This window comes from Callorhinchus milii, unplaced genomic scaffold, assembly GCF_018977255.1.
Source record: "Callorhinchus milii isolate IMCB2004 unplaced genomic scaffold, IMCB_Cmil_1.0 Scaffold17, whole genome shotgun sequence".
NCBI lineage: Eukaryota > Metazoa > Chordata > Chondrichthyes > Chimaeriformes > Callorhinchidae > Callorhinchus > Callorhinchus milii.
In genome coordinates, this window is record NW_024704758.1 from 13,485,834 (window position 1) to 13,712,185 (window position 226,352).

Here is a 226,352-nt window from a genome sequence, read left to right on the forward strand (position 1 = left end):
GGAGGGCAGTGGGAGTAGATGTACCGAAGCCTTTTTCTCTTATAGAGACCATGACACCATTTCTTTAAAGGGCCTGAAGTTTCATGGTCCCAATATGGATTTAGTATACGGTTTACTGCGCTTTGGAAGTGGCTGATACAGTACATAACGACATTTACACAGCGCTGTGGAAGAGGAGGGTCTTGAGACGAGCCTTGAAGGAGGCAAAGCAGGAAGCGAGGCGAAGGGAACGTGGGATTGAGTTCCTCAAATGGTATTGCTCAAAGGGTGTTATTTTACTCCGCTTTTTTTCCCATCTGGTGTTGTATCGGCCCACTCTCGTGCTTTTCCAGTTTGCAGACGCTGAGGGAAAATGTGTCTCAGGAACACCAAACACTGAAGCAGAAAGAGCTGGATGATGGGCCGAAAGCATCCCACGGGTACGGAGGGAAATTCGGTGTTCAAGACGATCGCATGGATAAGGTACTCAGAAGTGTGCAAAAACATTCCTTTCTCATCGCATTTGAACTTGAGGGAATGTTTTTCCTTTATAAATCCTGGTGTTAAGCATCCTGGGACACAAGCCTGCATGAGGGACGCTATATAAATACATGTTGTTGTGGGTATCGACCTTTGCATGTCTCTGATAAGAGATTTTACAAACCCTATTTTAATGGAACAAATTAAATCAGCTGTGTACTTTAAGATTGTGCGGTGATATGCTTGCAAGGTGATTTTTACGGTCTCTCTATTGGCATACTGATTGCCTTTCTGTTTGCTTGAGATTTTCTTCCTTTCCTCTGATGACTTGTGTTTGACGTCCTTTTCCCTTTCACCTCTGTGGCTGAGATGGTAAATATTTTGAGCTGTTGCACAAAAGCTGGTCGCATTTCTGTCAGTTCTGAGTTTCTTCCTGGCAGGGATTCCATCTTCGTTTCAAATTGCCCACATGCTCTTTATGTAAAAAGAACCTCTTTGTTCTTTACAGTCTAGAGACAGATTAATCTGGCCAAGGTGAGTAGCTAGGAAGGTTGTAAAAGACACTTAGCCAACAGAGCGCCCAAAGCCATCACTTAAACTATATTGTTTCTGTGATCAAGTAATTGGATTGTAATCCTAATAGCCTATCATTTTAGGATTGGCCTATTAACATCCTATCAACAATAGCCTATCATTTCGCCCACAAATATACAGTCAATTCACTTTACAGTACATTCTGTGAAGTGCTTTGAGACGTCTCGAAGATGTGAAAAATGTTCTATCAAATACAAGGATTATTATTATTTATTATTGTATTATTTTGCGAGAAGGGTTTGAGGCAGCTGCCTGAATTGAAGGCTATATTATAGCTGACGGTGTCAGTGAAAGAGCCGGTTGAATGTGTTTATAAGGATTATCCGAATGTTGTCATATGAAGTCTGTATGACGTTTCAAGCACTTTTGTCACCTGACTGGTAGAAGAAAAGAGGAGAAAACCCCGAAGCCTTTCAAAAAAAGAAAAAAATAAGTGTTTGGCATGTTTAAAAATTTGTGTGACTGCGGGAAATTTCTTTTAACTGAGGATTGCGATGCCGGTTGAGTGATATCCCTGAACACCAGCCCTGGAGCGCTCCAGGCTATCGCTTTGCATTTCAAACACAGCTAAGGGGAAGGGTAAATCCGCAGCAGGTACAAACCCCGATTCCCACACGTTGAACTGCTCTGTGCCCCCGGGTTTGCTCGGAGATGTGAACCACCTTCCATCTGTTCTGGTAAAGCCTGGCAGGGAAGAAGATAGTATTTTATGGCTTGAATAGGAGGGATTGCTCAATAATCTCGCCTTCTGAGTCATTCAGCAAGCATTCCTGCACCTGTTCCATGCTTCAAACTTTGACTTGTCCCCGAGACCATGCTTGGATCTTTTAAAGATGCTGATCCCACAGGTTCATTCCAACTCTCTGCTGCTCCTCATCCTGATAAATTGCCATTATAAGCCACTAATACAGTTGAGAGCCTGCTGGAAGCTTGGAGAGCTTGAGGACATTGACTGTAATATTCCTGGTTTGTGGAACATGACCTGCAGTGAGGGGAAGGATGGGCGCCCATGATTTCAGGAGCAGCAGGATGTGCAATGCCTGTCAATGTGCCCGGGCAATGATTTTTATTTTTCTCTGGCCGTGGCTTTGATTTCTTGTTTTTAACCACAAAATCTAGAGTCACTGCACTTCACAGTATATTCTGTAAAGCGCTTCGAGACCTCTCAGTGATGTGTTAAGGCGCTGTATCAAATGCAAGCATTATTATTATTAATGTGCTGGTAGGCTTCCAGAGATTCTCATACTCAAAATTCCTGCACATTTTGTTGCAGCTCATTCAATTGGCAGCACTGAAATCACCTTTATCTGTCTCTTTCTTCCCTTGCTTTGCCTCCCACCCCTCCATTTCCACTTCCTGGTTGAGAATATTTTTTATTATTGCAGGAGGACCTGATAAGAAATCGGGAAATGATTCTGTGTAAACATTCTGCCAGTTTCTGTACTTCCTCCTGCAGTTCACAAACTACTGTTTCAATCCCAATGGAAATGGGATGATGATAAATTACTTGCACTGAAACAGCAATCTGCTTGTACTGACCGTCTAACACAGGCCATTGAAAGGTTTGGAACAAGTAGATGACTAGTAACTTGGGTAGCTTCCCATTGATGCTCCACTCATATTTGTCGCCTGAACCAGTGTAATACTATTGAGGAGCTCTGTGTAATGGCAAAGGATGGAACTCTCGGTGCAAAATAACGAGAACAACTTGCAATTCTATAGGTATGAATGCACCCTTGATGATAATAATAATCCTTGAATTTAATATCGCACCTTATCACACCGTTGAGACGTCTCAAAGCCCTTCACACAATATATTGTAAAGTGAATTGACGGTTTTGTGGGTGAAACGCCGCAACAACAACACGATTACATTTGTATAGCGCCTTTCACGTCGGGAGGACATCCCAAGGCACTGGACAGTGACAGCATTTCAGACCCGAGCTGGGGGTGGGGAGGAGGGAGTGGAGGGGAAGGGGGTGGCCGATGGCACGGTCGAAGAGGAGGGTTTTGAGGCGAGACTTGAAGGAGGCTAAGGAGGGGATGAGGCGGAGTGATTGGGGAAAGGAATTCCAGAGGTTGGGGGCAGAATGGCTGAAGGCTCTCCCGCCAATGGTGGGGCGGGTGGGTCGGGGGATGTGGAGCAGCCGGAGCCGGCTGAGCGGAGGGAGCGGGCGGGTTGGTAGGTTGGCAGCAACCAACCGGGCACAGCAGTGTCCCACACACAGTCTTGGGTTGACTGAATGTGGAGTGATGAGGAGTGGCGTCACAGAGCTCTTAACAGTGGTGTAGTTTGACTGCGGTATGTGCTTTGCCAGTAAATATTAAAGTGAGGAATTCGACCAAAGCCGCCGAAAAGGACCCCGAACCAGCTCGCCAGTGTTTAGCTCTTCTTTTGGGATGGGCTGGTTTGAGGGGACAGGACCCTGTGTGAAAAAGATAACAGCTCCTGCTGACTGTTCGTTTAAAACACTTGGGTGGGGTGGTCAAGAAATCTTGTTTCAGCAAATGGGTCTAAAGTGATAAATGTTTTTATCGGGTGTTTGAATATTTGAGAAAATAACTAATGCTGCGTCTGGTGTTAAAGTATCAAAAATTCTCTGTTTTGAAAATAATTGTAATTTTTGTATCTTACGCTCGATGTGTTTGCGCGTCCGGTAGTTATTTTGAATCTCACCATTCATTGCTTTGTTGACGGTTTTGTTTCAATGTGGGATTCTCTAATCTTTCCCAGTCTGCTGTAGGACATGAGTATGTTTCTAAGCTCTCCAAGCACTGCTCTCAGACTGACTCGGTAAAAGGATTCGGCGGAAAATTTGGTGTACAAAAGGACCGCGTTGATAAGGTAAGTACTGGCTCAACCTGCGATCACTTGAAATGACTTGCTGGGTGTGTTTTGTGTTAATTTTAAGATAATTTTTGTGAACATTCCTTGTACTACACCTACTGCTCTCTGATAATCTCAAAACGCCCAATTCCAATCGATAGAACGAAAACTTCTTAAGCATAATTTTATTTTTAAGTTTGAAAGTTCCTTTGAAATGTCACAGATTTCTTGTGGGACACATTTCTGCAACCACTTATAATAATAATAATCCTTGCATTTGATATAGCGCTTTTCACGTCTTCTAGACGTCCCAAAGCGCTTCACAGAATATTCCATGGGACAGAGTAATTCACTAAAGCCCCTATATTTTAAAAAAAGATTTCACCTGAATTTTAGCATTGATTCGCTGCTTACTGTGCAGTGTAAAAGTGTCTAATGTCATCACTCGGAGTTCAGATATTTCATAATGTGCAGAACCCTCAGTTTCAGAGGTTTCACGCTTTTTAAGAGAAAACATCAGAAAAAAGGTGATTTGAAATGCAAGAGGTTCGGAAATGGGAGTGAAGTAGAATGAGATGGGCTGATCAGCAGGGTGGTAAAGAGCTGAATCAAATCCCACGGAATCAAAAGAAAGCAGGGATTTTCGATGGAGAGAGAATTGCTGATGCTGCGTGTTTGCTGGTGAAGTGCATGGTTTTAGGTTCGTGCGACCACAACCAACCTGCCACTGATTAGTTGACAAACAGAGCTTTGTAGCCGGACCTCAGGACTTTGTGAAAATGAGTTTTCGTGTAAGTCAGCTCGTGGTTTTTTTTCCTCACTGTTTCATTATTTAATCTTACTCTCCCAGGTTAACTTTTGTATTTGTACTTGGGATACATGCAGACAGATAAATGTGCAGAATTTTATTGCATTAAAAAAAGACTGAGTTCCAAGCCTGAAGAATATATGTTAGCACAATGTTGTTACTTAATCTGAATGTTCATGAATGTGTTTTGTACCTTCATGCAGTCTGCAGTGGGCTTTGAATACGAAGGCAAAACTGCTAAACATGCATCACAAAAAGGTACAGTACTTTTGTGTTTCCAAGGATAGTCGGGATGGTTTTGGTGTGGATGTGATTGTGGAACCAAATAATGTCGAGGAGAATCTGTTCTCATTCGTAACCGTTACACGTTTTTGTTTCTGATCCGTGGGGAATTTTTTTTTTGTGTTGATGTGAATTCTTGTGGCACATTCTGTGCATGTTCCCATGAGTATCACATCTTCAGGTCTCCCTGATAACCTGGTGCACGCACCTTGTGCCTGAGTTGACATGTATTCACCCAATCTGATGCCCTGATCATTTTGATTGCTTGTCTAATGGTTTCTCTGCTTTTTTTTCAAGTGCCAATTCCTTTGCCTGTCTCCATATCTGGTTATCTTTGTTTCTGTATTTTTTTAAATAAAAATGCATTCCATGAACATTAAACAGATGCAATAAGTATTAAGGAGTTTTTGTTGCGTCTCAACACTTATAGTGATTCTCATTTTCTCCTGATTCACTGAGACCTGAATTGTGCTTGTGCCCCAATGGCCATATATCTCCTGAGGGTGATGACTAATGTCACTGAAATTATCGTAACCAAATCTAAATTGATGACTTCCTGGTTGAGTATGTTTTTAAATCAAACCACCCAAAATCTTACCCGATCACCAATATTTTTGCAAGTATTCTTTCACCATGTGTATATGATGTAGATCTTGCAATTATTTAATGTTGATGATGAAGGCGTGCAAAATGCATTACCAGTGACTTGGGACGTCCTCCCGACGTGAAAGGAACAATACAAATATAATCTTCTTGTATTTGCTGATACCCCGCTGTCTGTATGATTCAGATTACAGTACTGGTTTTGGGGGTAAATATGGAGTGCAAGCAGATCGAGTGGACAAGAGTGCGCTAGGCTTCGATTACCAGAGCAAAACCGAGATTCATGAGTCCCAGAGAGGTATGTAATTGTTTTATCTTTTCCTCCAGAAGCGGAACAGGAAACAAAGGCTTGCTTGTTTGTAGACGTGAGTCACCTCAGTCTGTGCATTTTTGGGCTTGAAATTTAGTTAGAGGTTCCCTTATTACAAGGATCAATCCTTTCAAAGTGGATTGAAACTTCAATCAAATTCTAAGTTTCAATCACTAGCATTTAAGTTTGTAACTGCTCCTAAATAATTCGAGGACCCAACCGAATTTGCACCCATTTGGGTCTTTAGACACATTTAGCGTGGAATTTTATTTAAGAACTGTGTTGTGAAATCAGCTGTCTCTGACCTATCGAGTTTAATGGCAGCCTCGGTAATTTGAAACATCTCTCGCTGTTATCTGATCGCCTTTCAACGCAAATGAAACATTTGCGTGTTTACAAAAGAAACTGGTGCAGTAATTGAATTATCGATTCGGTCATTCTCGTGGCATCAATCCTGGCACACGTTTCTTGTGTAACTGTCTTTGCTCACTCCAGGTTAGAGAATTCTATAGCAATTTTGCTTTGTGTAAAAGGTTAACCGTCTTGATGGTGACTGTGGTGGAGTAGAAAGCTCGTATGTGCACCATTGTAGTGCACAGCTGGTTTGAAATAATTGCCTTTCAGTATTTATACCACAAGGTAAAAAGATATAATTTTTATATGATACGCTTGAATTTTGGCAGATACTATTATAAGTGAGTCAGTGCTTTTGTTTCCTCTTTAGTCAAAAGAGAATTGCTTTGCGTCGTGAGTTTTGCATGAAGTCACCATCTTCTTTCAGCAGAAAAAAAAACATCGCTTTCGTTCTCTGTCCCCTATAGATTACTCGAAGGGATTCGGTGGCAAATACGGAGTGGAAAAGGACAAAGTGGACAAAAGCGCGGTTGGCTTTGAATACCAAGGGAAAACTGAAAAGCACGAATCTCAGAAAGGTTGTTCATGTTTTCCCGTTTGTGCTTCGACTTCCAAAAAAAAGATTAATCGAACCGAGCCAGAAATTTTGTTGTGTGTAGTCTATGGCGAGCTTGCTTGTGATCCGAATCAGTTGGTGTACCCTCTGAATAGAATCTAAGCAGGTCAGGAGATAATAGAATGAAGGCACACGTAAGGTACCTTGGCTGCCTTCTGCACTGTAGCTTTGTGTGTGTGTTTTGTACTAATTGCTGCTGCTATCCACTTCTTAGCTAATCATTTCTGACTTGATCCAATTAGATTACGTCAAAGGTTTTGGAGGAAAGTTCGGTGTGCAGACAGATCGACAGGACAAGATGGCCTTGGGTTGGGACCACCAAGAAAAGGTGCAACTTCACGAATCTCAGAAAGGTAAATATTCTTCATCGAACAATGTGCTCAGTATGTATCCAACCCAACAATGTAGGAACCAGCAATGGTTTGTCTTGTTGACGGGTTGATCTTGAAAGGAAAACATCCCAGTGCAGATTTAATGGGACGAATGACCTGTTATAATGAACCTTGCATTTAATGTGGCATCTTGCACACCATCCTTATGATTATTATTATTATCTCAAAACGCTTCACAGGATATACTGCAAAGCGTAGTGACTGCATTGTGCAGGCAAACTCAGAAGCCAATTTCTGTGCCTTAACATTCTGTGAATAATGGATTAACTTGATGAGTTTGCTATTGAAGAAGCGATTGTTTCCTCCACTCGGCAGTGCACTTTTTCAAGTCCCGTCGATTTATTTAGCGCCTCTTGTTTGTTTTGGCTTTTCTCTCAAGAGCGTAAAGCATAGCGAGCCTCAACTGTTACTGGAGGACAAGCTGAGTAATCAGTTGCGTTGATTGCTTTTGTTCATCAGTTGGGCACAGACCACACTGTAAATGCAGCTGATCAGGATACTTGCCATAAAAAGCCTTGTTTTCAAGGGTTCCGTTGAACCTAGGTCTGGACCAAGAGGAAATACTTCCTATGGATTGGAGGAAAGTAATAATTGTGTTTAAAATTGTTTTGGTTTCATTTATGCCCAGCGAGTAGTGTCGTAAAATTGAAACTAGACAGAAGAGAGAGGAATAAAAATAATAGGTGGGGAGGAAAAAAAAAGCGAGAGACTTGAGAAATGGCTGTTCAATTTAATGCTTGTAAAAGCAAAGAGAATAGCAATTGACCTGAACTTTCCCATCTCTGTTTCAGTGGCAAAATAGATAATTTTATTGGGTTAATCTTGCGATGTTTAAGAAAAATCAATTTCTCCGAATAAAATGAGATTAGGCAGCTGATTCAATATGATGGAAGGGATAAACGGTTGGAAGTTGTGGCATTTTTAGAATTTAGTTAATAAAAAGCCCGAATGTACCATCCACTGAGAGGCAGGATGCTGATACCGAAGGTTATTGTAGCTGGTGTTGAAGTTGGGAACAACAACAACTTGCATTTATATAGCACACCTCACGCAGGATAGCGTCCCAGAGCGCTTGAAACATTCACTGTAGTGACAGTGAACAAGTATCCAGGACTTGGGAGAAGCTCTGAATTAGTGAGGAGGCAGTGGTATAGAATGAAATACCTTTTAAAATTTCTTTTTGTTTTTTTTAAAAAAAACTCCCTTTTGCATCTTGCTGTATCAACACCTCCTGAGCGAGAACTCAAATAATTGTTGTTCAGTCGCCTCTGGTGTATAATGCGACCCAATTCTGTTCCAATTCTTATGAAGACACGAGATTCATGGTCTCAGGTTTGCAGTATTTCTGAAACGCAAAGGCATCTGAAGGGAAGTCCTGGTGGGTGGGGTGTCAGTGAGGCGTACATCTTGTTAGCAGACGGAATCCTTATTTGCACGACTTGCTTTCCGTAATAAGGAACCGCGTTTTTAAGAAGTACCGCAAATCAGATCTTGATGTTAGTGAATGTAAATCCGTGTTTTAACGAAGCATTCACTGTAACAAATGACAGTGAACAAATATAGACCTGCCAGAAGCTTCTGGGTTTGAATCATGTGCCGGCTACTATAAACTCTCGTGGTACAATGTACAATGCAGCGATCACTGGAGCTTATTTTCCTGACGGTGAAAGTTGTCAGGACAGCTGATGACAAAGCAACTGGTGAGGATTGTCACAGAAATATACGCTGACCCCCCGATTTTTCACAACAAAAGCATCGGAGAGCCACAACAACAAAAAGCTCAACTCCCATCATCCCTTCGACCAGGTTTGCAGATCAATTGTGGCAACAGTTTAGGCTGTGCTTAGCTATTTTTTTTTCACCTCAGTGTCCAATCTCCCTGTGGTATTACATGGCATTTCAAAGGCCAACTCCATTGTTGTGTGTGTTTGTGCGTGCGTGTGTGTGTGTGTGTCTGTCTTCGTTTAAATTTCCCTCATTTTGACTTCGTCCAAGGAACAATTCACCAGATTTCAGCTTGTGTCTTCTTAAGACGCGTTTCACTTCATATTTGACTCTCGAGCTAAGCAATGCTGAGGGTGTCAGACTGAGCACATTCGCTTAAGAACGAACGCTAGTGGTGCTGGTTTGTTATGAACTGCGTCCAAAATATTCCTGAGGTGACCAAACAACAGCTTATTCAGGCCTCGCTTGCCCTTACACGGTCCCTCAGCCCCTTTGTGTGCTGCACTTGGTTGCGATGGTTGTTCCATTGTTTTGTGCTTGTGTTCTCTGTAGAATTGCAGATGTGGTTTGTTTTGTGTTCGAGTCTTCCTGGTGTCTGATCTAACCTGTTCTGTTCCCTTTTCTTTTGGCCTCGTCCTGGACGCATGTTGAATTCACAGATTATAAAAGAGGTTTTGGTGGAAAATACGGTGTTCAGACAGACAAGCAGGACAAATCTGCTGTGGGATTCGAGTACAAGGAAAAGTTGGCCCGGCACGAATCTCAAAAAGGCACAGTCTGACCCAGACCCACTCTGGCTCTTCACTACGCACTACATTGCCAGCACAGATGCTTTGCTGGCTTTTTTTTTAATCATTTTCTTTAGGTTTTATAATTGTGCAACTGAGAGGTTTTTTTTTTGTTTTGTGTGCGTGTGGATAATTTGTGATTTCCCTTTCTTCTTTCTTGAAGTTAATGACTGGAACCAGGGTGTGCTGGCTCCCCAGTGTCAATACCGTGTCTGAGTTACCAACCTTCTTGTGTGAGGGTAGACAGACCCAGTAGGTTATTCAGCTGATCCCGACCCCGTCTTCACCTGACTCTCACGCTTGAGAAACATGAAGCTTGTACTGGGAGCAGGCGCTCTGTGTGTTATATTTTTTCCTCCCCTCTCGTTTCGCCTCCATACCCTCCAGCTCAGTGATGCTGAAGCCAATTGTTCTGTCCTCCGTGCCATCCGTGCTGGCAGATTGACAGATTTATTTTAAGCCTGTGTGGATGCAGTCAAACATTGCTTGGATGCGTCCTGTTGCTGTTGATACAAGATAGCATTCTGGTCATGAGGAGTGACTAGATATGGCAGTAATGGTTCTATCCTCGCTCCTCATTTTTGTGCCCTGTGGTGCACGTTGCATTTTTGTGACTTTTTAAGGAAACAAACACATAGTACTTGTGGTCAGCTAGACCCAGCCAGATTTTAGCTCGCACGGTTGAGGCGTCTGCACCTCCACATCTTATTGACGGGTCAGTCGGGCAGCGGATTCCCTCCCTACTTATTTACACACACGCGAAACAATTTTAAATTCACATTTGGGGGGGTGGGGGGGGAAAAAAAGAAACGGCTTGGTACGACATGACAGGAGAGTAGGGAATCTAGGAGGACAGGATCAATCTTTTCATTAACCTTGAATGACAAGTGTAATTTTCAACGAAATGCCTTGAAGGTCTGTGCTGCACTGTGGTGCATTTTCTTTACCCGTGCCTTTGCTCGATTGAATCTCTAAGATTTATTTTTGCTTCACGTTTTCCGTTGCCTCAATCCAAACCATCAATCAGCACCTCTCACTTCGAATGGATGTTCCTGGCATGTGTGGCTGGCTGCTGTGGCTGTAGTCACTGACTGGCTGAATTGATTACGCATCTAAATGTCCCAATTGTAAAACCTCACTTGTAAATACTCAAAGAGCACAGAGACGGATGATTGATGTTGAATTAATAATCAACATGAATCCATTCTCCGTGGATAATCCAGTCAGTCGAGCGTAATTGAACGTCGATCTCTTTAAAAGCTTGTTGCGTTCAGTTTGATTGGCTTAATTTCATGAAATGGCAAAGTGCATGATTCTGTGCTTTCACCTCCCTCCGCCCCTCTCTTCCCCCTCCACCCCCATGTGCAAAACGCATTACTTTCTCCCAATTTCTTGCTTCAGATTATTCACGAGGGTTTGGTGGCAAATACGGAGTGGAGAAAGACCGAATGGATAAGGTGAGCAGAGTGTCTGTGTGAACCATTTTGTTTTGTTAAAAGTGAAAATAATTCTTGTTGACTTGACAATAACCTCTGGCTCCTGTGTGATACGGGAAAGTTAATTAAGGCTTTGAGTGTTGGGTTTTGGAATGAACGGCAATGGCAGGAAAACCTGTTGAATGTAGGATTATGTCACCCGTGAGGAGATGTATGAATGGAGCTGATCGGGTGATTCAACAAATAATAATAATCCTTGCATTTGATATGGCGGCTTTGGTGAATCCTGAGGGAAAAACCTGGTGTGAGTTAGCCTGGGTGATCATATCCCCTTTGATGCGTTCTCCTTTGTGGTGGCACGTGTGAGGGATGCAGACACAGGCAGTGAGCGGCTGTCTCAAGGAGCTACCTTATGTGTGTCCAAATTCCAACCTCGCCATTTGCACCGTAGCTAAAAGCTGAAGAGAAACTAACTAACGTTGAGACATCAGTGACTTTGAGGAAATCATTGATGTTTAAACTCGTTTGGGGTTTTTTTTCTTTTTTTTTGCAGAGTGCGGCGACATTTGATGAAATTGAACGACCAACACCAGCTTATCAGAAAACTAAACCAGTGGAAACAGGTAAGAACGCACTTAATGAAGCTGCCACATGAAATCTTTTTGCTGACGCAGTGACTCATTGCCTCGGAGATATAAATCTTGCTGTCTGATCACTGAGTCTCACTGCTGTGTAAACATGGAGCACACCTGCCCTCCAACTGAGGAAGAACCAAAACCCTAACAGGAAGAATAAATACATTTCTCTTTGTCTGTTTTCAAAAAAAAACTTGTGTTTGCATTGTGTGCTACAGGGGATGTACATGTACTGCCCAAAAAAGCTTCCTTCACCTGGCTCCTGTGATTTGCGGGCAGCGTGACTTTGTGTCACCGTATTCACGTAAAGGACGTTCAACGATTCAGTTCTGCTACCAGCAGTGTTAGGTTTGTGTAGAGACACCAAATTCACGTCGAGACACAAAACCTCGTGTTCGCTTCACCTTCAGTTACGTTGACTTCCAACGGCTCAGAAATGATGGCAAGCAGTTCCCTGCACGGCAACAGTTCTGCACACCTGTTACATATTACCGGTGCAGAAGTGGGTTCATAGCTTCCTCACTGATCCTTTGAAGCACTCCGGGACCCTACCCCGTGTGAAAGGAGCTAAGGAGCTATATAAATGCGTGCTGTTGTTGTTGTTCACAGCTAACGCTAGTGCGAGCGCAACCAGCATCCGCTCCAAGTTCGAGAACATAGCCAAAGCAAAGGAGGAGGAGGATAGAAAGAAGGTTGAAGGGGAGAGGGCTCGACGCCTTGCCACCGAAAAGCAGGAACAAGAGGAAGCCAGGAGGAAACTGGAGGTTAGTGGAGTAAAGAACAATGCCCTGATTATTTTTTTTGAAAGAGGTGGGGGGGAAAAACGAGCATTAAAAACCTTGTCCTCTTTATATCAACTATCACAAGGCTTCACATGACAGACTCGGGGTGTTGGGGGCCTCGTGACAAATATCACAATCCTCGGCGTTATGCAATCTGAAAAACGAGGGTTGTGGTGGGAATTTTATAGATCTGCAGCTCTAGAAGCTTCTTTTCGTATGAGTTAATAACATGGGGAATAGGCAATCAGTGCCCAAACCCATTCCCTCTTTAGTGGACTGCCGTCACACTCCATTATCACTGGCTATAAGCTGAGCTGTGCTAGTCATAAGTGAGCGCACCCTCCCTGTAAATTAGTTTCGGTGTTAAAGTAACATCCAATTTTTGCTGGAGAAGGAATTATATGGAATAATGGCCACTTGAGCACGATTACAAGGCAGTGACTGGCTGAGGGTTTCAATATCAAAGTCCCCTTTTCGTGACTTATAATTCCCTCGTGAGGCTTTATCGCTCCAGCAAATGGAACTTTTATTTCTGTTAATGTTATGGTTGTGAGTTTTAGTGACCAATGTAATACATGGGGTTACTTCACTTGATTGCTACCCACTGACTCATTGCTGGAGGTTCATTTTGGATGTTGGTTCAACACTGGGTTTGATTCCTTGGGCAAGTATCAGCAAGAGTCACCAGCTTAAGGGAGGGAGAAAATTAATAAATATCTCACAAAGCTACACGTGTGCATGTCCTAAAAAAAATCTGTATGATTCTTAGTAATCAATAAAGAACTTTTGTATTTGGAGTGGGGTCGAGGGAAGAAATGAGTTGCTAAATGCACCAACAGAAGTCTCTGGGAACACTCGGCAGGTCAGGCAGCATCTATGGAGAAAGGAAAGTGAGTCAACGATTCGGGTCCACGACCCTTAGTCGAATTGTTGACTCACTTTCCTTTCTCCATAGATGCTGCCTGACCTGCTGAGTGTTCCAGTGACTTCTGTTTTAGTTTTCAGATTTCCAGCATCTGCCAGTATTTTGCGTTTTGACTAAATGCACCACTTTGTCGTGATTTTTTTTTTCCGGTTGAACTAGGAGCAAGCATCAGCACCAAAACCAGCTGTTGTGTCCACGTCACTTCCAGCATCTGTTCCAGCTCAAGCTCGTGTTCAAGAGGAAAAGTCTCCCAGCCCAGTTTATGAGGTAAGCCCTGCCTTGCCACACTTCGGCTAATAGTGGCTAAGATATCGTTAAATTTGAACCCCCACCCAATTTTGTTGAAAGGCAATAGGTTAATTTTGGCTTTGCGTAGTGACAGAACAACATCCCATTGTCAGCATCTGCAACGTAGAGAAGTTTTGGGTCACTGCTGGAGTTTAAGCTGCATTGCTTGCCATTTGTGAGCACTGTCTGGCACGTTTCCTAAACTGCTTGTCCAGCTGGGAAAACTCCACCCAATTAGGGCTTTAGCTAGTAAGCCAAAGCCCAAGGTGTTGTGAGGGTTCTCTGATTTTTAACTCGGTGAGTTGGCATTGCTGTGGTTCACTTCCTGGTAACTTGCAACAAATGTTTATTTTTTTTTCTCGGTTGTACCTCATATGTTGTTAAAGTGAAATGTACACCTCGAATACACCAAGCATTGTACATGCTTCTCAGCTGGAGCCCATGTTGTGTCCCCTAATCATTAGATAAGACATTTCATGTGCTTAATGTATTTTTACTCGTTCATTGTTGATATCAACTGCAAGGAGATGGATTATAAATTTTACAATGAGTTGAATAATTGTCTGAAGTCTTTCCAGGGATGGTTTATGGCCAAACATTCACGGTTTCAGATGGAGATATAGAGAAGGTCAAACTTGGAATTAATGTCAAGTAGAACAACACAAGGGATACTGTGAGCTGAACAATGCAGTCCCAACAGCACAGGGTGATTCAGAATTACATCAGCACATTATTGTAGGCAGTGAATGCTAATGTAACCAGGAGGTGGCCAAAGGAAAAGTATTTGCAGTGGTGAAAAAAGTATTTCATTAAAACCTAAAAGAATGACTGAGGTTCAGGATAATCACTGGTGTAAGCAATTCTGCAGTTTAGACGGCAGTAAACTCAGGCCACGGAAAATCTGACGTAATAGTGGAATGCCCGCAGACCACTTCCAATGATAAAATGTTCCTAATGGTTCATATGTTTGACGACATGTTAGAGGTGATACAACATCAAAACAAACTCTGCACTGGCACAGAAACTAGGAGCAACTAAAGTACTGTAGGACTTGGAATTTGAACTCAAAACACTGCTTAAAAATTCCTTAATCTACATAATGAAACCCGGAGTTTGACTTATTCAAGACCTTCCTCTTTGACTGTGTCTTCGGCTACACTCTCATCCCCAATCCCCCAACCCTTTTGATTCCAACCCTCAGCTCGGATGCAAACGCTTAATTGTCTAGGGTCTTGGGACGTCCTTCCGACATGAAAAGCGCTATATAAATGTAATTTGCTGCTGTTGCTGATATTCAGCCATCCTAAAGCTCTGGTTCTGGCAGTAAGTGGGATTACATTGCGTAATCAGCATGACATAACATTAACGGAACTGATTTCAAATGTGTATTTTAATAGGAGGCACCAGTGTATGAACAAGAGGAAGATAATCATCACGATAACCAGTATTCTGATGTCTATGAGCCTGAACCCTGCTATAACACCAATGAAGCACCGTATCAGGAAGCCGTGTACGAACAAGAAGAGGTTTACCAGATGCCAGATGAGAACGCAGAGTACCAAAGAGGTAACTCCAAATAATGAACAGCTTCTATAAATTCCCGTCCCAAGTATCGCAAGTGCTCTGGGACACTATCCTGCGTGAGGGACGCTATGTACATGCAGAATAAAATGACTTATTGAGTATGTCCCAGTGAGTGCTAGTTATTTACGCTGGAAAACCAGTGAAAGATACCTTGAACAGTATTCTTCCTTGTTGCGCATTAGCCTGAGCTAGGCACTCTTTGTGACCATTGTATGAAGAGTTACGGAAGTTCTGTTTGATTGATTACAATCCAGTTTGGAAAACCATGGCTTGAGTGCCGAAAATAAGTCGAACGTTAGTTTTTCAGGGCTCTGATAGGTGCTGATTCAATTCACCTACAAATAACCCATCAAAATCTTGCTCATTTCAGCAGAGTATATATAAATATAGGTGTGCATGTGTACATAATATATAACACACATCTGTATGTATAAATACTTATGTAAACACAAGTCCCAGCAATGGGGATTTCAAACTTTAAAAGGGCATCGTAGGCAAGAGAGATCGTTGATAGCAATTCAAGTCATAAACTCAATGTACATTTTGTTATTTCTATTTTGCAGTCTGTTTCATTTAATATATTTTTTAAAAAGCTGTATCTTACATGCGACTATATTTTCAGATGAACCCACTTATGCAGAATATGGAAATGACGACTATGGCATTACAGCTGTGGCTTTATATGACTACCAGGCCGGTAAGAAGGCAATTTCTTGTTACTGTATACATTGCATGCCTGTAAAGTAGCTCAGTGGTTAGAGCACTCAACTTGCAAGCGAGAGGACCTGGGTTCGATTCCCAGCAGGTCGAAACATTGGACAAGTTTCCTTACTACACACACCTCTGTTTACCGAGCAGGAAGTAGGAAACCGGTTTTTAGTCGATTGGCGAATTGCTTTTCCGGGGATAATAATCCCTTTAAATAAATAAATAATAATTTGGTCACTTAATCCACGTTTGCTTGTGGGACACTGTTGTATGCTGTCTGCATTTCGCCTACAAAACACAATTCACTTTACAGTATATTCTGCAAAGCAGTTTGAGACGTCTCAAAGACGTGATAAGGCACTATATCAAGTGCAAGGTTTAATATTATTAGTATTGTCAGTATATTCCCCCAAAACAGTGCAGTTTTAAAGCCAGCTAACGTTTCATTACTAAATCTGTGTTAACGTTGAATCTTTCAGCGGGTGACGATGAGATTTCCTTCGACCCTGATGATCTCATCACAAACATTGAGATGATCGACGAGGGTTGGTGGCGGGGAGAGTGCAAAGGCAGATATGGTCTCTTTCCAGCCAACTACGTGGAACTGAAACAATGAACCGTTCAGTGACTAGTTTAGCTTTAACACTACGATACACTGTTCCAGTTTAATGCAATATAAATTGTGCTCCAGCAAGTGGATAACGTTTTCTTTCTCTGGTTTGCAATTATGCATCACGTAATATATTGATGCTTTTTGAAGGTTGCATAAGAGCTTCACATTAATATTTGACGTACCTATAAACTGAATACCGGTGGCACTTTCTGGTCATGGATGACCTTGGCCGTTTGAACCGATAGTGTATAGAGGCAAATGATGTTTATTGCAGATCGAGACCAATCCCTGCTTGTTGACCAAGTTAAACCTAAATGGAAATGGTTGTATATCTTCATGTATGTTAAGTCATTAGCCTCCGCCACATGGATAGATCTGAACGGCGGTCGTTTGGTAAAACTAATGGTTTAGCCAACTCTTAAACTGCCGTTGTTTTAGTTCTCCTGTGGTGATTGATGCCCATTTTATGCTTTGAGACTGTATTTACCGAAAACACAAATGGGTTGGGTTTTTATAATAAAAGTTGCCTTTTTCAGTACTTTATCCTTAATTATACTGGCTTCATTGCACTACATTTGTGTAGATTTGCCAATTTGCTAATTTTGTGACTGATCTTAATTTTGAATAAACTATTCCTGATTTTATCATATACAAGTGTCCTCCAAATGAAATGTACACAACTTTTTGATGTCAAGACAAACTGTCATTCATTCATCCATCTTCAATTGAGTTTGTGATCATTCATGTGGGGACGGAACAGTTTGGACTGGGGTGGGGGAGGTTACCTACGCACATTGATTGCCGTTTTGCACCAGTGATGTTCTGCCTCAGTGAATAGAAGGTTTTGTTCTTAACTAACTTATTGTTTTCAGTCCTGTTGTCATCTATGTAAAACAACATGCTTTATTAACGTGTTGAAGTTTATGTAGTGTAGTTTTTGGCTGTATGCAATCCAGTAAAAATTAATATTGAATGTGGAAATTTCTACTATTCACTATTTGTGTGCCCAATGTTGAGCTGACGGCCTCCCTGGACCAATGGTTCATGGGTGGACTAACTCTTGTCATGAGCAATGCTGGTGCAAATTGGTCAACCAGCAACCTCACAATCACTGGCTGATTTACTCTCCATTAAGGTAATGTGCACTTTATCCTATAATTAATCAGTGGCCATCACCTGAAAGTTGTTAAGGCACTGGTTCTAGTTGCATGAAAGTAGTTCTGCTTTTGAATCTCAAGCAAGTGCTGGTTGAAATGGCCAAAAGCACTGGAGCTGGCGCCTAGAACTGACATTGTATCTATCAGCTAAACAGTCGAAGATTTGCCTTCAACCCAAACTTATCACACCTGTTGCTGCTGAATACCACTTTGTTGGCTGACACCTCTGGTTTAACTTACGTTGACTGAAAACACAAAGGACTTCCGTCTCTGGATACAGGTCATGCACCTCACATGGGTTTAACTGGGGTGAAGGAACATAAAATACCTTCAGTCAACACTATAGGCTGCTTCAGCTGAAAACAATGAATGTCTGGGCAGTGAAAACCACAGCATTGAGTTCCAGTAACTTCAGAGATGTTAAAGCCACTGGGGGAAGGACTGTTGCAGTGAAGGTGAGTCAGAATATGAGAATAAACTGTGTTCAAAACAGATTATCCCAAGTACCAAATGTATTTGCAGATGCACATTTTCAAATTTAAAATCACTGCATTGATTTTGATGCCTGCGGAGCTGTGACCATTTATTCACATATTTTTCAGCGTGTTAACTGCTGAGTCAAGTTGCTTATTATACTGTCTTAACATAACATGTAGGAGCAGGAGTAGGCCCTTCGAGCCTGCCCCGCCATTCAATCATGACTGATCTTCTAATCTAACTCCAGCTAATAACCTGACCCTGCCTTATCCCCATATCCCTTAATCCCTTTTGCAATAAGAAATCTATCTATCTCAGTCTTTAATATGTTCTTGATGGCTTATTACCTCCAACTCAGTGTACAGCTTCTTATAATCTTCCTATTTGTAAATTTGGCAGAAACTCTTAACTCAGAACAAATGTTCAACATGTTTCCACTCAAGTATTCAGGCTTAACCTTATGATTAAGTGGACTTTCAGATGAATTGTTCTAGTAAAATTTAAGTTGTGGACTTTTTTTTAAAGAAAGTCATTACATTTGTACTGACTTCATTTTTGTATGTTGAGCAACTAATTGTTGGAATGATTTGCTTTGGAAATCTGCTCACTTCTGTATTTTAATGCAATGTCTTACGTTCAGTCTGTAGTGAGATGCATTGCCTATAGAGGGAATATCTGAGCTTTTTTCAGTTTATTAAAATACAGTTTGTACTCACTCCATTCACTATCTGTTGAAAATTAATGCAAAATATTAGATTTTACACTTTAACCTTTTGACGAGTCTGAAATGTTAATTTAGAAAACGTTCTCGACGGTGGAAATGTCAGATGTATTTGCACATAATATATAAACTGCATAATATATTAAAAGATTTGAGAGGGTTCGCTTATGGCAAAGGTAGCATTGCTTTAAGTTGTACTGCAACTTACAGAGGCGGTTTAAATTTTAATCTAGATGAAGAGCCAAAAGTTTTCACAAGCTCTCTGATAACATTAATATTAACCGGCATCTGAATCCTGGATAGTGGAGATCTGTATACATACACTATCTGGCTGCTTTGCTTTAAATGCTGTTCACAAAGAGCACAATGAGGAATCCATAGCATAAGCTCTAGGATGTCAGTTTGCATTAATCATCCTTGTGTTTCACATTGTGTCTGATGTTGAAACATCTCATAGCATTTAAAAGATAAACGCTGACCAGTTCAACGCCTATTGAATGTAGCAGCCAATTTGAACCAGTAAGGTCGTGAAAGACCCAATTTATCCGAAGAATTGTTGGTCAAGACACCAGATTGTTAAAGTCTGTCTTTTACAAAAAAAAACATGAAGTCCTGCATGTTTGTTCAAACAAAAGTCACTTGAAGGTTGGCAATCGTAAAAACAAGTCAAATGTGGTGCTGCTTCTCGCAGGCGAGAGTAAAATTGTCAAAACAATTACACAATAATTTATGTAACCATAACAGTCATCTTGATTTAAATCTTTTATGATAGCACCCAAATGTCCAGTCCCTAACGTCCAGTCCCTAATGGTTCCACTGTGCTACCTGGAGAAGTTGTGCCAGCAAAGCTAGCACAACATGCCGGCATATAGTTGTTATCAGTACGAGGATGTGGAGGGTAAGAACTTTGAATAGAAGGCAAGGAGAACCAGAAAGATATTCAAGCTAGATTTCTTTTGCATAACTGCACTGACAGACCAGTACTTATACAGAGAACAAAAAAAGAAGTCGCTGGGAACACTCAGCAGGTCAGGCAGCATCTATGGAGAAAGGAAAGTGAGTCGACGTTTCGAGTCCACGACTCTTAGTCGAATCGTTGACTCACTTTCCTTTCTCCATAGATGCTGCCTGACCTGCTGAGTGTTCCCAGCGACTTCTGTTTTGTGTTCTCAGATTTCCAGCATCCGCCAGTATTTTGTGTTCAGTAATTATACAGGCCTGGGAACAGGTTATTTTACAAGAGCCTCCAAGTGGTAGAGTTTGGATCATTGCATAGCCACTGAGAGAGAATAAATGAATATAAAAGACATTTTTATAATGTCTAATGATGAGCAACATGAGCAAAGCATAAGTGTACAGTATTAATAAATCAGTAATGTCGCTAATCTGCATTAGAAGGACTCCTCAGCATTAGTAATGACCTCAGCAAAGTTTTTTTTTAAACTGGGCATAAATTAGATGGAATATTTAAGTTGTTATTGGTAATAAAAACTGCTATTGACCTAATTGTGACCCAGGCAGTTAAAACAAATTAAAGATTTTCTTTTGGTAACTTGTTGCAATTGCCAGTTGGCATCAAGGAACGTTTCACAATCGTTTATTTCGACTGTCGTGTTGGTGGAACATCATTTGAATTGCCGCGCTGTGTATGTATGAATGCGTTCAGCAAAACAAATAATAGATGACTGAATAGAAACACGAGCTGCACAGGGCTTCTACCACGTTGTGTCAGGCCGGGATCTTCCAGATTTAACAGTTGGAACCAAACTGTAAATGAGGCAAAGAGAGGATAAAGAAAATGCTATTCTAATCAAGTGAAATATTTATAACACAAAAGAACTGTACTTGTAGGTCTTTTATTTAGCTATTTCTTAAACGGTTTCAATATCGAACATAATTTTTGCAATCCTTTTTACTCTGTTGGGATTAGGTACCAGCTCTTGCCAGAGCAGTATGTCTGGCTTGTCTTATTTGTACTTTTTTGATCTTTATTTCACTTACAAATATCTTGATATCTTTCCAATTCTTCTTCTGTCGAGTCGCATTGTATTTAATATATATATATATTATATATATATATGGCAAGGTTTGAATTGAGGACTTGGTTTCACAAGCTAATTTACGTTTATCTTATTATCAGTAAATTGCATCTTATAAATTAAATACAATGCGACTCGACAGAGGAAGAATTGGAAAGATATCAAGATATTTGTAAGTGAAATAAAGATCATATATATATACACAACTACAAAATCACATTTCGATAATGCCTTTCATGTCGGAAAGGTGTCCCAAGGCGCTGGTCAACAGAAAAAATCTAACTCCCTATTCTGTGCAGTTTAATAAAAATCTAAAAGTAATTTCCGCGATGCTCAATTTCTTTTTAGAAAAGAGTTTGCTGTTATTTCCCCATCCACATGAGAAATCACAGCATCATGTTTGTCCTTTAATCAACTTTACTAAAGTCAAGTCCAACACGACTGAATTCCAGATTTGGCAGCTATTGTCTCTCTCCAAGTGGTGAGGATTGTCTTTCAAGCCCAACACGTTTTATCACCTTGTTTCATTGTTTCGGGGAAATTTTCTATTTTTTTTAAGATTCACATTCGCAATGAACAAATGGATCCCAAGAGCTGGTCACCTAAGGTTAGGATGATCATTAATGATAGTTATATCTTTGTGAAAAATGATGCACTGTATCTCTCTCAGTGGATCAAAAGACAACAGAGAGGTTGTTGTACTGAAAGCTATGAATATTTTATGCTACTTAACTTTCAGTATTTCTTTCCTTCATTCTCCAGACCGATGGAATTAGTTTACAGGCTGTCATTCAGTCCTATTGATTGCACATCAACGGGAATATTTTGCACCTGCTAATGTTTGATCAATAGGGCTGAATGACAGCATGTAAACTAACTATTGGTCTTGAGAATGGAGGAAAGAAGAACTGAATTGGGTTAAGTAGCATAAAATATTCATAACTTTCAATACAGCTGTTCTATTGTCTTTTGATCCGGAAAGAGAAAGTGCATCATCTTTAAGAAAAATATGACTTTCATCCTATCTTAAGAATGTGACACTCTCGTGGGATCCATTTGTTCACAGTGAATGAATCTTAAAAACTAGATAATTTACTGACTTTGAAACAATAAAACAAGGTAATAAAATGCTATAATCTGTGACATTTGAATAAAGTGATAAAGCGCTGCATCAAACGCAAGTATCATGTCGACTGGATTTCAGTGCTCCCAACTCTGGAGCAATGTACAGTGTGTAGGCCAAAAGAGTTATATTGCTTCAATTTAAATTAACTCAATAACTGGCTATTCCACAATTGTAATGGGTTCTTGTGAATTTTTTTGTGAGTGCTGTTTGGAATGGGGGCTTTCAGGTCCCACGTTTAAAATCACACGGGAACAATGTGGTGAGGTATAATCAGGCCTGTTGCTGAGATTCTCCCAAATCCCATCAAAAGAAAATGAGGCTTTCAGTAATATTTTGAGGATGCATTTGCCACATGCAATTTGTTGTGATCTGTGTTCAATCGCGGCATTGAGCAGTCAGTAAAAGCCAGCTGATGGGTAGCCAAACCCCATGCCAGCAGTCAGCTGAAATAAGTGGGGTCCAGTTTCAATTGTCCAGGTTTTGCTGTTTAAAGTGCATACATAATGCACTGAAATGATTTCTAATTGCAGCTGCAGGTAATTTAAGTTCCAATGACACATTTACACTTGTGAGTTGCTGCCGCACTGAAATACGGAAAAAAAATTTTTTAATCTCGCTTTCTGTTTCACAATCGTCATTTCACAATCCGCACAAAGGCTACAATACCAGCCGTGTAGCTGCATGTTTCGGCTATTGTTAAGGCTCAGTCAAGGACTCCAGTCTGCTGTGGAATGACCCAGCTATTGTCAGAAATACAGTAGATGTATGACATTTACAAAGAATTTGATGGCTAAGGGTGATAATTTAATTATGATGTGCAGTCCACATCCAGGTACAGTGAGGAGATGGAAAGGGCTGCAGTCTTACATGAATGATCATTCTGAAGGAGCTATTGCTCAACAAGGCATCCAAGGACTTAAAAGATAATCAGGCTGTATTCACGTCCAATCAATCAAGAAAACCAATTGCTTTTAATTCCACAACTTCAGTACGTTAGATGCCGCCTAAAGTTATTACCTTCCTTGGAAAGCTAAGGAATATAGGTCTGTATTCAGGACTAGCGCCACAGCACTGACTTATTTTGTTTCTTCCCCACCTCTATGACACGTGTATGGATTTTGTAATGTAAAGCAAGGTTACAGCAGGTTAACCTCCCACCCCAACCCCAGAGTTTTGCAAGAGAATCGTACTAATAACATGTGAGCCCCATTTAGAGAGTGACCTGGATTTTTCTGCAACCGTAAACACCAAAATAACGTTAGCTAATTGGATCTCTTTATCAAAAAAAATTGCCATAAATCATACTTTGATTTGATATAGTACCTAATACTAAACAAACATAATTACAGGTTTCTATTGAGACATTATTCATAAAAGAAACTCCTTTACCTAACACCAATAACAAGTGAACTTAATATTGGGAATTATAGTTGTGAATACACTGAGATAAATAAGAGAGGCTATATTTTCAGATGTCAAAGGTAAAACGGAATATTATGTAATATTTTAATTACATTCACTTAAAAAGTGCTTATTGAATAAAAAGTGTTGGATCAAATGCGACTTATAACAGAGTTCTGAACTGATCTAAACGCAGCCTTTCTGTTGTACACAAGATGTTTCTTCTGTCATGGAATCAGAACTTTTACAGGTGCAGCATATTGTATGAAATGCGTATGGTTATTTGGGCCGTATGTTCTATTGATCAAAGGTCACCTCTTGAAAGGGCTTTTGATGAACACTTATCAAGTGGACGTGGAATCCTTTTGATCTTACATTAGATATGAGAATTGTAGTATAATGCCGGCAGTAAATGTGTTTGTGAGGGGTGGGGACTAACAGTTAGCCTCTTTGTAAATGTCTTTCACCAGGGTTGGTGGCTTCGCAGTTTACCTCAATTTATAATCAATTTAATTGAATGAGCGCGAGCCTAGTTTCCTGCCCTTCTTGTTGTAGGAGACAGGTCAGCATCATTGACGTTTCCTGTTTGTGGTGTTGGGTTTGGTTCATCAAATACCCCAGAGAGTGGCGGTTTCCACCATTCTGTCCAGTGAAGGTGTGAAGCCCACATCCCATCTACCTGTCTCATGATTCTCCAGTGAAGGCACCTTTCCAAGATCCAACTGACATACTGCAATGTAGCCAGTGGACTTTATTGCTTTTGCTCCTCCATTTTTTTTTAAAAAAAGGGCAGATTTAAAAACAACTGGTTGTTACTATGCGTGCAGTATTTTGCTTTTAATTTCATACATTGCAGCTCTGAAATCTAATTTAATATCATATAATCAGTAGCCCTCGAGGTAATGACATCTTATGTAACCAGAGAAATACCAGTTGGTGCTTGATGATAAAGTAGCTCTGGAGATAATGGGCATTATGTGCATTGCGACAATCGCAGAAGAAATTAATTCAAAGTAATGTGCAGAATATGCCAGGAATCAAACCATTTTTGACAACTTCAATTTTTGCGGGGCTTCTGTCACATATATCATGATGCAAAACAAATTAAGCCTTTCCAATAAAGTGTAACCAGTGAACACAATAGAATTCTAGGCAGAACATTCACTGCACGTTTGGGTTAGTACAAAGCACCATAATCTCAGAGGATCTGCTTCTAAAAGAAGATATCTTGTGTTCTGCCTTGGAAAATCGAAAGGCAAAATCATAAAGATTGTTCAGATCACGGACTGAATTCGATCACTGAGCTCCCTCATTATTATGCAGCGTTCCAGACTTTTCTAATGCAGATTTCCTGTGTATTATTTGATTGAATCGGCATTAAAAATAGCTCGAAGAGGATGGTTCGCCGACTAAATAAATTTGGTCACTCCAATGGGAAAAGCGTTTGTTGCGTTGAGTTTGTGAAATCGGAATGTGCTCTCGCTGATTGCAGAGAGAACCTCCAGGGTAAATCTATACAACTGCCATCTCAAAAATAAATTGAGTTTTACCTCATGCAATGCAATTGGCTTAAAAGCTTTTAAGTACTGTTCCAAGTTCTTGTTTGACCACAAGAGGGCCTTCGAAATCTGTGAGAGAATATCAAAACCAAATGCGTTCTACTCGTGATATTTGCAATATAAATTAATTTGGGTAATTGTAATCTCCCAAATTCGTACGTTTACTCTTCCACCCCACAAAAAACACACACCGGGTCAAATTCCCCAAATTAGACCATGTACACAACCTGTAGCAAGGTCTCTGCCAATGCTGCTGTGCAATTTATCAATGCAGTGAGAGTAGCCTTGTCTAATTTGCCCTTGGTTTCCTGGCTTTTCGGAGCAGTGTCTTGCCTGAACTCCATGTCTTTCCTCAATGCAAATGCAACCGAGGACAATTTGTTTTTTGAACCACATTAACAAGAGCTGAAAGTTGCGTTGAAAAGTTAACAGTGAAGATGGCATGTGCGTGGCGGCGTATGTGCTATTTGCACGACTGCCTGAAACCACATCGCTCCTGTAGAGCAAAAAAAATGTAAATGTGGCTTCACTATATTGGAAATGTCTTCCCACCTCGTCACTGCCTTTCTGCTTAAAGACATGATATATATATATAAAAAATAATGGGAAGATTGTGGGCTATATACAAGGCAAACCTGTGCAGATTTAGGCCAGTGATGACACCGAAAAGAGTTTAACTCCATCTATGTTAAGAAGATTTCTACATAGTCTTCAGTGGTGACTAGGGAATACGTTACTCAAGTACGTTAGCATGTTACTCAATGTGACAACAAGTGCGCTTGTTAAGCGCTCCGAGATGTCGTCCGGCGTGAAGAGCACTACATAAATGCGAGTTGTTGTTGTTGTAGTACTGTAGCCTCAGGATGGATTTTGTTTGAAAAACACGAGACCCAAACCACAAGCTTTTTCTTTGAGTGGTATTAATGGCAGTGGTTCTGTAAAATGTGATTACATGAGTTGGTGCTGTCTCCCCACTACGTGTTTAGTACTGAGGGGCAGGCCTGTAAAATTCCACTCACCAGCTCAACAGCAGCAAGTTACTTCTCCGCGTGGGTGTGTGAAAAGATGAAACAGCTTGCTTGGTTTTCCAGTAAGAATTTCACAGAAGTGGGTGGTTTACAAACCCATCTTGAGGTAGAAAAAAAANTTCTACAGGTTATTGCTGATGAGTCGTCAGCGATGAATCAAAGTTGCACATCTCCGACACTTCTAATAAGCCTTCCGCGTCTATTAACAAAGGCCCCTTTGAAATCTGGTTGACCGCATCTTTTGTTTTAAAATGAACTGCAATTATTCGTGTTTTAAGAGGAAAAAGTCTTAAGAGTGGTGGTTTATAAATGACCCCGAAAAAAAATGTTCAACTCTTGCAATGCCGCGAGTAACAGTTGCCAGCACTGTTAGCAATTCCGTGCCATTTGTTCGAAAGGATTTTAGTAGAAATTCCAAAGAGAAAATGCAATCAAGAACCAAAGATTCAGAGGTCAGTCAGTGGGGACTCAGTCATGCAGTGGACATTCAAAGTAGCTACCTCCACGGTCAATCCAGTGCACAGCTGAACACTAATTGATATTCGGACATAATATCACTTCTCCAATAATTGCCAATAGGGTCAGAGCTATGTTTTTTCCTGGTTATAATCTCCCGACCAATCCCTACCCCAATCCCACCATCACTCCCCTTCCCCCACTCCCCAAGGGGACTATAAGTATTAAGCGGATCACAACTTGAGAATGATGCTTTGTTGTGATAAGTATGTTTATTTCAGTTTAGTGCTGCAAAACACTCACTTCACATTTTGCATAAGCTCACAGTGGCATTTCCATTCCAATCACTAACAAAAAATGTTAAAACTAAACAATTACAGTACTGAAATCATTTGGTTGGTGACTTGCTAAAGAACTGTGGCCACCTGACTTCAACCGGGTTTGTTGAAGTTAGGTGGGAATGCTGCGGTGAAGGTGACTGCCTGTTTCGAAGGGCGAGGAGACTTCTGCAGTCAGTGACTTTCACATGGTGAAGGTTTTTTTTAAAAAAAAATCAATTGAAGATTTTGCAATGAGTGGATAACTCTTGTTAACATTAACCTGCGACACTGCTGCTGTCTTCAACTTTTTGGCATTTGCGAGACTTATTTTTTTTACAACCCTCCAATGTCTCTCAACGACATCCTTTCCAGGTTGTCTCCAGCTCATTTACATCAAAAAACACAATGCTGTCCTTCTCTCCCATCCGTTAATTAACACTCAGCAAATCACATACATGTCATTTGGTCAATTCAATGAGCAACTTTCATCGTTGCATTAGGAAAACTCTAAAACACAAGCTGATTCCTTCAATACTATATGTCTCTCAAAAGTTTTCCATTACATTTCACAGGACTGATTTAAGTCGACTGTTTTCTTATTCATTGTTTGAATACAGTTCTCTTTTTAATAAAAAAAAGTTAAACATTTTCAACATTAAGTTGCCTCTCTGCTCTCTTGGTCAGTAAAAAGATGCATACTATATATTGAAGGACCTAAGAAAAGATAGAAAAGAATTAGGGGGAAATTGAAAGAATATAATGGTGTGCATTTTTTTTGAGCCAGTTAAACTAAAATTTAAGTGATTTGGTTATTGGAAACACAACCTAGTTAGGGAAACAGAATGGAGATCAATTCTTTTAAAACGTATTGATATCTTCAGTCAAAAATACAACTTTAATTCGGCATAATATTTATTTCTTATAATAATTTGGTTGCCATACAAGATTATTAAGGAGTTGGGGAAAGTGCAGTTACAGGAGCTCTTAATGAATTCTTGTTAAGGATATATAAATCACAGAAATTACAGCAACATTAATAACCTGAACACAAGTCTTTACACAAATTATAGTGAGATACACCTTAACACACTAGCAAAAATTAAATTACTATTGTTTGTAAAGAAAATGATATTGTAGGCTCATTGATGTAATCATTGCCAGATCAACTGGGATAATTTTGCAGCTGCAATTACAGAGAAGTCAGTGAATCAACTACAGTATATAGCTAAATGATAAGTACCACAAATAAATACTAAGAGCTGTGCAAAATGTAAAACCTGTGAATTAAAATGTTCCAACAGTCACAGCTAATCATTTTTGTCAAAGTTAATAGTATGAAATGCACTCAGTCTCCTGTGAACAGGGAGGCCTCTATGTTATACACAATTTACATCTTGAGATTTGGTACTGTATACACAATTATTTCACAAACTAAGCATGTAATTGCAAATTTTAATTACAATATGTAACAAATGCAGACCTAAAGTGTGAATACATAAGGTGGCGGTAAGAATGTGTCTAACACCTGCCCTTTCTACTGTATAATTAATCTTTTATGCTGGGAATTATGACATTTTGTCCAGCATTAATAATAATAAAAAAAAGGCCAGGCTGTATCTTTCACGACTACTATTGCCTTACAAAGCAATCTGCTCAGGTTGAACTTTTCCTGTCATTTGGCAAAGCACATTCAAAAGTTAATTTACTGTGCAGCTATATCCTTGATTGGAATACATTACATTACATATCATTAACCAGAATAAACCTATACAGCTGTGAAAAATAGCAGCTAAAATGACAAATATAAATCCTTTTCATTTCCAATAAGCGAGATGTGTTTCTGGCACAGCTTGAATGAGCAAATCCCATCTGCTCTGCAACTGAACAATGACATGGCCCATTCAGAGCATTCCCATCGCTCTAGTAAATAATTGTGGTAAATCACCTGCACTCTAATGGAAGACAATAATGATTAGTTTCAACACCCTTGTCACTGTTATCAAAAGCTGCTCCTGTCAACAGCATTGGAAAGACATAGCAAAAAATCTGTATTAGCTTTCAAGGAAAACTCAACAAATCCTACAACAGTGCCCACCTCCCTCCTGCACCCATCGTTGTAGAGTAATACGAAATTATGTCAAAATGTGAAAAGGTTAAAGAGCTTCTTACTTTTTTTTCACAATGCTGGAAATGATAAAGACTGAGATCAGCAGAAAGGAAAGAATTCTGGTCGGCATCACCTTTGTCCAAAGGAAAGGTAGAGAAGTGAAATACGTTTAGCTGATTTGCTGCACATCTTCTACATTATTGACTGTGATCCTTGTGAAGAAATACTGTACTAGCAAAGATAGAAAGTATAACACAGCTCTGCTGGTTCAACTACAGTATCATTAAGACACATGTCCAAGTGAGGTCAATATTAAAAGGTCATTGTTCAAAATATAGATTATGCTGTAGTATATTTACATCACAAAAGGATCTTCACTTTTGCACTATTCTTCTCAGCATACCAGTGGCGCCTGTCGTTACCAGGCTGATGGGCCACTGATACGGTCAACTTATTGTGCTTATAAATGTACTAGAGGCTTATTTGAACAAATGTTCATGCTGAGCGTTTAAAAATATTTCAGTCACACATTATATTCCAGCCAGAGCTATGGTGAATGTAGACTGTTGACAAAAATAATGAAATAATCTTTCAGTTGTAGATTAAAGCATCCAAATGAATATTTGTCTATCTGTCTGACAGCTGTTTTAAAGCTCGTTCTATGTTCATTCGATGACCAACTCTAGTCACTCCAAGATCTATTAAGTCTTCTTTCTGAAGCGATGGTAAATGGGTTCCATCTATTTCATTATCCAAAAATGCATCTTTATGCTCTCCAAGGTTCAAGGTTTCTAGCCAATCTGCTACGTCCTGTTTAGTCCAAAGATGGACAGGCTTGGTTGTGAAAGGTTTGTTGGAGACTGGCGTCTGCAATGTAGAGGGTGACGGAGACCGACTGCGGCCTGGCTGGATGACAAATCGTCCGTCCCCAGTAACCGGTTGACTTTGGCCAAAGGCATCAGAGAGGGTAGATGATGAGGGTATAGTTGGGAGAGAGGAAGGCCTGGCTGCTTGACACGTTTCCGTTAGTGAGGCCACAGGACTCGGAGCCCGTTTCAAAATTGTCATACTGTCAAAATCTGACGTCCTGTTCTGCACTGTTATCGGTTGGTTTGTTCCAGGTCGGATTGTGAAAGTTACAGTTGCGTTCCTTTGTGCATCTGAAGTATTGTTCAATCCATCAGGACTCCTGTGGAATAACAAACAATATAGTTTTATTCTTTTCTATAATCAATAATAAATATAATTTGATATATAGCCTCTAGTGCATTTGATATAGCGCCTTGTCATGTCTTCGAGAAGTTTCAAAGTGCTTCACAGGTTACACAGTAAAGTGGAGTGACTGTATATTTTGTGGGCAAAAGTTGTATTGCAGGAGAAGATAATGTGGACTAAAACATGGCAAATATCCTATCTAAAGAGATTTCTTAACAAGGTCTCTCAGTTGCAAATGGAACCCAGCAACTGGAATTGGGTCACGTCACCTCATGGGAACTCTGGCTTGGAATGAGATCACTTTGTGGGCTGTTCATGCCTTCCTTTTGCCTAGAGGGTTTAACTGGTTGCAGCAAAGATTTCAAAAGATAAATAAAATATAGACCATTAGGTGGAAATACCGCTCAATAGAACAAAGCAACAAATCCCAAATGACATGTGTGTCTTCCCTCTGTTTAGCTGTTTGAATGTTCAATATTGCTAACACTGAACAATCAAAGGCATAAATAGGTCAGACTTAACCAGAACATGAATACACAGTAAATAGATAAATGGGCTGAATGCCCTGTTCCATTCTTGAGCGTTCATGTTCAAACACCAAACTCGCGTAATATCTTTTTTTTNATCCCAGAGAAATTCACTCACTAATAATTGTAGGACATTCATTCTGCTTATAAAGGACTGACCATATCAACATAAATCCATGTACACTCCAAGCAACCCTAGGCATAATTACTTGCAGATTAGTAGAAGCTGCTGTTGCTCATTATAAGAAGAGTCTAGTTTGAAAGTGCTGTGGAGCTTTTGCTGCAACAGCAATAAATTTTGTTTGGTATAGCACCTTTCAAGAAATACCGTTGTGTTGAGCTATTCCCTTATGCCTTTAAATTATTATAACTTTCAATGCTGTTTTTAACCTACATATTTATCCAGTTTCTTTTTAGCTGGAGGTAGATTAGAAGATCAGCCATGATTGAATGGCGGGGCAGGCTCGAAGGGCCGAATGGCCTACTCCTGCTCCTACGTGTTATGTTATGTTTTTTGAAGGCATTAATCTGCACAATGTTCCTTTGCCATTTGCTGGGTGTCTATTTGTAATGAGAGGCTTTGAGTGAAGGGGAAGCAACAATTCTCGTCTCCAGTTTCACTTCAGGTTTGCCAATTCTGAACTCTTAATTACTAGCTCTGTAATTTGCTGTAGGTTAAGCTACCAGCTAACTTACTCACGTGTTTCAGCATTTTCTGCCCATTTGTACTACTAGAAGCAATTTTGAATTTTGAATGTTTGCTGGAATGACCCCAGTAAATGCACCTCATAGATGTGTATATTTACTACAAGCCTGAATGTTGTTCTGCACTAAGGTCTAAGGTATCTTCAAGCAATGTACAAATAGTGCCACATTTGAAAATCTTATACAATGTTAAGCATTAACTATTATTATTATAAAACCATTTTCTAAGGAACAATTGGGTTTAAAATCTAGGATTAGATTGAAACAAAAGTTTGCCTAAATGCAGTCTGAATTGTTAATTATACCAGATGCTGTAAATCTTTCTGATATGTCTTATGTCATCCTTGCATGATTTTGGTACATTGTAAAGTGCTCACTTTATTGGATGAATCATTCAAAAAGATGTGGGCCAATTAAACAGATGGACAAGTACTGACAGATGGATTTTTTTTGTGTAGATAAATTAAGGAACAAGAAACTGTCAATGTGTGTACAACGTGAATGGCTGTTCATTAGCAGAAGCAAAGAAGGTAAAGGACCTTCGATCAATCATTCAAGGTTTGGCATTCAGGGTGAATTTAACATTATATTATATAACCAACAACATATCCCATTCTACCAATTAGTAGGAATCTGTAGAATAATTATTTTTTTGTTTCTTTTGTTGCCAGTATAATGTTTTTTTTTACATTCTCAAGCAATTCTGCATATTTTGTGGCTGGATAAACGTAAAAAGCACAAAAGTAAAACAGTACGGCTCTGCTTTTGAGATTGAACTTAAGCACATCTTCAACCTGAGCCTCTTCGGCAAGCGTCAATCATGCAATCGAATAAAATGTAAATAATGAAAAGGAAAATCTCACAAACATGAAGACTAAAAATAAGTGAAATCCTTTGCCTCCGCTCGCTATTTCCCAGTTCTTAACAGCAGTGTGTTGCATCCTGTATTCATCAGGCTGTCATTATTCACTTGATTCACAAGGTTGCTTGGGCCATCAGTTGCCAAGCAACTACTGATTCAATAGCCAGAATACATGCAATCACTGGAACCAAATAAATACCTATGTATGTACTGTTTGCACATTGTCCCGCGTATCCTTTCCATGCTGTGCATACCTTTGCCCATCGATTTGTAGACTTGACTTATTGTAAAGGACTGAGACTTCTGGTTCGATACAAAGGATTAACAATTTGATGTCAAGAACGAACACAGGGAGCATTTCCTGGTTAATGAAGTCAGAACCGTCACTGTGATTGATGGAACGCGTAGAATTAAACCTCTATCCCATAAATGAGCTGATGACCTTCATACATTTTCATAAGCGATGGCCCATTAATATGAATCAAGACTCGTGTTGTTCTGCTTGTGTTAGTGCTGTGGTTTGTGGGGTCAGCCAGGGTGGAGTCCTGTAGCTCAGTAGTTAGAGCACTCGCCTCGCAAGCGAGAGACCTGGGTTCCATTCCCGGCAGGGCGAAATGTTGGGAAAGTTTCCTTACTCCACACGCCTTTGTTTGAAGTTGGAACCCGGTTGTTAGTCGATTGGCGGATTGCTATTCCGGAAATAATTCTTTCAAAAAAAAAATTTGGTCACTCAATCCATGACTGTTTGTGGGACACTGCTGTGCGCAATTGGCTGCTGCATTTCGCCCACAAATATACAGTCAATTCACTTTACAGTATGTCCAGTGAAAGCGCTTTGAGACGTCTTGAAGACGTGAAAAGCACTATATCAAATGCAAGGATTTATTATTTTATCATTTATTATTATATAGAACTACATTGGAATGGTACAGCACAGAAACAGGTGATTTGGTCCACATCACAAGCCTTCCCCCTCGTGTATACATCGTTTCCTCTTAAATATATTGGTGCTTTTTGCTTCAACCGCAGCTTCCAGCAACGAGATCCACTGCATAAAAAAATTCCTCTTAAACTTTTTTAGATCTGCTGTTGGTTCTCATATTTATGCCCCTTCCTTTAGAACTCGCCAACAAGTGATAGAGCTGTATTTACATCCACCTTATCAAATCCTTTCATAATCTTAAAATATTCTACCAGGTCCTCATTCAATCATCTCACCTTATTTCAGAGAGAAAAGCTACAAATTACCCAATCTTTGATAGCTCATCCCCTGTAATGCCTTGTAAACCTGTGCAGTACTCTCTCCGCGGCTACAATATTCAAAAAAAAGTTTAAATGTACAATTTTAATCGAGCCTCTTCGGAGAAGATAGTCATTTCACTGGCTCTTTTCGTGAGCAATTCTGAAAAATTTATGACTTCTTCACATCTGCATTCCCCCAGTCTCTTTCCAACATTTCTGCAGGCAAATCACTACTGCACAAATCTGTGAATTAAAAGGATTTGTAATGCCTGTGCTACCATTCTATGAGGTCTATAGAGTTAAATTAGGATGGTATGAGACCAGTTCCGCTTCTCCCCATCCATCAACTCAACCCAGAACCTCAAGATGAACCTCAATTGATTAACAAAGTTACGCCCCTAATTCCCCCAACCGCCCTCGCCTCCTGTCTTTCTGTCTTGCATCAAATCCTGCCTCTATGCCTACCTTCCCCCTGCTTGGTGTGTAACCCAGTCCTGTTAAGCACTAAAAAATCTACCTGGTCCCATGAAATGTTGGTTAGTATACCATAAGAAAAAGAAAAAAAAAGTTTATCTCAATGCCCTGTGCCAACAGTCCTCTGGATTAACTTGTCAATCACTTCTGTTTGTCGTACCTCAATGATGCAAATGAACTGCCACGTTGTCCCTCTAAGACTGTAATTACCTATCAACTACTTTGAGGCATTTCAGTGTGATAAAGGAATTATCTTTTTTAAAATAATTTTGTATTTAATAAAAAAGTACAAGTCTTTCTTGCCTTCAGCAGGCTCACAAGAGGGGCACTGCGAGTTGAATCAGTGGATAATTATAGGGACTTTAGGGCTTTGCGTTCAACTGTATCATATCCATTTTCTCATAAGATCAGCAGTTCTTATTTGAACTGTTGTTTTTTCAGGATATGATTTTTAATTAGGATTTGTTCCTGAGCACTGCATTTGTTGTACAATGAACATTAAAAACAAATTCTATTCAAACAGGAGTATAATCTTCCATGGAGAATTTGGAATAGCTGAAAGCTTTACAGCCTTAGATTTTTGTTTTAATCCAAGAACGTTGAACTGAAAATCCTTCTGGTTCTCTTCCGATCCCTAACTGAGTGTATTAATGTATAATGCAATAGTGGACTATGCTATCAAATGAATAGGCATTATTTGGAGTTAGGAATAAGAATATTTATTAGTAAGAAAAAAGATAAATATCTAGAACCTGGGGTGGAGAAAAACAAAACAATCCAACTAAGAAGATGCAAAGAATTCAGATAGCTGTAAACTCACTTAAAATGATTTGAACATTTAATGGATTATTTTAAAGTGGAGTCTGAGAAATACACACAAAACTTCAAATTCTGCAAATTTAAACTCTCCATGTAAAAAAAAAGTATTCAGTTTTTTTAAAAAGAAAATTAAGATGCGAGCCCACACATAAATAACATATATATTAAAAAAATCTCTTCGGAGCTGGAAGAGAGATCTGAGTATGTTGTGCAGTTTTTGGTAATCAAACCTAAAGTCACACCACTTTCGAAGTCAAGCTATTGGTGCAATTTGACAAAATATCACAAAGTCAGGCGCACATGTTAAACACCAGGAGTGCAAGTTCCAAATTGTTAAAGGGCCCCATGGAACTGTAATGGCAGTTCTAAAGCATAGACTGACTGTAGCATTTGAGAGTCATTTGTATATAGTTAGACGCCTTGGGATGTCCTCCTGACGTGAAAGGCGCTATGTAAATGTAATTTGTTGTTGTCGGTTTTGCTCAGACAGTGAAGGAGACTAGCTGCGGACAGCGATTTAAAGATAGCAGTTTATCCTGACTAATTTGCTTTAAAATAAAGCAAACGTTTGTTAACTCCACCTCAGAAATATTACCACAACAGTTGAAAAACATGTTACCTTCTACTGCTTAAGAAACCACCAATACGTAATGGAGTCTTGACTTTGAGGTCTGTTTTCTGCAGTTCTTAAAACCGAAGGAAACAGCTTCAAAATTAAGGCCGTATTTAAGACATTGCCACATTCGGGAAACTCTTTACTGCTGCATGAATAGAGTAAACCAAGACCCAAGTGGAATGGCTGCCCACCATATTTAATCAGATAATTATGGCTATTATAAGTTTTTCATGCAATGGAAGTACTCAGAGATACACTCGAGACACCTGCTAATATTTGCACAGAATTGATCTCAATCAGAGCAACAATCTTGACAGATTCAGATGATTCTAATCACTGGCTAATTAATATAAGGCACACTGAGTTGCACATAATGGTCCCATGTTGTGGGTGCTGATTAGACAGGGATTATGTGCAGTAAAAGCAAATGACATAAATCAACAGCAATAACCTTTCATGTTCAGGTTAACTGAATAATAACTTAAGGGGTTCAACTGAGCTTGGAGGAAAAAAGAGGAGTTTCAAAGCGTTGACTAAATGTCCAGTCAAAGGAATAAAGATTACATTTCAGAGGGTTTGGAGGCAAGGAAAGAAGGTGCAGGGCAAAGGGATCCATGTGAAGTGTAATGCACAGTATTGGTGGAATTAACATCTAAATTGCAAGGCCTAAACCAAAAAACAAGAAAGCTTTTTGATTGGCTTTTGTTCAGGATAAATGTTTTAGCTGTGTTCAAAAGAATGAGCCTTTGATGGTATGTTTCACTCTAGCATTCTTTCTGCAATTTTAGCCTTTCACATGCTATCTATAGTAACACGTGTAGAACAAAACTAAAGTTCATGAGGTAAGGAAGTGTTTTCTTTGTGAACTCAACACTACATATCTTGCCTTCACCCTTGAAATCCACAATTAAACACAATCAACATAAAAATAAAACTTTAGATTGTTTTTGCTTTCGGAGCAATAACGTTTGCCAATTTTATGGAGTATGCCACCGTGAAGCACGCTATATAAATGCTACGAGTTGTTGTTGTTGTGCATTTTAATAGTTCACGATTACCTTATTCCAAATGCCGCTCCTCTCGATCCTGTAGGGGAATCCAAGGCCTCTGTCGGTTTGGGCACCTTTTCCTTGTTCATTTGTTGTAGGATTGAGTTTAATTCACTAATGACATTTGCCTTTGCATCTGGTGTGACGGGGGATTTTGTATCCGGTGCATCACCCCATAGCTTTGAGGTCCTCTGCTGTGAAGTTTTATGTGTTTCGCACTGTACACCACCAGATGGGGGAGGAGGTGCAGGTGGTGGGATGAACATACTATCTAGGTTTTCTTCTATCAAAGCATCCTTGTAAATTGCATTATTTTTGTTGATAATGGGCTTGACTTTTGGCTTTGGAGGAACTGGAGGTTTGTCAATCAAAAAAGTCTGCCCATCTGCATAGACTGTACATGTATCTAAGTTTTCGCCAACCTCTGAAGACAATGTTGAGATACTCGAGACTGTAGATATAGTGCTAGTCGTTTCCAAATGATAGTCACTATTGCTTCGACTATCAACTTCTTCTATCCCTGAATCAACTACATTATCAAAAGCTTCTGGCTTTGGGCAAAGGTAGCGGGTAAGGAATTGGAAAGACCAGCTTGCTTTTTACTGTCTGAAGAAATCTGCGATGAGTTGATCGTCTCCCTGTTGTGCAACGACAAAGAAGAGGAAACCATCCCTTTATTCTGCTTTAATAAATCCGACAGAGATTGGACTGTTGGGGGATCCTCGGAACTCTCAAAACTATTTGCAAATTCCAACGGCGGAGGTAAAGGTTCTGAAAATATAAAGTCTTCTTCCACATCGATGGACGCAAGCGGGGGCGGTGGTATGCGGAAGGGTAAAACTGTGGAATCTTCCACTGAACTAATAGTAATGATCGTTTTGCCAGCCGAAATGGGAGTTTCTGCTTTTTTCGACTCTGAAGCCTTGCTCGCAACTTGGCTTCTGTTCAGCGTGGTGTCTGCCGGCAAGTTCTCGGTTTTGCTCTCTCCGTTCCCGCTCTGGCCCGAGTTGTCGGGCTTTGCTCCAGCGACTGAATGCACCATGAGTAATCCCGTTGTCTTCTGCTGCGAGGTGTCCACAATATCGATGAGCATGTTTTTCTTGTCGTCGCCTTTTTNATCTTCTTTACTCGCTTCCGTTTCGGGTTTCAAATTCATCTCTTTTCTCAGCGTAGCTGAAGAGCCGGCTTGGTTCTGCCTGGTGAGAGAGGCAGAGGCGGCCGCTGCAGTTTCCATGTTTGACCTCAACTTTGTGTCGATGTAAAGTGGTTTTATTAGGTCAGTCTTTGCAGGTTCGGGTTTGCTATGGTTTTGCAGCGATTGGTCCTTCATCGCTCGATCTCTTGCAGCAAAAACGAGGGCTAGCGGGGAGTTTGAATCCAATACTTTGCCACTCACTGGATGAACGTAATTACTGTTAATGTTGGGTACATTTGATGCATTATAAATGTTTTCACTTCCTGCATTATCTTCAATAATTTCCGTTTTAGTAGCAACATTAAGTATCCTTGTGTTTGACATCCGTTGATTGCCAGTTTCCGTGCCGCTGTAATTTGCGCCCAATGGAACCATGAACTGACGGTAACGTTCTTCACCACTAAACATCCCTTCGTCAATGGATTTGGAATGTCTCAACCGTGGACTCGGTGGCATGAGGCCAACATCTTCGTCGGCGAGATCTGTTGAAAGGAACGCAGGCGAGTGGCGCCGAGCCTCGATTCTCTTCTCCCTGTCCCTAACCGCACCGGCAATGGCGGCCGCAAAAGGATTACAGAAGCTGTCATCTGGCCGGAGCTGACCCTGGTTTTCCGAAGCTTGCGAGTCGATTTCCATGCTGCTTCCTTGGCTGCTCTTACCACTGCTGCTTGTCGAAGGTTCTTTCACAATAATGGTAGGGATGGGAATGGAGCAGGTCTTTTCTGGGCTGTCTTCAACTTTCGACTGTTTTACCAACTGTCCTTTTCTTCTGGCTGGTTTGGCAGGAACGTAAACCGCTTTATTTGCTGAATTTCCAACATCAGAATATGGATTTTCTGGCATGTTGCTCCTCCTGTTTCTGACGTTTTGCTGCAGGGGAGGAATATTATGTTTGTACTGTTCTTCGGAGTCAACAGAATATTGATCAGAGGACTCTTGTCTGTAAAACATCACTTTCTCTCTCTTTGTTCGGTCTGTATTGAGTGTTCCTGTGTTCCCTGGTCGGTTTGAATTGATGGATCTCATCCCAGAATTATGGTTGAAACTTGGTCTGATTGTACCGTAACCCCTTGGAGCAGGAGATTTTGGTGGAAAAGGAGGTGAAGGAGGGGAAACTGATGGTGGAGGTGGAATGTCTTCAGATGTGTCTGGCATTGACAGACTCCTTGTAAATTTTAGTAATGGAGGAGCTAAAAATTGTTTCTCTTCTTCTAACATACCTGTGGACAGAAAGGCATTCATATTCAATATTTTTATATTTTCGATTTATTTTATTTTATTTCTAGAATGGCTTGTAGACAACCAGATCCAGGTGGATTTGTTTTGTCCTCCACGAGAAAGAGCCCAAAGCATTTTCGGGCCTTATTGTCTTGAATTGGCTTTAACTCCTCATGGAGATATACCTCGCACTTGCACAAATACTTGCCAGAGTATTTCTGTGCACTGTCAAATGAGTGCTACACTCATACTGCAATTCTAGCCATTTGACTTGTGATCAATTGGATTATGTCAACATGCTACTTACTTAATGTTTTTTTCCCCCCCAAAAGATAAGTGGTACAGATATATTAAGGACAACAGCTGAGCATAAACGTGCAGCAGGATCGCACTCATTAATTTTTTTAGCAAATCTACATCATCAAAACATAACAGGAAATTGGATAAAACTAATTGTTCTGGTTCCTGCTTGTGCATTTGTCAAAATGCTTGCACTGCATGAACAACAATAGAATCCTCCTCATTAGCAAAACTACTCTCGCATGAAAATAAATCCACGGAGAATGTCTAGGGTTCATAGTGAACATGTAGATCAGTAATTAATCCATAAATATATTGATATATTTAGCTAAGGCTTGGATAAGACATCTTAAGAGAGATTATAGACCGCTACATGTATTTTTTGAAGCATGTGAACCATTTTGCATAATTCAATAATGTCAGAAATATTCACCTCTTACCTATGGATTTTTGCCTTCGCATGGTTCCCCGTGGTACTCCTAGATAGGGGCTATTAGAGCTTTCAGGAACAGTAGGAGGCATAACAGCAATACCTTGACGATCATAGATTGACTGAGAATAGGAATAAAATTTTAAAGATTTTTTAAACTGCAAAAGTTTGCATAGTACACTATCGCACACTTTTATAACTAGATTCAATTTGTTTTCTATTAAAAAAGTTATTTCCCAGTAGCCGTGCCAGAGTTACTATTTTAATTTTAAATAACCTGTGCTTTATTATTGAATTCATGTTTTGGTAAACGGTGTGGTGGTGAGGAGCATGAAGTATTCCTATCTATTTATGCTGCTCATTACAAATGTCTTCAGAGATCAAACAAGGAGCGACACTAGTCTGACATTGTTCCGTTGGACTACTCTAGATTAGGGACAAAAATGTGTGAAGCTAAACATGGGAGGAAGGAACAAGTGTGGAAGAGGAGATAATGTAACAGGGGGGGTTAAGTGAACTCGTCAATTAAGCTAAACAGTTTCTCAAATTACATACAGCAAGGATCAATTGTACCAACCCTTCCATATTGGCATAATTAGAAGTCGTAATATGTCTGGCGATGGATCCGAGAAAACACAATGGGGAGACATTCAGTGAAACTTCATTGTCTCATAATTCAATAATGTCACAAATATTCACAAAATGGACAACTAGATCACAGAACTCAAATCCTCCACTTAACAAGTAACGGAATTGCACAGATCTGGGAAAGGTCCTTAGGCACTCACAACAAGGTTAAGAAACCTGTGTGGAAAAGCTGGAATTATTTGGAATTGAATTTTAGAGTACAATGTTAGAAAGAAAATACCAAATAGCGTTGAAAAAACGATCCTTAACAAAGTCATCTGGATAATTGAATGAATGCAGCAGGAAGACAAAGATGTAGCAGAGGAATTTGTAAGAGTGTAGATCCATTAGGCTATTTGATTGAAGGTTAATATAAAGATAAAGTGAACCAATTAGGTGATTACCCACAACCCAATCACACAGAGATGCCAATAATTAATTCAAGTGTCTGCACTATTTAAAAATAAAACGAGAATTATTTTGAAAAATAACTATTTTTCATAGCTAGAAAACATTGAGATTATTGAATTTTATGTGGGTAGCACTCATTCTTCAATTGCTGGACATCGCTCTATGCATCAAATATATGTAACTCTGCTTAAAAAAATTTAGTGAGCTGCTTCAGAATTTATGTGACGGTCTGTTGTCTTCAACCGTGCCTTCAGCTCCCCTCTCGACTCTCTACCCCCTCCTCGCTTCCCTCTCCTCACCCTGACCATTTCCCCCCTGCTGCGGTCCCGACCCAACTTCCAGCGCCTTGGGAGTCCTCCCGACATGAAAGGCGCTCTATAAATGCAATCTTGTTGTTGTAACTGCCAACAAGTCAACCCATTCTTCCCAGTATTGAACGAGCACTACATTACTGTTTGCAATGAGATTTAAAGAACACATTCCCTTTTGGCAAATAAAAAATTATTGCCAAAAAATCTCTACGTTACGGGCAGTAACTAAACCTTGATCAAGACAAACATGGTTCTGACTGTTAGGAGAAATATAGTACTGGGAAATGATGTCTTAGAAAACGCAAACAAAACCAATTTGATAAATGGACTGTGGTGTTAAGGTTACCATTAGGGTAAGTGGAATATATCTTCAAAAGTACAATGACAGGCACCATTCTTAAAGAAGGATATTAATTTTCTGTCACATCAGATGGTGACATTCCATTAAGACGATAGATTTTAATATTTCATGCCCCTCTTACAAATCAGGGAATTCTCACATAGTCTTTCTTTAAATTGAGAGACGCCAAAATCAAGAATCGTGTCCTCATTTTACAGGATACAAGCTTCAAACTAGTTATAAGAAGGAAGATGGGACTGATTCCAACTAACTGTAAAAAAGAAGACCCTTAAGAATCAGGTCAAAAAATAATTTTAAAGCAACATTTTACTCACATTTGCATCTGAAGTAGAAGGAAAACACCTGCTTGATGGACGCTGTTTGATTGTTGCAACTCTTGAGTCTGACATTACGTTTTCTGCAGCCCTCGACTGTTTGGAGTTTGGCACAACTTCATCTAGTTTGTCTGCAGAAGACAAGTGTAATGTATAGTCAGATTCACCTCAAGCCTTGACAATTAACTGAAGAAGAGAAAAAAAATCTCATATCCAAAAACAAGAATCTTGACAATATCCATGCACACAACATATTGCCATACTACAAACTCTATGCAATCAGAAGGTTGCATTGCTATGACACGACATGCATGTTTTGAATGCATTAGGGTTTTGTTTTACTTAGTGTGGTTTGAAAGGCAGTCCTCCTCTTCAAACCCTCTAAATGTGATGGATCAATATCTATAGTAACGCAGAGATGGAGAGAAGAGTTTAGACAAAGAACAAGATTTAGTATTCAATTCAGTTTTATTTCAACACTGCCAAATGAAAGAAAAGAAAGATATCAAATACACAGCACAAGTAAAACTGCAAAGAAAGTATAATGTCACATCCTCGTGTAAAATAGTGTCTTCTACTTTTGAAACCAAAGTGGATTTGTTACAGAATAGGGTTCAGAGTAATTATCAGTTATTATGCAAAGTATGATAATCACCGAATAGGGTTTATACTAACGAATGTTCACAATTGCTGCTTAGATAAAGGAATTTACTCTTAGGGAAAATTGTTGAGGTCATGAAACTGCATCTCATATGTTGGACACATGGTACTATTTTGCAAACTCTCATTAGTGATATACTCTTGACATAACACAGAGGAGCAGCTTGTGTTATTAGTCATATGACCCACAAAACATTCTCCCGAAATGAATTTCACTATCAATTTATCTAATATAAGGCAGAATATAGTCATTTCCTATTAAATATGATTGATGCCCATACATTCAAAGCATTTAGGACCTACTCGATTGGAATTGATGGGTCAAATAACATCTCAGAATATTTCACATTGAACCACCATTAAGCAAGTAAGCAGGAGCTTCCATTATCTGTAGTACCGGCAATGGTCCAATGTGTACACTTTAAACCTCCTTCCTAGTTATTGACTGATCAACATGCACCTCTCTAAAAAAAAATGGTCTGGAGTGAGCAATACATTGTCCCCATTCATGGACGTATTGAAGCGTTAAAAACTATTTCTTTAAACATTAATGGCTATCGTAAAGTTTGGTTTCAATTGCACTTTCAGGTTAACCGTTGGCACTAGTTTCTGAACTGCATTCCATTTCAAAAGCATTTCATAAACTCATCACAGGTGGGAGCTATTTTACCTTGTACAAAATTACGTTTAACAATATATTGCATGGACATGACATTTTCGTCATGGTCAGTTGACAGATTGTAAATAAATAGTGTCGTCTAAACAGCAGCAACTGATTGAGTTCTGCGTTAAATTAGACTCCTAATGGAAATCCAATCCATCCTAGAAAAGGATACATTACAAAAGGAATCAGTAATATTGTTGGAGACATTAATCATTTGAATTATCTGTGGTTCTGGTACAATAGAAAATGCATAATGTAAATTCTATGGGCCTGTAACCTTGTACACAGCAGTATATTTCAGTATGAGAACACATTTATAGTGAATAGGATTTACTAGTGGTGTGTGTAGGATTTTCTGCCCTTTTTGTGTATATTAACCTTAAAGTCCTGATAATTAAAGGCTGCCCAATAATTGATCAAATATTGGTGTATAAGTTGTTCTTATTTTGTTTACTTACCACTCCGCTTTTTCCGTAAAGTAGCTTGGAAAATTGTTTAAAAAAAAGAGAAATTTTAGTTCACTTTCTGTCCAAAAGTTGGCATGTCCGTCGCAAACTACAACCTCGGGTAACTTTATCATCTGACAGATGCAAAACATCTGTCCCCATTTTTTTAAAAAAACTCTATTTTATGTTCCGTCAGTTAGTGTGGGGAAGGGAAGACAGCGGTATTAGAGTAAAATAATTCGCTTTTTTTTTTAAACCTTCTCCAGATAAAATTTTATTTTATGCAATAGCTTAATAAATTGTAAATGTGATGTAATCAATTGGGAACTGGCTTTCAACTATAACTGAAGGAGATGCATACCTCAACTTCTAAAGTTGGAGCGGAGATCTGGGATGGGATGGGAGAGAAGGTCATGTGTTAATTATTCTAATTACAACTCATTTGCATATACTAATTCAGTTAATTACTGAATGAAGGACTATTCCTCCCCCCACCCCCCTCCCCTCAAGGATTAGTGATGCTATGGAAATGTCCACGGAGCAGTGACTGGGATCAAGACGATCAAAGATACTTAGAAGGTTTCTCCGACTCTCACCAAGAATGGCAAACTATGAGAAATGTTCTTAGAGCCAAAAAAGAGTCATTAAGTGCAACAAGCTTTTTGGCATTAATTGTCAGAATTCCATATTTTGATAAATATCACAAATTACAACCAGCCCACAATAGGAAATTTGTTCGGAAGGAGCACACCAGAATTTAAAAAACTTTATTATTACACCACAGAGATATTATCATTAATTGCTGCAGCTTTAATATTGCTTTGAGGAGACAAAGTGAAAACGTGATTGCCACGACAAAAGATATTGCAATTAAATATGTGGTATTCATTAAACACTCGAGAACTGTTCACTTGTACTTTCTTCCTTCCTATTGATCCCTAAATATTGCTGGCTGGCTAGAGTTAAAGTCTTTTATCTCATTAATAAGTTACAATACACACGGCATAAAGAGCTTTCCGGCCATCAATTTTAGATTATTTCTGAATAAAGCTACAGTAATAATATGACAACCGTTAATCCTCTTACGGGAATGTCCTTGCAAATCAAGGGCATCGATGTCCTCATGTATCAGCGTCCACAGGTTTAGTTACTTGTGTGTGCCATAGTAAAGCATTGAAACTTTAGTTTTGGTAACTTACCTCTGTCCACTGTTGAGCCAAAAAAAAGAGTAAGAAGAAAGTTACCGGAAGGGAAGACATCGTTTGATTATCTGTCAGAATTGGAACTTTGACATTTCACAAAAATCAGACCGTTCGCTAAACACTGTGTCAACACTCGACCGTACGATAACGGCAGAAAAAGCTCATGCAATCATCACATAGATCATCAGACTGTTAATTATTTTCCCTTGCTTGCCACGAATACCCCTGTAGCAAGCTCCATCGACACAGTTAGAAAACAAAATCTTTCAGGTCAACGTATCCATTCCTTGTAGTCTCCTATCCTTACCTAGATCTTCGAGTTCCGAGGTCATAGACTTCGACCGCAATGTTAGAGCAGTCGTGGGCGCTCGCTTCGGAGGTGGTGGGGCTTGTTGGGGAAATAAAATCACAATTTATTGTTAAAACCGTATTTAACTTTCATTTAGATTGAGTCATGCATACAGCTGCAGTCACAAAGCTGTTGTATGTTCTTGCAGCTGACGCCTAATGTTGCCAATTTAATGGTGCAATTTATTTACTTTAAAAAAGCATTGATTTCAAATCCTTCTTTTGGAAGAAAGGAACAAATTACTCCCAGCTTAGATATTTGGTCTAAATTAAATGTTCAGTCTGTTTATTGGCAACATCTCTGAAGCATTACCCTGACCAATGTATTATTTCTTCTCCCCCCCACACCCCGCACCCACGTATTTTTTTTATAAAGGCATTTCGACTGTCCATTTCATATCCGTAATAGTAATTTCCTTCAGAAATACGTTGACTCCATTTTTCTATATTTGCTGGCAGAGCAGGGTGCTGTAATCTCAATAAAATATACCGTATCTAGTTTCTTTATTTTCCTTTGTTTTATCTCTAGCGTGTATAACCCTGTGGTATTTTATACCAAACAATTTATTGCAAATGGTGCTTAAAACCAAGGAGTAAATAAGAGGAAAAGGCTTTGCTTCTAAAATAGGCTGATGTAGGTGTATAATGAACCCCTAGTGGGAATTTAGAGTTTCCTATGAATGAATAGGTTCCAGGTCAGTCCGAGGTAAATTGTTCAATTAGGATTACTAGTCAGGTTTTCTGAGAGAAAGAATACAACAAAAATACACAAGTTGCCTTCTAACACATGCAGATTTATCAATTAACCGGTTTGTTTTGTCAGCCCGTGCAGTGGTAGCACTCTCGCCTCTGAGTCAGAAGCGCTCCAAGACACTAACCCACATGAAGGAGTAGTGTCTCGGGGGAATGAAAAGTCATCAATAAATGTTCCAAGTCAATAAAAGCACCTCAAGCACAAGATAACAAAAGATTTAAGGTAAAAAACCTGAGCAGACTCGAGATCTGACACAGGTGAATGGGAAATGGCAATCCATGTAAATGAGACATGTAAAGTCTAATTTACAGCAGTACCCCTGAAGCACAGAGGTGTATGATCCACTGCCAAAAGTTATTTGAATATCGTTGGGCTAATGTGTCTCTGGTTTTGATATTCACTTGGGGCGAAAAAACTGCAGCTTCAAGAGAAATGCTGTGCATAATTGGCTGCCGCATTTTGCCCACAAAATATACAATCAGTCCGCTTTACAGTGTATTCTGTGAAGCACTTGGAGATGTCTTGAAGACGTGATAAGGATTATTATTGTTAAATGCATGTTTAAGTTGAGGAAAAGCACCTAAATGGCTGTAACCTGTGGCACTGCATACTCATCAGAGCACTAAACTGCTGACGACACCACCAACAACAACTTGCAATTTATATAGTACCCTTCACGCGGGGTAGTGTCCTGGAGCACTGAACTGCTGACAGGCACAGTATAAATAATTGCACGCGCCTTATTAATTTTAACTCTGGAATATAATCCACTTGATACAACAAGGCAGAACATGCCTGGGTTTGTTTTTGGCATCTAAACATTTTATTTTGAGGATTCCATGGCAAATTTGCCATGGCATTCTGAAGCCGATGGCTTGAAACTGCTCCCAGCAAAATTGGCTCCCTCTTTCATGTTGCCTAGCAGCTGTGTGCCGGGAGTTTTATTACACAGAGCCTGCCTACGCATAGCTGAACTGCGCAATAATTTCCTTTTGTACAGAAATGCTGTTAGGGATTTCAAATTGGTGCTCAATTGCCTGTGTATAGGAAGCTAACAATAAACAATATTTTAGCATTTGAGAGATTTTGGGGGAGGAGAGTGATACCCTTTTTTTGGTCAAAGTCTTTTAATAACTGTGTGCAGACTGCAGTGATATGAAAGCTTCAAAACCTTTAAACACTGCTTACAATTTGTTGCAAAAATTGAGAAAGGTACTGTGATTTTATGTGTTGAGGTATGTTTTGATAATTAATGCATAGCATTCCAAACTAAAAACCTATGGCACTGTTATGACAAAAAAATTGGAAGAATACAAAGTAAAGGAAATGATGAGATACTCTTCCCTTTGTTTAAAATATGGATCAAACCAATGGGTTTTGACAGCGTTTTCGAAATTGTAAACCTTTAAAGGTGGATTTCTAAGAATTGAGCAAATTCTGAAACAACCAATTACTTTTCCCACCCTTAAAACCCCTTAAAATGATTAGAATTGTTTTCCATTCTAAGCGCATATCACCAAAGTCACAAGTGATAAATGTCTAATTTGAAGGCTTTGATGAAATGCATACTTTAAAAGCTCATGAAAATCATCATTGGTTCTTGGTCCAAATGACTGGTGCACACACCTGTATTACCATTCTTGGATAAACTTACCAACAACAAAATTATCCGATTGCAGCTACAGTTTTGCAGAGTGTAATGCAATCAGACCACAAAATATACAGTCAATTCATTTTACAATATATTCCGTGAAGCCCTTTGAGACGTATCAACGGTGTGATAAGCCGCCATATCAAATGCAAGAATTAGTATTATAATCGGAATCGTATAGAACAAAAGACCATCATTTCATATTTCCATTAAACACTTTTCTTAGTAAATTTTGATCATTTGCATTCTGATGGTCCCTTTTAAAGTGTCACATTGATCAAAAGTGAACAACAATCCAATTTTCGCCCAAGCAAAAAAACTGGGATTTTAATTGCACAACATTATTTTGACAATTAACTGGTTACGAGTTTGTTTTGTTCAAACAAGTCTGAATTATGAGAACAAGTGAGAAATTACCTTTCTTTCGAGCTGTATCCTCTGGGTCAAGATTTCTGCTTACTGTGACCACTTTTAAGATCAAGTGGTTTCCTCCATGTCGGATCATGTTTACCACTTGTCTGTGGCCAACTTTCACTACGTTTTCATTGTTGACCTGAAAAGGAAAGTTAACATGAGTATAAATATGCCAATTCTAACGAATCTCTTTTTCCACACACTGCAAGTATATTTTCACAATTAGAAGTTCTCCCCCTTGATATGTTTTTCGCTTTGCTGGCTCCTCCATAACCTGATTTGTACAACTGCTTTGAGATTTTATTTTCTTGGCAGGACAGTGAAATGTCTTGTCCATGCCCAGCCTATGATTTGTAAGTAATCATGCGAAAGCCATTCAGAACAAGATTATTCCCTGAGTCTATTGGCATCAGTTCAGAGATTTATGGTAATACAATGCTAAAGAACGATTTATTTAAGTAGCGCAGTATGAAATTATGAAAGACTATTCAATTTTTATCTGGTGCCAGAATGCTGCGGAGGAAAGGTTACACAAATGCTCCAATTCTTTCCCTAGCCCTCTCATTCGTTCCTCTCCCATTACCCAATGAGTTCTTGAGCAAGCAAACCAGTCTCAAATGTCAACCAATGTCAGTGTGATGAGATGGCAAAGGCCCTGAAAAGTTGTTCTTCAGAAAAGAACCATGATAGCCCCCAAAAACCTCATTAGGAACCACTTTTATGCCCATTTGACAGCACTGGCACCAGTTTCTGGACTACAACAGAATATCTGCCTTGTCTCTTCAATGACAGTAAATTCCTGTGACTCAGAGAATCGCAAGAGTGGTGGCATTCGCTTTGGTGCGAAAAAAAATTACCAAAACAAAATTATAGTTGTATAGCCTTTCACGTCAGGAGGACTTCCTAGCGACACTAAAGGAATGAAGTTCTGCTCTCTAATCTGTAGATTTGAGCAACTAATCCAACTGTAACCAATGACCGAGTAAATATTCACATCGATACTGATACCATAGCTATCTATAGGGATGCAAGTTGAAACCAAGTGAATCACCTTGCCAACAAGTATTGAATCCTCAGAATTATCATTTCTCATAAAAAATTAATGAACCAAATGGACAGGGAGATTTTTATAAACTATATTGCCTTTTAAGAGAGAACTGGAACGTTTTCAAGAAGACAATAAATAGAATATATTGATATATCCAGAGAGAGGTATAAAGAGTGTTAGGTTTGTCCTTGTCCAGACAACTTTCTTCAGCAATATTAAAATAGCCTGGACTGGACTAGAATAGGATAGTTCTCATCAGTAAATATGAGGTCGCTGGATACTCAGGCACCAAGAAATGCTTGTAAGGAAGGCAGGACACAAATACTTCCATGTCAGAAGAAGATGATATTTGGACAGAAACGTATTATTCATGTTGGCTTCAGAATTCAAACAAAGGACAGTGTGTCATTCCACTTCTCAAAGAATGAATAAGCGCATTTCGTTGCATTTCGTCCACCAAATATACAGTCAATTCACTTTACAGTATATTCTGTGAAGTGCTTTGAGACGTCTCAACGACGCGATAAGGCTCTATATCAAATGCAAGGATTATTATTATTATTAAGCACATGGGAGTTAAAAACTGAGACATCAACCAGAGACCACTGCTGTAAAGCATGGCTGAGGCTTTTCCAGAGGAACTGACGAATGCTGATTCGGAAGTTGAATTGTGTGTAGAAGATGTGGAACCTGCCTTTTTCTGGAGGAAAGCATGCTGTTTTGAATGAGAGGATCAAGCGGGGCACTTGCTGACTTGGCAAATTATAGAAGCAAACCCAGCAGGTAAGATGCAGCGTGTTAACGCTCCAGATGGGAGGATATGTAGAGATTCCAGGGCAAACAGGTTTGCTCCACGAAACAGGAGAACTTGATGTATTCATGGACGTCTTGGTGACTAAACTGACGCCCACTCATCTAACACTTCTGCACTGCTGCTTGGATGGTGGCAGACTGGATGGTTGGAAATCTCAGCAACTTCGGGCATGCCCATTTGTGGCCAGGAAAAAGTTCTTCTTATTACGTATCACTGTTTATTCACAAAATGCACAGTCAATTTACTTATATATTCTGTGAAGCGCTTTGAGACGTCTCGAAGATGTGACAAGGCGCTAGATCAAACACAAGGATTATTATTATCACTAGTTATAAACCTGTGTATTGAACTGTAGCCAATGCAGTAGTTTATTTGTCTTGATTCGAGAGAATGACAATTTTGAGTAATGGGACCGGTGCTACTCTATATTCTGTAATCCACTGGTTTCTGACATGTGTTCTCTGCAATAACAAGATTACTGGACTGGGAGAGAGCTCTGCGGAATGAAAAATGTTGCCCTCAAATCACCCTTTGTAATCTCCATGAGCAGGCAAGGCTTCCAAATTTCTCGTGCTGTTAACCTGGGAAAACGTTGGACGCTATTGTCTGCAGATAACTTTTACGTTAAATACCGGTGCGGAAAACTGCTCTTGCTTACAGTGTTTTTTTCCCTCTGTACAATAATCGGTGTTGGCTTAGCAGCAATAAAATCCCTCAGCTCACATGGTGCTTAACGTCACAGGAGCCACACTCACTGATCTTCAAAGAAGTACTATCAGCCCAATAAAGTGTCTCTGCTGCTACCAATTATTTGCTTTTAATGATTATTTCTGTTCAAAAGAGGGACATACCACAGTACCGTGTACAACGCCTACCAAGATTGATCAGCTGGAACCGTCAAGTTAAAGTGCAAATTGAATGCAAAATATAGTCTTATGCTTTACTCGTTCCTCAAAATGATGAGAAGTGATCTCAGCACATATTCAAAATGTGCAGTGGAAGCATTCAGACCCTCTCCTCACCCACTCATACACTCTCTTACTTTCTCTCTCACACACACACATACACTCACACACACACACTCTCTCTCTTTCTTCCCCATAGTATTTTTGTTTGGGTGGTTGGTGTTGAAACGAAGATTGAGCATAATAATTGAAAACTTGGCTTCAAATAACTACAGAAATAAATCATTAAATAACTACAGTGAGCCTAGCTGAATTAAACATGTACCTCTGCTTAAATAAATCAAACTAGTGACCTCACTTTAAACATTTAGAGTCAAGGATAGAGAGAACTAGGAAGGAGAGAGTAAATAGCCCTGACACTGGCTCTCTGAAATTCTGTAGTTGTAAATTACTACATTTTGGAGAACCAATTCATTAAAATGCATATATATATGTAAAAAATAATAAGCCTTGTATTTGATCGTAACTTTCACATCACTTTTCAAAGAGCTTTTCAGGATTTATGGCAGTTACTATAATTTGTACACTAGCCTCATAAATGGCTCTAAAGCACAAATAGTTCTGCTGGAAAAAGTTTCTGTGAAAGCATGTTTAGTCTTGCTGAATTTGCCTTTTGGAGCCATTCATTGCAATTAGATCCTAACATTTCAACTCACTCCATCATCGCCTGCAAAATATACAGTCAGTTCACTTTACAGTATATCCCATGAAGTGCTTTGATATGTCTCAACCACATGATAAGGTTCTGTATCAAATGCAAGGATTATTATTATTACTTTTCTTTCAAAGCTCTGACTGTAGATGGGATAGGATGTTTGACAAACTATTTTATTTTAAATGCTGACAAAAGAGCTGACCTTGGGGTGGATACAGGTGCTTTTATATATATATATATATTTAAATAGTTTTGATGCAACAGTTATAAACTTGACTTCCTGCTGTACATCACTATGTCATCATGAGCGAACTGCAGCACGGCATCTATTGAGTATGCGGTAACCATGCATGTGCGCCCGGAAGCTTCTGCTTACTTAAGGTATTTCTGGTGCACTTTACATGCAGGAGAAGAGAGGATTAAACCATATAAGCCTCCAGGTACCAGCATGCACATTAGTTCTGTGTGAGCGAGTTGTGTCTGACTATTAGGATGTCCGACTACATTAGAGCTTTGTGCGGTGTCACAGCAAATTGACTGAGTTGCACTGAATTGGAAATCTCTCCTGGCTGGTCAATAGAAATATTGTTCAGATCCCCAGTCAATTTAAGTATCTGGGTTGAAAACCCACAAATATTAATTAATTTAAAGCGAGAGTAGTGTCAAGAAGGGCATTCATTAGGCCACAGCTTGAATATTGTGTGTATTGTTGAGTACTCCATTACAGAAGAGAGATTAAAGTCATAGAGGCAATATAGATTCACCAGGATAATACCAGAGATGAGAGGATGTAGCAAAGATGAAAAGCTGCAAACCCAGTGTTGCTATTCTCTGGAGCACAGGAGGTTAAGAGGAGATCTAAGAGAAATGTTTACAATTATTGAAAGGGATTAAGAAGGTAAATAGCGAAAGATTATTTCCACTGGTTGGTGAATTGACAAGAGACATAAACCCAAGATTTACTGAAAGCATAAAGGGGAAGTTTTTTTTTACCGTTATTGAAACATGGGACGCATTATTGCACGTTGGTGCTAAATTATGGCATAATGAATAAGAATTGGATAAATACATACTGATCATACAACAACAACATTTACACAGGAGGAGTGGAGGGCGGGGAGGGTAGGAGTGTGGGCGAAGGCGTGGTAGAAGAGGGTCTTGAGACACGCCTTGAAGGAGGAAAGGGAGGGAGCGAGGTGATGGGAATGTGGGATGGAGTTTCAAAGGGTAGAGGCAGAGAGGCTGAAAGCCCGACAGATGATGGTGGGACGAGCCAGGCAGGCGGGGAAGCAGCCCGGAGCCTGCTGAGCAGAGGGAGAGGACAGGTTGATACGGGTAAGCAGGTCACAGAGGTAGGAAGGAGCAAGACCCTGGAGCGCTTTGAAGATACAGATATATGAAGAACCTGGAAGTCACTCAGCATATTTTGAGAAGAGTTGTCAAAGTCACGATAGATCAGAATGTTCTTAAGCTGGGCTGCCTTTATTTTAAATGTGTCCCTTGTGTAAGAGTTGCTTGTTTAAATGATTATTTTGCATTATAGTTCACTTTGCTACTTGACATGACCTTGAGCTTATTTTGCACGACATTTCCTTAACCCGCAGCAGCTCGAAATTGCAATGGGGTGGGGTGGGAGGAAATCCAAATCCCAGTCACGCAGAGTGACGGTAAGTCAATCGGTTGCTCCAAAGTGCCCGAAAAAAGCTCATTGGACTAGGATTACAAACATTTCCTTAAAGAACTGAAGATTTTTCACAAGGTTTATCTATGGCATTTTGCCTTTTGTGAATAACTAACAATAAATCCTTGCCTGTAGTAGTGAGATAAGATAGCAAATCTCATTAAAACGTTATGTAATATCATTTCTTATTCACGTACATGGCAATTTCAAAGAGTCAAAATATTTTGCGATTCTCAACATGTTTTCTTTCCCCACTTGATGGAATGATTACAGGAAGAACCTTTTGTCCAGTGTTACAGCATCACTCATAAGGAACAAAGCAAGAAAGAAATAACCTCAGTCTCAAATGTTTAGCGATTTAGTTAGCTAATGTACTACTCCCAGCGAGAAGGTAAGCAGCGAGATACACTTGCAATGATGGGGAATGGAGTTAGATACTCAGCGGAATACAATTTCTTTAATATAGTTGAGCGCATATATTGTCAGAGAACAGGAAAGAATCGGGATTACATTTTTGAATTTTTAAAAATTCTAGCTTACCAAATACGGGTGTCCCTTAACTATTAGTTTGCTGATGAACCAAAACCCTCAGTGAACAACAAAAAAAGAAGGCTAGCAAGTATAAGCAATCTTTGCCCAGAGTTTCACAGAAACAGGAGCAGGCCATTCAGCCCCTCGAGCCTGTTCTACCATTCCATAAGATCATGGCTGATCTGTACCTCAAGTTCAATCACCTGCCCTTGCCTCATATCCCTTAATACCCTGACCTAACAATGGCAGTAATAGCAAAGGCACAAACGGCTTCCAGGTCTATGTTAATGCATCTTCATAACTCGAAGTATGCCAGATGAAGGGGGAGGAAAAGCAATGTGTGTCTTGTGTGAACGGAGGCACTTTATATAATAATAATAATCCTTGCATTTGATATAGCGCCTTATCGCGTCTTTGAGATGTCTCAAAACGCTTCACAGAATATACTTTGTGGGCGAAATGATGCCAACAATGCAAGATAACCTATATTTAGATAGACTGATATAAAACTCTTGGGGGGGTGGGGGTGGGGAGGGCGGGGGGGAAATGTTCTACATTATTAATTTAAGTTCTAACTGTAGATTCATTATTTATCCCATATGATCAGAATCCTTGAATATTAATGAAAATATGCCTAGCTTTGCATTAATAAAATCTTCGCAGTTCATTGCCTTGAATGAGTCTGCAGTTTTTCCAGCATACCTCTTTCCATCAAATCCCATTACATAACTGTCTGAAGCAATCTTGCACACATTAGCACAGCTTTCATTGGGTGCATGGAAACAGTTCTCTTGCTCTTACCGAGGGCAGCCATGTGATGCTAAGCAAGCAATACATCTCCAATTCAGGAGTCTGCTGCCACATGTAAAATATATTGTCTCAAATGCAATTGATAAAGAATTGTTAACTGATAGCATTATACTCGTGATCACATCCAGTTACATTTCTAAGACTGAGGTGGATAGATGTTTGCAAGGTCAGGGTATTAGGGGATATGAGGCAAGGGCAGGTAAGTGGAGTTGAGGTACAGATCAGCCGTGATCTTCTAGAATGGCAGAACAGGCTTGAGGGGCTGAATGGCCTCCTCCTGTTTCTATGTTTGTTTCACTCTGCAAGTAGAAAGACACTGAAAATGTCTTAATTTCAATTGTATTTGTACATTTCCCTCATGCCCATTTATTTAGTTGGTGAGAAGCAATACTACAAGTACTTTTGAAGGTACTAGGTGGGGGGTCCTCATCTCATCATACCTCTCTGCTGTCAGATCCAACGTGCTTCAAGTCTCTATTTGTTTTTTTAAAAAAAGTGACATTTCTGGTAGATTTGAAGTCACTAAAGTGAAGATCACCTAATCCTGCAATGTGCAGCAACAGTTCTGTGCTAGACTTATTGGAGTGGACATCAAGTATGTACTGACTGATTATATTTCTTAAAGGAATTAAATCAGTGGCTTGCTGAGCAGAAATCAGTTTTTAATCACACTTTTCAAATCAGAGTTGAGAGATTTGTTCTTTTTCTTTTTTTTAAAAAATGAACAACCGTGACTGATTGCTGCGCTGCACTAATGCATTTGGGAAATTTGAGGATAGACCCGGTTTCCAAAGAAATCAAGAGCTCTAAGAAAACTACCATGTTTGCTATGACTGAAGATTCTCACCCTGCAGCAAATCCATCATATCTGTAACAAATGCTATACATTTTTTGAAGGCAAATGACAGACCTTTTAAGCTGAAAGCACAATGTCGTGAAACAAGTCTTGATGAGCTTGGGTGAAAGGTTTGAATTTAACTGTTGGATAAGTCCTTCAGGATCAATATTACACTAATTGATGTAAGATGAGTAATATTCCCACAAGCTCATAATGTACTGTACAAGACTACTTGGCGTGTGACTAGTGATTCGCTAAGCCTACTGGCAGGGCAAGGGTAAAGTGTGCGTTCCCTGCAGTATTTCAAACAATTAGAAATTAAACATGTTGATCTCCAGAAAGCAAAGTATTTTTTTTAAGAAAAACTATTGAAACTACTAGAGACTAGCACATGCATTTTTGATGAGCTGTCATTTAGGATTTATTTTTTTCTGACGTACGATGAGCAGCTGCAGATTAACACGAAAAATTGCGTGCGCTTCTAGTCTTAAAATACTGTGGTTTCCCTGTGTCATAATATTTAAAGGAAACAGCAATAAGTACCGACTTCAAATCTTATCTGAGATCCATTTAAAAAAATAGCATTGTTAAATATTATTGCTTACATGGTATTAAAATTCTTTTTTAAAAGACTGTGATTTAAGCAAAGACCATTCAGCCCCTAGTTCTACCTTACAGCCGGCAAAGCCCACAAGTGGCCAACTTCCTATCTCTTCAATCACAATCTTCTAAAGGAAAGCTCTACAATTTTCCTCAAAGGCAACTATCGTTTAGGACAGTTAGCTATCTTTTACATACTGTCTACTCAATTCTGGTCTGCTAACACTCAAAGACAACATTCCACTTTGTCCCAAAAGTGCAGATACTTTTAGTATTATGCACTATTTGCTCATCTCTATCTATTCCTAGGCTTTAAACTCTTTTTTTTCTTGAAGGAGTCATCAACATTGATCAACTGCTTAAAAAAATGGCACTGCAAATTGACCATGACTTCTTTGATTATTTTGGCAGTATAAACATCCTCTTCGGGTATTCCATAACAGTTTTTTTTAAAGTAGCTCATACATTTTACAGATTCATTACAAACTCTCTGTCTAACTGATGGAAACTGTCTTCTATTATATTCTGAGCTACACAATACAAAATTACATTTGTACAGCGCCTTTCACATTGGTAGGACGACCCAAGTCGCTGGATGTTTACACAAATGCTTAAAACTCTCAAGTGTAACCCTAACAGAAGTGAGAGGTGATATGTTTCAGGAAACAGATGGTATAAAATTGTTGTAGAACCTGTTCAGTTATGAAAAACTGATTTCTTCTATCAGTAACTTATTTTTTTAACCAGGTTATAAAGGTTCAATGAAATATGCCTCTGCCCAGCAAAGGACAGCCACTGAAATACTATCTGTATTTTATCAATATCTAACTAAGTGGCTCCCACTGCTCCAAAGGTCATGTAGCCTGTGGAGAGTGTATTCAATTATTCATTGAGTTAAAAATATATTAACATAATTTTTCTTTCTCTAAATGTCAAAGACGGTATATCTGAAAATGGCTGTAGCCGATATTACCAGTTTGGAACCATTGAAACTTGCCATCAATTCCTTTTATTTGCAAGTATTGCTTTCACAGATCCGCCTACTTAACTTACTTTTGCCCATTTCTCCCACTCCCTTTATTTCCGAAAAAAAAAAAATTGAGTTGTGCTTCATGTGAATAACCAAAGTCCTGAGACACTCTCACCTTATATACATTAAATATTATAAGATATATGTACCAGCAAAGTAATACATCAAAATCAAGAACAATGTCAAACATTTCATTCAAATATTACAACTTTTAGCTCAGCATTTCAAAAAAAGTCAGCATTTAAGTTCATGACTGCTGTAAAGGAAGGGTTTACAAATATGATTGATTTTTGATCGATATTGTGAATTTATAAACCCAAATGTAAGTTTCAGAAAATCTCTCCAATTCTCCCCATTACTTATTCTTCTTCCTCCTCCAACATAAACGCTCATTTCTAAATTGTAGTAACTGCTGGAATGAACCAACCACATGACATTCACTGCTCAGACTTTAGGCCATCAATACGTGCACAGTAAACCCCATCAATTTAGCTAAAGGGCATTAAGGTGATTGTTACAATCTACGCATTCGTTTATGAGCGCTCCCCTCACAAGTGAAAAGGGAGTGGGTTCAGCAATGACCTAATAATAATTGCAGACTCTAAAGCAAAACTGAGTGCCAATTCGAGAATGTGAAGGAATGTTAGAAGACCTTGAGTCATGACCACTACTTGCAGTGGGGACCTGTAGCTCAGTGGTTAGAGCACTCGCCTCGCAAGCGAGAGACCCGGTTTTGATTCCTGCCAGGGCAAAATGTTGGGGAAGTTTCCTTACTCCACACCCCTCTGTTAACCCAGCAGTAAGTAGGAACCCAGTTGTTAGTCAATTGGCAGATCGCTTTTCCAGGGGTAATAATTCCTTCAAAAAATATAATAAATTGGTCATTTCAATCCATAACTGTTTGTGGGACACTGCTGTGCGCAATTGGCTGCCGCGTTCCGCCCACAAAATATCCAGTCAATTCACTTCACTGTACATTCTGTGAAGCGCTTTGAGACGTCTCGAAGATGTGATAAAGCGATATATCAAACACAAGGATTATTATTATTATAATTATTATTCTGTTCAATAAGCTGTCCAACAAAAAATTACGATAATTGTGATTTTTGGTGGTCAACTGGTAAGACATTGTCCAACCCAATAGACCTGGGCCATTTGTAGGAGACTCAATCTACCCTGTTCCATAACAAGTTAAACACTTTACAGACATGTGTTTCCATTCATTCTTTACAGCTAGTTACCTCATTATCTACCTTTGTTTCAAGGATGAAACTTGTGCCTGCCAATTCCCAGAGCCTAAAAACATAGAGAGCTTTTGTTCCTCAAAGCCATGATTCACTAACTCTATGGATTTATGCATCCCTGAGATGTTTTGGTATTATAGGCAGCATTATCAGATGCACAGATTATTATCTCTATTCGCTCAATGTTTACTTAAGTACCTTTTCATGGAGTCCTGGAGCTCAGTGGTTAGAGCACTCGCTTTGCAAGTGAGAGACCTGAGTTCAATTCCAGGCAGAGGGCGAAACCTTGGGCAAGTTTCCTTACTCCACACAGAGCCTAATAATAATCCCTCCAAAACCAATAATAAATTGGTCATTTTCAATCTACGACGGTTTGTGGGACATTGCTGTGCGCAATTGGCTGCCGCGTTCGCCCACAAATATACAGTCAATTCACTTTACAATGTGTTCTGTGAAGCGCTTTGGGACGTCCTCCCGACGTGAAAAGCGCTATATCAAATGCAAGGATTATTATTATTATATTATTATATTTGAAGAGAAGCACATTTCGCAACTCAGCCAAGTTTTGCACTGAAAAAGCCATAGAAAAAGAAAGCAAATCTTGTGCGAATGAATTAATGTGAATTAACAGATTGCATTATCTAAACTAACTGTTACCTAACAAAGAGCACAGAGGATAAATCTGTATTTTAAGTTCGGAATTTATCATTCAACAGAGAATAGCATACATGACACACTAGTTGATGAGTGATAAACAAGTACACTGCAACATTTATAAATGGAGGCTTATAAAACTGTTAGCTATAAAAATGAACAGGATTGTATTTTCCATGCATTTATTCATGTTTCTTTTTAATATGTACTAACTTAAATAACCTTGTGATTTGCACTGTGCATTTTCATGGAATTATAGAGGGTCCCGATTATTAATAGATGCAAGACAACTAACAAATGTGGGTGAAGTAACTCACAAGTGCTAAATTGTTGGTGAAATAATATTGCTGGTGAAGTATCAAGTCTTTCACAGATTCAGGAAGACTTGAGAGGGATGCTGTTGATACAAATTGGTTTCTATTGGTTTTGTTAATGCATTTATATGTTGTTAAAATGGATCGGGGAATAAAAAAAATTCCTATAAAGCAAAAGAGAAACTCCTATCCTGAGAAGAGCGGCAGGAATATAATTAATTAGCACATCAATAAAATGTTATTTCCTCCCCCTTTTGTTTCATCTTACGAGTCAGGCAGTTTCCTGTCCATGGTGATTGGCAGGAGACCCAGTTCCATTACTCTGCCAACAGCAGATTTCACTGAACTAAATGAGATTGTTTAGAAAGAGCTCCCTTTTCCCCCTCCCTCTCCGCTCCTACCCACCCCAAAATGAATAAAATAAAATAATAGTAATTTGGTTACTCAATCCGCAACCGTTTGTGGGACACTACTGTGCGCAATTGACTGCCAAGTTTCGCCCATAAAACATACAGTAAGTTCTGTAAAGCTCTTTGACACATCTCAAAAACGTGATAAGGCACAATATCAAATGCAAGGATAATTATTATTATTAACTGAGGTGCTGGTATTTATTTATCCTCAGGTTTTCATTTTCATCGAATGTAAAAATGCTAGGCCCTCTTTTCTTTCTCATTCTCTCTCCCTCTCTCTACTGAACAATATCTCTGAGATTGGGAAGCCATGTGGGGAAATGACAGTCCAGGCCTACAGGCATCCCATCGTGTCTCCTGGTCTCACAGCCGAACAAATCTCCTGTATAAAAGTTGCTCAACACTTCATTGCTTTGTATGGGATATTTGCTGAGTGCAAATTGGCTGCTGTGTCCACCGACACAATATACAGTCACCACACTTTACAGTAAAGCCCTGTGAGACATCTTCCTGATGTGGAAGGTGATAATAATGCTTGCGTTTGAAATAGTGCCTTATCGCGTCAGAAGAACATCTTGATGAATGATCTTTTTCAGAAAGGTATCTACAAGTTTTTTTTGGGTTGCTTTGGGGAACAGTGAGTGGTGGGGAACGAACAGTGAGTGAGTGAGGTTTCGGTGACCACTTTAACACTTGGTGCTGTTTGCCACCATGGCATCTCAGCTTGCCAGAAATGCAACAGTTGAGATGGCACCAAAGGGCATCAGGAATCTATTTAAATTAACTTGTGAATATTCATTTCCTTCTGCTTTACACCGAATAAAATTAAGTTTCTGTACGGTGGCCCTCTGATATGCATTTTAGCAATGTTAGTGCCTACGCACACTGTGCAAATAAAATCTAGCCCATGTTCTTATGTTTGTATCAGTATGAAAGTCAGGCACCCATTAGAAAGCTACAATAAAATATCTCCATGGCTTAAATCTGTGACCCAAATCCTCCTCAGGGCTCCCCTTAAAGTGGTCAGCTGTGGGTGGATTTAGGAGGGAAAACAGTCAATGCATCCTCCTCTGAACCCCCGCCACCTGCTGCTTCTGAGGGAGTTTCTCCAAGTGTCAAGGCCAAGAATCTCACAAATGAGCAAGAAATGGCCATTCACATCATGACTGTTTCTGGTGGGGCATTGCTGTGTGCAATTCGGCTGCTGCATCCACCTCCAAAATACCCAGTCACTAAATGATACGGAAAACGGTGAAGCACTTTGAAATACAAGGTGTTGTATCAAATGCAATCATTACTGTTATAGGACAGAACATGTTTGAATCGCTCTTTAATAGGTTGTAAGGGACCTCTTTATGGACATCTGCAGTTCTTTAAAAGCGAGTCTATTTTGCAGTTTGGATCTGAAAGTTTTCACTGCACTGATGCCATCCTGAGTTTGAATAAGAAGAACCTCAGTTGCTGAACACTGGATTCTTTAAAGTGATTTACTCCCATGACACCTGTCTCTGCTGCCTGACAGAGCTGCGTGACATTTCCGGGTGTGAAACCTGTTTGCGAGTCAGTAGAAGGGCCTATTGTGACTGACTCATCTGTTGGAAGGTGATAAGGGGCCATAAGTGCATTGATGCTTGAATAATTCTACCATAGACTGATCTCGGGGATCAGCTTGGCACAGGTGTAGGTACTTTTAGATCCATAGTTCTGATACAGAATCAAACACAGGCAGTAACATGTTTGAACAAGGTTTCTGCAGGACTTCAACTATTGAAAGTCCATCCCATCACTTGGTCCAGGTTTGTGACTGTAGCTGTGACACCTCTTCCATTGGCTTTGGCAATAGGGTATAAGGACAGGAGCCCCCAATTAAACCTTAAATTAGCAGCAGAATTAATATATTTTAGTTTTAGACACATTAACTGAAATGTGTATCTTGGAACCAATCTCCTTATTTGAGAAGGAGTTGTTGGAGGAGGAGGAGGGAGAGGTGAGGTCATAAGCACTGGGTTCCTTTGTCAGGATAGATCCCTTCTGAATACCTAAGCAAGGTGACTGTAAAGTGTAGTGATTATGTACGTGTGGGTGAACATGAGAGCCAATTCACGCACAGCAATATAAATTAATGCGTAATCAAAGTAACAAGAACAAGGGTTTGATCAATTTTGAAGCAAGCAGTAACTGGAAGGATGGCAGAAAGCAGTATGTGCAAAAGATGCTTCTCGTAAAAAAAAACTGCTATTTAATATTTCATGCTTGTCACCACTACCTGCATATTAGTCGGCACAGTCGGAGAAATACTACATATTAGTTACTGACCTCCAATTAATAGCTTTGCGGTGTGAGTGCAGATTAAGGACAGCAATGCATATTGTAGCTGTGAAGCACAATACTTATTCATGTGCTCCTGAAGGGATCAGCAGGCAGGTTAATTCAGCTTTGAGGCAGGCAGATGTGCCTGTGAACGTCCAGAACGCGAGTGCTATGAAACTGCATCAAAAGGCCAAATTTTAACGCTGAGGTCAAAATGGTGGTCGTTCACACTCACTTTATTTATTGTAGGTGAAAATGTTTTACCAGACTTCACCGGTGGATTCTCCCCATGGTAGTGACCCATTCCCTGCCTGCCCCCACCACCCCCAACCTTGCTAAGAACCTAGATCACGCAAACGATACAGCAGAGGGAATCTGGCCATTTTGAGGGAGAGTTTTATATCAGTGTGTTATCTACTGCCTGCAATCTCCAGTATGCCCCTCGGCCATTCTGACGTGGGAAGCTATTTCGCTATAAGGGATTGCATTCCTATCACTGACTGCAGAACCACCGCAAATAAGGCTTAGAAAATAATGATGCTTTTAATATTCTGCCAAAGTTCGCTTTATATAAAAAAAATTCTGACTCACTGGGAATAAAAATGCTTTTTCCAAATAATTGTCACATCAGAAAGAAACGCAAACATAATCTGTTGGTGATACTTAAAACAATGTGTCCAACAAAAAGTCGTCTGGAGATTTAAACACACTCGGTGACAAGTTCCTTCGACGCTAATGCAAATGCAATCAGACTGTGTTCTCCTGGGACATGTTTCAGAGGTGCTCATGGCCTTTAGAGTGCCAAGAACTATCGTGCAGAAAAGATAGCAGAGAGACTTTAGGTAATATGGTTCAATTCTAAACCTCTCTTCCCTCCTCACTCCCCAAAAATGTGGTCATGACTCTTTGTGGGACGCTGCTGTGAGCAATTGGTTAATAATAATAATCCTTGCATTTGATATAGCGCTTTTCACGTCGGGAGGACGTCCCAAAGTACTTCGTCCCAACGCGTTTCGCCCACAAAATAAACTTTACATTCTTTATATTATATTTGAGACGCGTCAATGATGTGATAAGGCGCTATATATCAAATGCAAGGATTATTATTACATATAAGAACTAAAAGTTGACGTTTCCATAATCCAAGCAACGGAACTTATTTAACCGTTTGACGGTAAAACTATCTCTGATAATTGTATCATCAACCATTGCCCTGCATATTTAAACAGTCAATACACCCTTTGAATAATTCGGAACATCAGCCCTAGGGTTTGAGAAGCACGAAATGTGGTTAAAGTATCAAAGTTATTTGTGTGATGTGCCGCTGTTCAGGCATGACAAATCCCTTTTCTACTGATCAAAATGTTGTGTAGGAGATTATCCTCCTGCTTTAGACTGTCTACAAGCGCAGTCACTATACTAACAGTAATTACTTGTGGTTCGACGCATTTCACCCTCTTTGAAAAAACTCCATCTTGGCAAACTGAGACCTAGGGTTTTAAAGCTGGCATTGGTCCTACTGTTGAAGTGATTATATTGATCTTGTGCCAGCTTTCTGCGGATGGCATAAGCCAATTTAGACAACTGATGATAACATGTTCAGGGGACTGGGAAGTGGATGCTGGCTGAAATACTCCGTCCATTTGACTGTGTGGGAGAAAGGTATATTAGAAAGATGAGATCAAAAGAGTTGAAGGGAATTCTTTGTTCGAACTTCATTTGAACATCTCTTGAAATCCTGTGAAATATTTTTTTCCCTTCCTGGGGAATTTACAATCGAGTTAAATTATTAAAAATGCATTGAGGCAAGATGATTTTTATATTCTTTTTGAATACACCCTGCTAAATTTTGTGCTCCGACTGCTGGTCTAAGCCCATGGAAGAATTTGTGATCACCGAAGAATATTAAAATATAATTCTTAAACCAGCCTGGAAATCTCAGTGGTAGCCCTCCTTTAAAATTATTACGATACATAATTTTTGTTAACAATTACTGTCTATGTCTTAAAAAAAATAGCTCCATGAATGCAATTCAGGCCATTCAATATATACTTTTATATATTAAAATCTCTACGTATCTAACTTTATGGAACAGTTAAGGCAGGAAATCTAGTCTGATTAGATTTACAGGTTTATAATTAAACTATAAATCCCAGTATACATAGTACGATTTCAAAGCAGGCACAGGATAAGAGCGGGTCTAATAGTTACTTCTTGTTGCTTTGATGATGCCTTTCCAATAGACTTTTGTATACTGTAGTTAGCAAAGATGAACTCCTTGATAGATATGATCTGCTCAAGATTGTCTGTTGTCATCAGGGCAAATAACACTGATTATACTGTGCAGATGAGAATCCTATTGCTTTGGTAATTTGTGCAGCACAAAAGCCTGTTTACACTTCAAATTAGGAAGCAATAGGACAAAGGTGTCACACAAATACAGCAAAAGAGTAATTGTAATAAGGACTGGCAACCTTTCTCCCCATTTTTAATTAGAGAGCTTAAAACATCCAGCACGTGCAAATTAATCTGACTCTTCAAAGGTTTCATTTTCTATATTACGTTTGAAAAATATTTATTGTATATTAATTTGTGTTCTTCTCATGTCTTGAATGCATTGGCTCCTCTCCCCCCCACCACCCCAAATGCACACATATGTACAGGGGTATCGTTCCAGGGATCCTGGGCACCCTTTGGTACCTCACTTAAGTGTCTTTTATTCATACGTGAGTTAATGCAATACCTCAACAAATGATTTGACTGAAAGGAGCAATGCAAACCAGCATGATGCTATCCATTTGATGCTTACGCACACATTTCAAGTTGGGGTGATTGGTTAGCGATCGCAAACTAGAATCCTGGCTGTTCAACCCACCTCCAACCCAAAGTCTGAGACTACTTGTAGCATCCACAAGTGGCTGACTTCAGCTAATTCAGGACAGAGCAGGGTTTGAACCTGGGATCTGCTTGGACTGTTTATCTTAGTAACGCAAGGAGCTATTGGGAAGCTTACTATATATTTAAATGGTACAGTTCTCTTAATTCATCTATTGTTATGAAAGAACATTAAACTGGCCCATTGCCAAGGAATCACAGGCACATGAGCAGTGGCATCCTTTCTGTGTACATAGGATTAAACACAAGAGGCGAAAGAAAGCCTGGCTTTTGTGCCGATTCTCTACTCTATGAACCAAATTGGAAATGAATACCTACACTTGCTTTTCCTATCACAAATCTGAAATTTGATTCAGCCACATTAACTAATGATTTTCAGGTGAATTAGTGCAAACGTAGACAATATCACTGCTTCTTAAAATTGCAGTGCCCCAGAGATGGATTACAATTGACTGTAATAGTACGCTTTTGGGTTGTTGTTATTTTGGATTGGATCGATCAATAGTACTTGTGAATTGGGAAATTGGGATGCCTCATTGAGGGGGTTGGGAGAGAGGGAGAGGGAGGGAACGTAACAGTTCATAATCAATAATGACTTGCAGACTGCACCGCCATTGAGTTAAACGATGTCTCGTGCAGTGACATGTCAGGCTTGTGTGCCTTTGAGCCTGAAGGGAACCAGACTTGAAGCAAACTTTCTCGCCTGTGACGTTTTCTGGCCTCTTAACTTTGGATTTCCTCCATGTCGGGCTAACCTGCAAGGCTCAGAAGTGAACGGGTTTGCACATCAAACATTACTGAGCGCAGCCGACAGCTTTAGTGACCTCTGAGCAGTCGATTTTCACCCACACATATCCAGTCAATTCACTTTACAGTATATTCTGTGATGCGCTTTGAGACGTCTAGAAGACGTGATAAGGAGCTGTATCAAATGCAAGGATTATTATATTATTATTTTGAAGAACCGCAGAAGGTGGTAGTTGTTTGAGGTGCTGCAACTACAATGCCAGGTTTAACTTGCAGATAGTCCAGTGATGGTGAGGAGTTCTCTTTGCTTAATCTGTAAACAAAGCTAACCTTTGACGTATAAAGCAACAGTAGCAAAATATTGCAAATCAAATCAATAAAACTCCAATCGATAAGGAGAGCATCAGTTAAGCCTCAGTCATTTTAAGGTGCTGAGCAAGGCTTTAAGCCCCAGGGCTTATAAATTCAGTAGAATACAGGATTTAACAGAGCTGCTAATGATCCAATGTGAGGAGACACAAATGAAGGACAAGAACCCGGCTATTGTTTGAAGCAAGGAATTCAGAAACCTACATTGTCATCATCTCCCCGCCACCCATCCATTTTATCCTTTTCTAATGGCTGTTTCCCTCCATGGCTATAGTTCTTTGACAGCTGAAAGGGTGGGCAGATGGGTTGCAAACTCCTACATAACTGCAGACGCCAACATTTCTTTCTCCGCTTGGAGAAAATGTGCTTGGGAGAAAACCTCTCAAAGAGCTTCTGCAGGAATCGGAAAGCAACCTACAGAAATATAGGGATTGTTTGGGAGGAAGAGCAAGGCTATTCTCAAGTCTGAGGCCTTTGGTCTTTCCTCCATTGTAAACAAACAAAGTATTCTATTTGGTCTGAACCTTCACACATTGCAACATCCTGCAATTTAAATAAATTGATTGCGCTATTCTGCACCATAATCTCAACAAACCCCATGAAAGCATGGGTGCATGAAATCAAACTGAAAAATTATCTCCTCTTATATATGCCACGTAGCATCCTGAAGGGAAGAAAAAGTCATCTCCTGTCTGATTGGTGAATTTGTGTCAGTCGGAGCTGCAATACATTGTCAGACTCAAATAAGGTGAAGGTTTCGCTGTCATTTTATTGCAGGTCACTTTGCATGAACTCATTATTTGGACATTATCCAGTTTGCGTTAATCACTGATGGGAGATATTGAGATTATGCTCGAAAGGTCGTCAGCAGGCTAAATAACATAATTAGTCGACACGTACGCATTAGCTCCATTCATCTTATTTGAACTGCTCAAATCGTTGTGGTTAATCAGTAAGACGTATGTTAATTATGCCCTCATTGAACCAATACTCCATCACATTGCCTGGAAGCTCATTTTTCAAAAAAAACAAATTACTGGTGGTGGCGGGGGGTGTGGTAGTTGGGGGAAGGGCTGCATTTGTAATAAAAGGTCATTACTTATAGTCTATTTTCATTATTTGAACCCAGTTAAGTAAAGCTGGACTAGCACTGTGCACAGCATTTTCAAAAAAGGCCACGTGAAATCTGACCACAAACATAGCTGCTTAATGGTTACTATTAACCAGCTGCATTACCTAGTTTTTACTCTTTAAAGGAACGAGACCAGTCAGTACAACTGTTCACTCCATTACTACATGACAAAAAGAATACAGTACTCTGTGCTAAAATATCACAGTTGTGGTGTGCTTCACCTCCGCTGAAAGGGGTAAATGCAAGTCCAAACTGAATCCCAGCTCTGAATTCCAATGTCACCGCAGTGCAACTGTGCAGTTGCTTTCAGCGATTGTCTGTAAGCCTTTTACAAAGGCTTGAACACATGCTAAAGGAAAACATCCAATCGTTGCCGACATCAATTTAAAACAAAAATGAACACTGTGTAATTCCTTCTCCTGGGTCCAAAAAATGCCAAATCCCAGACTTCAGAGTAAGCCTGCTGTACCAGTGATTCTACCTCAAACACGTATCAATAATCCTTAGCACAGCTGTAAACGTGATCTGCGAGTAAACATTTGCAAGATATCAAATGGCCAATGAAGCACACTTAAACAAAGTGAACGGTTGTCTGAATACAATAAATGTGTCCCAGGCTACTTGTATTAAATGTATTAATACTTGGAAAGTTTTTCTCACTGGGACACACACAGGGCAGAGAGTTTAAAAACAGCCTCTCTCAAACACATGGTTGCTAAAAATAAAATATGAAGAAAAAAAAAGGTTGAACACTACACAAGTACCATCTGGATCTTTAGCCCATTGGGGGAAAATGGCTTGAACTTTTTAGAAAAAAGTAGGAAAAAAAACTACCATTAATCAGCGGAGAAATTAGCTCCATTGGATCACCTGCCAAGCCACAGCCGTTGGTTCTTGCCAGATTTTACCCCGAGGCTTGCAACTCATAATTTGGGAGTAGAGGTAAGATATAACAACAATAATCCTTACATTTGATAATAATCCTTATCACGTCGTTGACGTCTCAAAGCGCTTCACAAAATATACTTTAGAGTGAGTTGACTGCATATTTTGTGGGTGAAACTTGAGCCAATTGTGCACAACAGCGTCCCACAAACAGTCGTGGATTGAGTGACCATTATTTTTTATTAATTAATAAGATAGGGCAGCTTGCCCACCATACGGTAGTACTGGCGCAAACAAATAAAACATTAGGCAAAGTACTGCAGATGCTGGAAATGTGCTATAAACACAGAAATCACTGGGAACACGCAGCATGTCAGGCAGCATCCACGGAGAGAGGAAAATGAGTTAACGTTTCAGTTCTATGACCATTTGCCAGACCATTCTGACAAAAGGTCATAGATCTGAAACATTAACTAATTGGGCGGTGAGAGTGTGGTGGTTCGAAGCACACAGCTTCAAATAGTCTCAATATGTAAGGGACATGGGAAATTTCTAATTGGCAGATATTTTCCATGTATTTTTCCCCTCAAATTCTAGTCAACAACAACAACAACAAAATTATAATTGTGTAGTATCTTTCACGTTGGGAGGACGTTCCCTGACGTAAAAGGCGGGGGATGTACTTTCACGTCTCAGACAAAGTACAGTTGTGTTTGTATTTTAATGGGTCTTCATAGAATTGTCAGTGCAGCACTTCATTTGTTCTGTAAAGCAGATGCATTTCTATTCACAGATCCCTTTGGAGTCTGTGTGTTCACTCCAGCACTTAAGATGATGTATTTTGTTCGCCTGTTTCTTTCTCCTCCGATAAAGAACTCCTGCCTCGAGTTTCAAACACAATACATGGGACAAGTCTACGGGTATATAACCCAAAAGTTTGCCCTTCGTTTTTTGTTAAACAAAAAGATCATTTTATCGTTCTGTTCTTTGTTTTTTCCGTGTCTTCATTGAGTAAATTTGACTGGGAGGAAGTAAAGCTCAAGCGTGAGGTAACAAAACGAATCAGATCATCATTAACCATGGATGCTTCAGTGATCTTGTCATTTGAATTTGACTAAAAATGGAGCTTGCTCATACTTTCAAGTCCACAAACCCAATGTCATTGGTACTTGCTGATGTAGAAGACAAGACTCTTTTCTAAAATTTTTGTTGGGGGGGATGGGGTTTTACTCACAGATATCAGCTAATTTTATTTTTAAAAAAGTATTTCTCCATCTGCACTGATTTCCAAATAATAATAAAAATAATCCTTGCATTTTGATATTGTGCCTTATCACGTCTTCAAGTCGTCTCAAAACGCTTCACAGTATATACTGTAAAGTGAATTGTCTGCATATTTAATGGGCGAAACGTGGCAGCCAATCGTCCCACAAACAATACCTGCATTGAGTGGCCAAATTATTATTATTATTTTTGAAGCGATTATTACCCCTAATAACATTTGGAAATGGTCAAATCTCAAGTTATAGATGTTTTCATAATTCTGAAATAACTTATTCATATACCCTCTAAAATATACTCATGGATCAAATCCAGTAGCTTTATTCTGATCTACATTATTTACTTCCTTAGCACAGTGAAATCCTGGACCACATTCACCTCTCCCTTCTACAAATGTTCTGTGCTTCAGGCGAAATACATTTAGCTCTAGGATTTAGAGCTCTAATTCCTGAGATCATCCTCATTCCAGCTCTCTGAACTCTCCCCAAAACATTAATGTTCTTTTGAATAGTAGAACGTGGACAATATTCCAAAATGCAGCGTCAGCAAAAAATCAACACAAGGTGTTGTGACTGAAATGTAACGTAGCATTTGATCAGTCTTGTTTTAATACCCGCATCACAACGACTGGAATCTTTTAGGTTTCAAGTGAAGGGAGTTTTTCCGAATGTCTTGGCTCCCAATTCCCCAGATTCAAAATGATCCTTCGCTTCACACCTGTTTGCAGACTTTGCTGTGTGCAATTTGATTGCTGTGTTTACCACACTTTACAATAAATCCCGCAAAGCGTTTTGAGATAGCTTTTTGCCAATGAAAGGCGCAATATGAAATGAGAGGATTATTTTATAATAAAGGCAATATTTCAGAATGTCAGCTACGTTCCAGAAAAATTAGCCTTCGTTACACTGATCAGTTGCAATCTACTAAAAAGCTGCTGAACTATGCACTATATTAATCTCGCTACAAAATACAAATGTATTTGTATTACAAGTACAAATGTGTAATATGTCAGCAATAAACTGCTCATGAATAGCCTAACCTCATTAACCTCTCACTTAAAAAAACGCTCTTCTTCCCTGGGCACATCCTTAATTATTTCCATATATGTGAAGTACAAACTATTATACTATGGGTTAAAATGCATGATAAATCCCTGAGACACAGTGATAAATGGTACCCAGACCTTCAGGTTGAAGTTGAACAAATATCATCTTACAAACGTTGGGGATCAAACAATTCAATAAGATTTTAGATCAGCCCTCAAGCCAAGGGTAGCTAGCTTCTTTGGAAATGTAATTACTACAAATAGATTTCACTGGAGCAGGCTTTGGCAAATTGGTATCACTTGTACTCTTGAGTTACTCTTCTGAACCCCACTAACCTCTCCTATTAATTGAGACAGATTTAGTCCAAGATTGTACTGTACTACACTGTTTTATATCTCCAGACTGTTCCAGGTACAATCTGTTTCTAACTTTTATTCATTTACCCTGAGAAGAATCCTTCAGTCACTTTTTGTAGCGTATCTCTTTCTGTTTGAGCTTTTGTTTCACCTTTCTATTGATGCCACTGTTCCTCTTTCAAGTTTTCTTTTGATAACTTGGCTTCTGCCTTCAATCCCAGTGTCACTTGTCTCTTGATCCCACTCAATGACATGCTACCAATGTTCTACGAATTCTTGACATGACATTCACGAGAGTGCAACAGCGGTTTGGATGAAGATGGCTCGATCTTCCAGAATAATAACCCTACCATTCTGCAATTACCACATTAAACTGTTTTGATGTAAAGGTTGACTGCTTCCTTATCACTCATCCCATTGCATCTCTCTTATCTGGAGTCTAGGAGCAAGTTCCTGCTTCCCAAAGACTACATGATTAATTCAGCCAGATGTACAAATCAGAGCATTGAATTCCAGCGATCACTCGAGCCAATTGTATCACGGGGGCACACAGCAATTTCCTTTACACTTTTCTTTACACGAACGAGGAAGTCTACCTTTAAACTAACCTTTATACTGAACTGGCAAATAAAACTACATTGGAGGTCACACAGTGGTGCCTGAGCATTATTTGGAAGGTGGTTAACGAAAGAACTATACAGATTTACTGCAGGTAAGATGTTAAACATGGCAAGTTCACCAATGGCTCTTTCCAACCTGTGTCTAATGTGGTTTTACATGAACAGAGTGCATTACTTCAGGGAGAGAGTGCACAGTCTCTTCCAGGCAAACCCAAAAATTCACCGATATGTGGACCTCTAGGTAGGTTTGGATGGTGTTGGGTTTCTATGTGTGTTGAATACTCAGCTACCTCCCCCCACCCCATCCCACCAAAAAAAAAAACATGAGGGTGGGGGAATAATTACTGCATCATTGATTTGGAAACAGAGTAGAATTGCTGGGCATCAAATATTCATAAATATTATTAACACATTAATAAAACTGACCACATTTGTGAAATTAAATCATTTAGTCATCAAAGCTTACACAGAGGAATGCTCTGAATGAATTCTGGAAAGGAGGGCGGGATAGAGGATCAGTGAAATGGCTTTTGTTTCTGGGCAAAAATCCAACACTAGAGGCTACTCATTGAGTAAGCGTTCTTTATAGGATTTTTAAATTGAAGGCCTAAAAATGTTCAATTGGACATACATTTCAATAACAATAAAAAAGATAACACGGTACGTGAAAATAAAATACAATCTATCTTTGTGCATGAATTCGATAGAATTGAACTACACTACACTAGCTAATTTTCCGCTCCAGTAAATCCACAGAGATAAAACTTCAATAGCCACAAGTGTAATTAGTTCAATCAATATAAGTGAGCACAATTATTGAACAAATATAATGAAGTTACAAAACTGTTTCTCCTCTTAGTGAAAGAAGTCTCAAGTGTAAAGAAAGATTAACAAATCCTTATATATGCCAAAACAGAATGCAAGTAGTCATTTCCAAAGCTCACAAAAAATTAATTGATATAATATTGGCATTCTGCAAAAGCTTTTGAACACTCAATTCCAACACAAGAACAGATGGTGGGGATAAGAAACTGGAGCTAATACAGGTGCTAACCTTTTAGACAATTACAAACCTAACTTGGGAGTATTTTAAATTTCAGCTGCAACAAAACATTAATAATGGAAAAATCCTTCAACTGCAAAAGGCAAAAGGCCAACTTCTCTGATGCAGCTTTTAAAAATATTAAAGGGCTTAAAAAAAACTATAAAGTAACAGACTGAGCAGTGATAGGAAAAATTGGAAATGCAATATTCATTCTGAGATGAAGGACATCCCATCAGTGTCTGGCAGATGTGAGTCAAACTGGCTCTCTGCAGATCAGTTATATAATGAAGACTGCTTATTGCAATGTGCTAGTCAATTGTTAGCCAAAGTAGCACATCGCCAGTGCAGGGAGTAAAATATATATATGAATTATTTCAAATCCAAATGCTATAAACCGTCCAGAGACTGTAGTCATTACCAGTGTGTATGTTTGGCTGAATTTCGCTTACAATTCGCTGTCACTTTTGGGTTCCACAGAATTGACCTGTTCTGGATGTATTGTTATCTCTGCTGTAAATTTTGAAAACATTTAAAGGGATCCATGTTCTTTGTGCTACTGCTGTAAGGCAGCTAACAATGCCATGGGCTTGTCAACACACCGTGGGCTGTGCTCCTAACCATCTCGTGTGCTCAGGACACCGTGCACTCAATCTGTCCTGCTTTTTTAGTGATAGGAGAAACATGCATGCCATTTTGGAAGAGCCAATCGGATGCCTACCGTGATAATTAAATGCCTGAAAAAATACACTTGTAAGTACTAATTACCCTTCGTGAACGCAGCATTAAACAGCAATCCAGCTGTTGGAGACGGGGAACACTGATGACACCGGCTGAATCCGCACAAAGGAAAGATACATTTACAGTGGCAGCAAAAGAATACTGACATTGGAAAATCTTTGAGCTGGGGAGCACAAGGGCTCCGTCACAATCCAAATAAGACGTGGGTGGCAAGAGGTGACTGACCAGGTGAATGCTTTCTGTGAAGCACAAAAGCACCCAGGGTGGTTGGTAATAAGATAAATGACTGCTGGAGAACTGCAGAAGTAGGTGGTACTGTACTGTACGTGTGCCGTAAATTCCTCGCTATTTTTTAAAAACTGTGAACGCTTTAAAACTTGTACAAAAAAAAGTACAATATTCGACTCCATTGAGAAAAACTAAGTTACGCTGGCATAACTGCCGCAAGCCTGCAAGTCACTGTGCACAATAGGCACCTATGGCAGAATGGACATACTTAGCTCTGATTTGTATGCAGTCCAAGCTGACATTTAATCGCACGCCACAGGCAGTAACAGCAGGAGGACAGACCACACACAAAGATATCATCCCCTCTGACAAAGCTATAGTTCAACTGCTTGGAAAGGAGAGAATTGAGGGGTTGGACATCTTTAACCTGCTGCAGGCAGCAGTGCAGGTAGTGTGTCCAGTTGTCCAGTACTACAAATACTCACGTTACTGTATTTTGGTACAAACACGAGCAGACATGAATAATGCAAACTGCGTACACCCACGGTTTAAAATAAGCCTCAATGAATACTGGACCAAACTAATAGCTACTCCTATTTGTCTCCTTGTAGATGAGGGCCTTATTTTAGCATTTGGAAGAAGCAAAAGCCTAGACAACGCGATGATTTCCTCCCATCATCTGTGGCACGTGCAGAGCCACCTTTAGCACCACACCCTGTAAACACCACATCGGAAACCAGTACTGTAGACCATAAGCATACTGTACAAGACACCATGTGAGTCACTGGCACCTGGGGAGAAATGTTCTGGCAATGCAGCCATCTGAAGGTGGAGACATCTTTGGGAGGATGTATTCAGCAATGTGCCGGATGCTGACGAGGAGTTTGGCAACTCAACTGTTAGGAAGAAAAAGAGAATTCCTTCTCAGGAGGAAACTGTAACCTAACTCCAGCCCTTGGTCTCTTGGAACTAGTGCCAGAGATTTTCACTGTATTTCATTGTACACAGCTCTTGTAATATTGAAGGTAATGGGGTAAATCAGAATTTTTGAACTAACGCAAGAACAGGAGTATACCATTGAGCTGATCCAAATTGGTGGAGTTTGATTTGTGTTGTGAATTATTTATCTGTTTCATTAAATTTATAGATGTATTTAGGTCACTGGGCAGCTAATGATATATTTCTGTATAAGATGAGTAAAGTAGAAGAGTTAAATACTGTATATTTGTAACTTTATGAATTAGAGATTAGATGCACTTTCATAAATTTCTGGTGAGCTTTAATGTTCAACAATATTTCCTTTGGATGTTTCCAAGACTTATTTTGGAATGAGGAAATTTTGCATTCTTTGCATGTTCCACTGAACAAAAATGTAAAAGGGAATTCATACTGGTTTCTCAAAGCGTAAATCGAAAGCTTGTAACAGATGCTTTCCGTGTAACTTATCTTTTTAATGTCACAACTATTGCACAAATATGGAATTTGTACATAGCAATGACAGTAATTTAAATGATTGATTTTTGGAAAAAAAGTTTCTGCAAGAGGCGCAATTGAGCAATCACAGCATTTTCCAGAGGCATTTATAGGCGACAACAATCACAATGTTGATCACAAAGCTGGTGCCTGAGATGTTCAGTTCTTCCCCAAACTGCACTGAAGTGTCAGCCGAGGCTATGAGCTCAAAGTCCTGACATTGGTTTAAACCAGTTAATCTCTGACTCAGTGGTAAGAGTGCCTCCCACCCACTGAGCTAGGCAGACGAGAAGTCTCACAGTCTTGAGGTACCGGGAAGGATGAGTTAGAGCAGGAAAGACTGGCCTCAACTCTGATTAGCACACAGCGAAGATGCAGGGAAAAGGAAGAGTGTATTGTGAGATGCTTGTTGGGCTTAAGTATCCTTGAGTTGGGGGCGGAGAACACTGGACAAGATTCCTCTATTGAATGCAAGTATCCTCATTGAGAACAGGATTTGCCTAAGCTCTGATGCCACAGTAGTAAAAAAAATCTGCTGATTTGCGCTCAAGTTTCACACAAGAATAATGGTTACTTGGATGAGGGTGGAAGGAAGGTGGAAGGCGAACTAGATGGACCTTGGTCTTTTTTCGTTCAGCATTTCTTATGTAGGTTCCAGAGAACCCAACCTACCTCCGTGACAACCAACACGTGCCAGCTCCTTCTGCAGAGATGGGAGAGAAATTGCACCCCTGACAGATTTAAAATATTTACTAAGTTACTAAATTAATTGAATGAGAAATGGATACGCTGAGTGCCTTAAATAATTGAACGAAACTCCCCAAAGGATTTTTTAAAAAAAATTAATCAACTGATGTGGTTTTAACAACAATTTACGACAACACTGGCTGATTTTAATAAATTGTTGATTTATCGACTCCACTAAATTATTAAATTAACCCCAATTAAAGTTAATGAATAGGGTTGTCGAGTAGGCTGCTAACTAAAATTAAATAATGAAACCAGTGACTGCACTTATCAATTATTTGATCTTGCTGCTATGCACCTGTACATCCCCAGGCTTCCTGTGATGCTCTGTTGTTTTCTTTCCAAATTAATTTTGGCCCCTGGACCTTCCCTTGGCTCCCCTTCTATTGGTTCAATCTGTCACTTTTCCTTCTGATCAGCAGCTCTTGAGGAGTTGCGTCAACTCGTGCCCATAATTCTGTCCGTCTCCACCTCCCAATGTTACTGCCAATCCCACCTACTGCTCAAACAGTTGGCTCAATGCTTGGTCACTTTGTTACTGTGATCATTTTCCCACTATCTGAATTTAATTGAAAATATCTGTACTGTATCACAAATTAAAGAATTAAGCAGCATCTCCCTGTGGTTGAACTAATTCAGAGGAAAAATTCCTAGTGACAGCCTGGCTAAGTCGAGACTCTTGCCTCGAGTCAGAACGTTGTGAGTTCAAACGCCATATTGGTACTTTGATCTCATAGTCTTGGCTGACATTCCACTGCAGTGTGGGGGGGGCACTGCATTGTTGGAGGTGAGACATTAACCTGAGGTCCCATCTCGGTGTTCAGATTGACGTTAAAGATCCCATGGGACTTTTCAAAAAGAGAATGGAGTGTCCTGGCCCAGTATTCCTTCAGAGAAAATGGTCATTCACTTCATGGCTATTGGTGGGACATTTCTGATAGCAATTTGCCTGCTGCGTTTCGCGACACTATCCTGAGTGAAGGAAGTTATATAAATGCAAGCTGTTGTTGTTGCATTCACCTACAAAATACACAGTCACTAATTTTACAGTACATCCTGTGAAGCGGTTTGGGACATCCTCCCGACGTAGAAGGTGCTTTATCAAATGCAAGGATTCTTATTTTTTTATTATTGATTCTGGTCCGGCCTGTCATCGAGGGATCTTGTGAGCAAAATACAATATTTGTAAAGATGCCATAATACCACCTTTGTCAAGATCAGATCGTTTTACTAATTAGTCAATTATTTGGAAACGGGATGTTTTTAATAGCAAAGGACTCAAGCTGAAGGAGACCGCACTTGTCACGGTAGTTCGACCACGTTTGTTAAACCCAGCAAACTGAGCGTGCTCTATTTTAATAAAATGCGCATTTTCAAATATTGCTTTCAAAGTCATATTCATCACAATATAATGAGAATTCTAAACAAGTCTCTGTGTCAGATTCTAAAATGGCCTTTTAGCTTCAGTGGCCAAGCGCTCTCCTTCTATCGATTGACCTCGTGCCCGCAAACCAATTCACAGTTGTGTATTTGTACAAATGGGATTTGTAGCCAGGCTTCCTGGAGTTCGTGTTTCAATGTACAAGACACCTCGTAATCTCGTCGCACTAAATATGTTGAGATTTAAATCAGCACTTTGAATGAAATAGTTGAAAAGCGGCAACAGTGATTTTGTGTTTATGGGAAATGCTTATTTATGCAACTTGATTATCAGTGCAATTAAATGGATGTTGCTAGGTGACTGTTGCTCTGTCACTACTCTAGCTGCAGTGCTAAATAAGCCCCTGTAACAAAAGCTAAACATTTTTTTTCCCCCAAATCATTTCAATTATCATTTGCTGAGCAATAAAATCTTTCAGTAACTCTCTTGTTTTTTTTTTGCTTTCAGGCAATGACCTTTTCAAACAGAAACATTTACATACACAGATGCTTAATATTACTCTTTGCACTCCATTCTGTTGCCGTTCCTTTCATTAGATTTTTCTTAATAGGATTAGATTTCTCTGCACCATAAAACAATTTAGAATAGAAAGTGCCGAATAACTGCAGATTTACTGAAATGTGCATAGTCTAAATATATATACATACCCACGATATGTGTGTGTATATATATACACACACATGATAAATACTACATACTACAAATGTATACTATAATCTAATTACTATATATTACAAGCGCTCTGAGATCCTGCCCCACATGAATGGTGCGATTTAAATGCAAGTTGTTGTTATATCTATATCCCATAGCCATAGAAGTCATATAAGCTCCTTCAGTTTCCACAACACCTTGCACTTATATTGCGCCTTTCACATAGGATGTCTTGAAGTGATTTGCAGTGATGGAGTTGTAGGAAATGGCGAGCAGGGAGACAGGTGATAGAGGTCACAGACAACATTTTTTTTAGAAAGGCTTTGAAAGCAGAAAGGAAGGTTGTGAGGCGGAGGGGGTTTCTAAGAGCGGAGCAAAGTTACTGAAAGCTCGCCTTGTAATGGTGTTGCAGAGGACGTGTAGCCGGCCCAAGATGGCGGAGCAGAGGGAATGGGACTGCAGTACATTAGAGAAGTGGGGTGGAGAAAGTAATATCAGGTCTAAAAGTGCTTGTAATAAATGGTACTAAATTGTTCTATGCAATTCATGACAATAAGTGGCTGTAGTTAACATGATTTTCGCATTGTGATAGGTCAATGAATAAGCAAAGTAGCCCCTGAGCAATGCGAGAAAATTAAGTGATCAAACTACAGCATTCGAACAATGCATTTCTATATTACTGTAATGTCATTTTTGGGGTCAGACTGTTCAATGGTGATAATTGTATTAAGATATCTTGTCAAAGAGATGTCTGTATAAAGATTTTGAACACTTGCATTGTCTTCAAATGCAACAGAGCCACATTATAACAAGGTAATTGGAGGAGATGGGTCAATAAAATCCCAACCTGCGTTCCAACAGGGTGTCAGCCCTACATTCACTGGGTCTGCTTTCATGCAGAAAGCCGCCTGATATGCTAAAAAATGACTGATTTCTGGGTCATAAGTTTTAAAGTGAGCCATTTTTCCAGGAGCATTTTTGCATTACTTTGCTAATTAGGTGTCAGGGGGGTCCACACCCCAATCATGCTATAAACAAAGCTGTATTGTAATGAAGCTTGTAAGAAATGAGTTCCACTGTACTCATCTGTATTCAGTTGTCATCTTTGTGCTTAATGTTCTTATTTCCAACACAATTGTTGGAAGGAATGTATTGTACTTGCAATTAAAATTAGAATGGGTGCCATACTCTAATGTGGTTATGTATTGAATTAGGGCTGTTTTCCCACAATGTGTTGAAACATCACTTTAGCATTTTGGGCAGCCCCAAAACATTCAATTTTTCAAATTCCTTGTTTCCTATTACACAATACAATCAAAATCTGTAGCATTGATGCCTCCACTATTTAAACAGTGTTTAAATAGACTATGTATTTTCTAAGCTAACCACCACTTTTTCTTTTCAAGAGGACACAACCAATATAGTTCTGAATCGATATCTACTGCAGATTACTGGTTAAAAAATTCTGCAGATTAATTAATTCACATTAATTGTTTGCATTTTCATTTTGTACAAGTATCATTCTAGTCTTAAAGTAGAAAAGAAATTTGAACAAGGCCTAGGCTAAGTATTTTTATGTGTATTATTTTTCCTTCTAAATTAGCACATTAAAATCACTAATGTATTTCTTGGATACAGGATCTACACAAAATTGCTTTAAGGTCATCACAACAAGTCAGTAAAAGCTCCATACAACACTGCAATTTTGCTGCAGGCAGATTTCGTGTACATTGTCACCATGTCAACAAATAATTCAACAGCACAGAAACACTAAAATAGTTTGCAATGTAGCAGCAAAAGAGGGACGACATTTCATCTGTGGCAGTGAGACCAAAAAAAAAACACTACAGATAAAAATGTTCGTATAAATGGAGGAAGAACAGGCCTGTGCTTACCATCAGAGAACAATTTACACAATGTGTCATTGATGATTATTATGAAGAAAAATCTTGTTTTATAACCACATAAAGATCATATAACAAATGAGTCCAATATAATGCATCACATCTCATGTGAATACTAAACTGAGCATCAAATGCCTTCAATGGGGAGCAGCTGATATTTTAAAGAAAGGTTATCTGATGTTATCCTTTGGTAAGAAACCATCCTGAATTAAGGAGGCTGTAAAATCAGCAACAGGTCTGGCTCAAAAATAAACTACTTTTAATAGTTACACGTTGTTTGGAGAAGGTAAAGAGATTCAGTACGTTGTTTTAGACAGTTTACCAATCTAGCTCCCAATGTACTACAATTTACAAATCTAAATCAATCCAACGACCCAGCTCATCTACTTGCTGTTAACTCTATAAGTAGAAACAACTGAAAAGCTGATTGATTTGCCACGTGATTTCCAGCAAAGAACGTAATGCAATGACAAAACAAGTATTGTACCTCGAAAATGATCAAAGTGATGAATTAATGAGATGACAAGTTCACATGCGCACACCACACACACATTACTTATGTTACCGATTAACCACTCAAAATAGTTTCAATAGCTGAAATGCCCCAACAACTATGTAGGCCAGACTTTCAGCTAAATTGTAAGAAGAACAAAGGCAGCTTTAATGCAGTGAAATCAATTAAACACAAAAAAGTCACCTATGAGACTCATGCAATATTCGTAAGATTTTCCAATTGCCACTGGGATGAGCAAACTTCCTATGAACTTCTCAGTGATTTAACAATGACTTGCAACCAGCAGCAACGATTATGGTTCATAATAAAACTAAGTTGTCAAATTAATTATGTTCGATTCAAGATATAACGTATCAATGTACGGTAAAAGAGATGCACAATTAAAGTAATGCAGTGAGGCTTTTTAATGAACTTATCCCAGATCCTATAAGTTTCTTCTTATTCCTAACTTCTAGGCAGGCATCTCAACACCCAGTCAAATGATCCCAACTCGTTTCCATTGCACTGCAGATCAAATGTTTTAGCAGTGCAAAGGCATGCGTTAGGGTAGCTTTTAAGCACATTAAGCATTTTCATACATTAAATAACTTTCAAGGAGTTTCCAACCATTCAAGGTACCTCAAACACAATGTTGTACTCGGTTTAGTAGTACAGCATGCGTTTCTAATCAAACTGAGCTATGTTTCCCCTGAAAAAGGGGGGGGGGAGAGGGTCAAAATGACAGCTTTACCAGGACATCCAACTTGAAGCTTACACAATAAGGAAAGTGCTATTTCAGTAACGTGCAAGTAAAAAGATTAAATATAAAGTCAGGTCACGATTTCGATAAGTCTAAGCTGACACCATGGAATATTCTTTTTTGTTATGAAATATGAAAGATGTGTGTATATATATGTATGTATCTGTGTTTCTATATTTATCAGCACACAGTGACTATATTTTTAAGCTGCATCAGTAAAATAACTTAGTGCCATCTGATGTCATGCCTGATGTAAATACATTGCAAACTGATGCGTCAACTCCTCTTAAAGCAGAGAGACCAAACTTGCCTCAGATTTTGCCTTAAGCTGCAAAATACAGCCAACGTTTACTTAAGAATAAAATAATGCACCTATTTCTATTAAGTCATTCACCAGGAAACAAGTCACCAGCAAAGCAACCACAATTGTCACTTGAAGAGACAGAGGAAATGCAGTTATTTTCTTTTTTTTAAAAAAATGTTAAAATACATTCAATAATTATTGGCCTACCTCTATCAAGAAATCACCCGTTCTTAATCCTGCTTGCCATGCTACTCCACCTTCATCTACTGACTCTAAGTACTGAAGAGCAGGGAAGGCTGGGGTTGGTGTGAATTCCTCAATTGGTGTATCAGCTATAGTAAACATGCAAATACAATGCCAGAATTAGTTGTCAGCATGTGTTACATTCCATGTCGCGAACACATTTTTCCTTTTCTCTTTTTTTTCCCCCCCCACACACAAGAAAACAATTATTATTGAGTGTACGTAAAGCCTCCATCTTCTCCACTTGCAGAACAGATTTCATTTGGATTGTAACGCTGACTGCATGTACTGGGTTGCAAAGCAAGGCAAATACATTTAAACCCCAGTCAAACAGACAGCAGCTTCTGTCTCCATAAGGATTTGTACAGCAGCCCTGTGTATAGCATTGTTACTCTCATTCGAGCAATAGCTGAAATCGACACTGAGGAGAGGCTTTTTTCCTTTGCTTACCTTTCGCCCCACGAAGCACAAAGCCAAAGCCTTCATTGTCTTTTTTCTGCAGGACCACTGTTTTCTCCTCGATGATGCAGTCACTGTAGAAAGAATCCGGAAGATAGCGACCATTATTGGAACCCATCACAGCAGCAGTTTTAGTCAGCTTGTTCATCATCATCATCATCATCATGCTGCAGCAAACTAATCAAATTATATGGTAAATGTAATCACAGAACTGAAGTTAATGAAGAGCAAAACGAAATGAAACGGGACCTATGCTTAAATAACAAAACTGACATGATGTAACTTGAAGAGGGAGGATGCGTGGTTGCCTGTGAATGAATGACTGAATGAATGAGTGATCATATGTCATCTGCGACTAGCTGCGACTCTAAGGAATGGAAGCTGCATGTGATTTGAATGATATTATCATTAATATCCTCAATTGTGCATGTACCAGATGCATCTTCTAGTCAAGCCAAAGGGAAACAAACCCGAGGGAAAGTGAGGAAGCATTTCTCTTTTGCTTGTTTTAGCTACGTAAACCATAAATATGGCTAGGTCTGTGTCTTGCATCAAGCTGCTTTTATCCCATTGAATGTTGTATGCTGCAAGAATCCCACATGATCATTTGACAGCCTACACCGCTAATAATGTTCAGCTGCGTCTGCCGTCATCAAGCAGATTCTCAAAGTATGATATTTGCATAATTGAATTAATACAAGGAAATGTGCATTGAGTTACATCTGTAAGGTATATCAAATAATAGCAAATGCAGATTCCTACAATAAAACAAGCACGTAATCTAAAATCATGTAAATTAACCCATTCTTTGTGCACAATCAGACTGAGATTAAACACCAATTTAAATGCGAGCTGGGCTCATTGAACTAAACAGAGCTGGAGCTTTTTTTAAAAAAAAGGCTTGGAGACGTTAACCCTCCAAGTACCAAGGGATCGCTTCTGCACATTTTCTACATATTGTATAACCTCTCCTGAAAAAAAACTAATCATAAATGTACAAGAGCAAAAGACAAAACGGAACGAGAAAAGGTTTTTCAAGCTCGCTCCTTTCGCAAACCTCAGAAAATTATCTTTTGGGTAAAAAAAAAACCTGCCCAGATGCTCCCTGATCCACAAAGGTAATAAAATCACATCTCTTTCCCCCCGCAACAGGAAACATACCCGTCTTCTCCATAAGCCCCCTCCCACCTCCCACCCAACCCATCTTAGGCCCAAGCAGCACAGAATTTGTGTCCTGTAAGGTATCCCATTTAGTCCATACCATTCTTTACATCCTCCAATACTGTTCCGAGACAGATGTTCGACCCCACCATGATGCAACTGGCGGCCCATGGGCCGCATCCGGCCCACGGACCAATTACCAACCTCATTGTCCGACGAGCAAATGGAGGCGACACCTCAGGCCACGAGCCAATCAGGACACAGTCACCGGTGGCTTGGACTCTGCCCAGCAAAGGGACTGGCCAATCAGGGGCTCAGGCTCGGGCAGGTAACGGGATTAGCCAATCAGGATCAAATATTGCAATTGGCTGCCGCGTTTTGCCCACAAAATGCACAGTCACTACACTTTAGAGTATTTCTTGCGAAGCGCTTTGAGACGTCTCAACCTGATAAGGCGCTACATCAAATGCCAGGGCACAACTGGACAACAACCACAACAACTTAAATTTATATGGTGCCCTTCACACAGGATAGCGTCTCGGAGCGTTTATAACTGAAAACAATTGTCCAGGATCTAGGCCATGAATGGCCAAAATAAGGTAAGAATAATCGAGACCTCCAGACTCTTGAAACAAGACAACCCAATAAGCCTCAACAGCTCTTCTCAGTGGTTTAGCCAGTTCTAGTTTTTCCACACATCCTGACGAATATTACTTAAACTGAACATTTAAATCCCAAACATTTTTTAAAGTCCTGCATATAATCATGCATGCTTAACTCGGTCTGTTAATTTCATTTCAGCACCAAAGCAATTACTTCTGTTCATGTGTAAAAAAAAAACACTCATTATTTTCAATTTCAGCATATATTGCATAGTACAGGGCACACCAATTAATAGGAACATGCACTTAAAGAGAATGTTTGCTCAGAAGCAACTCATTCCCCATCCCTCCCTCGTGGATAACGTGTTGGTTCATGGATGCAGTATATCATGCTACAACATAGCCATTGCTGGATTACCAGAAGCAAATCGTCTAAAGAAAAGTAATGGCAAATAACTAGGCACTGTGATGTCTCGCAAATTTGTGCCAACTGAGATTTTCATTATGTTCCCAACATGATTTTTCAGCAAATGCTATAAAAATGGGCAGAGCTAGAATCAATTTGCACCCGTTACATTCACTCTATATTGCAGTGACTTGAAGATATGTTGCCTAAAGCACGTTCTCAAGAGTTATCCAGGGTGGCGGGTTAGTCAAAAGTATAAATACATAAGTAAATGGGGCCGGGATACTGACAGCATGATGACTTAAGCGCTCGTGACAAGTTAATCCAGGGTCAGGTTATCAGTTTAGCATATCTATATATCTTCAACCACACCTTCGCTGTTCTCTAAATGAAAGTCCAGTTTCAGCTTTCTTGTTAAATTGTGGCTTCTCTCTGCTCAAGTGAATTACTTGTTAAGTTATTCCTTGAAGACATGATAAGGAGCTATATCAAATGCAAGGATTATTATTGTATTACTAAAGCTGTGAGCAGTCTTCCCGGCTGTTCGAAATTCAACTCTTGACATTGTGGATCTGTCTTGAAATGTCACGTAGTTGCACTGCAATCTTTCTAAAGGTATAACTGAGAATTCTTTCAATATTTATCAAACATTAATTGTTCCAATGATTAAAAATCTAAGTTTTGATGTTACTCTTGTCCATGCAGGGAATTACTTTGGCCAAAACATCATCTCCCCAAGTTCACCAGCTCTCAAGTGCACGTTGTGTTCAAGACCTGATCCTTAACAGTACAGGTGGATTGCAGCCAACGTTCTTGCATAACTGCATCTATCATCCAAATACAAATCAAAATCAACTCTAAGAGCAATCTCCCATCTGCTCACCCCACAGCAATGATTCAGACTTAATAAGCCAGGAGCACGAGAGATTTATATCACCAGTGAGGTATTTCTTTGTAAACTTTGTAAAGGTTTATTTTATTTCTATTGCTTACACGAGTCATGAAAATATGATTATACTGTAATGATAATATTATCATAATAATATTATATATTATTAATGGAAGGCATCTCACGTACAAGATTTGGCTGAACAATGTGTGATCGAAGCAATGTTTCCTCACTCATAAAAGCCTCCTCATCAGGCCACAAATATGCCAAATCAACACGGCATTTAGCAGAACAATCATTGTGTCTTTAACATTAATTGTCATCCAGCAATTATTAATGATGATCTTAGGATATTTAAAATCTTTACAACTTCGAGCAGTCTATTTTTGGAGCACCTCATTATTTATCACTCATACCTTGCCCAAACTATCAGACTTTGAATCTACTTTCTATTAAGTGCCAAGTGAATGATTACACAGTTCTGAAAGAATAACTTAATAGTCTAGAAGCATGATGAATTGCAACAAAGAACTGAATATCAAACTTTGCGGCATCATTTCTTGGGTTTCAACATGGGAAGTTTTGATCCAACATCCTCCTTTGTAAATGTAAAAATGTGATGACACAAAGAAGAATTCGTAATTGTTCAAGGGATGATTAATCACAATCACTCAGTTCCATTTGTCCCAAGCCGTGATGAATGGTGACTGGACTGGATCTCGTCTGATGATGTGACCATCATAATTATGTCAGAATCAGAACCTGATGTTTCCTTAAACTAGGCTGACTCTACACCCGGCTTCATAAATCTCTCCCAAAATAAATGTCCTAGTTCATTTTCTACAGCTCAGCTCATTAGGCAAACTTAGAAACGTTCAGGAAATAATTAAGGCTATTTGAAAAGTGCCAATGCAATAACCTAGTGGAAAAGTCTACTTGATGGTTTTGTTTTCAAAGGCTACAGTTACGTCCACATAAAATTTCACTGCATAGGAATAAAGGAATAGGAACTGCCTGTAATTTTGGGCAGCTGTCTGTACTTTTGTCCCATGTTGCATTGGTCGAGAATAGAGGTACTTGAAAACTACTCACTCATTTGATATAGCAACTTATCAAGTCGTTGAGATGTCTCAAGGCGCTTTACAGGATTTACTGTAAAGTGTAGTGACTGTAATTTGCGAGCGAAGCATGGCAGCCAATTGCACACAGCAGTGTCCCACAAACAGTCATGGAAGGAGTGACCGACCACATTTTTTTTTGACGGTATTATCACCCCGGTCAGCTGTAAGAAAGTCTGTCAGAAAAGTCTGACATAAGTCCACAAATTGCTCTTTGCTCATAATTGGGGTTCTTTTTCAGCAAAACATGTTAGCAAGTCCTTCAAGATGTTACAATTGATGGAGAGAGGTCACCTTAAGGCACAGACTTCTAACTCACAAATGCTGCATTTTAAACCCCAATGTAGACTACAACAACTTGTGTCTCAGAGCGCTTAACAGTGGCGGAGCCCGACTCCGAGCCTGGGGGGTGGGGGAGCTGACTGTAAGCACGGTCGAAAAGGTGGACTTCAAAAAGGGGAGACTCCTAACGCCATGTAAATTCTTTTTGTTCTTGTGTTCCTCGAGAAAGGAATTACCCTTTAGCTATTTCGCTCCTTGCCTCTAGTGTCATTGATTTCTCTCATGAAGGCTTGACTCTTGGCACTGCTGAAGCTGCTGCCAGGCTTTTTTGCCTCCAGCTCATCCTGGCGAACTGGGTCAGCTGTTCTGAAATGATATGCAAGGTTCGCTCAGAAACTTCCACAGATAGTTTGGCTCTCGAGATGTAATTTTTTTTCCTCCAAAAATATTATGCAATAAAACAGGTTGCAGTCAGAGGTAACTATAACAACAGATGTCTCATGAATTCAACTCTAATGGTTGCTGGAAGCACAGGAAGATGTCAAAAAAAAATCGAGTAACAATGGGTAAGTCATAGGTTTTGCAAGACTAATGCAGCTGTTACTTAACAAGGAATAGTGGGATTAATACAGAATATTGAGGTAGATTACAGCCACATTTCCTGATAGTGTTGTAAATGTGAGGGGCTGGTTTGAGGGCCAGATCAAGTGTATGATCGAATGGTTACTGCTCATCAAAAGGAAGATTTGACTCTTTCTCATCTATGCAACTTCTTAATTGCTAATAGAAATGTGCCAAAGCAGTGAGGGGAAGTGCGAGTTGGATTCTGAAGACCGACATGTTCAGGTCTGCTTGTACTGCCACAGCACTGAAGCACTTTTTGTCCCAAGCTGTCAAGTCAAGACAGTAACACTTGGTGAGCAAGCATACTGCTCCAGAAAGCTGCCTTTGCAGATGGCCTCAGAATAAATTCTCCATATGTTGGCCCAATAAGGGACCAATGCACGAGTTCAGTGAGCTCTGCTTTTCCTTGTGGGTTTTGCCCTCTCATCACGAAATAACATTAGGAGATTTGCTCCACTAATTATTTTGAGAGCTTTGCTTTGATAATGGGTATGCTTAACGTCGTGTTTGTAAAAAAGAAAAAAAAACTGCTTAAATTAAATTGCTGAATATATTTCAGCCTATCTGAAATATATATTTTGTGGTATATTTTCACCACCTCCAATAATACAACACAACCACAACATAGCACTGTTTATCCTTCCCAGAACCAATTGATTTCCATTTGTACATCTGCAAACTTTCATTGGTTTGGAATTTAAAGATTACTTTCCCTTGAACTTTCTCCTGTTGTAAAAAATGTTCACTTTGTGAAGTAACTTTCAAAATAAGCCTCTGCCATGGAAAATATAGTGTGTTGTGAATGCAAAATAGGATTACCATCTTGCTAAACCATTTATATTCACACTGAAGAGTAGAAAGACAGTTCGTAAAGGTCACAATAAGCAAAAAAAAGTTTATTTGCCTTCACCAGGCCATGAGAGGCCTAATTATTTTCCTCAGTTTTCTGGGTCATTTGCTGGATCTTTAGAAGTGGTTCCTTGAAGTTAATGGCTTTGGAGTTAGATCAGAAGAATGAATGCTTAATGTGATAGCCTCCCAACATCTTGACTTCCGTGGCCTGACCTTCAGATGTCCCTTCTTTAATGAAACAATGATGTTTTCAGACAGCATAGCTTAGTACCACACTGGTCCACAGAATTAACACTGTGTCTTTTTCAAGAGCCAGAAGCAATTAATGCATTCATTCCGTTTGTCTATTACAGGTAAGGTGAAAGTCAGATATAGGTAGCTTCCAAGTCACATTATGAGTACTGTTGATCCACTATTGAGGCAAGATTTACATTCATTAACATTTAACCATCTCACTAAACAATTTATATTCATGCAGAAGAGCACAAACACAGAATATGACCTAACGTACACATCCAGTGTAAGCATATCTTTAATATTTTGTGTCATCCATGATGAAACAACTCTACGGGTTTGCTATTTGTAAATATAAATCACTGCGTTTTAATAAAGATTGCAGTTATGTTCTTTTTAACTCATTCTTCACTATCTAGAAAGTTGTTCAATTGGTAAGATTTCTACTGGATGCGGAATGTGATCTTCTTGACAAAGCTCTTTGACATGAAAATCTACTTCTTGTCTTCATATTTTCTTATTGTGACATTTTTCCCTTCAGAATAAACCCGTGTGGCCAATTTGGTCTCACCATGTGGTTAGGAGTCAGCCTGGCCCAGCTGGTAAGCACTCTCGCCTCTGAGTAATAAGGCTGTGGGTTCAAGCCTTCAGTCGGGACTTTGAGCTCATAGTCTAGTCTGACACTCTAATGCAGTGCTGGGAGAGTCTTGCATTATCAGAGAAGCTGTCCTTCGGATGAGATGTTAAACTGAGATACTGTCTGCCTGTTCAGGTGGCTGTTAAAAATCTCATGACACTGTTCGAAAAGAGAGGGAGTTTCTCCTGGTGTCCTGGCCAACATTCCCCCAGATACAGCTGGTCATTCACTTCATGTCCTTTTTGTGGGACAATACTGTGCACACATTAGCTGCTGCATTTGCTCCAAAATACAGTCACTACACTTTACTGTAAACCCTATGAAGCTCTTTGAGATGTCTTGATGGCGCGATAAGGCGCTATATCAAATGCAAGGAGCATTGATAAACAATAAACTTCAAACCATGAAAAAACTTCATCCGAATGAGACTAATACTAGTACGAGAAAAAATTACTCGACTTTTGTACATAAATGCTCGACTTTTATTGACTCTCAACCAGCAAAAAAACTAAAAAAACTAAAATTCTGACATTAGAAAATCAGCAATATACTGAATAATCTATATTCAATTTAAATAGCCTATTGGAAATAAATTATCATTGTATGTCCACACTCTTCTAAAACCTCTTTTATATGCATTGAATGCACCTGTATTCATTACATTTTGATCACTACGCAAAGCACCAAATTGCTTCTTGACCGATCGATGTTGCTGGTGATTTTCACTATGATTTCTCCTTCGCTGAGTAACCACGGTCCGAATTTCCATTCACCTTCACCAAAGCCACAAAATGCTTAGTCAGTTATTCCCAGTTGAAAATATAACATAGAAACGCAAGCCGTTGTTGTTTGAAAACAAGCAAGCATTATATATACATAATATGCTGCAAAGTAATTCATGTTTAGTCTTACTTAATGTTACAAGAACTCTAGCGACTAGCAAATTTGCAATTCATTTTCCAAATAATGGCAAGTTTTTTTTTGAACCGCAATTACATTCGAATGAGAAGATGTGCGCTGCACTGCAAGGACATTTGTTCCATGTAGATTTATGTAGTCGAATTTCTGTGACAATTTGGCATACTTTCAAGCCATTACTGGCAGGACAGCGCAAGAGTACTGAGCAACTGGGAGTGAATGGCGAACCACATAACCTGCTGATAGTCAAACTGGATCATTTGCCCCTTCCCATCAGGAGCAGTTGAATCTCCACCAAAACAGGCTGCTAGTTCCTTGCTATCCATCCCATTTAGGCCACAGAGATTGCACGTGAATTTGCTTCTAGTTTGCCCATTTCCAAACAGAAAAATGGCTTCACCGTCAACACAAGCTATCGATTTCCTTCTCACGTACTACCGGGATCACACGTGTTTGTACTCAAATAGATATCGCCTCTCAAGGATCTAAAGTCTACAAAACCAGAATCATTAAGTACAATCATATTCTTCAAAATGCTGGATATTCGCACCAATGGAAAGAAGTCTCGTGGAAAAAATACCACTAACATTTACACTGTTCTAGAAAAAANGTTTATTAAAGATCGTACAGAGATGTTTTCTGTACAATCAATTAACTATTAAACACATAAGAGTGACACACCAAACAAATGAACCCAAATTGCATTGAAACATCCAGAGTTTAAATGACATGCTAAGTTCTAATGATCTTGTAACTCCTTCCAAACACTGGTTTGTAACCCTCAAAATAAGTGTTCTTTCATCGCACAATCAGTTCCTGTCTGCTCCATGCGGAATTTCTTTTTNAAAAATATTACATTTGAGTATTACCGTAACCATGTTGCATTATTGCCATTAATTCCCTTCGGAGAAAGATTCTAATACATGTTGTACTTGTTCTTTTAAAGTAAATTAATAACTTTTTCATGTTTTTACTGTTGATAGCCTTTACTAATGTCTTACATCAGTTTTGAGCAGTGTTCTCCCGTGAGAACTTAACTTTGATATGGCCCTTATTCGTCATTTGGACAGTATAAAATTAATGCTCGAGCATTTTATAACCTCAGGGCATGAACTGTGCATTCAAAGTCAAAGAGTTTTTTATATTGATTGACTACCCTGCCTCATTTGAGAAGTGTTAACAAAGTTAACCTTTAGTAACTATGGTGTTATTCTTGCAACAAGATAAAAGAAATCAATATTTACAATGTTAGCTTCACTATAATATTTTGCAGTTTGCAACGCTGCAAAACCTCGAATTCTACTAAAATAATAAAGATTAATAGAGGACAACTCAGCTTTGCAGATGTCTATTAAATACGAGTAAAATACGTGTGCGTACAGAAATTTGACAAAAGATTTCAATAAAGGGTGGACTTCAACTCAGTTCTGCATAACTGTGACATAAGTTTACAGCAGAATTGTTTTTAATACCTTGGAACTTTTGTTACTGATGTAAAATGTTGCTTGTTGGGAATGCGTACATTTTTACAGGATTTTAATCATGTTCTTCAGCAGGATTTCTGTTTTCTAATATCCAGTCATTTATTATCACCATATGCTGCCATCAGATACAATGAACATACCAGCAATGGGTGAACTTCAAAGAATAATTTTTATTCACTAATTATTCACTAAGTGACAATGAAAGCAGACCCATTGAGCCAACGGCCAATGAAGTTGAATTAACATACATAGTTGAAATTAAGACTGCTGTGGAATCCTAGATTAATGACTATTTCTATTAATATTAATTCAGATCTTACTGCCAGTCCCTGAAATTTCTCCAAGTCATTTCCTCAGATTTGTCATCAATTTAAAACAAGGGTTATTAATTTGTTCATAACCTGATAAGCTGAGTGTCACTTAAAAAAGTTTCTCAAAGGATGCGTGTGTGGTTATCTAGATATGGTGACTACCCACTAGTTATGTTCCAATGTACATGTCCCTGAGGTAGATACATATACAATTCAGCAACTAGACAAACTATTTTTTTTAAAAAAGCCAAATCAAGTTACCTCGATGAGGCTAATGTGCAAAATAAAATAAAAAATAATCCTTGCATTTGATCGAGCGCTTTATCACATTGCTGAGACATCTCAAAGTGCTTCACAAGATATACCGTTAAGTGGATTGACTGTATCTTGTGGGAAAAATGCAGCAGCCAGTTGCAAACGGCAGTCTCCCACAAATTTTATTTGGGGGATTGTTGGCAAGGACACTGGGAGAGGGATGGGGCCTCGGGTTTAACGTCTCATCCGAAGGACTGTTGAAGGTGTTAGGAACGTTACGGTCAATTGCTACAACTTCACTTTGGGCATCGAGTAAACAGTTATTTCTTCTCTATGAGATTGAGAGCATCACAAGCTAATTGATTCACTCCAAAGCCAAATTGAGGAACCGATAGCTGTAATTGAGATTTTGGAACAGCTTCTCGTTCAGTACATTTTCCATAAGCTGAACACTTGGCAGTCAGAATGCTATTCTGCTTTTTTTTGAGGTCTGACTTTGATCTTGAGCAGGCTGGATGGTCTATACCTGTTCCTATTCCTATCAAACAAAAGTCTTTGCAATAATTAAGTCAGGAAAGGTGCAGTTTCCTAAGAAGCGATTTGAGAACATGCAGAGCGTCCTTCGTTGTTGGGTATATTGATTTTGTGATTGGGATGTTTAAGAATTTTCTTCTGCCAGATCTTGATTGAGCTCATGATCTGATGATCTGATCTCATCACTCTGATGAACATTCCTACATGCAGCATCTACATGTAGTCAGCAGATCAGCTTTCGGTCCTCAGAATCTGGTCTGCAGTAGTCTTTGCCTGTAACCAGTTCTTCTCACGTCACATGTACCACCTGTAGAGGATTCTTTAAAGTAATATTCTTTCCAAAGTTCAGCAGCCATTCTTAGATCTGCCAAAAGAAAAAATCCACATCTTTTAAGCACAAAAACAATTGTGAAGCTAATTTGTTTTTAATCCATTTTTAAAGCAGCGTGCAAAATTAAGCTTCAAAGACTTGCATTAATATTTAGTATTCTCTCTGTTTCATGCAATCTAATTTCATGTCATCTAATGACATTAACAATGCTTGCGCATATTAATATCGTAAAAATAATAATTATTTACCTGCATCGCTTCACATGGTCATTTGACTAAGAACGTCTTCCTTCTTCCATTATCTCCTTTCCTCCTCGGTATTTGTTTTCAGTTTCTGTTTCATATGAAGATTAAATGTCTGAAGAACGCTGTATCTTACTTGTTGCATTTCAAACAGCTTGTGCAATGTTCTGTCACATGTTCATCCATTTTACTTCTTGCATTAATGAATATATTTCATGTGCTGGGTGTGGGTTGACTTGTCTCAATTCAAACCTAGATATTATTTCTTCTACAAAAATGTTGGATTTGCAAACATTTCCAAGTGTCTGTTCACAACCCAACAGTAGTAAATTACAATAAAAAAGGGGGAGAAAGAGGGGAGTGTTGGGGGGGGGGGGGTTATTGAATTGAATAACAATGTTAAAATAAAGAGTTGAACTGCTACAAAAAACATCCTAATTCATTGAACGTCATAAATAATTTCTGTTGGACATTTGGTCATGTAATTCTTTGGAGCGTTAAGCTCATTTATCTGGATGCAACCACCCAGTAGAGGAGAAAACGGAGGAGAAAATTAGCAACAAAATTCTACCGTAAATCTTTTCAAAGGCGCTTTCAATCATATTGGTTTTAGAATTGATTAAAACCTGTTTCAATTAGAACTTCTAAAATAGGTAGAGTACGCCTTACAACAACTGGGAATTTGCAGTATGACTCACGCTGTTGAATCCACCCCTGCTCCCAAATAATTGACTCAATGGGTACTTTAAGAGTACTGGCAAAAAGAAATTAACGCCACAATGCAGCTACTTTAGCAATTGCAAACTGCCGTTTAAATCACCAATGTAGGCTTAACACGTTGATTGCCATTTCATGCAGGAAATAAAGCGACATAGACAGTACTAAATATTTGGGACACATCCCTTTGTTTGCGACAGTGACATTTTAAACCGTATCATCAGCACACCTCAGTTATAATGTGCGTAACACAAGCGTACAACAATGCCAACAGACACATTATCAAGGTACATTGCTAAAACGCTGTCAGAAAAATGTATAACTTCACCAACATGTACCTTGTTGCAAAGCTCTTAAGTGATGCACTTCCCAGGAAGGGACAATAGACAGCAACCTTGATATTTCCTCGCCCTAATAAGGCTACACTCAGGGAAAATACAGCAATAACCCTATCACCACCACCACCAGCAGCTGAGACGTTACCTGAGCACAGGTCAGGGATAAAACCTTGGTCCTCTCTAGTTTGTATGACTCGCTAACAACCACACCATCATGTGCATTTACCTTTAATTTTTTTTTCCAGTTTGTGCTGGTAATCACATTGCACTTTGAGTATGGCAATCAGCAGGAGTGTTTGCAGCAGCCCTATTAATCATGGCTGCTACTTTCGACTTACCAGTGGTAACACCCCACACAATAACTAGGGAGATTTTGTCCAGTGGGTGTGTGAAACTCCTGGATGTACAGCTTCACTGTCGAAAGTAGTTTCCGTGCTGCCTATTAGGCATTAGATAGAGCTAAAAAAAACCTAACAGCTGATCGCAATCGGACCAAATTTTAGCATCTTCCTCCACATCTCTTCATTTCCCCATTGACAGCTGGCACCTGTCCCATCCCATGCTGGGGGCCTTCTAAGTAATAGTGTGTGGTCCATCTGCTGCTGTGTGCCTTTCGTTTTTATTTCCATCCGCCTGATCAATGTCCATACCCCTAAGAGTGGCAGATGATTTTGACATTCACGCCCAAGCATGCGATCTCACACACACGCGCGCACACACACAAAGTTAATAATTTAGCACTGAAATGTTTCTTGCATGTGTTTCAGCTCCTCTTTTTGTCGCTATTCTTTTCTCTTTTGGGTCAGATGTGATTATTATTATATGTGTTGAGTCAGATCTATTACGTTTCCCATTATATTCGGAAGATACAAAAATAAACCCATTTTTGCATTTGATTTTGCTTTATACAAGGCAGTCCTTTAAAGCCAGTCTCAAGACCACACAGGTGAGAATCAGCACAGTTGGCTGATTTCTGCTTTGCAAAACTTTTATGAGTAATTAGGGACCCAAGTTCAATTAGATATGCAAGTTTTTTTTAATTTTTTTTAGTTTCTTTAGTTAATTAGTGGAGGCTTCCTAGTAATAAGCCTCAGGAGCCTGGCATCTAATAGCTGTGTGTACCATTACACGATAAAGACTTGTACAGGGACACTGAGCAGAACAGTGGGTTGGACACTGGCCTTTTTACCTCTTGGACTTGGGTTCAAATTCTGTCCAGACTGTTCGAATGAAATATTCCTCCATTTGCTGTCTGTAAAGATTTTATATGAAGTGAGGATGGGCAGTTGAAACCTAGTTCCACCTTCAACTCAGTGTGACAATTTCACCGACTGGGTGATGCTATTTCTGGGACAAAGTCTGTGGCAAAGTTTGCCATTGTGTAAATGGCAGAAATTTACTACAAATAGAAGATTTTTTTAAAAAAATCATTATGAGTAATTATTCTCCATTCCACTGCTCCCATTGTTTTGTGGTATAATTACTGTTCATTACATTTTCATGATCATTTGGTGATGAGGGTAAGTCTAGTCTCTGACGCTCTGTATATCGACAGTTTTCTGGTGCATAGGTGATCCCTGGTAGCCTAGGTAACTGATCTCTCTTTGACTTAGCAAGAGAAACCTTGGAGTGGAGGCACATACTTCATGCTTGGTGGGCAAAACAAAATCTTTTTAGCTCATCACAGAGCAAAGTGTTTAAAAATCTTATCGGAAAGGGGCTGGGGTTGCAGTCTTTGCATTACTATCGATGTCTTTGGCTTTTTGCTCGAACAAGTAAGCCCGATACTTACAAAGGAGCAAGCGACAAATTGTCTGGCATCGAATCAATCCAATTTAATGTCAGGAGAACATCTGATCGAAATGAACAAAATCGGGTCACATGCCCGGTTTAGACAAAGCGCAGAAGGCATCAACTAAAAGCTGCATGAAAAGGGATGGTGGTTATTGTAATAATATTTGCATAATTTGTGCTTGTTTTACGCATTGCAAGAAACAGGCACAATCTATTTGGTGGAGCTGGCCTGTGATATGTTTTGGAGCTGCAGTGGAGTCCTGCTGAGGAGAGCTGGTGGCAGAGGCCAATTGTGGTAATAGCTTACAGCACCTTCAAATGTTACCAATGGCAACCACATCTATTTTAAACCATCCGGGATCACAGTGGACTACATGTGCACTGCACTGCAGTCTGTTCAAATAGTGCATGTGGTTTTATTTTAGAAGTGTTTGATATTAGAACCATTACTGAAAAAGCTAATACAGGATCTACATTCCTACCATCAGCACTGCTAACTGTTAAGACGGGCTCGTGCCCAAAATCTCCAGAGGGGCTCTGTATGATATTCAGGTTTACCTCATTCATCTATGTTACTGAGGTCTGGTTGGGATACAACTCACAGCTGGAGCACATGAAGTGTGTTGGGGTTCCAGACAATTTGAGAACCCCTATTGTAGCTCAACATGATTGTTGGTTTTCTTCCTGTGCTCCCAACTAATTAAATCATTATTTTCTCGCTGTATTGATTTGCTGTAGTGGTGCTCTCAACCTATTCTTTGCTCACTCTTGCCAATTCCTCTTACCACCTCATATTTTCTGCTATACTCAGTCATTCCTGCCATTTTTCTCAGTTATTCAGATTAATTGTACATCGCACATCTTGCATCAGTTGCAAACAGTAGAATTTGATGAGTGTAGTTTCCCAATTTAGCTCAACAAAGGATTTTACAAACTAGTCCCGTGAGTGAGGGGGAATTCTAAAGCTTGTAATTTAAAATGACTATTTAAATCTCCAACAAAATCAATAACTCCAGAAATGTTTCAACTCTTCAAATATTTTATTTTAATACTGTATTATAAGAGCTGTTGGTTTATTTTAGATATTATGAACTTTTATTTAAGTCGATTTGATTGTTTAGCAACTATCGAGGCTATTTTCTGCTTAGTTATTAGCCTACAAGACAGTACAAATTTAGATTTATACAGTGCCTTTCACTTTGGGAGCACATCCCAAGGCCTTTAAAAAACTATGGTAAATACATTTAGTTTTGAGGAGCACCACAAGTACTATATAATACAATACTTTTGCAGGTTGTATAGCAAGAATTTTATTTCCACTTTGCCCGACTGAATTTTCCGGTCATCCCACTTGTGCAAAGACAAATCAATATAAAAATCAGCCTTTATAGCAACATATAGCATTACTAATATGTAAATTAAAAAAAAAGGTCTTGGCCTAGATATTTGACTTGGCCTGATTCTCTACCTGCCAACACAAACTACTGCCAGATAATTTTTCCTACTGCCATTCCTGCTGGCAGTAATCAGTAATAGTTGGAGACAGAGCACCAACATTATCAACCTTCTTCCTGGCCAAGCAGTAGGCAGATTAATTGCCAATGGCAACCCTTTTAGTGTGCAGCTAGGAGAAAGTCCAGATCATCATTTTCAACTTGTAAAATACATATGGTAAAATATTCTGTTACTCCTAACGTAAAACCTGAACAATACATTCAGATATGCCAGACCAGCCAGCCAACCAAGAACCAAAGCTTTATGTTTGTGATCTGAAAGGTTTGATCCCTGAAATACACGCATTTTGATCATCTGAATTCACACTTGGAGAGAGTCAAATACAGACAAAGCGACACGTGTACAGGTATGGACAATAGACCTTTTGTTATTCCCCCAAAAATGTTGACAATTGACAAAATGTAACATCGAATTCCTACCTTGTGGCATCAAAACTGTCATAGGATCCAACAGTGTAGTGCCTAAATAATTTCTTCGCTCTGTCTGTACGGGTTTCTGTGAAGAGGCAAGACATGTTTCAGAAAATTAAGAAAAGTTAAGGTTGTTCAAATGAATGCCTTTAATATATGGAAGGATAATTATGCTCCATTCAGACACAAGATGAATAATTCTCCACCCTGCTTGTAGCTGTCTCGAACATCACCATGGCACACTGTTTCTGCAGTGTGTATCATCAATTTTTTATGCGCAAGAAGGAACATGATCAAATGCGTGCCACCGTTTTAAGTGCAATATGGGATTTTTTCGCCAACATCTACAAGGCACGGATGAGTCATTCCGTATCATTTCTTAGCTGTTAAGCATTATCTGTGAAATACAAATTTCATTCATTACTTTTCAGTGCGTCTGCTACGTGAGTCACCGTAACGTTGGGATAAGAGCTATAAAATCTTCAGAGAGTTTAAAGGGAGGTTACAATTTGACTATTTTCAAGACTAACAATAATTTATTTCTAATTTGATTACCCATAGGCACCTTTCTATTTTCTGATTGGTCGTATGAATGCTAACAATTTTTCATTTGAGATACCCTTGAAGCTGTTCGACAAGACACGTGCATGGACTGATTATGAACTAGAGCCTAAAACAGCTTTCCAATCAGAAAGTTAAAGATATAACTATTTTCCCATTCGAGTATATTAGTATTACAAGGAAAGCTGGGACAAGAGGAGATCATTCAACTCATCAAGCTTGTTCTACCAGCCTCTTAGATCATGGCATTTCTATTAATCCCAATGACCTGCTCTTTTGCCCAGACTTTGCTGCCTACTTCAGTTATCACCAAAACAGGAAAGCATTAAGAAAAACTAATCATTTACAATCACATTGGGTTGTCTCACACATTACTGAACTCTGCAGAGATCAAGAAAAAAACACTACTGAAAGTATAAGATAGTTATTTTCCTGTACAATCATAATTACCACACAATGTCTATTGCCTACAACCAGTCAGATAGCATTAAGGTGAACAATAGTCATATTTTCAAAGCAAAACTAACAAAAAACTAACTGGATTCCATGAATCTTTATTTTGAGAATATCAGACTGCATCACTCGTATCACAGATGAAATGAAAGTAATTTCCCTAGAATCTAAGAATTAAGGATCAATGACCCTGGACAGGGGAGCGGAAAAATATCAGACAGCATTACTAATCACTATCAAGTGACCTCTGCTGGAAATACAACGTGATTTATATTTAGATAGTGGCCTTTCACACGGTGACGACATCTCAACGTTGCTGGCTAGGAACAACTTAGGCAAGTCTGGATATTGACTGAGGATAGGATTGCATGTTACTGTCTAGTCTAACACTTTATCCAAAAATAATACATCCTGCCCTTAAATAAAGCAGAGTTCATTGGGTAACAGCTTGAACATTAGTTAGACCTACTTCATTTATACTGGACCCTCATTATCGTCCGATTCTACATTAGTACAATTAAATAATTATTTTATGATTCATAAAGTTTTACTTTCCAGTTACCATTGGAGATGAGATTTCTGCATGAAATCTCTCAGTCATGACAGTCTTTCAACAATATTAAATGCCTAACTTTTTTAAAAAAGTTTTTTCAAAAAAAGCTTTTCAAAATTCACCATTTCACTTGATAGTTATTAAAGTCCCTGTTTAATAACTCAAACTTTCCTGAGTTACTATAGAATTTCCTTTACACACCACATGATAGGGAAAAACAGACCTTCATACAATCAATTCATACAAACATTTACCACAGCCTTCCAAATTCAGGGTTAATATCCTTCATTTTAAATACCATTGTTATATATAGAATAAATTACAGCCTTATTACTCACTTGCAAACAGAGCTGCTGCTACCCTTTCAAAAAACCGAAAGGCTACAAAGCTTTTATTTTTGGACTTTATTTTCATCCTCACCAAGTTGAGGTATGCTGGTGCATTGAGTGGAGCAATTGTTCATTTGAAGCATCAAAGAGTCCAAGATCAGCTTCGCCGATGACAAAGGCAAAGTAAAGCTCCCTACCCTTCCAATATCATTTAACCCTAACCGCAAAGGAAGTTATTCCAGTATGACTTTATTTTCCCATCTGGGGGCACTTTGTGAAAAAACTGCGTGATAGCTAATAAGAACATAAGAATTTGCTAAGCCAAAGAAGACCAAGGTCCATCCAGTTCACCTTCCACCATCCTGGCAGTCACATGATATCTTATGCCCAAACTACGTATTATTTCCCGAGATATTATTTCCTAACAGAAATCTATCTAATTTGATCTCGAATGAATCGACACTTTGTCTGTGAAAGTGAAAGTCTCTCAAGAGTACTAATTTCTAACAACCTACATTCCAATGACCAAATTCAATCCACAATTCTCTCTGTGAATTTATTTGTGAATGAAACGCACATGAAATAGACCAAATGCCAATAAGTGTTTTTTTTAACAAAATTATTTCATAAATACTTACTATTGTTTGATTAATATAGAAATATGGTCATTTTTGCGGATCAGTTGGGTGTCTGTCACTTGCAGAAACCCATCACCATGCTTAAGAGCATCCAAACCAAACAAGTTCCATGTGTCCCACCTATACATGGAAATTCCATGCGGTAACAGGAATTCAATTACACACAGAACTCAGTAAAATGCTCAGTTTTTTGGGGGGGGTTGTTCATTGAATTGGGTCAACATAACCGATCTACGTGTCACATTCCCTGTGCTTAAAAAAATCTTCTTGAAAACAGATTGCAACAGTTAAGATGACAGGTTTATATTTCTATAACTGGCAATGATATACTCCCATGTCCACATTGGTTTAAATTCCACCATAGAGACGGTGTGTTTTACTGGTCCTCAGCTGTGCTATATAGTGGGCATCAAACCATTTGAAAGAACGCCACTCTATTAATCTCACCCATGGGAACACACCTCCTGCCATTATGAACCACGAATGAGCATCACAGCAGCTGCAAAGGATTGTCTCCAATTTGCCAGTTCTCCCGACAAGAGGAGAATGTCAAGGAAATTAATGGCTATGAAAAAAAAAGATGGTGGGGAAAAGGAAAGAAAAATCGCCAAATACAAAAAAGTGGGCAAATTTATTCCTGCTGTTTTTCCCGCTAAGCATTTGCATTCAATCTAAACAACTCTTTGGGAGCTGAATAGCATTTGTGTGCCACAAATTCCCCGCCCCTCCCCACCAACCCAAAATGTAAGTTATTCTGAGAGAACTGAAATATAGAAGAAAACCTCATTGCGGTTTCATATATTTCTTCTAATTCTGATTCTAATCATTTATCATCAGATGTGTACAAAATATAATGACGCGAATATTTCTGATAAAAATATTATCTGCTACACATTAAGTTTGTTGAAAGCTCCTAAAACCAGGTCACACTTTTTAAACTTGCACATTCACATGCCACCAGGGAAAATACAAATGTGCTGAACACAATAAGAGCCAACCTCCAAAATCAAAGAGGAACACAACATGGATCGTGTCAAGGTTGCAGTGCATCCCAAGGCTTACAACACTGCAAAAGCACAAGTGTGGGTCCACAAGCCATTTGTACTATAATACAGGGCGAAACCTTAGGCAAATTTCCTTCCTTCCTTGTTAGACAATTAGTCAATCGCTTTCTGGGGTAATAATCCCTTCAAAAGTGGGACACTGCTGTGCGCAATTGGCTGCCGCGTTTCCCCCGCAAAACACACAGTCGTTACACTTTATAGTATATTCTGTGAAGCGCTTTGAGACGTTTCGACGGCGTAATAAGGCGCTATATCAAATGCGAGGTTTATGATTATTACTGCATTATAAGTTGACTCGTGCTATGAAAGAGGCGTGTTATAATGGGGTACGACGTGCTTGAAGTAAATATTGGAAGTGAATGTTCTACATGGATGGGGTGAAACTTGAAAACGTTGAAAGCAAAGTAGGGGTCCTAGTTAACGCAACATATCCAAATACCATGAAACAGAAATGAACACACCTGGGCCACATTGTCAAATCAATTGAGATCAAATTCCTTGAAGTCAACGTAAAGCTGTATAGTGCTTTTGGTTAGGCCACACATGTGAATACCGTGTTCAGCAATGGGAAGAAGATTTAATAATCTGGAAAGATTAATTCAAATGGCTATGTGGATTTTTGTCATATGAAATTCTCTTGCGATTTTCTGAAAGTGAAGCTCAAATGGTTCAAGTTTGTATAACTCTTGCAGTCTTGAAGCAGCTTTCACGCATTTTTATTGCATAGAATACATACACGATTTACCAGAATTGTTGGATTAAATTTTATTCCCTATGGGTGGGGTAATATTCTACTTGGGTCAGTAGTTACAAAAAAAACGCTTCAAGATTAGGGCTGTATTTAGGAAATTTGCCAAAGTCTGTAAAAGCTCTGAAATACCATTACTAACATAATTTAAACATGTGTGTGCCAAATATTCAAAAATTGAAATACTCTTAGGAAAGACCATTTCAGCCCGAGGTATGACTGGGGGAGCAAATACTCTCCTTTATGTTTTCTGCACCATGTGAGGTCTTAACCTACCGTGCAAATGTAATTCCAATGCATTGCCACGAAAGCATAGCCTGATTAATATTTTCTCAGCAGTGCAAGGCTAGGTATGCACCACAGCAGTGAATAGAATTCATTTTGTGCACCACAGTGCCTAGAATTTTGCTTTGCATTACTGTAGGTATTCATACACCACAGAAAGCCAACACCCTTTATTTTTTTATGTGGCTGAGAAAGAAATTCAATTCCGTTCCCGTCAGCAAAGAGGCGACATCGACACAATGCTCGACTATTTTACATAACATTTTATTTCTTTGCTTTGAAACGGCAAGGACGTTTAGCTGCCAGTGTGGTTGATTAAAATGAAAGAATTGCCGAGTTACTACAGATCAAAAGGAATCTTAAGATTAGATGACGACACAAGTAAGACGGCACCAAGTGTCACGTGATCGACACACAAGCATTTACATGTTTCACAGGTTTCCGTAACTGCAGTTTGCATTCGGGGTTGTGTACGTGTTATCTTTTTAAGGGCAACTGTAGTTTAATTTATGAATCATAATCTTAAACATACCTTCCAACGAGCAAGAAAGTAGGCCATCAATCCCATTTCCCATGCACTTACTCAAATCTGTAATTGTTCACATTTTATAACGTTAGAATAATACTGCAGAGAAAACCCGTTAAAACTAACGGTGCTATCTACGGCTTGCACTAGCAACTGGAGAGAATTACAGATCTTTGTTCTACCGTATTGATTACAGAGTTGAATGATTGTTAAATGTCATTTGCGCAATTTTCTTGCCATCCTTGCCATTTGTTGCAATTTAATAATGTGGTTTTTTTTTAGGAATTCTGGTCGACTACAATGGCGCAGGATTCTTGTAGTTTCTGAACACAAAACTTGGAACTGCTTCATATTGAAGCAATTCCAAGCCACAAAGTGTGTTAATTGTTTTTAAGACAGTGCATTTTGCTTCACTTTTGGCCTTGCAGCTACATACATTGGAATGTGTGAATCGCTTTAAGTGCCTGTTGCAACTGCAATAATAAAGAGATAAAAGAAATACTGAACTGATCAATAATTCTAAGGTGAACCACCTTGAACCTCGGGCAAACTTAACTAATACCTATCATAAAATATTTAACTCGAATACAAACTATGACCCAAAATGCTTATTTCTAAGAATGATTTTCAATTTCTAAGAATGATTTTCACTCATGTGACAGGGTTTTACACACACACACGTACACACAAATTCTTTTTTAAGAGTGTTCATTGTGCCTTTGAGGAATTAAAACAGCATCTGCTCACCGAAGTGCTCATCAATAAGATGGTGAATTTAGCAAGGCGCAGTAAAGCACTTCAGTACTTTTGAAAAATTCTCCTTTTTGAGAGCCAGCGTCAGAAATTAAGAACAATATGTTGAATGCACTTGCATTTAAGTATTCAAGGGCTAAAAAGCATTTTAAGCAATTTTGCTCCACTTAAGAGCAAGTCAGAACAACCTCCCATCAACAATTTAGCCCACAAACACTAACTGGTTTCAAGTGATTTAGAAACAGCAGGAAGCAAAAAAAATAAAAAAAATCTCATCAGATCGTTTTCATCCCAAGAGATTTTTTTTTTGCATTTCTCCCAAGACATGACTATAACCCATTACGGTATATGTTTTTAAAGTTTTAGTTGACCAAACTAGAATCGTCTCAACCATCATGATAAATAATTCATTCAAAATGTTAAGGTTCTTTCGAGTTTTAATTTTCCATGGTTTCTACCGGATTCCTGATCTGTCCTGACAGAATTTTATTCTGTAGTGCACTGTCAAAAAAAAATCTTGCAACGTTTGCACCAGAAGAATCATTGAACAGCTTGGGTTAAACTCAACAAAAAAAAGATATGCACAAGATTTTAGGGCTAGAATATAAAGGTAAGATAGAAATAACATACTATGTACGACGTACAGATTTTAGATACTCAACTGCAAACCGCTTGTCCGATGCCATTGCATACGCTGCTCCTAACATTTTCCTGTTTTAACAATCTGCAGAACCACCAAGTGAGCTCTAAATGCAACACATCTATTCAATACGTTCACATAACAACTTAAAAAATGCTGTATCTCGACTTCAAGTAAGAAACCAAATGCCGAAAGCAAAAAGAAGAAGAACAGTCGCTCTCACACCCCGGAATTAATGAACCACATAAATGCTGTAATCCTTGTGCCTGGCGTTTTCTGTCTGATCGACATAATAGCTGTGGAAGATCAAGTGACATTATAGTACCTCCAAAATGAACCTTCTTCTTTGACTTGGAAGTATCAGCAGCAGCCTGTCCACTAGTGGTGTACATTTCACTTTTTTTGAGGGGGTCGTAGTCGTATATCTCCTCACTTCCCCTCAGTCGAATGTGCAAAGTCTTTTGCTATTTTAAACTCCCGGTTCATCTTCAGCCCCAAACGTTAACGGAATCCCAGATCCAGACAAAGATGGTCCCAGGTTACACGTAACGGTTCTCAGCGATGTAACGGGCAGCTTTATTGTACAGAACACTATACATTGCCTCGGAAATCCATTGTTTTATGATCTCAGTTCTCGGGCTCAGAATAGAAAACTACTTATTGCCAATGCTTACACTATAGCAACGGAGTTTCTTCGTACTTAGTATAGAATGTTCCCATGGAAACAGATCAGTCATGAATCAGAATGAGGGGTTTGCTGAAGGACGCACGAGTACTGAGAGCAATTATGAATGCCATTAGGAGAGGGGGGGAAAATAAAATGAAACTTAGCTCTCGCTAACCAGCCACAACGATCAAGCAGGTATCACTGACCCAGTGTTTTAAGGTGCCATTTATTTTGCTGTTAACTGCAGAATATTGTGTACAGTTTAAAGCTTCGTTATCAGGACATTTGGGCTCAAACTGAACTTTTTTAATATAGCAGCTCTTATACAGCAATTGAACTATATATTCAGCATATTGTAAAGATCTAGCCAGCTTTCCCAAGAGCAGGGATTACATAAATGGTTGATTTAGAAGCTGTGATTTAGCAACTGTAAATCACCGATTTAAAAGGACACTTTCGGTGCTGTAAAATCCAGTGACAGTTACATCAATAAATTATGGATAGCTCGTAGCACAGCATATGAGGTACTCTGCATAATATTTAATTTTATTATCATATCATATCAGCTCACATAAGCTTGCTTTTTATTATACATTGGAATGAATACCTAATTGAGTTCCATCCATTTGGATACTCTTGATTAAAAAAAGCAAAAAAAATAAAGACTTCATCCTGGCCTAATATTATATACCTCTAAAGACTAAAATAAAACAAGGCTCTATTATCTGAAGAAAAAATTGAATGTAGCAGATAACATAAATACATGTTATGATGCACTAATTTCGAATGGGTATTGTGTGGCCACTTTAATTGAAAACTGCCAGAAAATATGCAATATTTGAGGAATGATCTCTAAATATGTCACACGAAACATTAGTAACAATGCAATGTGTCATTGCTATTAATACAACTGACAGAAATATCTGACCATTTTTTATCACGGCAGTTTTTAAACTTTCAGTTACTGTACAGTTAAAACCTATTAACCATCCTTAATACCCACCACATCACAAGCAACCTTTCACTACACTTACCAAAATAGTAAAAATGATAATTGGTTTGCTATCACAAATCATTGCTGGAGCTCCTGTGGCAGAGAGACTGTCATCCATAATTACAAGGTAAAAAGTACACAGGCAAAGCTAGCTGGGATTATATTAACTAATTGTTATCTGAATTCCCTTTAGAGTTTGAAATTTAGCATATGCTTTCTTGTGAAATAATTGATTTGAAATTGCTTCAACTTTACTTTCCGAATGCAAAGCTCTGCTTTGTCTATCAACCGGTCAATAATCTCCCTTTTAGTAAAACAGTAATTACATTTGTGATCTGAAGAATGAAGCAGTCAGATGAAGCAAACAGTTAATCTTGTGGTGAGATACTAACACAGAAAATGCCTCCTTTAAATTATAGACCTTAATCTCCCAGGATTTACAAGATTATAATCTAGATTTTCAGATACAAGATAGGTTATTGAGATTTCACTAACACTGCTATTGTGAGGTCCTGTTGCTTTTGTTAAAAAAATAACTATTGTGTAAAAAATACATAAATGAATTTGAAATTGATCCATTTCCCTTACAAAGCCGCGCTTCATGTTATTTCTTGCAGTTGCTGAATCATGTGGTCACACCTAAATTTATTTAAAAACGACTGTTATAAATTGGGGTAAAATGCAGTAAAACATTGAATATCTACTCCTTGCAAGACTGTGCTACTACAAAGCTTAGGAGTGTATAAATCATATACTTAGAACAACAGAGACTTAAATTACAGCCTTGAATGGCTTTTAGCTTTTGTGGCTAATTAGGTATTGTCAACGCCAAATACGTAAGCATTCAAGGCTCTTTCAAGAAATAGAAAACAGTGGGAAAATGCTGCAATGTCTTCCTCATACAATGTTGAGGATGTTACAAATCGGACATGTCTGCATCTTAATATTGTCTCAGACACGTTACAGTAATTGACTCTTTGCTGTGACACTGCAGGAACTGAATGGATCTTTTAGAAATGTCTCAAAATACAAGGGAATTCTGTTTTGCAATTTGTTTTTTCTTAAAGACCCTGACAAGGAACTGATCCCAAGCTAATCTTTAATATTGTCATAGCTATATTCCTGAGGAGCACTTTTCGGTGAGGTCTGCGGTTCATGAGGATTTATTTGCTATTTGAGTAAGACTCTTGAACATGCAAATAATAATAAAACTAAATGCACTGATCTGGAAGCCAATTTGTTCAACCAAAACTGTTTTTCACCATTGGATGAATAGAGAGGATACTGGATTTGGCTCTGCGTTTCAAAGACTGACACATTACTGCTGTACGCACAAATGAGAATGGTACGATTTACAATCAGTATGTCTGCCAGTGAGTTACGCAAGCCATCATTAAGAGGGCATCACAAAAACGCATCACATTTCGATGTGCAGCGCTACAGCTCTGCAATAGGCAATGTTAAGATTGTACTAAAAAATTTAGGACTATTTTAGATATTAAGACGCAGGTAGCAGAAACGGGTCAGTGGTCCATAGCAGAGTAATTCAGAAATCAGAAGTAGGGGGACACTGAAGAGAATCCTTCTGCCTTGGGTTGAATTGTGCTCGTGTATCTTAAAACTGAGTGGGAAGAACAAGAGATCAGCGTGGGATCAACACAGCAGAACAGGCGTTAGTGGAAAGCGGAAATGAATACTTTAAAAAAAAAGACCAGCATGGGAGCTGTAATGTGAGGTGATATAATGAGCCAGAGAAGTGCAACAACAACAAGAAGATTCCATTTATAGAGCGCCTTTCACGTCGGGAGGACATCCCAAGGCGCTGTACAGTTGGGTCAGGACCCGAGCAGGGGGGAAATGGTCAGGGTGAGGGGAGGGAAGGGAGGGAGCGAGGAGGGGGTAGAGAGTCGAGAGGGGAGCTGAAGGCTCGGTCAAAGAGAAAGGTCTTGAGACGCACGGTCAAAGAGAAAGGTCTTGAGTATATTTTACTTACAACATTATCTTTTTTAACACAAATTTGGAAGTCGAAGAGCAAGGAGGTGGAGAAGTACCGTGTGGAGCGCAGACCCTGTTTTACATTATATCACACAACATCACCTAACACAGTAAATACAGAAATTAGTTGAAGCATTGCAAATAAATAATGATGATAATCTTTGCATCTGGTACAGCCCCTTTCACATCAGGACGACGGTCCAAAGCACTTAAGAGAATATATTGTAAAACCCGCAGCTAATTTGTGCACAACAATGTCCCACCAACAGCCATGGAGTGAGTGCCCAGTTTTATTTGGGGGATTGTTGACCAGGACACCGGGAGAGAAAAACTCCCTTCACGAATAGTACCAAATGATGGGACATATTTCTGGTTCAACGTGGAGCAGAGGGCACAAACGTGACGAGGAGCAGGAACCCGAGATGATTATTCACTTGATTATTCAAGAAATTAATGAAACTTAAGCAGATCTTCCCTTCACTTATTTTTCTGATTAACGATTTGCCAAATGCATCATCGCTGGTAATGCTGTGGACCACGTATAGTAGTCTGGAAAAATATCCAATTGAATGTGTGGGGAATAAATCTATCTGTCACAGATGTCCACTTTAATGAAATGTTCCCAATATAGCAGTCAGCCCTCACTCTATCTGCATATACCCTTTGACTGTCTTGGTTATAGCGGCAAGTACACAACAGCAGACCCCGGGCCATTCAACAAATCTCTTTAATTCCATTATCCCTGTCATTTCTCTATAACCTTTCCCATCCTAATCGGCAGATGAGACCATGTGTGAAAAAATAGTTTGCAGTATTTGGCATAAGTGGATAATCATCATCAGTGAATGATGTCAGTAGGAGATAGAAGAGGCTGTTGGTGTTAGCTGACATCACAATCCTTAGGCTCTTGCTTTGTGCAGAACTAACCTAAAGGTTTTCTGATGCATTTTCAGTCCAACACACGAGAGGATTTTGGCATGAGCTGGCATTCTCCGTATAATTTGGGAGTGCACTCTGACATAGCTGCTGAGTCAGGGCGTGTGCAAAGTTTCTGTTCTTTACACTGATTGTCGCTGTCAGTCTGAGTTATTGGGTGTACTGGGTGTTTTAAAATATATATATATATCACATTGAGGGGTATAATAAAATAACTATTGATTTTAGCTCCTCTTTTATAAGGTAAATCCCATGTTACACAGCAGTAGTGGCAGGGAGAGCATTGGAATGATAATCAAAGGCAGAGGTATCATTGCAGATTCTCTGCCAGTTTTGTAAGCTGAGGTGCAAACAGCTACATGAAATTAATATTTGGGATAATACTTGAGTAAAGGTATCTAACATCTAATGCTCCAGTTTCCACCACCACCACAGCAGCAACAACAACAAATTACATTGGGAGGACGTCCCAAGATGCTGGACAGTCAGGGATTCGGAGTCGATAATGTAAAACAAAATGTCACCTACATATTTTTAAGAATCTTTAATTCGATAAAAGCATGTTGCACCTGGGTAAGATGGCTGAAAACACACCACAGGATTTAGTGTAAAGCGTAAAGTGTAGTGACTATGTATTTGGTACGCGAATTCAGGAACCAATTTGACATAGCCACCTCGAGAATAACTAATTTTTTTTTCATCTGGGGAATTGCTGGCCAGGACACCGGGAAAGAGAAACTACCTTTACCTTTCAAATAGTGCCAATGGATCTTTAACTTTCACCCGAACAGGAAGACAGATGGGAACTTGGCGTCTAAGATGCAGAATTGTTTTATTAAAATAAAAAAAACTACTCTTCGTGTGGGATTGATAAAGCTTTGGAGGCATGCTACAGTAATATAGCACAAAACATATCTGATGGATGATCGCAATAGAAATGGTCGGGTGGTGAAATGAAACAAATAAAACAGTAAAACATCTAGCACATCCCAAAGAAACTACAACAAGGTACCAAGTTATTTGGTTTCAAGCTTATATTGTGTTTCATGGTGGATGAGATGTTTCACAACTCCCTGTAGCACATTCATGAAACTCTAGGATATAATAAATCAATTGGTGTATGAAGTATCCAGGGTTGAAATACATCATTTACGATCTTTTCTCTGATTGACCATAGGGGGACAGGAAAAGTAGGACATCATTCAGATGATCGATCCTGTTCCACAAGTTTATTAGATTATAGCAGCAATTTTAATCCCAATTTTCCCACCCTTTACCCTAGCTCTTTATACCTCTACTACCTATTGGACAAGGGTTCATCGCGACTACCCAAATAAACATGGATAATTTACCCGATATTTCTTTACCTAATAAATATTTGGGAAGTTATGAAAGACTTTTTCTGTCTGCTGGTTGAGGGTCTTTCCTTCAATTCCTTGAATCAGGAATGAAAGCAATTTGTTTTCGAAGAAATCGGAAGAATAAGTGGATTGGTTTACAACAGTGCTCAGCAATGATTAAATGGTGAATATATACTGTAATAGAATCCAAACATTTGTGGAGGCAAATACAGATGTTTTCACTATTCAGTTGCAACAGCATTATGTACTGCACTGAACGCCTACTACCTACAAGTGAATCTGATTCCCTGTCTGGCGCTGACACCCACTGGTTGTAACTATGTTAGTGCAGTCATTATTTCTGTATGAAGACATAAAACTAAATGTGGCCTAAATTGAAAAAAAACGTTCCTGGCGTTCCTCTCACTGCTAGATTTATGATCGTCACAACATACACAATCTTAAAACGTATCCACGTGGATTTCTCCCACACCAGAACCGGGAAGCTATCTTAATGTTTTAAAGTCAATTTTTCTTTGTGTGTTGTATTGCAGTTAATAGAGGATTTGTTTTGGTTTTTGGGTAACCTTACCACAAAGGCTGCTACACTTTGGGAGTGTAACCCTACTCTTTCAGAGCGAGCATCAGCAAACAATTAACTCTACACAGGAGAAATCTTTCGGTTTGCTCCAATGTGCAGCTCGTTGCATTTGCTGTGAATGTACTGTGAAGCTAAAAAAACAAACAAAAAAAAGTCCTTAATTTCATGTGGTCCATTGTGGAGGTGATGGATTCAGGAGTAATGCAATCGGTACTGGAGGTGTTAATGAGCAGCATTAGCTTCTGTATCTCCAGAATATCCTGTACATTGGGGCAACAAAGAAAGCCAGAAGAATAGAAAACAAAAAAAAGTATGAAATGTGTATTCTAATGATATTGAAATTAGTCAGAAAACCACATAAAACCAAGACTTGGGATAGTTTAATCTCTCACTATTCAATAAATAATGCCACCTTGTGGTAAAAGTTCTGCACTTGAATAAAATCACTCTCAAAGGTTTCTTAATAGCATCCTGCAATTTATTACCATTAACAATAATAATCCTTGCATTTCATAGAGCTTCTTAAAGCTTCAATCCTATGAAACGTATACATTTGCAAAAGGAAATTATTTTGATAATTCCAACTCACTAATGTGTCGACTTTAACCACAGCTCCCGACAATGAATTAATTCCACATTCTCTGCGTAAAGAACTTCCTTCATTCTGCTGCTGGCTATTATTTATTATTTTAAGTCCCTCACAGCCTCTCCTGATGATGTTGGTTAATTGGAGAAGGATACTTAAAGTTCTTTAATTTATTCCACCCTCCCAAGCTCAAACGGGATGGATTTGAGAAAGAAATAGCACTGAGCAAGGATAAATAATGGTGCAAACTATGGGACAGCACACCCATCGACGCACTCGCAACCTCAGTTTTATCTGCGAAAAAAAAACATCTTTCAGCATTAATGAGAGAAGCCGTGTAGAAATCGATGCGTTTTGAAGAACTTTCGTTGACTGTAAATAGGCAACGCCTAAATGAAATGGCAAGTAAGAGTTTGCAGACTTTCCTACAGCTTCGGAGTGGACAGATCCTTGCTATGGTTACATGTTCCAAAGAAGAATCTATTTACCACAGAAATGGGATGCAGACATACTCTTGTTCTGCATGCTCTAACCCCGAGTCTCTCTCTTTTAGCCCCAGGTGGCCATTTTGAAGATTTTATCTGCAATTTATACGGCCTGTAAATTACATTATTTATTTCCAATGGCAGTATTGGTAACATAAATTGGGGGTGGGGAAGGGGGGTGGGGGGTCGGAGGGATAGTCATTAAGGGAGCCAGAGAAGTATTGAGGCACTTTTGCCAACAAAAAAAATCACTACTCTTAACTGTAATTACAGTACAATGCTTTGACACTTATTTTTTTTCTTTGTGTAAGTTACCAGCGCAAGGCACCTGGCGTATTGATATTACCAAAAATAACACAGCAATAGATTCTTATTAAGTCATCATGATATGATGCATAATGTGCCTTCTTTTTTGTGACTAGGGGCCACTGTGCTTCTCTACCATTTTCTCCCAAGAAAGCTCATTTAGTGGCACAACAATAAACTACCGTCGTATCACAATTTGAACAATCTATTTCTTTTTGCAGTAAGTACGATACAATAACCACAACAGTATTTTTTGCCCCCATTAAATATAAATGCATCTATAAATAATAAACATATCCCCAGTGCTTCAAGAGCACAGTACAAAAAGAAGAGGTGGGTAGTAGGAGCTCAGTAATAAAGTCTGGTTCAGTTTAAAGAATGAAGAAGGCCTTGTGAAAGTTGGGGAATACAACTTGCTTCTTCACTGTCTTACAAGAGATAGGAATTTTACTCTTAGGTTCATATCGTAGGTTATTTGACATTATTCTGGTAAAACATTGAGCGAAATGACCTCAATGCAATATTAAAACACATAATAATAATAATAATAATCCTTGCATTTGATATAGCGCTTTTCACGTCGGGAGGACGTCCCAAAGCGCTTCACAGAACACACTGTAAAGTGAATTGACTGTATATTTGTGGGCGAACGCGGCAGCCAATTGCGCACAGCAATGTCCCACAAACAGTCGTAGATTGAAAATGACCAATTTATTATTGTTTTGGTTTTGGAGGGATTATTATTATTATTATTAGGCTCTAATCTAATTACATGCTTTAATCCAAAGGAAATCCCGACCAAGTTCAAGTTATGGCATAAATCAAGAAATATTCAATCAAGAAAACTTATTATGTTGGCTGACCAAAAACGTTAGCTGTCACTGGTTTAGACGATGTGATTCCAAGGTTCTGAAGTGAGGCTTGAACCCACAACCTCCTGGCTCGGAGGCGAAATGCTATCACTGAGCCAGACTGACACACTGGAACGTTACAATAGTTCTGGCTTTACCTGACACAAAATCTTCCAGGGCAGTAATAGGGAACATACCTGCATTTATTGGATGTCACTGCACATCCCTGAAAAGTTCCAGTTACTTTTCACTATTTTGTTCCCAAGAATTTCAAATTCTGGTGTTAAAAATCTAAATTCACTTCTCACTCAAATTATTTCTTTGATGCAACATTGCTGTATTATTGGGCACGTAAAGCAATATATATCAAACCTCGACAGGAATAACTTCCCTTCCTTTGCCTGTACTGCCTCAGGCAACCCATTAAACATGGTATTCAGTATACATATAGCTTCAGACTATCTCTAAACTCACATTTATAGATCTAGCTAACCCTTCCTTGTTACCAAAATATTGTACCAGAATGCATTCCCCACCACTACAACTTCAGATAGTTATCAAACAGACTAATTATGCTGTACACATATTAAAGCATCACATTTGAAGCTGTTATTTAGCATTTAAGTGCTTTTCCATTTGATATAGCGTCTTATCACGGTTTCGAGATGTCTGAAAGCGTTTCACAGAATACACTGTAAAGTTAATTGATGGTATATTTTATGGGCAAAACGCGAGTATACTATCAATTTTAATTCTTGTACTTTTCACGAGTGTGGGAAAAATAAAACCTGGTCAGTTTTGATAATAGAACTACAATATTCAGGACCAAACACTTTCTAGTAAGTGAATCATCATTTTTCACGTGTGTATTAAATCTCTTAAAATCTAGATGTCAAAAGTAGTGGAGTAATGTTTTAAATAATACACATTAATAAAATAGCTTCAGGTGAAATGCCTGTATTTTATATCTCATGATAACTTTCATTAGAGCAAGAGGTTGATTCAAGCAATAAATGTTTCCAAAATAAGACACAGCGGAATCATTTAAACCCCACCAGCCACAAATTATTAAGTGTGGTGGCAGCATTTGAAGAATATTCAAGCAAGACTGAAGGAAAAAAAATCTAACAGGAACAGTAACTCCACCTTATTATATAACATTTTCAACTTATTCTCATCAAGTTTCTGAACGATTACTTGTCAGTGTGAATATTACAACCAGTCTGAGAATCATTCAAGGTATTTTTCTTGGGATAAATAATCAAGATGAAGTAAAGAAAATGTGACTTTCATACAAAATAGACAAATTGCTTTTGCCATACCAGGTAAATGGAAGTCAACCTCACAATGGAAGCATTTGTGCTATATTCAGCGCATATTTTCCCATTTCAAGAACACTCATCTTAACTATAGAAAGTGGTTTGAACACACAGTTGCCACTGATGCATTACAAAACAAGTGCAATTAGCCACAGCATTTGCACCTGCATGGACAAGCTTCACTTCTGGTCCCCGTCCAACAATAAAATCTGAGCAAAAATGCTGGTCGTATGACTAACCAACATGAAGCTTGAAATTGCTCGGGGTCTCTCATTCACAAACGCTTTCCACGTTGGAACAAATATTGATTCACGATTTCCCTTCAATCTAACTCCCCCCCCACCCAAAAAAAATGCTTCTACAACATGCAGGAACTAAGACCAAGACTGAAACAAATTAAATGAACACGGTCATGTGAAAAAAAAGATCAGCACAAGCGCACTCAGATGGATGCAATCAACATGAGCTGCTGCTTCAAGTCAGTCAGAGCTGTGTACTGTTGGGCTTCTCAACAGCCCATTGAGCTGACAAAAACGAAACAGTTAAACCTGTGGTTTCTGCAGATACAGACAGGCCTACAGGTCATTCTAGCCCCATCAACCCTACAGTCAAGTGAGGACACATCACTATTTCCTTTCACGTAAGGCAAGCTGTGCTCATGACCATTTGCCATGTTATAATGATCGTTGCATTTGACATAGCGCCTTATCACGTCTTCCACCTGAACAAAAAGTGTCCAGACTTGCTCACAAAGCTTGCTTCCATACAACTAGTCATTCTGCTTCATCTATAATTCTGTTTAAAAACTTTGGCATTATCCTATATATTTTTTTAAAAACTATTTTAAAATTCAATACAGAAGCTCGTGTATTCCAGTTTCATTAAGTCCCATAAATGCCACGTAACTAGGATCGACACATAAAATCCTGATCATATGTGGCGTTTCCCACACTTAAATTGCTGTGTTAAGACAAGAATTCAACAGAGCAAACTGGAACACTGCAAGTCCAGCAGTTTTTAAAAGATGGACGGTTTTCAGATGTATCCCATCATTCGGAACATTTGAAAATCCCCGTTGTGATGTCCCGTAGTCGAATTCCTGTCATATACAAGAAAACATCATCGTAACACAACCGGCTTGTTCTCAAGTGCACTGTGGCATGAAGTGCTGCTAAACTCACTTGTTTCATGATGGGCAGTAACCGTATAAGTGAAACAAATCCTACAGAGCAGGACACTATAATGGAGTTCCCTTGTATTACTTTGGGAATTGTCATAACAAATTATTGCAGAGATTAACTTCAGGGCATTTGGAAATTCAGCTGGTTTCCTCTCAAGCATTTTGAATTTTGCGTTACATCGAACCAGTTTCACACAGCTGCGCTTCTCACCCAGGTTAAGTCTACCTTATTCTATATGACATGTCCAATGTGTGCTCTTTATTGGTAGGTTTGATGTGAGTTTCTGTCACCGTATTTCAGATTGTTGAAGAGTTTCATCACAAAGGGTGCTGCTCTCGGATAATGGTAATTGGATTTGTGCTCTCCAAGGTAATTGGATCATCTCCCCAGGTAGAGAAGGAATTTAATGACCAGCTGGTGCTTTCAACAAATGGTATGGAAAGCAGAGACCAGGAAATACTGGACAGGAAAAACATGGCAACTGTATGTGCATACCTTGAAACTTAAATGATGAATACGTACATAAAGCTAGTAAACCTTGTTGTCCAGCGCATATTCTATTGTCTTGATCTATATGTTTACTGCTAATTCCAAAATCAATAACTCAAGTGTGACTTTGGAGGTGTTTAAGATTATGAAAGTATTTGATAAGTGGAGTCCTGTAGCTCAGTGGTTAGAGCACTCCCTTTGCAAGTGAGAGACCTGAGTTCAATTCCAGGCAGAGGGCGAAACCTTGGGCAAGTTTCCTTACTCCACACACCTAATAATAATCCCTCCAAAACCAAAAACAATAATAAATTGGTCATTTTCAATCTACGACTGTTTGTGGGACATTGCTGTGCGCAATTGGCTGCCGCGTTCGCCCACAAATATACAGTCAATTCACTTTACAGTGTGTTCTGTGAAGCGCTTTGGGACGTCCTCCCGACGTGAAAAGCGCTATATCAAATGCAAGGATTATTATTATTATTATAAGGTAGACAAGAATAGAGTGTTTCCACTGGTTGGCCAGACCAAATGCCTAAATAAGTTTGAGTTGGCTCGTGCAGAGTGCAATCCAATACTTTCAGATTAAATAGGCTCCGATATATTATTGAACGGGGTATAATAATAAGTAGCTGTCACTGTACGATGCAAGAACTGCTGTTTCTGGGGAAGATGTATCTGCTGTCATAACTGAAATGCTTACAGGTACATGTGTCAGTCACTCACAAGAACATTGTTTGACAATATCATTGTACCATGAAAAGCACAACATAATTTCCAAGTACTATTTATGGAATGCAGAAATGTATTACACTGCAGTCTTACTAAATAGAGAATAAAACAATTCTGAATCGCATCTCTCCACAGGGTAAGCTAGAAGATTCCTTGGAAACGATATTTTCACCCAAGCTTCTCCAAGATGACATTATGCTGTATGACCTTACATTGCCTTTGAGTCGTCTAATAGGCACATTACAAGTTTTATTCTTTTGTAGTACAAGGTAGGTAGTGAAAGCAGCAGCAACAATCTACTCAAAAATGTGACCCCTCTTGCCTTCAAAGACCAATAGGTTATGTACTTACTTGGTTACTCGAGATCTACTGATTTTATGCCACTTCTCATCATTTGTCCTCTGAAACACTGAAGCCCAAACCTTGTAAAATTTACAAAAAGGATTTTCCAAGGAATTTTGACAGCAGGTTAGAAGATGAACTAATTTTTTTGTCCGGGGTGAGGGGAGGGGGGGTGGGCGGGGTGTCAGCCGAGTGCTTGACACATACAGAACCCCATCACCATGCTTAAGAGTCTCCAAACCAAGCTGAGATTTCTATGCATCCTACCGACACGTGGGAATCCCAGAGACAGATGAACTAACTCAGTCAGAAGATGGTAAGAGGGGATCCGAGTCATATTTGCAGACATCCCGTGGAAAAATTCAAAAATAAATATCTGGAGCCCTATTTTCAACTAAAAGATTCCAATTTGGCTAAGATCATCTTGTCAGGATTATCAGTGGGTTTTGAGAAAAGAATCAGAGATCAGAACGCAGCTCAATGGTTGGAGCTCAAAATGCCTCTCTCGTATAAAAAGTTAGGAGCATGGTCTTTGTCTGTGAAACTTGGCATTGAATCCTCTGGTGCATTACCCCTGGGGGAAAACTAATTTTAACAACAGATCTAGTTTATGCCACAGTACAACTGACACGGGTTTCATTAATTCTAGGAATTAAGACTCATGTTTTACTGCCTCAAATTTCGGTTTCAATTCAAAGTTCAGGTCATCACCTATCTCTAAACATTCATACAAGCAATTCACTCCTCTCTATGCGCATCCATGGAGAATAGTGCAGCTTTGGAGAGTGAAACATAAAGAGGGGTCAATGCAACAACAATCTAGGAGAATGATGTTGCAGCAAACCCATCAAGGCCAGGGGTGGTGAACTGGAAAAGACAAAGATTCAGTGGGGGAGAGGACGGAGAGATAGGATGTTGCGATGTCTGGACAAGAGAAAATGTCCTAAGAAATACAGCTGTCTAGTATGATTAAGATCATTTGTTTTTCGAGTCTAATCGTTTTATAATAGCACAATCTGTTAAATGTCAGATGGTTCTTTTATCAAGTGAGTGCAATAGTACTAAAACAGGATTGAAATTGCCTTCAACATTAATAAACGTTCAGTATATTATGATTAATCTGGAATGAACAGAAGTCTACGCTGAAGCTCTCTCTCTGATTCTACGAGCACTGGTCAGTTCATCTTAATTCCTTAGGTTTTATTATATTTGTCGCTGGAGGAAATGCTACCACGTTCATTCTACTTATTATCCTTTGTTTGATTCTAACATTACACGTCTGGTTTATATGATCCGTTGGTGCCACAAGTTCATGATTTCTGGACAATCGATTGTATCAAATGCGCATTCTGTTTGGAGTAAAAAATAAGCAAAAAGCACAGTGTCATTGTCAGACAAGCCAGTGATTCCAGCTTCTGAAACAGGAGCCCAATAATCGTACCACATCCCCACCCACTCCTCCATAAAATACTGAAAATTATTGAGTTAACTTTCGACCTGTAAAAATTCCTGATCTCTGGTGGACATTTCCAGTTTATGCACCAGGCTGCCAAAAGATTTCCGATACTAAATTAATGTAGCTGCTCAAAACTCAATCACTGCACCTCCCATCACCAGGTTATTTCTTTCAGTTGCTTTGGGTTGCAATTCATGTTTAGCAGGCTTGCCACATGCCATAGTGCCCTGCTTCATTTATCAACGTCCCTTTATTATCAGTCATTTGGATCCTTACCTGGTTTGGCCTCATTTGCTGGAACTTCTTCAATATATTCTGAAGGAAACCATCCAACATGTCCCCGTGTACTACCTTCCCAGAATCCTCCTTCCCCAATACTCAGAACTGATGGGGATAAAAAAAAAGCACAAGATTAATTCAAAAAGCAGAATTCCGCAGATGCTGGAAATCTGAAATAAAAGCAGAAGTCGCTGGGAACACTCAGCAGATCAGGCAGCATCTATGGAGAGAGGAAAGTGAATCAATGATTCAGGTCGATGACCTCTTGTCAGAACCCTGCCCTGAAACGTTAACTCACTTTCCTCTCTCCATAGATGCTGCCTGACCTGCTGAGTGTTCCCAGCGACTTCTGCTTTTATTACACGATTAACTCAGATGTTAAGGCAAAGTGTTTTGGATGAAATGAAGTTAACAATGTTCTAATTTACTGTTACCAAATGTTTTACTGATCCACATATGCCACTGAACAAAAAGCACAACATATGGTGGTAGTTAACCTCATGAAAATACCATCATCAGGAATAAACAACATTGGGGTTGTTCCACAAATCTGGTGGAAGAGAATCAATGATCCGTATCAATGTCACACCAGTTGTAGCTACACTGCAGCCACGTGCATCTATTCTTGCCTGAAAGTACTTTATGAAATTGAACTGAAATTACATTTGTCTTAACTTAAGGCACCCAGGTATGTCCACTTGCAGCTTTCAGTTATTTTTTTTCAGATTCTGACAATTGGCTCCTTTTTTTTTTTGAACTGCATGTGTGCAGCCTGATGAAAAAAATCACATCGACAATTTCTGACGTGGCATTTCAAGTGTTCGTAAATGCATGGTCCAAGAATGAGTAAAAAAAAAATGAAAAAGCAACGGAATACCATATGTGAAAAAAAGCAGCGGGAGTAACAAATACTCCAACATGAAAAGTTCCGGTTAAAAGCGTCTCCCTCTGGTGTTATGAAGCATGTTAGCAACGGTGGTACCGAATGCTTAAAAAAACCACAATGGAGAGAGACTTCATGCAGGTAATGTTTTTTTTAGGCCAACCGAGTTTCTGACACATGTGCAAAACCATCACTGTGCTTAAATGAGTTGAGTGTATGTTTATGTTTGTCTGGTATAGAGTGCGCACTCTCTCCCCAGAGGGATGCATTGTGTTTGCCTAACCCCGTTGAATTCAGGTTGGCAAGAGCAGAGGTTTTGAGATTCCTGAGTTCCACATTTAAGGTAACTATCTATCGTGTTACGATGAATGTTAAGATCACAAATGTTAAATGTGATTCAGAATTCTTCTGTTGCCTCAGGGGATCTGACGCAAGATTCAAATTTCTTTTGACAGTGTAAAGGATCTTTAATCCGATGCGACAGCTGGAAGACACTTTATAGATGTTAACTTGTAGTAACTACACATAAACCAACAACTAATTAGCGTAGGAAAAAAAGACCAAAGCAGTTCGTAGAGATGGGAAAAGAAACAATTTGACGTAACGAGACTCCTTCAAAGTTCCAGAAATGAATGGTAATCTCTTTGTCAATTTTGAGCACAACTGCTGTATTATACCCTGTTTGATGATATTAATAGGTTTGTAGTTAAGCGCTCTGGGACGCTACCTTGCATGAGGGGCGCTATACAAATGCAAGTTGTTGTTGTTGTCGTCGTCGTCGTCATTTGGACCAGGAGACACTGCTACCCGTTATTTCAAAAGAAATTTGGAAAGAGTAACATTGATAATTAATGATGAGCGGTAACTGTGGCTTTACCAATGCATAAAACCCAAAGATTACATATGACATATTGCTCAGATTGTTAATAAGAAAGGCTAAAAATAACCTACTTCTGAAAGATTGTGGGTTAAACTTTCTTCCAAGTTCTATTAAACAGGTTAAGCATTAGGATGCTAAACCTATCTTAATCTGACGTGACATGATGTGAAGTAAATCTCTGGAAATGCTGGCATACTTTCCATAAACGGCAGTTACTGGTCAATAAAAATAATTTACAAAATTGAAATACTTTACATACAAATAAAAATCACTGGATTTTAAGCACTTAAACAAAGGCAGGATCCTTGAATCCAAGCAACTGATAAGAATCATTATCACATCTAGCAGAGAATTATTGTTGATTTTTTTTAACAATCTATTATTAACATTGCAAGGGTGGCAGGAAGTAGTTAACACACAATGTGGGAGATATAATAATAATCCTTGTATTCTTGCAAGGAACATAATGTAATGTTATCCAGGAATATATTTTATATAGAAAAATAAATTGTTGAAGCCATACAATGTTGAAGAATCTGCCTGAAGAGGTGTCTGTCAAGTGTGAAGCAGCATCCGGAGGGTAATAGCTTGTCAACAGCATCACAGTGGTTGTGATCTAACTAATTAATATGCCACATGACTAGTGTTGAGTTCTTAACACTTGCTGTTTTGCAGTATGATACTGAGGGGTATGTGGATAAGGCAGGGCAGAGGGATTTTAATGAACAATAATAGAAATTGACATTTATACAGTAGAGTGCCTTCCACATTGGGAGGACATCCCAAGCCACTGAGGCCTGGTACAGACTACATGAGTCGAATGGTCTACTTCTGTGCTGTAAATTCCTATGATTCCAAAATGCAACCTTTTCAATTACGCACTATACAAATATACTTTTATAGCAGAATTTCAATCCTTGGGCTGCTGTTATTGTCTACACCAGCTGCTGTACCCGAAGATCTGGAAGGAAGGTTTGCATAATTGCCATATCTAACAGGTTGAGACATTCCTGGCTTTCATTTTACATTAATTGTGAACATAATTACACTTGCAAAATAAATGTTAAAATTGTATTAAACCTGGTGTACAAATATACACGGTAGATAGATGTCTAATGATAAAGACCTGATCCATATATTGTCACAACTGTTTCAAGAAAAAAAATAACAGCAAGAAGCAATTGTTACACAAGTATGTTATATAAACCAAAATTTAAAGTCAATTTGAAAAAAATAAACTATTACTAACCTTTCACCCTATCTCCTTTGTGGAGGGGAATCTCCCCATCTCCTTGAGGCTGATACGACCTCAAAACAACAAATTGCCTTCCAGGAACTGCACTATAGAGTTTGCGTTTGGATCCTTGGTGTTCCAATTCGGAGACCGACTCTTTATTAACAGAAGGACTGCAAACAAATACAAGGACAATGATTATCGTAAATGATTCTGCAGAAGAAATGTCATTCGCAGTGAAATGGATTCTTAGTTTTAATCGTGCACAACCGTCTTTTAGAAGTGTTTAATGATTTCTAAAAAGAAAATCGGTTGTTTCCATCCCCTCACCCAACCAAAAAAAAAACAAAAGTCACCTATCTACATAACTGTCTATAAAGGTCATATGTTTCCATATTTATTCTTTAAAAAAAAATCAGCATTGTTAACTGTGTTGAGAACTGCATGTGATTGACCTAGATTTGTGGAAACTAGGCAAAGAACCATTGTGCTTTCTTGTTGAAAGGCTGAAATGTACTTAAGGACTGGGAGCTTTTTCAGCAAACACTCTGCTAGATACGAGTCGTGTTATTATACAGGCATTGATGTATGAAAAATATTCAGAAAAAATTTAAATTTTTGGATTCATACTCCCGTTCCAGAATTCCCCATCTACCATGATCTCTACTGAGCCAAGAAGATAAGAGTGCAGAAATGGTCCGGGTCTCAATTACTCCGATGAACTGTATGACATGTCTTGTAGGAACAGAATTCCTCAACTGGAAAGAATCAAATGTTCCTATGATGGCATATGACTGTTCAGTTACTTAGGTTTTCTTCTCTATTATAAACAATTCAAAGATCTGATGCTTGGAGGTAAAAATTTTAATAAATTATAAGTGCAGCCGATCTAACATTCAGCAACACTTAAAGCAAAAAAAAACTCCTAAGTATGAATCAAATGGCATCTGGTTAAAAGTATTCATTAGCAATGATATGGTCAGATGGAAATGATTGAGTGCATTCATCCTGACCTTCGCTTTTAACTTTTCTGGACTGTTGCGATATATCTGAACCAAAATAAGGCAAGCTAAGAAATTAGCAAGTCTCTCTCTCTCTTTTAGCAAGTCATATCTCCCATAAATGATACTGATATCTCAGTAAGAAAGTAGTGAGCGGAACACTTAACGTTTCACACTTACAGCAACACTCAGGAGGACAAACTATTTGTGACGATACTATTTTAAACTTTAGAAAGTGACGGGAGGAAATAAAATGGAGCAATAAAATAAAAGGAAATGTTCCTGTGATAGACTTTGGAAGATTTAGACTGCTAGCAATGTTCTAAGCAGCCACAAATCTGTATCATCCATATACAATCTATATTTAATCTATAACCAAAGATCAACTAACGATAGATTTCGCCCACAAAATATACAGTCAATTCACTTTACGGTATATTCTGTGAAGCGCTTTGAGACGTCTTGAAGATGTGTTAAGGCGCTATAACAAATGCAAGGATTATTATTAGTAGTAGTAGTAATAGCATTATTAACCACCACCTGCATTAGTTAAGAGGGATCAGTTCACACCTAGAAGCCAACACAAACTGGAAAAACGTACTCAACTTGTAAATTTCTTTATTGACATGGCTCGTCAGAAATGAAAACACTTCAACAACTGTGTTAAATTGGGAAAATTATTAAAATCTGCTTACGCATTATTTATCTATAGTACTCCGGTTTCCACCTGGAGTGAATTACGTCTCAGAAGCCTCCATTTTATTCCTTCTGAAACCAACCAACCATATAACTGAACACAAGAATAGTAAAGAGCGCCAATCTGTTCCCAGCAATATGCCAAGCCACTGTTGTGGAAATTAAAATTGCTTTTCCACTGATACTGTGGCAACCACCCTTGGGTACAAGATGGATTTTTGCATTAGCATCAACTGCTTTGATGCCAATGCCAGAAGATGAAAGCGGGATTGGTTTTCCTCCTGACGTTTGCAACTGATCGCTCTGAATACTATTTCAATTGTTTCAAACTGATACCGCCCCCACCCCCCTCCCAAACAAAACAGCAAACATATTAATAAATAGCATCATTAACTTTAGCTTGCTGTCAGAGGGACAGATCACAACCTTGAGCTCCTCAAATTCAGATCGTTTTATAATGCAACTTACCCTATATAAGATGCAAATGCACTGTTGACAAAGTTATTTCAGACACACGTACATGAGATATATACAATATTCAATTCAGAAATTGGAAAACGTTGGACAATTACTAAAGTTGCTGTTGCTGAAACCAAATTAGGATTGTGGCCCATATAATACCAGTGAAGAAGGGTTTTCGCTATTGTGTGTAGATCAAATAATATGGGTCTTTTTTTTACTGGAACATGTAAGTTTAGGATGGGAATTCAATAGACATCTTTGAAATACTGAAACCTTTTTGACCGGACACCTTGTGAAAGATTGTTCCTGTTGATTGGTACATCTGTAACAAGGGGGCAATAAACTCAGGATTCTCACTGGAAGACTTAAGGGGGAAAATTAGAAGAAAGTTTTCACCAGAGGTGATCAGAAGATGGAATCATTCTATGATCAGAAGAAAAGGGAAGTGGAAATCTACCAGTGTTTGAGATCAAACTTGAAAAATCCTTAACACAGCTGTTATATAAGGAGAAATATAAGGAGGATGTTAGCTCTGTACCAGGTTTCTCCACAAGACAACTTCGCAAACGCTTAATGTAACTTGAGAGGCTATGTAAAAGCACCTATCACCCATGTAGATCAGGAATTCTCTTGAGCTCCTGAACTCTACACTGAAACATCAAGTGGGCAATTATAGGATTGCACAATTGTACTTGTATCAGTGTATAATCCCAAAAACAAACACAAAGTAGAAATCATTTATAAAATCATTATTTGAGCTGGAGGAAGAGGCAGACATTCTGCTCCTGGGCTTGGGTTATGCTCTTCTACATTTGGCTTCTAAGAGAGACATTTCACAGAATGCACCGTATGACAATCTGTCCCTCCTTGCGGGACGGCATCAAACCATGTCCCAGTTTCTGCTCGACAACTTAACTAAAAATTTAAGAAGGGTTTGAAGAGCTATATCAGGCATCACCAGGAGGTTTGTGGTAATCTAAAGCCCTATTGAAGGTTGACTCGACCAGCTGGCTGTTTCATCAGTGAGTACATATGTCACCAAACTCACAAGCCTAATAACAGGTGGTCTATGTGGTCAAGTTAACATTGTCATCATTATCACTTTGAAATGTCTAGAAGTCAGCACAGGAATTGATGTACAGTGTGGTGTCCGTTATTGTATGGCCACTTTGGTTTACAGCAAGCTCCCACTAAAAAGATTGGACAGGTTACAGCTTTTGTCTCTGGAGGTAAGATGATTGAGAGAGAACCTGCTAGAGATGTTTAACATTATGAAAGGATTCGATAAAGTGAACATTAATAGGTCGTTTCCACTTGTTGGTGAGTCCAAAACAAGGGAGCAGGGATATAAGATTGCTGGATTCCATCATTCTATGTTAAACAGCAATAATAAGGTGAGCAAACACATTTTGTGGAGTAATGTTGCTTAGGAAAAACAATAAAAGTACAGTGAACTTCAACGGTACTTCTTAATAAACTAGAACATTTAAGATGATTATATTGATAATAGATGTCAGAGGGCAATAAGCTCCAGATTTCCCCTTCATGTAAACCTATCACAAATACAAAATTTACTTTGCCTCACCTATTTTGAAATCATCCATCTATTATCCGATATAGTACAGATGGTGGTTTTCCTTTGTGGGTAGCAATCATTCCAGAACTCATTATAAACTACTTAAAGCAAGTCACCCATATAGGCACGTAAGCATTTCGTTTTGAATTAATTTTCACCCCTCCCCAGCTGTCACCTGTGAAGTAGCTGTTCTTCATGTGAAACACTATTTAAGAAATGTTGCAGAGCCCAGGGAGGAGAAAATTAGGGCACAGCAATTTTAAGTCGCCAGCCTTTCATATAGATTGAGGACAATTGTAAATCCGTGCCAGAAATTCAAATGGAACAAAACTAAAACAAAAACTGGAAGAAAAAAAAAGTCTAACTTTTGTGCTAATAGGCCTGACTGCCTTTTGAACCCTGAATAATAATTTCTATTTCTTCTGTTTTCTTCAACAACTTGGATGTATACAGCGTCCCTCACGAGAGGTAGTGTCCGCTTGCATCTTTAAGTGCTCTTTTTGTTCTTTTCACATTGCATTGGTAGCAATTTACAATTATTTCAAATTTAGCACTTTGGAATTCTACTCTCAATCCAGTAAATCTTCGAAGAGACACACTATAACCTTTAGATAAATCGCACACACTAGATTTTGTTTTGGGCTTTAAGATGTTAAAAACAATTCTCTGAAAATGCTCCAGATACCAGGAAGTTTTTCTTTAGTAATTATCGACCGGAACAGGTTGCCAGGAAGAGTAGTTGAGGCCAGGACATTGAAAAGCCTTTAAAAAGCAGCTTGATACTGTGATGTGATGATGATGTTCTGTGAGGGATGAGCTCAGATGGTCCGAAGGGCCTTCTTCATCCAAAGTCATCTTGTGGCATCAGTCACAGAAGTGATGGGAGTCAATTCATTCCCAACGGCCTCATTTTGGAGACAGAAAAGGCTCTGTTGTGGTTGACTAAAAATCACCTCTGAAGTATTTTTAAGTCAATCAAATAGAAGAGTACTGTTTGTTACGGCTGCAGCTCAATCACTGATGTGTTTTCACTCATTAGTTGCCCACAGAAGAATTCACCTGGACTTCGATGATGGGAGGCCAAGCTTTGTCCTTCCACTCACTGATATCGCTGTTCATTCATAAAGGAAGCCATCAAAGATAATTGAGGTAACAAGTCAGCTGATGTCCCCCGTACTGACATGGGAATTACAGTCTAAATAAAGCTCAAGGTTAAGGTAACAAAGTGTGTCTTTCTGAGACACATTTGTGCTCAACCTAATTCCTAGTTCTAGCAGCCAAAGGGCTGACTTTCAACAACCTGACACTGATTTCCACTGCACTTTTTTTAAAAAAAACGAGACATTTCCGTCTCCAGACCAGCAAGAAAATGCATTTTACTCACAGTTATCAATTCTTGTCCTCTTAGTACTTGACTACGTTTTCCCAAAGATGTTAATAATTATTGCTCATTGCAGTCACGGCTGCGTACCTAGGAGCCTTTATTAAGATTAAATTGCAAAACTGTACTTTACAAGACTAAAATGCAAATTAACCTTCCAGTCGCACTCAATGTGAATAGTGGGGAGAAAAATAAATGTCTGAGGGCTTCAACAAACATTCTACATTATTAACTACATTGTGAGTAGTGGCCTCTTTTTTTTCTTCTTTTTTTTTAAGTCAGTTGCGTGTCTGGCACATAGAAACCCATCCTTGCTGCTTGAGCGTTCCCATACCAGACTGAGAGTTCCAATATATGTATGCCATCTACACATAGAAATTTTCCTGTGTCTGGAATGGAATGACACTCTCTCCCTGGAACTTCCACGCCCTTGCTCACGTGATTCCGGGGAGTATTAGATGCAGATTGTCAAAAGTCGTGGCTTACGGACCTCAGGATCTGGCAAGCTTCCCACTGATTGACCGTGACTAAGACCACCCTACCAGTCGGGGCTTTGGCCATTTGGGCAAAAGGCAATATTTGGTGTCATAAAGCGGTACAAACAAATTAGGAATAAATACAAATGGCACTTTGCTTCTTTGGATGGTGTTGGTGGGAACTCGGATGAGTTGCCAAATGAGGGGGAAGTCTATTTTAATGATTTGTTTAGAGATAGTTCAGAGCAGTTGAATAGAGAGATGGCTGTAGCCACAATCAGTAAAACAAACACTGGCTACTTTTACAGGACTGGGACTGAAATGGTTATAATAATGTTCTGGCTTATGTGCAGCTAGCAATTACTAACAATTGAAATGCTTCACCCTTTTAGTGCAGCCCGGGCCGGGCTTTCTGCGAGTGTTTAAATGTTATAATGCAGTGAAGCGCAATACAGTACCTGATCTGTCGATGCTGCGTTCTCTTGACTTCCTCTCCAATTCTATTCAGGGATGGTGAACGGCTGCGGGAGCCATGGGTACCACTCCCACTCTTTATAGTGCCATTGGGATTGTTCTGCATCTGTTGCAGTAGTTGTGGTGACAGGCTCCGGTGTGAAGTGGCAGATTTGTTGGCTGGCCAGTCTTGTATGTCGTTGATGTTCAGGTTGTTGTCACTGTTGGAACGAAGCAAAACACGTGGGGTCGAGAGAGTGTTCTGAGGCCCCCGCCTTCGATTCGAATAGGTCGGTGCCTCTCGAAAGGGCACTGCGGAGAGAAAAGAGAAAACGTTCAAAAAAAATTAACATTTTACTAGCACATTATATCCATATTGACAAAAGGAACAGATTGTTTCACTCAGAAAAATGGTTTCACTGTGTTGTATCCTGACATTGATGATCCTCTTTTTTTATTTAAGTAGTGACTGTACTGTAGATTTTTCCAAAGCGGGTAACAAACACAGCAATACCCAACACATTGATAGATATTTCTTTTTCCTATATTTATCCCCCACCGTGCACAGGAAATCTGCTGTGAAATGTGCACTCTTGCCACACTGATCTGAGAAGTGTGCCTCAACTCTCAACCGTTCCAACTGTCTGGTACAAAGTAGAGATGTCAGCACAAAAAAGCAGCCAATGTCACTTTCACACGCTGTTGGTCCAGCTACGAGCTGAAGAGGTGGGTAAGTTATGGAAACACTGAGCTGTGAAGAAGTTAATTGTCACTGAGGTATGTTGGCAGAAGACCATTCAGATACTTGAGCTGGCAAGTCGCTCTCAAACTCATGGTGAACTGCTGCGAGCACCATGGGTACCAAATCCCACTTTTTTATGGTGCCAGTGGGATTGGTATAAAAGCTGACACAGATACAATGGGCCAAATTACTTTCTTCTGTCCTGTAAAATTCTCTTGGTTCTATATTCTGCACCGCTTGCAGTCATTGTGGCAAAAGGCTTCGGTGTTAAGCAGCAGATTTGTCGGAGGGCCGAGGATCCGAACTAGTTAGTACGCCTTTTTTTATTAAAAACTATAATTTAGCCATTGCACAACTGACAATTCATTCGGGAAACACTCGGTGGTTTGAGGAGTACTTTAAAATTCCAGCACTCCAACATTCTATGTAAGAAAATATTCAGTCTGATAAGTATTTATTCTTAAAATTAAAAACATCTCGATTTCCTGAATTGAGAGAGGTCCTGGAGTTGAGTTCAATGATGGCGAGTGTCCTCCATACGAGAAACAAGGAGGGAAATGGGACTTCAAATCAGCTTGAGAGCCAGTCCTGAGCCATTGTATGGTGGGAAACTCTGCTATAGACATGGATTGCATCTTTAGCTGGGCGTGTGGTTCCCATGGCTCCCGATTTGCTCTTAGGATTTAAAGCTCAGCTTGTCTCTTGTGAAGCTGCTCTGGGCCCAATGTGTATGATTCCAGTCAATGACATCACTTGAGGGTTAAGCAGGGAGGGAGATCCAACCCAAGAGAATTAGTGAAGTGGGGTGTGCATTTCACGCTGTTACAATTAAGCACAGCCCCAGAATTCCCCAGCTTGATTGCTAACACTTTAAGGCACTGTGTTACATGCCAAATCCAGGAAAAAGATGCATCTAGAATGCGTCAGATAAAGAGGATTAAAATAAATTGCAAAAGCACGGCAACTACTAGAAATTTTCACCTTCCTTCCTTTCCAAACTACTAGAAACAAGATACCATTCGAAAAAAGGTACAGAAGTGACCTTTTTGAAACGTTAAACACAGGATTCCTGTGCTGGAAATGTTTACATTTACGCTGTATATTTTCTTGAATGCTGATGTACCACAGGAACTTCAAACGTATTCACCAGAGGAGTGAACACACTGGGAATCACACCTTCTCTGTTTGTATATTCTAATAGGTGTGAATCCACTGCCCTCAAAACCACCTCTAATAAGTAGCATTAGCTATAAGACTCCATTGTTTAATGATTTGTTTGTCCTGTTTATTAGGCCACTACGAAAATCAGACAAATTTGCCAACAATTGTGCAGCGTAAATGCAGAATAAGTTCTAGTACGAGAATGGAACTTCTTAATCGTACTCACAAGCAGCATGAATACACTAGAAGACTCCTCAACATGCTTAATGGACCACCATCATTCTCTTGCATACTTTGGTCAGGACATACAGTGGAACCTTGTGTAGAAGAAGTGTGGTCCTTGCTTTTGGCTGAAACTCTATTGATGTCAATATGGAAATTCTGGCCCAAATAAGATGAAGCTATGAAGATGTCATTTTGCCGGAATCCAGGACTGTGTTTCCCAATGGAATTTAAAAAAATAAAATGTCTTTACCTCTTTGGAATTAGTCTAATCGCCAAGCTTCAAAATGCAAAGAAATCAAGAAATCAGACTTACCATTTAAATTCTTGTTCAATTGCAATTTTAAATGGCTGTCACACACCCCATCCCACCCCCACACCAATAAACACAGTGAAACGGTTGCTGCATCACTCAAAATGGTCTGGTTTGTGAGAGTAAAGTTACAGCACCTCTGCCAACCCACCCTATCTCCTTCCACTGTGTTTAGAACGGATGCCAAAGCCTGTGTTGATGCTGTCTTATTTGTTTGGTCCTTCTGTCAAATCAGTCCCATAAAAATGTCAACGGTCAAACAACTGGATCAAATCAAGGTTGAGCCAACATCAATTGGGTCAATTTGAAGCTTCCAACACACGATGTTGCTTTTTTTCAAAAAAACGAAAGTCCCAAGTAACCTTGTGATCGGTGTGTTTTTGTTTAAAAGAAAAGCAAATGGTGTATTATATGTAGGGCATGTTAACTATACAAAGCCTGATGCAAGAGACTTGTTGCAGACTTCATTAACAAATCCAAGTAATGTGCCATTTTCCACAGATGTCTATGGACGTTGGTAAATAACAGGTTCCATTGTATGCTGACTCTTAATTTTGCTTTGACATGAACGCTTTCTTCCCAAGCCTAAAACGGATTTCCGTTCCGCTAAGTATTAAATGTCTTTCCAGCTCTGCTTTGAGTGGGTATCAGAATGCGTGGGAGTCACTTTCTTCTACATGTATTAATGCACATGCTCTGTCACCGAGAAAGCCATGAGCCAATACCAAAAGACCTTCAGTAGGTGTTAAGTTCTCTGGACAAACAAGTTGCCTTATTGCAATCCTCTGATTTTAACCAAATCACAACTCGGGTCTTAAAACACACCCGATTAGACTCTGTAATCTCTGCAGATTAGAAAAACAAAAAAGGATAATATCCTTTGGGAGCATGCATAAATTTTCTAAAAATTCCCGCTTTGCCCACAAGAAGATCAATAAATCACTAACACAGACAGTTTTATTTTGTTCAGTGGGGAGGGGGTGAGGGGTGAGGAAAAAACGGGGGGGGGGAGCAGAGAGTAAGGAGAGGGGGGAATGGAGTTCTTAAATTGTTTGTGAGAAATCCTGCACACAAAATTGATAATTCACCACGTTTCTGATTTAAATATTTCTAAACTGTTCTGCTCAGTACTTTTCGGTAGTTATGACTCAATGCTAAATACTCAAAAGAATAACGTAGCTGTTACCTTAAAGAGAAAATTAGCATTTTATGCACTAATTGGGCATTATCGAGTGCTGACCTGCCAGCAACATTAAGCGCCTGCACTCAAGCATTTAATAGTTATGCTTCACTGATTAGAAATGTCTTTACGCAGCAGGTGCATGAAAAATAAAACCACATTCTCTGAATCTAACCAGACTAGTCACAGTTTCTCTCAATCTCTTTAGATCTACCAATACATTGGCTTTCAGCTTCAATCTCAATAAGTAATTAAATGACGAGAACCAGTTTCTTTGCCACCTTTTCTTATTTTCTTCAATTATTCCACAAGTATTCAGTCCCAAAATACTGCGTGCTGGAATAAGCCGACTTTCACAGTGCTTGAAAGGATCAAGGAGACGTGCTCAATTAACTCACGGATATTAAACAATTGAAGAGAGCATCTATATATAAGCATCCACTTGGCAGCAGTTTAAACGCACGACATCGAAAATTCGTTGCATACATTAATTAAAAAAAAATCAAACATTCCGTTAACTAGAAATCTAAATTCCTCTTCTTACACGAGCAGAACATTCTTTCGCACCGGCATCCTTACCTTCTATCTTTAAGGCATTCAAGAAAGACTTCATATTTGCTACTTTCACAATAAGCTGGTCATCATTTCAGCCTGCACTACCCAGTTTCTATCTGCTTTAGCTGCCTGAACCCTAAAAATAACAGCAGGTTCCTGGGCTCTGAGTAATTGCAAGCATAGCTGGGCATGGAATACCCAGAAGTCTGGTGACAAAACCCACCCCACATTCTGTCTGTCAGCTGGAAACCGACTGCGTAAACTGGAGCTGCTTGAAACCTTCCTGTATTTCGGAGTATTAGTCATGTGAACACTACCACAGTCTTTATACGTTGGAGTGCAATAAGCCCTGGATTTATGAACAAGTACAAACAACCCTTCCCCCCCAAAAAAAACAAGGTCAAGATAATGGCACACGCAGCCAAGCTTTGCCCTGTTCATTTATGGGGTTTCTTCCATCATAGTTTGCCTTCAAACCACATCATTAGATCAAGAGGAAAATCACCATGGCAAACAAAATCTAATACGTACAATATCACACATGTATCAAGATGAAATCACTAATTAAGGCTTCTGTTTCTAAATCTATTTATAATTCTTTAGCTTATTATGTGTGAAATTACATTATCTGAAAATATATATATTCGGTCATGAATATTCTCACCTACAATTCAATGTACTGACTTATGAATTTACAGGAGTGTAATCATTTCGAAATTTTGATTCAGTAAATTCAATTTTTTTTTAGGGAGCTGAGATTTTCTTCTGTATTTTAAATTTTTAAAATGGTAAGCAGTCTTCTAGGTTATATTATGTATTTCTATATAATCTTATCAATATATCATAACTTCTAGAAACAGTGAGTTTTTTTTAAAAAAAGCATATTCATACCTACTGCACAACATTAAAAAAAATGTTTATTTCTTTAAAGCACTTAATAATGTTACCCAACACATTTTATTAATACTGTATCTATAAAAATATCAATTGATATTGAACATATCAACTGTAACTTCCAACCTGATATATGAAAACAATATTACATCATTAAAAACACATTGATGTATCCAGAGCAATCAAATGTATTTAAAGATCTAAAGCAATCAGCCTGTATTTGCATATTTATTGTTGGCAAATAGCATGACCATTAATGGAATAGAGCACGTCACTATTTCCTCTTAATTTGTACTTATGAGGCACAGCCCACACAACTTTATGAAACCCCTGAGCATATTTGTTGTTCTCTCAGTTTGAGGGTAAGCTAAGTACATTGCCTGAATCTCCAAGCGATAGACTTTTTGGGTTTCCTCAACGTTGCTATACTGTAAAGAAAATTGCGACTCTTTCATTTAAAAAGATTGTGGCAACTCAAACAAAAAAAAATGAAATGCATACACTAAAGCGATTGAAAATTACAGGTTTCAAATGTGTCACAAACAGCAGTAATTATACCGACATAATTTCTCTTTGTACTGATTGCGCTTCAAGCACCAACCGTTGATGCTTTCTTTTTTCCAGCAGATGCAAACCTGTCAAATTCAGCACAGAACCCACCGCTTCATTTCCCCGGCCATTTATTAAAATGACCTTTCAGCTACCTTCATTACGAATGCTGCTGATACTAAATGCAAGAGAAAATTGCTCAAACGGTTACAAAATAATTGCCAAATAATCATATGGTTTTATTCTATTGCGCACGCGAGTCGTCCAATTCATTAACACACTCAGTCTGATATCATTGTCCAATGACAATTCGTTGTTCCTTCCTCAATTTGAATCCCGGTCAAACAAGAAGATGACAGACAAAAGCAAAAGTGTGTCGCAATAATAAACTCCCTTGACCATTGCTTAGGTGTGCTCTGAGCTGTGCAGGTGAGATTGAGTCCTGCACAGACACAGACAGCCACACTAATAATGAAAAATACTGCACTGTGCTTAGAGAGCTATTAGCAATGTGTTACATCACCGAGATAAAAACACCACCCAAAGCATCAGAAAAATGTTACTGTACTGTATAAATTACCACCCAAGCACTATTTGCATAAACAGAATGTCTTATACAGCAATATATCCTCAGGCTCTGATTGAGCTATTAAAGATAAAAAGCAAGCGCAGTATCACCTTATTATTTGTTGCATCTGAAAGGGGGGGATAAAAACAAATAGTTATTTGGGATTTGCCTTCCTCAGCAAAAAAAAAAGCTCGTTTTCTTCACATGGCAACAACTCTGACCACTCGGCATAGCAACAGTCATACCTGTATCTCTGTAATACCTTAACCTGGCATTAAACGTTCCACCCACCTTGCATGGATTCTTATGCCACTTGCTTGTCTCCATGGATGGAGTTGCTAGGATACACAGTGCACTCGTTTGCATATGCATAAGAGAAAGTTAAGCACTTGCCAAATATATATCTTATTTGATTTATCTTCTTGTTGCAAACAAAACACATCAACATAGCGGCACTTCTCTCTCTGGACAGTCCTGAAGTTTTAACAAAATCGTTACAGTAGTTTCCCCCTCCTCACCCCGTAGCAAAAAAAATTCACTCATCCATCCCACTTTACCATCTTTCATTGTCAGGTACATATTTACATCGTATATCTCGACCTTTTTCGCGACGAAACCCTTCAATTCAACGCTTGTAACGTACTGACCAGCTTTGTGTACAGCAGCTATTTTGTTTTTGACCAAATAGCTCCTTTTCACCATAGTATCCGTCATGTGATCATAAGTATTACAAGTGCAAAACCAAACAAAACAGATACCAAAGGGAAGCTTTTAGAAGCAGAACCAACTTATTTCACAAATCAGGACAACTGTATCTAAATTGCACCTTTCAAACTGTTCCATAAACCCAAATAGTTTAAGCACACAGTACAGTAATTAATTCATTAGATTTCTCCTACTTGCTGATAACTCTGGAATATTTTTACAACAGATGAAGGTGCAAACATTTAATTTCTTTGTATTTTTGGTGACGTTAAGACAATTTCTGATACTCCGGAAAAAAAACAATCATTCCAGGGCAATTCGCATGAAGAAACGATGAATCCATTAATGACATTTCTACGTGTGAATTATGCAATTGACTGTGCAATCGCAAAATTGGTGACCATTTAAGCATCTTTATTCTACATTGTGCTCGTTAATGTTCCCAACCCTGATGAAAGCACAGCCCACAGACATTGGTTATCTGATTCCGTCACAAAAGAAATATTAATATTGTGTCATTCAGAACAGACAATTAAAACATCAGTCAAGCCACACATAAAAAGAAACAGTGTAGTTGAAGCAGTTGCCTCGGCTAAATAGTGTTAACCATATAACCCATGCCTGAAGCTTTAGTGATGCATTTCTCACCATTATGGAGAGGGAGGGAAATATAGTGATGTTGGAGAGACAGTAAAATGCTTGTCTTCATTTACACAGTACCTCAAGCATCACCCACATAGCTGTAGAAATGTTGAGCACATGTCTCAGAGTATTGTTACAGTTGGTGCTACGGTTCATCTATAACATCTTATGGGTTTCGTTTTTTTTAAAAATCGATAAGATGACAAGAGATTGTGGTCCGATTTCCATGGTTCTGATTTAGCATTTGCTTTGTGGTTATTGCAGAATAACAATTAAATGTTGTATTGTGGGGTAGGGTTCAGGAAGAGGGGGTAAGAGAGACAACGATTTGTTTATTGTTGCCTGGTTGCACAAGCAGCATGGGACGTCTCCGTCAATTATCGGAATCACAAAACTACAGGGGATATTTATCCACCCACAACCAGTCCAGCATGTTTGTCAGTTCTACGATGGCCTAATAGTGGAGTAGTGGAGTGACACACCTGGAAGCAAAGCACGTCACAATGGGGAGAAGGGGGGGCGGGGGGGAAGAGATCAAAAACATACTGAAACTGCCTGTCCTACCACGCTTATATTGTACCGCCTACGATACAATTTGTACAGCGTGTTTCACGTCAGGAGGACGTATCAGGGCATTTCACACAGCTGGCTGGGTAACTGAGTGAGGAGAGGGTGGTAAACTTATAGGGTGGGGAGGAGAAAGATGACCGAAGGACTCTATTTCAGCGTAATTGACCAGTGTGTCGACGGCCTCACAGTGTGTGCTTTGCTCCAGGCAGTAAATCAACCTGGAGTTGAACGGCCGATTTAATACTTCCTTCTCAATGCGGCTAAGAATCAGGTCAGTAAAAAATAAAGACCTGATTTTGTTACTCTGCATAGGATATGAAAATCAGGAGTCAGTTGTGAACACTTTTCGAGAGCTGGTTGTGCCATCGGCTCTCACATAGCATTACACAGTGATCCATACAAAGTTTCCAAGCTTTTGAATGGACCTCGAGAATAACAAGTGCCATAGTTATACTGTATAGCATGAGAGCAAATCAAACTGCTCTTGAAATTACCTGCTCCAGGTATCTGATGCAGCCCCAGCACATTTCGCCCACAAAACACACAGTCAATTCACTTTACAGTATATTGTGTGAAGCGCTTTGAGACGTTCAACGACATGATCAGGCGCTGTATCCAATGCAAGGATTATTATAATGAAAATTAACACTGTCTCTGTTTACGCTGCATGTTCAACAGCAAATTCACTGCCAAAATAGCAAGACATTATTCCCAAAACATGTCATATATCTGCCAATTATCAATTTGATTATTGGACATGATCGAAGACTTTAGTGGTTCCCATAAGTGGAACATTTTCAGACACCGTCCTGGTACACACCCTTCTAATGTGTGACTGATCGCCTCAACCATTTTAATGTGCAACAACGTTTGTGTTTTAATTTGAAAGAGAGTTGCCTCATTTTAATTCCGAATGGTAGTGGCAGGCAAATTATATATTTAAAGGTCACGGAAGAACGATCACCAACTTTTGCAAATGCATTTGTTCTGCTTCAGGGGTTCTGAAAGTAGCACCTGTCCTACTGTGATCTATTAAAGCTGTAATCAGGTCAATGTCATCATGATTTATTGGACTAGCCTGGACCTTGCTTTGTAAAGGAAAATGGCAATGTGATCTTTAATGAGGCTGATCTTCAGACAGAGGCTTCCACTAATTCCTTTCTCGCAGAACGGTCCTAAATTAACAATAAATAAATATTTGACTCGTTATTTAACGATTAACGGCTGATATTTTTAGTGACCCTTCTTATGAAAGAGTCAGTCACTGAGGAAAGGGATGACAGCTTCATAAACTGATGAAATTGCAAGGTTTGTTCTTGTTTATATAATCATGTTTAAACAGGTAACCAGATTAATCCAGATTTAGTAGAGAAGTAGACTTGACCATAGAGTTGAGCAAGTTGAAATCTGCTCGAATTTCCAACACATAGTTCCTCTCTCCTTTCCCTGCTCTCCCCATTCTCCTTCCCCCAATTTTGTCACGTCAGTACACAAAAAAAATACCGAACGGAAACAAATCCAGAACAAAAGCAATGTGCGAATGACAGAGAATGGGATGTAAGTTCTATTCTTCGATAGTGGTTTCCTTGTTCCTCTGTTTGTGCCACACTATATTTCTGTTCATAGCAGCAAGAAATGTAGCACAGCAACCCCTCACGCAGAGCGTTTTTTGAATCCAAAGTGGTTCCACTCGTGTCAGCTCCAGAGAGGAACTGGTCTTGCAATGGAGGAACACTGCAATGAAAAGCAGTATCATTACGCACTGAGCACCGTGACTGGGCACGTGGATTCCGTGCATTTGAGTTGTTTCAAAACTGGAGCAACATTGTAAATGTGCAGGCGATGCATAAAATCCAATGTACTTGGTACTCTCAACTTCTAAAGGATGTCAGGGCACTGTGTTTGGTGCGGTCAGCATAAACTGACATAGCATTATTCATTTGACTGATGCCCAATGCTGCAAGGTTAGATAACAAGAACAATATTAGAGACAAGATTGTGTCAGAACAAGTGTCATTCAAGGGTGGGGGGGGGGGGGGGGGGGGGGGAGCATGTGAATAGATGGATTGACATGCTCAGCTAGGTTTTATTTTTACTTTCTTCTTCCACATCCTGTCACTCAATAAGGAAAGGGATGACAGGTTCTGATACAAAGACATTTACATCCCAATTTCAAGAGCTGACAGTACAGACGAGATCTAGGCCAGTCCACCTGTGTTCACTCCCGATACAATTTGTCTTAGAAAATCGTCTTCAAGCAATAACTAAATGGCAATTAGGATAATTAGGGAAGATAAAGTTACTATAATAGTAATGAAATTCAGCACAATTCTGTTCCACTTTCAATTCATTAAAGTGGATTGACGAGACCAGAACCCAATTTACAGTATTTACACTTGCCCACACTCCATGGAATCGATTATTCAATTTTTTTTACCAGTAACCCCTTTCTGACCCCTCTGCAGCAGAGGGTCAAACAACCCCAAACCCATATCAGAGTGTTACGTGGGCAAATCCGGCAACTTATTTACAGCAACATTTTAAATGTTGACTGTCTGGTTAATAATAATAATAATAATCCTTGCATTTGATATAGAGCCATATCATGTCTTCGAGACGTCTTGAAGCACTTCACAGAATATACTGGTTAGTTGGTTGTTTGCTTGCCTACAATGATCAATATTACAGTGAATAGTTCCTCTGACTTTGACATAATAAAGTCTCAAAGTAGTGTTCACGTTTTCATTGCTGTGTTACCTCCTCCAATTTGTTCCCCTGCGGCCAACGCCTGAAAAGATTGGATTTCTGCTCACTTTGGATTGGGGGTAATGGTTCCATTTATGTGATAGCCACCGGTAAGCATTATTCATGCATTAGCTTCTCCTTTACAGTTGAGCTGGAAAACGCACCACATTGCATACCACTGAACCTCAGATCAGAACAGTCCGATTCAAAATTTCTGGTTTACACAGTTTTTCAAAATGCCTGGGGCAGCAGAACTGACCTGAGACAGAAGATTAGACGGAAGTTTAGACACAACAATTGTTTTCAGGGTCTTCTGCCCGGGGTTGAGTTGAGGGAATCTTTGCGGCATGAAAAATGCTGAATGCGAGATTTACCATCAATGCAAATTAACCCCACAGCTTCTCTGTGATGCTAATCCGGAATTTCTGGAGCATACGATTAATATCTGAGCAATAAAATTTGATGAGAATTGTTTAATTTGAACGTCTGCAGTACAATTATTAACATATATTAAGTATTGTGGCTGCTGTATACAGGGTAGAAACTGCCTGCTCTAAATGAGTGGGAGTTCGAGCTCCATGGCATCCAAACTCCTACGGTTTTGGAAGTGGCTGTGTTCTTCCCCGAATATGGTCAAAAGCTGTACATTTTTCTGCTGTGTTTTTTTCCCCAAAAGTGCACCATCTTCACAGAGGTGTTTGACAATTTCCATCCCTCTCCCCTTCCCCACCCTCTCTCCCTCCCCACTGTCGTTAAACACACGATCTATTGAAGTCAATGGCACCGAAATCGAACACGTTATGATGACAAAGAAAATGGGACACAGCTCTTAAGCTTCACTTCACTTTCATCCTTCTCCCCAAAAACAATTTGCCAAACAGTTTTGTCATTGCAACCACATTCTCTTTAGCAGTAAATTGCTTGGCATTTGTCTGGTAAATTGCCCTGACAAGGTTAATGAATAGATGACAGTGCAATGACTTGATGGGTGATACAAAGCTCTGGTCTGCCACACATTAACTCTTACAGTTTCAGAAATAATAAAAATAATAATAACAATAATAATAATGCTTGTTTTTGATAAAGCAACTTTCACATCAGGAGCACACCAGGATAAACTATATAAAGTGTAGTGACTATATATTTTGTAGGTGAAATTAAACCTGGAAAGTACAGTAGCACAAAGAAGCATATTGTGAGAGTTGCACTGCAGTCGAATTAAAGGTACAAACTTTTTTCCGCAGCCAACAAAATGGTGTTATAGCATCATTTTCGGAGCATCCTGTATCTGGGTTTGACAGGAACACGTTCTGCTCGAAATCTCTCTGCTGATGTGATGTGTCTTTAAATGATGAGCTATGCACGCACACTTTCAGAACTGGGATACACTACATAGAGCAATAAGCTTAAGTTCATCTCACCACTTAATGGCCAAAATCTTAATATAAACAGCACAGTTTCAGATCCTTCAAATCAATCATCTCCGAGCTGTCTTCTTGGCTCAGTTAATAGCATCTTGCAACAGAGAGAAGGGAGTTTCTTCAGGCATCCTGGCCAACAATCCTCTAAACTATTTGCTCATTCATTCCATCACTGTTTTTAGAGGCCTTTCTGCTGGAAATGGCTGTCACGTTTAGTACAAATATATGACATTACATTCGACAATGATTACACGTAACAATAATTACCAGCGAAGCACTTCGAAACAATTTCAACTTGGTAAGGCATGATAAAAATGTAAAGATCTTTTTGCGATTACCTTTTGATAAGAGCACAAGACAGCCGGGAATGAGAAAGGCTATTCGTTCATCAATCCCGTTCCTTCCACTGAACACACAGAACCCTATCTTACCGTGCACTCTGCAATACCGATTTTCTCCTAGGGGAAAATCTGGTTACATCATAGTGTCCTGATCCCAACACATAATCGAGGAGAATATTCATCCAATTGCATACCTCCCCATTCAGCAGATAATTCCCTTGCCCCATCCACCCCATCACCACGGAAACCATAGTGCCCCATGGGGTATTCAGTATCTCGGTTTGCATCCATCAGTGCATAAAATATAGATAGAATTTTTAGTCCCTTTTAACTTTTGTAGCAGTCAAATGTGAATACTGTTAACTTTTTCAAAGGTGAGAAAAGTATTACTTATTTGTGGCATATTTGCAACGTGTGGGTAGATTCAGAGAAATATTTTTCAAGAAAGTTTTGAACCAAATGATTGCCCGCAACCACTGCAAAAACCTAATGACATAATTAGGCAGATTATCCTCCAATAAATAATCAGATTCGCTATTTTCAAGGTGATTTGCAATATGTCTGTTCCAATGGTTTGAGGTTCGTTTGAAGATGGTCTTGTGAAAGTTTACCCTCCTATAAAGGTGAGTCTTCCCACTTCTTTTCCTTCTGCTACTTCTGGATCTTGCTAAAGCATCCAAGGCAGATGGCCTGCTTTCAGACCTCCAACGGATGCTCCCTTTGGCTGGCCACCAGCGTAGCATGTTCCTACGAGGAAACTTCTGTCCAATTTAGCCCGGTCCCTGCAGGGAAATGGCACCTTGCCTTGCTGGGCTGAGATTAGCAACTGAGTGTCGAGAGCCAGATCAAAACTGCGTCCTCCCACTCTGTTGTGCTCCACATTTGTGCTCCAAAAACAGTGCTGCCAGTGTATCCAGATTTGGGACTTTGTGGTATGAAATTAGAAAGTTTCACAATGTTGGACCTCGTAAATGGAGCAGCGTTTGTGCCTCTTTTGGGGGAGGAAATCTGGTTGTTGTCAAGGGTGAAAGGCCCAAACTATAGGAATAGCACCAAAAGAATAGGAGTTAAGTTTTCAAATCAATTTCAATGAGTGTGCTGCCTGCTTACATGAACCCTGACTGCCCTTTCTACCATCAACAACCTTCTTAGTAATAACATACGATTATAAATATTTCGGAATGATTTATAATCAGAATTGTCCTGCCACCCACTATTACTGTTCCATTGAGCATAGTGGTCAAAGTGGACCACATACAAAAAACACAGCTAAAAGCTATAACGGGAAGATGGTGAGGTTAGAGTTTTGGGAGGGACGGAATCAAATGGGCCAAAGGTCCTTCCTCATCCAAACCTCTTGTGAATTGAATGGTACTTCCCGCCAGCAGTGTATATGATCATTAGCCATGAAGCACATGATATTTCGAGGAGAGTGTGTGACTCCATCTGATCTGAAGAGCCCTGGCAGCGGCTCAATTACTAAGTATTAAGACAACTGTACAAAATCCATTCAAGAAAAGAAAATTGCATCGGTTATCGCTTTATTAACAAAAAAAAGGACACATTGCTCCTTTCAAAATGGATTTAAGTATCTTGTGAAATGGTTTTAAATAAACTGTACTGCAATGTGCGTCAGTACTAACAGACACTAGCAGGGATGTGTTTGTGACAGTGCTAAAATTACATTTTATTCGGTGGCATAATGTGAAATTATGCATCACTGGATAGAAACCTGGATTTACCTCCAAGATAATGCTGCAGTTACTGTGCTATGCAAGATTGACCACATATAATGCCAGTATTTTAATGCTGACATCTTCCTGGCTGAGATCAACTTGGAATGATCCGGTGGCATATATAAAAAAAAATCGCTGCTATTTTCAGTGCAACTGGCAAAATAGTGTTTCCAGAGTCAGTTGTTCAGCTGTGAGGTGACAAGTCAGTGACAACTTCCCTTATGAGATGCAGGAACTTTATACTTTGCTCTTTGGGCATGATGAGTTATTTTAGTGCATATCTATGCGATCAGGTCCCTCTGTTTCTGCTACCATCACCCATAAAGGTAGGCCAATACTGTTTGTTACACAGCACATCAAACAAGTTGTTTGTAGTTGGCCCAAATTTACCGCATATATTTAACAGAGCTTCAAAACCAGGCAGTCATATGTTCTATGGCTTCTATGCCAACCTGGAGGTTGGACCCAGAACCATTGCACATTGTCACAAAAGATGATAAACATTGTCAAGTTATTGAAGGCAGCGAAACACAATAAACACTGGATTCTTCAGTTATGAAGCTAATACTCCCCATTTGGTTTTCCACTGATTTAACAGATTTACATTGCTCCACCGTTGTCAGAAACAATCAATTAGAATTTAGTGCGCATGTTCGGTAAATTTGGTAAATCCCAATGTTTTGCCAGTGGTGAACCATCATCCTTACATTATTTAAGCAGAGAAATCCTTTTAAAAACACCACTGATACTTAGGGAACTTTTTCCGGTCTACAAAGTCAATCTTTGTATGCCTATTTTTCCAATTGTAGAAAGCGTTTATTCACAGATTGTTCGGCTCATCTCAAATCAATTTCTCCTTGGAATCCTGACAAACATGCCAAATTATAGCACCATCTGTCCTTCCTGTCATGGGTCAAAGAGCAATAAAAAATGATCCACTTCATTGACCAATGCCGCTGTACTTTGCCTACTGATGTTTCACATGGCAGATTAAGTGTCACTCCTGCAAAGTGACTAGAATAAACCAGCACATAATATTTAAAAGGAGTAATAATGCACTCACCCTCAAGATCTATCTAAATTGATGGGCATGTTGGAGAGTCTGCTTGTCACAGTGAAATTACCTACAGCATTATCAATTAGAAAGCTTCTTGAGGAAGCTGTATATGTCCTTGCGGTATATGTTCTCTGTTGTCTTGTTTACTTCAATCTACATTGTAACTGTATAACTTGAGGCTAAGGATATCTCTGCATGAAATTAGTTGTCCTTTATGTGGTTTGCTCGGAACTAATTTCGCAAACCATTTGCACACATTTATAGAAAAGGTTAATAGAAAGTGGAGAACATTTTGAAACATTTCTATTTTAGCCTATTTATTTCTATGGCAGAAAATAGTTAACATTTTCTGCATTCTCCAACCCCCACCCCACATCTATTTACTCTCATCTACAAAATACACAGTCACCACACTTCAAAAGAAATTCTGTGAAACGCTTTGAGACATCCTCCCAACATGGTTAGCTCCATATCAAATACAAAGATTACTATTATTATTCATTCATTTCTATAGCTGGGTGTTACCTTTCCTGGACCCATTCAGTTCCCATCCCTCCTCCACTCCCAATAGCCGTTTTTTAAATCTGAAAATCTGCGGCTTTTTGTTTTAAAAGGTACCGATCAGTTATGTGATCTTCGTACTAAAATACTTTCATCTTCAAATGCCACTTGCATCAAACGAAACCACACTCACTATAGGAATATTTGAACTGCAGTTTAATTCACCCCCAATATAAAGAAATTTAGTTTTGTATTTAAATCCCATCCGGTAGTAGAAAATGCTTCTCAGCAAATATTTCCTTTATTCAATCATTTTAGCAGCTAGTTTCAACACGAATAATAATAGGATAACCATTTAAGAAGACGGGAAATAGCTAATAATTATTACATTACGGGTAGTTTCTCATAACACTTCTTTCCATTCATTCCTTGCTATCTTTGTATAATTTACGGGAGCTTGGATAGTATCTGTTCTTTAATCCCTTTGGGCAATAACAGGATATACAAACCATGCTAATGAATCATCCATTTAAACTGATCTAGCAACAGTCACTTCCTCAGCAATTTCTTCTTTAACTCCCAGATCTCTTGACAGCTTTGACCATTATTCCCCGCCTTGAAAAAAAATCTATAATTATAGCTTGTGGCAGCTCTCATTTTGCAGAACTCCAATGTCATGCACTGGTCTACTTTTATGGCAGGGAAATTGCTGAGTAATTTTGGCACATTAAATTCAAAAAGTGGTAAAAACACGCGTGTGTTTTTATTCTCCACCCTCCTGCTTATTTTCCTTGTCACATTCCCATGACATTTACGCACACTAATTTTTTCTCGCCAACCAACTCCTTTTGTTATTTTAATACAAAGAGGTGAATTCAATGGATTAACTAAATAAGGCAGATTTGTTTTTTCAATTTCTTTATTCCAATTGGCTTTCTCCCACTCCAAAAAAAACACACTTTTGCTGAATATTTGAATTACCACAGATAGAATTATATCATTTTCATCATGAAGGATTCAAATGAAAGGGCGCTGATTATCAGTACATTCCTGGGCATATGACATTTAGATTCTCTGCGCTACTTAATTGGGTGCGTGATCCTTATCCTTCATGATTTGCTCAAATCACTACTCTTACTTTGAGACATCTCAGAGACTTGATAAGGCGCTGTATCAAATGCAAGGATTATTATTATTATTAGTTGATTTCAGTTCTTCTAATGGTCCTTGTAAATCCAGGTCTTTGGCCAGGCTTAATTCCTCACATGATGTAACTTTCCTTCAGCATCTTATCTTAAACATGGTGTCGTTCAGGATTCCAGACCAAAACATGAATTCGTAGTTTGTTATTATTAGTAGAGAAAGTCGCCAAATTAAAACAGAGAACTAAATAGATTGCCTTCCGGCCATTGTGGATATCTTGCAGATTGTGCCTGGTTCACTCTATTCCTAACAGCAAATCCAATAAAACCTCAATTTCATCGGGTTCATCATTCACTACTTTCCTTGTCAATCATATTCAGTTGGCTGGCAACATGGGTCAGTCCCACGGTGGCTTAAAGTTAAACATAGCATCGGTGCCAAAGATATTCACCACAAATTGCTGCCACAAATGTTCTAAGACTTTCTCTATTTCCGTCTTCATCTTTCTAACCTCTTTTGGCTATCAATTTATTCAAAGAACAACATAAATACTGAAAAATCCTATCATCTCATTTCTAGTTTATGCTATTAAAAACACAAATTATTATTGCTGTAGAAAGTTTCACCAACATAGAAAACGAGCTACTGATCCACTTGTTAACATCACCTAAAATGTTTCCACATAAATGCTCCTTCAAGATGTACCTGCACACATCCATAGATCATTCTCCATCAGTGTCAGACTGAATCTGGGTCAATGCAATTCTAAAGAAGGGCGGTGCTTTTTCTGTCATATTAAAAAATAGTTGAAAAAGTATTAGGTGACAACAATAACTATGGCAGAAATTCGGCATTCTCTAACATGAATAGTAGACATTGTCTGTATATTTTGAAAGCTACCAGGAAAACTTAGAGCCTCAAATTGTAGGATCCTACAAGTATTTAATATCGTTATTTTATGAAGTTTGAACTTAGAAATAAGTAGGTCTATAGCACCTGAGCTTTGCTGGAAATATCGCAAACTTAGATCACTCCTTTCTACTGGCAAATTCTTTTCAGAAGGCTTTTGTTTGTTCAGATGCAAAACCTCCTAGCAATACATTAGGTTTAATGATTTTTTTNCCATTTCACTCTTCTATCATATTGTTCCTGTGCACAAAGTTGGCCTTTTCAGTAGTGAAACATAGATGGGTGTTTCAATGAATATTGGCAGCTCTGTCTTCTATCATCTAAATCGCATTAATACCCGTTGTTCTGTCCTGCTGTCTAATCATTGAAGTGCATTTATTATATCATTGCAGATTAACTATTTTAACCCTTAGTGCACCACAAAGAATACACTTTCTGAGCCACAGAGGAGCACACTCAGTCATCAGCTGCCTTTTCACGTGAAAATACAGGAGTACACAGCAAACTTTAATTCTCTCATCTCTGTAACACTTCAATCTTGAAACAGCACCTTGGGACGTCCTCCCGACGTGAAAGGCGCTCTATAAATGTAATTTTGTTGTTGTTGTTATTCAAGGCTGTTTGCTTGGCCAACTTTAAAAATGCTCACACTGGCAAAACGAATGGTGAGTGCACAGAAACAGGTAAGCAAATAGTTTTAAACTTCAAAGAACCGGGAGAGATAATAGTTAAAATAGGCAGTTATTATAAAAGAGCAAAATTAAAGTCAAAATAGGATGGACAGAGAGATTAGGAAAGAGAATAGAGATCAGCAAAAACCACAATGAACAGAAAGCGTTGACTTTTTAAAATTTCTATTTACAATTACCATTTTTTTTAAATTTCGTTTTGGATTTGCATTGCGTTAATAAAGCTATAGGGTGAATATTTTGAATACTTGCAATAGTGATGTACTCAGGTTCCCAGTGAGTGCACTTAATTCTTACAAACCTATTTGTCGTTGATGGAAAGGAGTGTGCAAACCAATCAATACAACCAGATTGGCAACCTGCTCTTAATAAACATAAAAATGTTGTCTTGTATACATCAATGTTAACTATCCCCAGATTTTGAAATATTGCAAAAAAAATTAAGAAACAGGTTTAAAAAACACACACATTCGTAGAACCACAATTGCTATTTTCCTGTGTTAATCAGCTCAGCTATCTAAACGTACAATTGTCTCGATCTCTGAAAGTTGGTATTGGAGTTAGAGTACACAGAAAATTGGTTTCAACTATATTTACAAGAAACTGTTACCTTCCATTCATTATGTTCCATTCCATTAGTGTGTGATCTATCAGTTTTACACATTTGTCGGTACATTATTTGCTTACATATTTATAAGTACTTTAAACAGGAATGTTCCACAGATGTGATTTAGAACTCACATGCTGGTTCCATAGAAGGCGTCAACAAATTTCCTATCTTGATTCTTCGAGACCAAGGCGGCTGCAAACAAATTGCCTTTTTTATCGATGTATTGAGTTGTCATTTTCCGAGTGAACATGGTGCTGATAGCCTAACCAATTCTGTAGGTGTTTTTGTCGTGAAGTCAGCATTGTCCAGAGCCAATCTCATTGCAAAATTGGGAAGAACTTGTGAACTCAAACCATTGGGACAGCATCAAAACACAGGAGGGAAAAAAACAACTTAGGATAAAAATGTCCAACTCACAAAAACGACAAAACGGCATTGAAATCCGAGGAATTACTGGAGAACAACAAACCTTGTTCACAGAAAGAGGAAGTGCAGCCCATGACAGCTAATCCCTTTGAACACACATCAACACACGACATCCCAAAGAGAAAGCTAGGCTATCCAAGCAACAATTACATGACTATTATCTTGTAGTATAATGCAACATTGTTATTAACATAATTAATAAAAGCGCTAAAGCTCCTAAATATTACTACCACTACATCCATATTACAGAAGCCATGCTAGCTGCTGCACACCAGATGTTTATAATCCTCGAATGTCTTTCATCTGTTTGCCGACGACAGCTGCCGGCTGGTCAGAAACAAACGAGGATTAACTTTGGTATTCGTCACTGCATTTAATCCTCTGCTTGACCTCCAACTGCATCCCAACTATTGAAATTAAACAAGAAACTCTAATGCTATATAAACATTCAGAATAAAAATGCCATTTCTGATTTACAAACACTAATTCATTAAAGAGCACCGACGGAAACCTGTCTCAAGTTAAAACTCAAGACATAAGTGTGTTAAAATGAATTTTATTGGAAATAAGCAAAAAAAATTTTAGCTTAATTGTTAGACAATTTTTTTTTCTCCCCCACACAGGCTTTGAGAGCATAATGTCAGATGGCACATCACCTGGATTTATACAACCATGAAAATTGTAGAAAATCTATTACGCATCAGTTAAGTATAAAAGAGAGATTACATTTACCATGAGACGCATTCTCCGCATTATGTTGGCTGACATGTTGCTGATCACTGATGCAGAAAACGCTAAGTAAGTCCCGTCTAATAGCTCCAAAAAATGGAAGGGAAAAAAAGTTCATCGCTATGTGAGTCTCATCAAACAGTGGAAGTCAGTCGGTTTAGTTGGGAAAAGCAACAGTGAGCCCCCCAATCAGTAGGTTATCTGGAATATTGTTCAGCAGTGAGATCCAGTCCAATAAATAATTCACAGTCATCAGAGAGCAGGTTGGCATATAGAGACAGCATGACCATATTTCAAGGTGTTTGCAAGTCACAGAATCTAAACAACGAATCAATAATCCAGCAGATCTACTTTATCATGTACATTTGGTCATGTCGACTATGTCTCAATGACCCACTCATCAGTATCCTTCAATCCACTAATCAAGGCCCTCTCCTACCTATTTGGTAATGGGTAAATATCCCTTCTCATCCGATGAAACACCATTGTCAAGGAGGGAATGGAATTGTTTGGGCCTCTGTTAACTTCACATTATATTTGAATTGGTGCAGACACTTCAACAAGGGACTTGGACATCCTGGAAGAATAAATATCCCAGCCCACCATTCCCTACATACATAGTAGAGTTTTAATCATTGAAAATATGTGGATAAAGCTGAACTCCAATCTCTGTACTTCCAGGCAAGAAGATTGCATAAATTTTAGGACTTTAACTTTCCATCTTACAGATATTACGATCCCTGCATGCATCAACACTGTCAAAATATTCCAACAGAGATTTCCAATGGAAGGCAATAATGGTGCTATCCACATTGCTCCCGTATCCACACTGTGACTTCAATTGCCTGAATCAATACTTATAAATTGCAACAATTTTTTGTGAAGTAGTATATCATTGATTCTGAAGAACCAACAAAAGCACAAGTTTGCCTTTGATCGCATTATATTTATCTTTGTTTCATTGATGTTTAACTCACCAATATCCGTTTTCTTGTGGTTCTTAATAAACTCAGCCAGCTCGAAGTTTCCTGCAATGATAGCCACCTGGGAAAACAAATTGCACATCATTCTAGGAACAGATTAACAAAGAGCCTTCAGTTGTTGAGCAATTAATTTCCTTTTCATAGAATCATACAGCACAGAAAGAGGCCGTTCGGCCCATCTTGTCTGTGCCAACTCCAAAAAGAGTAATCCAACTCAATCCCACTGGCCCGCTTTCTCTCCATAGCCCTGCAATCATTTCGAACTCCTACAGATGCGTTTTCCAAAAAATTTAATCAATTTGTAACTTTTTTTTTAAAATCACAGATTCTCGCAAACCATTGTATATTCACCGTATGAATAATCGTATGTTCTGGATATCCAATGTCCCAGACCTGCACTTTTGTTAGCAAACTTTATTCAAGTCCATAGACAGTTATTTGTGAATTTTTTTTGCTAGTTTTTCGGAATTAATTTGAGTGAGTTTAGTGAGGTGAGCAATTCATAAATAGCTTGAAATATCAGTGTATTTTATTATTGAAAAATAATCGAACGTAACTAAAAATAAATAATAATCTTAGTACCTTAAGTTAGTTTACGCAAAACAGGTCAGCAATCTCCAAAATTAATTGTATGGTTTAAAATACCAAAATGTTTTTTAAAGTGACCTCCTCCCACACAGAAGAATAAGATGTCAGCACAATCTAGAGAACTTCATTTGCCATTTCACATGTTCCTTCTGTGCAGCAATCTCATTGTCTCATGTTTCAAGAAGCTATTTATATTTCAAAAACAGCTGAACCTTTCAAATTACTTGATTTGATATATTGATTCCCTGAGAAAACAGTTAAAACACTTTCTATTCCTCTCCAGGATAAGTACTTTCAACTTTTTATCTGATATGCTGCCCAATACATCTATTTGAACAGAAATCAGTACACAACCGAATACGTTATCAGTGGCTCAATGTTGCAGACAGCATGTATATTATCATGCCAGCTACTGTTCTGCTAGGGATAGCTGAACATTTTAATTTCTGAAGCACACTCAAGACCGAATTTTGGTCTATTGATTGTTGTAGTGAGAATCCTTGTAATTTGATTATTCTTGTGTTTAACCCGTTTGTATGTCAACAGTATAAGCCTGACCACCCTTAACTATATGAGTCTAATAAGAAAATCGAATAGGCAGGGTTGCGGAGGACTCTTCAGATTCTGATGTGCTTTGAGAGCTATCTTTCCCAATGAAAAAAATTACTAAATTTATATTTTCCATTATAAGTTCATTGCCACCAAGTCCCATACACTTGGCAGCGATTATGAAATAGATGCCTGCAAAGACCATTTCAGTCATTTGCTCTGGTAACCTGATGCCAAAATGTTGGGAGTGGGATGATGAAACTGCTTAATTTCTATGAACTGTATCATTATTCGGAGAACCGCAATGTTTCTCCATAAATTGACGAGTGAGCTTGTGTAAGTGATTCCACCACAGAAACCAGGGACAGAAATCCACTTCATCAATTCCAGCTTCCAACAATTCAAAGCTACAGTAGCAGAGATGTATGAGGTTAGCACTCTACTACAGAACAATATTCCTAATTTGTGTCACCTTGCAGTCTGCGGCTGTCATTATTTTGTTTGGCCTAGAAACTACATTAGAAATGTAAGAAATATTTTGAAGCTAGTGCAAGGTGCTCTCTTTGAATGTTTTTTCCGGTGAGCAATAATATGTTGGCAGATAAATTAGATATCAATAAAACATTATTTCTGAATATTTAACCGGTTGTTAATAATGATAACCAACAGGTATCCTTTCAAATGTGTTGTTCACCTGATTTGATATTCCATGTTCATAGTTCATCTGCAAACAATCTGTAATCATTCGACTGAATGCAAAAATGCCATGAATAAATAAATATTCATTTACGTTCAGTTCTTTTTCATTCCATACCAGGGTTGGTTTTGTACAACTGTCGTTGCTCCCTGCACTTTAGCAAATGTTTTGGTTCTCTTTAACCAGATTGCATTCTTGCAGGATATTACAAAAGACCCCATAACGTAAACAGGTCATTCAGTTTCAGGGTTGAAAATGGTTCAATTTTTTCTTTTTGAAAATGTAATTCTCGTTTAGTGGGAGAATTGAAGGTTACCGGTGCTGTTATGTATCAACAAACTGATGGTAATTTCAGAATCGTGTTCCAAACCACAACTCCTACAGCGCAAAACATACCGCGAGGTGTTTGTCAAAGCTGTAAAATTGTCAATTCCTGCTGAGTGACATCATCTGAAATGCTCAACAAAACGCTTGATCAGCACATAATACTACACTAGCTGTACATTTGTATTGGTACAAACCACACTCTGATTGACAAAGCGCCGTATCACGTTGTCGAAATATCTCAAAGAGTTTTACAGGACTGACTGTTAAGTGTATGGCTATGTATTTTGTAGGCAATTACACAAACCGTTCTGTATCTATTTAAATCCACAATTATTTATTTATTTATTTATTTGTAGCGAATAAGAATTAACTTCCATTTTGTTGTGAGCATGCAATACTAAATTCTGTAAGGAATTAGAAGGAATTCTACTTGTTCACTTTCTCTCTTTAAATAGATTCCTTGGTGGTTTGTGAAAATGTCCAAAACTTTCCCCCCTCACCTTCCTCGCCCTCCACCCCTTCGGCCCCCAACCCCATCCCCAGTTCGACGTCAATCTTAGACATGTCCCAGTGCCTTGGGACGTCTCCCAATGCTGCAATAACTGGGCAACAACTATCCACACTGTTAGCTACTTTAAAGATTTATTAACTTGTTAGGGTTACACACATTAGACCAAACCATTTCCCCAAAATATTCTATTTCTTTGAATAGGTAAAGCCTCTAAAGTAATCTTTGACCTCGCCAGCTGGAGTGAAGACAATAAATTCTGGACATGCAATGAAATGACTTGTGGTTTCTGACAAGGTAACAATACAGCGTCAATACATTTACAAGGTGAATTTGATACTAGAATGCCTGGCTCTCCCCTTATAAACCTGCAGGCCCAGGTGTTCCAGTCATGCGATGTAGTTTACTGCAAAGCTTCTCTATTAGAAAAAAATGTAATCACGACAAAATTCTTACCTGAAAAGGTGTCTGGCTGTTGTAATTCTTTATTTCCTTGTTGGTTCCACGAAACAACAGAACCCGGGCACAGCTTTCCTGGAAATAGGTTGAGATAAAGATTATTACTAATGATCTAATTTGCCTGCCGACGCCTCTGGTTGCTGCTACGGAATAATACATGATTGCTGAGCACACATTTTCTCACAATTTCATATTGAGGCATTTGTTTCCTGAAACTTACGAAGCACAGAAATAAAGAAATTGTTTTTTTGAATTTAAAAGCAACTTCGACATACCTATTTAAAAAATAAATCTCCTCCAGGAAAGGAAACCCACAGATATCTGAAAATTACCAATATTACATTTAATCCATCTGTAATGCTTTACATACATATGGGAGAACAGGTAGATCCTTGTATGTCTCCTTGTACCCAATACCTTGTACTCAGTCCATAGTGTGCATCTCTGATTACCTCTTTGCTCCTCCTGTTCTTCAGCTATCTCATACTACCACATTCCCTTTAATACTGTAACGTGCCTCAGGTTTTGCAACACACCTCTTATGTGTTACCTTATCAAATGCCTTCCAGAAATCCACACAACAACAGCAATTCCCTTGACCTAAACAACAACAACAACAGCATGCACTTATATAGCGCCCTCCATGCAGTGTAGCGTCTCAGAGCTCTTAAACATTATTGTGGCAAAAAATTGTCAAGCTAAAAATTAGATTCTCGTCACCATACCATAATTATTGTAATTACTGTGAGGCGCTTCAAGATGTTTCAATGTAATAGAAGAGTAAGACTCCGCACAGTCACTAAAGCTACACAATGTACCTAGCGACTTAGAGACAATCTAATTATCATAAAATAATTGGAAATCCATCAACTTTTGCTTCTACATCAGCGTCCATTTTCAAGCTTGTTAAGCTGGTAAGTGTTATAGGTTACAAGGAAAGCTCCTTGAAAAATAAAAGCATGATTTGTGGTAACATAATTTACTTGTGCTACTTCTTAATTATGTGGGAAATATACAGTCAATTCACTTTACAGTATATTTTGTGAAGCGCTTTGGGACGTCTAGAAGATGTGAAAAGCGCTATATCAAATGCAAGGATTATTATTATTATTATTATTTAGAGAGGAGAAATTTGAACTGGAGAACCCTGTGAGGCCATAATCAAATTGGTGGGGTGGGGAGCAGATAGGCAACCAGTTCAATGGTCATATCCTGAAGGTTTGGGTAAAAGGATATCAATAATATCAATACGTCAGTTATGTACTGGAATAGATCAGAACAACAACAACAAGATTACATTTGTATAGTGCCTTTCATGTCGCGAAAATGTCCCAAGGCGCTGAAACTTGCAGAACTTAGGGACTCGGAATCGATAATAATAATATAGCGCCTTTCACACCAGGAAGGTATCTTAAAGCAGTTTACTGTAGTGTAGTGTAAGTGTAGTAATTGTGTATTTTGTACGCAAATGTAGCAGCCAATTTGCACACACCAATGTCCTACAAACAGTTCTGAGATGCATAGCGCAATCAACAACAGAAAAGGCTATTGTGCCAGTGTTTGATTTCAACATGGTGCCTTCAGTGATAGCTTTAACTCTTCACGTTGCATCTATTCTGAAAATTATACTGGATGAAAACATCATTAGTTCTTTGCAAGTAATTCATCTTTGTTTTACACCAAGCTACATTGCTGCTTACACAAAAAAATGGAATGCTGAAACCAAAGGTTAATACTGTTCCTAAATAGGATGTAACTTTTACATTACAAATATCAGATATCATTCGCTTGACTAAAATATAAGCTTGATTTCATATGCAGTTTATCTTTAAGGTGTGCTTTAAATGATCCCTTATATCGAGCATGTTATATAAGCACGAGCCACATAACAATGGAACATATATCACTCCCAACAGTTCAAAAAATTACAAATGAGATTCAGGCTGTATTGCACTTACCTGATACCAGATTCTGGAGTAATTGCTTTCACGTAAATATAGCTTTTACCTCAAGGGTTATATCAGTTGCATTGTTAGCACATAATCTTGTCCTCGGGCTCTTTAAAATTCATTCAGAAAAGGATGTACTAGTACACAAGTAATGATGATCATGAAATGTTAGGCCAAGGAAGATGGAATGAACATGTACCTTTGACATTCCAGATTTGCTTTTACCATATTATCTCTGAGAAGTGACACTGCCGTTTTTCGGTATCAGTTCTCAAATCTCTTAGTTAACTATTTCTGACCTAAAAAATTTCCACAATGTACATTTTAATCTGAACAAATAAAAGAAAAAGAAAAAAATGCTAAGTAGTGGAAGGGTCTTGAAATGAGATTCAAAATCCAAAATCAAATCTATACCTATGTATGTCTAACAAACACTATTTTAACGGGGAAGAGAATCAATGTTTTAATTTGGAAGAGAAGGGTATTTAACTGCAACAAGAACACTAAAGCTCGCAAAAGCATATGTGAGCAAGCAAGCACTACCTAATTAAATCGAACCACCCACAGATCTACTGAAATAGTCCTGCTGCCCACACAGCGCTGATGAAATATGCTGCAAAAAAGCAAACAAAATACAACCAATGTGCAGGCAGAATATTCCAATATTATATATCTAACTGATCAGAGACTTCCTCCGTTAAAGTTCTGGTTTCAGTTTTGTTTTTTATTTTACAAACAACTCAAATCACATTTTAGAAACATATCAACTGGATTAACTGTGACAGCAAAGTTCATATTCAACTGACTTCAAGAAATTCCGAGCAAAACCCATCTTCATAGATTCATAGATTCTTACAGCACAGAAGGAGGCCATTCGGCCCATCGTGCCTGTGCCTGTCCTTTGAAAGAGCTATCCAACTAGTCCCATTCTCTTAATATCAATAACAGGTATATTTTAGGGTTGAATCATAAGTCAAGCAGAGAGTGGTGAGAAATGTGTTTGGAATATGCAGCTCATCATCTGGAGGTTGTGATTGAACTAGAGAGCATCAATTTAATTTAACTTGCATGAGGAATGGAGGAAACAGAAGGGGGAATGGAGAGGGGATGAGGAGGGTGGAGGCCAGTTGTTTGTGTTCTGTACTATTCTATGTAATCTTCTACCTAGAACATTACAACTCTGGTTCCTATTAGAAATTAACACCCTTGTGGCTTGGGTTCACCGGCTACTTTAACCATGATTGAAAAAAATATATTGGGAGAGATTCTCTGATAGTTTTAATGTTAACTATTGTGAAGTCTAGCACTTGTCCAGCGGCTGGGGACATTCTCCCGACTTGAAAGGCGCTTTACAAATGTAATTTTGTTGTCACCGTTGTAAAATGAGCAATAAAATACGAGATAGTTATTTCTCACCTGATTATAAAGTGCACACACGTGCAGAGCTGTGTTTCCAGAAGCGTTCTGTGCTCTCATATCAGCCCCGTAGAACAGCAGATGCTCCAGATGTTGGACGTGACCATAACGACAAGCCTATCGGGAAAGAAAAAGGCCGACTGAAGTTAACCTCTTTATGGGTTTATCCCATGTCACTTAGAAACAATGGTTAGCAACGGAAAATAAGATAAAATGCAAACCCCCACACACAAAAAAAACTTAACGGGTGAGAAATGATTCAAGTCACTAAGTTCCGTGAATCCATTCCCACCAATCCAGTAATCTCCATACAGCTGATTGCAATTCAGTTGATCCTCATGGCTAGTCAGTGCTTGAGGCTTCCTACTACCCGAGGGTCAAGATGCAAACATGTGCATTACATATGGCGTTAAGCTGTGAGCAAATATCTGTGAAGAGCAATAGTACTGATGGTGAAGGCACCAGCTTCTTTTCGGTCTTAAAAATGGCAACCGGACATCTACAGCAGTCGCATTTCCGTACGAATGCGACAAAACCCCTTGCAACTCTTCAAGAATACTACACATCTGCATTGTTTTTAGGGCTTGAATTCAATACTAATTCTCTCTATTATACTGTATCAGATATTTTAGTCCAAATTAATCAACGGTTTCAATGATAGCGATCATGAATTTGTGCTAATTTTACAATTACGTAACAATATAAATGACGAAGGAGTGCATGGAAATCAGAAACAAAAATGTATCAGGTTTAGCCATGTCACAGGGGGATGGAGTAAGTTTAATACAAAACAAAGAACAAAAATGAATAACAAGTGTCTGGGATAAAATCCGAATTCCTCTTGTTTCTCCACTTCGTACTTGCAGATTTAACAGTGTAATGGACAGTGGCGGAGAAACTGTATTGTTGTCTCAGGTAATAAATCAAAGCACTAATCAATAAATACAGGGCAAAATACAAAACGGAGCCAATATTACCACGACTTCTACTTCAACAGATTGAATACATAAACAAATGCAAGCTCAGCAAATACGATTTAGTAATTTGGACAACAATTACACCCGATTCTAAATCCCTTTAAAAGATGGTCACAAGGTGGTGTGAAAGTTATTTTGATGCTTTCTTGCATCAATTTAATTAAAAATAACAATCTTTGAATTTGATGTCACATAGCGTTAATACTAATAATCCTTGCATTTGATATAGCACCTAATCATGTCTTTGAGACGTCTCAAATGTGTCCAGAAACAGACACATTAGCTGACTCTGTCTCCCCAGCCCAAGGTGCATTGAAACCAATTATCGAGCAACTCTGCTGTCCAGCCGAGATCAACTAAAACATGGATCGAACTTGGGATCTTCCTTTTCTAGGTTTGTCTCAGTTTTGCCCTGGACAGTGCCAGAGTGAACCTATCAACTGAGCCACTGGAAAAAGGTATTGTTCACCCTGCGTGTAGCAATCATAGGAGAACATTGGATATAAACAGCAAACACATTAGATATAAAATACTGATATTGCTGAATAATAGCAGCTGGAGTAGGTCAGTCAGCCCCTCGAGCCTGTTCCGCCATTCTATAAAATCATGATCTGTACCTCAAGTCCGATTATCCGCCCTTACCCATAACACCCTGACCTAACAAATGTCTATATGATGTGTGACACAAGTGCACCACCAATGTTGATCAGGAATACAGTTATTGATTTGCATGGGTCCATTTATTCAGCAATGAAGTGAGTCAGTCCAATTGCTCCTGAGATGATCTCCTCGAGATGGTCTCAGTAGTAAAGCTTCACGCTCTGTGTAATAATCTGTTCCCTTTCCTCTCTGGCCTGGCCTTGCTGATATTCTGTAGCTGCAGACAGGGTTATATCTCACACATACCAACAAGTACTCATATACAGTTCTGCACAAACCCACTTCCGCACAAAATTAGTGCAGTCACAGATAAATTATACTGTGTCGAATTATTGGTGGATTACAGAAAAAATAAACGACTGATTGTTCGGCCTGTTGAACTCCATTTAAACCAATCAACTAACAAACAATCACATGGCTGCAGACTGTCTTATTCTCACACCTCACAACGCAGCAATCTGTTGAATTAAGAACAGCAGAGTTCCGCTTTTACTGAAACAGCCTCAGAATAAGAAATCACATCACAATAGTGTGACATTATTGTTTCCCCAGAGTCTATCCCTGTCACTACTCTGAAAAATACTGTTAAGTCAATGCTAATTGATGGTAAATTTGATGGCAGACTTGAGCTGTGATGTTATATCCACTGGAAGCATTATTTGAGACTGTCACACAATGGTTTTTTTAGGAAACATACCTAGAAGCTGTGGCAAAGGAACAAGCAATAATTTGGAAATCTTGACTACTGAACGAAAGGAAGTCGTGGTCTTGTGTTATGTTTCGCCCACAAAATATACAGTCAATTCACTTGTACAGTTTATTTGGTGAAGCGCTTTAAGACGTTCTCGAAGATGTGATGAGGCGCTATATCAAATGCAAGGGTTATTATTATTATTATCCCTTCCATTGTTAGTGAGTAGCAAGAATACATAAATGAGGACATAAATGCGGCAGAAGTTGATGCACATTTCGGATCCGTCACTAATTTTAAGCTTCAAGCGTAAATAGCTGCTTTACCCGTGCAGGAGCTTAAGTCGTCAATCAGCTTTACGTGTTGCTGAAAATTAGTAAAAATTTTAATTCTTATTTTCTAGAATCAATGGAATGGCACTAAAAGGCAGGGACTTCCTTATTTTACAGACTCTCAAACATTTATCTTTCTGTCCTAGTTTTAGAAGCAGCAATAGAACTGCACTGTGAGGGCCTGACCTAATTCTCTTTCCATTACTCTTGCAATGCATTTTTGTTCAACAGGAAGTCACATAGATGATTGCAGTTACTCAATTTGCAGTTCAATATTGAATTTCACCAGTCATTAAGAGAAGGTAGAGTGACAAGAGTGAATAATACAGCCCGGGTATGAACTATCAAGAGCTTTGCTAATACCAAATCTTTGGCTTTAGTGAGTGAAAGCAAACTCCCTAAGATTGCTACCAAATTCACCATTCAGAAGAGTGTCTTGGCAGGTATCTCACAAAAAAAACATCCTAACTGGTATGCAGTGAGAATAGCAGATACAGAGTCTAGAAAAAGCACCCCACAACTTATTCCCTATATTCTACATTTTGATTAGAACTGTAGTTAATAATAATAATGGCCAAAACACAAAATACTGCAGATGCTGGAAATCAGAGAGAACTGGGAAAACTCAGCAGATCAGGCAGCATCTATGGAGAAAGGAAAGTGAGTCAATGTTTCGTCAATATCAGCGTTCTGACGAAGGATCATGGACTCAAAACATTGACTCACCCTCCTTTCTCCATAGATGCTGCCTGACCTGCTGAAGTTTTCCCAGCTCTCTCTGTTTTTGTTTAATAATAATGGTATTTGTGACGTCATTGAGACGTCACAAAGCGCTTCACAGATTAGATGGTAAAGTGGAGTGACTGTGTATTTCGTGAGCAAAACACAGCAGCACACATTGCACTCAGATGTATTTACACCTACAACAATTAGGTAATTCCTACAAGACACTAGGCATTCAGGTACTTCTAGGTGTTTGCACAGATAATTGCATTAATAGTAAGTGAATTCTTGAAAACTCCAACACTGGTCATCAGCCTCATTGCTCTCTCCAGCATTGCCTGTAGACTAATGCTGGACTTTTAGAGATAATTATTTTTCTTTTATTTAGAATACTTTAATAATATATGTGTCCAACCTGCCATTATACTGACCTTCTGAAACAAGCTTTGATATCCCCAACCCCCCCAACCCCGGTCCCATTTATTCCTTCTGAATTTAAAAAAAGCTAAAGTTATTCAAAAATAGTTGCATGATGACATTGTAATAAAAGTAAAAATAATGGCTTAATGATATCAAGTGAAATGTCTATGCAATATGTAGGTGGAATATGCATGCAGTGATGTTTCCAGCTGATGTTGAAGCCGAATGTAATTAAAGAATTATGTATTATCCTATGTCAATGTACTAGATTTAATGATGATTACTTTATTGCTCGTGATTTATCATTGTTATAAGCTTTATCGCAAACAATGCAGAGGTCTTATAACTGTAAAACCATATTTGAGATAAATTGTGTTGGATAAACAAAACGTTAAGCCACCTGTTGATTTCCGTACACCAAAAGCAAGCAATCTCAAAGTGTGAACTGAAATATCTGGAGCTGATTCCTTGGGGGGGTCTGAGAATGATTTTGTTGTGTACCTGGTGGATTTCCTGCCATCCATTCTCATCCTTGCAACCAATTGAGGCGTGTTCATGGAGCAGCAGTTCACAGCAATAAGGGTCTCCTCCTACCATCGCAGTGTGATAAAGTGCAGTCAGGCCTCGACAGTCTTTATAATCTGCAGAAGCTCCCAGTTCCAGGAAAGTCTAAAATACAGTAAAACACACCGGATACATTTCCATATACAAGTGCGTCAACTGCTTGGTTTGCAATTTAATATTTAAAAAATGGTTCGTCCCACCATTCCAGGCCCAGATTTTATTTTCATTCTCATTCTGGCTTTATTTACAACAACTCACATTTGTATCATATAGCGTCTTTCACATCGGGAGGGCGTTCCAAGGCACTGGACAGTCAGGGATTTGGCACCGAGTAGGGGGTTGGGATCAGGAGGGGTGGAGGGCAGCGAGGGTAGGGGTAGGAGGGTGACCCAGTCGAAGAGGAGAGTCTTGAGACAGGTCTTGAAGGAGGTAAGGGAGGGGGCGAGGCGGAGGGACTGTGGGATGGAATTCCAGAGGGTGGGGGCAAAGGGGCTAATGGTGAGGCGGGGGACGCGAAGCAGGCTGAAGCCTATTCTCGTGGTTTATAATGTTATCTGAACACCATCATCAAATCATCACTTCTCTCTCTCTTTCTCTCTATTAATTAGTTCTATCTATTATATCCCGATCACTTTTTTGTGTTTCCTTTTAATGAGTTTCAGATTGAATTTGTCTTTCCTCGGACAGCAACGACAAAAAATAAAACTCCGGTTTAACGGACCCAGTTGCGTAACAAAATGTCTTTGTTCAGTAGATTTGACAGGAATTGATGTGCGTCTCACTATATTTTCACATTTTGTTCCAGTGAGCACACCCACAGGGGGAAAGTATTGAACCATACCATGAGTGCAGTTTGATTCCTCGCCCTCGCTGCTTTGTGTACAGCTGTTACGCCGTCCTTGGCTCTGAAGTCCAAATGTGCGCCCCCATTTCTGAGAGCTTTGATGACCTCCACTGAGCTGTCCAGCTGAGCGGCTAATGTCAGCGGAGTTTCTACAAAGAAGAAATTACCATAATTAATGATCACGTCTGCAAGGCACTGAAACCTGCATAAAGGTGGTGTCACACCGAGGGCTTTCAACAACCAGCCACGAAAACAGATGGCTGCTTAATTAAGCGCCGATGTTTATTTGTAAGGACCGAATAAGATAATAAATAATTAGCAATCTGGTTAAAGATGAGGTTACAGACTAGGAAATTGAAATGAAGTAACAAAAAACATATTCAAAGGACATTCCAGGCAACCAGACAACGTTATAACATTATACGTTGCTAAAAATAGACAGACTTGACATGTATTGTGTTGTTCTATTTATTAACTTGTACTGGCAGTAACTATAGGCAGAGAAAACTTAATTAAAGGCAAGCTCCGAGTCTTTAAAATAATTTAACATCTGGCGTCATTCACTTCATGGCAGTTTGTGGGATATTGCAAACTGACTGCCACGTTCATCCACAAAACACACAGTCACTCCACTTGACAGTGTATCTTGAGAAGCGCTTTGAGACATCCTCCTGATGTGAAAGGCGGTATAAGAAGTGTAAAGATTATTAATATTATTATAATTTACAAGGTGCAGGGTCCGTGCAGTAGCCCTTCAAAGGAGAGGTTTTTTTAAAGCAACAAACGGAGAAAAAGATGGAACAGGGCACTTTTAGGGGTTCAGGAGAACCGTTGATCAGGTGAGGGTTTATTTTCCATTTCTTTAGTCAAACGAAATGCGCAAAAAGCTGGAAGTTGCATTTACTAGGATCAGCCAGTGTGTGTCGTCTAAACTTAGATGGACTGCATATATTTACCTAAACTCAAAATTGGGTGAACTTTCATTTTTTTTAGTTCTTGTCACTGATTTGGGAAAATCAATGCGAAAGCAACGTATCATGCAATGCGGGGAATGCACTGATGCCCCCAAAGAGAAAACAAGTCAAGCCATTCATTTGTTTCCGCTCAATAAGAATGCTTGGAATTATAACTTACACAAGACAGCAACTGATATTTGGAACGTACTATAGAAATAGTACACTTTCTTACTGTCATGTGGTCATTGCTCATTGGAGAAATTTCACATGAGCATTCTTTTTTTCTTCTCTGACTAAACTAAAATAAAACAGGAGTAGGCAGTACATCTGCCAATGGGGGCAGTTATTAGCAAGAAACCTGCCTGAAACCCATGCGTCACTTGTAAAATAAATAAAATATAGAATTGCTGGCACTTGCCTCTCGAGATTAGTTGCAATTTGGCCGTCTCCATTTTCTTGTTACTGTATGGCTGGAGGAGACATTAAAACTACAGTATAATGTTGTGCTTATAATGCCATTTGAACATTAGCTTCATGGAGCTAATGTTAGCTGGTGGCTAAGGAGCCTCTGTTGTAACTTAATTTGAATAAATCCTCATAATACAATCATCTCCGGGTTAAATTGCATAGACTGTGTTTGAGGAATCTTCACCAGAGGCTTATTAATAAGTTTTAGTATTGTCCTACTATCTTGACAACCCCAGACACAGATGACACTAGCATGAGCGCAGCCAGGTTTTTAATACAGAAAGGATAGCTGTAGTCAGTGCTCATATCATCTTGACAACTTCAATTTACAGGTGCTAGACCAGAAATAGTCTCTTTCATTACTTATCACTGGCTGTCATCTATTCTTCAACTGGACTTCTAACACTCCACCTGACCTACACGTTATTTGCTGGAGGTGAATATATTTACTCGTCCTTACCACAATGCCCCATTTGTATTGTTTGTTTGATTACAGGTAAAATAGCGTTTATGCCAGATGCGTTAAAATGTCACCTTGTAGCAAAGCTGGTGCTAGAAACCTACCTCTCTGCTCCAGAGGAGAAGAACTGGTTTGTTGAGACCCGAATGGAGCAAAGCAGCAAAATGAAAGGCCTGAAGAATTAACTTTTCGTACTTGTAATATTTTACGTGAGAAAGCTGTAGTTATTGTTCCTCTGATCATTCCTCTCTAAATATAGTATATTGTCCTAGATTCTTTTCCTCTTTCCTGATTATTCACTGCCATTTTAAAACTTATCACACTGGCTCTGATAACATTATTTTTCTGAGGAACTTAACAACATAACAACAACATCTTGCATTTATATAGCTCCCTTCACGTGGGGTAGCATCCTGAAGCGCTTGACAGTGAGCCGGGGGGGGAAAGAGGGGTGAGGTGACTGTAAACATGATCAAAAAGGAAGGTCTTGAGGTGGGATTTGTAACGATATGTTGTACTGTGAAAACTTTGTTGAAGGTGATACACTAAGTCAGCACTTTTCTGAGTCGTTGGATCCGTGAAACTTTTTCCCCTTAAGAGATATTAAAAAATTGCTTTGAATGGCAAAAGTTCCCAGTCCAGTGTATAAAATAGACAGCGATGCCCCAAAGTGTGTTCAGAATCCTATTGACTGTAGTTATAATGTAGCTCGGGTTTTATTGCTGTCTCATCTTCTGCCAAATAACATTGAAAATACTGTAACTTAACTTGGATTCTATTGTAAGTAGAAGAGGCGGGGGGTGGGGGGGGGGGGAGAGAAAGCAAATTCTGTGCTTCAATAATACAAGAGATTGGAATTTCAAACAGAAGGTGAGAAAATCTGTAGTGTTATTGATCGTAGGAACAGGAGGAGGCCATTCAGCCCTTCGAGTCTGTTCCGCCATTCAATTAGATTGTGGCTGATCTGTACCTCAACTGACCCTTTCAATTCCAATTTCCCTCTTTCTCCCCGTATCCCTTATTCCCCTGACCTACCAAAACCCTATCAACCTCATTCTTGAAGGTGTGGATGGATCCAGTATCCATGGCCTTTTGGGGGAGAGAATTCCAGATTTCTACCACCCTTTGAGAGAAAAAAATGCTTCCTAATTTCACTCTTAAGTGGCTTGGTTCTAATTTTAAGACTATGCCCTTATCGTTATAAAAATAATACACTTTTTGTGTGTAACATAATTATTAAACTCGATAAGAAGTTTTGAGCATTGCAAGATTTAAAGCCCAATAAATAGGAAAATCATTTGTCTCAGATGCTTTCATTTTCCTTTAAAGTAAATGTTTTGGGTTGATCGCTTGTTTGTGAGCACTGGGGAATAGAATTTGATGCAGTTTGCTTTTTTTGGCACTCAAACGCACAGTTGGCATCAAATATTGCCACAGCAAACAGTATGGGCCAGACACACAATAGGTCTGTTTGCCAGCACTCGCTGGCTGAGCTCACACATTAAGAATGCTCCCCTTGGACAAGAAACCAAAATGTCAGAAGTCAACCAGCAAATTCTTTAGACGCTCAAACTAACTTATGCGATGAAACTCTGCAAAAGCAGGGCCAATCTTTCTTCAAATACTTGTTCCTCTGGCAGAAGGCACAGTTGGCAAAGCGTGAGGGGCATCAGTTGGAAGAAGAGTTTATATAAACCGTAGCATCTTTTTGAACCCTCAACAGAATCAGAATTGCACGGAAATTGTTTCTCTTCAAGAAATGCACTTTTAAGGTAGATGGCACAGTGCATTGGTGCTCCAATGAGATACTGTGCAAACAACAGTAGGATGTGGCAGTAAGCCACACTTATCATTCTACCTGTTGCCATCAAATACAGGGGGAATAATAAGTTTTGCTCTTTCACCTACTTTGCAAAGGGCAGGCAGCTGTTTTGCCACAGAGAGAAGCAAAGACAATTGGAGATGACACATGAAAAATGTGCTCTCACTAAAGACTTGAGTATAACTGGTATAAGCAGAAACCATGAGGGAGAGAGAAATCAAATAGTGTTACTAAAGTTGTGGGAGGAAATGACATTTTTTTTTAAAAAAAACTAAAAACTGCTCCAAATATTAGTTTTACTTCATTGGAATATTTTTTTTAAAAAAAACAGACACAATCTGTCTTGTAAAAAGACACTGCGATTAGCAGAACAGCTCTCATCTCATAAGCAAATATGTACATAGAGAAAACTCGAGTACAAAGCACATAACCCACAGAAAAACGTCGTGCATTAAAATCGACTGAAAGTTTTAACTTTCAAACCGAATGCTATTTGAAACTAATGCACACATTTTTTTTGCTGGTAAGTATTCGCTTGCTACGGAGATGAAAAGCAAACTGATCCAGGTGGCAAGCAAGGCTGCTCTTAAACTGGCCACAGGGTGGTGTAACTCATTCACCGATTTTCCTTCCTTTCTCTTGGGAATAGCCTAACCTGCATTCGCTGCTTATATCAAGACGTTACAGACAAGCTGACATCCTGCTACGCACACTTGTGTGTGTTAGAAACACTTAGCGCTAGACATTGGATCGTGTCACAACAAAGCCACTTCTAATAGACTGTGGTGCGTATGATCTTTTTTAAAAAAAGGTTTATTTCAAGTGCATAGTATTGCATTGTTCCCGTGCTGTCCGTTATCTGAAGTTAATAAGCACCGGCTGACTGCACTCACTTGATTAATCATTTTAATAATTCTGTACAATCTCAGATGTGGCATTAAAAAAGGAAGCTGAGGCATTCATGCGTATCGACATACCTCCATTCTCTGCGTCATAATAATTAGGGTCCAGTCCTCTATCCAATAGTTTAGTGATTTTCTCAATTGAACGATGCTGAATGTAATCCAAAAATTTCCTAAGGTTGGCCTGTAATAAGGAAAATATATTGGTGTAAGTTTGCCTTGGGCGTCGCCCCTTTGTGTCAGTCGGTCTCAGCAACATTTAAATCCAAACCAAATAAGGTTTATTATTACAATTACAGTCTTCAAAATAAGAAGCAATTAAATAGATTGGAGGATATTTCCTAGTACCGTACCCCTTGATAACATTTCTTCATTATAAGGGAAAGGAAAGGTTTTCTTTGCTTCAGGCATTTTTGTTTGCTGTGCTTAGTCAAAGGGACCTTCACAAGATGCTTACTGGTAACCTGCTGAACTCCACTTAATCACATTTCAGCAGAGCAATAAGAAAGTAATACCCGAAGCAAATGTTTGATTAGTTCCTTTTGAGATTTTACAGGCCACCATTTAACTCAACGAATCTAGTTAAAGTACTTTAATGGATATATTAAGGTTTCTTATTTATATGAGCAGTTTTACAGTACCATGTTTTGCAGAACCAATACATGTCTCCCGCAGAGTAATGGGATATTATTTATGGGCATTAAAACAAAAGAGTTCCTGATCTCAACTATACCGTTCTTGGGAGGCACAGGCCAGGAGATGATATGTTTAGGCCAGTACACCCTGCATTTTAACACATATTAAAACCCAAAGTTATCACCAATTTGCATCTGTTTTCATTTTGTTCCAAGTGATTGTTATTGATTCAACACAGTTATGTAAAAAAAATTGTAAAGCAATGTTAAAGGTCATTTGGAAACAAACCAGGGCTTGGAATAGTATGCATTTAAACACAAAGCAATAAATATATATATTTTTTAAATTTGGTGGTGAAAAATGCCTGACAATATACTTGGGTTTCCACCTGCCCTCTTGCATCAAATACCACTAGTCTTGGCATGCACATCTGGCAACAGTTTAATCTTTCAGATAATATTAGAAGGTGTGAACCAGATTGAACACCTTATACATTCCAATTTGTTTAAATCTGTATATGAGTGATGGTCATATGAATATGAATTATACAATTGCCGGGGATGTTATATTTATTGCAGAAATTTGGACTTTATTACGATCATAATAAATAATCCAGTTGTGTTTTCTTTTTAAGTAAACTGTAGATACTTTGCTCATAAGCAATAAATAGAAAACAAAACAAATAGTTTAACAACAGATAGTTCCTGATGTTTCTGAACACCCTACTGGATTTATAACGGTACTGTATTTACTTTCACCATGTAATGTTAATTATCAAAATGCGCTTACCTTTGTATGCACCTTTGCAAGTTGCTTTTCATCAATGTTGCCTTGCCTGTAGACTCTTTTCTTGTAAGAAAACTGAAAATGGATTCAAAAAGTATGTTTCCCGATTGAACGTTTTGCTTTTCACAAACATTTACAAAGGATTTGACCTGAGTTATTGATGGCTGAATAGACTGTCCTTTTACTACACAGCAGGATTGAAATTCTTAGATCTCTTCAGTTAAAATCATCTCCGTATTGCTGTAAGCAATTTAAAATCGTTCGAGCAAAATGAAAAAAGAACTTAATTATTGAGCTCAAAACAATCAAGTGCAAATGACTGCGTTTAGTGGTTAAAAGGATACTATTACAGTTTATCCATACACCATGTATAGATTTGTTCAAATTTGATTAGTGAACTGCTGACAGAACTCCCTTGGTACCCCCAGTGGGTAAAAGGTATTGCCTGATGCAGCATTGAGACAATATATCCCAAAATATTGTAGTTTCGATCTCTGCTCTGTTGGTCATCTCAGCTGGACAGCACTTGTAGTGCATTAGAAACATTGAAGAGACCTCCTGCTCAAATTCAAGGGCACAGGGAGGTGGACTAATTAATGAGTATGAGATTACGTTTATTTCAAGTTGTTTCCTCCCCCCCACCGCCCCCCCCATTCTTCATCATATTGCCAATGTTATCTCGCAGTGTTGCTTAATTTAGTCATTCAAAGTTGTACCCATTAGTGGGTTGGCCCCATGGCAAAAATAGTAATAGTAATCCTTGCATTTGGTACAGCGCCTTATCACGTCTTCAAGACATCTCGAAGCACTTCACAGAATGTACTGCAAAGTGAATTGACTGGATGTTTTGTGGGCGAAACACGGCAGCCAATTGCACACAGCAGTGTCCCACAATCCACATGTAATTTTTTTAATGTATCGAGTGACTAAATAAATCTGTCGATGAACGAAAATACAACGGCCCTCCTACAATCATGTGGCAGATAATGTCGTTACCTCTAGCGAGGCAACGCCCTTGTTTATTGGCTGAGGGTATTCTTTGAGCAGTCTTTCCTCATCCAGGAACTTTCCATCTCTTCCATTGCTTGCTGGTTGGAACAGGCCATAATTCAGCACGTCTTTCAAACTCTGATTCAGAGTACACAGGACACGTTGCTTGGCCACCCACACGGTAGCATCAGGATTAAATCTCATGCATTTCTGTCAAAGATTACAAAATAAAATTCATAGCCAGCCTGTGATGCGATTGCAATTAATTCAGCGTTTTCGTACTTTGTGGGGAAATCGTTACTTAGCTTTGGACCACAGGAGTTGACTAAATGTATAACAATGTTTTTATCAATAGGTTTCACATGGTATAATATAAATATGACATTTTTAGTCACTCGTGATAAAGGTTATCCAGGTATACTGACTTGCAAGTGAAATGAGAATATACACATTCCTATTAATGCACCAGGAAGGGGAATTAAAACATATAATTGATTCTCATCAATAGAAAAACTCAATGGCACATTAATCTCACCATTCCGACGTTTGCAATTTACGAACATTCTTTCGGTGATGAGTAGGTTGAATCGCAAATTCTTATTGAGCTTATTCCTACCGTTTGCTGCAAGTCAGGAATGATGATCCTGATGACCAATGTATTGTTCTGTATGTCATCCATCTTGGCACAGGGCGTCTCTGCTGTTGCTTTGATAGTGTCATAGATTGTTTCTTCCTTTGAGCTGTCAGATTCAGATTCAACAGAATAATCAGAAATGCTTTGTGCCATTTCATCTTCACTTGACGTTGGACTTCGAGGCATGCTGTGCTTATCTTATACTGCCGAGCTACCAAGGGAATAAAACAAAATGAACAATGATATAATCTTCTTATCACAAAAAAACGTATACAGAAATGCTATATTGCATAAAATAGAAAATATGAAAGGAGAATGGTCAGGTATGGGAAACACTTGTTTATTTTTGGGTGAAAAGGAGGGTTGAATTCATCATGGAAAAGAGTAACACACTACTGAAACACCCCACGAGTGAGAAAGGGCCAGGCACTCGTAGATAAAGTATATAAACTGTTAGGTGTAGAGTGAAGCGCTCTGTAGCCCATCCAGCAGTGTTGTGGACAAGTACTTTCACTTTAAAATACTTCCATTCTTTATGACTCGTAAATTAAGTGTTTTATAAAATCTCTAACCTGTTGAAAGAAGGAATTTAAAGCACTGCACTGCCCCCACCCCCCACCGAGACTGACATTTTCCGTAAGTGGAAACACTGACAAGTGTTCAGTTGACATCTACCTTGGGATCACCTCAATTGACTAATCACAAATCAATATCTTTTGGGTTCCTAATAGGCACAGATAACTTTCGACCTAATGCAGTACTGGTTAAGTACTGCTGCACAGTATTAATTATTAATTCTCCTCCTGGCATTAGATCTCTAAGTATAGTTTGACAGCCAGTAATAGAAAAGTACCGTAAACTAAATGTACTCCTCGTTATACATTTCTGCTTTTAGAATTTGGTCTTTGAATGCAAACGATGACTTGGCCTCGTCATTATTTATGATTTGCAATTCAGTGTTAAGTCTTTTGCTGCAGAATTATAAATACAAATTAGTCCCCTTTTTTGTGATAAGCAAGTGTATTATTATCCATCATGTGTCAGGCAATAATTCGCAAAGGACGATCAAGATACTGGACCACATTGCCATTGTAGTTGTGCTCAAAACTCTGGAAGTTATGTCAAAACTGTTCAGAGCTCTTGTCAGACAACTGGTGCACTCCACTGTTCTTTTTGTTATGACACAACAGGGCCATCAAGGGAGTTTGCAGGACCCAAATGAATCTTTCCCTGTGTTTGAGGGATCAGCTAATGAGGAACCATTGGATAAGACCGGAGTAAAAAGGAACATATAACCAGAGATCTTAGAGAGGTATATGAGATAGTTCATGAGATGGAGAACGTACATCCAAGACTAACTTGACGGTAAGAAGATAGCAGAGTTAAATGAAGTATTTGAGGGTAAAGTTAGCTAAATGTGAGAATATTTCAGAGAATGTATGGTTTAGTGTCTTTAGAGGAGGCTACAAAGTGCACAGTGAACTGCGTAAGATAATACTGACGAGCAATCCTTCAGCAACTTCCATTCTACACCCTCATCAGAAATGAGCAACTTTTCCCACCGGTGAGCAATAATGTACCAAGATGGGAATATTTCATCCATGGGCCGATACAGGTTTTGTGGAATATTAAAGTTGCCAACATTGCAACCAGATAGCAGCTTCTTGCGCTGGAAAAGGTAGCAGCTTCTTATGGTCACTATGGTTTCCAAGAGCTTTCTTTAGCATCATTTCGAGTACCTCTGGCCCTTCGTAACTGCAGTGAATTAAAGGTGAACACAATACTCCACGTGTAGGCTTACCAGTAGTTATAGAATGTTGATCTAACTTCCTTATGGTCCGTTTGCATATCCACTTATGTATTAGCAATTCTATTTCATAAGCAAATACGCCCAAGGTTTTTTTTAAAAAAGGTTTTGTGATCATAAAATCAAAACAATTCTGTACATTCCAGAAGACTGGTCACTGTGAGTGATCAGATCCATCACTTAAATAATTAGTTGAACTGATGGTCTTAATTCCCAAACTCACACCAAGTGAATGTCTCACACTTGTGTCAATTCAGCCAAAAATCCAGGTTTCCGTTCAACTTCCTTCTTCCCACGTGGCAAGGAATACTTGGAAACATCCCGCTCACCATAATATAGACATGACTTACAAGTACACAAACGGCTCCAGGGTATATGATACAAACATAAGACCCGGATATGATTATCCTACTAGCAATTTACCAGTAATGATACAATATTGTATGCTGGTCTCTTAAGGTTTTATGAAATGTTGACTCTTCCATTTAGTGCTGTTATGGATTTGAACATGATGTAACTTACAATGCTTCAGATATGTGCTAGAAAACATGTTTTAAAAGGACATGATGGTACTTTATAACAATTGATGTTTGGTTTAATTTCCTACCAAAACAGCTGTTCATCAGATGGAAATCATCTGTTTGTCTGTTCAAATCTAAAGTTAATCTCGAAGATGACACTCTATTTCCATATGTTATAATTATGCAAGGTAACATCTGTGAATATTTTTTGTAAGATCACTGTCCCTACATTTGAAGTACAAGCTCTCATAGAAAGACAATTTGCCTTTCATTTCAATGGAAACATACAAAAATCTTTTATTTCAGCGGAAGCTTTTCTTTGCATTTGTCCAAAATGCTCTATGAACACGATTTTAACAGTGCAGATGCATACAATTGTGCACAAATATTTGTGCTTGAAGCAAAATCAATCACTATTTGTTTTAAAAAACCTCAGCAAACAAGTCAATATAAAACAATATTGTGATTTAACTAACTAAGATAGTTGTGTATTTGTAATTCACCATTATCTGATTTATAGGCTGACTGCCAAAGTAATAGCTTTCACCTTCCTCGGAGAAGCATATTGATAAATGGATTAAATATTGTTCACAAGATCTTATTTCCAAAAGTATGAACATAAAAAAATCTACAAAGAGAGAAACTAGAAAAAAAATCTTACACTGTTAAGATTTAATAACTGCTACTCCAGTGTATATGTGAAAAGAAGTACTCTCAGATTTCTATAGATATTTGCAGTGGTGACTATAGGTATGAATTGGCACACCTACACTTCAATATTTGTAAAATTTAAATGTGGAAGGAAATAAATAATATTTACACAGCTAAGCTCACAAGCAGAAATGAATGATTGGTGTTAAACAATGCTGACGAAAATTGACGTTCCAATTGTTTGGAGCATATATACCTAAGACTTGTAATCACACCGACAAACACAAACTGGTGTGCTTCTAAAGGGAATTCACTAGTTTCCACTAGACATTCCCATTGTAGGTTTGACAGGATAGGAAATAAATTGCTTGAGGCAAATGAATATAGCATTTGATATAGTGCTTTAATATGTTGAAGTCTCAAAGCGCTTCAAACGATTTTACTGTGAAGTGTAGTGATGTGGTACTACATATACAATGCATCCATTAAGACCCATCTTATCAGGTTGTCATAAGACAACTGTTTGTCTGACATTACTCATATGCTGATTTTCAAACATCTTGTGAGCATTAAATAAACAGGAAAGTCAGTATTTTTTTTAATACCAGGATACCAATCTAAAAATGTCAATCATCTCATAACAGTGCTTGCCAAATACTGCTGTGACTCTGGTTTGTTTCTCGTTGACTCACTGAAACATTATCCTAATTACACAGGAGTAAATTATTTAAGGGTAGTGAATTTTAGCTAGAAAAGCTCTAGGTAGGATTGGCTGAAAAGTATACAACTAGAAAAATAGAACTAGACAAAATTATTTGAGACTATTTCAGAGAAATGCTAGATTCATGAGAGCAAAGCAAAACCTGAACCACACCAAAGTCACCTAAAGACCAAACAGAAATATTTTTTTAAGAATGAAGGAACCAAAAAGTCAAGACATTCAAAAGACCCTCAAGGATAACTAGTATTTATAAAGGGACAAGAATACAACAGGACCCGAGGAGATTGCAGACAACAGCAACATAAATTCCAAAGTGTTTCAACAATATATAAGCATTTCTAAACCTTAGAAAGTAGAGTTAAAAAATAAATCTAACAACGAGAGGAAAAGGGGCCAATTTTAATTTAACCTTTTGACCAGTATTGAGATCAATATGCAGCGCTATTTCTCTGTGCAATCTTTTGACATCTACTTCTATTAACAGATCAGATTTTGTCAATCAAATTGAATTAGAGGTTAAACCCATTTGCATTTTTTAAAGCTTTCGAATGGCTGCAAAACCTTGCATTGAGCCATTGACAATCAATCCAATTTACACTGCAATTTTAAAGCCAAATCACAATATGAAAAGTGCCATAAGAATCAGAATTAAACAGAAGTTCTGCTGAATCCACCTGATTAAGGTGATCTCAACACAATTCAGAGAGGATCATATTGGAGCCCAGGTGCTAAGGCCAACTTAAGAAGGATTATTCAGTAGGATTTCTGCTTCCAATATAAATGTAGTAATGCTATCAATGCTATCTGTCTAATCTGATTAGATCTTCCTGTATGCTTAAATGTAGAGTATGGCACAATATGAGTTCCTCAGGTATATCAAAAACACCTTTCACTGCATTCTCTATACTCTTCAAAAGGCAGACAGTACATAATCAGCATTTGTACACACATCTATTTGGATGTTGCCTGGTATCCCACTGTCATGACCTCATAGCAATCTCATTATATGTCCTCAATTTGTGCAAGAACTCATTGACCCATACCTACCACAACTGCAAAGCCTTCTTTCCTCCAAAGTCTACAGCGCCAATATCTTTCAAACATTCCAGGCCAAACAATCAACTAATCCCTTTCCACATAGCATCAGATGTTTGAGGTCTGGGGCTCCACCATCAGTTGCCATCTGCACCCTCGTGTTGTGTCCCAATTTTGCCTCTGAACAGAGCAGCAGCGAGGTCTAAGACACTCATTTGGTCTGTGTCAATCCTTTCTGTAATAGAATCATTCCCCAATTCTGGCATGATTATCGCAATTTTCATAGCCCTAATAGCTAATTTCACATTTAACACTCTGTTTGCTATATTATTGCTCTCATTCCTCAGTAGCTGCAGCGGCTTTGCATACATCATTTTGGAATCCCAGTTTTGTTTTATGTGAATGTACATTCTGTGCCAATATTAAGGCTTCTCTTCTGAACCTTCTGCCACGTGGTGCAAATTGCAGAGAAAGCCACCAGGCTGACTTAACAGCCTTCAAAGGACGATGGAGGCTATTTTCCCAATAGAAACATTTCCTGCTGTCGCTCCATGACCTTGTGCACAAAGACTTCAAGGGTGTTGTTTCCAATCCGTTCTTATCACTGACATTGTTGCCCACAGCCCTCTGTGGCAGTCTCAGTTGCCCAGTTCCTGAGCCAGGTGGGTCTGCAGAGTTTCAGGGCACTGCTGATGACAGCACAGCCGAGCCTGGCTCATCTGCAGGAATTGGAAGGGTAGACTCGTCACTGGGGACAGGGACTCTTCCCACTCAGCTCCTGTTAACTCTGCAAGCCAAGGCCCTAACAGGTAGGCGATCCTTGCTGGACAATCAGCAGGAAAGCTTGACAGGCAGTGCTCTCAACGGCAAGCAATGTGGTTTTAGCTGGTTGGAAATCAGCAGTTCCCCAAAGCAAACCCCAACTTTGCTTCGCCAACCTGCACCTAATACTTTCCGGAATTAGGTAAGCAGGATGCATCCCTCCAGGGACAACCCAACATCCCAACAAATATCTCTGAAATTTCTATGTGTCGGTGGGATGCACGGAACTCTCAGTTTGGTTTGGATACGCTTTATGGTGATTGGATTCCGCACGTGTCAAACACCCGACTGATCAAAACAAATTATGGTCCACAATTCTACATTTCACAGCTGCATTTTCAGGCACTGTATTTTATAGGAGTCAAGTAGCTTTTTAGATGTGCCGGGAACATGCAATTCCCATCATGGCAGATGCCAGATATCCTCTGTATACTACATTAACATGCTCCTTTATTCATCATCATTATCTTAGATTTGAAAATTCTTTTAAGAGGAACTTTTTTTCCCCAAAGTTTCGAGAACAAAAGAACTTCAGACAGTATTTTAGCATATGGCAAATTCTATGTAAGGAATAAAAATAGCTCTGATGAAAGGGCACTCGCTGTGTCTCATTTTCTCAGAGGAATCCCAGAGTTTGCATTATACATCAGACGCTGACTGAAGGAGCTGAGTAAATCAGCGTAATTCACCAAACATCAACTTTTAAATTCACAGCTGGATAACTAATACATGCCACTATTTGTAGAAAGTATTGTATTGTATGTTTGCAAAACAGAATCACTTCATAATTTTATTTCAAGAGTTTGCCTCTTGCAAATTTGGAAGACTGCACTTGATGCAGATTAAGAAAAGCTTTCCCTTGTGTCAATTGCAATTTAAATAATTGAGAAGACAACCACTTCAGAGAATGAATCATCTTACAGGGTTTAATATTTCATTAAAATCCATACAACCATTTTTTTTCTTCTAGTTTATGTTATTCCTTAACCGCACCCTGTTCAGAATGCAGAAAACTAATCACGACAGTGATGAACAGAGAAGTTGTCACTAAAATATATCATACACATCTCACATATGTTATCAGTGTGTGTATGACACAAGGCGATTATGTACACAACTCTGGCTTTACTTTGAAATCTTTTACTATGGTTACCCGATTTGTCAACTGGGTTGCTTTTGGTGTTTGATATCTTATTTGTTGTGAGTATTTTTGCCCAGGTGTTAGCTTATGGATTTCTGAGTCCAGCCCTGCTTCGTTCATGTACATTCATTATTTCATTATGTAAAATGATGTATAATTCTCTACAATGTGACTTCATGCTTTAGTAGTGCATTTTCCTCCTGTTGCTCCTAGCAAAACTAATGTCTGACCAAAACTCAAGGATTCTCTTTATGTTAGTTAAACTGTTCAGCTTAACTATGACTACATCTGACAGTCCATTAGATGCCTTAACTCATGATAAATTAAAACATGCAATCCAATAAACTACACATCAGCACTTGACAGTAATAAAGGTAGCTATTCCTATTTATAGCCTAAATACTCTTAACATATGCACAGAGAATAATTTGCCTGAGATACTTTAAGTCTATTTGGATTTAAGATGATGAAGTCTAAGAATGCAGCTCTTTTAATCTAATCACTATTGATAAACAAGTATAACGATGACATTAGCTTACAATATAATGATGTGGGACGACAGAAATTAGAGGAAATTAGCACAAATTCATTTATCAATATGAAATCTATCTTGGAGGGGAAATATCTTTATATTGATATTAATTTATATTCCTATGACTACTTTCAGTCTCGAGAAAATGCTTCGGGGATTTATTCCAATATAAACTGTACTATAAATGGGTAAAACCAATCTTGTGTTAATTCAAATCATTTATGGGAGGATCACTAAATACAGTGTACTGTTTGTGGTCACTATTACTTAGCTAACATGGAATTTTTTTTAACAAACTAAGTTATACAGCATGACAATAGACCAATAGACTGACAGTCTTATAGGAACAACATCTAGCTTTTGCCTTCATGCCAACGTATTGTAAACTGATTTTCCATTTAACCAAAACTAAAAACAAAGTATTACTGAGGCTTGGATAAATCCAGGACAAATAACCAATCCATTTGACCTACCTGCATCCACTTTATCGCACATACCATTGCTGGGAAAGGTTTAGTAATCAAAATGTAAGTTACCAAACTACACTTCAAAACATGTTGACTCAGCAATCACTCAAGTGCCCAGAGCTATAAGAAAGAAAGAATTGTACTGTTGGAACTTGCCTGTGACACGCTGACAAAAACAGCACAAGAAGATCGTGGGAAAAAAATAGCAAAGACACCACCAAAGACACCAAAGAGTCCTTTTTATTTGTCCCTGTGAGATGTTAAAGGAGTCTCAGTTCTCTTTGAAAGCTTATTTTCATTAGTCCCTGTATTAGAAGCTTTGACAACGAAGAATAAGAATCCATAAGAATGGGGAGGTAGAAAATTGACCGAAATAAAAGTTTTCTGAAATGAGAAATTCGGCCTGGAGTTAATTTAACTCAAAAAGTTTTTTTTTTCTTCAACGTACCCTGGAAAAGTTGACTATTTCAACACTGGAAAAAATAATTGATGAAGGAAATATATCCAGGTTTTGTATTCTATATCACCTTCGCCCACTTGTCTCATCAATCGAAAATGACTGATAACCTTGCTCTATGTTCTTCTTTGTTGTTCACCCACAGGAAATCACATCTGAACTCAACTTGTGCAATTCTATGTTTGCTTTACATCAACAAAGAGCACCGTTCTCGTGAAACATGCTTGATCAATGTGGTTTGAACACACGCTGTAACGTAATAAGGAAAATCGCAATGGAACTCATTATTGTATTCATCATTGGGATTTTTATAACAAAAAATTTGCGCGGTTCCCCTTCCCCCAGAAACAAACCCAAGTTTGTTAAACGTGTTCCACTGTAGACAATGCGCTGGTCGGCTCACTGGTCCAGTGTCCTGTACTACCAACCATTACTTCAAGGACTGGAAGTTGTGAACTCCTGAAATTGTAACGACTGTAACTTAACCTTAGATTGTGATCTGTTGGTATTGACTAAGTCGCTATATTGTCAGGTACAGTAACAAAACACAGCAATAATCAGTGAGCACACCTGCCATTTTCAGGGCTGGTGGTGTGAATCCACGGTGGCTTGTACAATGCTGATGTCGCACTCAATTAGGTCAACACTCAATTACCACCAAAACCCTGAACCGTCTTCCAGTCATACCCTTTGTTTCTCCTCTCGCTCCAAAGGCTCAACTTATTTTGGGAACAGATTTTCCCTGCTTTCTAAATCTGTTCTTTTGTCCAAAAATCTGACTCAAATTGGTTTGCGTGGCACGAGACGGGCAGAAACTGAACACTCTTCATTTAAATCTGCTTTTAATTTGATAATGTTGGTGAGATTTATCTCAAAGTGATAAACATTGTAATGACAACATTGAAATAAATATCATCGCATTTAAAGATTGTTTCTCCTTACGTCATATTTTAACCACTGCATGAATTAAGCTGCCTTTTAAAATATATATTTATATTTGCAGGCAATTTATATCTACATGTTCAACATTTTAAACATAGGTACAGATGGTATCAAAGTTTTCTTCGAAGAATTGTAATTCTAAAATGTATCATTTCATTCAAAAAAATAAATAATATTCTTTTGTACAAGTTGTTATTTTCACTATGGTTTTCGCAACAGTTTCTAGTGTTTCAGCATTCGCTATGCTCGGAAGCATTCCGTAATGAAAAGAATCTGTACTCACCAAGAATAAATTATAATGTTCAGGCCAATCCACTGCTTGCATAGGCAAAGAAACAAATTGATTCATATATTCCCTCATTTTCCATGTCATGTCGGTGCCATGAATTAGCAGCGTAGAATCTCACTTACCAGAAGTTTAAAAAGATTACATTTATTCTGCCTACACAAAAACAGTTCCTTCTCGTGTAACAGCCAGCTACCACCTCAGTTTTTCAGAAATTCTTGCAACAGCCTCCTAACAAGCGAACACTTGCCCGTAGTAACTTAATAACTCCATGGGAGGGCGGGATGTGGGCTATTTAAAATGATTTCATTCACATTGTGGTTTGAGGTGGAGCTTGTTGATTTAGTTGCCGAAGCAACTGATTTTGCGTACCTCGTCTGCTTTTCTTTTTGCACCACATTTAACCCGTTGCAAATGCTCACTCGGAAAAGTCGCACGGCTGGCACTGTTCCTGCCGCAGTGGTTCCAGCTGGATCACCTTACCCGTGTGCAGGCACCACAACAGCGTCTTGGGACGTCCTCCTGACGTGAAAGGCGCTTTATAAATGGAATCTTGTTGTTGTTGTTGTTGTTGTGTATCAGCCTGGCTCGGTTGGTAGCACTTCACTCTCGTCTCTGAGTCGGAAGGTTTGGGGTCGGATGTCCGCACTCGCTCAGTCCAGGCTGACATTCCATCTCAGTGCTGAGAGTGAGTGGAAGTTGTTGGACGTGCTCCAGTTGGCTCCCCGTGTTATTGTTCATTAATTCCCCACTCGACAAATCACTGCCTCGTCAGTGGCTGGCCATCTACATCTCTTATTGGGATTCAACTGGAAACCTTATCCCCCAACCACCTATTCAGAGGCCCACACTGGAGATCAGAGTAAATGTAAGTGGAGTCCTGTAGCTCAGTGGTTAGAGCACTCGCTTTGCAAGTGAGAGACCTGAGTTCAATTCCAGGCAGAGGGCGAAACCTTGGGCAAGTTTCCTTACTCCACACAGAGCCTAATAATAATCCCTCCAAAAAACCATAAACAATAATTAAATTGGTCATTTTCAATCTACGACTGTTTGTGGGACATTGCTGTGCGCAATTGGCTGCCGCGTTCGCCCACAAATATACAGTCAATTCACTTTACAGTGTGTTCTGTGAAGCGCTTTGGGACGTCCTCCTGACGTGAAAAGCGCTATATCAAATGCAAGGATTATTATTATTATTATTATTAAATGGGATACACCCATGTGACAAAGCTAAGCAGTGGGTCGTTAGCTGAGAGCGACATGTTTTATTTCCTGAACAGAAATGAACCATGCGATGTTGCCCCATCTGCCAGTTTTGAATTTAAACAAGAGTGGCTTGGGCAAACCCTGATGTGATAGCCTCCAATGCAACCACAAAATCTCTTTTAAAACGTTGCTTCAGACTGGAAATCAATTTGCTGGAGAGCATTACAACGCAACCTCTGGCCACCTCTCTTCAGCAACCGTTACCTTCAAAATTCACATCACTAAATGCCACCAGAACGTGTCCTGAAGGCCCACCAATTGTAACGTTTAATATGTGTCTTAGTCCAGGTTTCAGTCTATGAATCTATCATAAATCCACGCACGTTACACTAGCAAATCACATTGAATTTCAGTTACAGGAGTGTTTTCCCCTTTTCAAGTTACTTATGAAATTGCAACACGTGTGAAGCTTTGCAACTATACACGTTTAAAATGCCAAGAGCTTTCACTGTTGTTGTTGGATTACTCAATGTTATCTCCCGCTATTTTATTAACACTTACAATAAATTGTGAATGAATTAATCCTACACTGAGGTAATTAATTAATCCGACTTTCCTCAGAAGAGCAAATCACAATATTTCCACATTTGTAACTTTTTAAAAATATGCATAAATGTTCTTTCTGGATGTATATACATCAGTGTGCTTTCACAATAAAACTATGAAACACCCCGATTTCAAAGGTCTCCTTTTAACTACCCTGACGTGTCTCTTAATGCCAATTGAATGACTGATGAATTTCTAATGTTTTGATTTAGAAAGAGATTCAATGATCTCCAGCGAGCAAGCCATTCAACACAGCGTATGTAGTCTTATTGGGTTGTTTATGTTCTGTTAACTGATTTAGCGAATTTCCCAATATACATTGAGACAAACGACTTTAAGTATGCTTTCTGTCATGCAGTCATCCGACTCGCCAGTCAGTGACATTATGTAAATTAAAGTTTTGCCAACTCATTTCCATAATTGATTGTTCCATCCATTTTAAAACAATTAACTGTCTCTTCAAACTCATTAAAACGTCACATAACTGGAACAATCTCCTAATTAGAAGTGAACTCGGAATAATTATCAGTAATAAGTTGACGAAAGACGACTGACTGACTGACTGACCGACCGGCTTCGTGATTTTGTTTAGTTACATCTCAATTCTGTTTAGCCCGTCAAACCTACATGCAGCCCAACTCAATAAAATTGATATTCCCTCCTGTTAATTGTAGCTCGTGGTAAGGGGAAAAATAAGCTGTGTCAATTGAACTCTCTCAGGTCTAAGTTCCCAATGAAATCAAATCTGAAACTTTCGAAGCCTATACCAGGTCTGCTCTGTATACATTTTACTTTGCTGAAGCCATACTTAGCAATGATCATTTTCTCTCAATGAACCGACTTCTTGCTTTTGTATTTCTCTCTCTTGAACTCGTACTGGGATAAGGTTGCATTCCATCTATAACAGCTTTCACCATCTTCCTAACACAGCGAGCGCCAAAACATGTCTTTTGTCTCTTCTCCTCGCAATCAATAAACCAAATTGCAAAATCATGCAATTTAAAAGATTACAATACCAGAAGCTACTAACTCCCCCGTTTGCTATCCGTTTTGGGGTGCACATGTTTCCAAAATGCTGAAATAAAGAAACCTACCTATTGATAAAGTAAGACTCCTGATTTGATGAGGGTATGAATGGCAAGTGTAAGTTATGACTGGTACTATCTGCAGCGTGTTTCAGGAGTCTGGTTCTTGTTAGTGAGATTAATAGTTGTGCTTCAAGTATTTTTAAACCTCGTGCCCAGGGACAATATCAAACAATTACGTTTTTAAATTGCTTAGCTTTGACGTTACAATGCCCCAAAAACAGTTGATGGCAGGTAACTGGGACATGATTCATATCAACAGCCACTGATTGGGGAACACTTCCTCAAGCAACAATTGCTTCCCAATGTATTTAACTTCAGCCACAATGGCTTCTCCTAATGGAGACAATTTGATCAATGGGAATTTCATTTTAACTGGGGTCTAAATAATTAATGGTCTTCAGTTGTGATCAGCTTTACATTCAGAGCTGGAGAATCCACTGATTTTGCCTTTTGTACTTTATCATGTCTACACATATGTATTTCAGCGACTTCTCTTCCAGGTTGTGCACTCCAGAGGTGCACACATCATATCATCCCCCATTGAATAAAACGGTTCAGGCAGAAGACCATTTGCCAAGAGTTTCCCATTTAAAGTAATGACAGATTTTGGTTATATTATACAGCTGATGCCGATGGTAAGCAATGTTTCTGGCAGGACATATTAACGCAATCCTCAGAAGAGGATTGTACTCAATACTCCTGACCTTTCTCTGTGAGTCCATATGTTTTATGATGCTATCTTGTGCTAAGTAATAAAAATGGCTCAGCTGTTAGTTGGATTTTTTGTAGGGCTAATCTGGCAAAGTACATAGCAGAAACCACACACACACACACGTATGCACAGTCTTAAACTCCTTGAATTTAAAATTAGTCATTTTCCATCGGACCTGTACAAACATGTCGAAATCTAGCTTTTACATTTTGAACTGGAAGGATACGTGCAACCATTTGTCACTGTCGATAATATCCAGTGCTAATATTTCACTGGAACCATATCGCTCGATCACCAAATAGTTTAAGTCCAAGGGAAATCTGAGTTAAAGATCCTGAACTGATAGTCTCATCTCCAAAGGTGCCAGGTTCACAAGCTGGGAAATAAGTTAGCCCTGAGTATTTGACAATGACATTATTTAGCCTCGTCTCTGCACTGTGCTGTGGTGACATGTTCCACAGCTGTCATCCTCTCTGTACAACGGCAAAGGCAGATGCCAGGGATTGTTGTGTAACAATTCCACACGGTTCCTTTACTAAACCAGGTCAGCACTACTGAGAGACATCGAGTTGGACACCTTAAAAGTGACCATTATACTACTTTATCTCAATATTACTCTATTGGAACCTTAAAGTCACAATTTCATGTAAAACAGAAAACATTTTACTGATACATTAATGTGATTCTATTGTTAATGTGGTTCTTCATTCTTCTGTAATTTTTTAATATAAATTCATTGCATTCCCAAAGGCTGGCACGTGAAACACCACTGTACTTCAAACTTTCCTTGAGCAAGTTTGGAGTCATTTGACCGTAAATCAATCACTGTTCATGTGCTGACCTCCTTATTCCGTAATGTATTGCATCTCGAGTAATTTCTCCCCGAACGGTGAACCAAAAGGGCACAAAAGTTATAAACTGCTCCATACGTTTGAGCACTTTAGAGAATGCTCAATCCTGCATTATTTTAGAGATTTGTTATATTTAAGACAAGTTGCGGAGAGTCAGCAAAACCTATGTAAATTCTGTGGCGATTCCACTGGGAAGAAAAAATACCGTAACTGAAGCTTTTCAGAAATCATTACCGATTTATATCTTATATTGTATTATGGTCAGGCAATACATAATACATAGAAGTATAAAGTGAAAGCTAAGAATTTCATTCAGCAAAAGCGAATGTGGTCAATCGCCAGCTGGGAAGAGGGGAATTTCCTGCTAGATAGCTTGATCAACTCACTCAGTCCAACAGCCAGCTTTGCTGAGACATAAGGATGGGATTATGAATTATCGATAGTAATAATAATAATCCTCGCATTTGATATAGCGCTTTTCACGTCGGGAGGACGTCCCAAAGCGCTTCACACAACGCACTGTAAAGTGAATTGACTCTATATTTGTGGGCGAACGCGGCAGCCAATTGCGCACAGCAATGTCCCACAAACAGTCTGAGATTGAAAAGGACCAATTTATTATTGTTTTTGGTTTTGGAGAGATTATTATTAGGCTCTGTGTGGAGTAAGGAAACTTGCCCAAGATTTCGCCCTCTGCCTGGAATTGAATTCAGGTCTCCCGCTTGCAAAGCGAGTGCTCTAACCACTGAGCTACAGGACTCCACTCCGATTGCTGTAACTTCTATATCTGCCTGCGCTGTAAACCTCAAAACTGAGACTCAGCGTTCCAAACCACTTACCGATACCCAGATTTTAAAGGAGTCTATTTCCAATTGAGAGATACAAATGTTGTGAGAGACCCTCCCTTATCTGTAAGGGTTCAGAAACAGCCCCAATTGAAAAGGCTAACTTATAGCACTGGGTAAGTAAAATAATGTGCTCCCTGTAGTACATGGTGCATGAACATGACAGGTAAGTAGCCTTTCTTACACTGCACACACACAGGAAATTTATCTCGTATCTTATGTGCGAGGGTCAGAAAACCCTGATAACATTCGCTATTAATTCATGGAATTTATACATCCACCTGATTCCAATCTTATTTCATAGGTAGCATCAGAGAGCTTCTTTTTTGTGACATTGTTTTCAAATGTTGAGCATCGGTTAGATCACAGAGATCAGCAGCAGGTTTTCTGGTGGGAAGGGCCAATTTTAAGAACTGCTTGAAACGGCACTCTATGACTAATCCGTGGAAACGTTTTAAAAAGCAACTTGTAACTCAAACTGCGTAAAAGCTATCAAAGGGCCTATTGTACTCCCATTGCAAACAAATTGATACTGAAAGGAACTGAATTACAATTCCGAATATGCTGACGACAAACAATTATCTGAACAAAGCTATTCTAATACTTGGTTAAATATTGATCCTCACTTTAAACTATGTTCAGCAATAATTTATTATTCACTCCAGATTCAATACCTTCTGTAAAACAAAGCATAATACTATACCATATATGGCTGCATTATCTAATTCCATCATCACTTAATAGTTTCTTGCCACAGTTATTTAAAAGATGAATTCACATTAGGTTATTTATCAAAGAGATTATATTTCAATTCTAATTATAGAAGATTGCCATGAAATGATTGATTTTATTAATTTTAATGCACTCCTACATGAAGGATGCTATATGAATATAAATACAAGTTGTTGTTGTTAAAGCACCTCATGGTGATGGACTAGTATGAATACCAATGTGAATTCTATTCCCATTTCAATTCCAATCCCAGCTCTTATATTAGATATTGCATAACAACATTCAGTTATGTACTGGTTCAGTTACTGGAGCTTCATTGTAAAACTATTGCCACTTTGTGGGATCGAATACTGTAATTATAATAATCATGTAGAAATATTGCAATATCATTCACAATATATCAATTACAAACTTTGTAGGAGAAGTGAAAGCAAATTAGTCTTTAAGTTGCATCACAACTCGTAAAATATAAAAGATATGAAAATGCCAGCATATGAACATGTTATAAATAAGTAAATGTGAAGTTATTGTTATTGTAACATCCTTTCACAGCAAAATTTTCACATCACAAAAGTCCATGATTGTTTGTTGAAATAAATAGGGAATATAGAAAAAGTTCATTTCTGAGAATCATATGATTATTGTTTCTGAAAAGTGCTGACAAAGTTCAGAAAAGTTTTCCCCTGTTTGATTCTTGGTAAATATTAACATTTTTGACTTTGGAAACACTAAATAATGAAAGGAATTAATCCCCTCGAAAAGAATAAAACAACGTCTGAGATGACAAAGGAACCGTGAAAAATAATAACTATGCGTCCTGTTCTGGTTGCCTGAATCTACAGATAATTACTGAGCTGTGCAGAACCAATGAATTTCATATGAGTGTTTCAGCTTTGGTCCCGCTTACTGAACCTTGAAGTAAAATGAAACAAGCATGAGGAGAAAACACTGACTGAGAAAAGGTAATTCAGTCTATAAAGCCAATATAATAATAATAATCTTTGCATTTGATATAGCGCCTTATCACGTCCTCGTGACGTCTCAAAGCATTTGCACGCAGCAGTGGCCCGCAAACAGTCATGGAATGAGTTACCAAATTATTATTTTTTTGAAGGGATTATTACACCCGGAAAAGCGATCGGCAAATCCACTAACAACTGGGTCCGACTTGATGCTCGGTAAACAGAGGCACGTGGAGTAAGGAAACTTGCCTAACGGTTCACGGTTCACCCTGCCCAGGAATCAAACCCAGGTCCTCTCGCTTGCGAGGCAAGTGCTATAATAATAATAATCCTTTCATTTGATACAGCGCTTTCTCGTGTCTTTGAGATATCTCAAAGTGCTTCACAGAATATAATGTAAAGTGAATTGACTGTACATTTGTGGGTGAAACTTGGTAGCCAATTGCGCACAGCAGTGTCCCACAAACAGTCGTGGATTGAGTGACTAAATTATTATTAGGTTTTTTTCTTGAGGGATTATTACCAGGCGTGTGGAGAAAGGAAACTTACCCAAGGTTTCGCCCTGCCAGGAATTGAACCCAGGTCTCTCACTTGCGAGGCGAGTGCTCTAACCACTGAGCTACAGGACCCCACAGAATTTAAGACTTTGTTCACAAAGTTTAAGAATTTAACAGCATTTAAGACCTTAAAAATTCGGGAAACTCCCCTCTGAATCTTGTCCAATTCACTAATGTTCTTTGGAAAGTGTTCTAATCAATACACCACAGGACTCCACACTCCTCCAGTAATCCAGGGCTCCAATACCTTCCACACACACACACACACACACACACACACACATCACATTTTATTGTGGACTGCACTCCACACAGCCTATCCTGTGATATGGTGAGTTTTTTAGCGCTTGATGGCTACTCTACAATCATGTCAAAAGTTACAAAAACTTGTAATCTTTCGCCCAGCTCAAGTCTAGTGAATTTCAAAACATACATCCTCTAATTCTGTGCTCTCGGTCTAAAGTCAAGGAGCCTACTTGAATCTAGCTCATCTATCTCCTTGAGCACTTTAAAGATTGACATTAAAATCTTTGTTTTTCCAAAGAAAAGTTCAGCTGTGTGAGCCTATTCACAGAATTGAAGACCTTATGTCCCAGAAAAATCCGGGAAACTCCCCTCTGAATCTTGCCCTAATGTTCCTTGGAAGGTGCAATGCCAAAAATGATAGTTTTCCAAATGTGGTCTTGCCAATTTGTCCACTTTGTTTTGGAATAGCTTACTTTTACTTACAGTCAAAGACCCACACGTTACAACCTGGTATCCGATTCCAACAAGGTATTTGTATAGCATTAATTCTTTTTTAAGTCGGCCGGGTGTCTGACATATGCAGAAACTCATTACCATAACATACGAGTACCCAAACCTCACTGTCCAAACCTGAGTATCCAAACATTTATCAGCTAGAATAAACATCTCAGAGTTTCACAGAGAAAATTTGCATTAGCTTTGTTAACAACAGCTTGGAATTGACTTTCAACGAATAATCACATCCTGATTTCTTTCTTCCCCCACACATTAATCTCTTTGTTTTCAGACATTTACGGTTTCCTGTTAAAAATTGAATACCTACATATTCATCTACATTAATATCTATCTGCCATAGCTTGCCCAATCTTCTAAATTAGTTCATATCATCTTTAATGCCATTTATCTTCCGTGTATTAATTATCTGTCCACATGGCTTAGTATCCTCATCAAACATTACATACATTGAGAGAATGAATATTGTGAGTAGCAGAAATCTGGAGCAAACCCCTATGGAAGTCAACTAGTGGAAGTGTCCTGCTTCAAATCCCAGACAGAGCTTGTTCCATTTGTCAGTACCTTCTGAATTCTAATATTATGCCCATTTCCAATCACGATATCTAATTTTCTAGTAATCAAATCAAATTCATTGTATTATTTTCATACCACAGGATTTGTAATTGTACTTTTGCACCTGTTACAGTCAAATGTGCGACATGTTTTCCTTAGTTAAAAAACAGAAATATGAAGAAATATGCCTTTCGCAACCAATATATCAATTATTGTATTGGAGGTCAGTTTTTCAAACTGCCAAGTACCAAATATTTATTGTCTGCTAACATTCAAACATTAAGTACCTTCTTAATAGATACAATCTATCAACCCACCTAAATTCATTTTTGTGTGGGGGATATTGATGTGTGCAAATTGGCATTGACATTCACCCACAAAATGCAGTCAAGCCACTTTATAGTTTATCCTGTTAAGCAATTGAGATATCCTCCTGACTTGAATGGCGCTTCATCAAATGCAAGAATTATTATTAAGTGACATTTGTTAATAATGCAGAACAAATGTGGGGTTTCGAAAAAATCAGTACTTAGCATAATATAGCCCTACAAAACCATATGTATTTGTATTTATAAGCTGCAAGCAGTTTTACTATGCATGCTTAAAAAAAATTCTATACCAAAGAAAACAAGATGCAGAAACCTTACATAGATCCCTTTCTAGAATTTCGCTCTAATGTTCCCTGAAATTAAAACAAAATCGTATCTCCCTTCCAATTGCCCAATTGTTATTGAATCATAATTAGTAATAGAAGCAGAGAATAGAAACAAAATAAAATATTGCACAAATGCACAGTCAACAAAGTGTGTTATGTATTCCCAACAATATTAAATTAAACCATTAATATTATATTAAACCATTTTTCACAATTTGTGTTCGGAAATTTCAAATGATCCTAATATATATATCTACATATTAGATACATATGAGCTTTATTACACATAAAGTCAGAGGTATATCTTACCCAATCATTAGCATTTTTTACTACATCTTTACAATAGAAAATCCCATTGCTAAGGATGTATCAAAAAGATAAGAGTTTGATTGTTCAACAGAATATGAAGTGCATCGCAATGGGTAGGTCCCAATGGGTAGGTGTTTGCTGTGGTGTACCTGGTCTTATTACGGTTATGATGCCTTCCTTTATTGAATTCTACTTGTTCATCGCCAACTTTGTTGGTCAGAGATCTTATAGAACAATATCGGTCTTAATACATTTTAATTACCAGGAAAACTATTCACTGAAGCAGGTCATAGTAAAAATGTTAATGGCAACTATGATCGTTACAGTTACCGATATAGCAAGTGCCTAATGAGTGAATGAGAAGTCACTTGACATTTCCTGATGCAGGTCGGTCAACTGTTTATTTATTAAGCCTGCCTTTCAGAAAGAGCTGGATAATTAGCCAGTTGTCTATAAATTCTGTTGACAAGTCGATTTCTGCTTAAGCTCATCTGTGCAAGAGAAGCTGTGTGACTTATCAACTTGATATAAAATACCATGAATCCAATTATAACAATATAATCAATCATCTTTATGTTTTGTATAGCAGTTCTAATGTCAGTGGTATATCTCAAGGTGTTTCACAGGATATACTGCAAAGTGTACTCACTGTAATTTGTAAGTAAACATAGCAGGCAATTTGTACACAGCAATGCCCCACAAACAGCCATGATGGGAATGACCAATTTTATTGGGGGATCGGTAGCCAGGACACCAGGAGAAATTCCCCTCTCTTTCCGAAGAGTGCCATGGGGTCTTTAGCATCAACCTGAACAGGAAAAGTGGAGCTCAGTTTATTTTACTTTCTCTCTTTTAATCTCAAAGAAGTTCGACGGTTCCTGTAGTGGTTCAAGAATTAATCAGACAAACCTTTCAGAATTAAGGACAGAAAATCACATGGAGAGACCTCAAAATTAGATGCTCATGAAACCTAGAAGGTAACATTTCCAAACTCTATCCTTTATTGGTTAGATCACTGGGAGGGAAGCTATGTTCCCCTTTAACTCAGGAGGGGGAAACAGCCCTTGGGAATATACTAACAAATCATGTAGGAAAGAGGACCCTTTTTACGAGATTGAGATCTTACACTTTATGGTCAGGAGGTCTCTATTCAAAGCTTCACTAATGAAAATGGGAAAATTACTTTCTTAATAGCCAATACCCTAAAAGCATCGTAACATTTTAACTAGCAATCTTAATTGGCTTCGCTTTTTTTCTGAAAACATTTATACATGAAAAGCAGGTGGATCTTACCTCTTAAACTGTCCTGAAAGTGCGAGATCCCTTTTCCATATCAATGTCCGATCAGTTTCACGATTGTCAAATTAACCAGTGACTTCTGCGTAAAGGAGTTTAGGATGTGGGAACCATCTGCAAATGAAAGTGTATAAAAATAAACAGCTTTTAAACAAGAGGAATTCTAGAGGAAATTGGCTTTACTTTAAATATGTGTTTTTCCAGCATGGCTGTACAAAAGGGAATACTTCAACCGGAAGGTACATTACGAATTCTACAATAAAATAAAGGTGAATTCATATGGTACGGGTCAAACTGTAGTGCTAAAAGGTTTTGCTTTTTTCATTTTGCAGGACTGGATAGTACAAAACATAGAACTAATGTATTTTCAAACTATTCATTTCCACTGAATGTTATTAACCCCCAATTTTAGTTGGTCAAAAGAAAATTCTGGTATCAAACTAATTCAGGCATATTTCACTATTCACAATATTTCCTTATCACGAATAAGTAAGGTTATTTTCTTCAGACTGCTAGCAAATGGGTTTACAATAAACCTATTTTTGCAACAAAAAAAAAGGTCATTCAGTACAACTTGTTTGATTTGTCATTTATAGCTTCAGTCATGGTGGGAACCTGCTACCCAATCTCCCTCTTGCCTTGTTTATTGCCAGCTCTTCATTGTAAACAATCAATCTATTCTAGTTTCCTCTTGAAAAATAATATCCCATTCAGTCTCAAGCACTATACCCACAGGGCACTGCAGATGTACGTCAAAAAAAATCCCCTTAATCTCCCTCACTTGATTAACTATCGTACCAAATTTACCAAGGCTGAATATCCCATTCCACTTTTATGTCCACTTACTGACAATAGTAACTTAAGACATTCAGTAAGATGTCTGTTGAAATGTAAGCCTACCCACTCTTCAGTAAATGGAAATAAGCCACTTGGGCAAACAGATTTATGCAATGTTCCAGCAAAAAGATGGGGAAAAAATATGACCAAAGAGAATGGACAGAGAGAGGATTATATTTCAATCCGATTGAAAGGTTTTCTCTCGTGAAGCAACCCGGCAAACAGGAACACGTTTTTATTAGAAGCAAGATATTGCCTAAACAGAGGGCCATTGAAATGACTGGACACTCACTATTGATCTGTCAAAACTGTCTGAAAACATTGATGCCTTAAAACAAGCGACTCAAGGCTAGAAACTGCACAATAAAAAAATGTTCTGCCACCCAACGACTAAATTGACTCCTCCTGTTAAAAGTAACACCTTAAATGGATAGAATTGATTTGGACTTGCTCAAGCGTGTGGTGAAACAACCAGCTTGCTTACAATATCTTACAATTCTGTAGGATCTTCTTTTCAAATGTATTTTATATGTAAGAAATATCTTAGCAATGACCACAAACTCTCTCACGACACTCTTAAAGAACATCTCTGGCTATTCTGCACACGTAACATCTTGGATCTATAAAAAATATTGGAAGGCCTGTATCTTGCTGAGCAAAACATCACTATGACTGTAAGGTTAGTGTCAAACAGCATGTGGGAAAGGGATCAATAACTTGAGTTCCAGAATAGTAACCTTCAGTACTCATCCAGAATCACTACTCACAAAGAAACGTCTTCGTGATTAAAAACATACGTTGGAACATATTAATCTTTCCGGTTAATAAAGTGTCAGTTTGGTGAGACGAGAGTTCCGAAAAGGGAAAGGAAAGAATGGACATTCAATTTCATTCAGTGCACTTAGAATTATCTTACAAATCAATGTAAAAGTCGATCTCATCAGATCTTGGGTTTGATTTTATATTCTTAAAAGCCAGTAACAATTTTTATGGTCACTGGCTCAACCTCCTTTGGAAATCTCTCAAGTAGGCAAGTGCTGAACAGATCAATTGTCCAGATGTGATAGCTATCTGCCCTAGATAAACGGACAATAAAAAAATACACATGACTGCAGTTACCGTCCACAGTTGGATGTAACTGTTGATTTTAGGCTAAGAAATTAACAGTGCGTAAAATATTGGATTTTAAATGAGAAAAGAGAGAATAATAGGTTTTGTACCCTATTACTCCCCATTTCCATGATCAGTTGTCAAACTCAACGTCAAGTTCCATAACCGCCATCCTTCGCCCACTTTCACTCCAACTCCTTATCCCCGCTGACTTCATTAGTTTAATTTCTGCTTCTTGAGAAAACAGCTCCTCCAAACAGTTGTGACAGCACCACATCCAGTAAACGAGTACGAACACGGAACTAACGCACTTTGATGTTAAACAAGGTTATCCAAGCCTATGAAGGAATCTGAAATTGTGCACCAAAAATGCTGTAATATGGTAATGCACTACGGCTGTAGTAATTTATCACTGCTGCTATGCACAGACTCTTGAGGCAACCCGCTCAGTGGACATTTTCTGATGAGCAGTGAAGCAACTAATATGTTGGATAATGCACAAGATCTCGACTCACTCAGCCTCAGCATTTTCCATTCAATTGCAGCGCGCAAATCTAATCAAAAAATATTCCTTGCTTTTGATACTGGGCCTTTCATGCAGGGAGGGTGTCTCAAAGAGCTTCACAAGATTCACTGAAAAGTGTACCGCCATTCTTGTTAAGTGAACAAACCTTGTAGTGCACGAAGCAAGTCTCTAAATATGGATCTAAAAAGATTAGTAAACAGATGCACAATACACATTAACCTTATTACGTTACTATATCCTTACGCAGATAGGGTGGGGTTGCGACGGTTCCTGCTCCTTGTTGTACTTGCGAATTTTAGTAATGCTTATGTACTAAATGGCTGCTGCTCTTTTCTAACCTCGTCAGAGTGAATCCCTGCTCAAAGGTGTCTCAACCGAGTCAGAATCAGTCACTCGCAGATATTCCCGGTTAACGCCAATGCCCGGTAACTGGGATGTCAAATCGGGGTCAGTCCACACTGCCAGAACCGTTAACAATTCAACAGCTACTCTTTAAGTGATTTACTCCTTTTCGTGTCTTAGAACTTTGCAGAGACTCGAGGATACAATCGGTAAACAAAACAGCTGTTTATTAAGACCTAATAATAGACAAATAGGCAAATAGCATAGTTGTATTTAAGGGAAAGCTAGACAGGTACATGAGGGAGAAAGGAATAGAAGGTTATGCTTGAAGGCTTAGTTGAGGAAGGTGCAGGAGGAGACTCATGTGAAGCATAAACACTGGCATAGACCAGTTGGGCCGGATGGCCTGTTTATGTGCTGTATATTCTAATGTAATGTATATATTATTTATACATATTACTAAGGAGTGCAAAAACAGGGTAACCGTGACAGGGTACTGGGACTGAATCGACAGTCTGCTCTGAGAGTTGGTGCAGACTCAATGATCAAAGTGCCTCCTTGCATCTGTACTTTGCTATGATTCTGTTATTTGTAAATGATATCCTTTTATTTCATTGTTATGGTGTTTAGTTATTGTAGTAGGATATACAGTTAGTTCTTAATGCTCTATGGATATTGAGAATGAGTGAATGGCTAACTGGAGAGCTATTCACGTCACACTTACACATCCACGGAGACTAAGGCTGGCTTATACTTGTCGCTTAATACTAATTGGGTGTTCCATAATATTCCTGGCTGAATTGTATCACTCTTATCTCCTTTCCACGACTGTTAGAGAATTCATTATGGGAGTGAAAAACTGTTGTCACGCTTAATATGAGCCCCAAGGCTTTGACACGGGAGTGCTGGTGTGGAGTTCTCTCCTGTGGCTTGTTACTTCCCTTTCATCCCTCCTCTGAGAAAATCAATGGGAACTACTCGGTGCAAATGCCGAGTAGTTCTTAACACAGACATCACTGGAGGTAAAGAACTTAACCCCATAATTAAATAGCCCCCATGTATGCTAAGTCTTAGAAGCAGAGGAAAAATTGTAGATGTCCCAACTTAATTGGACTCAATTGACTTCCAAGTCTCACTTAAATGCTTTATATGTAGTTTTTAAACTACGCTTTCTTAATCTGTGTTACCCACCTGCAGTGTTAGGAGGGAAACTATAGTTTGTCTTTTTAAGTTGCAGTATTTTGTTAAGGCTGAAACTCTCAAGTTTCTTCCTGTACCTAAAATTACCCAACAGGAGGAAAAATACACCATGGTTTTCACCAGAGCATACTGAATGGAAACTAATGCACAATATATTGTGACAAAACAGCATATAACAAAAGAGAGCTGTATTGCAATGAATTCCATTTGATTACATAATGTAGGAAAAGCTTTGACGTGAAGAGAACTTGATTTCAAAGTGCTTTTATATGCACATGAAAGAACAACAGGGTGATTTTGTAAATTAAGTAATCTCTGCTGGGGGGGAAAAAAAAATCATACAATGTCCAAATTTCTAGTACATTTTCTTTAATCTTGTATTAATGTTTTCAAAAGGCTTTGTTGCATTGTTTGGCAATTCTAAAAGTACCTTTTCATGGTAGGAGATATACGGTAGACATCAAGCCTTGATGCATTTCTTAACAAGAAAACCATATCCTTGTGAAATTACATTTGCTTTCACGTGTCTGAATCTAGACAAAACTGTGCAAGCCTACATACAAAGTAGATTAAGAGATTTAATTCACACAGTCTCTTCCCTGAAAAAGGTACTGAGGTCTTGAAGTTCGCTACTATTATGAAATCTGTTTTTCACGATTAATGACTGAAGGAAAATAAGTTATTTTTCCTGCGAGAAAAAGATTGCCTCATTTCTGTAACGTATTATTGAAGAAAGAATATTTCAAAAGTCAAAACATCTCCAGGTGTTTCATCAATAGTCACGGTCAAGGGTAGGTGATAATAATAATTATCCTTACATTTGATATAAGACGTCTCAAAGCGCTTCACAGAATATACTGTAAAGGTAAGAGCCAGTCATTTTGCACCAGCAAAATCCCACACACTTCTGAATCATAAGCAAGCATGCCACTTACTATCTGAGCCAAGTTGATACACATAACTAGAATTAGAAATATTCACCAAAATAGGACAGGGCTTCACACTCTCAAATGCACATTATGCAAGATTCTATTTAAGGAACAATCATATATGTCATGTTAATATATTACACCTTAATTAACACCGAAGTTATGTCAGCCTCTGTATGCCAGTAAACTGATGGTGCTACTAGAGTATTGCAAACCTGGAAGTTTGGATAGTTAAGAAGTTTCGATAAGATAAAACGTTTCAAATTTCTTTTAATCCAGGAGAAAAGATTATCAGGCAATAATCCCATGTTTCATATCACTATTCCTTGCAGCATTTAAATTGTTTTCAATCGCCCTGCAGGATTCATTGTAAAGTGTGGTTGCTTTATATTTTTGTAGACAAACGCTGCACCCAATTTGTGCACAGCAAAGACTTACAAACTACCATGGAAATGAATGATCAATTTTATTGTTAAGGCGGCCTGACATCAGTCTTTGTTGGAGGTGGCATAAAGCCTGGGGAAGATCATGGGACTGAGAAAATAAAAAGGGATTCAGTTGCTCATCAAAGGAAAAAAAAAGCTACAATGTACTGCTGACAGCTTTTGTTTTATGCATTTGCTGATAGTCTTATTACTACTGAACAGACTCTAACACGGATATAGTAATCAGCTCTAGGTTAGATGCGGCTTTCCCATATTTTAATATTCAACATACTATGCGTCAACCTGGCACAGTGGTAGCGCTCTCGCCTCTGAGTCAGACGGTTGTGGGTTCAAGCCCCACATCAGGACGTGGAATCACGTAGACTAAGCTGACATTCCAATACAATGCTGAGGGAATTGTCAGAGGTGCCGTTCTTTGGATTAGACGGTAAACCAAGGTCAGGTAGATGCTAAAGATCCCATGGCAATATTCAAAAAGAGAAGGGACTTTCTCCTGGTGTTATGGCCATCAATCCGCCAAATAAAATTGGTCACTCACTCCAGGGATGTTTGTGCGACATTACAATGCTCAATTGTAGGATAAATCTCAATTAAAGATCAGAGTGCCTCACGTGAGCTTATGCACTTGGAGAAACTTCCGTTCTGTTGCCACTTAGGCTCTGCATAATAAAACACAGCGGCAGAGAAATCCGTTCCAGGCAGTGGTGGGACCTATGAGCTAAAAAGCAACCAAATGGATCATGAAGAAGGACTTTGCGCACTAAGCCATCAAGGGAACCAGTAAAGCAAGTGGAAGAAAATGTCCCCGTGGAATCAATTGAAGTGGTGGCTTATTGAAGGAAACAGCAGCTCGGTATGAGGAGAGTAGTTCTTTCTTAGTGAGAAACCTCTCTCGCTACAAGAGTAGAGAACTGGTGAGGTGCCAAAAGCAACAAGAATGGATTGATTCATTGATTGAGTGTGGCTATTGATTTGTGAAATAGCTTGGAAACGAAGGTGTCATGGAAGCGAGTCACAGAAGATCTGAGAGATTCTCGAGGTGCAATAAATTATTTATGCAGTAAAACAGAATGTGATCTCATCGCAGTATTATTAAAAAAAAACTCTGATGCATCTGACAACTACTTATCACTAACATCTTATCCTCAAATCCTCTCATTTCCACTCGAAGATAAGGTAGAATGGATAGGATACTCTGGAAGGATGATCAAATGGAGCCAATGGTGCACTTCATCTGAACCGCTCTGTGATTAAGTAGTTAATGCCACACAAACTCAATGTCAGACAACATTCATTTATACTGACATTTTTGTTCAAGCTGCTATTTTTTCTTGTGTTGGATGGTTCAAACATTCTAAACTGCAAAAGCAGAGTCAATTGGCTTTATAACTTTCATCTTAAAATTTAGATTACTTCCTTGAAACTTTTTTTCTCTCTCTCTTTCTCTGCGATAAATACTCATCGAGTTTTTTAAGCAGTAAAATGCATTTCATTTTGAGTTGGCTTTTGTGCTGAAGGTAGTAACAGCACTAATGCCAGTGCACTCCAAGCATGAGAATGCTGATAGAGACGGGATTAACAGCCGTAATGCAATTACCACAAATTTATCAAGAGCCTGCAGTTGATAACCAGGAAATACAATATCATTATTTAAGATACATTATGTGAAACAAATAACAGATGCCTCAGCGTACATTGCTCGCTAGAACAATACTGCAGGGCACCGACAACTGTATTCAATGCTGTCTTTTGTGGTTGATGGCATCCTCAGAATCCTCCACCGTTTTACAATTTTGTAGTGTAGTCCCTATTGTATTTTATTCTCCACATAAATTAATGGATTATAAATGGAAGAATAGATAACTTCAGGTTTAGCTCATTTAAATTTGCACTGCTTGATTGCTTCCTAAGCAAATGGGGCTTCAGTCAAACTGCGAGGCTTAATTCGCAGTCAATTGAAATACTTGAAACGTGCACATATTTGTGATTTCAAACAACATCTGTATGATGTTTTCTTTACCTGCCTCTATTGCAAATGGTCTTTATGATTTATGTCATATGCAAGATACCTGGGTCAATACCTGGGTATTGTATCAATGCTGTGCCTCCTACCATTATCATAATAATAATCACTATTATCAATTATTATTATTATTATTATTATCATCATGTGCCCTCTTCACATTTTTGCTTTGGCATGATGGGCCAAATGGCCTTCTTCTGTGCTGTAAGTTTCTAAATTAGTTTCAGACATCGTAAAATATTGAGATAAGAGATCCACTGTCCCGGTTTCTAGAAAAGGATGTGAAGATCAAAAAATATATAAATCTGGAGCTTTAACCAAGCATGAATACCTAGACTGAGGTTTATAGCTTTATAATAATTATAATAATCCTTGCATTTGATATAGCACCTTAGCACGTCTTCTAGACGTTTCAAAGCGCTTCCCAGAATACACTGTAAAGTGAATTGACTGTATATTTTGTGGGCGAAATGTTGCAGCCAATTGCGCACAGCAATGCCCCACAAACAGTCGTGGATTGATATATCCTCCTTCCTCACAGTATTGAAAGCTAAAAGCATTCCACTGTTTCCAAGTCTAACTTATACATCTCTAGGGTCTCATGATTTTCGAATCATTCCCTCCCTCACTTGGTTCTTTCAATCACTTCCTCTTAACATGTACAGTTTGTTAAAGCCCAACCTCGGTGTCTCTTTATCGTTACTTCATTTAGTTCTTTATCACCTCTCTGCCTTCCCTCACCCCTACAATCCCCCTTCCCCACGCTCGGGCCTCGACATCTGACTGTTCAGCGCTTTGGGACGTCCTCCCGATGTGAAAGGCGCTCTACAAATGTAATTTTGTTGTTGTGCTTCTTCCTCCTTCGTACCTTGGCGGTGTTACGCTTTCATTCCAGTTCTTAATTTAAATAATAACATGCAGCAGAAAGCTTTATTGAAAGAGTAAAGTACTTTTGCTTTCCCAATATTTTCTCACAAATACATCTTAAAATTTCAAAGACATTTACAGAGACACCGTTGGTCATTGGGACCTTGTTAAAAAGGAATTATGTTCAATATATTTCAGAAAGGGCGATTTAATATGTCTCTGAAGACGAGCAATAAGAGAGATGGAGAGTAAGCAGGGAATTGCGATTATAGGACTGTATGAGCTGGCACTAGCACAAGTCGTGATGTGAAGTTGGGAAAAGCTATAATGAAGCACAATAACATTCCAGGAACTGAGGATCGGATTGACAATTGTACCAGAAATGACACGGAGAGGCCATTGGAAAAGTAAAAACTTTTAAAGATTTTAGAAAAAAAAATATGAGGTCATTATGACATCTTTTGAACAACTTCACATCAAATATAACTTGAAGCTTTAGTAACAAGTTCTGAAAGGGCACAAGGTTTGTTTGTTAACAAATTAATTAGGTTTTATTGTGGTTGCTTTCTTTTTCCCCGTAGCTTTTACTTTGCAAGTTTTGCTTCATCAGGAGCAATCAATATGCCCAGACAATCATTTACTTCTGCTTCTAGCTCTAGCCAACTTCTGCCTGGTACCAGTTAGTGGTTATTACACTTCAGCTGTCTAAAGCAGAACCGCCAATTGCTGATTATTGATTTCTCACTTCCACTACACTTCTTGGTGAAATGTAACTGCAGGAAAAAAACAAGTACAATGACCCCAGTCTGCCCTAATATATATATCTTTTTTTTAAGCTGGAACAATGTTATTTTTCTTTCTATATATATATAGAAAGAAAAATAACCTTGTTCTGTCTTTAAAAAGATTGTTCCAGTCTGACAATAAAGTGGAGTCTTGTAGGTTAATGGTGAGAGCGCTCACCTCACAAGAGAGAGCATCTGGGTTTGATTCCCAGTCAGGACAAAACGTTGGGCAAGTTTCCTTACTCCACACTCCACACGTCTCTGTTTACCAAGCAGTAAGTAGGAACTCGGTTGTTAGTCAATTGGTGGATCGTTTTTCCGGGGGTAATAATTCCTTCAAAATAAATAAAAATAATTTGGCCACGACGGTTTGTTGGACGCTACCGTGCGCAATTGGCTGCCGCGTTTCGCCCACAAAATATGCAGTCAATTCACTTTACAGTATATTCTATGAAGCGCTTTGAGACGTCTCGAAGATGTGATAAGGCGCTATATCAAATGCAAAGATTATTATTATGAAATACAGTTCCTATCATTTTATCAAATTATAAATTGTGAAGGAAAAAAGCCATTCTCAATGCAAAAAAAGGGCAAATGTTGTTTGTGGCTAATCTTTCCCTATCTTACTGAACTGCACCTGGTATGGTGCAGCTTGACATGCTGTGGTGTGACATATTGCATTGGAGGGAAAGGGCAATTAGAACTTAAAAGATGGAAATGGCTCAAATTGTAAACTTCCGTACCTACCTCACTAAGAGCAGGGAATTAGAAACCATCAGGAATATTTAGTTCTCGTCGATGAGCTAGCATCATTTTATGTTCCTTGGGTCGAATGGTCTCCTCCTATGCTGCATTTTCTATTAATGGGGAAAAATTGTTTCTTGGCTTTCAGCAGAAGCTTAAATGAAAAGGCTTTTACCTCCCGCTAACTCAAACAAATTCCATTCTAAATATAAAATAGTAGTTTCTGCAATTTCACCATCATAATTTGCAAAAAAGGCACAAAGTACCCAGATCCTTGCTGGCATCACAGCAGCTGCACGGAGAATAAAGCAAGTCACTACTTTTGAAAGATTGTTGTAATGATTAGGTTTGGGGAGAAATGGTACCCACAGACTCCTTACACAACGTGAAGATATTGGCAAGTACTCTGTGTGCCGTCACTTAGCAAAATGACAGCCAAAATCGACTTGGATGGATGACGCCTTGTGAATTTTTTTCTTAATTTGAAATGTAAATCAGGAAATAGACCTAACTGTAAACTTAATAATAATAATCCTTGCATTTGATATAGCGCTGTTCACGTCTTCTAGACCTCTCACAGCGCTTAACAGAGTATACTGCTAAGTGAACTGACTATATATTTATGGACGAAATGCAGCAGCCAATTACACACAGCAGTGTCCCACAAACAGTCATGGAGTGAGTGTCCAAATTATAATTTTTTTTAAGGATTATTATTCCCAGAAAAGTGATCCGCCAATCAAATAATAACAAACTATAAATACTAAAGTTATAGGGCATGGAATTGGCTCAAAATGAAGAGGAGATAAATTCAACAAATATATATATATATATATAATAATCCTTGCATTTGATACAGCACTTTTCATGTCTTCTCAACATCTCAAAGCGCTTCACAGAATAGACTGTAAAGTGAATTGACCGTATATTTGTGGGCGAAACACGGCAGCCAATTGCGCACAGCAGCGTCCCACAAACAGTCTTGGATTGAAAATGACCAATTTATTATTGTTTTGTTTTTGTTTTGGAGGAATTATTATTAGGGGTGTGGAGTAAGGAAACGTGCCCAAGGTTTTGCCCTGCCTGGAATTGAACCCAGGTGTCTCGCTTGCAAGGCGAGTGCTCTAACCACTGAGCTGCAGGAACTCAATAAATAAATCAAAAACAAAGTCTTAACCTAGAATTTGATGTTGAAAAAGAAATGTTGGTATATGGTTGCACACATTTGATGTTGAATCATTCAGTTGCACATTGATTTAATGACAAATTAAAGGCTTTTTCTGTGCACCTATATTCACATGAATTGCCTTAGTAGCACAATTGAGCGCATCTGGAAAATATATAATCTCTCGGGGGGGGGTGGAACTTCACTGAAAATTTAACGGTAAGCACAGTTGTAATTCTACATAGCAGAATATTTTTTCTTCATTACTGATCTTTGTTTTAAAATCAACATCAAACTCTGCAAGTTCTGTTCGATTGCGTGCAAATGATTGTTTTTGTACTGATAAAGCAGGTAATTGCCATTTTCAACATGTCTATTCATATACGCTTCAAGAATGTTCGGTCTGCTGATTCTTCTGGGCTTTTGGTAGTTTCTACTCCGTATTATCATATTTATAGTCAAGCTCCAACTTCCCTTTATAATAATAACAATCCTTGCAGCTGATATAGTGCCTTATCGTCGGTGAGACGTCTCAAAGCGCTTCACACAATATATAGTAAAGTGAATTGATTGACTGTGGATTTGTGGGCGAAATGCGGCAGCCAATTGCGCACAGCAGTGTCCCACAAAATGTCGTGGATTGAGTGACCAATTTTTTTTTGGTGGGGGTGTGTGATGGGGAGGTATTATTAACCCCAAACAACGATCAAACAATCAACAACGCTCCTACTTACTGTTGGTAAACAGAGGCATGTGGACTAAAGAAACTTGCCTAAGATTTCCTTTGCTTCCAATATAGTATATCATACACCATGTCATGCTGCATCATACCAGGTACAGACCACTATGATTATTAGCCTATTGCAAAATGCACAGACGTAATGGGCTTTATACACTTGGGCTTCTCTTTGCAACGTTATCTCAGTGACATTGATCGTCTAATGATTCCTAAAGCTGAAATTACAAATCCTTTACAACAGATTGAGAATTTAAAAAAATGACATTAGAAAAAATTATAAATAGAAATTAAACTTGCTTTTCATTATCTGCACTACTAACCTCATGAGCAGCTCATTGCAAGTCCATTTAATGCTTCAAGCTGCTTTTTCGGTATTAAATTTTATGAATTGTGGGCAGAAACATTTAACAAGAATTTCTGACTAATCCAATGTTTGCTAATAATCCGACAAATTTAGCATCCAATTTCTTTAATGGGCCTACTGAGTGACAAACCAAAGAGAAATTGCTCATTTTATCACTTCAAAAACCTACAGAACTAACCAAAAGAACCTGCTTGGCTCCCATTAGCACCTCCTCATCTCAGGCTCTAACAACATCACTATTGATGGATGCACTGTCCACTTCATTTGGTGTCTGCCCTACTTTATCCAGATTTATCTGGACAAAAAAGGACTCCAGATTCCTACTTTATCATTTCACCTGTGAGATCAGGTCACACATTGCATTGGTAGCATTAGCCTGTGCAGTCACCTACCATGACACAATCATAGTTTTTTTTTTGACATAACAATAAAACTGTTAGTGATGGAAAATGAAGAACAATTTTGTACATATAACAATAAAGGGATGCAATGCAACCTTATCCCAAAATCTCTCATTTGTTTGGAATTTGTATTTGTATCATAGTACAACATTCAGACAGACAATGAAAAATCCAAGATAGGACATACTATCCTTACTGCACCTACAAAGGCAGGCAAAACACAGTGCAAAGCATACAGCATAGTATAAAATCTGCCCTAAGTTGTAAGATCCATCTCCACGTTTCCTAGCCATCTTGAAAAATACTTTGCAGCAGTAATTTGTAGTTTGCTCTGAGCAAATACAAGGAGCTGTGACTTAAAAAAAATTAATTTTGAAGACATGTGAAAAACCATAGCCACAGATGAAGATATTTCAATTTCTAAATATACCGAGTAGAACTTCTAACTGGTTCAAAGCTTTTCCACCGTTCTATTTGGATTTACTGGTTTAAATACCCAGTCTTCTTTTGTGAATACCATCATTATTGAGTGAATTAGAGAAAGCAGCATGTTCTTCTTTGCAATAAAAGTGAGATTCGCATCGCACTAGTTACTAGATTCAGAAAGTCTATTCTGCTCCAAAGATTTGGAGTCAAGATAAGAATTGCCTATTTTACACTTTAATCACGACCAGCAAAAAATCAATTTCTGACTTCAAAGGAGTTAGAAAGAAGCACAAATAAGCTCAGGCTTTCAAACTACTCATCTCCAACACCAACATTCAGCTCCACAAAATAGTTTTGTAATTTTAATTTAGCTGCAGTAAGATCTCGATGGTTTATCTAAACCCTGTCAGTAGCTTTTGCTAAATAAATCTTTGAAATATGAACATAATGAGCAACTGCACAAATTAAATCATGTGTGACCCACATAACACTGTGGCTGCAACACAAATGAAGAGCACTTTGGCAAGTCATAAATCATCTCTTACACTGTGGGACAGTGAAGAGACTTGGCAAAAAATAATAGATAAGAGCAAAATCAAAGTAGGTCACAAATATCTTGGTGGAGCTTCGAAAATAATGATCCTCACTGTATATTGTTGTGATATACGGCAAGAGTTCACAGAAAACAACACTGGCGCTTCAAACATATATTAAAACCCACTGTGCAATTACTGATCAAGTCTGAAAATAAACAAAGGAAATGATCCAGAAATTCAAGTTAATGAGATTGTGTGTGCAGACAGAAATTGGCACTTCTGTATAATTTACAATTTTGTTGATCAAAATCTGCAATATAAGAAATGTCAGAAAATATTGGGTTTACCTGTTACATCTCTTGACTGTCTTGTCCTGCCACCACCAGAGTCTAACAGCATTGTTTAGACAGGGACCTGCAATAGTTTCATGGAATATAGTATCTCGTAAATATTCATCAGTAATGATTAAAAAAATAGAGATCGTTCCTGCATATTACTCAGTTGTGTACAAACGTCTGACCACATAATGCAGATAGTGAACGGTAGCAGGAAAGGGAAAACATGAGAGCGATGGGGAGGACAGGGGTGGAGGAAAGGACCATTAATGGCATTGAAAGCAGCAACAGCCTCTGAAAACACACGAGGCAGAGAGAGTGTTACTGCTGCCAAAAACTCCAGAATCCCCTCTGTCATCCAGAGACTGCAATAGCTGGACAACAATTCGCTTAACAAAATTGGCCATCAATTCATGGCTGTCTCTGGGCAATGCTGTGTGCAAATTGGCGGCTACGTCTGCCTATGAATACATAGGCTGTTGCTTCACTATATAATCCTGTGAGGTGCTTTGAGACATCCTCTTGACATGAAAGACACTTACCACATGTGCAGGTTGTCATTATTGGGATTAACAATCATTTGTGTATGTCACTTAGCAAGCTCCGCTGTGCAGTTGGGACACCAAGCAGCAGAATACCTCAGGGGCGTTACGGTCACTGGCTGGTATTAATCTGCAAACTATTCACCAGCTGATTGAGCAATTGTAAGGAGATGTTATTCGAACTTTCTCATCTTGTGTAGGTGTAGAAGCTGTGAACAAGTGACTCTTGTTCAGGTAAGTTGAAAATCGGCCGGTCATTCAGCGTTTTCATTGTGAATCTGATGACCGTATCTACCTCTCTATGGGGGGGGTATGTCCTCCCGACGTGAAAGGTGCTATATATAAATACAATTAGTTGTTGTTGTTGGGAGGAGGGAGGGAAGCTTCTTCTAAACACCAGGCTTGCTATAGGCTGATTAAATTGTTCCTGTGTAAATCCCTACTTATGCAGTCACAATAGAGGTAACTATCTTGATTATGTGATCATGCCTATCAGCATTTTGAAGATCTGAATCATGTCCATCCCAATCGTCTTTTGTCCAGTGCAAATATGTTCAGTTTTCTTGGTGTCTGGAGATATTACAATTCTGCTACCAGGAAAGACATAATTGTCAGAGTTTTTAAAGCCAAAAATCCAATCCAATTCCATCTGGAGAACAAACGTTCTAAATGTGTGAATGGCGAGATCTAACACCGGTAGCTCTACGTTCTAATCACAAATGTTCCTTTGAAGAAGTGACCATCTGAATCTACTTCCATAGTTTTCATGTTTTCAAAACGAAATCAGACTTGTTAAAGCAAACACTAACCTTGCTGTCGGGGCAATAGCAGTGGGACTCAATACAGTCTCCTCATGCCATCCACGCTGCTGTCCAAAGTTCATTTCAATTGCTCTTTGCTTGTCTCCAGATGACACATCAGAGGACAGATCAGGCTGCTGCTCATCAGAATGATTGACGGTTTCTTGATTCTGCACCGTGGTTTCTATTTGTTCACCCAATCTGCAACATAAAAATATTATAGCATGATCTTGCCCTGGAAACCGAAAGTCAAGCCTCAGATCCAGACCCGCCGTCAATCTCTTTGAGACAGGTATAATTTATGCTTTGGGTCACAATAATATGTCAAAAAAGAAAAAGAGAATGATGGTGGCAGTACAGCAGAAGTGTTTCCCTGGCAACAAGACATCAGATAGGTCAATTCTTTTGTGCTGCTGCTAGGATCAGTTTCCCACGGGCTATCAGTTTTTCCTTGAGTTAGTAGGGCAGTGGTGAAATGATGATAGTAAAATCCGAAGACAGATTAAGACATGATAAGAGATGGGGCGGGGCGGGGGGAGGGAGCGGTGCGCGTGTGGGGGAAAGAAATGTCCTGCCCAATGGATGTACAAAGGAACTTAAAAAGTGACTTTCATCAAAAGAGAATAGAATGTTGTTCAAATTATAATAATAATAATCGTTGCATTTGATATAGCGCTTTTCACGTCGGGAGGACGTCCCAAAGCGCTCCACAGAATATACTGTAAAGTGAATTGACAGTATATTTGTGGGCGAACGAGGCAGCCAATTGCGCACAGGAGTGTCCCACAAACAGTCGTAGATTGAAAATGACCAATTTTATTATTGTTTTTTGTTTTTTTGGAGGGATTATTATTGAACGGAATTGAGCGGATTGAACGGAAAACCAGAATAATACATGTCGCTCCACACGTCCAACTTTCTGCAACATCTCTGCACAGCTTTTTGCTCAAGCACCCCCAGCCAAAACAAACCAACAAATGCTGGTTTCATATTTTGAGCAAACACGTTGCAATAAACATCAGCACAATTTCTTGTCAGGATTCCAACAAATATTATCTTGCTGTAAAGCAATGAATAATTCAGCAGCTCTAAACCATTTTACATCAGTGATTATATTAGGATGATGAGGTCTTAGGAAAGAGAAACTTAATGAGATATGGCTGCAATATAAGACATATAATGCTGTACTGACTCCATCTCTAAATAAATTACCACCAATTTCACATTGAATTGGTCCAAGACTTTCTACACCTGTTTCCTTCGCCTTTTTTTTCCATCTCAGTCGTGCACTTTAATATGTTGTTTTCCTATTGCATCGTTCAAAATCCTTACTTGCTTTCAACATGTAGGAAAACAGAAGGATCAATAAATAATTCGAATCTCATCATCAACAGTATTGTTAATGCTACACTTCTCGTGCTGTTACTTAACTGATTTTACATTAGGTTGCCATGTAAGGATTTTATATCCAGATTCCACAGAGAACAATCCAATAAAATGAATCAGCCAGTGGCAGAGGGTAAGTGGCATGAACTCGTCACCTTCCCCCAAGTTCTCGCAAGGAGTTCAGCGAAGAAATGTTTTCCAAACCATACTTTAGTGGCTATGTGGAGAATCAGCGTCATAACACTTCAGAGACATACTACAGTATTTTACCACTTCAACAACATAGTCAACCAATCTTAATCCCTAATCCCTGACTGTTCAGCGTCTTGAGATTTCCTCCCGACATGAATAGCGCTTTATAAATTTATTTTTGTAATGTATTGGGCTTATTCCAATGGGTTTATTTCAGGTGCGACCCAGTAGTCATATTACTATGGTGTGTATCTTATGAATGAAATGAACTCAGCAATTTGCCGAATCTCAAGTTGCTAATCTTTTATTTTTGGACGCTTCACGTTTATATTGTTTAGGTGTTTCAAGTTTATTTTCCCCAAAGAGATTTTAAAAAGTCCGAACGTTTTAAATCAATACGTTTTATTTGTTTCTATCGAGAGCACAAGCCATTTCCATAATTACTTTCTTACACAAGCTATACAATTTAGTTTTCATTGATCTGAAATCAGAGCCAATGTGGGGGAAATATGAAACGAAAATATGCAAATATGTAAACAATATGGAAAGTCAGATCAATCCTTATTACATAATCAACAAACGGCCTCACTCCCAGCAATGAACTCACAATATTTTGTTAGTAGTTCATCAATTGCTTTCGTTTTTGTTCTGCAACAATATGTTCAATTTCTAACAAATGTGTTTTTAATTTATTTCTGAGAGTCTTTTTATTGCTGTTCATTTTCATACAGATGATCATCATTGCGAGATGAGGTAAATACTAAGCTCTATAAAGCACTGCTGGCTTCCTATATAACCTGACCATTAAGTTGTAACATTTAACAATAAAGTCTGACAAGGCTAGATTTAATGGCTAATATTTCATATTGTTTCTGATCATCATCATATGCACAGTACAACCTAATTTGCATTAAAAAGCAATGCCTTGTGAAGATACTTTAAAGAAGTTAGATCGTGCATCAAAGTCAATCTGAATATTATAATATTCTGAAAGATTTTTTTCCCAGATCCTAGCATAATATTTTTGTGGGATGAGGTTGAACCAAATCTGGTTTCTTTATGCTTGTTAAACGATACAGGTAGGAATGCATGGAAATCTCAGCTTGGTTTGGATACTCTTATGCACGATGATGTGTTTTCGCATGTGTCAGACACCCGGCTGACCGAACAAATAAAATCATAAAAAGGTCTGCAATCGAATTGTCATTGTTGTGCTTTGGAGGATCAAGTCTAACCCCACAGGCGTGACTAACTGAATGACCAGATCTCTCGCATGTCGTCACAAAGAGAAGTCACAAAGAGAACAATGCAAGTTATTCAATCATTTCAATAACTTGTTGGGCGCCTTAGAAATTGAGTCAGAGACGTGCAGCAGAGAACTGGGATTTGAGTTATTGGCCAATGTGTTAAGTCTGCTCATGTCCTCAATTAATGGCATTTTAATGTGTCTTCCTGGAGGTTGGAGATTCCTGGGTTTGATCCAATGCCATTTACAAGTTGGCAATTTAGCTGTGAGATTACACAAGTCCCTAAAGCATTTGAAACATTTGCAAAACCATATTAAATGCGGAGTGAAAACACATCCAGTGTTGCATTTCACTGGAAATGACCTCTGATACGCATTAATAAGTTCGCCTGACAATAGCAAAACATTGAAAGTGGATCTGAACATAGCTATATCAACCCCCTCCCCCACCCACTAACTGTCCCAAAATTGACTACTACTGATGATTTTGTGTCATGTAAACCTGCCTCCACCTTCGATTTCTAAGCAAAAAGTAAAATTGCATGTGTCATGTGTAAACGCCTAGTGAATTGCCAATAATCTGAAACCGATTGCTCTGAAGTTAGTAGTCAATTGCTATGGATTAGCAGGGAAGAAAAAACAAATTCTATGTTTTCCATTTCAAGTGGAATAGATATTTGTTAGGTCAGGGTATCAAGAGATATGGGACAAGGGCAGGTCATTGGAGTTGAGGTACAGATCAGCCATGGTCTGATAGAATAATGGAACAGGCTCGAGGCGCTGAATGGCCTACTCCTGTTTCTATGTTTCAATTAAGTTCAGGGAAGCGCATTGCACAAAGGAAGTGATGTGACTCGATTGCACATTTCTGGTGTCACACAGTAGAGTGAGGGTGCGGTCAAAGATGTCCTTTCAGTCAACAATGCTTGAACCTCAATTATAACTGGGAATTAGTTCTGTGCCGAAGGCTACCTGTTGTTATTAAAATCAAAGAAATACAATACCAAAAAGGCATGTCAATATCTCTGATGGCCTTAAACCAACCAAAAATTGGTTTTGCCCACAAAACATAGTCAATTCACTTTACAGTATATGCTGTGAAGCGCTTTGAGACGTCTCGAAGATGTGGTAAGGCCCTTTATCAAATGCAAGATTTTTTTATTATTATTATAAAAATGTAATAAACAAAAATGCAGTAGAATTACTCTCAATTTAAACTTTTTTTTCCCCCTGGGCTGGGAGAACAAACAAAGCCCAAATTGTAAAAACTGCCTAATATGCAGCAGTTTAAAATGCAATATTCAAATTGCAACGCAAACATTGAAGAATTATAACATAATTGGCCAGTCCACATTAACTTTACCTATTCTCATTAAAATTCAATAAGTTTATTCTTGAATTTTATTAATAAATAGTCACTACACGTTTTACAGTATATTCTGTGAAGCGTTTTGAGACATCTCAAAGACGTGATAAGGCGCTGTATCAAATGCAAGGCTTCCTGTTCTATATCTTAGCATTCAGTGCAAGGGGGCAGGTGGGCTCCAGTAACACCCAGGTCACTTACTTGCTTGCTCCTCACTCAGCTTCTCTACTCATTCCTTTTACACACTCACTGGTCACTCATTTGGGCATGAAACACAGTCCGAATGAAAGCCATTGGGGGGTCATTACACACCGGGTTCCCAAGAGCAAAGAACTGACCGACTGACTCCGGCCCCTTCACCTCGTTTCCCAACCGGGAGACGCAATCACTAACTAAGCTGACCCAGCTGGGTGTGTAATGCTTCTCCTTGTGATGTGTCGCTCAGCAAAGGCTGGCAACATCCACTTGTTACTCCAGTCCTACCTCTGTAATGTTGCTCTGTTATGTGGCTCTGAAAACTAATTCAGCTGCACACGCTTTCAACGCACTTCACAGCCTTTTTTTTAATACCTCATCACAGAATTCACTGCAGAAAAGTGTTTGCTCAATGGGAACATGTTCCTGGGAAGGGGATGTGTTCTCGTGGCTGGAACATGAGTAGCCAAAGGCACTCAAAAGCAGGTACAGTGAGTAGTCAGCAAGTTGTCAGGTTTGGTATATTAGGGTTTCGTCCCAAGCAAAATACTGTACACCTCCCATCACCTCCCATCTATCCCCCGGTTATGTTTACCTGACTCCCAACTCTGAAGATGAAGTGTAATGACAATCTGCTTCTATAAAATGGTATGCTAGGCAAGTGGATGGAGAGGGTGACCCAAAAAGTCGTGCTATCTACCCTATTATCTAAAAAAATTCATCATTTCTTTAAGACTTATCAGACATTGTAATGGTATCACGATTTTTTGGTCACCCTGTAATCCTTGTGTTTGTCATAGCACTTTATCACGTCAATGAGACATTTCAAAGTGCTTCACAAAATATAGTGTAAAGTGAATTGACTGTGTATTTCGTGGGTGAGACATCAATATTAACTTTTATTTAAAATAATAAAAGGAATTAACAGGTTAATTAGACAAATCCATTACAATAGGGCACAGCGTTAAAATCAGAACTATGCCAGTTAGAATTGAGGTCACGGAAGCCTTTTTTTCCCCACACAGAGGAAGTGTTATGCTCTTCCTCAGATGAATGTAGAGGCGGAATCAATAGGGATGTGTAAAAGAGAGATAGTTGGGATAGTGGAGACATTAAGAGACACTGCTGTGCGTAATTGATTGTTGCATTTTGTCCACAAAATATACAGTCAATTCACTTTACATTATATTCTGTGAAGTGCTTTGTGACATCTCGAAGGCATGATAAGGCGCTGTATCAAATGCAAAGATTATTATTATTTAATAAGGGACATAAGGGTTGAGCACTGGGATTAAATACCTTCCCAAATCTAACAAACTCATCAGCCTCCTCCTGTTCCTCTTTTCCTGTGAGTCGCCATTACAATCACCGCAGCAGAAATTATTTTTATGAAACTGATGAATTAGTGAGACAGTGGCTCCAGAGAAATTAAACTGAGCAACCGCTGCTCATGTGTGCTATTTTGATCTGATTCGTTTTGTTATCATGATGTTTACAAATAAGCAGTGTGTTGATGATTTTCAATTAAATAATGAAACTGCACACGGACAGGCAACTTTCCATCATTCCCATGTATCATTAAGATTCTCGTTCAGCTACAGGCGTTAATAGTCGCAAAGCTACTTGCACCTTTATTCTGTACAACAACTAAATACGAAATGGGATAGATGATCGACAGAGATTTCAAACAATCTATATCAGGGATCAGACCTGTGATGAGGCTGATGTATACAGTTCAGCTTTATACATTGGGTGGTACACTTACTGAATGGGAATGAAATATATATTTTCCCTTGTGTGTTCACCAATTGTTGTCCTTACTGGTTCTTTCGTTTCCTGCAGGTGGTAACATGTTCCTCGGTTGCAGCTGCACTGTTTTCAGTATTCCTGCCAGTATTTAATGGGCGTAGCCATTCTTCAAGTGTGAGCGTGTATAGTGAGTGTGGGAGCTAAATCCAGCCCAAGGCCCTTCCTGTCTTTACTTGAGGTCAGCAGAGATGCACTTTTAGCAACAACAACAATTTAACAATAATAATCCTTGGATTTGATATCGCGCCTTATCCCGTTGCACTACTATACCGCCTTTCACGTAAGGAGAACTGTTCACAAAATCGGTTTGGATGAAGAAGGCCCTTGAGAATACTCTCCCAACGTTGCACAGAGATGCTTTTTTTTAAAACCAAAGCGTATTTCCGAGATAGCAAGAGTGAAACGCAATGGGTATTTTGTGGATTCTGCCATCAAGTGCAATATAGGCTTACTCTGCACTATCATAAACCTGGTGGAATTTAAGCCTGGCTTAACTCAGCCATCATTCCTACAACTGCTCTGTAATTTGATGAGAGACTCAACTTGCTGGACCAAACGTGAAGGGACTCTTTCAAGCGCCTCCTGGTGGCGGTGAAGGTTGAAGGCGAATTTCATGTTCCAAAGCAATTAATTAACTGCTACAACCAACACAGGGAAAACAATGCACTTGAATACAGAAGAAAGCAAAGCAAGGATGATGTATTACTGCAACTGACTTGACTGACTGCCTTATGCTCTCTGTCTCTGGGTGAATTGTCAACGTGTCCCCCTAAACGCTTTCAAACACCCCACAAAAAACGAGTCCCACAACGACTCTGAAAGTGACTGGCTTTACCCAAGTGCCATTAGTATGTCCTGAAACCTTCAGCCAACCATTTAAAGAAAGCATTTGCAAAGCAACCCATTTGAGAATTACAATTACAATGCAGCAGGAATGAGGAAGGTCCTGTATGTAGAAGGTGTGTGTGTGTGTGTGTGTACATTACGCAAGAGATCCCTGTGAACTCTGCATGTGGACTCGATTTGGTTATAATGTCAGGGCGACTGGCAATCACAAGTTTTTTTTCCTTTATCAGTTTGAACATGTCAGAGGTACATCCACTCAACACACTCCTCCACAAATACAACTGCACTTGATAAATGTTCAGCTCTGTCTGTGTTCATGACCTTTTTTTTGAAAAAGCTTTTTTTCTGCAGAAAGAAAACACTGCTGTACAAGTTCTTTTGCTTCTTAAATCGGACAAATCACTCTCAATGTTTTTTAACCAAAAAAAAAGGCATTTAATAAAGACTTTACTTACGTCTGTCTGTAGGAGCAGACACAGCTGAACAGTGTAAACCGGTTTCACAAGGAATCCTCTCTTTCCTCTTCTCTCTCTCTCTCTCTCTCTCTTCCTCTCTTTCTCCTTTTCTTTCTTTCTCTCTTCCCAGTAACAAGACTTTTCCACGTTAAATTGGTCAATAAACCTACTCGTTGACAAGATTAGTGTGCCAAGCTGCTAATAAAAAATATATATATACAATCAATATTCTGCCAGTAAGTGCCCAGGATCTCAGTAGCACGATTTGTTATTTAATCCCATCGACAGAGGTAAGTTGGAATCCTCACCACCGGCCAAAAGCCAAAGACAAACTACCTGCGTTGAAAGCTCCTCTACATTTTCGCTGCCTTTTCGACTGAGATAAAAACGAGATAGGGATGGATTCTCTGCTCTCCAAACGCCCCCCAGAGACCAGCCCTGCACTCACGCGTCAGGGAGAGAGGCAAACTTCCTTGTCCAACACAAGCTTCGCTTGGGCAGAGGAAGGGAAATGAAATGCACCTGTTCCAGTTGCTTTAAGTACAGGAGGAAAAAAATAATAGCCCCTTTTTTTTTTCCTGGCAACCAACACTAGAGCTTCTCCAGTGACTCCATAATCCTATAATTGTGCTCCTGGAGTGTAAAATAATTCTCTTATGCACTGCCAGCAGAAATTTAAGGTGTATTTATATTACAGAACTGCTTCAAAAAAAAATAGGGCACAGGATTGATTTCCCCAGCAGCCTCCCTGGCATCGGTAGCCCAAGAAAACTTGTAGGAAAAGTCACTCAGAACAGCAACAAACGAAAAACAGAGAGAGCTGGGAACACTCAGCAGGTCAGGCAACATCTATGGAGAAAGGAAAGTGAGTCAACGTTTCGGGTCCACGACCCTCCGTCAGAACGGTGTTTGTGTTTTGACAAACGAAAGGCATTTGTATCGCGCCTTTCCTGTCAAGAGGAAGTACCAAGGCGCTGGCAATCATCTTTGCATTTGTCATAGCACCTTATCGCGTCGTTGATATGTCTCAAAGCGCTGCTCAGAATATATTGGAAAGTGTATTTGTGGGCAAAATGTTTATTTGTTCTTGTTTCAGTACGCATTACTTTGCATGAATCAGCATTAACACCTTGCACCATCTGCTTAATCAGTCCATATCTTCCCAAGTGCTCCCCATATTATCCTTACACTATTCACTGGACCACATACATCAGCAAACTCTGTAATGTTAGTAATAATAACCCTTTGCATTTGATTATGTGTTGGTGTGAACAAAGTGCAAGTAGAACAGATCACAGAGGAAATTTGCCAATCGCTGCTCCCAGATAGGCACCAGTTCCATTGATCATCACTGTCTTAATATTGCCCACATTCAACCACTTTTGCAAGAGAGGTTTGTATGGCAAAGTGTATTGATTGGTAAAGTGCCTGATGTTCACTCTAGTATTTTATAATATAAATTCACATAATTGTATGTAGGATAATACAACAACTTGGTTAATATCTATCTATTGTTACATTGGTGTTTCTGTATTTATTTTCTCGCTAAAACTAAGATCTTAAAAACCTTATCTCAATGTAATACAACCTTGACGGATGAATAATCATCAACATTATTAACATTAAAAAAATCTTAATGTTTACTCATGAAATATGGAAATCTCTCAGACAAGGTAATGGCGGCACAGAAATTGCTGTACGACTTTAAAGGTTTTCAAAAATATTTACCATATTATTTCACCATTTCAGTGCACATAGGGGATTTCACTGCAGCTAAATATAAAATCCAATGCGGTTGTTAGGTTCGCTGTGGACTTTCTTATGGGAGCCCCATTCTGCTCAAAATGAGCTGTTGAAAATGTACATAATGTAAATACATATACTGTATATTAAAAAAACTCTAAAATTAAAAAAAATCATTTGAGCTCATTTATATTTAGGAGCAGATTGAGCCTGCTCAAACCAACTGTAACAAGTTGTCTTAACAAACAGAAAGTGGGTAATGACATTATCTATTTGGGGTGGATTGAAGCCACGTTTCAGAGGTGAAATGGCAGCAAACTGATGCACAATACACACTGCCCCTAATATACTCATTAATTTTGTCAGGCTAACCTTGAGCCTGCTGAAAATCCGAGATCAATTTGAATCTGCATCTGCATCAGGCGGTATTCAATTGGCTGGCATTTTTGTAAATGACATGCAAGCTTTCAAGAAGAAGGTTCTTATTGTTGTTCTTCGATGCCCTGAGCAGTGCACGCAGCAGTAGAAATAAAGTCAATAGATGTTATCATTGGAAGTTTCAAGAAAGGAGGATGAAAATGCTGTTCATTCTTTTCTGGTTCATCGCATGCACTTATTTATTTCACATTTATCCTTCTGCAAAATAAATATTAAAACATAAAATATTGAACACATGCAGACAGGCTCAAAGGGATTATGGCTTACTCTTGTTCCTATGTTCCTAATCAATTTCTAGTACATATTAATGCTGTATCTATTTTTTGTCACATAATATATTAATATTTTATTCTTGGTCAATGTATAAAGCATGATGAATCCACAGAAGTAACTTCAGAGTAGTCGAGTAACATCAGTATTTCTCTGGGTCAAATATCTGACAGACGGACCGATACGGAATGCATTGTGTCTTCTTAATGAAATGGTACAGATAAAAAATCAACTTTGGTTACATCAAGAATCACTTCATTGATTTACTGTAGAGGTAACTTAATGTAAGTTTTCAGTTAAATTCCGCAAAGCGGAATTATAATTGCTCTTCCAAAGCAAAAAAATACATTGAACTTAATTTTGAACAAATCCGATGTGGCATATGTCTGTGTTTGGGTTGGTGGGAGGGAGATATTCTTCTTTGTGTCTTATAGTATTTGACAATAATGTTTCTTAAAGGAAAATCAGTCTCTCTGAGTTTAATGGGTACATTTTTCTTATTCCACAAATTTGCTGAGTGGAATTGGAATTCAGAGACTGGAGACACTATGGTGAATCATTCCAATTGTTACTAATGGAAGTGACATTGACAATGTGTGATTGTAATATCAAAATTTACATTGCCAAAGTAATAATAATAATCCTTGTATTTGATATAGCGCCTTATCATGTCTTCGAGACGTCTCAAAGCCCTTCACAGAATATACTGTAAAGTGAATTAGAATTAACTGGAGCACATCCCAAGGTACTGGAAAGTGAAGGGTTTGCACCTGAGATACTGAATGCTGGGGCTGGAGTTAAGAAAGGTGGAGGACGAGACGGGGTGGAGGTAGGAGGATGACCTATGGCATGGTCAAAGAGGAAGATCTTGAGGTGGGTCTTGAAGGAGGCAAGGGAGGGGCAAGGCGGAGGGGATCTGGGATAGAATTCCAGACGCTGGGGTCAGAAAGGCTGGAGGCCCAATCGCCGTTGGTGAAGCGGACAGGGCAGGGGACACGGAACAGGCCAATATCCGCAGAGCGGAGAGAACAAACAGGTTGGTAATCTTTTAGCAGGTCATAGAGGTAAGGAGGAGCAAGACATGGAGGGCTTTAACAGTACGGAACTGAGAGAATAATTAACATAAGAACATTGTGATCGAAAGGAATGAATGAGGAAAAAAGGACAAAGAAGCTAAGAAAGAGAATGTCAGAAAGAAACTGAATGAAGTATTTAAGGAACCGAGACAGGAAACTTTCTACATTAATAGAAACATTACCACTTAACAATAAGCCACAAATGTGCCACAAGTACTTCAGGCAAGAAATGGTCAGAATGCAAAACTATTGCACTTTGCCTTACAAACCCATGAAAAGAAATAGTATACTTATAGCGTACTTATCGCTAAACAACAGTCAGCACAGAGTCAACAGAGAATGTGTGCAGTTAAGTCCAGTTGACCTTTTCTCTTTCTTTGTGTCAACAAAGTTAATTGAAGGTCACGGATTGCAAGAGCATTATTGTACCAGTTACCTTGCTTGCTGGATCTCAGGATATCTTTGCCAATATGCTTTTCTCAGAAGTAACTGCATCCCGTTACATATCAAACTGCTAGACACTTCCAACATACTTTCTTTATACAGTACACACACTTTCTAGACTGCAAGCAGAGAAATATAATAAGAAGAGCACAGTGTTGGCGACATAATGAATTCTGCAATTATTATGATGCCGGTGCAAAGCGAATTGAAGATTTTATTGCTTTGAAAATGTAGCTGCATCATCATGTTTCATGACTCAAGACTAGGGATTATATTGAACAAGGACAAGAATGTTTATTGGGGTTGTGAAAAGTCTTCAATGCCAGGGTTAACTAGTTTTGTTCCATCTGCTTAGATATATGAAGGCAAGTGCATATCAAAAGCTTGTTTGGGCTGTTGCTCCGATACAGTTATCTATAAAACTTCAGGTATATTTCATAGCCGGCTTGTGCATACAATCTGTTCCAATAAAGGATTGTGGTAAAGGTTAGACTTGTCTCAAAGGAATGCACAATAGCAGAGCACACAGCTGCAACTCAGCTCCAATCCTCATGTTGAATTTATTTTCGCTCCTCAACTTTTCGTTATTCGTTCCTTCTTTTTCTCCTTTTTTTCCCCCACTTGGCCTCTTTTACACTTAATGTTTGATTCACTGCACTTTACGTGCATTTGTTTTTTCTCCTAGGCTAATTGCGAGCACAATGGCAGATGTGTAATTACGTAAGCAGTGAAAGACGTAACCTATGAATGCAGGAAAGGGGGAGATGGGGCTAGTTAAGGTTGGGATATTGGGAGAACAATTGCAATTGTCCTTGTGGATTTAACTGATACTGTCAGGTTCATTGAACGCAGAGATCACATTTGTAACCGGATTTGCCAGAGTGGAATGCAGGTGGGAAATGATAGAACAGTTTCAGACAGGTTCTTTTAGTGTGAAGAGAACATTTGCGGTTGGTTTCACACACAGGTTGGGAAGATATTTGTTACTGGTTTACAAGGAGAGCATTGAGCAACTACAAATCCTCATTGTTGAAGATACTTGTACAACAAATCTCCTATTGCATTCCCCAAAGGGGGGGAGCAGACAAGTGATCTATTGACTGTTTAGCTCAATGCTCTTCAATGCTGTCAAGCAGTGCTTCTGAATTATGTTGATGTCCAATATCATGATACCGGGGGGAGGTTGGTCAAGTTAAAGCTTTGTTTGCTTGCACACGTTTAACATAAGAAAGACTCATTTTAAAACCTTCACTTTATCCTACTTTAACCTTGTTTGCAACAGAGTGAGCTGATTATGTCACTCTTAATAATAATAACAATAATAATAATAATCCTTGCATTTGATATAGAGCCTTATCATGGCTTCAAGACGTCTCAAAGCGCTTTACAGAATATACTGTAAAGTGAATTGACTGTACATTTTACCTTCTCTCTTGTCACAGTAGCCCGACCCCTAACCAAAGGCTGAAATACCCAGCTTTAAAAAGTGTTGAACCACAACAACAACTTGCACTTATACAGCGCCCTCCACACAGGGTAGACTCTCAGAGCGCTTGAATCCCAAGCAATCCCAAGAAGCAGAGAGGATTAGAAAGCAAAATGCACAGCAAGATCAATCAGCAAATGAATGTCTCGATTAAAGGTTAAAGTTTCAAGTTCATCTGCACTGGCTGATGGGGGTGTCTCCCCGAAATGTTAACCTTTTCTCCCTCTTTGCTCTTGTGTTTGCTTCCAGTATTTTCGTTTTTATTTGAGATCTGCAGACGCGCACGTTTCTTTCTTTATCTGAAGTAGCAGGCTGGCTTTGCCCGTCGGATTGGGAACTAGATATCGTATCAATTGTGTCACTGGGCTGAAAGTATTTAAGATTTTTTAAAAAAATTTAAAACAACCTCTCTGCTCCGGCCAAATTTTATTTCATTCCTGTCGCCTTTGTTAATGGCAGTTAAGTAAGTATGTTTTCAGATCTGAAGTACAAAATTTGTTTCAAGTTAACATAAACTTCTTAGTAATTAAGGTTCTCGACAGACAGACAGACAGACAGTTGGTGATTGTCATAGAGGATTCGACGTCCTTGGTACATTTTAAGGTTTAGTATCTCGTGAGTCAAAAATTTGTAGTTCAAAAATAGCTTAAGGGAAAAACTAATGATGATATGATTACATTTTGAGCTCTGTTCGTTCAACAAATGTAACGCTTCATGGAATAAAGCTCAAAACTGAATCACTGACAGTGAAGAAGGATTTATACCAATACTCAAACCACATCAAGATCAACACTAGGGTGTATTCTATGGAAATATCCACCTATACAAAGCGTTGTTACAGACCTTGTCAGAGAACATCAATAATTTCCTGGCTGATCTCCCCTTCACAGGCGACAGATGAGGCCAAGCTAAGTCCTATATCATAGTAAAGGAAATATTTCAGGCTGCAGGCATTCAATCAAGAGATACCCTCATTCGAGATGATTTTTTAGAAGTTCATCCTTGCGTTGACGTCATTGCCTCTCAAGATACAAAATGCCATCCCTAATCCCAGTTGGATACCACGTCACTCATTACATTAACGAAATATAAAGGCCTCCTGAACTATGCCTGATATAAACCTCCCTATGATATTTGACTTGCACTTTGCAAGAATCTTAGCTTTGGGCTTAAATAATTTGGTTTATCCCAGTCAGTTGCAATTTGTTCATGAGAGATATTCAGTGCATAAAATGTACCACTTATATAACATTATTCAAGGTATTGAAATCTCTGCATGACTGGAGGCAAAACATTTTTTTGTTGATTTGAAGTAGATATTTTTGAGATGAATTCAGGAAGTGTGATGGGATTTGAATGGATTTTCATCAAACTAATTTTTTTGGTTTGCTTATCCCAGTGATGAGCAAAGTTATAATGTAAAATTGACACTTCTTTCTCCACGAAATGAATGCTGGCAGTGTTTTCTTCAGAGAAGAATTTAAGCCTTCAAAAGTCATCACAAACTACCACCGTTGGACGTCCAAATTAAAATAGTGCCTGTTACTCAAACAAAATCAAATCACTATTGGCATTGCATTACAGCAGACAATTTAGAAATGTATCCAGGTGATTTAACAGGTCTGCATTCTCTTTACATAACAAACTAAGAGGGCTGCTTATTGCTGGAAATAATCTATATAAAATGAGAAATCAAAATACAGTCTCCGAAAAGGTTAATTAAGCATCTGGTGTTTTTGTGTCCAGTTAACCCCAGATCTCATTCGTACAGACACAGGGGAAAACAAAACTGTCTTCAAGCTCATCTGCTATCTACATCCAGAATTTCACTTCTGCTGCTGTTATTGGCTTCTTGTTGGATTCATTTAACAGTTTTAATGACTTTGTGATGATGGCCGGTGGCCACATCCTCACATTTGGCAGCAGCATTTGTGCTAGTCCCAGGTGAATGAGAGTAACACAGTGTTATCCATGAAACCAAGGTCGGGCAGAGTTCCATATTGTTTGTTTCAGTCAGCGGATGCAAATTGTTTTTTAATGAGTCAAAAGTGTTTGTACCGAGTTAATAGTTTACAAGGTTTAGATCACTATCCTCCCTTGACACCTCCTCCCCAGATTCTGCTCCTCCAACAGTCCCGTCCAGAATATTCTACACTTGGGGAAGAAGTATTGTGAACATCTTGCCTAGTTTTGAACGTAGACAACTCCTCGGAAAGTTGTATCACTGTGTAGTACATGAACTTTTCATTTGATATCTTTTTAAAACAAAGTGATCAGTCATTTCCTTCTCACACTTAGGGATAGTACAACTCTTCCCAGTGAATCTTTAGGTCTTGGATCTTATTCCTATTGTTAACCATTAATAAACATTTTCCCAGTTTCAGATTATGATAGCAGCTAACCTATATCAGGTGTGCCAATTACTATTTCAGTAGGCCAGGCTGAAGCCAACTGTCCACTTAGATTGCTAGACTTCTCTACAGTAAATGGACATGGCATGTTAAGTGAATGCCAGGACGGCGGAAGGTAACTCAATGGACCTTGGTTTTCTTTCACCAGCAAATTCTTATGCGCTTAAATTTTAAGCGTCAGCGTGCTGCAGTGTACGTGTTCGCTTCTAATGTCTAACTATTCTTATCCTTCACGGACAAAAGCTTTGATAAAGTTTACATTCGGTCACGTTTTGATCTGCCGTTTCGTTTCCATCAATTTGCTGAAAAATGGAAAAACTTCTTGATTTGACTGAATTGAAGTTAAATTAACAGACCTTGGCATTGCTTTCAGATAATATTATTATTATCTTTTCTACAGAGAACTCTCTTGTAGTTATTTTAAAAATTGATTATTTTTAAATATATTCCCTTTCCGACCATTAAACCCATTAAACCCCCACTTGCTCAGCGTTCTCCTGAAAGCACAGTTACAAAAACATTTTTTTGTGTGCCCTCTGATATCGTACAAATATTTATTTTGAGATTCCAGGCAAATCATTTGCTGAAAAATCAATGAGGTGCAATTTCCTAACGTTTGGCTGAAAAATCCACCAAATGGCTTAATAACAGGAGATTTAACTTGTATACATATTCTTCTTCTGGGATTTATAACATCCTTGCTTTTTGTTTTGGGTGAGTTTTCAGATTCTACACCTTAACATCTAGAATTTTCCCCTCTCTGAGCTTCGGTCTTGTCTCCTAACTATCTGTCTTTACGTCCCACCTCAAAACCTATTGCTTTGATCATGCTATAACCACCTTCAAACCCCCTCACTGCAAAATACTTCAAGACCTCATACTACATTGAAGGGTGTCATATAATTGCGAGCTGTTCTCTAAGAAAATGGCTAACATGGAACAGCCCAATTGAGGAAACCCCTTTCACATCAGAGACCTGGAAATGTGCAAACCTGGAGTAAACATGCGAGGAGATCAGCCGGTTGTGAATGCATGAGGACATTCTCTCAATTGTTTGTGATGTGATGTGGGAGGGATTTATGTCAAGGTAACCCCATCACCAGAAGTCAGCAAATGTCAATGAAACCTTTTTAAACATAACCTTACGCAGTGTGTTTATATGAACTCATTTGGTGGAGGAGAGAGATCTTCCAGGAAACAAAAACCAAGCCGGGCTGACCCTCAGCAACTCTTCGTCGGATGGTGAAAGCACTTAATATCAAGATGACAATTTAAGAAAATGAAGATAACAACAACTTGCAATTATATAGCATCCTTCATACACGGTTGCATTTCAGAACGCTTACAAAAGCGGAGGGTTTACAAACATTAATTTCCCTATAGAGGAGGAAAATGCAAAGATTCTTTCAAGGAAGACCTGAGAAGCACATGGTCAGGGCCAAGAAGAAGAGGATTTAAAGGGAAAAATAAAGAGGAGGAAGATTATCCAATTACCTCGTCTCAGGCACCTGAGAGGAATAATGATTTCAGTTCAAAGGAAAGCTTCAGCTCCTTGGGACGTCCTCCCCACGTGAAAGTCGCTTTACAAATGTAATTTTGTTGTTTGTTATTAAAATACTGAAGAGCAGCTGCTGTCCTCTTGAAAGCTCTAATCGAGAAATTTGTGATCAGATTTTCATCTTTAGGGTTAGGGTTAGGCAAACAGAGCTACAAAAACTTATCCAATATGAGACAATTAAACAGCCCATCATCTTGAAATTTTCCCTTCAAATTCTCCTAAGAATTTACCTGTTAACTGTGCCTTTGGTCAACACCCTTTAGTTCATCTCCCTTTCCGTTTGGTGCTCCCTAACAGGTCTGTGAAGTGGCTCAAGAATATAAATCCTTCATGGCAAGCGTTCTATATGAGCCTGTTGTTGGATGGTGATGTTTGTAATGCTGTTCAGAGTTTGAAGAACAGGTTATGCTTTGATGGACTAGATCATTCAAAGCAGCATCTTAGTCACAGTGAATTGTAGGGTCTAAACGTTGCTTCCCATCAGACTTGGCACAATTCCCATCAAATTGCCCGGAGAAAGTATTTGAACACCTAAGTACTTTTGTCACTCCAGGTCCTTCAGAATATTGCTGAAAAGCAGCTTTAATCCCCAGATGAATAAAGAAATTATGTGCTGTATGTCTTATGTGCTCTTCTTTTCCAATCTATGAAGACTTGTGTCAAAATTAATACTATTCCCCAAATCAATTAGGTCAAAATTATTAATAAAGATTGTTCTGCCGTGTCCTCACCAGGCTCCGCAATCTCATCACTCCAGTTCTCGTCAGGTTCCACTGGCTCTCTGTTGAAAAACGGATCCATCTCAAGCTAATTACTTTTAAACCTCTTCACCCCTGGCACCTCCCTACCTCTCCAATCTCCTCCACCCACTACTTTCACTCATGTGTTTGTTATGTATCCCTCGTCACCTCCGCTCCACAACTGACAGTTACTACGCCCCAAATCACTGGAATTCGTTGACTCAATTTCTCCATCTCGCCCCCTTGCTGTCCATCTTCAAATCACTCCCGAAGACTTTCCTCTTCGACTGTGCCTTCAGTCACCTACGCCGCCTTTCCGGCTCGGAAACACTGTCAAGCTCTCTGCGGCACTACCTGCATGAAGGGCGCTATATAAATGCAAGTTATTGTTCTGGAACACCTTGCCTAATGTGCCTTCGGTCACTTCTAAATGCTTACCCGTTCCTGCTCAGTGTGCACCTTTTATTCTCTTGGTTGTGGACTTTGAGGCTTTCTTTCATGTAAATAATAACAACAATCATCTTTGTATTTGATACAGCGCCTTATCACATCGTTGAGACGTCTCAAAGCGATTCACAGGATATATCGTGAAGTGGATTGAGTGTGGATTTTGTGGGCGAAACAGCACTATAATAAGTGGTTGTAAGTTTCAAAAAGTGTCTGTTACCACAGCAGCAGTTTTGTCTTCAAGGATCTTAACTAGTTCAGCATTCCCTGTCTTCCTGAGGGAATATTACTGAGCTGGAGGTGCTATATCAGTCTAAGGAAAGGAGCCCTTCAGTTTGCTATCTTTTAGATATCATACAGACAAAATTATATCCTGTACAGACAGATACAGAACCTTCTCTGTCAGTAAATTGTATTGTCCATCACTGTATTTTATAACTTGAATCAATACATTTGCTTTGCAAGCATCATTTTCAAGGTATTGCATTTGGAACAAAAGTGTTCTACTTTATTGTGTAGCAAACACTTTCTTGTGCATTCTTACCATTTTAATTTCAATCTAAAATTGAAGTAGAACAAATTTGAAATTTAACCAAATAAATCAAATTTAACTATTCGTTACATTTTACTGAATATTAATAATCGTTTAAAATGGATCCTGATACTTACTCTCCTCATCAAATCACAACGACACAACTGTAGGAAATTTACTGAAACTACTGAAAATCAGAAATTTTATTTTTAGTAACTCTGTTGTCATTTATTTATTTTTCCCTTCCCCCTCCCCGAGCAATCAGCCATCACGTGTAAACTCTGTACGTTTTTAATTAATGACTAATGCTAGTCTGGTGTTGAAGGTCACAGATAAGGCTGCAGTCATCAACACATTCAGACACAGAGGCTGCAATTATGAAAGGAAAAGGGAAGAACATGAAAATCTTAGGAACAAAAGTGTCAGAATTACAAGTATCTCATATCATTCTAGCATCGCTCCTTCCTTATTCTGTGTTTCAAGCAGGCAATAGGGTAATATAATGTTAAAATCTCAACTTTGTAAGCTGCAATGCTGAAGAGATGCAAAAGTTATTTATGAACATCACAAAAGTCTTGCACTTTACACGGTATTGTCCTTTTAATCAAGATTTTCCACCTGTTACTACTGCATGTGTTACCTCCAATGCTGATGTTTGACCTTTGATAACTACTGTGGGATTACTATTTCCAGAATTTCAAGTTAACTTACACATTAAACATTAAAAAAAAGAATCATTTGGAAGCAGCCCCTCAAAAAATCTTCCAAGAACACTCACATATAGTGTGCAGTGAAGTCATAGTGTTTTCAAAAATAAATAAAAAGTGTCTTTGGTTCATGGAAATGCCACATCTCGGTCACTGTTCTGTCAAGAGGACAATCATGTGGCTTTTAATCAAACCTTTTTACATCGTTATCAGAACCTGTGAAAGGATACCAGGTGCTGGCACCAGCGTTCCCAGATTTACACACAGTGGTGTCCCCATTTTCTGCTCAGTTACTGGGACAGGTAAAAGCACCTCAATTAATCATGGAAAACCAACCCTCTCTGAAGTTTCACCTTCGTCTGTCTTCCAGCCTCATGCAGAAAGTGGGTCACCAGCAACTGCGGGTCTAAGTTTGGCATCATACCCTTGAAGTGTACTGCGTTTAGGCAAAAAGAAAAATGTTCCTGCAATGCCCAGTGAAATATAGTTTTCGTCTATAATTAGAAACTCAGGTGAAAAGAGTAAAATTAGATTCCTTGAGGAAACATAAAATGCCATCTAGGATGAAAATGAGAGTCGCTGGCTTGTGTGACATTAGGGATTGAATACTATGATTGCCTGGGATGAGTGTGGGTCAAGGACAGGAAATTAGAATTTTTATTGCTCTTGGATTTACATGGTAGAAATGAATTTTGAATATTAATGATGTATAAATTAGGCAAAATATTTTCAGTCTGTTCAAGACATTTTTTAAAATTAATTACAGGATCGGTGCTACTGCAATACTGAGAGAATGACTAAATGTTTTATCGCCGTCATTTAAAAACATTTTTTGTTTTTGATCGATACAAATGGATTGTTTGTGCATTTATAAAAGCTGCTCTGTCTTGGGGAAATAAATGACTGTCTGGAAACGTAGTAGCATAGTGCTGAATTCCTCGCAAGGATAAATAATAATCCTTGCATCTGATATTGCACCTTATCATGTCTTCGAGACGTCTCAAAGCGCTTCACAGAATATACTGTAACGTGAATTGACTGTATATGTTGTGAGCATAATGCGGCAGCCAATACATTTGAAATGCACACACAATCACTTCAGTCTCGGAGTACATCATCCCATTACAAAGCGCCCAACAATATCCTATTTTTAAAAACCTTATTTTCTTCCCCCTTTTAGACACCCTCAGACCAGACCACACATAATTTTTGAGGAAGTAAGAAATGCACGAGAGCAGGCGAGCAAGTCCATGCACACGTCTAAAACTCTGCAGTAAATAGATTCATCAAAACCCCAAAGTTGAAGCACCATCCCAGCAAGCATTAAAAAAAACTCAACCACTTCACTTACAACCACTCTTGCATTATTAGAGCGTGGATGTGACTTGCTTGATAAATGTTCCTTTTTGAAACCGCGACTAAAGTTCTCTCGGACATGAACCTTTCATTTATACTGCCGTATCTTTAGCTGAGTTTATACTATAAGTTTGACAATGATTTCCCTGGAGTTTGGCAGTAACTTTCCTGCAAACAAATGCAGCCTTAGGCCGTGCTGGTCCTCACACCATCAAGAAGTTATCAGCTACACACTGACTGGCACAGTACAAAAAACATGGTGGGTGTGGTGTGTAAATCACATTGGCTTTTGCGTGCTCGAGGCCCATTTAAATCTCTTGACTGTCGCCGTACACCCTGAGAATTTTCAATGATGCATTTCTCTCATTGTTAAGAGTCACTTTGATCAGGAACGGACGTCCCAAGGTGTAGATTTGCTGAATGAATAAAACAGGAGTTACCGTCCCAGTGGAAAATGATGTTGAATGGACAATATAAACACCAGCTTCCCTCCTACCCCACGTGGCACTGACTCTGGCATGTATTCCCACAGCATTGTTAGGTTTAACTTGATTTGTACATTTGGGAATACAGGAGGCCTCGAGAGGTCTGAATGTTTGCTGTAACACCCACTGCAAAAGCAAACTTGATTTCGGGGATCCTCTGATTGTTCATTCACACCATAGCTCACATACTGTATATTGAAATCCAAATAGTGCCAACCACTCACATTGTTCATTCTCAGTCAACACACATCACAGCACGAGGGGATAATTCAAACTTAGCCCCGCATCTCATCCAAATCGCGTGTCCACGCCTCCCATCACTTCGGCTACCGTTCTAATTCTTTTTAAAAATCAAAAGTCCTGAAGCTATTCAAAAATGTTCCTACTTCCGTGCTCAGGAAGGAACGATGCAATGAATTGAACTGCCCATAAAGAGGGAAGAAAGAAATTAACAGTGACTTTTATTCAGCGCTTTGGGACGTCCTCCCGACGTGAAAGGCGCTCTATAAATGTAATTTTGTTGTTGTTGTTGTTCAATTTCTTAAAAAAAGTGCTCTGGTCTGATGGCGACAGCATCGGTGTAAGGTCTAGGAACTATCATTTTCTCATTGGCCTCAACGGAATTAGCTGTATTAAAAACTTCCAAGTTAAAACCTTTTTTTTCTGGCTCTTTCACAGCGAGCAAGCAAACAGTTTGAACGTTACATCCGGAACCACGAGCTGACTTATGGAAATTTTAAATATATACCTACGCCAAAGAAAGCCTCAAAGGCTATAAATGCTATTAAAAAGAGATTAATTACTGCATTGGACTAAACCTTTTCTCTTTTTAGGCAACACAAATAAGAATTTAAGTACTATATTCTGGTACAGAGTTGCCATCTAACGGTGAACCATGGAAATGCACCTTTCAGAAATATTTCTTCAGTGGAACAAAGACCGTCATTCTATTCTGTTGTTCACAGAAGCTGTTACATGACCCTCACATAAAACTGTTCAGATAGCTCACAATTCTTGTTGATCTCTAAGACCGCAAAATGTGAAAATTTCAGACAACAAAATTACATGTGTATACAATTCATAACTTTCAAGAAAATGCCAATATTTTTAAAGTAACATTTGCAGTATCAATAACTACCTACAAATAAAAGCTTCTTGTGAAATGCAGGAAAAAAAGAGAGGAACTGGAGCTCAATTTTATTCAGTGTGTAAGTCAGATAAGTGTGTATTTGGGTCAAAGCAAACCCCTCACTGCCCATATTCCCAATTCACAGTGGATTAGAGAGGGGATCAAATTATATGCTGCAGAAAATGTAGGGCAT

General features: G+C 38.7%; 2 protein-coding genes across 4 annotated transcripts in view; one reads left to right on the forward strand and one right to left on the reverse strand.

Moving 5' to 3' along the window:
- Positions 1-17,378, forward strand: part of LOC103175022 (src substrate protein p85) — a 23,032-nt gene extending 5,654 nt beyond the window's left edge. For 2 of the 3 annotated variants that reach the window (XM_042341471.1, XM_042341470.1), the window contains exons 4-17: positions 333-462; positions 3,788-3,898; positions 4,892-4,946; positions 5,761-5,871; positions 6,705-6,815; positions 7,096-7,206; positions 9,630-9,740; positions 11,160-11,215; positions 11,748-11,817; positions 12,439-12,593; positions 13,696-13,803; positions 15,222-15,390; positions 16,031-16,105; positions 16,596-17,378. In XM_042341471.1, the coding sequence (XP_042197405.1) occupies positions 333-462; positions 3,788-3,898; positions 4,892-4,946; positions 5,761-5,871; positions 6,705-6,815; positions 7,096-7,206; positions 9,630-9,740; positions 11,160-11,215; positions 11,748-11,817; positions 12,439-12,593; positions 13,696-13,803; positions 15,222-15,390; positions 16,031-16,105; positions 16,596-16,732 (1,510 nt within the window). In that variant the 3' untranslated portion in view covers positions 16,733-17,378. The remainder of the gene's footprint in view (positions 1-332; positions 463-3,787; positions 3,899-4,891; positions 4,947-5,760; positions 5,872-6,704; positions 6,816-7,095; positions 7,207-9,629; positions 9,741-11,159; positions 11,216-11,747; positions 11,818-12,438; positions 12,594-13,695; positions 13,804-15,221; positions 15,391-16,030; positions 16,106-16,595) is intronic. The other variant, XM_042341472.1, reaches the window with a different exon arrangement.
- Positions 17,379-26,986: 9,608 nt separating this feature from the next.
- shank2b (SH3 and multiple ankyrin repeat domains 2b) lies at positions 26,987-204,037 on the reverse strand. The gene is given in 27 exon segments (XM_007887749.2): positions 26,987-30,309; positions 36,639-37,188; positions 37,191-39,044; positions 39,783-39,894; positions 41,797-41,927; positions 42,139-42,198; positions 43,579-43,602; positions 45,076-45,156; positions 47,939-48,074; positions 81,165-81,289; positions 81,651-81,733; positions 97,323-97,398; positions 118,417-118,524; positions 121,432-121,589; positions 127,467-127,773; positions 148,847-148,913; positions 151,978-152,055; positions 155,346-155,462; positions 159,650-159,817; positions 160,554-160,705; positions 165,240-165,348; positions 166,590-166,661; positions 167,583-167,786; positions 168,193-168,421; positions 188,723-188,839; positions 202,513-202,579; positions 203,852-204,037. Coding segments are annotated over 24 exon segments (5,538 nt in total). The 5' UTR covers positions 168,397-168,421; positions 188,723-188,839; positions 202,513-202,579; positions 203,852-204,037; the 3' UTR covers positions 26,987-29,747.
- Positions 204,038-226,352: the final 22,315 nt, after the last annotated feature.